General features: G+C 39.5%; 1 protein-coding gene across 1 annotated transcript; it reads right to left on the bottom strand.

Annotated features, from left to right (window-relative positions):
* Window positions 1-91205: 91205 nt before the first annotated feature.
* Window positions 91206-257123, bottom strand: OXCT1 (3-oxoacid CoA-transferase 1). Its single transcript, XM_005889720.3, has 17 exons — window positions 256898-257123; window positions 245578-245686; window positions 243791-243881; window positions 227717-227852; window positions 224761-224910; window positions 218059-218165; window positions 215376-215436; window positions 174582-174689; window positions 173207-173321; window positions 170481-170575; window positions 168701-168749; window positions 162533-162605; window positions 161845-161920; window positions 122819-122908; window positions 106596-106676; window positions 99569-99670; window positions 91206-93070 (listed from the first exon to the last, which is right to left on the bottom strand). The coding sequence occupies exons 1-17, from the start codon at window positions 256973-256975 to the stop codon at window positions 93029-93031; spliced, it is 1563 nt and encodes a 520-aa protein (XP_005889782.1). The 5' UTR covers window positions 256976-257123; the 3' UTR covers window positions 91206-93028.
* Window positions 257124-288358: the final 31235 nt, after the last annotated feature.

The following is a 288358-nucleotide window of genomic DNA, read 5'->3' as shown; positions in this document are numbered from 1 at the left end:
CTTCTGCCTCTCTCCTGGTTCTAAATGAATGGTTCCTAATAATTATTAAACTTAAATATAGCCCTTTTGGCCTAAGCTTTTTAGGCCAATTTTTAGATAATTTTAGATAATTCCTTAACTGTAAATACTAAAACTGCACTTAACTAGTATTTCTCTATTTACTGGTCAAAAGGACAATACAATGTTTTACATACACAGGCAGTCACAAATAAGCCATTTTTAGACTTTGCCAATTACTTATATTTCTTTTTTAATGGCTTCTTAGAAAATCATAATCAATATGTCAATGTCCTCCTGTTAAATTGTTACTTTTCCAAAGTAATTCATAAAGAGAAAAATAAATATCATATCTAAATGCATATGTATGTAATTTATAAAAACAGTACAGGTGAACCTGTTTGCAAGGCAGGAACAGAGTTGCAGACATACAGAAGGAACGTGTGGACACAGTGAGGGAGGGGAGGGTGGGACGAACTGGGAGATCAGGATTGAGGGATGTAAACTTCCATGTATTGACAGCTAGTGGGAAGCTGTTGTATAGCACAGGGAGCTCAGCTCAGTGCTTTGTGATGACCTAGAGGAGAGAGATGGGGTTGGGGTAGGAGGGAGGTTCTAGAGGGAGGGGATATAGGTATACTATAGCTGATTTCACTTCATTACATAGCAGCAACTAACACAACATTGTACAGCAATTATACTTCAATAAAAAACAAAAATAAATAATTTGTTACTCTTCCTTACATAATGGACCCTTTTGGCAATAATAAGACAAGAAGAATTTGACCTTAAATGTCAGAGACAAACATGCTCCCCAAATAATTTGCCATTGCTAATTAATGGCAAATGAGAACTGGAATTTTCTTCCATTTCAGTTGACCTTCAAATAACTAAAAGTCAATGATTGCAATCAGATCTTCAGTTACACCAGGACAAAAACGTATTCCACTCAAGATTCTGAATCCATTCGGAGGTCACCACTCCCAACACAGGCCAGCTTTTTCCCAGCTGCAGTTCCATGGACTCTGGTTTCGAGCCCTTGTTATGAGCTGAACTACTGAAGCATCACTGCGTTTGCTCTTGCATTAGATCTACAGACAAAGCTGCCAGAACAGCAGACTAACCTCACTGCACAGGAAGACCATGACAAATCCCCTTTGTCCTGGGAAACATCCTAGGAACAACTTTCTTTTAAATAGCTGTATTTCTTCCCGTATTCTCTTTATCATTTTCATTAAGGCAATGGCTAAAATTTGCCAAAACATTCAAGGGAAAGTTAAAGGTGTTTCAATACTTTGTATTGAAGCTCCCCACAGAGGAAGGCTGCTCATCTTTCTTTATGTTTCTTTACATCTTTTTATTCTTTCTATTTTTGTGATGGAGAAGTACCACAGTATAGTAACTAAGCACAAAGGCTTTGAAGTAAAAATGAAAAGACTTGGATTCAAATTCTGGCTTTGCAGTTTTTCTAAATGTCTTATGGACATCTAATAACAACGTATGCGACATGACATTGCAAACATATTTGGGTTTTAAGATTAATATAAATTAGTAGAAATAGAAATCCATTATATTTAAATTATTAATGACATCATTCAAGATGCTCCTATTCTTATTTTTTCTATACTTGATAAAATATTCTCAGGTAAATGTTAATATGTCTCATAATGAGTATATATTTTGTTCCTTTCCCTTTTATTTCTTCTGATTTTAGCTTTATGTATCTTTGTTTCTTTGCTGTTAAGTGTCTAATGGTTTATGATGTCTATCTTCTTTGTAAATTGTACCTTTTATCATTAAAAATATTCATCTTTTTTCATTTAAAAATAAATAAATTTAATTTAAAAATTAAGGTTTTGTCACTTATTTGTTGTCCTCAAGAAAATTATTTAAACTTTCACGAAACCTATGTCCTCATCTACAAAATAGGAACAGCAGTACTTACTTAAGGTTATTTTTGACATTTAGTGAAATAATATATTTAAAGAGCTTGGCTGTCTTAATATACTAAGTAACCGCACACATTGACACTTTTCTTCTTTTGCTTGATGTTTAGTCATAATCACATGTATATTAGTTAAACTCTGATACATCCTACAATCCAGTGAAGCATAGCTAACTAAATCTCAGAGCAAATGAATACTCCAATTTTGTTCTGTTGAGTATAGTATATCCTTGCAAAGGTACAGTCAGTACATGGCAAGTGAATGATCATCAAATGCATTGAACAATGAATGATTATAGTGGGTTAAATACCATATTTTAAAACAAACATTATCTGTACATAAGAAAACAAATGAGAGGGAAATTTTAAATAAATATATTCTGTGAGATCCATAGCCATTTTCTGTTCATCTGAGTTGTCAGTGGGTTTTGCTTTTAGTTTCTTTTTCCTGTAGAACAGGAAGGCTGTTTAATTTGCTCTGAAAATTGAGCCAAAAGAGGCAGAATTTGTTCTTTTTCCTCTGAGAAATATTGTGGATTATTGTGTTCCATGAATAGTATAATTACTTCCACAATAACAGAAGACTGAACAGTCACAGGTGTTGGGTTTTGCATTGCACCCTGTGGGTGAGACCATCATTAAAAGCTTTGTTCTCAATGTCACCAAAAACAGGCATCACTGTGCCTCTCAGAGTTTCCAACACTTGCTTGTGTTCAGAGTCAGACTCTCCCAGACATTGTGAAACAACCTCTCCTGGATGAGGCTACCCATTTTAGAATATAACTTTCATTATGCCTTTCTCTCCCTCTTCCACAGACCTGATTAGAGAAGCGGGTGTCCAAAACTACAGGACTCTTCTGGAAAGGCACGCTGAGTGCTGAATCTTCACCGTCAAGCACCTCCTCGCAGCATGCCTCTGAAGGCTCCTTTGGGCATGCTGAGTCGAGACTGGCTTCTGCTTGATCTATGTGTGCCCTTCATCTTCCTCCTACACGTCTGTCAGGCACTGTGTGCCCTTTGCAATGATCAGAAAGAAGCATGACTCCAATAGTTTGGACTTAGGCAAATGAAGGAGGCAGTTGTCACTAATTTAAATGGGGAAGGAAGTGAGAGTAGTCAGGGTAGGAATTCAGCTTTGACCTTGTTATGTTTGAAATGTCAGTTATTCATCTATGTAGAGATGTCAAATAGATAGCTTATTATGAGATGAGAGTTCCCAGGAGTGGTCAAGACTAAAGATATACATATGGTTAGTTGTCAGCATGTAGATGGCATTTGAAGCCATAAGACCAGATGAAATAACCAGAGGAGTTGGGACAGATGAAAAAGAGAGAAGGACAAAGAACTTGTGTGGCAATTCAGCAAGCATAAGATGCAGGGTGAGAAGAGATAAGTAATTACTATGTTTTTATTAAGTCTATTTGCTTCTCCAGGTGAAATATTCTCAAGTTATCTAAATCGCTTTTGTGGGACACGCTTGCCCAACCCTCATACCATGTTTCACTTTCCTGGTGAGAAGTAAAGGAACTCAGTACCCCAGATGGAATAGAGGAAGTCATGGCATGAACTGTACAGAGGAAAGAGGGACTAGCACATCTTATCATTTGAATCCCAGAATTTTATTATTGCAGATCATGTTTCATCTTTTTAGAAAGCAAGTCACTTAAAACCTTGAACGCCTCATACCTAAATCACCATATGTTCAATTCTCCTAGAAGTTATACCTACACAGCTGAATTCTTGAACCCCAAAATTCATGCAGTAATTTACACTTTTTGCCTATATTTCATATTGTACTTTGCTCCTCATTAATCAAACCAGATATTTTTGAACCTAGGGCAAAATATCCACTGTATCACATTTTCTTCACTTTGTTTACTACATACTTGAAAACCACACCTTCTGTATCTATCTACCCATTTCCCTTTCTCCAGGCAACATTAAATTTAGAAATTTTCAGGATCTCAAAAAATTCTATGATATGAATTAATACTATTACTATCAACCAAAATTTTCCTTTTTAAAGGCATTACCCTTTGTTCTGTTCTCAGCAGAAAAAATGAGAACTACTGAGATTGAATAGACTTGCTTGCCAATGAAATGTTTGTAATGTCAGAAATGCTAGATGAACAACTTTGATCAAAATATCAGATACTTTAGTTACTCAATGGTGTTCATCTTTATTAATTTTCTCTTATTAAAGTAAAATGTGAACAATGTAATTTTAAATCTAATTGGAACTTTTTGTATCTTTTTTGGTGTACAGTTGACAAATAAAATTGGATGTATGCTTACGGTGTAAAACATGGTGATTTCATGTACACTTACATTGTGAAATGATTACCCCACTGAAGCTAACTAATATATCCAGCTTTTTTTGTGTTGTGTGTAGTGAAAATAGATCTACTCTGTTAGCCATTGGCAAGTATATGATACAGTATTGTTAATTATAGTTACCATGCTGTACACCAGATCTTTAAAACTTGTTCATTTGCATAACTGAACTTTGTACTCTTTGACCGATTATCTCCCCATTTGGGGAGTATAAACAAAGTATAAACTGCTTTTTTGAGTTCTGTTTTTTAGATTCCATGTATAAGTGAGATCGTGTGTTTTTCTTCCATAGAAAACGTAATCTCTTAGGAGAAAAAATGTGATGATAATGCTTAATATCTACCCTCACAAATACGAGAGTGTATTTTAACCATGGTCACTATGTCACGCATTAGCTGCTCAGTGCTTATTCTTCTTATATATGAAAGTCTAAGTGTAGTCCTTTGACCTGCATCACCCCCTTTCCTGTTCTCCCCAGTCTCTGACAATCATCTTTCTAATTTCTTTTCTATAAAATTGGAATTCTTTGTTTCACATAGCATATAGAGTATTTGTCTTTCTCTTGTCTGGTTTAGTCAACTTAGCATAATGTGCTAGGTTCACCCATGCACTGACAATGGAATGTATATATCCAAAAGAATTGAGTCATGGTCTTGAAGAGATATCTGCACTTGCACTTTACTAAAACAGTTTCTCATTCTTTTAAGCTATTTGAAATCTTCTCTTTTATTTTCATGAAATGAACAGTACCAAACAGGATTACAAAAATATTTTTTTAAAGGAAGATATCATGCTAATAAATTCTTCTTTGAGCTAAATTCTCAACATAAGCTACAAAGTAATACTGTCTTGGGTTCATGATCTCTTGATAACTCGCTGAGATCATTATAAAATAGCTTTAAAAAAACTCAGTCACCCTCACTCTAATACTGGGATCCAAACCCTTGGAAGGGGGCGTTACTGGGTGGGAAAGCAATTTTCATGAGATACCCTGTGTTGTAATCAGATCACCTCTGCCTTCCAATCCAGATATCTGGCTCTTTTTATAATCTTTTAAGTCTCTAGCAGGTGTATGCTTTCCCAAGAGACCTCAGCAACATTCAAGAAGTGGGTCCCTAACAAGCCCTCTCCTGTAGAAGTCTAGATGAGGTCAAGGCATGCCTAAGATCTAAAGAGAACACTGCTGAAGCTCAAGGTGGGGTCCCTGGAAATTGTCTCCTAATTTATTTTGTATAAACAATCTGAGGTATTTACTAACCAAATAAGCTATGCATGAAGGTGTGTGTGAATCTGTCTGTGTGAGTGAGAGAGAGAGAGATTAGAATTATTTAAGTACTTAAAAAGATTTGAAGGGCTGGTTTTTAAGATCTTACTTGATTGAATTTTGTATTTCAAATGTTGCATTACAGCTTTATTCTTGCCCTGAACTGGATTATTAAATATAAGAAATAACTTTGAGCTTTCAACTGAGAGTGTCTCATTGCCCACAGACAAAGGATAAATCAGGACAGTTTTAATCATGCTGAGATGTATTCTTAGAATTCTCTGCAATCCTGTGTGGCTCTATTGACAGTGACAAATGAAAGTGGTCTTCACACACCAGTGGAGTGTGTATCATCCTAACTGAGACACATTTAGTTCTAAGTCAGTAAGGAACTATAGTGTCCTCATGATTCTATACTAGCAAGTTTTTTATTTGGGGGTTGGGTTGTCTTTTACTCTTAAGCCACAAACGATACCAAGAAAGAAAAGGAAGCATATAACTGAGCAGAAGTTCTTTGGATTTGAGTGCCAATTGTTCTCGTCTATTTCTTTTCTCCTAAAATTGAGCTTCATGCTAATATTAAAGAAAGTTAGACATCATGGCTCAGAGGGAGTTTCAGGTTATTAGGGAAAATTGTTTCATGGAAGAAAACTGATACCAAAATGGTATTTATGCAGTATTCTGAAATGATGGTGACATTTGAGAAAAGCAGTTAAACATGACCTTCACCAAGAGTCATGAGATTATAGCATTTTCAAGAGAAGTGAAAGGACATTCATTATATCAAGCTTTCTTTTGGAATGGATTTTCAAATTTTATCTACTGACTAGCATTTCAATTTATGAGACAGTTGGACTTTGTATCCTGAAATGTTGGTCAGTGCTCAGTCCAGGTGCTGAAATTGCTACAGTGATTTCTCCTACAGACACTAAAATGATGGCAGTCGACATTTTAAGGAAATAAAAGTTATCCATTTGATGAATAACAGGACAATAGGTGAAGTAAGATGTAACATTCCACTTTTCTCCTAAGTGACTCTTGAAATCTATGGTATGAGAACAACTTGAAACTGAATGTGTTGTCTAACCAGGTCCTTCTGATGTTTCAGGAGCTAAACATTTAAGACAGAACTAGTGTCAGGCCACTCAATGAGAAAGATAATATTATAATATTTTCAATATTTCTTACAACAAAAACCTGATTTCTTCAAAATTAGTAAATAAAGTGATTCCTCATCTTGTGACAACATGGAGTCTAGTACTTTATTTCAGAAACCATTAATAACATAACCTTATGAAACTGGGCATCTGTTAGGAAAAGGCATGAAGGGGAGAGAGCTAAGAAACTTGCCAACACAGAAAAATGTTTAGATGAATATGTCTAGTTTATGTCATATTTTTAAAGCTGAGCTCAGAACATAATGTTCTAGTCCATTACTTCTAGGATTCTCAATCCCAAATAGCTCTTTCGACTGAGGCCATTTGCTGCTTCATAACCATTTGGGTGAGTTAAGTTGATCTAAAAAGAAGCTGAGCTGTCTAAGCATGTCTAGGGTTCACCAGAGGCCATAATCTCATAGAGAATCAATTTTCTTTCTATTTTGATCTCATTTTATTTTCCTGTCTCCTTGCCACACACAGGAGCCAGATTCTGAGAATGTGAATTTCCTGAGCCAGATTGGCAAAAAAGGCTACCTGGAAGGGTGAGATCACGTGGTCAAAGTAAAGAGAGTATCTAGAAAGTCGGAGAATCCAGTTTAGACAAGACTCCAACCTCGAGGTGTCAGCTTAGAGGGGCTTCCCAGGGGGCGCAGTGGTAAAGAATCCACCTGCCAAGGCAGGTGACCCTGGAGACCTGGGTTCGACTTCCTACTTCAGGGGATAGGAAATGGCAACCCACTTCAGTATTCTTGCTTGGAGAATTCCACAGACAGAAGAGTCTCATGGGGTTGCAAAGAATCAGGCACGATGAGCACACACACATCAATACAAATCAGAACAGCTCAATCCAATACACACTGGACAGGTATCTGTCTGTATGTTGCCTTCACTTTCCTCTGTGTTACTCCCTTTTGGAGGGGCTTTCTTCATGTTTCAAGACACCTGTCAGCAGCTCCATGCTCACAACCTCCCAGTTCTAGACCCGTGGTCAAGAGAATGACTCAAAGAGTGACCCAGAAAACCTGGAATTAGCTCTGATTGGGAAAAATCACCTTGGCTTAGGTCCTGTGCAGTTCCTAAACCAAATCTCTATAGAAAAAGAAAGTGATAGGACTTCCCTGGTGGTTTAGCAGTTAAGACTTCGAGTTTCCATTGCAGGGGGAATATGTTTGATCTCTAGCAGGGGGACTAAGATCCCACAAGATGAGGGGTGTGGCCAAAAAAAAAAAAAACATGATTCCCAAATCACCCAGTCTTGGATAATCTGCTGTCTCTGGAACCAGAGTAGCCTCAATTCTCCCCATGGCACGTAGACCAAGAGTGAGTTAGTGATGGTGTCCCAGAGAAAAGTCACATCACCATGAGCAGGAAACGAGTCCATGGTATAGATAGGCAATATCAGTAACTAGTCACTAAGCCCTATTCCAGTGGTTTTATCCTGGCTGGATGTAATCCACTGAGCTTTATATGAATTTGTAAATACACATTTGTTGTTGCTATTCAGTGGCTCAGTCATGTCCGACTCTTTGCAACCCCATGAACTGCAGTACACCAGGCTTCCCTGTCCTTCACTATCTCCCAGAGTTTGCTCAAATGCATGTTCATTAAGTCAGTGATGTCATTCAACCATCTCATCCTCTGTCACCCCCTTCTCCTCCTCCCCTCCATCTTTCCCAGCATCAGGGTCTTTTCCAATGAGTCGGCTCTTCGTATGAAGTGACCAAATTATTGGAGCTTCAGCTTTAGCATCAGTCCTTCCAATGAATATTCAGGGTTGATTTCCTTTAGGACTAACTGGTTTGATTTTCTTGCAGTCCAAGAGACTCTCAAGAGTCTTCTCCAACATTGCAGTTCCAAAGCATCAATTCTTCGGTGCTCAGCCTTCTTCATGGTCCAGCTCTCACATCCATACATGACTACTGGAAAAACCATAGCTTTGACTATACACACTTTTGTTGGCAAGGTGATGTCTCTGTTTTTTAATATGCTGTCTAGGTTTATCATATCTTTACTTCCATGGAGCAAACGTCTTTTAATTTAATGGCTGCAGTCACCATCCACTGTGATTTTGGAGCCCAAGAAAATGGTCTGTCACTGTTTGCATTTTTTTTCTAGGCTTCCTTAGTTCCTGGGTGGGAACTAGATGCTTATATTTCAAAAAAGCTTTGTAAATGATTCAGTAATCAGCCAGTTAAATCACTACTAAGGTGGTCTCAGTTAATTCATTTTTTAAGTGAATGTGGTAATGTAGCAATTCTCAAACTTTCTGGCTCTGAACCACTTAAACAGTGCTTAAAAGCACGAGAGCCCACCTACCTGCTCGCCTGCTCAGACTTCACTAGCACCAAACACACCTCCCTCATCAAGGTTGTTTCAACAGGATACCACTCAAGAAAATCTTCTTTTTAAGCATTCTAAACAGGACTCTGAGCTCTGCCCTACTTATCTGTAATGTGCTTGTCAAGGTTTCCAGTGTTCCTTAGAACATTTTTAAAGTAGATGGCTAATGGAAAAATTCAGCTTAAGCTAAATATTAAAATATAATAATATATCAAATTCAACAAACTCTTAGACTCTCCCTCCCCCTTGACCTTCTCACTTAGCCACTCTCTCTCATGGTTACGCCAAGGATCTTGGTGTTGCATGAAGCTATATCACCCTTAAACATATAAAATCACACACCTCTCTCTGACCAGTCTCCTTTCTTTCCCACTAATTTGTTTGATCATACTTTAACCTCATGGAGCCTCAAGTTCATTGATAATTCTGTCCTCTCCCTATCCATTGGCTTCTATCTTTCTATATGTCCTTTCTTACTCAGCTTAGATTCTAGTGTTAACAACTTCAGTAACTCTAAGCTCAATTACCTCTTTGTGTTCTTCTTTGCATCAATACTTGCCAATGCAAGTACAGAACTCCTAAATTTGCACTCAAGCAGTTGGGTTTTTCCAGGAAAAAAAATCCCAGTATGCAAGATCTGTTATATCACTCCTCTGCTCAGAACCCTCTGCTGGCTTCTCAGCTCACTCTGATTAAAATCCAATTTCCATCACTTCTATGTGAAATCATAAAAAAAAAAAAAAAAAAACCACGAATTTACATAAAAAACAGAAACAGACTCACAGACATAGAAAATAAATGTTTTGTCACTAAAAGAGAAAGTAGGGAAGGAATAAATTAGGAGTACAGGGTTAACAGATACAAACTACTACAGTATATATAATAAATAAGCAACAAGGATTTATTGTATAATACATGGAACTATGTTCAATATTTTTAATAACCTTTAACGGACAATAACCAAAAATATATTTACACATAACTGAACCATTTTGCTGTACACTGAAACTAGCACAATATTGTAAATAACTATATTTCAATTAAAAAAATATCCAAATTCCTTTCCATGCTCTAGAACACTCTGTGACTTAGCCCCCATTCTTCATTCTGGCCAGTTTCCTCTTCACATTACTCCAGCCACTCTGACTTCATTGCTGACCCTTCTTCCTGCTTTAGGGCTTTTGCACTTATCTTTACCAGGAATTTCTTGACCTGAAATTCTCTTCTTCCAGATCAATAAGTATCACTCTCTCATTTCATTCATATCAATGCTTAAATGTCTCCTTCCCTGACTACTCTGTATAACAGATATCCTCCCATAACTGATTTTTCTGCACAGTCTCTGAAACCACCTAACATTATCTCTATGACTCACTTATTTATTTAAGCTTTGACTGCATTCCTCTCTGGGAATTTCTATAATGAAACTGATTTTGTTTTGTTTGTTGCTTTATCCTCTGTAACTGGAACAGTGTGTGTGTGTGTATGCGTGTGCGTGCGCGTGCACGCTCACTCTCTCAGTTGTGTCTGACTCTTTACGACCCCATTGTTTGTAGCCCACCAGGCTCCTCTGTCCATGGGATTCTCCCAGCAAGAATACTAGAGTGAATTGCCATTTCCCCTCCAGGAGAGCTCAACCCAGGGATCAAACCCGCTAAGATTCAATAAAAATATGTTGAATAAATAAGTAAATAAAGCAAGCATATTTGCATTATTATAAGTTCATGGTCACTTCAATCAGACTTCAATAGTACCCGGTAATTCCACTATTTCATCTAGTCAGCACACCTCAATACAGCTATACACACATACAGAAGGAGAGAGACACATACACACACACATGCTTTTATATATATATACACCCTACAGTCTACAACCACTCTTCACAGCAGACAACTTTACCTGCAACTTTAACGAGAAATAGGTGCTCACAGACAGGAAGCTCCTGTATGTCCTGTTATAAAACCTACATATCTTACTATACAAATACACACACATTTCTTATTCCTTTTGTTATAAAAGAAGCAGTGTACTTGCAGTGCACTTCCTCCTACCTAAGTCAGTCCCTCTTTGTGTTAGACCCTATTTCCTCGAACCTTCTCAGGAACTCTCCCTATCTGAGTCTTCCAATAGCCTCAAGTCTATCCCATCTCAAAACAGAAAATCACAATACTCCCTTCAGCCACATACCCTCTATAATCACTCTCTCCCCTCCCCTTCACTCTCAGACGTTTCAAAGTAATTTTCTGTCTTTGTTTTGTTGGCGTTCTTCTCATTTCCCAGCCACTTTTCAGGCCACTTGAATCTGATGACACACCCACCCCTCACCAAAATGACTTTTACTAAGGTGGCCGTTGACCTATTTCCACATTGCTAAAAGACATGGGCATTTTCCAGATCTCTTCCTTAGGTGACTCACCGGCAGAATTCTGCATTATCAACAACCCCTTCTTTTAAAAGCCAATACTGTCTTCTTGAAACTTCCTGGACATTACACCCTCCTGACTTTCCTCTTACCTGTCAGCCGGTCCCCCTCAGTTTGCTTTGGGAATTCAGCCTCCTCTGTCTGGCTTTAAGCATTAGCATTTCTCAAGACTCAATCCTGGCCTCTTCTCTTCTCACTCTACTCTTTCTCCTCTGGAAATCTCACCATCACCCAAGGCTTTAATCACCACTCACAAACCAGTAATATTTAGAGTCAGACTTCTAGCCCTAACCTTTTTTCTGAGCTCTCAGCTTGGCCCTCCAAATTTTTAATGTATTTTCTTCATTTGGTCATCTTAAGGACACCTCAAAATCAACCTGTTCAAAGCTCAATTCATCTTCTTTCTTTCCAGTCTAGTCCTTCATCCTGTTTCCAGTCTTAGAAAACAGAGTGTCCTACATGCAATAATGAAAGCTAAAAAATGAGGAGTTGGCGTGGACACCACTCTCTTTAATTCTCTCATATAATCCTTCACCAAATTCTTCATGCCAATTCTGCCTCTTAAATATCTAATCTGCTCTCTTCTCCTCTGCCCTTTCCCTCTAATTCCTTTGCTGCCAACTCAGTCTAAGCTACTGTTATCCATCAACTTTTATTCTACTTGGTCTCCCCTTTTCCCTCATTCTCACGCTGACCTGTTCTCTACAAGGCAAACAGAGAGACATTCTCAAAACACAACTCTGATTGTTCTATGTCTCTACCCAAAATCCTTTAGTGGTTTCCCAATGCACTTAAGATAAGACCAAAATCTTCAACATGCATTGCAATCTCTGAAGGAGTGGGTCACCATATTCCTCTTATACATACCCCATTTCCTACCCTTCAGACACCCAGGTCCTTAGTGATAGATGGTGAGCCGTCTCTCACCACCCTGTGGCCTTCTGCCATGCTGTTACCTTTGTATCCAAGAGCTTTTCTCACCTCAGTTCAGATCAGTCACTCAGTCGTGTCCGAATCTTTGTGACCCCATGAATCACAGCACACCAGGCCTCTCTGTCCCTCACCAACACCCAGAGTTCACTCAGACTCATGTCCATTGAGTCAGTGATGCCATCCAGCCATCTCATCCTCTGTCGTCCCCTTCTCCTCCTGACCCCAATCCCTCCCAGCATCAGAGTCTTTTCCAATGAGTCAACTCTTGGCATGAGGTGGCCAAAGTACTGGAGTTTCAGCTTTAGCATCATTCCTTCCAAAGAAATCCCAGGGCTGATCTCCTTCAGAATGGACTGGTTGGATCTCCTTGCAGTCCAAGGGACTCCCAAGTCTTCTCCAACACCGCAGTTCAAAAGCATCAATTCTTTGGCGCTCAGCTTTCTTCACAGTCCAACTCTCACATCTATACATGACCACGGGAAAAACCATAGCCTTGACTAGTCCGATCTTTGTTGGCAAAGTAACGCCTCTGCTTTTCAATATGCTATCTAGGTTGGTCATAACTTTTCTTCCAAAGAGTAAGCGTCTTTTAATTTCATGGCTGCAGTCACCATCTGCAGTGATTTTGGAGCCCAAACAAATAAAGTCTGACACTGTTTCCACTGTTTCCCCATCTATTTCCCATGAAGTTTACTTTTGCCTAATTCCTTCCTATTCTTTCCTTATTCTTCTCAGTTCTCAACTCAAATTTTGTAGGGAAAATCATTCTGAGCACCAGCCTGAAAGAGGTTCTCCTACTATACCTCCTAATAACTACCTATATTTTCCTTCTGGCACATTCATCTCAGAGAATGAATATACTTATACTTCACTTAATCATTACTTTGCTAACTGATATCTTAGAGGTCCACAGTTTTTTACTATAATTTTCTAGACTTTATAAGATGAAGATACACTACTTTAATATTACTTTTACATTGGAGGAGAGAAAAATTATTTTTAAAATAAATGTGTACTAGTTAAACAGTTAAGTGATAGTATTTGTTTTCCAGAAATAAAATTATAGACACTGTCATTATCTGACATCACAATTTTAAAATACTAGCTAATGTGTAGGTCCCATCTCTAGACTTTTCTGATGTAATTGGTCTGAAATGAAATTTAGGCACTGAGGTTTTTTAAATCTCCCCCTGCCCAGGTGATTCTCATGTGCAGTCAGTCAGGTTTGAAAATCACCATGGAAAAAGATGCTTATAACATACTTATCAATACCCTTTTCATAAACTAAGTATACTACAACAATGAATGTACTAATGCGTATGAATACAGCAAAGACCACGTCAGTTAATGGCCTTGTGCAGCACTGGGCAGAGTACCACGTAATCATAGGCATGTGGTAATTAACAAGTCTAACTGGGGAATCATTCGAGTGAAATGATTCAGGGAGTACTCCTTGTTCCTACTGATTTGGAATGTGACTTACATCTGAAAGAGATGTTGCACAAATGTTCACCCCAAGAAATAGTGTTGAGTCCCTCCAATTAAGAAGCAAGCAGTTCAATAGCTGGTAAGTCAGGATAACAGACACTTTTCATGCTACAACAATGCCAAGAACCTGGCTCTGGGCTCCGAATAGTTGGGTTTCACACTGGGCTCTGCTGCTTGCTAGGCTGTGGTCTTGCACAAGACCTTCAAAGTTTCTAATCCTCAGTCTCTATTTGTAATACTGGGGAAAGGATAAATGTAAAACAAATACAATTATAATAGTAACAATCTCAAAGTCTTGGTTTGAAGGTTAAGTAAAATAATGCATGAAAAGCATTGAGCAGAGTGCTCGATCAGTTCAGTTCAGTTCAGTTCATTTCAGTCGCTCAGTCGTGTCCAACTCTTTGCAACCCCATGAATTGCAGCACGCCAGGCCTCCCTGTCCCTCACCAACTCCTGGAGTTCACTCAAACTCACGTCCATCATGTCGGTGATGCCATCCAGCCATCTCATCCTCTGTCGTCCCCTTCTCCTCCTGCCCCCAATCCCTCCCAGAATCAGAGTCTTTTCCAATGAGTCAACTCTTCGCATGAGGTGGCCAAAGTGCTGGAGTTTCAGCTTTAGCATCATTCCTTCCAAAGAACACCCAGGACTGATCTCCTTCAGAATGGACTGGTTTGATCTCCTTGCAGTCCATGGGACTCTCAAGAGTCTTCTCCAACACCACAGTTCGAAAGCATCAATTCTTCGGCGCTCACCCTTCTTCACAGTCCAACTCTCACATCCATACATGACCACCGGAAAAACCATAGCCTTGACTAGATGGATCTTTGTTGGCAAAGTAATGTCTCTGCTTTTCAATATGCTATCTAGGTTGGTCATAACTTTCCTTCCAAGGAGTAAGCGTCTTTTAATTTCATGGGGGCAATCACCATCTGCAGTGATTTTGGAGCCCCAAAAAATAAAGTCTGACACTGTTTCCACTGCTTCCCCATCTATTTCCCATGAAGTGATGGGACCAAATGCCATGATCTTCGTTTTCTGAATGTTGAGCTTTAAGCCAACTTTTTCACTCTCCTCTTTTACTTTCATCAAGAGGCTTTTTAGTTCCTCTTCACTTTCTGCCATAAGGGTGATGTCATCTGCATAGTCAATAAAGCATAAATAGATGTTTTTCTGGAACTCTCTTGATTTTTTGATGATCCAGCGGATGTTGGCAATTTGATCTCTGGTTCCTCTGGACATTGGTCTGGGCAACGACTTTTTAGATATGACACCAAGAACACTGGCAACAAAAGCCCAAACAGAAAACTGGGGCTTCATATACATAAAGTCCAGTAACTCAGTAGCAAACATTTCAGTCAGTTCAGTTCAGTTCAGTCCTTTTCTAAAACCAGCCCATAGTTAGCACTAAATACACGTTAGTCAATAGTACTTTCTCAAATTAAAGTTGGAAATTCCTACCCAAGGGTTGAAACCTGATCATTTTGTTATTCTAAGGCCAATTTGTACATCAAAGAAAATCAAAACTGAAATTTCAGCATACCGAGATAGTATTGTAAACAGAACTAAAAAATAGCACTACATTCCTAAATCCTTATTCCCATGAAGAAAAAAGACTCCAATTGGTGAAATAAATATGAACAACAAAGTAAACTTAAGGAAAGCAAAAAAGGAAGGGTTAATAGAGCTAGTAGAAAACATTAACAAATAAGATAATAGAAAATTATAGAATGTATAAAAGAACGTACTGTACACCACAGGAACTCAGTGCATTGCAGTGACCTGAATGTGAAATCCAAAAGGGAGGGCATATATGTGCGTGTGTGGCTGATTCACTTTGCTATACAGTAGAAACTAACACAGCATTGTAAAACAACTATACTCCAGTAAAAGCTAATTTTAAAAATTTGTAACTGTTATACTTTATGAGAACCAACTGAACTGACTTATGTTTCAAAATTTGCATGATTAGTATTTTTTGGCACTTTTGACAACCCTATTTAAAAGCTTTTTTCTCTGGGATGGTAGAGCATGCATCCCTCCACACTTCTCCCCTCCTTCACCCAATCTCTCATGAACACACACATATTACATCTGAGGCTAAGATAGTGAGCAGGTAAATCATCTCTCCAGGAGAGTTGGGGAGGGAGGTAGGAAGCCCTGATTTGTAGTGTCTCACAATTTCTATTGTGTGATTATTCTCACAGTAGCTGGTTTCAAGCCATCAAGCAGTTTTGCAACAACTGGCTTGCAAAATTCCTGAATATTTAAGACCAGCTCTCATTAGCCTGTTCCATCCTACCCCCAAGTTACTGCTGGGACTGCATCTTCTTTGTATTGCGCTCCCTATCCTTTTTTAAAAAACTTTCAATTTTGTATTGTAGTATAGCTGACTAACAATGTGATAGTTTCAGGTGGACAGCAAAAGAATTGAGCATACATATCAGTTCAGTTCAGTCGCTCAGTCGTGTCTGACTCTTTGCGACCCCATGAATTGCAGCACGCCAGGCCTCCCTGTCCATCACCAGCTCCCAGAGTTTACCCAAACTCATGTCCATTGAGTCAGTGATGCCATCTAACCATCTCATCCTCTGTCGTCCCCTTCTCCTCCTGACTTCAATCTTTCCCAACATCTGGGTCTTTTCAAATGAGTCAGCTCTTCACATCAGGTGGCCAAAATGTTGGAGTTTCAGCTTCAACATCAGTCCTTCCAATGAACACCCAGGACTGATTTCCTTTAGGATGGACTGGTTGGATCTCTTTGCAGTCCAAGGGACTCTCAAGAGTTCTCCAACACCACAGTTCAAAAGCATATACATGTATCCATTCTCCTTCAAGCTCCCCTCCCATCCAGGCTGCCACATAACATTGAGTGGAGTTCCCTATGCTACACAGTAGGTCTTTGTTGGGTGTGTGTGTGTGTGTGTGTGTGTGTGTGTGTGTGTGTGTGTGTGTTAGTTACTCAGTCATATCTGACTCTGCAACCCCATGGATTGTAGCTCTCCAGGGTCTTCTGTACATGAGACTCTCTAGGAAAGAATACTGGGATCTTCTCTACTCAGGGATTTAACCCAGGTCTCCCACACAGCAGGCAGATTCTTTACTATCTGAGCCATCAGGGAAACCCCTTATTGGTTATCCATTTTAAATATAGCAGTGTGCACATATCGGTCCCAAACCCCTTATCGCTTCCCCTATTCTTCCCCTCTGTATGTTCCTTATCCTTGAGCACTTAATCATCGGGCAGTTTGTGAGTTGGAAAAAAAAAATAGTACATGATTAAGGTTCAGAACATAGAAAGATACAGATAGCATCACCTTGGGCTTCCCAGGTGGCACTGGTGGTAAAGAACCCACTTGCCAATGTGGGAGACATAAGAGACACAGGTTTGATCCCTGGGTTGGGAAGATCCCCTGGAGAAGGGCATGGCAACCTACTCCAGTATTCTTGCCCAGAGAATCCCATGGACAGAGGAGCCTGGCAGGCTATAGTCCATGGGATTGCCAAGAGTCAGATACAACTGAAGCAACTTAGAAAGCACGCATCACCTTGCAGGTCAAGCAGATTTATTCCACCAGGATAATTTTGTTTGGTGTGGAATTGGAGGAGGATTCAAAAGAAAGATCTTCTCATACCCACAGGAATTCACGGCTACCTGTGCCAACAAGACAAACAAGGAGATATTAGTAGAGCAGTGTCAGCTACACTTCATTGACAAGACAGCTTTAATCAATAAAAACCTGGATGATACAAGAATACTTAGAGTCCCTGAAGGTATACAAGAATCGTCAAGATCTAAAGAAAGAGTATCAGAAGAAGAGTACATAAGCACTCTTTAGAATTTTTATGTAATGTGAGAAAAGGGAGCACATGGAACAGAGAAACAGCCCAGAGCAGCTGTGGGGAAAATGGATGTTGTGAGCAGTTCAGACTCTACTGCTGTCTGAGGACAGTGGCAGTAAAGACCAATCCATGGATGGTAAGTGGTAAAGACACAACAGCTTCTGAAATAAAGTGTCATGAAAGCAGATGAGCCCTCTCTAGCTAAGGCACAAGGGATGGTGTAGTAAAGTTGTTTATGTCTGAAGTCTATATTTATCCTGAGTCATCAAGTGGATCTGAGGCTTGCTGGCCACAATGGGGGCAAAAGGGCAGAGAGCAGGTCCTCTCTCTCTCCAAAGGGATCCTAGGCCATGTGCGACATCTCCCTAGAACCACCTGGTTTTGATTATTTTAGCTGTGTCTACTGACAACTCTTCAGGCCACAAAATACAGGGAATGATAATTATTCCCCAACTTTCACAGCTGCTAAGATGGTTCTACCTGACACCTCTATACCTGTAGCTATAATCCAGAGACCTCTGGGGTTTTTTTGTTTGTTTTTTGCATGTGAGCAGATGGTGTGAGCAAAGGGCTGAAGGATCTTAAGGCATTTTAGGCAGTTCTCTACTTCAGTGCTTGCTTCTTTGAGTTCCTGTCAGGATTTTGTTCCTCTTCTGTCCCTATCATTGTTTACACCATAGATTTAAAGGATTTGGTTAGAATATTCCCAGAGTCACTAAAAGCTGGTAGGAAGTCTTCTTCTTTTTACCTACTTCGCTGTCCCCTGCACAAGACATCTAAAATAAAGCACCAATACAGGCTGCGTGAATTAACATATAGCAGTAATCATGATCCTACCTATGCAAAAGTTATAGGAGGCTGGGTGGGAACAATAACTAGCCCATATTAGTAGAAATGGTAGAATGAGAAATCCTAAATTGAAATAATGGAAATTAAATAGCAGAGAAATGCTGAAGCAGAAGTGTAATTCAATGAAAATGGTCTTGGTGACTTGTCCCCAACTTGAAGGAAGCCCACTTGGTTTCCATCTCTGCTCCTCATTTTCAGTTTGCTCCAGCTCACTTCCCATCCTTCCCATCTCCTGCACTTTCTGGACCCCCTCCCTCCTTTTTAATTTCCTTTCTCAGTCTCTCCCAAATGCAATCTTCTGGCTTCAGCTCAGAATTTCCTTTGGAGCAAGTCACTTCAAAGCCACTCGGAGGTAAGGTAACTATGGTTACCACTCCTCAGGGTTGTCCATAAACAAGGGGTAATGTGAAGACTAGATGCCCATCATCTACTTAGGATGTACACACTGAAGAAGCACCATTCAAGGAGCACTCTCAGGTATCAGAGGAAAAATAACCTCAGTGAAAATATCTCCTAAGGAAGAAATCACAGCCAAGAAATCATTTAAAAAGTTGGCATGAGACATGACACTAGAGATCTGCTGTCCTTAAAATGCAAAATCAGCAAACATTTTTCTAATCCCAAGACTGACCCTGGGTAAAAATTTAAAACAAACACTGCTTATATTTTTACTAATTTCTATGTTTACCCAAGTGGCATATGTAGAATTTACAAATCAAATAGGAGGAGGAGTATCATTCTGTGGGTAAGAGTGCATTCGTGCGTGCATGCTGAGTTGCATCAGTTATGTCTGACTCTTTGCGAACCCATGGACTGTAGCACACCAGGCTTCCCTGTCCTTCACTGTCTCCCGGAGTTTGCTCAAATTCATGTCCCTCGAGGGGGTCATGCTAATGACCATCTCATCCTCTGCTGCCCCCTTCTTCTACCTTCAATCTTTCCCAGCATCAGGGTCTTTTCCAATGAGTCGGGTCTTCACATCAGGTGACCAAAGTATTGGAGTTTTAGCTTGAGCATCAGTCTTTCCAGTGACTATTCAGACTTTATTTCCTTGAGGATTGACTGGTTTGATCTTCTTGCTCTCCAAGGGACTCTCAAGAATCTTCTCCAGCACCAGAATTCGAAAACATCAGTTCTTCAGTGCCCAGCCTTCTTTATGGTCCAACTCTCACATCCATACATGACTACTGGGAAAACCATAGCTTTGACTAGATGGACCTTTTTTGGCAAAGTGATGTCTCTGCTTTTTAATATGCTGTATAGGTTTGTCATAGCTTTCCTTCCAAAGAGGAAGCATCTTTTAATTTCATGGCTGCGTGAAATGCATGTGAATGCATATATTAAGAACCATTTTGTTTTGAGGAACTTAATGGTTGGATGGATGGCTAATCCAATTGATGCATACATGCATTTATGAATGACTTACTGCTTCAAAATCTGTAAAATCTTGTTTGAGTAAAAGGAAAGTTTAAGTGCCAGGCAGCAAGCAACAGTGGATTTGGATTTCATTTTATTTTACTTTTGGGGGGATTTGGATTTTAGTAATACAAGTCCACTATTCCTATTCTTGATCTCAAATAATTTTTTCCAGCTAAAAAGCATATCGATTCTCAGTGAACAACTGAAATAGCTCTTGAGTCACCCAGTCCCACTTGGAACGGTCTGGAAGCATCACACTGACGTCCAGTTCTTTCATGTGAACAGACAGATAGAACCACCTGCCCCACACCTGACTCACAAGGACACTGAGTATATTAACTAATAATGACTGTGAATTGCTTTTGAGGTTCAGGGAGATGGCCACTATGTAGGCATAGAAAATATTAATTAAAAAGATCAAACATTTGGCAGTGTTTAAATAAACCTTGCCAACTTTACCAAGGTCAGACAGGAGCAGAGGAGCTAGCTTTTCTTTAAACAGAAATCAAAAATGCTGTACATTCTGTGTCTGCTTCTTTCCTAGAAATTTCATGTATGTGATGCATAGAACTCTTTCCTTTAAAAATGTGAATGGAAATGTCACATCAAAAACCTGGGAGGAATAGGTGAAGAGAAATAAAAATATACTACTAAATTATCAGGATGGAACTTTTTTTAGTATGACATAGTAGGAGAGAAAAAAAAAATTCAAGGATTCTGCTAAATACTTACAACCATTTTCAAAGACAATAACACAAAATTGAACTATGCTCCAATACTTTGGCCACCTGATGTGACAAACTGACTCATTGGAAAAGACCCTGATGCTGGGAAAGACTGAAAGCAGGAGGAGAAGGGGACAACAGAGGATGAGATGGTTGGATGTCATCACCGACTCAATGGACATGAATCTGAGCAAGCTCCGGGAGTTGGTGATGGGCAGGGAAGCCTGGTGTGCTGCAGTCCAGGGTGTTGCAAAGAGTCGGACCTGACTAAGCAACTGAACTGAAGGGCTTTTCAGGTGGCACAGTGGTAAAGAATCTGCCTTCCAATGCAGGAGACACAGGAGATGAGGGTTTGAACCCTAGGTCAGAAAGGTCCCCGCAAGGAATAAATGGCAACCCACTCCAGTATTCTTACCTGGAAAATTCCATGGACAGAGGAGCCTGGCGGGCTACAACTCAGGGAGAAGCAAAGAGTCAGACACAACTGAGCACACACACTTTTAACTATTTTTCGGCTTGCTTACTTTTGAATCAGGCAAAATGAGAGTCACCTCCCAGGGATGCTGGGAAGATAACATGGCACGAAATAGAGAAGGTTGCTGGGGAAGAGGCTGTTTATCAAACAATACCTTTGGTTTTTATGAATCAATCGTTGGCATTTTGTTATGATGGAAATGATACTTCAGCATGATACTAATGACCTCCTGAATGTACAGAATATATTACAGTTTATAGAGATCTCTTACAAACATATTCTTGATTAATCTACCCAATAATGCTCTAAAGTGGATATTAGCATTTCCACTTTGTACATAAATGAGTATAAGAAAAGCTTAGTGAACAGCTGAAGGTCATGATTAATAAGTGGCAGAGCTGAAACTTCCACCCAGAACTTTTGGCTGATCTTCAAAGTCAAATGCTCTTTCTACCACAACATGGTATAATGGATAATGAGAGGAAAAGAGAGAGAGAAAGAAGGAGAGAGACAGAAGGACAAAGAGAGAGAGAAAAATAAAGACAAAGAATTTCCTAAAATTTCATAAACCAACATTTGCCTAGAACAATAATGCTAGGTTCCAAATTGAGTGATTCTAAATCCAGCTTATTTAAGAGATCATTTCAATTCTCATATTCTCAACTTTGATACTAATCAGAAGAATTCTAACAACATTTTCTTGGTAACCAGACAATTTTACACAAAATCATAAAATTTCTCATGAAATCCTAAAGTCTTAGCTCTAGAAATTATTTTGATAATCAGCACATCCAACTCCTTCATTTTATAAATCTGGAAAATGAGGTTAAATAATATCAAATGATTTGCCCAAAGAGGTAGTTAAGGAAAAAGCAGATCTAGAACCAAATCTCTAATTTTCAAATCTATCTTCAATCTATTTTCCTACAGTAGCTCTCTTAGCTTGTATTCTGGTGAATCATGAGAGAGGAGAGGAATAGAAGATTCTGATACAATTGTATTTTACAAATTATGAAAGCATCAACACTAAAATATCAAGGTTGGGCTTCATTCCCCACTACTGGGAAGGAATTATCCCTAATCTCTTCTCTATTCTGCTTGAGAGGCTTGGGGCAGAAACAGGAAAGAGACATAATCAGAAGTCATCCCCTCTCCTCTGCCGGCCCCCACCCCTGCCACTTTCTCATTTGAATTTTTTACCTCTAAGAAGGCTACCTTTTTCAACTGTTCAAGGGATTCTCAAGGCAAGAATGCCTAAGTGGTTTGCCATTCCCTTCTCCAGTGGACCTCGTTTTGTCAGGCTCTCCACCATGACCTGTCTGTCTTTGGTGATCCTACACAGCCTGGCTCATAGTTTCACTGAGTTTATTTTCTTGGGCTCCAAAATCACCTTGGATGGTAATTGCAGCCATGAAAAAAGACCCTTGCTCCTTGGAAGAAATGCAATGGCAAACCTAGACAGCATATTAAAAAGCAGAGACATCACTTTGCCTACAAAGGTCCGTATAGTCAAAGCTGTGGTTTTTCCAGTAGTCATGTACGGATGTGAGAGCTGGACAATAAAATAGGCTGACCTCCTAAGAACTGATGCCTTTGAACTGTGGTGCTGGAGAAGACTCTTGATAGTCCCTTGGACTGTAAGGAGAACAAACCAGTCAATTCTAAAGGAAATCAACCCTGAATAGTCACTAGAAGGACTGATGCTTGAAGCCGAAACTCCAATACTTTGGCCACCTGATGTGAAGAACCGACTCATTGGAAAAGACCCTGATGCTGGGAAAGATTGAAGTCAGAAGAAGGTGATAACAGAGGATGAGATGGTTGGATGGCATCACCGACTCAATGGACATGAGTTTTAGCAAGCTCCGAGGATTGGTAATGGACAGGGAAGCCTGGCATGCTACATTTCATGGGGTTGAAGAGTCAGACATGACTGAGTGGCAAAAAAACAACAAAGAAGGCTGCTCTCCTCCAGTGCTGAGGGACTCAAGAGCCACATCACTTTTAAAGAATGTGGTGCCTTTGGGCAAAATAAGAAAAGGAACCCCTTCCTCAGGGCTTTTCTTGCATCTTCTGAAAAATTGTCAAAATTAATACAAAATCTATGTGCACGACGGGAGCCTTAGAGCTGTACAATGCACAAGTGAACCCCATCACACACAGTAGTCCTGCATGCAAGGAAGTGCTTCTTCTTTTTTCTTATTCAGGAGATCCTAGCCCTACTAGAGACTCTGCTGCTGCTGCTGCTAAGTCACTTCAGTCATGTCCAACTCTGTGCGACCCCATAGACAGCAGCCCACCAGGCTCCCCTGTCCCTGGGATTCTCCAGGCAAGAGCACTGGAGTGGATTGCCATTTCCTTCTCCAATGCATGAAAGTGAAAAGTGAAAGTGAAGTAGCTCAGTCACGTCCAACTTTTAGTGACCCCATGGACTGCAGCCCACCAGGCTCCTACGTCCATGGGATTTTCCAGGCAAGAGTACTGGAGTGGGGTGCCATTGCCTTCTCCAACTAGAGACTCTAACTTATCTTAATTTTGCCTAAGAGGTAGATGCCTTTTTCTTTCTGAGAGGTGATCTGTTGCCTTTCTTCTGGTTCAATCTTATCCATGTAGACATTGCATTAAAATTTCATCAAAAACACATGTAATACTTTTTAAAAAGTCATTGTTATCAGGCAATTCTAGACAGCAGAGAATCCAAGTAGTTACATAAGGGATATCTGAGGTCCAAGCAAGCCAAATACTGGGTTGATGAGTAGGCTTAGTCTTGAAGTCTTTCATAATAGGCAGCTTCCATATTTTTATGAACCTGACCAAACCCCTCCCTAAGCTGCATTCTCCCATGTAGAATTTCCTGCTCAAAGTTTCTCTTCATTTCTTTTGTGTTGCAGCAAATAAGTCTGGAGAAGATGGCAGGTCAGTGGAGGGTGGTGGGATTCTGATGATTGAATAAGATAGCAGACATAAAATCTTAGCTCAAGACTGACAGTCAACATGTAATTTCTCTTCTTTCTTCCCCAACCATTCCAGTAAGATCCATCTAAATTCTAGCCTCCAGATAAGCCAGGTTCATCTCCATCTCATTTGCTCAGACCACAGTAGTTGATACAGGGGACATGCCCTTGACTTTAATAGAATACAGTATACAGATAACCACATTCACACATAGGCTGAGTTAGGGGATGGCTGTTCATGTTACCAAACTGGTGCTCACTTAACCAATAAATTGGTTACACGTTTCCTCAAGATATCCAAAATCTTCAGTGTACTTAAAATGTCGCTTAATTGGCAAACTTTCATTTACAACTGAACTATTTAAGTCTAATGAATATATAGTTTTCCCGGAATTTCTCAGCCACAGTAATATTTCCCAAAGTCAAAATTTATCCTCTGATGTGTTACAGAAACTAATAATTGGAAGGCTAAAGTGTCCCTGAAAATAACCTCTGCCGTGAGGCTCATTTATACCTTGACTGTGGTAAATCTGATCCAGTGGGAACAAATAACTTCCTTTTTCACTGAAATAAAGTAAGAGAGAAAGAGACAGAGAAACAGAGGCACAGAAGGACAGAGACAAACCTCATAGGTTGGAGAAAAAAGACTTAGGTCATAAGGATTCCATTTACATGTTAACTATTATCAAATATATTTTATTCTGTAGAATTTTAGCATCAAATGGGTGAACATGATAAAACATCTTTTTCTCCAAAGTTTTGCTTAAATCCAGTCTTCATCAGAAGGTTCTGGTTTAAAGTTGACTTTGTGAAGTAATATTTGGATACATATTTTTATGTATTAAGAATTCACTCAAATACAATGATGAGATAGTGGCAAGATTTTCTGGCATTGTGCATTTAGTTTGGTTTTGTTTTGCTTTCTATAATCCTGAAATGAAAAAAAAATAAAATATAGAAAAACAATGAAGCTGAAAATGGATTCATGTATTACACAAGCACTGATAACTCATTAAATATGAGCAGCTGAAGCTAAAATACTGCTCTCAAAATATGAGCTGAGGACTCCTGCATCACAACTGTCTAGATTCTAATTAAAAATGACTTCTGGACTTACGCCAGGTCTTCTGTGAATAAGCCCAGAGACAAGTCCTAAGGTTTTTACCCAACACGCCCATGTAATTTTTCAAGCTGGATATTTTGAGACTTTCTGGACTTAATATTGGAATGGAGGCCAGGAAGCAGGTAGGAAAGAGGAAGAAAAGAACTAAGACAAAATGTGCTCTAACTAGGCAAAAGAAAAATCAGATGAAGGCAGTTGAAGGAGCCTTTTCCACAACCCAGAGAAATGCTATATTGAGCCCCTGGCTATCAAGCTGGTTTTTAAAAATGCCCCAAAGCCTGATGAGGGTTTCCCAGGTGGCTCAGTGGTAAAGAATCTACCTTCCAATGCAGAAGACATGGGTTCAATCCCTGATCTGGGAAGATCCCCTAGAGAAGGAAATGGCAACCCACTCCAGTATTGTTGCCTGGAGAATCTCATGGACAGAGGAGCCAGGTGTGCTACAGTCCATGGGGTGGCAAAGAATCAGACACTACTGAGCATGCTCCAGAAGCCTTATGAAAAACACAGTTCTCAAACACTATTCTGTTGGATTACTGTCTCTGCTCTGTGGGTGTATGATGTTTAGTGACCTTCTATAGAAGCAGGGTGTTTGAAAAACCAGTCTCCATTCTGGAGAGGATAAACAGCTTCACAGGGTGACCCCAGGGTACTTTTGTATCCAGAGCACCCTGAGTGGGATGAATAGTGTCGGCAGCTGTAATAGTGCCCCTGGGGACTAACAGGAGGTCCTGCAGGATTAGTTGGAGAGAGAATTGCTGGGGAAGACCTTCACTTACAGGATAGACAAATTTCTGTGCCCTGCTGCTGCTGCTGCTGCTAAGTCGCTTCAGTCGTGTCCGACTGTGTGCGACCCGATAGATGGCAGCCCACCAGGCTCCGCTGTCCCTGGGATTCTCCAGACAAGAACGCTGGAGTGGGTTGCCATTTCCTTCTCCAATGCATGAAAGTGAAAGTGAAGTCGCTTAGTCGTGTCCGACTTTTCGCAACCGCATGGATTGCAGCCTACCAGGCTCCTCCATGCATGGGGTTTTCCAGGCAAGTGGGGTTTTCCACCCCACTGGAGTGGGGTGCCATTGCCTTCTCCCCTTTTCAGGGGGCTCTGGACCACTTCTCATTCATCCTCTGTAGACATTTTGTTCATATCTACAAATGCCACTGTAACTGACCATGCATGGGAAAAGGACAGAGAGACATATAAGAAGTGGTCTTCCCCACTGGAGACCCCATTATTTATTGCCAACTAATACATGCTTGCTCAAATCTCCAGAATTTAAGTGATCTTCTCTTCTCATTGTGGCCCCCACCCTGCCCACCCCGCCCCAGGCCACTGCAGGCAGACACCTCTCCCAGATGCCAACTTCCTGCCCCCACAGACAGTGGTTTTCAGAGACTAATAAACACAAATTCCCTTGTAACTCATTTCTCTTCTTCCTGCTTGAGAGAGTGAAGATATAAAGTAGGCACATTTAAAAAGTAAAAAAAAAAAAGAGCCTGTTTCCATGCTCTGTGCTTGCACTGTGCAGGCAGGGCTGATAACTTGATCTGGGAGTGCTACCCTTGCGATGGTGGGGGTGGAAGAGGCAACCCAAACACACCTGATTGTGTTAGGAGATGATGATATGTGGCAAGAATGGTGGATGAGCTCCATAAATTATAGACTCCTTTCCTGGGAACTAGGACACATGATGAAAGTGGAAAGGTCAGACTCCAAAAAGACCTTCCCTCTCTCTCTTACAGAGGTCCTTTCCCTCCCTGATTTAATGTCTCCATGCTACAGAGGGCCCGAAAGCACAATCATTGCAGAATTTGAACATTCACTGCTACCTCCAGGCTGCACTATGCCTTCCCAAGACTAAGAGTGAATGAGAAATTCTTTTTTTAATACAACATTCAATTTTCTTTTAATGCAACATTTAATTTTCTTTGTCTAATTGATTTATTATAATTTTTGGCTGTGCTTGGCTTTGTTGCAGTGCACAGACTTCTCACTGCAGTGGCTTCTGTTGTTGTGGAGCACAGGCTCTAGGTGTACAGGCTTCAGGAGTTGCAGCTCACTGGCTCTACAGAGCTGGCCCAGGCTTAGTTGCCCCAAGGCAAGTGGGATCTTCTGGAACCAAGGATAGAACCTATGTCCCCTGCATTGGCAGGCAGATTCTTAACCACTGGACCACCAGAGAAGTTCTAAAAGAGAATTTCTTCGTGAGAAAGCATATTTGTCTAGTTTACATAGTAGAGGCATAAAAATTTGGAGGGAACCTAGGTGAGAAAGCCTTTTAATCCTTCTGGAGGCCTTCAGTCCCATTTGTAGTCCTACTTCTAAACAAATACAAGCTGTCCAAGGAACCCATCTCCTCCACTTCCTTCCTTCTTATTTCTCCTCTTCCTCATTCTCCTTTTTTTCCTGTTCCTTCCACAGAGCCTAAGTGACAGAGCATTATTTCTTGGTTTTAACACAATGGACAGAACACTCTCAGGTCCTTTTCATACACTTCATGCTCTGTCTGCTAACTGTAGGTGGTGCCTGTGGTGAGCTTCAGAATATCTGAAGAAGAGACTCCATCAGGACTGAGACCTTATACAACAGGTATTAAGAATTGTCCTTCTTGTATCAGAACATAGTTACATCTAGCACTTAAGACAAAAACAGGTAAGCACGAATGAAAGATGTTAAGAGTTCAGTGGAAATCTACAGATTGGTTCCTGTATTACTTAGGGTTCTCAAGAGACATAACCAATAGTATTGGCGGAAGAAAGAGAGAGAGGACAAGGAATCGATTCATGCTGTTATGGAAGCTGACAAATCCCAAGATTTGCAGAGTGGGTTGGCAAGCTGGAGACCCAGGAGAGTTGACAGTACAGCCTGAAGGCTGGCAGACTGGGGACCCAGGAAGAGCTGATGTTTCAGTTCAAGTCCAAACGCAGGAAAGAGTCAATATCCCAGTTCAAAAGCAGTCTAGCAGAAGGAAGTCTCCTTACTTGGCAGCGGGTCAGTCTTTTTATTCTGTCCAGGCTTTCAACTGATTGGATGAAGTCCACCCACATTAGGGAAAGAAACTTGCTTTACTTGGTCTACTGCTTTAAGTGTTAATCTTATCCAGAAACTCCCTTAGAGACATATCCAGAATAATAGTTGGCCTAATATCTGGGCAATTTGTAGCCCAGTTAAGTTTGCATGTAAAATTAACCATCACTGATGGCTGAGTGCTCATAAATCTGGACTCTTCTGAAATATAATAGTAAGAATACCATTGTGTGTGTGTATACTCAGTTGTGTCCAACTCTTTGTGACCCCGGGGACTATAACCCACCAGGCTCCTCTGTCCACGGGATTTTCCAGGCAAGAATACTGGAGTGGGTTGCCATTTCTTTCTCCAGGGGATCTTCCCTACCCAGGAAATCAAATCTGGGTCTCTTGCACTGGCAGGCAGATTCTTTACAACTAGCGCCACCTGGGAAGGAAGTATACCATTAGGAAACATTGTTTATCATTATGGAATCCTATCTCAGGAGCTGTTCACTTGAGTTTTAAGAACAATAGTTGTGTGACACACCACTGATTAGAGGTCATATCCATAGTAATATCCCTTTGGAGAGAAGAAATATTGGTTAAATGGTAAAAAGATTCCCAACTATGACATGAATGTGAGTGATGGGCTTAGTTCCTTACTGGAGGTACTTGGAATTGAGGAGTTTCGCTTTTAGAACAGCCTTCTAACCTCCAGAGAGCCCAGAAGCCTCCAAAAGCAAGGAATAGAGTGGTAGGCTATCTATCCATTTAATTCTTATATTCCATCCCTCCTTATTGGTTATATGAAGCTCAGACTGTGCCTCAGCTCAGAGCTATGATTAGTTTCACAGATTGTTCTATAGTAAAAGTCCTCAGGACTTTCCTATTAATGGTCCCTTATGGGGGATACTGATCATCATGGGAATATTGCTTGCATCCTGACACATACCAAACTTATGGCTTTTATTTTGATCCCAAACCAATCAACTTTTACTACGTAGACAAGACAAATACACTTTGTGTTTGGTCTTTTTGACCATTACCTTTTCCGGGTCAATCTTGGAGAAAAATCTAGCCTCTCTGCAAACTTTCCAAAAAGTAGGATCCACTTTCAAAGACTAAAAAGAGTATATGAATCTCAACCTCCAACAAAGGTGAGTAGAGGGAGCCACTTAAGTGCTTACCTGGTCTCCCCCTGAGCCTGAGAATGTCTGGACCACCTGGACAATTTGCCCGAGTGTATATCAAGGATGCCGGTACATGAAGGAAAAAGAAGAATGCCAGACAGCAGTGGCAAAAGAGGCATCCTCACGCAAGCATGCAGCCCCCAGGGCAACCCCATCTATCAAAGACCATGCCATTTATCCCAATTAATCAGGAAGAGAAGGAAGGCAGTGAAATTGCTTGAAGCCAACTCAGAGCTAAACTTAAGCTCAAGGGACATGTAAAGACCTGGGCCTTAGTATAATTGCATAATAAAGTGGCACAATTGATTTATTTAAACATTACCTCATTGGCGGTAACAAATATTCTGATATTAAAAACATTAACCTGAAGAGCAGCAATAAATTCCCTTCAGAGGGATAGGCTGTGGTCTCTTTGTATCATCAGTAAAACCATGCCATCCGCTGTCTAATGTAATAACACACACCCAGACTCTCCCTCACATACACTTAAACTACTTTTGGAGGATATGAGGAGCTTGTCTTCCAAACAATCAATCGATAAGATTCCGTTTTGAGAATCATCAGCATCCAGAAACGGCAGCTCATCCCTTTTGATTCAAGTCCCATGTATTTATAGAACAAGACAAAGTTCATTGCTTAGGTAGAGAGCTGTTTCCAGCTACTTTTTTCTCCTTTCTCTTTTAACTTATTTAAATGAAAAGCAGCCATCCTTTTGACCATGTATATAATTATTTTTTAATTTAACTGTAAGGGTTGAAAATCAAAATCCTTTTCAAGGATCTGAAGAAAAGGGAACTATTTGCATTCCCACCAACACTGTAAGAGGCTTCCCTTTTCTTCACATCCTCTCCAGCATGTATTGTTTGTAGATTTTTTCATGATGGCTATTCTGACGAGTGTGAGATGATACCACACTGTGGTTTTGATTTGCATTTCTTTAATAATAAGTGATGTTGAGCATCTTTTCAGGCATTTATTAGCTATCTGTCAGTCTTCTTTGGAGAAATGTCTCTTTAGGTCTTTTGCCCACTTTTTGATTGGGTTCTTTGTTTTTCTGGTATTGAGCTACATGAGCTGTTTCTGTATTTTGGAGATTAATTATTTGTCAGTTGTTTCATTTGCTATTATTTTCTCCCATTCTGAGGGTTGTCTTTTCACCTTACTTGTAGCTTCCTTAATTGTGCAAAAGCTTTTAAGTTTAATTAGGTCCCATTTGTTTATTTTTATATTTATTTCCATTACTCTGGGAGGTGGGGTAGAGAAGATCTTGAGGTGATTTATGTTGGAGAGTGTTCTGCCTATGTTTTCCTCTAAGAGTTTTACAGTTTCTGGTCTTACATTTAGGTCTTCATCCATTTTGAGTTTATTTTGTGTATGGAGTTAGGAACTGTTCTAATTTCACTCTTTTGCACATGGTTGACCAGTTTTCCCAGCACTACTTGTTGAAGAGACTGTCTCCATCATATTTTTTTTTTTTTTGCCTCCTTTGTCAAAGATAAGGGGGCTGTAGGTGAGTGGATTTATCTCTACGGTTTCTATTTTGTTCCATAGATCTATATTTCTGTTTTTATGCAAAAAGAAAAAGAAACCGTTGAAGTCTGTTGGTGGGAATATAAATTGGTACAACCATTATGGAAACAGTACGGAGGTTCCTCAAAAAATTAAAAAACAGAACTTCTGTATGATCCAGCAATTCCACTTCAGGGTGTATATCTGAAGGAAATGAAACCAGAAGGATATCTCAAAAAGGATTGTTCACAATAGCTAGGATGTGGAAACAATCTACAAGTCGAATGAATGGCTCTTTTCAAAAGAACAAAAAATATGTACAGTCAGTTCAATTCAGTCGCTCAGTTGTGTCCGACTCTGTGACCCCATGGAGTGCAGCACACCAGGCTTCCCTGTCCATCATCAACTCCTGGAGCTTGCTCAAACTTATGTCCATCAAGTCAGTGATGCCATCCAACCATCTCATCCTCTGTCGTTTCCTTCTTCTCCTGCCTTTGATCTTTCCCAGCATCAGGGTCTCTTCTGATGACTCAGTTCCCGTATCAGGAGGCCAAAGTATTGGAGCTTCAGTTTCACCAACTGTCCTTCCAATGAATAGTCAGGACTGATGTCCTTAGGATTGACTAATTTGATCTCCTTGCAGTCCAAGGGACTCTCAAGAGTCTTCTCCAACACCACAGTTCAAAAGCATCAATTCTTTGGCACTCAGCTTTCTTTACAGTCCAACTCTCACATCCATACATGACTACTGGAAAAACCATAGCTTTGACTAGATGGACCTTTGTCAGCAAAGCAATGTCTCTGTTTTTTTAATATGCTGTCTAGATTGGCCATAGCCTCTCTTCCAAGGAGTAATTATGTTTTAATTTAATGGCTGCAATCACCATCTGCAGTGATTTTGGAGCCCCAAAATATAAAGCCTCTCACTGTTTCCATTGTTTCCCCATCTACTTGCCGTGAAATGATGGGACTCTGGAAGCCATGATCTTAGTTTTTTGAATGTTGAGCTTTAAGCCAACTTTTTAACTCTTTCCTTTCACTTTCATCAAGAAGCTCTTTAGTTCTTCTTCACTTTCTCCCATAAGGGTGGTGCATTTCTGAGGTTATTGATATTTCTCTTGGCAGTCTTGATTCCAGCTTGTGCTTCATCCAGTCCGGCATTTCACATGATGTACTCTGCATATAAGTTGAATAAACAGGGTGACAATATACAGCCTTGACGTACTCCTTGATGTAAAAGATTGACCACTGAAAAGAAAGAGATAAAATTTCAACTGTTACACTAAAGACTGTTCATGTAATGGCACAGATCTATTTATCACACTATTAGAAAGAGTACCAGACCTAAAACCAAAGATTAGTCTTTAAATTCTTTCTCTACCGTATACACTAACTATGGAACATGAAGCAAACTATTTAATTTCAATAGGCTTCTGAGTCTTCAGCTGTGAAACAAAAATAACTACTATAAGCATGCTGGAGGGATGAACTGAGATGATATATTTTAGATCATATAGAACACGTTTTCTGATGCCTCTTAGAGAGTACATTAATTGTTTTAAAAGCAGAGCATTGAGCAGTCCAGTGTGGCTAATAATACTATATGTCTAACCAGTAGATATTTTCCTCTTTTTAAGTAGTCAGATTTTGCTCAGGATAACAATGGGCCAGATTAAAATAATCCTTACCAGCCATGAGCAACCTACCTCTGGACATGAGAAAATAGACCCATATCTAATCAAGTCATTAGAGTTGGGGCTCTATTACTTCCAGCCAGATGCAAACCTGACTGACAGAGGGAGTGACAAGAAGCAAAGGGAGGCATCTGAAACCCAGGTTGCTGGTTGGACTATAAAGGGTACTCAAGGCAGGATGCTAAAGCAGGTAAGGTAGATGTAAAGGGGAAAGGTAGAGGTTTATTACAAAAAAGAAGCTGGGAAGACCTGCTGGCTATTGACCACAGTAGAGACTGAGCACAGGCTGAGCAATTCTCAGCAGTCTGCCTTCCTATAGACTAGATTTCCTATTCCATGCAGAAAAGTGTTCCTGGGTACCACGTTTCTATTTTATTAGGTGCAAACTCATTTAATAACTCAAATTATTTTTGAACCATTTGTCATGTTTATGTTTCAAAAAGGCCTTTTCATTGCCAAACACATGGATTTATTTCAGTCCAAGAGCAATGTTTTCTTACTTTTTTCAGTGCTAAATTGAAGCATGACTGGACTTGATTAAAGAAATTCAACTGATTTTAACTAAACTTTATATATAAAGATGTCCTTAAGAAGAGGTCTACTAGAATCAAATCCACAGAAATTTCTTACCATCTTACCTAGGTACTGGGACAAAACATGTCTGTCCTTCATCACCTCAGGATACCATTCCCTAAATTCTGTGGGCACCCATTGGAGAAACATCAGTTTGGCCTGTTCCTGTTTAAATCATATCTTAATATGAAGCAAGGATCAAAACATGGAACTAAGGTGATGCAAGTGGGCATGCACCTCAAGCACAAAACTTAAGGGTGTTCAGTTAAACTCAGTAATCAAGGTAAATAACATTTTATGAAATATTTTAAGAAAATTAACCCCCCCCCAATCCATGCTGAACAAAATAGAAGGTTTTAAATAAAGACAAAATCTGACCTTGCACTTGCAGGAGTCACCTCATCTTAATCCCAGTCCTTTCGTCATATTCAATTGGAGAATCTTCTTTGGCTCAGATCTGATGCTGCCCTGATTTTTGGATGGAAGAGTTGCAAAATAAAAGCACACAGAGAGAAAACAAGAGCCACTGGGATAAAACCCTGGGAAGCTACTGACTGATCATGGAGGCTCTGAGCACCCCCATGGATAGTGTTAATGGGCTTCCCCAGAAAACCAGTGTCCCCCTCCATGGTCCCATCTCCAGGATCAGGTTGAAGTCCAGTTGGCCTCAGAGGGATCAAGCATAGTGTGGGGTGTTTCCACACTACTGTCTGTGTGCTCCTTGCATGGGACATCCTTGTCCCAGCTCCACTGAAATCGGTATATCCCCGTGGAATCTGGGCCTGAATGACGCTCAGAGGTCCTCTCTGAACCCAGGCTTTAATCACGTCACATCATGCCTCATGCCCACGTCTTCCTCATTCTAACAAAGTTTGTTTTTTTAAAAAAAATCAACTCAGTAAGCAACAGTAAGTTGATACTTTTTGTTTTTTAAATGTATTTGAAAAAGTTAACACTCTATTTTTCTTTTCTATTTTCATACAAGTAACTCATTAAGGTGACTTCCTGTTAAGAGATGTTTTATTTATCCCTCAAGTGTGGCTAGAACTCTCCAGGCTGAACTGGTCTTCATTGTGAACACTTCATTAGTGCAAATAGCACAATAGGTATAAATGGAGCTCCATACCCCAGCCTTTTTTAAAATATCATAGCCATGTGTGCTCATGAGTCATAAATTGTGTTTTTAGGCAATCCTGCTAGCAACAATACTTGATTCGGGAAGGTGTCTGACCCGAGGCATTAACTAGAGAAAATAATTTCTTTCTTCAATTCTGTCCCAGCAGAGCACCATATTTTGAAAATGAAAACAACTGATGTGGATCATACAGAGCAGCATGCATTCTCCAGAAGTAAATGTTTCCCCAAAATCTTGCAGACCCCATTGGTCTTCATCATCTCCTGGTAGTCGTTCTAAATGATACAATTTGACTGTCACTCATGCCATTTGATACAGGCAAAACTCTAATCCTTCCAGCCTAGGATAGCCAAAGATATTCCTGAAGTTCCCCCTTTCGGGAGGTGAAACACCGTGATTTTCCATAACTTCGAGTTGAAATGGACCTTAATTTGCTGTTTTCCTCCCACGTCTTTTCATATGAGGCATCTTAGTGTCAATCATGGAACTATACGTCATGTTTATAGCCTTTGTTTCATAGAAGAAATGATTCCAATGTTATGTTTCCCTTAATTTTTATGATAAATACAGTATCTATCTATGTCTTTCATATTGTAATCAATGTGCCTTTGAGAAACTGGACCAAATGGAGACAGAGAGTTTCATCTAATTTGGTCCATTCTTTCTTACTTTCCTTATTCTGTGCCTTTATCGTTTCCTACTAGAGCACCTCAGCTTCCAGGTGGGGCTGGTGTTAAGGAATCTGCCTGCCAATACAGGAGATGCAGGAGACGTGGATTCCATCCCTGGTTTGGGAAGATCCCCTGAAGAAGGAAATGTCAACACAGTCCAGTATTCTCATCTGGAGAATCCCATGGACAGGGGAGCCTGGCAGGCTACACAGCCCATAGGGTCACAAAGAGTAGGACACGACTGAGCAAGCACACAAAGAGATCCAAGAGAGAGAACACCTCAAAGAGATGTTGGCTCTGTATATATTGGGGACACTGGATGAAGACCAGCTCTGAATACACAGCACTACCTCAGAGGGAGACCAGCTCTGTATACAGTATTGTACCTCAGAGTTAGAGTGGCTCTGTATGTCCTGTAGTGGTTGTACAGAGCACAGGAGAGGAGGCCTTGAGGCCCACTGTGGGATGGGCTTTTCTACTGAGTGCTCTGGGAAATTAATTGTCTTCAGTAATAGTGTTGCAAAGTCCAGAGGTAATGAGAGCAATATTTTTTCTATCAAAGTATCAGATCAGTTCAGTTCAGTTCAGTCACTCAGTCGTATCCGACTCTTTGCGACCCCATGAATCGCAGCATGCTAGGCCTCCCTGTCCATCACCAACTCCCGGAGTTCACCCAGACTCACGTCCATTGAGTCAGTGATGCCATCCAGCCATCTCATCCTCTGTCGTCCCCTTCTCCTCCTGCCCCCATCCCTCCCAGAATCAGAGTCTTTTCCAGTGAGTCAACTCTTCGCGTGAGGTGGCCAAAGTATTGGAGTTTCAGCCTCAATGAATACCCAGGACTGATCTCCTTTAGGATGGACTGGTTGGATCTCCTTGCAGTCCAAGGGACTCTCAAGAGTCTTCTCCAACACCACAGTTCAAAAGCTTCAATTCTTTGGTGCTCAGCTTTCTTCACAGTCCAATTCTCACATCCATACATGACTACTGGAAAAACCATAGCCTTGACTAGATGGACCTTTGTTGGCAAAGTAATGTCTGCTTTTCAATATGCTATCTAGGTTGGTCATAACTTTTCTTCTAAGGAGTAAGCGTCTTTTAATTTCATGGCTGCAATCACCATCTGCAGTGATTTTGGAGCCCCAAAAAATAAAGTCTGACACTGTTTCCACTGTTTCCCCATCTATTTCCCATGAAGTGATGGGACCAGATGCCATGATCTTCATTTTCTGAATGTTGAGCTTTAAGCCAACTTTTTCACTCTCCTCTTTCACTTTCATCAAGAGGTTTTTTAGTTCCTCTTCACTTTCTGCCATAAGGGTGGCGTCATCTGCATATCTGAGGTTATTGATATTTCTCCCGCAATCTTAATTCCAGCTTGTGCTTCTTCCAGCCCAGTGTTCCTCATGATGTACTCTAGTTGGTTTATAATGTGTAATTTTTGCTATACAGCAAAGTGATTCAATTACACATGTATACACATTCTTTTTTCTATTCTTTTCCATTATTTCCCTGTACTATACAGTAAGGCCTGTTGTTCATCCATTCTCTGTATAATAAATAGTTTACATCTGCTAGCCCCAAACTCCTACTCCATCCCTCCCTCACTTCACAAGATTAATCTTGAGTGTGTGTGTGTGAGTGAGGGTAAAGCCTGAACTGAAGGAAATGTGATTGCCTGGGGTCAAGGGTACAAAGGAAAGAAAAGAGTCTTTTGTCTTGCACGGGGCCTTGTTTTAATATTTGCTTTTGTCCCAGGTATTCAAGCCACTCAGAAACCAGCCTCATTTTCCATCTCTCCTTCTGCCCCACCCCCTGCCCTCTTTTACTCTTCATTTCTTCATCTCTCTCCATCTTCCTTTCTTCTCTGTCTTCTCCCCACTAAGATAGACAGTAGAAAAAAACGCCAGTCCTCTCAGGATCTGAATGAGATGTCATGGTATGGATGCAAATGGGTGGTGTGGAAGCAACCCTATGGTTTTAGCTGCTGAATCAGATTCTGGGGTCTGTTCTATGAGACCCCTGTTCTCTGTAACACTTTCAGCAGGAAGTCTGAATACAGAACCTGAGCAAGCCTCTCGCTTCAGAAAGCAGACCTGGCCTCTGATTGTCTGGAAATCCAGGCTCACAGAGTGTGCTTATTGCTGATACACAGACAGTCATTCAGGGTTTAGCTAAGGTAAATGCCTGTGGTTCGACTGCAGTCAGCCTGGAGGAGATTGATCACCGCAGTTGACAGGAAACTGTCCTCACAGGCGGTGCCTGCTCTCGTCCTGACCCAACTCAGATCAAATATTCCTCTGGAGCCAGCCTCTCATTCTCTTCTCTCATTCAGCCCTAGGATCCCCACTGATATCAAAGGATATTCCCACAGGGCATGATGAAAAAGGCCAGGCTGGCCCCTCTAATTGAGCTAGCAGGACCACAGAAGTGTGGAAGTTAAGCTTCCTTTGAAATGTGCTTGTAACATGCAGGCTAGCTGGGGAGTCAGGAGCCCTGGCAACACACAGTCATCCTCGCCTCACCTCGCCTCTGCCAGTTTCATTCTAGAATTTCTGCTCCAAAGAAAAAATATATAAATAAACTCATTCATTCCACAATATTTAAAATAAGAAAGAGCACAGAACATATTTTTAATCTGGTATGTCACACATTTGTAGACATTTTCTGGTTTCCTTTATTGCTTAATGAAAGCAAGCTTATCAATCTATTCATTACAAAATTGTGCTCTTGATAAGATACACCGATAGAGCCTGATACTAATCAGGTCAAAGACATCACTGCCAGAAGGACGAGTTTTATTTCATTTCAACGCTTCATTATTCATGTATCCCAAACAACTGGGATCTATCTGCCACTGTCACATGAGAGACGAGAAGATGAATGGTTTTGCACCACCTTTCATGGGATCTGCACCATCACATCCAAGAGATAACTTTGATTTGTTGTTCTTGTCATATCACAGCATCACATAATGTTCTATAATGGCTAAGAGAGGGTTCAGCCAGAAGTAGAAAGCATGAAAGACCCAGATTGTTCTTTCTGCCAGTTCCTAGGTGTGTGACTTTGGGTAAGTCACTATCCTTCTGTTTCTTCATCCCTAAAATAATAACTAATCCCTGTATTACCTTCTGCACAAGACTGCTTTGAAGGACTTCCCTGGTGGCCCAGTGGTTTAGAATTTGCCTGGTAGTTCAGGGGACGTGGGTTGAATCCCTGGCTAGGGAACTAAGATCCTACATGCCATGGAGCAACTAAGCTCACGCTCTGCAGCCCACAAGCCACAATAAGAGAATCCACGAGCCATAACAAAAGATCCCACATGACACAATGAAGGTCCTGTAAGCCACAGCTAAGACCCGATGGAGTCAAATAAAAAATAAATATTTTTAAAAAGACTGTTTTAAAGTTCACAATAGATCAAAACATACAAAAGCAGTTAAATATTATAACATCTTTAACAATTACTCAGTAGTTATTTTCATTCACCATTTTGAGCTGTGCTACTGCTGCTAAGTCGCTTCAGTTGTGTCTGACTCTGTGCGACCCCATAGACAGCAGCCCACCAGGCTCCCCATCCTGGGATTCTCCAGGCAAGGACACTGGGGTGGGTTGCCATTTCCTTCTCCAATGCATCAAAGTGAAAAGTGAAAATGAAGTTGCTCAGTCATGTCCGACTCTTAGCGACCCCATGGACTGCAGCCTACCAGGCTCCTCTGCCCATGGGATTTTCCAGGCAAGAGTACTAGAGTGGGGCGCCACTGCCTTCTCCATTTTGAGCTATAATCCCCCATAAATTGTGGGTAGAAGCTAGCTAGGTGCAACCTGAGATGGTACACAACTCGAGTTTACTACTAGGACAGTGTGTTCGTTGACTTGGAGTAGGGAGAAGGTCCTCTCTCATATTATACACTGGGACTGGTTTCTAAGAGCCCACTCCCTCCCAAATCAGGTGAACCAGATATGGAAAAGGGAGCTCTCATCAATGAAGTCAGAGTTTGGAAAGAATTGATATAAAGGGAAGCCATTATTAGCAGTAGAGGCACCCACTGAATTTGTGGAAAGAAATGTTAAAGGAAATACCAACTTGGGACAGATAGGACGGGGATGAGACATTTCTGAGTGGAAAGATCCTTTCTTCAGCACATCTTTGTCACAAAACTCCCACGATTCTTTGAACTCTGAGAGGACCCAAGTTGTCATCACTAATTTCTTACATTATTATAGATCTTTATCACTGTGGACAGACAGACACAAGACATACAAGTGTTTGTCTCTCGGTCATGTCTGACTCTTTGGGACCCCGTGGACTGTAGCCCACAAGGCTCCTCCATCCATGGGATTTTCCAGGCAAGAATACTGGAGTGGGTTGCCATTCCCTTTTCCAGGGATCTTCCCAATTCAGGGATTGAACCCCGGTCTCCTGTGTTGCAGGCAGACTCTTTACCTTCTGAGCCACCAGGGAAGCTGGATAGACCTAGGTTTCATGAAAAAGCTGTGTGATGCCTGGGACCCTGGAGCTTTGAATAGCCAGTGGTAATTTTCCCAAATGGATAATAGATGAGACACTGCCTGAACCCCCGCAGCATCTCATAGCCTCCAGGCTTTGAGATAGAGAGCAAGCCCAAAAAATGTGTTCTACAGTCAGCCCGGCTGATGCTCAGGAGGGAAATTTGGAAAGCAGAAGTAAATGAACAACCCTGAGCACTTCTGGCTTTAGCTTAGGACAGTTTTATTTTGTGAGTCTTTGGTCCATTGTGCTAATTCAGTGTGTCTGGAAGATTCAATTCGCAGTACTTTGTCACCTATCTCCTTACAACTTAACAAATAATAACTTTCAGATCTTTTATTAAGATGTTTGAAAAACAAAACCATTAATCTGCTTCTCTCTGGGTAATTTCAAAGCACTTATCTCCAGAGTATCCAGAAAGGCAGATGAAGATAAATCTAATAATAAGGGAAGAGAAAGCATCCTTGGTGTTTCCCACAGAGAAACCAGGTGAATCTGAACAAACCCATGTGTTGAGTACCCTTCTTTCTGCCAAATACAATACTGAGATATGGTCAGCCAAGCTTTTCAGGGTACTAAGGTTTTCTTCCCTTGGTTTTGGGTTGTTTGAATATGATTCCTCTGCTCTACTGAAAACATTTGCTAAACTGAATTATTTCAATCTGTTGTTGATCAGATTGGGCTTCCCTGGTGGCTCAGCTGGTAAAAAAATCTACCTCCAATGCCAGAGACCCAGGTTTGATCCCTGGGTTGGGAAGATCCCCCTGGAAAAGGGGTAGACTACCTACTCCAGTATTCTGGCCTGAAGAATTCAACTGTATAGTCCATGGGGTTGCAGAGAGTCAGGCACAACTGAACGACTTTCACTTCACACTTCATTGATCAGATTGTCTAAATTTTACACAAGTTGGAGAATTTGTCTTCCCCACAGCTTGCCAGGTAACCAGTCAGGTGCAAACATTTTGTGTAGAGGATAGAGGTGTATTTTTCTCATCTCCCTCTCTCTAATCCCAAGTCCAGCCATGTTAGAAACAGAAACAATATTAAATTTTATTGGAAGAATTATTACCTCATGAATATTGCAGTAAGCCTGTGAAGTCAAGACTGTATCATCTGTACTCTTCAACTCTCCCCACACAACTCACATAAGTTATTTGACACGGTCACAAAATATGGTGTTTCACATAAATGAATCTTCCAGGTAACTTTAAGTTATCTGTTAGAGCCAGTGAACATGTCTTATTTGAACTATTTTATTTGAAGATATTTCAAAAATACATTGAATGTTTCTATGCCTCTTGAACAGAGGTTACCTGTCATGATTTTATCTCTTTATTTTGCCTGACAATTCAGGGTCAACACCATGAACATCCGATTACCCTGCAGGGTTGTAATACAAAAACGCTTTCCAATCCGAGTGAAGAGAGCCCTACAAAATGGCCTTAGGCTACTGAAGTGTTTGTTTATTTGTAGTTCTTGAATCTGCCTTTTCTCTTTTCTCTGCCTGCCCCATCTGGATATGATTATTTTTGCAACCCTTGCTCATTCAAATGGGTTTGCCCTTTCTGATATATTGTTTCTATTATGAACTGAAAAACTATACTCCTAGGCTTGTTAAAGTTGTGTATACTGAAAGAATATAGTAGCATAAAGTGAAGATCAAAGGGACTACACAAAAAGTACATGAACTTAATACATGGATATTGAGAAATCCATTTGGTTGTTTATAGGCTTTTTAAAATATTACTTTCTGGCCATTACATTTCAGATAGGACTAGTGACCAATTAAAAAAAAAGGGAAGCACTGCAGCATTTAGACATGTGAGATGGCTCTGAGTACTATTTGTTCAGAGCACATTTCTTGTAAAAACATAGTTCAACAGCCAGCTTATAATTTTGAGTGTGAGGCAAATGTTGAAGAAGGTTTCTGTGTTAGAAAAAATCTCAAACATTATTAACAAGTCAGTATTCAGAGTCTCTGATCGTTTGATCATCGGCAATATTAGTTTGCCCATTTTATTTATTAGGAGTCACTTTAGTCTTGATTAGGAAAGTTTGTTAATGTCATGCCTTGCCGTTTCCAGAACGTTTTTTAATTATTTTATGTATTTGGCTGAATCAGGTCTTAGGTGCATCTTGGTGCTCTTCATTGCCTCTTGCAGGATTTTTTTGTTGCAGCACAGACTCGAGTTGTGGCGCATGGACTCCCGAGTTGCGGCGCACAGGCTTCAGATTATGTGGGCTCAGTAGTTGTGGTGTGCGAGCTTAGTTGCTCCATGACATATAAGATCTTAGTTCCCTGACCAGGGATCAAACCTGCATCCCCTGGATTGCAAGGCGGATTCTTAACCACTGGACCACCAGGGAAGTCCCCATAAAATGCTGAAAGGAGAAAGTGGCTCTGATCATGCCAAGCCTCGTCATTTCCATGAGCTGGATGGGATGGCCATGGATGACCTTATGCTCTGTAGAGGCAGCAAGGGAGAGAAATGAGAGTCCTGAGGGTCTGAGTAGGATTGTTACCACCAGGGTCATCCAGAAAGATGGAAACTAGCCCTGAGATAAGTCAGAAGCAGCTAATTGCAGAGCTATTAGTGTGGGGGTTTCTGACTCTCTGTTAAACAGATGTCTCTAAAAACAGATCATGCCTTTTCTCCCAAACATCTGATACCACAGGAAGCTAGAAATTGGGGCAGCCAAGTATAGTCAAAGGACTCTTGCAGAGAACCCGACAGAAAAGGAAGAAACGTCCTTGATGTAGATCCCCATGTTTCTTCCTAAATAGTCAGGGAGCTCAGGTCCCCAAAAAGAAATAAGTTAAATCTCTTCTACCTCCAGTACCTGGAGAGGCTACCAGTGAAAATATTTACAGTTTAGTCTGTTCTCTTTGTATTTTTAAGTAGAATCTAACATTTTTTGTTAAATAATTTTAAAAAGCCTCTTCTCAGCCTATTAAAAGTTGACAAATGGCAGAAGTTTGAATATCTGAAACACACTTGGCTCTCTTTTAGCTACTTTATGGTCATCAATTTCAGCCAATTTATCTTGTCATCTGACCCTGAGCTTCTATCCTTTCAAAGGATCAAAAAGATCCTTCTATAAGTCAGAAACAATTTGGAGCTCTAAAAAGGGCTGTGACAGATCAGAGTCAATCAGCTTATTTTTAAAACTTGGCCTCTGACATAATATTTCTTTTGACTATGTATGTGGTCCTTGAGTGTGTGCACACTTGGTTGTGTCTGACTCTCTGTGACCCCAGGGACTGTAGCTCACCAAGCCCCTATCCATGGGATCTCCCAGGCAAGAATTCTGGACTGGATTGCCATTTCCTTCTCCAGGGGATCTTCTCAACCCAGGGATCAAACCCACATCTCCTGTCTCCTGCATTGCAGGCAGATTCCTTACCACTAGGCCACCCAGGAAGTCATGTGGTCCTTAGCCCAGACCTAAACAAAGACACAGTCTTTAAAATATGTCAGTGCTACAACAAGGAAGAGCTCTTTTGTGAGATGTAATAGCCAGGCATTTATCTAGGCAATCAACAAATATGTATTGAGCTGCTAATGCCTACTCAGACTGTGCCCCAATTTGGGACCGTAATGAAGAGCAAAACAACCCAAACTGGGTGCTGATGGAGCTGGAAGTCCAGTGGGGCAAACAAGCACCAAAAAAAAAACCACCTCACACAATTAATAATTTAAGTATCATTGCGGAGAGTGCCCCGAAAGAAATCAGGGAATTCTGTAACTGGAGTCACAACCAAGCCTTGGAGTCAGCAAAGATTTCCTAAGGATGAGACATGCAAGTCCTGGGTCCTGAGACTGAGTAGGCATTACAGTAACCTGGTGAAGATGGGGAGGAGACCATGCCCAGGAGAGAGAAGGGCAAACACGGAGACCTGGGAGAAGCTCTCTTCACACAGACCCCTCACGTGAATCATGAGCTGGCACACTTCAAATGTGCACGGTCTTTTTTTTTTTTGGCTGCACTGGGTCTTTGCTGTGATATGCAAGCTCCCCACTGTGGTGGTTTGTCTTGTTGTGGAGCACAGGCTCTATCTAGGGCATGTGGGCTTAGGAGTCATGGCCCAAGGGCTCAATTTCCCCATGGCATGTGGGGTCTTCCCAAACCAGGAATTGAACCCATGTCCCCTGCATTGCAAGGCAGACTCTTAACCACTGTACCACCAAAAGAGTTCCTGTGTGGTCATTTTGTATTTTTGCTTGTGTCAGCCACTTCCTCTTCCCCACCTCTCTAAGTCCTGGGAGGCTTATCTGACCACCACAGATGTTCAGATTCCTCCCTCCTCTCAAATATTTATTATAGTCTTCATTCACTGCTAAGCACTTACTACTTTGAGCTACTTCTTAAAATTATCTTCCTTGTATCATCCAGCTCGAGCTGCAAAAACAAAACACCATTTAACCAGGTGGCTTAGATAAGAAATTTATTTCTCATAGTTCTGGAGGCTGGGAAGTCCAAGATCAAGGTTCTGGTAAGGTAAGCTTCATTCTGAGATTTCCTCTTGGCTTGTAGGTGGGGCCATCTCTCTGTGTGCTCATTGGCCTCTTCTTTGAGGGCACAAGGGAGAGAGAGAAGGAGTAAGGAGCTCCCTGGTGTCTCTGGTTAAAATGGCACTAATCCCACCATGAGGACCCCACCTGCATAAACTCATCCAACCCTAACTACCTCCCAAAGGCCCCATCACAAAAATGCCATCATATTGGGGGTTAAGAACTTCAACATGTGAATTTGGGGGAGATATATAGACTTTCAGTCCATATCAGTCCTCTATGAATATACATCTTGCCTCTACAACAAGACTGTCAACAAGAAGAGTTTTTACATATTCATAAATCCCCAAAGCCTCTTATACATATCAAATGCATTGAACAGATCACCATGAATTATTTCTGCCACTATGCAGCTAATCAAACACACAGAGCCAATTATATACACCAGGTCATTCAAGGGTAAAACTTTATGTCAAATGATCCAATATTTTACTAGAAATATGTACCGTTTCCATTACTTTTTATCTGTGTGTGTGTGTGTGTGCTGGGGAGTACATTTCTTCTACCTGATTTTTTTTTAGCTGCTTATTACTGGCATCGGAGAAGGCAATGGCACCCCACTCCAGTACTCTTGCCTGGAAAATCCTATGGATGGAGGAGCCTGGTAGGCTGCAGTCCATGGGGTCGCTAAGAGTCGGACATGACTGAGCAACTTCATTTTCACTTTTCACTTTGATGCATTGGAGAAGGAAATGGCAACCCACTCCAGTGTTCTTGCCTGGAGAATCCCAGGGACGGGGGAGCCTGGTGGGCTGCCATCTATGGGGTCACACAGAATCGGACACTACTGAAGTGACTTAGCAGTAGCAGTATTACTGGCATGTTCTATTTCTTGGTGAAATATTTATTTCCATATCCAATTAGGATGAGTATAATCAAGAAAAAGAACTCCTATACGAATGCATGCTGAAGACATATAGTTAGATACAAAATTAAAGAACAGGAATATATAACATGATTCCAATTTTGCAGTCTAGGGGTAATGAGATATATGCATATAGGAGATATGTATATATGTAGAGCAGAATGGTTAAGAATGGGACTCAAATCAGACTGTGTAAATTTGCATGTGAGTTCCACCATTCATCAGTTATGGAATTCCAGACAAGTTACTTAACCTGTCTCATTTATATTATGGGAATAATAATAGTACCTGCTTCTTAATATTACTCTGAAAATTACTAAGCTAATATTTATAAAGCATATAGAATGGTGCATGGCACAATGGAATCTGCACATGTTTTCATACATAAAGTGAAATGAAATAAATTGAAATGCAATAAAATAAAATAAAAATGTGTCTCATAAAAGGCCATATAGACATGAAAATATACTGAGTGAGGTGATCTCTGATGACAAAGTTATTTGATAACACAATGTTTATGTATATATTGGGCTTCCCAGGTAGCACAGTGGTAAAGAATCCATCTGCCAATGCAGGAAATGCAAGAGACACAGTTTCTATCCCTGGGTCAGGAAGATGCCCTGGAATAGAAAAGGGCAACCCACTCCAGTATCCTTCCATGGAAAATTCCATGGACAGAGGAGCCTGGTGGGCTACAGTTCATGGGGTTTCAAAGAGTAGGACACGACTGAGAAACTGAACATAGATAGATACACACACACACACACCTATATAATTGCTTCACTGCTTACAAGTCAGTTTCCTTTTCTGAAAAACTGGGACAGTAATTATCTTGGGAGGATATTGTAAGGATTAAATAGGTAATCCATGCAAAGGGCTCTATTTACCCTTTTACATATAAACCCATCTGTCTCTACCTTGACCTGTATGGACTACACCTAGGGGCTCTCTTGACCTCTGGCTTCAGATTGAAATTGGCTGCTGAAGAGCCCCAGCACAGGGTCATAGGGGAGGAGAATGAGGGTGTGGCATGTGTTTCCTGAGCCCCTCCCTTTGAGGTCATTGGGCAGGCTGGCCATATTTCCTCCAGCTAAGGTCAGGCTCCATCAAGCCAGCCTCTCCTCAGAACTGACTCCAAGTTTGAATAACGGCTTCTCTTTCACCTTCACTAGGTTGGTGATGGTCCCACTCCTACTAGCCTAGGGATCTGGCCCTCTTCCTCCTGGGTTTCCTATACCTTGCCCACACCTTTGTGCATGTTTTTTGTTAGACACTCTGTGCTTCTGTAGTTTATCTTAATTGAGCCTGCAGTCTGCTTCCTGTTGCGACTGGATGAATATAGAGCAGACATCATCTGACCCAGGGTGACTGCTCAGTAATTGCAAGGTGGGTATTACTGTATGGGTGAGAAAACAAGTGCAAAGGCTGAATCTCTGGGGCTGGAGCCTAATGACCTACCAGTGGTGCGAGTTCTTTGTCCTTCCCAGAACCTGATGCCTTGTTTCAGAGGAAAGAGCATATATAAAAATATATCCTCTACGAGGTTAATTAACCAGGTAACTAAGTAGTGTCTGAAGTGTCTCGGTCCAAAATGTATCCTCTTTATAGGCATTCAAGGGCTCCCTGGGCAAAGGTCACCCAAAGCCAGCAGGGGCTTCCACCTTTGAGGGGACTTCTCAATTTCCAATGATACTAGAGGAACCTGAACCCCATAAAGGGCAACTAGCAAGGGCAACCCGATCTGGAAAGAGAGGGCCATGAGAAGAGCATTTTGATGGCACTGAAGTCCCTGGGTGTCATGAGCCAGTTTTCTTTCCATCATGCAAAGTGATAAAGTCAACCACTTGTTGGTACAGAAGGGTGACCATTCAGTTTGTCTTCCTTCGGGTCTAGTGGGTGTCACCTTTGGAGGCTACGTAGTGGGTTATAGACCTCTTCCATGGCAGGGCTGGAACTCTTTGTCTGATCTAACCCCATCTTTTGTTGATCTGCTTATATAATCATGACATTGCAAATAAACCACTTTTGTTATAAGTGTGATTTATTAACAACATGCAGAGCAGGTTTTCTCCCTCGGTGTCTCCCTTTGTGCCCGCGTCCCTTTTGACATGCACTATAATTTCAGGAACTCAGTAGTTTTGAAATAAAGAGTTTGGTGCTATAGTCATTGAAGACACAGCATGTCTGGTGATTAGGAATGTGAATTCTAAAGCTGGGTTACCTGAGTTCATCTCCAATGCTCTCACTTTACTACTCCCTCTCGGTTTTCTTGTCTGCAACGTGAGGATAACTATGGTATCTCCTTCACGAAGTGGTTGCAAGGAGGAAAAGAGTGCATAAATACAAAGTGCTTAAAACATTGTTTTGTGTGTGACACATATATGTACTACAGGAATATTAACAATATTTGACCAGGAACTAGAGCAAGTGTTTCTGAAATCTTGACAGGGCAGGGAGAGAGATGTTAGGAATTATAAGCATGGGGGTGAGGGTGGTGTTAAAGTAACATACTTTCTCGCACGTTTTAAAATCACTACACCCTAATAGGAATAAAATACCATGGCTTCTCAGATGATTCATTCATGAAATACTTTTGAGCACCAAATATGGGCCAGGCAGTCTTTACTAAGCATTGGAGATACAGCAGTGAGGAAAACAAGCAACAAAAGACAAGGAGGAAGGTAAGCAAAAACTAATATTATATAATATTTGAGTTTAGTCACTAAGTCATGTCTGACACTTGCTACCTCATGGACTGTAGCCAGCCAAGCTCCTCTCTACGTGGAATTCTCCTGGCAAGCATACTGGGATGGGTAGCCATTTCCTTCTCCAGGGGATCTTCCCCATCCAGGGATTGAACCCAGGTCTCCCGCACTGCAGGCAGATTCTTTACCAACTGAGCTATCTGGGAAGCCCATAATATTTAATAGTTATTAAATATCACACTGATTGTGTCCAGTTGAGTTACTGTGCCAGTCACCAGGATCAAGACCTAAGGCCCTATCTCATAAGACATTTCATTCTCTTTGGTGACGCTGGGCAGTTACGAGGAAAGGTCTTTTTTTTACCAAAGGCCGATGAGTGTTACTGATAAGTGTTGAAGATAGATAGAGGTGAAAAAGTCTGAGAAGGAGGCCTTCCAGATGCTAGATATTCACTAGAGCAGGATGTAGTAAGTCACCCTGATCTAGGTTTTGGGCCTCTTGTTTGCAGATTCAGAAGCTCAGTTTAGTTATGGTGGCAGTGCTGTTGAGAATGTGGGGAAATGACTCCCAATAGCCACGTTCACAAAAGACTGATGCATAAATCAATATATCAAAGTATTTTCAAAGGTATATTCTATTCCTATGACAAAAGTACAAGTTCGATGCATGAAACAGGGCACTCAAAGCAGGTGCACTGGGACAACCCCGAGGGATGGGATGGGGAGGGAGGTGGGTGGGGAGTTCAGGATGGGGACACGTGTACACCCATGGCTGAGTCATGTTGATGTATTGCAGAAACCACTACAATATTGTAAAGTAATTACAATAAATAAATTTTTTTAAAAACCCAATTGAACCAGATGGGACAGCCTCCTGGTAGAACTCAAGATAACTGAGGAGGTGGGGAAAGGGCAGAGGATCCTGATTTTATTAATGAGGTGGAATCAAAGAAAAATGAGTTAGTCACAGCACTTACCTAAATAAGACCCTATACAGATTGTTAAGGAAATGTGAGTTTTGTTCATTCAGTAATCTGTCAGGTGAGGAGGCAGCTTCCAAATGATATTATCATGAATAATAAGGACCAGGCCTCCAAGAAATCGTAGCAAGCCCCCTGGGGCAGTCGTTTGAAGCTCTGCTTTCTATGTGTGTCTGGGGCAGAGTAAATCCAGTGAATCTATGAAACCCTGGCAGGATGAAGGGGCTGAGCTATCAATCAGCTCAGTTTAGACAGTGCTGAGCTGTGGGGTGTAGGGGGTGCTGCAGGCTCCAGGTCACTCCCACTCTTATAAACTTCATTCTCCTTCCCCTATAACCCATTATCATCGCCTTTTCCCCTGGGGATTCTCAGAGCCCCGGTACCGCTGCAGTGCTGGGATAGTAATTCTCTAAACCACAGCATCCTCACTGCATTGCTAACCCCTCAAAAGAATCTCAGGACGCTGAAGGAAGACGTCACCCAGCTTCTGTTAAAGGGGAAATCTATTTGCGTCCCTGCAAAAGTTTATCTATCTGAAGACTCAAACCTAAATGTACAAAAGCCCCCACTTAGTGGGAGCTGACTTTTATTCATGGGAATGTCTTTTCCACTGTGAGTTTTGAGCATATCTGAAAGCTCTCTCAGAACTCTTAACTCAGCTGTTTCTTTCCCATCATGCCCCAGTGAGGCTCTATTATACGAAGAAACAAATTCCCATTCTGTGGACTTTGAAAGGCAGTTAGGGGATTTGATTTTCTACATTATGTACTTCCATTTGGACTTGTTGAATGCCATTCCTTTCCTAAAATATGCCTAATTTTGAACAGGTGGGCTTCTTGATTCGGTTCATTATAACACTAGTCCCAAACTGGCTAATAGAATCCTTGGTGTCCTTCTTAGATGTAACTGGTACAAATGTCTTCCTTAATAAAGCTGAATGTCTAGAGGTAGGGTTTTTTCCTCCCTGAAAAATGCCACGCCTAGGCTGAGTGCAACACCTTTACTCCAAATTCCCTACTTCAGTCAGGAGAGATTTGTCCTCATGTGACACGCTTTACATTTCCTTATAACACATCAAGAGTCTCTGAAAGATATATTACTTCAATTAGGTGTGTCAAACCATCTGTCACAGAGAATTCAAAATGTCCTCTCTGCCACCTGATGGAACATAGTTAATTTATTCAGGAGGTGGCTGGAAAGTTGGCAAAGGCTCAGCGCTTCATGGAGGGAAGCTTTGCTGTTATGAAACTCAGAAACAAAAGCCTCACTCGTGATAAAAGAGGCATGCCTGCTGAAGGCAACATGAAAGGGATCACAACAGATGCCCTTATTAAACTAGTTTAGTTTACAATAGATTGCAGATCCCAGGTGGGCTTCATGTGAACGAATCTTGGCATAATCTGTGGACCTTGGAAACATGATCAATTATTCTGCAGCTGTCTGGCTATACCACTTGCATATTTTACCTACTGATGACATGCAGCTTCTAAAAACCTCCCCATGAAAGGGTAACATGCAAATTGCCACATATGAACAATCTACAGTCCCTCATATATTTGGGTGGAGGTGATTAGAAATAGGATGGGAGTAGGGCAGGTCATAAGTTTACTCTGGATTTCTTTCCTCCCTGAAGGCTTATTAGGAAGTGGGGGAGTAAACACTGAATGCTTTACCATCAGCAGTGAGGTGTGAGAATTATTAATGAAGGAGAGTGGGAGCCTTATGTCTTTCTCATAACAGGAGTGTTCTGAATTAGATTTTATCACTACCACATTGACTTTTTCATAGCCAATATGGAGTGGATCTGACCCAGGCTTATGGTTCATTTTCCAAGTCCCCCACCAGCTGTCTCTGAGACCTATTACCTCAAAAAGAGGGTTTCTCAATCTCAGCATTATTGACATCTTATATCTGATAATTCTTGTTGTGGAGGGTTGTCCAGTGCATTGTAAGATGTTTAGCAGTATCCCTAGAGTCTACCGGGCTTTCCTGGTGTCTCAGCTGGTAAAGAATCCCCTTGCAATGCGGGAAACCTGGCTTCAATCCCTGGGCTGGAAAGATCCCCTGGAGAAGGGTACAGCTACCCACTCCAACATTCTGGCATGAAGAATTCCATGTACTGTATAGTCCATGGGGTTGCAAAGAGTTGGACACAACTGAGCGACTTTCACTCACTTGCTGGGGTCTACCAGGTTTCTCTGGTGGCTCAGATGGTAAAGAATCGGCCTGCAATGCAGGAGACACAGGTTCGATCCCTTGATCAGTAAGATCCCCTAGAGAAAGGAATGGCTACCCACTCCAGTATTGTTGCCTGGAGAATTCCATGGACAGAAAAGTTTACCTACTAGACACCTGCAATTTCTCCCCAGTCACAACAATAAAAAATGTCTCCAGACATTTCTAAGTGTCCCCTGAAGTGGAAGGGGTAAATTGTCCCCAGTTAAGAACAGAAAAGGCAGAGGAACCGGAGATCAAATTGCCAACATCCGCTGGGTCATCGAAAAAGCAAGAGAGTTCCAGAAAAACATCTATTTCTGCTTTATTGACTATGCCAAAGCTTTTGACTGTGTGGATCACAATCAACTGTGGAAAATTCTGAAAGAGATGGGAATACCAGACCACCTGACCTGCCTCTTGAGAAACCTATATACAGGTCAGGAAGCAACAGTCAGAACTGGACATGGAACAACAGACTGGTTCCAAATAGGAAAAGGAGTATGTCAAGGCTGTATATTGTCACTCTGCTTATTTAACTTCTATGCAGAGTACATCATGAGAAATGCTGGGCTGGAAGAAGCACAAGCTGGAATCAAGATTGCCGGGAGAAATATCAATAACCTCAGATATGCAGATGACACCACCCTTATAGCAGAAACTGAAGAGGAACTAAAAAGCCTCTTGATGAAAGTGAAAATGGAGAGTGAAAAAATTGGCTTAAAGCTCAACATTCAGAAAATGAAGATCATGGCATCTGGTCCCATCACTTCATGGGAAATAGATGGGGAAACAGTGGAAACAGTGTTAGACTTTATTTTTTTGGGCTCCAAAATCACTGCAGATGGTGACTCCAGCCATGAAATTAAAAGACAATTACTCCTTGGAAGGAAAGTTAAGACCAACCTAGATTAAAAAGCAGAGACATTACTTTGCCAACAAAGGTCCATCTAGTCAAGGCTATGGTTTTCCCAGTGGTCATGTACGGATGTGAGAGTTGGACTGTGAAGAAAGCTGAGCGCCGAAGAATTGATGCTTTTGAACTGTGGTGTTGGAGAAGACTCTTGACAGTCCCTTGGACTGCAAGGAGATCCAACCAGTCCATTCTGAAGGAGATCAGCCCTGGGATTTCTTTGGAGGGAATGATGCTGAATCTGAAACTCCAGTACTTTGGGCACCTCATGAAGAGTTGACTCATTGGAAAAGACTCTGATGCTGGGAGGGATTGGGGGCAGGAGAAGGGGACGACAGAGGATGAGATGGCTGGATGGCATCACTGACTCGATGGAAGTGAGTCTGAGTGAACTCCAGGAGTTGATGAGGGACAGGGAGGCCTGGCGTGCTGCGGTTCATGGGGTCACAAAGAGTCAGACATGACTGAGCAACTGAACTGAATTGATTCCCTTTTATGAGCTGAATTAAAGTGCTCAAAGTCATAAGGTGTCTAGTGGTCTTCCCAGTGAAACCAAGGCAGGGCAGATCAAGAACTCATAACCTTCATTTCTCATGTTGTTAGTCAACCACAACAAAAGCAAAGCACTATTCAGTCTGATGACAAGTGGTAACACATCAGACTTCAGCTCCATCTCCTGTATGAGTGTGTCAGAAAGTAGTGATTTGGGCTTCCCTCCAGCTGACGAATGATGAGGGCAGTGAGCACTATGACACTCAGGAGAGTACAACGATCACACACCCAAATGATACTGTAAACTGACACATTTGGAAAAATGCTTTATGCTTTAAATCAAAAAATAAATATTAGTTAAAGAAAATGGCATTTATCTTTGACAGTCTCTCTCTCTCCCTCCCTCTCTCTCTCTGACCTACTCATACACAAACAGAATTTCTCATGGCATTTTTTAACCTAGGATTTGGAGTCTACTCTACTCAATAAAGAATCTGACCTTGGGTCCTAAATCACTGGTATTCATGATCTAGAAGTTATCCTTTTATCATTACTCATCAAACTGATTAAAAACACTTTAATGACTCAAAAAAAAACCCTTTTCTAAAATTCTACTTCACTCCTTATGAAATGCAAAACATATTTTTCCAAAGGAGAGAGGTCCCCTTCTTATACATCTATTGGATGCTTCTTAGATCTTAATTCTTCTAGCACCAGAGTGTAATATTCCTGGCTAATAACAGCAAGATCTTATACATTTTTATAATGCTGCTTCCTATAGCACCTAGCACTTGCCCGCGTATTATCTCAATTAATTTCTACAAATACAATCATCATTTGAAAACTGAAACTTTAGGTTTTTTTCAAGATCCTCTTGGGAGGGAACGAATGGGGAAGATTAAACACTGCTCCTCTGATTTACAACAAACAAAAATGACAGCTTTAACCTTTGCATTTTTTGCATTTGTTGGAATATAAAAGAAAGAAACTGCTTGCTGAAACTGTGCAGTGCTGTAAGTTGAGATGTTTGTGTCTGAATGGTGGAAGATGAAATGTTTAAAAAAAAGAAATGGTAAGCTGTACTGTGACATGTTAGACTCGTTCTTTAAGAAGGAAATAATGCTTGGTGGATTATATTCTTTGAGTAGTGCCGTATCGGGCATCAAGTACAATTGCCAGGCAATTGCAGTCTCCGGACATGTCACACGTGTGTTCCTCTTACTCCTTCCTTCACAAATTTACTCACGTTAAATCAGAGAAACATGAACACCAAGTTTTGCTCTGCAATGAAAGGAAAATCATAAAAAGGCAAGAGAAGACATGTTACATGGCTAGGGGAGGGATCCTTTTTCATTATTGTATTTTGGTGATGATAGGAGGGCTTGTGGGCAATTTATACCACGTCATCGTTAGGTAATTTTTTTTTTTTTTTTAGCACCAGATCCTTTTTTCTCTCAAGCCAACTGCCTTTTCAAGTCATTGCCTTCTTAGCAGCAGGCCCAGGTCAGTCTCCCACTTGCCACCCCAGCCCCCCACCCCCAACTGCCTGATCTATGGCCAGTGTTCTTATTTTAGGGTAGTATTGACAGTGGGAGTAAAAAATTAAAAATTGCTTCCTAGTTAAGCATATAGGGAAGAATGAGCCACCAAAGTGTCATGGTCTCACAGTCCTCTTAGGAACTAATTCACCCTGAAATATGTTTTCCTGTTCAGTGGCTTATGGGGAAATTGAGGCTCCTAATATGAGCCAGCCTCCCTAAGGTGATGTGAATAACTCATAACAAAACAATTTTGACTCAGCCAATGTTCAGCAGATAGTTATAAAAAATAGGGCCCAGGTGATGGGCACGGTATAAACCTGAAGGCGAATAGATTAAGGAATTAAAGACTTCAGAGCGTATCAGCTGCTCCCCCTGAAACAACGTGTGGTCCTGCCAAACAATGTTGTCCACGCTTGTCATCCTTTTGCAGTCACTGTGCACCAGTTATCTCCACACATTTATCCTCATTATCTCTGATTATTATAATGAGGATCTACATTTTCGTGGAGCCTTAGGTTACTTCCTGATACCGAGAGGACAAACATTAACTCTTTCAAGTATTTAGGGCATCATTAAGGACACAGAATGCTAAATGACACCTACCTGGAAAAAATAATCTACTTCTTTTAGCGCTTGGCACAAAACCATGAGTTCCGTTCAGATGACGACATGATACCATGTCATAGAAAATAGGGATATGAATAGTAATCCTAATCTGTGTGTTAAGTTGCAGTGAAAAACTAGTCCTGGTATTTATGGACCTCTCTTGGGTGCAGCTAAGATTTTAATTTCTCCTGAAGAGTTTTTGCAGCACAGTCAAAGCCAAGATAAAACTTTGATTTTTTTTTTTGTACTTAGTTCATGGCTCTTACTAAACAGTAAGGTCTTGGGCTTCATAAGTCCGAGTCCCTTGAATCCAATAGCACCAGCAAACACATTTTGAAGAACTCCAAGACTTTCATGAAGCCTTCCAAGAGAAGTAAGGTCTCTAGAATTTACAGACTATTTGGAGACCATAGTAAGATGTCATATTACTGATCTAGGAACCAGCTACTCCTCAGTGAAAATTATTAAAGAAAGAGTTGAAACAACAGAGCTGTCCTTCCAGCAGCATCCCTTGCCTTTCCTAAACAGTCCAGCTTCTTTCTCAGTATTCATGGGAGTTCCACCATCTACAGAAACCCAGCTTATATCATGCAACATTTGTGTTCAAAATGTTTTTCATCATGCCCAAGCCTGTAAACATAGCAGATGTTGTTCCAATTTGTCTAGAAAACTCCTTGAGAGACTATGTTTTTGCTCATTATAATGATTTTATTTTAGACCCTGACATTTTGGCATGTACACCATCACTATAGTGTTTGACTATCATTGAACAAGTATCACTCTTGTCCTGAAAGGGGACATGTGTTCATTTGCTCTCAGATTTGATGTTTGTATACCAACTGATGAAATATAAATAGCAGGATGAGAATTTTTAGCTTTTCAATTCAGTTTCTGGCCATGATGTTAATATAAAGGCTAATATTCCCATTGTATAAATAAAAACAAATAATGTTCTTCCATAGGTTAGTAGGATTTTTTACACTTTTATTGCAGTGTAAACTTTACATTATTATTGCAGAGTATTTCTTCTGAGACCATTTCACATTTGGAATTGAGACACTTACCTATCTTATGTATAGTAATAATGTAAGGGTCCAAAGCAACCCTCCTTCTCTTTAATTTTTTAATATTGTCATTTTTAAATGTAAATTATCTGGTTGTGTGGTTGCATCAATCACAGGTCCAAGAAAATGGAATTCATTAAAAATATGCATAACATTGTGGCCTAATGTCTTTAGAAATGAAAGAATTTTCAGTAAAAGCCCAGTTTTTTATTATCATGTAGCTCTGAGCTATTCTTTCTCACAGTTTTAACCTCTGTACCCTTGCCAAAAAGAAAAAAAAAAAAAAAGCCAGAAGAAACAAATACTTTAAAAGTTGAGCCTATCATCGAAGTAGGGGCATCTGTAGTGACTCAGATGATAAAGAATCTGCCTGCCAACATAGGAGACCGGGGTTCGATCCCTGGGTCAGGAAGAGGCCCTGGAATGGGAATGGCAACCCACTCCAGTATTCTTGCCTGAAGAATTCCATGGACAGAGGAGACTGGCAGGCTACAGTCCGTGGGGTCGAAAAGAGTCCGACACAACTGAGTGACTATCACTTTCATTTTCCCTATCATCAAAGTTGTTTCTAATTGTTTTATCTTACCTTACTGTAGCAACTGAAATGGGACTCCAGAGAGCTTTACATTCCTGAAACAGCTTCTTCATAGATTTTAAGAGAGACACCAGATAATCTGAAGAATCCTTGACAAATACTGGTAAGGAAAAACATTCCACGAAATATATCATACACTGAATCTAGAGACATCCATGTGAACAATTACAGTTCATTTCAAAGTTTGTTCAGGTAGAAGCCTTCTCACAGAGAGTAGCACCTCCAAAAATATCTCTTTCACCCCATCCCCACTTCTACCCATGTTACGTCCATCAAACCCTCAGCAAACAAGCGCTCCTGAAGCTTTCTTCCTGGGTATCCTGGTGTTACACTTGTACCTGTCTTCATGGGTCATCTGCGGAAGCTCTTTTTGCAACATGGCTCGGTTTCCCAAGTGAACGTGAAAGTCCGAGTCCTTGTGACCCCGTGAACTGTAGTGCATCGAATTCTCCAGGCCAGAATACTGGAGTGGGTAGCCTTTCCCTTCTCCAGTGGATCTTCCTCACCCAGGAATCAAACCGTAATCTCCCGCATTGCAGGCAGATTCTTTACCAACTGAGTTATCAGGGAAGCATGGGTCTCCCAGGGCTTCTAAAAAACAGGGTCAGTGACCCAGGAATTCATAAACCTCTTTTGTCTATATCTCTGCAAGATTTCCTCCCAGAGTGCCATGCTTTAGAGAGCCCCACAGATCACATAAATCAAAGATTTTAAAAACACAAGGCGCCTCTGTCACTTAGAATTTAGTGCTCAATTATGGTAACATTCAAATCATAACCTGAAACATTCATGCTTACAACCAATACCATTCAAGTCCTAGAAAAACTCTTCTGCTCATCTCTCTATATCCTAGAAACAGTAAGGTCCTATAACCAAATCCCGCAAAGGTTTTGGACTGTAAACCTATTGACACTGAAGATGGGCACAGCTATGAAGGTCAGAGGAGGATTTAGGCAAAAAAAAAAAATTAAGACAAATTGATTTGTTAAATTCTTCCTCTCAGCATGGATGCAATGATTCCTACAAATTAAATCATTGTTTCCCAGTGACGAACATCTTTTTCCTTGATCTTCTTTGTGTTCCAGTACATTGGATATACTCATGGATTGCAACAATATTTGAAACAGTTGGACTGGGCTGAGGAATATTTTGTAATATTAAAAAATTCATTTTCCCCTTGAATGTGTACTTCCAGGTGTAACATCAAGAAGTATGATATCATTGGCAGTTACTTGGATGATGAACGACATAATTGCCAATACTCATATAGAAGTATTTACTGAGATGGGACAACATATTAAAATATATTTAAATTTCATTGTCACCTAAATTATACATACTTAAAATGTGATATTTACTAATAATTTTATAGTTTCACCTTTAAATTAAATTGACAATTGTGAATATTGTTTTATAAAGCTACATAAAAACAATAGCCTAATCCAAAATTCTCACTTTGTCATTTATGAAGGTGAAATCTTGAGGTTCAGTTCAATTCAGTCACTCAGTCGTGTCTGACTCTTTGCAACTCCATGGACTGCAGCATGCCAGGCTTCCCTGTCCACCTCCAACTCCTGGAGTGGGCTCAAACTCATGTCCATCAAGTCAGTTGTGACATCCACCATCTCATCCTCAGTTGTCCCTTTCTCCTCCTGCCTTCAATCTTTCCCAGCTTTAGGGTCTTTTCTAATGAGTCAGTGGTGGCCAAAAGTATTGGAGTTTCACATCAGGTGGCCAAAGTATTGGAGTTTCACCTTCAGCATCAGTCCTGCCAATGAATATTCAGGATTGATTTCCTTTCAGATTGACTAGTTTGATCTCCTTGATGTCCTAGGGACACTCAGAAGTCTTCTTCAACACCACAGTTCAAAAACGTTAATTCTTCAGTGCTCAGCTTTCTTTATGGTCCAATTCTCACAGCCATACCTGACTACTGGAAAAACCATAGCCTTGACTAGATGGACCTTTGTTGGAAAAGTAATATCTCTGCTTTTTAATATGCTGTCTAGGTTGGTCATAGCTTTTCTTCCAAGGGGCAAGTGTCTGAACTTCATGGCTGCAGTCATCATCTGCAGTGATGTTGGAGCCCAAGAAAATAAAGTCTCTCACTGTTTCCATTGTTTCCCCATCTATCTGCCATGAAGTGATGGGACCAGATGCCATGATCTTTGTTTTCTGAATGTTGAGCTTTAAGCCAACTTTTTCACTCTCCTCTTTCATTTTCATCAAGAGGCTTTTCAGTTCCTCTTCACTGTCTGCCATAAGGATGATGTCATCTGCATATCTGAGGTTGTTGATCTTTCTCCTGGCAATCTTGATTCCAGCTTGTGCTTCATCTAGCCCGGTGTTTTGCATGATGTACTCTGCATATAGTTACATAAGCAGGGTGACGATATACAGCCTTGACGTACTCCTTTCCCAATTTTGAACCAGTCCATTATACCATGTCCGGTTCTAATTGGTGCTTCTTGGTCTGCAAATAGATTTCTCAGGAGGCAGGTGAGTCTGGTATTTCCATCTCTTTAAGAATTTTCCACAGTTTGTTGTGATCCACACAGTCAGAGTCTTTAGCATAGTCAATGAAGCAGATTGTTCTTTTGGAAGTCTCTTGCTTTTTCTATGATCCAACAGATGTTGACAATTTGATCTCTGGTTCCTCTGCTTTTTGTAAATCCAGCTTGAACATTTGGAAGTTCTCAGTTCATGTACTATTGAAGCCTAGCTTGGAGAATTTTGAGTATTACTTTGCTAGCATGTGAGATGAGTGCAGTTGTGCAGTAGTTTGAACATTCTTTGGCATTGCCTTTCTTTGGGATTGGAATGAAAACTGACCTTTTCCAGTCCTGTGGCCACTGCTGAGTTTTCCAAATTTGCTGGCATATTGAGTGCAGCACTTTCATAGAATCATCTTTTAGGATTTGAAATAGCTCTGTTGGAATTCCATCACTTCCATTAGCTTTGTTCATAGTGATGCTTTCTAAGGTCCACTTGACTTCACATTCCAGGATATCTGGCTCTAGGTCAGTGATCACACCATCATGGTTATCTTAGTCATTATGATCTTTTTTGTATAGTTGTTCTGTGTATTCTTGCCACCTCTTCTTAATATCTTCTGCTTCTGTTATGTCCATACTGTTTCTGTCCTTTATTGTGCCCATCTTTGCATGAAATGTTCCCTTGGTATCTCTAATTTTATTGGTAGGAAGATAGAAAAATGAATGTGTTAGTCACTCAGTCATGTCCAACTCTTTGCGACCTCATGGACTATAGCTCGCCAGGCTCCTCTGTCCATGGGATTCTCCAGGTTAGAATACTGGAGTGGTCAGCCATTCCCTTCTTCCAGGGATCCTCCTGACCCAGGGATCGAACCTGTGTCTCCTGCATTGCAGGTGGATTCCTTACTGTCTGAGCCACCCAGTTAAATGGGAAGATAGAACACATTTTATTTATCAGTTTGTCAATTGACATGATGCCCAGGCCACACAAATATTAGAGATAAGCCTGTTCTTTGCCTTTAATCAAGAATCCCCAATTTCGTGTTCAGCTCTATGTTACCCATATGACTTCTCACCAGGCTTCTCTCTCTTCACTGCTATTCTGGAGTTTTCTTCAGAATTCTTGGAAGGGCATAAAGATGTACAGAAGCAATAAAGCTTCTCCAGCCTTCATCCAGGACTTTATCTTCCATGTCCTTCTCTTTCTTCTAGCATTCATAAATTCACAAAGACATGAGCTCAATGCTTAGGGAAATGAAAGCTATGAAATTCTCACCAGAATTCTGGGGAACCTACTCCCAGATTTATCCTAGGATATGTGTCCAAATGAAAACTTTCCTTCTTGCCCTTCATGTTTGACTTTATGACCTATTCTAAGGCTATAAACAGTTTCTTATCAGGTACATAATACACATTCTGTGAACAAAGCAAATGTTTTCTGAAGAGTGAGTCATTCTCTTAAAAAAGAAAAAAAAATAAAAATTACTCATGTGGGCTACAATTATTTGGTGAAAGTTTCTGGAACATTACTTTTTAACACTCCTCATATTTTTAGATCTTTGCTTTAAGGTCTAAATTTAAGTTAAACAGCCCTTTGAACTTTATTTAGAATAAACTACTCTTCTATCACTATTTTAGGAATGCCAGGATCTAGCTTGGGGAGGAGGCTATTTCACCAGTCCATGCTGTAAGTCTGTAGGGATCTGTCTCTCAAGATGCGTCATACACGTGTGAGTTGCTATTAATAATAATTTGTCATGATTAGGAAAAAAATTAGGTAGTCCTTTTACTGTCAGGTTGTTATCCTAATGAAAAGCTGTCAAGATAATTTTGTTTTACTCTGAAATGTCTCCATCAATTAACTTCAGCTGATTGCCAGAACATTAACCTTGGTTTGCCTTTCAGATCTGCTGTTCCCAGAATGTGTAAATAAAGATAGGGTATCAAATATCTCACTGTTTGGAGTTGATTTGTTGGACTTTTTCCAAGCTATGTAAATAAAAATCTATTGTCCTAATCATTTAAGTATTGTTCCTGGGGTTAAGAACATATACCTGAGAGTACCAAATAAACTCTAAATCTTATGGCAGGTGCAGGTCTTATTTGGGTTTTTTAATGTCCATAGAACTGCTGCTGCTGCTGCTAAGACGCTTCAGTTGTGTTGACTCTGTGCGACCCCATAGATGGCAGCTCACCAGGCTCCCCTGTCCCTGGGATTTTCCAGGCAAGAACACTGGAGTGGGTTGCCATTTCCTTCTCTAATGCATGAAAGTGAAAAGTGAAAGTGAAGTCGCTCTGTCATATCCCACTCTTAGTGACCCTGTGGACTGCAGCCTACTACTACTCTAATATCATATGAAGTTGTAAGATAATTGACCAACAAGTGACATCCATTGTTATGATCATGTACTGGAAGTGACACATATGGGATCTCCTTGACAATACTGGTAATTACAGTCTCCCCAGGAAGGTCATACTGATGGTTCACATAAGTGAGGCAGGTTCAGACAACAGGCGATAACAGACTATATCAATTTTTAAATGGACCCAAGAGAACAAAGTTTACAAAGATAAAGAGAGCAAACTAGAGGTTACCATTGATGGAGGGCAAATATCTCATTGGGGATGGGGGGGACGTGGGAGGTACAAACCATTGGGAGTAAGACAGGTTCAAGGATATATTGTACAACACAGGGTATATAGCCTATATTTTGTAATAGTTGAAAATAGAAAGTAACATTTTAAAATTGCATTAAAAAATTTAAATTGTATTTTTAAAAGAGAACAGAACTTAAGCTCTTGGTAATATCCTTGGAACCCCCATCCCCACCCTAGTTTTGTTCCTAAGTTTCTTTCTCTTAAATCTCTGTTCCTTCATAGGAACCAGAAAATATTGGGGGTGTTAATACAGAGAACAGTGATTCACAGATTTCTTCCCACAAAGCTAAATTCTTAGTACTTGAATTGCATTTGGGAAAAAGACAGACATTGCATTGTAATTAAAGTTAAACTTCTCTACTTCTGTTCAGAAAACTTATACATCGATTAGTCTTCACGTACTTCCTTCTGAACTTAATTGTAAGCCCTTCATGACATGAATAATACCCAATATATAATTGCATCCCCCAAATATCCAGCTCAGTAGCAGATATCCAATAATTGTTTGTTGATTGAGAGAATAAATGAATGGACTTCTGTTTATGAAGGGTTTCCCCAGTGGCTCAGCTATAAAGTATTCACTTGCAATGCAAGAGCTGCCAGGAGAATCCAGGTTTGATCCCCAGGTTGGGAAGGTCCCCTGGAGGAGGGAGGCCATGGCAACTCACTCCAGTATCTTGCCTAAAGAATCCCATGGCCAGAGAAGCCTAGGGGGCTACAGTTCATAGGGTTGTAAAGAGTTGGACATGACCAAAACTTAGCACTTGCTGTTCATGATAAAATATTTGGCCAAGTATCCAACTGAAACCAACTAAAAAGACAGGAAAGTAATTTTTAAGCCTTCTTAGTTGCATTGAAGACCTTAGAAGATTATAGGGATTTTTCAGGCCCAATTCTTCCTGTAGGAAAAAAACATAGAAGTTTCTTCTTATAGGAGAAAGCCACTTTCTCATGAGAGCATTTGCTAACCTGGCAAACTTAAATTTCAGGTTTCATGGCCTCATTGGTACAGGGACAGAAAAACAGGCTAAAAACGGACGAGTGGGTAGTTGAACAGGAGACCTTCTTCTCATAAAGCTAGATCTCAGGTTAAATCTGAATCAGATGTAAACCACCTTTTCTTCCAATATGAGGACACTACAAGGAAAGTTACTTTGGTGCTGAACAAAAAACAGAGAATTGTCCTGAGAAGTTTATATATATATATATATATATATATATATATAAAAGTTTAAAAAGTTTGTTATTATGCAGCTTTGTAAACTATATTTAAAGTCACCAGGGAACTATAACAAATGTACCCTGTTAGTATGAGATGTTGAGGGTGGGGAAAGCTATTTATAGGGAACGATTGGAGTATGGGGAACTCTGTTTCACACTCAGTTTTGCTGTAAACCTAAGAATTCTCTAAAAAATAAAGCCTATTATTTTTTAAAAGCTAACTAAGATGAGTCCCGGAGAAGGCAATGGCACCCCACTCCAGTACTCTTGCCTGGAAAATCCCATGGATGGAGGAGCCTGGTGGGCTGCAGTCCATGGGATCGCTAAGAGTCGGATACAACTGAGCGACTTCCCTTTCATGCATTGGAGAAGGAAATGGCAACCCACTCCAGTGTTCTTGCCTGGAGAATCCCAGAGATGGGACAGCCTGGTGGGCTGCCGTCTATGGGGTTGCACAGAGTCGGACACAACTGAAGTGACTTAGCAGCAGTAAGATGAGTCCTCAAAAACCTGAAACTAATGTTTTATTTTAAAAGGATTCTAGAATGGGACTTCCCTGGAGGTCCAGTGGTTAAGACTCCGTGCTTCCATTGTAAGGAGCACAGGTTCAAACCCTGGTCAGGGAACTAAGATCTCACATGGTGCGGCCAAAGGTGGGGATGGGGGGAGGGGGTGGGGAGAAAAGGGTTCCAGACTGCTAATGCTCCATGCTTTACAAGCAAATGAAAGTCTTCAGTGAAAAATACACCTTCGTTCTACACTTCAAAAGTTCCCAAAACACTTTTGTGAGGATTATACACAGAGTCAAATATCAAATATACTCAAGGAAACAAAACTTCATGAGCAAAATCCAGCAGGAATGAAGGCTTTAAAATGTCAAATATTAAGATAATATTGCTCACAATTTAAAATAAGTCAAATACAAGCTTAAAAATAGTTTCAAGAAATATGAAATTATGGTGTAAGAGATTTGAATGGCAATGAAATATTACTTTTAGAAATGATAAATATAATAATTACAATAGAAAACCTTCTCTATGGATATTTATCAGCAGATTAGATACATCTGAACAAAGATATCATAAACTGAAAAGCAGACGAAAGGAAATGCTTCAAAATTCAGCACAAGAAAAAAGAGTTAGAGAGAGACAGAGATGAAAAGCAACCAAGAGACAGAGAAGACAGAGTAAGAAAGTGTAACATATGTTTAACTGAAGTTCCAGAAAGAGGAAGAAGGAAGAAAGAGAGGCAAGAGTGAAGAGGAAATCTTCCACACCTGATAGAAGACATTGATTTATAGATTTAGGAACTTTAAAAACTCCCAAACAATTTCAGGTATACACGTGCTCCCCATCCTGAACCCTCCTCCCTCCCCCCTCCCATACCATCCCCCTGGGCCATCCCAGCGCACCAGCCCCAAGCATCCAGCATCGTGCACTGAACCTGGACTGGCATCTCGTTTCATACATGACATTTCACATGTTTCAATGCCATTCTCCCAAATCTTCCCACCCTCTCCCTCTCCCACAGAGTCCATAAGACTGTTCTATACATCAGTGTCTCTTTTGCTGTCTCGTATACAGGGTTATTGTTACCATCTTTCTAAATTCCATATATATGCGTTAGTATACTGTATTTATGTTTTTCCTTCTGGCTTACTTCACTCTGTATAATAGGCTCCAGTTTCATCCACCTCATTAGAACTGATTCAAATGTATTCTTTTTAATGGCTGAGTAATACTCCATTGTGTATATGTACCACAGCTTTCTTATACTGATGAGTGGAAGTCACAAATGAATACATGTGTTACAATCCAATTTATGCTCAGTTTAAAGCAAATCTAACAATACATTATTTGAGATTACAAACATATATGGCAAAATGCTAAAGAAAAGCAAGGAAATAGTAAATCAAAACTCAGGATACTCATTACTTCTTAATGAGGGAGGGAAGGGAATGGGAGCAGGGCAGGGCACACAAGAGACTTCAAAGGTAATGGTAATATTCCTTTTATCCTGGGTGGTGGCTACACAAGTGTTCATACCTTTATATATTATGGAAGTGCTTTTGTATCTTTTTAAGATTTAATTAAAGACAACTGAAAAAATGAAAAAAATAAAAAATAAAAAAAAATAAAAACTCCCAAACAGGAAAAATATTTTTAAAAAAATTCATATCTAGTCATATCATAGAGAAACTGCCAAACAAAGGCCACTGGAAGATTTAAGGCAATCAGGGAGAAAAAGATGATTACCATCAAAGGAACAACATTTAGACTAATAGCCACAATAGTAGTCATAGGAAGCCCACAGGATCAGAGCCCACATAACTGAGCCGCCATTTTGTCTTTAGCCTTATTTCAGAATATTTTCCTCGTTGTCTTTATTCCAGTCTATCTAGATTCCCACTGTCCTTGAATGCACCAGAGTTGCTGCTGCCTCAGAGCATACTTCCCTGGTGACTCAAATGGTAAAGAATCTGCCTGCAATGCAGGAGACACAGGTTCGATCTGAGGGCAGGGAAGATCTCTTGGAGTAGGAAATGGCAACCCACTCCAGTATTCTTGTCCGGAGAATTCCACGGACAGAGGACCCTGGCGGGCTATAGTCCAGGGATTGCAGAGTCTGACAGGACTGAGCAACTAACACTTTCACTTTCAGAGCGTTTAAAAGTTATGCCCACTCAGAATTCTGTTTCTTCAGAAATACTCATGACTCTCTCTCTCATCTCCTTCAAGTCATTACTCAAAAGATTTTCAAAGAGACTTGATTGAGAAAAGGTATTCAGGAGGACAACTTCTAATCAACAAGTAATGTTATATTCCTCTTATTACTTAGGTGTGTGATCTATAATCATTCTTTAAAACTATTACATATAGTTTATATACCTCTCGGTGTATTTCAACACTTGTAAAATGAAAAAAAAATTAAATGAATGAATGAACTAACAAAAAATGAACAATGACTGTTGACTAGAAATCATCTTTTCCAGACATCTCTTACCTTGAGATTCATATGACATTGCTGCTCACTTTTGGGGAAAGCTACTTGAGCCAGATGCCATCCCTATTGAAATTGCTAGCAGTCCTATGTTGCTTAAAAGAATATGAAGCTTTTCTTTTAAAAAATAGCAATAGCCATTCTTAGAATCTCATTCAATAACATTTTTAAACAATTATTTTTTTCCTTTTTAAAAGCTTTTTACCTTCAAAGTTCCCACTAAAGCTTTGGATTTTATTTGCTTTTTTGTTGTTGTTGTTCCTAAGCCAGGCACTCTGCATAAAAGTGTATTTCATTTGAAAGTTCCACACCGTTGTCAGAAGCTAGCTGCCTGCCCGCTGTCTGTAGCATGATATTGGTATAGCTGAGAATTAGCCAACTAAAGTAATAGTTATAATTATATTTATGCTATATTTAATTCCTGCTCCTTGCCCAAGCTTGTGGACAAGCTTTAGACTTCTTTTATGTCCCCTGCATTGACAGGAGGGTTCTTTAACTCTAGTGCCACTTGGGAAGCCAGAACTAACCCTGCCTATGGTTAAATCCTACCTTTGTCATTTACTAACAGTATAGCCTGGAGGAATTCTATTAATATCTCTGAACCTCTGTTCCTTTAACTTTGTAAGGTAGATATAAAGATTTGAAATAAGATAAGGTAAGATACCTCTCACCCATATCTGATGCACATTAGACATTCACTAAATGGAAACAGTAACTATGTCAGAATTGAACTGAACTAAACAGAATACATTGATTTGACTGATTCAGAGCCAAAGAATATGAGAATGGGAGTAAAAGAGTCTATGAGGAAGACTAGAATCCATTTCTTTCTCAAATGCTTTCTTCAAAAGCTAAGTAGGATTTAGGTTATTAGCCGGCTTTTGTGGAGGGTAAGTGATGCCTGCCATCACAGGCATACAGAGCTAAGATAGGAATGCAGAGTTCTCAAGAGACTATCAGGCCAACAGCCTTTCAAATAAGGCTCAATGCCTCTAGGGACATCTAGCTTTATTTAGTGCCCGTCTGAAATGCTTCATGTGTTACCTTGGTTCCAACCTGCACCTGGATCTGACCCCTGGGGTCTTAAAAATATCCTATGTCCCCCATGCAGGCTTCATTAGCTCTTTAGCCTAATTCTCTTTCTGACTCCAACAGTACCTCATGATTACTGTCCAGTTTCCTAGGGACCCAAAGTCCCCTCAAATGAGGTTCCTGAGGCCATCGCTCTCTCAGTCATTAGAAGTTCCTCATCTTTTGGTCCTATATTAGTCCTTTATTCCCTCACACTGTGAAGTTACACACTGATGCTGGCCTCTCTTCTCTTCCATCAACTTAACCTCAGAGCAAATCTAGTCTTGGAATGAACAAGATGGAATATAAGCATTCGTGGCAATTGTAGGTCTCTCTACAAATTGTGCTCATTTTTCCTTGTCTTAATTTTTGCCTGAATTTTTGGAAAAAAATCTAATTTTTACATTTTCCTGAGAAAAACAGCACTATGAATTATGTCTCCCAATTTACAGAGTTAATTATATACCCTATCATCTTATGTGTTCTTGCAACAGCTTCCTTCCTACAGTTCCTTCCTCTCTCCCCATACTCCATTTTGTGCGTTCATCATGTAATGCTTACTTTGCATTATTATGAAGGACTTGTCATATTTTAATATGATTAGGTCTCTCTCTTACAATATTTTGCTTATCTAGAGTAGGACCCAATACAAATTTAGCTCTGTTTGTGTAGAATCTAGTAGATTTCCACACGAGAAAGAAAAAGGTAATGATTTAAAAGCTCTGATAAGCAAAAGAATGTTCCCTCTGCAACAAAGAGAATGACATTTCTTTTATAAAATATCTTCTCTTTTTTAAAAAAAAATTATTTACTTGTTTTTGACTGCACTGGATCTTCACTGCCTTCTGCATGGACTTGAGCTGCAGTGAGCAGGGGATACTCTTCATTGCAGTGCGGCTTCTCGTTTCAGGGTCTTCTCTTGCTCTGGAGCACAGGCCCTGGCGCCTGGGCTTCAGTAGTTCTGGTGCACAGGCGCAGTAGTTGCAGCTCACGGGCACTAGAGCTTGGGCTCAGTAGTCGTGGCACACAGGCGTAGTTGCTCCTTGGCATGTGGCATCTTCCTGGACAAAGGATCAAACCCACGTCCCCTGCATTGACAGGTGAATTCTTATCCACTGTGCTACTAGGGAAATCTGTGACTTATTTCTGAAATTGACTAAATTGAAGCAACTGATAGCCAAGTAATATTTTTTTCTCTTCATTCTACCACACACAAACATTTTTTCCATATGGATTTGAGAGAGTGATCTTCTGTTCTGGCCCTTTCCATTCCCCCACCTCCAAACAGATTTTTATTCTTTTTAGCCTAATGAGAGGGGGCAATATGTTTGCCCCTCATACTGCTACAGAGGCCTTATCTTAATTTTGTGTTGTCTTTATGTCATTTCCATAGTAGAACTCCAGTAAAACAGATTTCTAACTGAACATACAATTTAAGATTATACTGTTACTCTGAACAACAGTAGAGTGTACGCCATAATTTAAGAGAGAAAATATCACCTATTCATTTATCTTTGCCCTTAGGAAATATACCATCTGCTACTGGAATAAGAAATAAACACAAATAGGAATTCATTAGAGAAAGAGATGGAGAAGGAAATGGCAACCCACTCCAGTGTTCTTGTCTGGAGAATCCCAGGGACGGGGGAGCCTGGTGGGCTGCCGTCTATGGGGTTGCACAGGGTCGGACATAACTGAAGTGACAGAAGTAGCAGCAGCAGAAAAAGAGAAAACATCCAACTTCACTGAAAAGACACCATTGAGCTGGACCTTGAAGGGTAGGCAGGATTTAAATGTGTAGAAAGACATTCCAGGGAGAAAGAATAGAGTGGGCAAAGGCTGTTAAGTGGGAAGGGGTCAAGACCACATAAATATCAGAAAGGTGTTTGTTGTCTTGCTATCTCAATTTCTGGCATTATTACTTGCAAAGCAGTAACACAATATTTGTCTCCAAAAGAATTTTTATCTCCCACAGATTTATGTAGAATACTGAAATAATGTCACATTAGAAAATTACCATCTTAGTTAAAATTACAAATGCTGTTTCTGTTGTCAAGTGGTAAAAGAAAGGCTTTCCCATCATTTCCATATATTTTCTCTACTACTCTTTACTCATATCATTCTTAATAAAGAAAGAGGCTGAAACATGGCCTAATTGTCTTTGCAGAATGTTTCTGATTAGCAGAGACCGAGGGTACTTGATCAACCTACTGCAACAAGAGTCCCTGCACTGTGGGTGGTGTGACTGCATTCAGAAGGAACAGAATTTGGTTGTTGAGGATGTCGACAAGCTGTGATGCAGTTTCCCTGGCCCAGCTGGACCCTGCCACTATATTATTGGGCCTTTCCTGTTCAGTAAATGTAGTTTTCAGTTTCCATCATAATGGCTAGTTTATTTGTTGAATCCATAACATGTTTACCAGCCAGGTGGTCTCTTGTGGTTTCAATCTCTGTACTTGTACCATAAGGACCTCATGACAGAATCAGTAATGATATCTCTTAACATTCTTCTGATGGTACATGCTAAGGTAGAGTTTGCATGGTGACCCATAGATGCAATTTGTCTGGTCTGCAGTGACCTAAAATTTTTATATTTTTATATGCCCAAATCCTGGAGACTCACATATGAATTACACTTGAAAAATCAAAAGACATAACAGCATTGTGACAAGCAATTTACTTGCCTGATGTGAGTCAGTTGGTTTAAGTGAGATCTGATCACTCCAGTGGGCTTCATTACACATCATTCCCTATTACCATAACTCATTTCATCTGTTTCCTTTAACTCTCTGGTTCCTGTAGACATTTGACTTAAATCTTACCTAAAACACAATACCCATCCCATTTAGGATGTGGGGCTATAGACACCAAAAAATCATGCGTGTTCAATTTCCCATTAAGTATCAAAACCTGAAAATAGAACTCAAATCCACTCAAACTATCCAAGCCACTATACATTTCTCCTAGCTTTGAATTTTTTTCACTGCCAAGACTCCAGCTCTCTTTCAGGTAAAACTTTCTCAAGACTCATTTGGAATAGAAAAATGTAAAACTCTATAAAATTGTATAAAGTAGGTTTTGTAGAAACTGTGTGTGTGTTTAGTCACTCAGTTGTGTCCGACTCTTTGCAACCCCATGGATTGTAGCCCATCAGGCCCCTCTGTCCATGGGGATTCTTCAGGCTAGAATACTGGAGTGAGTTGACATGCCCTCCTCCAGGAGATCTTCCCAACCCAGAGATCGAACCCAGGTCTCCCACACTTGAAGTGGATTCTTTACTATCTGAGCCACCAGGGAAGCCCATAGAAACTGTAGTAGCATCTATATTTTATAGTTATGAATCCCTGATTTTGAAAAGATTATTTTTTCCATGAAGCATTAAGCTGTATTTACTTATGCCATTAAAGTAGACAACTTCCCTCTTCCTTGACCCTATAGAATATTATTTCTTGCATTGTTTGGAATGACAGTACTAAGGATCTAAGAGACTTTCTAGTCCATTGTCAAAGTCATTTTCGACCGTCTATAGAAAGTCTGCTTTTGGACAATGGTGGCTGCCCATGTTTTCACTGACGGAAGGAGAAAACAGGCTCCCAAGGTTTGAGTGCTTGCACAGAGCAAATAAGTGGCAGAAATAGAAAAATAACCTGTATCCCTTAACCTCTATTTGAGTTTTTTTTCCATTACACCATGCTGACCATGCTGCTCCCAACTCCACTCTTTCCTTTTCCAAGCTGCAGGGAGAAGTGTTACTTTGCAGAACAATGGTGGTAATACTTTTAACTAGGGCCCAATTTACCAAGCATAGATGTGTCAACAAAATTGTGAAATTTAACAGGTTGCATGGCTTTTTCCTTATCTTTCTGAAATCCTTCCTGTCTAAAAATTGAACTGTCACTACTGGAAAAAACATTGGTTAAAAATGGAATTTCACTGGAAAATTCCACGGCTTTAATGTTGGCCATGACTAAATATTATTCCATATTTGGAGCATTCTCAAACCACTCAATCTAAGAAACTAATAAATCTATTAACCAATTAAGATTAATTACCCAGTAATGGACCATTCATTGTGTGTGCTGGTGGGAGGGCACTATAGGGTCTCTAAAACAAAGAGAAGTCCTAGCAAACAACTTAGATCAGTTGAAAATACAGTAGGAACTCAGTGAAGAAACTGATAGAGCAAACTGGGTTAAATTGAACAGGCTGCTTGGAGGAGATGGGACTCCATCTGGCTGCTAAGACAGAAATAAATTACAGGTAAATGAAAAAAAAAGTAGCTAAAATGCATGAGAATTTCTAAAAATCAGAGCAAGTATAGCATGTATATAAATTGCAAACAAGTGTCTCCTGAATTACCATAGAAGGAATATGTGGGGAGCAGTGGAGAAAAATATAGTAGGTACAGCAGGACTGAATGACTTTCAAGAAAGTGACTCTAAAAATAACCAAATGGAAACAAAATGAAAATGATTAATTAATTTCAGAATTAACATATAAATTAAAATATTAAATTTAAAAAAACAAGTAGCTAAAATCTAAAATAACTATTATTTTCTCATCTTGTTTATGATGGCTCTCCCTGTTAATAACTTTGCTTGCTTTCCTTAATCTCCCCAATACCAATTTTTGTGTGAAGAGATTTAGCTTAAGTTCAGAATGCCAGAGGGGAGGTACTGAGCAATGTTGGATAGCCGTCTGGCCAGTCTTGCCCTGGGAATGTCTAGGTACTTGGTACTGCTTGGGAGGTGCCTCCCACTGTTACGACGATTGGCTCCTCTTCACTACCCACCTCCTCCCATTGTACTCTGTCTTCAAATTTCTCTTCATTTTGCATTTGTAGAATGACTTATTTCCCTCTTATTTGTCTCCTTCCACATCATGATCTTGGGGTCTCGTGTTTCATTCGCAAACTGGTTGGTCAAGGTATTTGACCAAGCCCCAAACCATCTTCTCCCCTAGGAATAAATGAAGCCAGTGCAATCAGTTACGGTTTAAATAGCCAATACAAGGGAGTGTGTAGATAGATACAGATCGATAACACATAGATGATAGATAAAAAGAAGAAAGAGAAGAATGAAGGAAGGAAGGAGGGAAGTTGGAAAGGAAGGGAGGGAGGGATGGTGGGAGGAAAAAAGTTTTCTTGCCTCTTATTTCTCTCACCATTACCTTCCTTCTTAAATATAGAATTTGATTTTTCTCCCTTTCAGAAAATGTTAATACTTACATACTAAACATAAATCATAAGCCTTTAAAAATAAACCAAATAAATCTGCCCTGGAAACAGGTCTGTGAATTTGCAACTGATTTACTTGAAATGGGGCAAAGGTCCATTTCACCATTCCCCAGCACAAGATGGCATGAAGGAATTTAAGTGTGAAAAGGCTCCCAGGGTAAATCCCTGGGTCTTGTGATCCAAAGCCTGGAAAGTAAACAGAATTTCAACAGAAACATAGGTTCTTTTAGGCAGGTGTTGCTGAGGTCTTAATGGCAAGCATAACATGGGAGCAGGTGAGTACTGAAGAGAAGGAGCACACGTTTCTACACAAATTGCTATTGGGGAAATTAAGAAAAGCAAGCTAATCTCATGAATAGACCACTGGAGTGAAGAGAGGAGCAAGTGGATACGAGGCATGAGTGAGTGGAAGAGTTCAGAAAGAACAGGAAACAGGAGCAAGGTCCTACGAAGAGAATGTAAACTCCCTGGAATTTGAAGAAATCTTGGCGAGTACTTCAGAATTTCCATTGGATGGGAATAGGATCTTAAAGTAAACCCAGTGTAACATTCGGAGAAGGAAATGGCAACCCACTCTAGTATTCTTGCCTGGAGAATCCCACGAACAGGGGAGCCTGGTGGGCTACAGTCCATGGGGTCACAAACAGTCGGGCACGACTGAGCAACTAAGCATAGCACAATGTAATATTCAGGGTTAAACAATCTCATTGGCCATACACTGAATATCTACACACTTATCTTTGTCTACATTTGTATCTTTATGCAAAGATAGATATACAGTCTTTGTGTATCAGTTCCCTGCTCTGTGGATTGAGATCATAATTTTAAGAACTTGTCAAGAAATTTAAATTATTACAGTAATAATCTCAGAGCCATTTACCTTGCAACTTTATTTAGTTCTATGGTTCTAAATGCCTATAGGTCACCTCTACCTCAGCAAATACTTTCCCATATTTCTCCCCTCTTCTCCCATCCTCCTTTTTCTTTCCATTTTTCTGTCTCTTATCATATCTTTCTTCTAATTTCCTAAATAATAGACTGACACCTATCTTTCCTTTTTCTTTCCTTTTCCTTTACATTTCTCAAGCAAACCTTTGGGTGTTTCATTTATAATATATTCTGTATGTGTCCTTGCTTTCAACTATTCTGATCACTAACAATTACAGGTTCTCATAAGTTTTATTTTCAATTATTAAAATATCTTAACTAGTCTTACCATCTTGAGTCTCCCTTCTTCAACAACCGTCTTTGCTTCCAAACCATCTGTGTTGAGTTTGCACTTAGCTAAACTGGAAGCATATTTTCTTAATTGTTTTCTTTGCCTGGCCCTCACAGCTCAGTTGGTAAAGAATCCACCTGAGATGCGGGAGACCCCGATTCGATTCCTGGGTCTGGCAGATCCGCTGGAGAAGGGATAGGCTACCCACTGCAGTATTCTTGGGCTTCCCTTGTGGCTCAGCTGGTAAAGAATCTGCCTGCAGAGTGGGAGACCTGGGTTCAATCCTGGGTTGGGAAGATCCCCTGGAGAAGGGAAAGGCTACCCACCCCAGTATTCCAACCTGGAAAATTCCCTGGACTAAGTCCACGGGGTCGCAAAGAGTTGGACATGACTGAGCAACTTTCACTTTCACCTTCACCTTGGATGATTCTGGGCTGGCAACAGAATAAATTTCTGTAAGGTTGGGAAGTGAAAATGAAGCTTCCATGACTTTGTAAAGGTTATTGTATGATATGAGGTACTTTGTAGTTCATGCATATTGTCACTGATCTGCTGGCTCACCTTTTGTTATAGGGAAGGATCCAGACCTCTAGCTGCTGCTAATTTCTTCCCTGGTTTCAGAGTCCTGACCCAAGTGCATATGAAGTTCCATGATGACAGATGTATGCGTCTTCCACATCAGTTATTGGGTTGGCCAAAAATTTTGTTTGGGTTTTCATAAGATGTTACAGAAAAACCCAAACCAATGTTCTGGCTCACCCAGTATGTTATCAGACTGGAGATGAGACAGGTGCAGATTCTAGTCTGTCTCATGGGTTCCAGCGTGTATTTTCTCTCCCCTCTTTCATGTCCAGCTGGGGTACTGACCTATAGTGATGTTACACTCATTTCCAGAAGCAAAGGTTATCCATGGGTTTTTCACCAGCTACCACACTGTGTCAGTTCTAATTCCTGTAATAAATCCCTTCTTTCTTATCTCTCAACATGTCCCTTCTCTCCTAGGTGACACAGCAGTTGGCACCAGAAGTAGTTCTAGGAAAACAGAACTTTATGGGTAGGTTCTCTAACTTAGTTCTGGCTTATCTGGAATTATTCTCCGATTTAATTAAGTTTAAAGACATTGACTAGTGGTGAAGAGGACACCATTGGTACATGGCATGCAAAAGCAAACAACCGTTCAAATGATCACTTATGGATACCTATAATTAAGTGCTAATAGAGAGTAAGGCTTTGAGACACCACATAGTTGCTTTCATAAAATATCTTAGTGAAAATAAGTATAATGGGATTATTGGTTGCTTTATGTAGGGTGGAGAACTTGAGGGATAAATTGATGAGTTGAAAGCTTTAAATTTCCAGATTAAAGTTCAAGTAAATGACCAGAAAGCATTTATGACTCCCCTGAAAGAAACCCTTATCTCTTATAACTACAGGACAATGATTTCTGAAAAATAAACCCAGACTCTACTCCTGCGGATGGCTGTATTACTGCACAAATTGAATTCAAATCTCACGGGGTCTCTTGTGTTAAAATTAGGACACAGATTGGTAAGGAGTAAACCTAAAAAATTTGGGTTGGGACGTACAAGTGGGTTCTATTGAAATAGAAAAATTCTAAGTTTTGATGAATAGAAGTCTAATTTGAATTACCGGAATAGAGAGGTCCATTCTTGCAACCATCCCAGACCCTAGGCAGTTAAAAAACCAGTGCCCCTTGAAAGATGGGGAAGTTGGGCTTCCTTGAGAAAGGACCTTGCAACACAGCTTAAATTTTATACTATAAATCTTCCTCTAGCCTTCCTCAAGCAGTTGTTTAGCAGACTGACAATATCTGGGAGATCGCTGAGCACTTTCTGTGAAATGACCAAAATTCACATAGACCCCCAGTTCCCTTGTGGTCCCCTAGTTACAGTAGAAGCTTATGGTGGATAGATAATTAAGGGACTTTGGCTTGAATACATCCTACCGTTATTTCAGATCACCAAATTCATTCTGTGATTATTTTTCCAATTCTAGAAAGCATAGTTGGAACAGACATACTTAGCAGCAGCCATCGAAATCCCAACAAGAGTTCTTTGGCTCATGGGATGAGGGCTATTATGACAGTAGATGGTAGGTAGATAGATAAGTAGAAAGATAGATGATAGATTATAGATAGATAGACAGACAGATAAGGCTTCCCAGGTGGCTCAGTGGTAAAGAATCTGCCTGCCCATGCAAGAAGATATAGGAGACACAGGAGATCCCTGGGCCAGAAAGATCCCCTGGAGGAGGAAATGGCATCCCACTCCAATATTCTGACTTGGAGGATCCCATGGACAGAGGAACCTGTCAGACTATAGTTCATGGGGTCACAAAAGAGTAGAACATAACTGAGCTACTGAGCATGCACACATGCACAGATAGATAGATATTAGAATAGAAATAAAGCAGAAGCCACTAGTACTGCCCCTACCTACCAGAACTGTATACTCAAAGCAGTGCTGCATTGAAGGAGGGATTTGAGAGATTCATGCTACTATCAAAATTTTGAATGGTACGCTGATAGTGATTTGTACCACATTCTCATTCAACTTATCTGTTTGGCCTGACAGATCTATTTGGCTGGCAGATAACAGACGGATCTTAAAGAAAGACAGTGGATTATCTTAAACTTAGGTATCCACCTCAGTTACAGCTGTTTTTCCAGATATTTTTTTTTTTTTTTTGCTGGAGTAAATCAATAGAAGTCCTGGCACCTGGTGTACAGTTATTGATCTGGCTAATACTCTATATCTCTATATCTTTTGGTCAAGACCAACAGAAGCAGTTTTCTTTCAGTTCACAGAGCTCATAATAGACCTTCACTTTCTTATCTTACAAAGTATTTCGATTCTCCCACCCTGCATCATAATACCATCTGCACGGACCTCCATTAAACAGGACATCACACTGGCTGTGATGTGTCATCATTACATCGATGATAATGTGCTGATAAGATCTGGTGAGCAGGAAGTAGCAACTACTAATGCACCTTAAGGCATGTGTGTACCAGTGGGTAGGTAATAAATTCCTCAAACATTCAGGGTCCTGCCACCTTGCTGAAATTTATAAAGGCCTGGTAATCTGGGGTATGTCAAGACATTCCTCTCAAGGTGATAGACAAGCTGTGGCCTCTGGAATAGCCTACACTAGGAAAGGAGGGTACAACACATAGAGAGTCTCTTTGGATTTTTGAGGAACATATACCCAGTTTGGGTATATTCCACCAACCTGTCTACCAAGCAACCTAAAAGCTTGCCAGCTTTGATTGGAGCCCTAAATAACAAAGCTCTGCAGCTTGCCCAGGATGCTGTACAAGCGGTTTTGTCACTTGAGTCCGATGACACGATTCAATGGTGCTTGATGTGCGGGTGGCATATAAGAATGCCATGTGGAATTTTTGCAGGCCCCTTCTCTGTAAGCTGGTCACAGTATCAACCTTTAGGCTTTTGTAGCAAGCTATCCCAACCTCTGTAGGAAACTCTTCTATTGAGAAACATCTTCTGGCTTGCTACAAGCTTGACAATAGCACTTAAAAATGTCACTCCACTCTCCCATTTTTATTTAAGAAGTCACTCTCCAACTTATTCTTCTTCCAATAAAAGTAATGTATCATTTGTTCTTTTGGCTGCTTTTAAGATTTCTTTTGGTCTTTGATTTTTAGATACTGGGTGCTAGTACGCCTAGGTTTTTCTCTTTGTTTTCTTTTTATTCTGCTGAGGTTTGGTGGAGCTTCTTTGAATCTGTGACTTAAGTTCTTTTGGCAATCTTTAAAAATGTTGGTCAATGTTTTGCCAATTAAAGCTCCAGCCTCATTCTCTGTTTCCTCTTCTTCTCTAACATTTTACACAGATATTAGATCTTTTTCACTATGTACCATGTGTCTCTTATACACTTCCCAGTATTTTTTATTCCTTTATTCTTTCTGTGCTTCAGTTTGGATATTGTATATTATTCTATCTTCCAATTCACTAATCCTCTCTTTCAGCATCTCATCTACTCTTTTTTCATCTATTGAGTTCTTAATTTCACTTTATCATATGTTAGAATTTCTCTGGTTAAACTGTCTATCTCATCGTCTATTTTCTTGAATGTATTCACCTTTTCTAATGTCTGTGTCTAGTGACTCCAACATCTGGATCATCTATCTGTCGAATATTGTGGCAATAATTTGAGGCTTTTTCTGAGGTCCTCTTGAGGGAAGTTTTCTTTTTTTTGTGGGGTGGAGTCAGATTAAAAACAGATCACCTTATTCCTCTCATAGAATGAGATGTTTCAGAGATGGGTTTTCATCTTTACAAAGGCTTGTCAACAAATACATGTATCTGTAACTGAATGACTTTGCTCTACCCGTGAAACTAACCCAGCATTGTTAATCAATTTTATCCAATGCAAAGCAAAAAACTTTTTTTAAAAAAGACTTACCTACTTCTGGGTCCACCCTTACTTCTGTGGTAGCCCTTCTGGGGAACTAACTGGAACACTAAGTTGTTAGCTAGGAGCTTTTCTTTCCTGCTGCCTTAATTTCTAATTTTTGTTTCCCCAACTTCATAAGGCAGTTTAAGCTTTTCCAATCTTTTCAGACTCTTCGCTGTCACTTTGTATTTACTTTCTCAGTGTTTTAGCTATACAAATCTCATAAATTAGCAAGTACCTCAAGGAGAAGAATAGCATGGAATGTCAAGTTTAAGAATATAAAGCTAACCGCATTGTGCTTCTATTTTTGCTGAAAGTTCCAGCTGCCTTGTGTGCTCTTTGATACCCACCCTCAAACCTTTTCTGTGAGGTGAAGTGGATGTGGAGGGTCATGTGAAAATGGATATGTTATCCAGCTCTCCTGGTTGTTGCTTTCTGTGACCACTTTTACCTGCAGCAGTCTGCAGCACCATTACTGAAGCAGAAAATTCCCACCTTGCTTTTTAAAAGAGTAATTTTTCTCATTCTACCATCAAAAATGCTTATTGTCTGCTTCATAAAAGTAGACGGACCTGGAAACACACATAATTACTGGTGGTGCAATGCTGGTTTTTTCATAACTTCTCATAAGAAGGGCAGAACAAGCACTCACTGAGTATTTTTACATTTTTACATCAAGTGTCCTTGGCGATAAATGAACATTGATGAGAGACCACCATGAGAATTTACATTTGTCTTTAGCAGCCTAATCTTGCAGCATTTTAAATCGCCATTAATTTCAATGCCCATAATTCTTGATTTTATATGCTACACTTGGTTTGGAAGAGAATAGATAATTGAAACCCACAGATAATCCAATATCTCTTTTTGACTATTAGTTTTAAGCTTTTGTCTCCATAATGAAAAGTTTTACTTTTATTTTTCATGTTCTGGGGGCTACACAGACATATAAGAAAATTAAACTCATAAGAAAATTTCTGAAGACAAAAGGAAAAGCAAAAGTAGAAGAGCAGGGGTCCTAAAAAATCTACAAATGAAAAAATTATCTCCAATGTGATGGGGTTTAAAATGGTTTCTATGTATCAGGTACTTAAGATATATTTTTTAATACTAATAACATCACTGTCAAGAAAATACTATATCCATTTACACCTTAGAAAACCAACTTATTTAACTAGTGAATGATATTCCTAGATAATAAACAACTATTTGCAATTATTAGTAGGAAGATTTCAACTTTTTAAAATTCCAAGTGAAAAAAGAAAGAAGATCTGCCAAAGTTTTGAGTAGGCAGTCTTTGAACTTTCCGTTATTTTTGCACTTATTTTTTCATTGAAATTTGTACTGAGATAATTTTACATTCTCATTCAGCTGGAAGAAATAATACTGAGATGTCTAATTCCCTTTACCTGTTTTCCTTCAATAGCATCATCTTGCAAAATTACATTACAATATTAGAAGCAGGTTAATAACATTGATACAAGCCATCAATTTTATTGCATTTCTCATTTATGTATGTGCTTAGTTGCTCAGTCGTGTCTGACTCTTTGCAACCCCATGGACTGTATATAAATTGAGTTCTATGCAATTTTACCACATGTGTAGGTTCATACATCCACCACCATGGTTAAGACACAGAAAAGGTGAGGATCCCTCCTATGATTCTGTGATAACCACACCCATCTCCCTTCCACTCTCCTCAGATCCCTAACCCCTGGTAACCATTAATCTGTTCTTCATTCCTAAACTTTTGTCATTTCAAAAATGTTACATAAATGAAATCATATAAGATATTATCTTTTGGTATTGGCTTTTTTTTCACTCAGCATAATTTTCTGGAGATTAATCCTAGGTGTTACGTATCTCAATACCATTGGTTTATTACTTTTTTTTTTTTTTTTTGATGTGGACCATTTTTAAAGTCTTTTAAAATTTGTTACATATTGCTTCTGTCTTATGTTTTGTTTTTTTGGCCAGGAGGCATGTGGGATCTCAGTTCCCCAACCAGGGATCAAACCCACATCCCCTGCATCGGAAGGCAAAGTCTTAACCACTGGACCACCAGGAAAGTCCCATTCATTGCTTTTTAACGCTGAGTAGTATTCCATGGATTGGATTTACCATAGTGGTTTACCATTCACCCACTGAAAGACATCTGGGCAGTTTCTAGTTTTCGGCTTTTATGAATAAAACTACTATTGACATTCACTTACAGGTTTTTGTATGGCCATAAGTATTAATTTTGGGGAAATAAATGCCCAAATTAATTGGTGAATTTGATGATGAATTTGCTAGGCCATTGCTTGCACGTGTGCTCAGTCATGTCTGACTCTTTGCGACCCCATGGGCTGTCACCCATGAGGCTCCTCTATCCATGGAATTTTCCAGGCAAGAATACTGGAGTGAATTGCCAATTCCTCCTCAAGGGTTCTTCCCAACCCAGGGACCGATCCTGCATCTCCTGCATTGGCAGGTGGCTTCTTTAGCACTGAGTTACCTGGGAAGCCCTTGGTAGGCCACATGGTAATGCATATTTAGTCTTTAGAGAAACTTCTGGACTGCTTTGCACAGTGGTTGCTCCACTTGACATCCCCAACAACAGCTATGTAGGACTTATTTAGTGTCTTCACATCCTCAGCAGCATTTGGCATTTTTGCTTTTTTATTGTAGTTATTCTGGTATGTTGCTATCTCATCAAGGTTTTAATTTGCATTTCCCCAAGGACTAATAATGTTGATTGTCCTTTCATGCTTTTTGCACTTGTTTTAATTCTCCTATTTAGCATGAAGATTTGCGTTACTAGTGACTAGAAGAATTTAAAAAAAAGCTTAATTTTGAAAAGCCATCTTTCTTATCCAAAATCAAGTAGACCATCACTAAGTATCCTTATTCAGAACTGTAGTTATTATAATGATACTGAATGGATATTTATTTATACACTTTCTTTGAAAACCCTTTTAATATGAAAAAATTTCAAACACACAGGAAGTGAATAATAACAATGATTCCATTGTAACCATTCTCATGTAACAATTGCCCTCAGCTTCATTAATTACCACAATTTTGCCAATACTATTTCACCTACCTTTACAATCTTTATTACTTTACAGAGCATTTTAAAGCAAATGCCTACATCATATAACTTCACCAATGAATTAAATACCTTTCCTGAGAAGGTGGACATAAGATTGTCTAAGCTGGAGGACATAACTTGATAGTGGAACAAGGGTTCAAAATGCTCTTTTTCACATTATTGAAAAAAATCAGGGCAGAACATAATCTATGAAGCAGGTGTACTTCTTAGAATGTTTTATTGAATTTTTTTTCAACACAATTACCCTTTTTCTGGACTGGACACCACTGTTTTATACATATAAGTAGATGGTTCATTTTGTGCTACAGTCAATAAAATAAAAAAGACCTTATTAAATGGAAGGCCATATGAGATAAACAGAAGCGCTATCTACTTCCATGTATAGGAGAGTTGTTTCTCTGGCTTTAAGCCTTCACTTTTTTCCTTGCTGCCGTAAGAAATGACTTTTAATTTTGTGCCTCAGTTAACTTTTGCAAACATGTTCTGCTGTCCTTGGAATATTTCTGCTTCTCCATGATACTGTAGATGACAATGAGGTCATTTCACAATTGCTTCTTTTCTGAAAAACACAGCTGGTTCAGTTTGGTCAGCAATGTTCTCATTGCTACATTTCCCAAGCAACACAGCACTTCAATTGACCTCTTTAGAACAGATTGTATCTATGTCATATCCTTCCACAATAAAATCTCCATAATCAAATGACTACAATAGCCACTGAGTGGTATGCACCTTACTCTGAACCAGAATTGTTTATCCCATATCCTTTCAATAACTCTAGCTCACTGAAACTTTCAAGTTCAGAGTTTCTCAAACCAAACATAACTGATGGTTGATGTTCATCTTCTAACCACTCTTTGCCAGAAGTATTGCATTGTTTGGGACAGAATTCCTTTTGATTTTGTATAGATCATAATACTCATAAATTACTTGATTTCCCTATTGTTTGTGTCTCATTTTTATTTTTGATTCTGCGGATTCATTTTGATATTTGGCAAAACTAATACAATTATGTAAAGTTTAAAAATAAAATAAAATTTAAAAAATATATAAATGAAAAAAAAGGAAATTTAAAGTTTTCATAAACTCTAAAAAAAAAAAAAAAGAATCACTTTAGCTCCTTTTTTCTAAACATGGTTACACATTTTATTGAGCAACTTGTGGTATATTTAAGGATGTGCTAAACAAAAACAAGTATGTTCAAGATCCTTCTAAATAATCTCTCATGGTACACATATTTTTCCTTTATAGGAAAAGAATTTTTATGTTTACTCTTAATTATGATTATTTGATTAAGCTATCTCTCTCCACTCTTACTGCTGTATCCTTAGAACCTAGCATACTTCTGGCTTATAATTGGTGCTATGTCAGCCATCAACTTATCACCTTTCATCTCCAACCCTACTCTTCACTGTCTGCTCCATGATAATGGAGATGGACCCTGCAAATAGTGCGTCTTAGCCCATTGGCACAACGTTTTGTCAATAGAAGGTGCTGGATGGGCACTTGGAAGAAGAGGTTTCTCCCTCTGCTATGGTGTGCTTCCCTTGTCAGGCCATGGTTTTTCCACAGTCCAGTCCCTGCAGCACACACAGCTTTTCTACATCCAGAAACCACAGCACAGCTGACTTCTCCAATTCCTGGCTCCCAAGGTGTGATGGCCAAGAGGACCCCATGCCAGAAGCTTCCCCCACTTCCTCAGAGTGCTTTTCAGTGGACTGAGATATCTTCCTGTGAACACTTTCCCTGGCATCTCTTTAGGTGGGTTTCTGGCAGTTTCTGAAGTGTGGCACTCCCCCATAACAGCTTCCTTGGGCACTTCAGAGGCAGATTTCCAACAAGTTCTGCTGGTGTGGCACCATACTGACTTCCCTGCCATCCAGCAAGCCACCACCGCACATTTTCCAACAAGGAAAATCTCAGTGCTGGAGGCCTCTCCTTGGATGCTCTATCTCAACCCTAGGGGTCATGGCTGCTCCTTATATACATTATTCCTATGTCGTGTGGCATTTTTGATGAATATTTAGGGCATTTTTAATTAAGCAATTCTGTTATGACATTTTCGAACTTTAATCTCTTTCCACACTTCAACTGTTACCTTCGGGTACATAAAGCTATTGGTCTTTGGTATAAATGTTTAAAAGTTCAAGTTCTGGAGTCAGGGGGTCTGGACTTATGTCCTAGCTATACTGTTAATACTTACTAGCTGTGTGATACTGGAGAAGTCCCCTAACCTCTCTGTGCTTCAGTTCCACTTCTTATTTTGAGTTGTTTTGAGTTCTCTTTCCTTCTTACTAGCTAATTTCTCATCACTTCAATCCCTGTTACAGTTAATAGTTTTTTATGTTGAATTTTCCCTGTTCAACTTACCATATAGTATCTGTCTCCTGATTAGACCCTGAATGATTAAGTGCTCAATAAATATCTATTGAAAGAAAATAAGAAACAAAAGAAAACAGAAAAAGGAGGGAGGTAAAGAGAAAGAGAGATCTGAATTATTACTGTCATATCGCCAAATCAGCTATGTGGTTATTAGCTGTTATTATTTGAAATTAGAAATTTAAAAAGACCAAGTGAATTTTGTATGAATATAATCCTGTGCCATTAATTACTTGTAATTACTTTATCCACTTTTTATTTATTCTGTCACTAAACCTTTATTAAGAAATTAGTTTTTCAAGCATATAATAGATTTCTTAGGATAATGAGAGGGTTGTTGTACAGGCAAAGAGAATACAGACCATAAAGTCAGTAGAAATTTCCTTGAATATCAGATTTCAGGAACACTAGATTTCAAAACTGCCTTTTAATCAAGTACAGATTACTTTTTCTGTCCCTCTTCTACTCTCAACTCCTACCAATAAAGGAATAAATGAATGAGTAAATAAATGAATAGGTAGATAATTTAATTTCTGTTCTTTAAAATTTTACTGTCAGGAAATGAGGCTAAATGTCTAAATTAAATTCCTCACCCACCTTGTGTTCTTCTTTCCTTCAGACCAAGGACATTCTTCATTAGTTATGCATAGCAGCTCTTTAAATCTTATTAAATCACTCCTCTCACTTCCCTTCTACAAGTTAAATATTCCCATTTTCTTCTCTCATCATAGTTTCATTCTTTTTTTAAACTTTTTACTGTATATTGGAGTATAGTTGATTTGGGGCTTCCCTGGTAGCTCAGATGGTAAAGAATCCACCTGCAATGCAGGAGAACTGGATTCAATCCCTGGGTTGGGAAGATCCCTTGGAGTAGGGAATGGCTACCCACTCCAGTATTCTTGCCTGGAAAATTCCATGGAGAGAGGAGCCTGTTGGGCTACAGTCCATGGGGTCTGTCCATGGGGTCAAGTCAGACATGACTGAGCAACTAACACTTTCACTTTTCATAGTTGATAAACAATGTTGTGTTATGTGATGACTTAGAAGGGTGGGATGGTGAGGGATCGGAGGGTCAAAAGGGAGGGGATATATGTATACATATAGCTGATTCACTTTGTTGTACAGCAGAAAGTAGCACAACATTGTAAAGCAATTATACTCCAATAATAAAGAACAAAACAATGTGTTAATTTCAGTTGTACAATGAAGTGGTTCAGTTATACATATACATGTATCTATTCTTTTTCAAATTCTTTTCCCAGTTAGGTTGTAACATATTGAGCAGAGTTGTATATAGTAGGTCCTTGGTTATTTGTCTTCCTGAAGTTTCTCCAAGTTTTTCACACTCTTCTTAGCTCAGGCTGAAAATGTTATAGACTAGGTAGTTTAAACACTAAATATTACTTCTCACACTTCAGGAGGCTGCGAAACCCCAAATCAAGGTGCCCTCCCCCAGGAAGGTTGCAGATGGCTGCCTTCCTGCTGTATCCTCAGGTGGCAGAGAGTGTAGGGGACTCTGGTCTCTTCCCCTTCCTATAAAGGCACTATTTCCACCACTGAAGCTCCACCTCATGGTCTCCAGTTCAGTTGCTCAGTCGTGTCCGACTCTTTGCGACCCCATGAACCACAGTACACCAGGCCTCCCTGTTCATCACCAACTCCTGGAGTCCACCCAAACCCATGTCCATTGTGTTGGTGATGCCATCCAACCATCTCATCCTCTGTCGTCCCCTTCTCCTCCTGCCCTCAATCTTTCCCAGCATCAGGGTCTTTTCAAATGAGTCAGCTCTCTGCATCAGGTGGCCAAAGTATTGGAGTTTCAGCTTCAACATCAGTCCCTCCAATGAACACCCAGGACTGACTGGTCTCCTTACCTAAACCTAATTTAGACCTCCTGAAGAGCCTACCTGCAAATACTGTCACAATGAAGATTAGGGTTTTCAACATGTGAATTTGGGTGGAGGTGCAGAAACATTTATTCCACAGCAACAGTCATCTTAAATGGCAGTATACTTTCTTCAGCAATCTCTTGTTGAGTTTGATATTCTTGGCTTAATGAAAGTGCCTCTCAAATGCCTTGGCCTTCCATGTTTATGTATTTGGATATCAGTGATATGTTAAACACTTTTAGTTATAATTTAAAAACTTTTCACAGGTAAACTTGTGTATACCTAAGATAGAAACTGTGTACATGGAAAAGATGGGAGTTAATGAAGGAGGAAATAGACATACCTGGAAGGCAAATTGTAATAGGAACATTACATAATAAGCACTTGGCCTACTTGGAAGAACAGTTAAAGACTATTTACACACACACACTAATAAAATTATTGACTCTTTTCTATCCATAAAACAACTCCCTAAGAGTCTTTTTCTATGCAATCAACTCTTTGTGTACTTGAGTTATAAAATAGGTTTCTTTCAAATATTCTTAAATCATACACTATGCTAATTTAGAAAAGCTCAGAGGACCCTTTCAATTTATTGATCCCAATATGAATGATTTCCCACATGTTTAAGCCTTTGGAACTGGAATGCTTTCACAACTGATGGAATTGTCCAATTCCATGACCCCTTCAGCTTCCGGCAGCCCTACTGCTCCAGGAGAAGATGAGACAGGCACCTCAGCTCCCTCTCACCCTTATCATGACTGATCTTCAGGCCAACCTGTTCCTTGGACAACTCGAACTCTCTTGTCAACGAGAAGCCCCATAGTAAGTGCACAAACTTCGGGAAGGGTGGGTTTCCTTGGGCTATTAACTGCTTATGATGTCTATCAACTGAATAAAGCATCCATAAATGACCCTTCTTTATTTTTGTTCTATCTTTTTATTTTACTGAATATAGTTGATTTACAATGTTGCTAGTTTCTGCTGTACAACAAAGTGTTTCAGTTATACATACATTAAATCATATACTATTAAATAAAAGAATATATACATATACATTCTTTTTCATATATAATTCCCTGGGCTATCCAGTAGGATCATGTTGTTTGTCTATTCTATGTACATAATAATTCACATCTCCCAATCCAAAAAAGGAATACCAGGCAAACTCTCCTGAGACTCAGGGAAAGTCTAAAAAATATCCTAATATGCATAAGATAAAATAGGTTAAGTGATAAAAAGCAAATAAAATCACAACGAATTTTTAAATTGATGGGTGTTTTCACACATATAAACCAATAGAAAAGAACACAGAGGCCAGAAATAAACCCTTGCATATATGGTCAACTGATCTCCAACGAGGGTGCCAAGAACAAAGAGTAGGGATAGGAGAGTCTGTTCGATGAATGGTGCTGGGAAAATGGGACATCCACATGCCAAAGAGTGGAATTAGGCCCTTATCTTACACTAGACAAAAAATCAACTCAAAACAGCTTAAAGATTTAAACAAAAGACCTCAATGTAAAAAACCTCCTAGAAGAAAACAGTACAAAAGCTTCTGGACATTGGTCTGGGCAATGACTTTTTACATAGGACACCAAGAGCACAGGCAACAAAAGCCAAAACAGAAAACTGGGGCTTCATATACATAAACTCCGTTAACTCAGTAGCAAACATTTCAGTCAGTTCAGTTCAGTTCAGTCACTCAGTCGTGTCTGACTCTTTAGACCCCATAAACCGCAGCATGCCAGGCCTCCCTTTCTATCACCAACTCCCGGCTGGAGTTTACCCAAGCTCACATCCATTGAGTCAGTGATTCCATCTAACCATCTCATCCTCTGTTGTCCCCTTCTCCTGCCATCAATCTTTCCCATCAGGATCTTTTCAAATGAGTCAGCTCTTCACATTAGGTCTCCAAAATATTGGAGTTTCAGCTTCAATATCAGTCCTTCCAATGAACACCCAGGACTGATTTCCTTTAGGATGGACTGGCTTGATCTCCTTGCAGTCCAAGGGACTCTCAAGGTCTTCTCCAACACTACAGTTCAAAAGCATCAATTTTTCTGTGCTCAGCTGTCTTTATAGTCCAACTCTCACATCCATACATGACTACTGGAAAAACCATAGCCTTGACTAGATGGATCTTTGTTGGCAAAGCAAAGTCTCTGCTTTTTAATATGCTGTCTAGGTTGGTCACAACTTTCCTTCCAAGGAGTAAGCGTCTTTTAATTTCATGGCTGCAATCACCATCTGCAGTGATTTTGGAGCCCCCAAAAATAGTCAGCCATTGTTCCACTGTTTCCCCATCTATTTGCCATGAAGTGATGGGACCGGAAGCAAACATTTAAATAACCCAATTTTAAAATGGGCAAAGGTACACTGTTGGTGGGAATGTGAATCTAGAGATCTGTACTTAACAATACCGTATTTAAGAGTGTAGATCTCATGCCAAATATTCTATTATAAAAAAAAAAAGATGGTGTCATATTCAAATAAATACAATAGTAACAATTGGACATTCCCACATGAAGGCCTAATGCCTTCCCACACTTACACTCATGTTCAATAACAACATGGGCTTCAGTGCTGTGACTAGTTTTCGTCTTTCCAGGACCTGGTGACTGGAAAGGCCCTAGATCTCGCTGGACAATGCTCTTGCTGTGTCACCATTTTCAGACTTCTTCCCTGGTAGCTCAGCTGGTAAAGAATCCATCTGCAATGCAGGAGTCCCTGGTTCAATTCCTAGATCAGGAAGATCTCCTGGAGAAGGATTAGGGTACTCACTCCAGGATTCTTGGGCTTCCTTGGAGGCTCAGATGGTAAAGAATCTGCCCACAATGCGGGAGACCTGGATTCAATCCCTGGGTTGGGAAGATCCCCGGAGAAGAGAATGACAACCCAGTATTCTTGCCTGGAGAATCCCCACACACAGAGGAGCCTGGCAGGCTATAGTCCATGGGGTTGCAAAAAGTCAGACATGACTGAGTGACTAAAGACAGCACAGCCTATCAACCAATCTCTGGGGTTCAACTGAAGGAGTCTGAACCACAACTCTGACTTTGAAAGTGAGTTAAGATTAACATCATGAAAATCAAATTTCAGGTGTTCAGCTACAAAGATAAAGCAGTGTTCATCAGCCCCTCCTGCTGGTGTCAGATGAGCAGCCTCACCTGCAAGCCTAAATGGGGCCATTTATAGGAGCAAACCCAGTCATTACAAACCTTCCACAGGCACAATTTCCCTGGTGTTGCCATTAGCCTTTTTTATTTTAACAACTACTGATTTCCTTGTAAATTGGGTGGACAATAGCTGTGTGGACAAGAACAAAACCTGAAGACATATACCATTAGGTTGAAAGGTTTTGAACTCTCTGCTTTGCAACTTACCAGAGAGTAACAAATCTAGTTCTATTCAGGGGATTTAATTCACATTAAGTACCTGGGCAAAATCCAACATTAGCCCTGAAAAGTTAATCTGATTAAAGAGTTGATGGACATTACTTCTCTCAGACTAATAAAGTTAATTTTAATGGAGTAATGTCTCCCTGGCAGATTACTGAGAATGAAATAACTAGCTAGGTGTTTTATACATTACAAAATGCTCAACAAATACAGGTCATTATTCAGGTCTCTATTCTTTTGTTAGCCTCCAGATTCTGCCTCTTATTTCCTTCCTTTTCTTTTCCTACATCTTCTTTAGAGGCCTTAATCTAATTATTTAGCTGATGGAAACCCTCAGGCCTGGCTTACTATCACCTCATGTTTTCAACTAGTAAATTAATTCAATAAACACACTTGGAAAGCTACCATGGGCAAGTTATGGAGTTGTTATACTAATACACAAGATTTTAAAACAGCACACAGACATTGTATGCTACATTCCAAAGACCGACCATTACACACACATTTTGGAATATTTGGCTAAGAAAGAGACAACTCTGTAAACCCTTGCTTACGCTGGACACACGAAAGAGTTGAGTGAGATTAAAGTCATATCTGAGATTTGCAGATTGAGCACTCTAACCCAAGAATGCAAAGTAGATGCTACCTCCTATCCCCAAATCAAGGGGTCTCAAATGCAACACCAGGATTTCTATATGAGCTTCTGCCCTGGTCTCTGATGTTCTCTTGAAAAAGTTATAGGTAACAGATGGGATGCCTAAAAATCAGACAACAAAATAAAATGACTACATGAGGGGCCTGGGCTTTCATGGTTTGTCAGTGGAAACCAGGAGTGTTTTGTATAGCTTCTATGTAATTCATGCTACAAAGAAGCCAGAATAGTGGCCTGACATCATTTCCAGGTGGAAACCCAGTGTGGCACCCCATTAAAGACCATGATAATCAAGCATGCTTAACCTTCACAAGTATCATTTGTGTGGTTTTTTAAAACATATTTATTTATTTGGCTGTGTTGGGTCTTAGTTGCGATGCACAAGCTATCTATTTTTGATGTGTGAGCTCCAGAGCTGCAGGTTCAGGAGTTGCTGCATAAGGGCTCAGTTACTTGGGATCTTGGACCCCTGCTCAGGGATCAAACCCATATCCCTTACATTGAAAGCATGGGATTTTAACCACTGGACCACCAGGGAAGTCACTCATTTGTGCTTGATTGCAGCTTTAAGGGAAGGCATTGTCTTAAGCAATTACTTACTTGGGTTGGTATTGGCATCACACTCATGAGACTTGCTGCGTGGTCCATGAAGAGTGCCTTTGGATGACTTCACATGGATATACTGAACACTGTGGAAGCAGGACACTTCAAGTATATGTCACATAGCCATGTGCTCAGACCACATGACTTTTATTGACAGGTTTAAATTGATAGTATGGCAGTGGAAGCAGAAAGATAGTGTAGATGTTGAAAAATAAAAGGACAGAACAACTCATGATTCTGGTAATATTATGACACACATTTTTAAAAGGACTGTCAGTATTTTTTCAATCATGTTATTAATTATATTGTATTGAATCTATGGTGGAAGATACTAGATTCTCTCCTTTTCAAAAACAAAGAATCTGAAAATAGGCTAAAGAAACCCAAGATCCTATTTTTTGACAAAAGGGAAAAGGTTAGTGCAAAGAAACTCATCCACTGAATAAATCTCTGCTTATACTGCCATTGGAATAATTGTCAAAGTTGTGCTGACTACACTGAAACTGTAGAATGAAAGCCTCCACCCACAACCTTCCTGCCCACTGGGTAACACCTATAAATGCTCTTATATATGTTCTATGGGCCCAGGGAGAAGCAGATTTGCTTATATTCTGCATACCTTCTGTAGGAGACCAGATCCCTCCCAGGTCTTAAGAATTACCAGAGTTGCTTGAGTTCACACTCTGGCTGCAGGTGACAAAGGATCAAACAAAAAGGGAGACTTGTGGGCTCATGTCTAAGCATGGCTGCAGAGAAGTCAGTGCACCTTAGATGGTGCAGAACCAGAAACTCAAATACCACTAGGATGCCTCCTCCCGACAGCTCAGTGTTTTGTGTTTCCATTTCTTTCTCTCTAACTGAAGCTCAGTGTGTGGTGGGGAGCGGGACGTGGGTATTGGTGTCAGGCTCACATTCTTCTTATGGCTCAGTGAGCAGAGACCAATAAGAAAATTGGCTTCTCTCTCATCTTCAGTTTTCAACATAGGATAAATAACCTGAATCATACATTTTGGGCCATACAGCCATCCCTTATAAAATCACTCTGGACAAAGGAGAGTTACAAAAAGAGGCATATCCTTGGCCCAGCTCCTTGGACAGGGGGTGAGTCTGTTACAAGAGGGGCAACATAGATGCTGGTTAGACACCTGGGTAGGGCCACTTCAAAATGCAAGTAAAACCTACATATCACTGGAAAATTACTCACTACTAAAGGAATGCTGGGCTTCCCTGGTGGTTCAGCAGTTAGGAATCTGCCTGCAATGCAAGAGATGTGGGTTTGATTCCTGGGTCTGGAAGATCTCCTGGAAAAGGAAATTGGCAACCCACTCCAGGATTCTTGCCTGGGAAATCCCATGTACAGAGAAACCTGGTGGGATACAGTCCACGGGGTTTCAAAAGAGTCGGACACGACTCAGCAACTAAAGAGCAACAATAGAGGAATGTTAGATACATGCGAATAAATAATAACACATGGAAATCTGGGATAATCAATTTTTGTAGACAAATAAATGATTGACTCTGACAAGCAGCAAAGTCAGAATTCATGTAGGTAGACATTTCACTTGTTCTTTCATGAAGGATAACATCTTTTCTTTGACAAGAGCAAAAGAAAAAACAGTCACTTGATTACAAGTGGTTAAGTGTGCTAACTTTATTATTGGCTATCACACCAATCTCTGTTGCATCATTCCCACATTTAAACCATTCCCAAATGAGAAAAAGGACAATCACACTGATCGACATCCATTTGGAATATTTATTGTAGTTCTTAATGCATTTCCTAACACCTATGGTACTCTTTAATCAAGAATATAAAGTCATCTACTTAGAATTTGCCACTCAACATGAGGAGCTTTCTTAGAATCACAGAAGAAGTAAGTTTACAAATACAGCAACCATCAATGTCATACATTTTCCAAACCATAACTCTAACACAGATGTAAATTATTCTCTAGACCATTAAAATTCTCTAGAAAGTCCATTTTACCAGTATTGGGAGAGGAAGCTTTCAAACACGCAGCCAGCCAGAAAGACCATTTTATATATGGAGTGTGCTTCTCCTCTCCTTCCTCTAAAATGACAGAACTGTAGCTGTATCTGAAGAGAAAGTGAATTTAATGACAGCCATTAGCTAAAAACTTGCAGAAATGCCTATATCTGGTATGAGAGGAATGATATATTGCACTACAACATGCCTACCTCTGTCCAGAGGACAGCAATCTGGCCTGTCTTCAGGGTGCCTGGACTTTTCTCCAATTTGATACCCAGGACGCTTGGTAGACCCCCTGGGGAACTGTTTGATAACTGAGGATACCTCGGAGGAGAAGGTCCTTACAAAATCTAATCTACCATGTTTATTTTCTAAGGATGAAGTTCACTGCACTTCAAATCCTGGATTTGCTCATCATTATTTTCCCTAGTTTGATAAAGCTGAATAAAAAGTATTTTGTTCAAGGAAGAATCCTGGGCAGAATAAAGAAGAACACTGTTCTGTAGAAAAAGGCATTCAATATTTAGAAACTTTCCCAAGAAGAAAAAAGAGACCCTGAAAAGAAAGAATTCTTAAAAAAACAAACAAACTAAACCTCTCCGGTCATTGTTACTGCAGGTTCATGATAAATTACCCTACAGCTCCTCTTACCTTAAGAGGAGGTATTATACAAGAAGCCCACAATACCATAGAGAAAGACTTCTAAGGATCCTTCTGGATACACAGGAATACTGTACTGTTTGAAAATGAGAAAACTGACTAATCAGTTAGGTTTATAGCTGTCTTCCTTAAAAAAAAAACAAAACAAACTGTCATCTTTGGCAAAGCACAGGTATTTATTTGGTTTGTTTATAAAGGCAACTTCTTGGTTGGATGTCAGCACCAATAGACTCTATACCCTTTGGTCTCTCCCACAAACCAGGTTACTTCTCTCACACAGAGATGTTCCTGTTTGCCTTCTTGGGCATTTATTTTAGTTACCAAAAGTGGGGATGGAGAAGGGATGCACCAAGATGTAATCACAAAGTCAGAGGCTCCAAAAGAAAAGACAGAGAAGGCTAAAGGAAAAACCTGATCTTTAAGACAACATTTCTCCTAATTCAATCCACACAAATGTTATCTTTTAGAACTAGAACAATGCTGCCCTGGGTATACTCTGAGTGGAGTTCTTCTCCTCCCTCCTTTTTTTCTACATGTCATGATTTAGTTAGGAGGGAAAGTATACCAATGAAACTCTCCCTAAGGGCCCATCTTGGTACAAATTGTGCACAATTTAATGTACCTACCACAGAAGATGAAGATAAATCCAATGTGAGCACCAACTGTAAATATGACCTTCTCAGCACTTATAAAACAAATAAGCTAAGCATATATATTTTTCCTTTTGGTTATTCATTAAAATGCCATAGCACGCTGGAGAGAACAAAATCTGTATGGCTATAAAAGCACTAAGACACTAGAAGAAAACTAGACAAAAACTGTAAGATATACAATTATGATTACTGATGTCCTAATAAACTCCTATGTGGTTGAAATGAAGAGCACAAGGCCTAGAACAACGGTTTACTACACATTTCAAGTTGAGATCTGCCGCATTGGTATGAGTTTTGGTGAAACCTGGTAAAAGAAAGAGAAAAAAAATTATGGACTTATGAGAAAAACCTCATGGTATAAAACATCTCTGCTTTGAATTTCCAAAACTGAATGATGTAGGCAACAAGTAATCTTGCCATAGCCCTCACCTGGAGTTTCCTCAGTATTTCCCCATCTGAGCCACTGAGAAAAAGAACACTTTTATCCATTTACATTTTGTGTATCTGGTAGTTCTCAACCTTCTTGCATTATAGCTCTTAAAGATATTTAAGACTCGCAACCAGGAGGAGGTGGAGGAGGAGCAGCAGATGAACAAGGGTCCAGATGACCAAACTCTCCTGAATGGCCCCCTGAGCTCTGAGACTGATGAACTTCACTCAGAACAGAGCCATGGAGCAAGCCACAAGTTTCAGAATCCTTAAAATAGATCCAGTCAATTCACAATTTTGTTAAGAGATAATGTAGTCTTTGGATAACACACTTTTATCAGAAATTTTATAATCAGAGTGGAAATGATAAAAAGGCAATAAAAAGATACCAGGTTATTACAAAAAGGAAGTAACAGTATTAAAAATATTAAATATTAACTATGATTATGTTCAATGTACCAAATAGCAAATGAATTCCAAGGAGTCTTGAAGTAGAGAAATATGAGGGCAGATCTATATTTAATGCTAAAGCTGGTCGAGGAGGAAATCTAAATGTAAGTGTGTGTGTTAGTTGCTCAGTCATGTCCAACTCTTTGCGACCCCATGGACTACAGCCCACCAGGCTCCTCTGTCCATGGAATTTTCCAGGCAAGAAAACCAGAGTGGGCTGCCATGCCTTTCTCTAGGAATCTTCTCAACCCAGGGATCAAACGTGGGTCTCCCACATTGTAGGCAGATTCTTTACCATCTGAGCTACCAGGGAAACCCTGGTGGTAAGTAGTCTGGCTTAATTTTGACAGATCTTTCAAGGTGTAATAGCAGGTAAATTTAATCTGGCAAATATCCATTAAGTCTTAGTTAACAGGCTCCATGGAAAGCACAGTATGGAATACTAAAATTTAGGTGATTTTTGAGCCCTTCATGGATGTGACAATTGAAGGGGATCTAATTTGTCTTCTAGAATAAACACTTAAAATTTTGTGAAATGAATGAATGAATGAATGAGTAGATTAGATAAGCCTCAAAGAACTAGAAGAAAGGTCTCCTAATACAGGTTAAGTCAGTAGTAAAAACAGAAGACAATTATTTGGCTATGATGAAGTTAAATATTGCTATTCATTTGTACATTGTTTTCTTATTAAGTCTTCACAATGTCAAAAGTTAGTGTACCTCTTCCATTTTTCTACCTAAAAATGCCATGACCAGAATAAAAAAGATCAGAATGGCTTGGTACATATCTTAGGATAAACGAGAGCTCACTCAGACTTGCCAGCTCCAAGAACAGATACATAATAATAGACAAAATAAAAGACATTAATATACAAAAGTCACAGATCTTCAATTCTACCAAAGAGAATAAAGATATATGGGCTCTGAGTATTTAGAGAGTGTGTCTCATAAACAATCAATTTTCTTTTTTTAAACAACAGAGCATCTGTGGAAATAATTTAATGAAATAAAACTCTTCTTTGGAAACAGGTCATTTTCTAATAGGTGCTTTATAGCATTGCCTTTAAAAGGAAACTGGACACCTTGACTTTTTCAAACTAAACATCTGATCCTTATCCTTGTCATGCTGGCCCTATTTTGAGCTCTTAGTAACCTTTATAGCCTCAGCATGGAACTTGACTTTTAACAGAAAAGAAGATGAACCTTTAGGTACACTGACTTGGCCTATTTTTGTAAAGAAAAACAGCTACTAACCCACCATTTTTCATTTGTTTTCTCACAGTCTCATCAACATGGTGAACCCATGTAAGCTGAAGCAGATTATCCTGCCAAAGTGATCTACAGGCTAAGCATAGGACTGTATGATTTATGAGCAGAGGATAAGCTAACAAGTTGTCTTCCTAGTCCACTGAAATCCAAAGAATATACTGTTTAATTCTGGTGTAATACCAGTTCATAATAGACATTGAGCATACAAATTTATTCAACTTGCAAAGAATGCTTGCAGCTGGCTTCTTTCAGATTCCCCTGCAAACATATCAATAGGCAGGATTCTTATTTGATTTGTTGCCACTGGTGGTTTAGGTGTATTCCGACCTACAGAAAAGACCAAGGCTCTTGGGATTAGGAACTATACTAGTTTGTCCTGTTTTATTCATGTTTCATAGCTTAATATGGGAGATACACTGGGAGTTTAATAAATAACCATGGACAACTAATAACCTCTGAAGGTTTATTCTACTACATGATGTTCAACTGTAGATTCAATTTATTTTTAAGTTTTTAAATTAAAGAAACAGAAAACTTAAAAAATAAAATAGAAATATTCTAGTTCAAAAAGGCTCACAGATATATGTGGTAAAGAAAAACCTATTTTATGTAATTCAAGCATGAATCAGAAAAGAAAGAAATGAATATCCAATTGAACCAACTACTTATTCAAAAAGATACTTTGGAATATAATGGAATTTAAGTGGTAGGATGCCACTTTCCTTTTTTTTTTTTTTTTGCTGCACCCCACAGCTTGCATGCTCTCAGTTCCCCCGACCAGGGATTGAACTTGGGCTGCGGCAGAATCCTCACCACTAGGCTACCAGGGAGCTCATTTCCTTTTTCTTTCTATTTGACCCAGGAAGTAGCTGGCAGTAACACACTGAGTGATGTAAGTATAACCAGAAATAAAGAAATTTAATGTGTTCATTAGCTTGTCACACCTTTAATATGAGAACTGTGCAATATCCCTTTAGCTCTTTGAAAATGAATTATTACTATTTATTTGAGAGATTTTTTTTCAAAATATGAGTGCCCTAGAAAAAAAGTAAACCAGAGAACTCCTTAGTCATAAAAATGTTTGGAGCTAAAATTATTAAAAAAAAAAATAGAAAAGCATTCTTGCACAGCATCACAGTCAAGCATTTGTAGGGCGTGAACATGTGTGTATGGCTTTACCAACCAACAGTGCTGGTGTCAAGCATTTATTCCCCACTGCTCATGGGGAAGGACACTTACCAGTGTAATACTCTGGCCTCAAGTGTGTCCCCTAAGAAGGATTTGGGCAGAAGAACTGGGGGTATGTAGGACTCAGTCTGAACCTTCTTCCTCAGCCTTCTGTAGGGAGCATGTGCTGTTTTGCTTTCAGCCACATGGAAAGAAGTTAAGTAGAAAAGACTCTCCTCTGCGTGGAAGGCCTGATTTTTCAAGGCTGCCTATAACTGGGAGTGGAGGTCCCTCTCACTTCAGGGGTTTGTAATTGGGAAAGCTTATGTGGCTGTACATCTAAGCCACATTCTTCATCCTAGGCTTTATAACATGATGTTTTAACCTCTGACCAACTCGTTTCTCTCTCTCAATAGATTTTGAACCCAATCTTCAAGAAATATAGAGGAAAGTCCCTTTCTTTATAACAATTGCATTTTGAAGGAAAGTGATCATATGGAACAAGACCTCTGTCCATTATGGGTTAGCTTCTTTTGCTGTCAACTACTCCTGACCAGAATCTTATTTTAGAAGTGTGAGGAAGTTTCCTGAAATATAGTCAATATTTGCATTTCTTTTACAAAACGTCTACTGCTTTCTCTGGAGTTTCAGATGTAACATGACAGAGACTTTCCTACTAATTGAAAAGAAAATTCCTTTCTACTCACATCATGGTTACTATGAATTTTTTTTAAACCTATTTCAAGTGATACCTAAAGGACACATTTTCCCTTCACATTTTTTGTTTTTGCTAATTGCACTGTGACATACAGGAAAAGTCTTAGTCATTCTTTTTTTTTTTTTTTTAATGCTCAGATATTTCATTACCATTATTTTTAATACCCTGAAACCTCAATTTTGTCATGTCCTGTTATCTGATGTTGTCATATTTGTTTTTTTTTTTTAATTCTCAGGATTTTCTCCATCAGCTCACATTCTATATCTTTTGCCCAGTCCCTTGCCCATATTCTTAGGTACATGGGATTTTTACCAACACATTTTCATATTTACTTTGACCGAGGTCTTTAGCTTTCTTTGGTCTAACTATGCCTTTCTAAAATGTTCAGTTCTCAGTATACAGTGAAGGCTGAGTGGCCTTTGTCAAACAGAGATCTTGAGTAAATTGTATGCAGTCACATAGAGTAAAATTCTATCTATGCAGTAATAATCATGAGATATCTTTTGAGTTATCAAATAAAGAGATGCTATCCCAATGTACTTTGTTATTAAATGTAGCTTGTTGATAACCCAGCTATTAAACAGAACTTCTTATGAATAAGAACACTTCAGTCTCTAGTCTTACAGAGAATCTGATACATGTGGCTTCATCTGTCAGGGTCTAAAGAGATGCCATTGATCATTAGATCCTCAAAATCCAGTTCTTCTGTTGAGATGGCTTAGCTGATACTACTAGACCTTTTCATTTTCAGAGCAATGTTGACATAAAAATTAACATTTCATTTCAACAGCCTCATTTGGAGGAAACAAAATTATATGTCAATGCCAAAAGAGGAGGAGGGTTGCTACTGCGATAAGAGAGGTGCCACAGAGATATTTTTCAATGTATCAAGACATGGAAACTAGCACTTAAAAAACAAAGTAAAAACAGTAAAAATCTATCTTTTTCATTCTTGATTTACCTACATGACTTAAAAAGAAAAAAAAAAAAAAAAACTGGTAACAATGAGGATCTTCTTTTACAATTCCCTTCTGTAGCAGAGATTTGAACATTCAATAGAATGTCTCAAAAATGTCATCTGCTGAAGAAGAGGTTAACTTATCCACAGAGGGAAAAAATATAAAGAATAGCTAATTAAGGAAGAAGAACTGGTTGCTTTCATCACTGGAGTAAGGAATTCTAAATAGTTAAACTAAACAAATCCCATTTGTTACCCACTGAGGTCACTGAAAAGTTAATTAAAGATGTGCTTTTCATGTAAGGAGTTGTTGGAAGACTTCTTTTTTCTGAAAGGAAATTCAAAGAAGGTTAATAGACAAAGACCTTCACACAGTACCAGAAACAGTTATATGTGGATCGTGAATTATGCAGCACAATTGTTTACAGATGTTTGTTAAGCACTAATAGGTACCAGCCAATCATGTAGTACCTCAGGAAGAAATGTATGAAATACATGCTTGATTTATCAAGGAAGTTCCTTGCTTGCTCAGATGGTAAAGAATCTGGCTGCAATGTGGATCAGGTTGATCCTCATTGGGTCAGGAAGACCCCTAGAGAAGGAAGAGGCAACCCACTTCAGTATTCTTGCCTAGAAAATTCTGCGGACAAAGAAGCCTGATGGGGTACAGTCCACAGGGTTGCAAAGAGTCAGACATGACTGAGCGACTAACAGTTCGTTAAATTACTTTCTCAAGGATGGGTAGCTGCAATATTTCTTCTCATTATAAATATATTTCATTTTAACATGTAGAGCTGTTCTTAAAAAGGTATGTGAGAAGCAAAGTCTATTTCTTCATTTTTCAGACACATTTCACCTTTACTTTCAATTAACTCTAAATGGACTGAACTCTCTGCCCAATCCCATTAGTTTGGTGATTGGTGATTCACAAATAAGCTCTTATATTAAAAGGCTATTATTTATATTATCAGGCCCGAGCTGGTAGTAGTAGTAAAGAATCCGCCGGCCAATGCAGGAGGCACAGATTCACAGGTTTGATCCCTGGGTTGGGAAGATCCCCTGGAGAAGGGAATGGCTACCGACTTCAGTATTCTTGCCTGAAGAATTCCATGGACATAAGAGCCTGGCGGGCTACAGTCCATGGGATCGCAAAGAACTGGACACAACTGAGTGACCCCGTGGACTTTATTCTCTTTGTTTAAAAAAGGGATTTGGAGATTTCTTAGTGGATACTCCCGATGTTCTTATATGCTTTGTAAGTCAGAGTTTTAAAGCACAGTTTTTCTTCAAATACAGGAATCATCCATTTTGTGATTATCAATCCAGTGGTGTTAAAAGCTCAACATTCGAGGATCACCCATAGATGGAATGATCAGGCAAAGAAGTTAATCAGAGAGAAAATCAACTTCCACACATACGTTTCAAAATAAGGAAGTATCATTTGTCTGTGTGTGGCTCACATTTTTTAGTTAATTAAGTTTGGCTGTGCCTAATACATAACCCAGGAACAGAGGACTGCAAGGAATGTTACAGTAAATAGCTTAGAGCTCAAGCTCAACCTGCTGTTTGCAGCAGCTCTTAGTGGTTCCTCCCCCTCCTGCTTCTGATCCCTGAGCCAACCCTGTCCCCTGAGTCAGAGCCTATTCCTGCTCCCACCTGCTCTCATTGGAGGCACCCATCCTTCCACTCCTGTTCCTGCAAAGGTCAACTCCAAAAATGATCACAAATTAATGGTTCATGTCCCATAAATACCCATTAACCAAGCTCGGGGTACAGGACAAGTGGCTGGATTTGTTCATAGAAACACTTACTGTGAAATCACACCCAGTGCTCTTTTTTATGTCATCCACTGTCAGGCCTTCCCAGAGTTCAATAAGAGTCAGACCCTTTTTGCTGTCCACATCAAACACAGCCTGTCAAAATCAAGAAGATGACAATGACTATTCCTATCACTGTAATTATTTTATAGCACGAAACAGAAATAACCTCACAAGTTTTTTAAGGACAGAAAAGACCCAGGGTAAAAGACTGAAAATCAGCAATGAAAACATGTCAACTGTAACTACTATATTTTGGTGAGAATAAACGCCAATGCCTTAATTGGCAATTAGTTGGGGAGCACTGTTGATGCCAGAAAATAAATAAATGCTGACTATTGATGGCATTTGCCACTATTATAACCAGTTTTTTTTAACTACTTTCCTTTTGTTAGATCTAACACTTTTGGTTAAAATTTAATTTGGCATTTAACAATGATCTGAAAAAAAAGGAGGAAGAAAAGCAGGGAGGAAGGAGAGATTTAGAAGGTGAAAGCACAGGAATGATGGGGGAAAGTTGACTGATGCTTCTCAGTAAATTACTGGAAACAAAAGCAGGTGCTCTGAAGTAGCTAGGAGTTAATTGTAAAGGGACAGTTTGCCCTGAAAGACAACTCCCTCCCCCACGTAAATATTAAAGCTTTCCCTTAAGTCCTGTGAAAACACACAGGTCTGAAAGCATAGTGACTCTCCCTCTGGTATGGAAATCAAATGAAGATGCTCACATTTAGGACAAGCATGAGAAGGCTCACCTCACCCTAAACACTGCATTTCAACATTCTGATTGGTTATACTAGGTGATGGTGGTGCCAATTGGTATAGCTTGACCCAAGCAGGTAGGCTCAACCAGCTGTGTCTGATACAGAACACATGTGGTCACTCTTGGTAAAGCAACAAATTGAGTAGAAGGGACCCACAAAGTCATGCAATAAAATCTTCCATACAAGAATTCTTCAAAGCATTCTTCTGAGATGGTCTCTGGGGCTTTGTTTAGAAACTTCTAGTAGTAGAAGGCTCACTTTCTAAGGCAGATTACCTACCAATGGGAAGCTCTAACTGCAAGAAGCGAAACTGCTTTCCTAAACATTCACTCATGGACTCTACAGTAAGTTGTCCTCCATGCACAGGAACTGTTCCCTCTTCCAGTTTTCAAGGTCAGTCTTCCTCAGACTTAAACTTTTTATGCTTCCCAGATCTCTCATCTCCTCTGGAATTACCTTAAATTCAACTATTATTTGCAGCCTTAGAATCTTTATTTTCATCTAGCTTGGAAGTCCATCCCTAAATTGACATTTTTAAACACACTCCTGGAGGCTATTAAAAAGACACAGCAATGTGTACTCCAATATAAAATACAAATTTTAAAAATAATAAAAAAGAAGACACAACAATATGTAGCAGAAAGAATCCTGGCTTTCAAGATGAACTGGAATTCCAGCTCAGCTGGCAATAGCTATGCAATCTTTGCTGAACCTGTCTTCACATCTGTAGATGTATGTCAAACAAACCTACTTCCCAAGATTATTATACAGGACAAATATAATAACAAACCTACTCGGAGCAGCTGGCCTCATGCCTGAGACATAGCAAGGACACCACAGAGGCATATTCTTTCTCCCACATGTGCATATGTGTGTGAACACAAATTAAAGCCTCAAATGATTATCTGTCTCCAGATAATTGATATTTCTCCTCAGGAGCAAAACGTTAAGGGGACTAGTGATATTTGCTTTGTTTGATGAATAGACACCTGATTGGTTTTACTGGAAAAGATGATTTAAATTTGGGATGATTTATTTCAGCAAACTTTTTTGTTTCCATATTTTTATGTTCCTAAAGAAACTTTTCAGCTGAAATATGTTTTGAGGGGGAAAAATTATCAGTGAGGAACGTCCATATGATGCAGTAGGTTATTCAATTTCAAAATGACAATTATAATTTTTTTTTAATTGGCAACTTTTTATTTGCAGAAAATGTGTCTGGAGCATCATTCATACTATATTCTTTCCCTTGTATTATGAACAACCACAAATTTATCAAAATGGAACAAATAAGAGAAAAAGAGCCTTATTGTGTATAACTGTGGTATTATGAGTATAAAGCTTCGGTGATCAAGAAGATAAACTCTGTGGCAAATGACATTGCTTTTAAAAACCTTTTATTAACATCTTTATCAATCCCTAATTAGCTCTCAAGGTCATATATTAGAAAACTAAACATTATGAATTTTTAAAAAAATGAGAAATCTACTTTTGAAATATTGAGGGAGATTCCCCACTTAGTCATATAAAGTGTAAACAAAAACTTGATAAAAGACAGACACTAAAATCTAAAAGCTACAGCCAACTGTTCAACTACCAAGAATAATATTTCAATTACTTTGTTTTACAGATGAATAATTTTATTATTTTTTCACCACCGTAACAGGCTGCATTATGCATAAAGCAATTAGTCATAGCCCAAGTGCTGTTGAGGAAGGTATCTATCATCCCATCATTCTAGCAACACAAAACCAAGAAAGCAGAGTCGAAATATCTCTGAAGCCTCTTTCAAATGGCAGGCAACTAATGGAACTTTCCTTAAGAGCTGAAAATGGAATTCTAGTCCCACATCTGCTCTGGCAGTGTTCACAGTCATTAAAGTTAATAGCAAGGCAGCATTTATTAAGCATCTACTATGTATAGAGCACAGGGGAAATACCCTACCTACTCCATTCCCTGAGGCACCCAAAGTGCCACACCTAGCTCCCTTTATCTACACAACGCCACCTACAGGTTAGGTTCCAGTTACCCCCGTCTGCTAATGAGTTCACATATTCCTTCAAACTGTGACTTCTCTGAGCTCCAGATACCCATCTCCACTTGTTTATCAGAAATCTCAGACTGGATACTTTCGATGTCACCTTACTCAGGAATATCAAATTGAGTATGTTCAAACAAAACCTATTTTTTCGCTGCCTTTCCTTGCTCCTCCCTTTCTCTTCCTGCAGAGCCAGGCTTCATTAAAGATAAAAGAGGTAAACCATGACTCTAGCCAGAAAACTCAGGAATCACCTCTGCCTTAGTACTATGCCCCATTCATCACCAAGTTAGGCTGAGTCCATCTCCTAAATCTTTCTGAAATCTCTCTTTGGGTCTTGTGGTTTAGGACCTTGATATTTCTGACCAAGATACCTGAAGGGAGTCTCATGGTTTCTCCCCCTACTCTACGTAAAAACCACATGGCTCTTTGTTGCTGCTGCTGCTGCTGCTGCTAAGTCACTTCAGTTGTGTCCGACTCTGTGTGACCCCATGGACTCCAGCCTACCAGGCTTCTCTGTCCATGGGATTCTCCAGGCAAGAACACTGGAGTGGGTTGCCATTTGCTTCTCTTGGCTCTTTACAAAATGCAAATCTAATCAATGGCTGCCTCTGCTGCTGCTGCTAAGTCGCTTCAGTCGTGTCCGACTCTGTGTGACCCCAGAGACGGCAGCCCACCAGGCTCCCTCATCCCTGGGATTCTCCAGGCAAGAACACTGGAGTGGGTTGCCATTTCCTTCTCCAATGCATGAAAGTGAAAAGTCAAAGTGAAGTCGCTCAGTCATGTCCGACTCTTCCTGACCCCATGGACTGCAGCCTAACAGGCTCCTCTGTCCATGGGATTTTCCAGGCAAAAGTACTGGAGTGGGGTGCCACTGCCTTCTCCGCTAATCAATGGTGTCCCCAGCTATTAAAAATCATGAAAGTGAAAGGGAAATTCGATCAATTGTGTCCAGCTCTTTGTGAACCCATGGACTATACAGTCCATGGAATTCTCCAGGCCAGAATACTGGAGTGGATAGCCTCTCCCTTCTCCAGGGGATCTTCCCAACCCAGGTCTCCCACACTGTAGGCAGATTCTTTATCAGCTGAGCCACAAGGGCAAAGTCCATTAAAAATCATGAAGGGCTCCCAACTGCCTTCTATATAAAACCCAAATTTATTAACAATATATTCACATTCCTTCATAATTTGGCCCCTCACTGGCTTTTCATCTTCAGCCTTCAAAATCCCTGGCTATCCCCTCACTCCATGCTGTCCCATGCTCCACACTGTCCCACATGCAAGTCCTTGAGTAAGCTGTGTTTTAATACCTCTGTGACTCTGCCTATTTTATTTCTTTTGCCTAGAAGGGCCTCTTTGGTCTTATTTTCAGTTATAAAAACTCATGTTTATTTTTCAAGACTCATCACTCAATCTATTAATTTCTCATCAAGGAACGTATGGTATTTACTCAACAGGCATTCACTGTGTACAGGTCAAGCATTATGCTCAATGTTAGATAAACAGTAATAAGTGAGACAGGCAGAGCTTGGAGGTTATTTCAATACAGTGCTGTTAGGGTGGAGTCCTAAGACTCAGGGAAGCAATGACAAGACTTGGGGAGAGATAGGGAAGGTTTGCCAGAAGAATAAGTAGCTGAGACATAAAAGATGAGCAGGAAATAGCGAGATGGCTAGGGTGGGAAGAGCATGCCAGGGAGAGAGACAGGATGTGCAAAGTCCCAGAAGAACACGGTGTGTGTTGGGGGGGAAGGTGTAAGTGATGCCACATAGTTCACAGCATTTAGGACGGTAGAGGTGGGGAGAATGTTAAGGCAAAAAGAGAGCAACAGACTGGAGGAGAAAAGATTCAGACTGTGAAATGCCTTGCAGTTAAAAGCTTATATTTGATGGGAATTCCCTGGTGGTCCAGTGGTTAGGACTCTTAGCTCTCACTGCCGAGAGTTGTTTTTTTGTTTCACTGAGACCCTCAGTTCTGTCCAACTATTTGCGACCTCATGGACTGTAGCCTGCTATGCTTCTCTGTCCATGGGATTCCCCAGACAAAGATACTAGAGTGGGTTTCCACTTTCTTCTCCAGGGGATCTTCCTGACCCAGGAATCAAACCCATGTCTCCTGTGTTGGCAGGCGGATTCTTTACCGCTGAGACTACTAGGGCCTGGGTTCAAACCCTGGTGTTGGGGAACTAAGATCATACAAGCTGTGCAGTGTGGCCAAAAAGAAAAAAGAGAGAGAGAAAGAGAAAAGCTTATATCTGATACCACTTAGAAGCTTTCCTGAGACTCTCTTGAGCCTGCTAAGCAGCCTTCCTCTATGTTCCCAGCTCAGCATCCGATCTGGCACATCTCTTCTGTGGACTCTACTACATGCATTACTCTAACTGCTGGCACCTCTGGATGCTTGATGTCAGCTCCACCTGAATGTGCTCCTGGGCAGTAGACTGTCCTCCTTTCTGAGCCCATTGTTGGCAATAGCCTGCCTCAGAGAAGGAGCTCAGAAATACTTATGGAATGAAAGAATGTAAAAAACAATAATGCAGATGGAGAGAAAGGGTAGAAAGCTTTTTTAAATGGCAGCAAAGTTAAATAACATATACGTAATCTCATGAGAAAATGCAGGCATGTAATCAGTGGTTCCCAAGCTTTTTTGGCACCAGGGACTGGTTTAGTGGAGGACAATTTTTCCACAGACTGGGGGTAGCAGGTGGGACCGTTCAGGTGGTAATGTGAAAGACAGGGAGCGACGGGAAGAAGCAGATGAAGCTTTGGTTGCTCATCTTAACGCTCACCTCCGGCTGTGCCAGCCAGGTTTAAGATGGGTACCCGGGGGCTGGGGGTCGCTATATTAGATGGTAAGTGCCAAAATGAATGGTGGGCCACTCTGAGGATGAAACTGTGAGTGCTAAGTTATCGGAAACCTCTTCATGATGAAGCTGGAAATTATATTAAAAGATGGGTAGAATCTGGGGAGGCAGAGTTGAATGGGAGTGGTTCCACATGAAAACATTAAAGTGGTAAGAACACGGTGAGGGCGCACGTGAAGGGGGGCTACAGGGAGAAGAGGAAGATCTGGGGTAAAACGTAGCTGGGGTTACCCGTAGGAGCTGTACCGCCATCACTTTATTAAAGAAAACAGGAGCAAGGACTGTTTTGTCTTTGATTTCAAAGTAATGGATTCTTTTCAACAAGTTCTGTCCATGATTGTGGAGGAGTTTAAGAAATGATAAGACTTGGAATAAATGGTAGGTTAGATTTGTGCCCTTTTCTCTGCTTGTTCTTCTCTATATGTCATCTTTATGGATATAAACTGCCCTAGGGGCAGGCACCATTTTAGGACAAAACTCTCCTTAAAATGTGGCTTCTGAAAAGTATTATAAGCCTTCTACTTCAAAAGGCTGCTTTAGGGTGCTTCGTACCACAACTGAATGAGGGTTCTAAACCTGACTGATGCCAAAAGGAACAGCACCATTACGAAAAAACAAACAGACTCTAGATCTAGAGAATTCTGTCCTGTGGTTCATCAAAATACTGAATCAAAACAATGAAAATGACACCCTCCTGGCTCACTTACGAGAGCAATGTCATTCCAGCATCTCAGGTTCAAATCTGGGTCGGAAAGGAACTACAGCACCTGCAGTCATGCTGCTCTCAGTTTCAATTTACCAGTAACACTTTTCTATCAAAGAAGATAATATCTAGAGGCCCTCTAAAACGCAAGTGTGTTCTGAAGTCCGCTTTATGCAAGAACCAAAGAATAGATTTTTTGGCTCACTGTGGGGCCATACTGCAATTTGCACCTAAATGGTTAAAACCTAATTTTTACTGAGTTTCCTAAAATGAGATCCAACAATATGTATTTGCAATTCAGGAAATCAAAGAAGACAGGAATGATAAATATATTCTTAACTTTGTATAGATCATCTATTGTATTAGTCATAAGGCTCAATATAACTTTTATTTGTATCACACTGTCAAAGTTACCAAGGGCAAGAGTTCATTTTGTGTGTATATGTATATTTCCAGAGAAGTTCACTTAAGAATTCTGCATCCAGAAACATTAAATTGATGAATCTTCCTATTCAGTCTACCCACAGATTAAATTAATCCCATGACTACCAATGTAATACACTTTTAGAAAGTAACAAAAAGTTCTAAAATGCTTACACATTTTTTAAAAAAGGTAGCAGGCACTAGAGGAAATGAAAGAGAAAGGCACTTTACCTTTTCAGTAATGATACGGTTGACACACTGCTTTCCTGTTAGAGGTAATGTACATTTCTCCATGATTTTATGTGCATTTCCCTGTTTTAAAAAACATCAAAAAGAGTAGTTAGGGGCTGATTCTTATTTAGAATTGGTATAAGATAGGACAAAAGGAATTATCAGAGAAATTGTCTCCTAAGTACAGGCTGTTTCAAAAACTTGCGCCATCATGCTTTCACCTTTCTGGAGGCAGCTTGTGTTCCTACAGTAATTTAAGGAGAAATACAAATGAGTAGCCAAAGGCATAACTGGTTTAGCTGGGAAACAGCCAGCCACAGATTTGATCTAAGCCTCCACCCTTAGATCTCCCAAGGAAGGGTCTCCTTGACAAATGAGTTATTTTTCTACCAAGGGTAGGGGGCATACACAGGATACAAATGCATATTATACATTCCTTCAAGTTTTATTTTTATTTGTTGAAAAAGTAATACATTCACAGAAAACAGAAGCTCTGGACTCCCCTCGTATCCTTAGACATGCTCTGAACAGGAAATCAATTTCAACTTTATTTAGCATTTTTCTATATACTTCTATACATTTTCTTCTTACCTCTGCATTTAAAATTTTTTTATTTTATAACAAATTTTACTATCTACTATGGCTTACTACAGGATATTAAATATAGTTTTCCATGCTATACGACAGGACCTTGTTGTTTATCCACCCTATATACAATAGCTTGCATCTACTAGACCCAGACTCCCAATTCAACCCTCCCCTGCCCACCTGCTTTCACAAGTCTGTTTCTTTTTCTTTTTATTTTTTTGGCTGAGCAACATGGCTTGTGGGACTTTAGTTTTCCAAAAAGGGATCAAACCTGAGCCCTAAGCAATGAAAATGCTGAGTCCTAACCACCAGACTGCCAGAGAATTCCTTACAGGAATTCTGTTCTCTATGTCTGTGAGGCTGTTTCTGTTTCATAGATGAGTTCATTGTGTCGTATCTTAGATACCACATGAAAGTGATATCATAGGTATTTTTCTTTCCCTGTCTGACTTACTTCACTCAATATGATCTCTAGACTCATCCATGTAGTTACAGATGGCATCATTTTATTCTTTTTTATGGCTGAGTAGTAGTACTCTAGTATATAAATATTAATTAATGTGGGATATTATTGATAGGCAATATTATATATATGTGTGTGTATACATATATATCTATATATACCTATATATAGATATCTTCTTTATCCATTCATTTGTCAATGGACATGTAGGTTTCCATTTCTTGGCTATTGTAAGTAGTGTTGCTATGAACGTAAGCGTGCCTGTATCTTTTAAAATTAGAATTTTGTTCAGATATATGCCCAAGAATGGGACTGCTAACTCACAGGACAACTCTATTTTTAGTTTTCTAAGGAACCTTCATACTGTTTTCCACAGTGGCTGTACCAATTTACATTCCCACCAAAAGTGTAAGAAGGTTCCCTTCTCTCCACACCCTCTGCAGCATTTACCATTTTTACACTTTTTAATGATGGCCATTCTGACTGGAATGAGGTGGTGCCTCAATGTAGTTTGATTTGCATTTCTCTAATAACTAGTAATGTTGAGCATCTTTTCATGTGCTTATTGGCCATCTGTATGTCTTCTTCGGAGAAATATCTATTTAGGTCTTCTGCCCATTTTTTCATTGGGTTGTCTGGTTTTTTGTTATTGAGTTGTATGAGCTGTTTGTATATTTTAGAAATTAAGACTTTGTTGGTTCCATTTTTTTCAAATATTTCCTCCCAGCTTGTAGATCATCTTTTCATTTTATGATTTCCTTTGCTGTGCAAAAGCTTATAAATTTGGTTAGGTTCCACTTGTTTATCTTTGCTTTTATTTCTACTGCCTTGAGAGACTGCTCTAAAAAAATACTGCCATAATTTATGTTAGAGACTGTTTTGTCTATGTTTTCTTCTAGTTTTATGTTGTCATGTCTTATATTTAAGTCTTTAAGCCATTTTGAGTTTATTTCTGTGTATGGTGTTAGGTAGTGTTCTAATTTCATTCTTTACATGTAGCTGTCCAGTTTCCCCACAACTTATCGAAGACACGGTTTTTTTCTCTATTGTATATTCTTGCCTCCTTTGTTGAAGATTAATTGACCAAAGGTGTGTGATTTTATTTCTGGGCTCTGTATTCTGTTCCATTGAACCTCTGCATTTTTAAATGCTATGTTGACAAAGCTATTTATGTTTTAATTAATCAGCTTTAGGTATTATCTATTAACTTCTTACAGGGGCACATGAAGACTTTCCTCTCCTGCAAACCCCCATGCTTCATCATCTTCAGTTCACCCAGCGTAGCTATGTCACAATTCGTATATAACTCAATAGTCAGAATTTACACTGTGCTGGCAAAATGACTGTACAATGGCTCACTGATACCCCAGGCAGTGTAGAAAACCATGATTATATTCACTTTCTTATATAGTTATTTGCCTTTCCTGGAATATATCTGGGCCTCTGTTCGCTCATTGGTAAACTGTGTGTGCTGGTCTATACTCATATTTTTTTTTCAAAGATTCCTTCAGCTACACTGCCTTTTCTTCAAACATGAAAGAGGGATTGAGATGGGAAGCAGGTTTTCAACCATCAACCCCTTTCCGCCATTCCCTACTCCCCCAACCCCGTGCAGTGCAGAGGTGACCGATGGGGCACATCTCTGGAGCACAGTTGAAACATTAGCTCTAATGATCTGATCTTCAGATCATTTTCTTCTGATTATGATGAAGCTCCTTTCTAAGGACCAAGCACCAGGAGCCTAAATTACTATTTCCCTTGAGGCTGAAGGCTAATTTGTCACATTTTAGATCCTCTATTTAAAATGGCAAAAATGTTCCTACTGCTTCCATGTTGGGTCTAAAAGCCCCACACATGATGCCATCACCATCTTTAGCCATCTCCAAGTTTTACCTTCTCAATTATGCACTGCTAGCTGGCTTATGTCTCTCTCAAAACTGCTATCATACTAAGTATGATCAGAAGCAAAGGATTTCAAATAACTGGGCTTAAGATTTTACTCCTTGTAATAACATGTCAATGCACCAACATACGAGTAATTAAGAGGCTTTAGTACACTTAATCCAGTGTATGGCACAAAAGATATTCAGTGTTTTTTGAACGAATGGGGAAAAAAGGGGAATTCCATTGGGAATCTTAGGTGAATCTCAAAAACTGACCAACTGTATTACTTTAATTTAGTCAAAATTAGTGCTAAATAGATATAGAGAGAGTGGATAGACATTACACTTTTAACAACAAACTGTATGTTTCTAGATTTTACTGTGTAAGAAAATTTATAGCTGTAGAAATAAAACCTCATTTCTGCTTCATTTTTAATGGTCTATTTTCATTCCCAGATTTCAAAGAAAGCTTGCACATGTCACAGACGCTTAATTACAGAGCTGAAATTAATGATGAACATTCGAACTGCTATAGTTGTCAGGACTCCTTGCACTTCATACAACTCAAATAAGACATGTCACAATGAATTCCAGGTCTGCATGTGAACAAAGTGAACAATCTGTGGGCCTCCAAGGAACGTTTTTCTGTGGGGAGCTCTTACTTTGTTCCTGTTATTTGAGCAAGACCTACATCTGGTGTGAAAGCAGCCACTTGGGTTCCAATGAACAACCAACTCTGGTTTTGGAGAATTTCAACTACCAGAATTAATTGTGCCCTACCAAGACAGAAGGGCTTCCCTGGTAGCTCAGCTGGTAAAGAATCCGCCTGCAATGCAGGAGACCTCAGTTCAATTCCTGGGCTGGAAGATCCCCTGGAGAAGGGATAGGCTACCCACTCCAGTGTTCCTGGACTTCCCCTAGTGGCTCAGACAGTAAAGAATCCACCTGCAATGCAGCAGACCTGGGTTCAATCTCTGGCTTTAGAAGATCCCCTGGAGGAGGCCATGGCAACCAGTATTCTTGCCTGAAGAATCCCCATGGACAGAGGAGCCTGGCGGGCTACAGTCCATGGGGCCAAAAAGAGATGAACATGACTGAACGATTAAGCACAGCACGGCACATCACCAAAACACACCTTTCAGAAACCATTTTCCATGTAAACAGTACAGCTCAGTGATTCAGAGCAGAGTCAAGGACCTGAGTGTAAAGCCTCACTCCACTCCACACTAGCTGGTCAAGGATCCTGTGTCTTATCCATCTGCTATACCTCAGGGGTGACTGTAAGTGTCCAGCACTTAGCAAGTGCTCAGTAACCTTGAATGTTTACATAACATACACTGAACATTTCTACAATCTACTAGGGAATTCTTTAGGCTTTCTTGGTGGCTCAGATGGTAAACAATCTGCCTGCAATGCAGGAGACACAGGTTTGATCCCTGGGTGGGGAAGATCCCCTGGAGAAGGCAATGGCAACCCACTCCAGTATTCTTGCCTGAAAAATCCCATGGACAGAGGAGCCTGACAGGCTATATGGGGACCTACATGGACACAGTCCATGGGGTCACAAAGAGTCCTACACAACTTAGCAACTAAACCACCAGGGAATTTTTCAGGAAGTCTTAAGTTCCTCAATGAAGTTGAACACAGAATTACACAGAAAATGGCCTAAACAAAATTCCCGAGACCCACAGAACCAATGAAACCGCAACCCATATTTGGGAGCAAACCATATGGCTGGCGGAGAAGGCAATGGCAACCCACTCTAGTACTCTTACCCAGAAAATGAACGGAGGAAATGAAAATGCTCCTGCCATCGATGGAGGAGCCTGGTAGGCTGCGGTTCATGGGGTCGCTAAGAGTCAGACACGACTGAGCGACTTCACTTTCACTTTTCACTTTCATGCATTAGAGAAGGAAATGGGAACCCACTCCAGTGTTCTTGCCTGGAGAATCCCAGGGACGGCGGGGCCTGGTGGGCTGCCGTCTATGGGGTCGCACAGAGTTGGACACAACTGAAGCGACTTAGCATATGGCTGGCCTAGGATGGTAGCACCAACGGTATTCTTGTGGTAAGAACAAGGTATCTAGATGACTCCATTCACACTGAACTTCAAGATATAACACAGATCAAGGAAGAAGAGAAAATGAGATGCAGAAGGATTAAAGAATGTCACAGTTTCAATATTCAACAGTAGGTTAGCTATGAAGCCAAAATATGACTAACTCTCACTTGAGCACTCTATTCTAACCACGCCAGGCTGAGCCTTACAATGTGCTATGATTCACAAAGCAGGAACAATCGCTGGGTTTTTAGCAATAAAAAATAAATCCCAAAAAAGAGATGTAGTGTAGTGTGGTAGCAAAGAACACTTTATTAGGAGTCCAAAGACCAGGTGTTTCATTTTAACTCTTCCATTTAATTGTCATTTGGTCCTTTAAATTCTTTGTGCTGTGGTTTTCTTTTCAACTGCCAAGTCTTCTTCCTTACCTGATCACGGTAGGAAGAAATGTTCTGAACGTGCAGTATAGTGGGAGGGATTGACTCTACATCGGAATTTTTAGGGTTAGTGGTGTCTTGTTCATCTCCATCAATCTGCTCCTTTCTTTCTCCATGAAGAAATGTCAAAAAAGGTAGATGACCAGACACCAAGTGAAGCATCAAAAAAGCTCTGACTGGTCCTCAAGGCTTCTGATTTTTATATATATTTTCTTCTTTGCTAACTTCATCTAACCTTGGTGAACATTTATATCTCTTTCCTCCACCTGCTTCTCCAGCTTTTCTCTTCTCCACTGCATCACTTACAGGCCTCCTACAAAATCTAGGAAACCACCATTTTCTTTTTATCCAACCGAATACTTTCTATTACTTGCTTCATGGTGATGTCTCTTTAATTCTTTAGATAATCTGTGTGCAATTTTGCTAAAGTCTCCAGTATAAATAATTCTGGTTAAATGATAATAAACCTCACGTCATCATTTCAACAAGCTTCATGTTATCATAATAAACTTAATCCAAGATAACAAGTTCTCTTTTTTACAGTGATTTTTGCATTCCATGTCAACACTTCATTTATCGGAGGCAACAGAGCATTCATGTAAGACTTTGATTTATATAAAACCCCATTTCATGCCCATCTTTTCTGTTAAGTGTTTCTTAAATGTGCCCCAATATTATTTCTTCTTTCAGGCATCTTCTTTGGGAAAGCCCTGTGATCAAGTACAAAGAAGGCAAAGTCTAGAAGGTGGTTGCTCCTTAAGGGAACAAGTCTTCAAGCGTGTGTTCATGCCACCTGAAACACACTCCATGTACCCCTTTACCCCACATTTGAATGTCAACACCCACCCCACTCTTCATGACTTGGCTCTGGTGTCATCTACCCTGGAGAAACCATCTCCAACATCCCCTACAGAGTGCCCCTACACCAATTGCACTCATCTCACATGCTAGTAAAGTAATGCCCAAAATTCTCCAAGCCAGACTTCAGCAGTATGTGAACCGTGAACTTCCTGATGTTCAAGCTGGTTTTAGAAAAGGCAGACGAACCAGAGATCAAATTGCCAACATCCGCTGGATCATGGAACAAGCAAGAGAGTTCCAGAAAAACATCTATTTTTGCTTTATTTACTATACCAAAGCCTTTGACTGTGTGGATCACAATAAACTGTGGAAAATTCTGAAAGAGATGGGAATACTAGACCACCTGATCTGCCTCTTGAGAAATTTGTATGCAGGTCAGGAAGCAACAGTTAGAACTGGACATGGAACAACAGACTGGTTCCAAATAGGAAAAGGAGTTCGTCAAGGCTGTATATCGTCACCCTGCTTATTTAACTTCTATGCACAGTACATCATGAGAAACGCTGGACTGGAAGAAACACAAGCTGGGATCAAGATTGCCGGGAGAAATATCAATAAATAACCTCAGATATGCAGATGACACCACCCTTATGGCAGAAAGTGAAGAGGAACTCAAAAGCCTCTTGATGAAAGTGAAAGTGGAGAGTGAAAAAGTTGGCTCAAAGCTCAACATTCAGAAAACGAAGATCATGGCATCCGGTCCCATCACTTCATGGGAAATAGATGGGGAAACAGTGTCAGACTTTATTTTTCTGGGCTCCAAAATCACTACAGATGGTGACTGCAGCCATGAAATTAAAAGACGCTTACTCCTTGGAAGGAAAGTTATGACCAACCTAGATAGCATATTCAAAAGCAGAGACATTACTTTGCCAACAAAGGTTCGTCTAGTCAAGGCTATGGTTTTTCCTGTGGTCATGTATGGATGTGAGAGTTGGACTGTGAAGAAGGCTGAGCTCTGAAGAACTGATGCTTTTGAAGTGTGGTGTTGGAGAAGACTCTTGAGAGTCCCTTGGACTGCAAGGAGATCCAACCAGTCCATTCTGAAGGAGATCAGCCCTGGGATTTCTTTGGAAGGAATGATGCTAAAGCTGAAACTCCAGTACTTTGGCCACCTCATGCCAAGAGTTGACTCATTGGAAAAGACTCTGATGCTGGGAGGGACTGGGGGCAGGAGGAGAAGGGGACGACAGAGGATGAGATGGCTGGATGGCATCTCTGACTCGATGGACGTGAGTCTGAGTGAACTCTGGGAGTTGGTGATGGACAAGGAGGCCTGGCGTGCTGCGATTCATGGGGTCGCAAAGAGTCGGACACGACTGAGTGACTGATCTGATCTGAGCTGATTGTTTTTTTTTTCCAAACAAGCCTAGCGAAGAAGTTTCATTAACAAATTATAAAACAGCGGCAAGCTCTTATGAATGAAAAAAAAATTAAACCAAATGAAACTGTTAATTATGAATTATCCTCACAGAAGAATACTTTATCTTGGGATACTTTTCAACATTGCAGAAAATTATCTCAAGGATGTTTCTGAGAAAGCATTTTTTAAAAAACTCTTTCATATTTGCAGCTTTTGGTAATATATTTGATCCAAATTAAAAAGGATGAATAAATCTCATCTATACTTTGTATAATTCCTCTGCACAAAAAACAAAACAAAGACAAGGTAAAACAGTATTCAAGATTTCCATATGACACCTTTGCTATCATATATGAAATGGCCTTACTAAAAGTATTATTCACAAAGATTTATTCTCAACTTCATGACAAAAAAAGACAAATGAAATTATATATGAAACAGAATCCGAGACCTAGAGAACAAACTTCTCATTGTGGGGAACAAACTTCTCACTGGGGAGAAGGGTGGGGAGGATGGACAGATGGGAGGTTGGAATTGACCCTATGCTGCTGCTGCTGCTGCTGCTGCTGCTAAGCTGCTTCAGTCGTGTCCGACTCTGTGCGACCCCAAAAATGGCAACCCACCAGGCTCCGCCGTCCCTGGGATTCTCCAGGCAAGAACACTGGAGTGGGCTGCCATTTCCTTCTCCAACGCATGAAAGTGAAAAGTGAAAGTGAAGTCGCTCAGTCGTGCCCGACTCTTAGCGACCCCATGGACTGCAGCCTACCAGGCTCCTCCATCCATGGGATTTTCCAGGCAAGAGTACTGGAGTGGGGTGCCACTGCCTTCTCGGGAATTGACCTATACGCCTTGCTATATTTAAAACAGATAATCAACAAGAGTCTACTGTATAGTTCAGGGAACTCTGCTCAATATTCTTTAATAACCTAAATGGGAAAAGAACTTGAAAGAGAATAGACATATGTATATGTATAACTGAATCACTTTGCTGTACACCTGAAACTAACACAACGTTGTTGATCAACTATACCCCAATATAAAAGTTAAAAAATAAGTTACATTATATTAAAAAAGCAAAGACAAAGTAAAACAGTATTCAAGATTTTGATATGACTGCTTTGCTATCAGATACGGATTAGACTTAATAAAAATATTATTCACAAAGATTTATCCTCAGCTTCGTAACAATATAATTATGACTCTTTTTATTCTTTAGAATCCAGGCCTCCTACTGTAATAAAAATAAAACCTAAGCCTGTTTCAGAAATAGAGCTCTCATTTATGTTCTCAAAAATAAGTACTGGAGCTTTGCCTGTTTCCAATAAATGACAACTATGACTGAATTTCTTTGCTTTTGTGCTCTGAGAGTTATACCCTTAGGAACACATTTCCAGTACACAATACTGAGAACAAAACACTTTCCTTTATCTTGTTAGTGATGATGGTAGTTGCCAGACAGAAAAGTTTAGTAACAGAAAAGGGAGGCAGGATATATAGGTTCTCAGCTTGCGTCTGGTCTTAATTTTCTACTTGGTCTTAATTTTCTACCTGACCTTTATCAGAATGTTTAATCTCCAGGAAATTTGGCTGGATTATCTTTAGAAGGAAAACAGTTAAGACTTACCTCAGAAGAGTGTTATAATGATAAAATAGAGGCAGTTTATGAACATGTAACTGCTTGGAAAAAGTTAAAAGTGTTCAAATATGTTCAAATTAATGAATTCAACAATTACTGATTCCTAATATGCACCGGGCATGATTTTCCTCAGCTGTTGTGATAGAAAGAGCCCCTGCCCTCATGGAACTCACATTCTAGTGCAGAAAGGAGATGAAGAATCATCAGAAGAGGGGGGAATTTCATTTTGTGTAATAGTCAGGGGAAGCTGCTCTGGTATTCTCAACAGAGATCTGACTGAACTGAGGAGGGGAGCCATGCAGATAACCTGAGAAGAGCTTTCCAGGCACAGAGAGTAACAAGCACAAAGGCCCCGAGGCAGAGGGTGTTTGGAATGTTCCAGAAACTTACAGGAATAGAGTCTGGCTAGAGCTCAGTGGGCAAGTGGGAGAATCCCAGGAGCTTGAATCACAGAGGTACTGCGATTGATGTTGACAAACCAGGGGGGCCCTTAGAGATAATACGTAGCACTCTGAACTTGATCTAAGGGAGATGGGAAGCCATGGAGGGTTTCTGAGCCCAGAAAGAAGTGATATAATCTGGTTTATATTTTAAAACATCACTCCTACCACGTGTGGAGAATTGTGTGTGTGTGTGTTTCCACCCAACTCGTCTTTGTTTCTCTGACAATAGGGATCTCAGCATGCACTGCCCTCCAACACCAGTGCCTGTTCCCCTGACCTGCAACACACAGGTCCCTGCAAACTCTGCCCCATCCATCAGATCTCCACGCAAATGCTGCATCCCACGACATGCACTCTGATGTGTAACTATTCTAAGTATTGGTTTCTATGACTCTATCCCGGTGAGACTCTGACCTGTCTAAATGAAGGACCACATCTTTCTATTTCTAACTTCCTCAGAGCCTATTATAGTGCTCAGCATATAGTAGGTACTCAACAAATATTTGGTGCCTGCAGAAACAAGTAAATTAACATACTTACATACAATAATTCTGCCAAATTTCCAGAAAAAGCATCAAAGAATATTCATCAGAGGATGGAAGGTGCTAAGCCAGCAAATTCATAAAAAGCTGGCTCATTTATATTGGGTGGGGTAGAGGTAGAAGTGAGCCATTTAAAAAAGAAAGAGAACAGAACATGGAAACAACTAAGAACTTGAAACAACACGATGCATTTGTGGAGATCTTAGAAGAAGTGAAGCCCTGGAAACAGAATGGGGTGGGCTGCTGGGGAGTTGATGACAAAAGACTGGGAGGCTCAGATCAGATCAGATCAGTCGCTCAGTCGTGTCCGACTCTTTGTGACCCCATGAATCGCAGCACGCCAGGCCTCCTTGTCCATCACCAACTCCCAGAGTTCACTCAGACTCATGTCCATTGAGTCAGTGATGCCATCCAGCCATCTCATCCTCTGTCGTCCCCTTCTCCTCCTGCCCCCAATCCCTCCCAGCATCACAGTCTTTTCCAGTGAGTCAACTCTTGGCATGAGGTGGCCAAAGTACTGGAGTTTCAGCTTTAGCATCATTCCTTCCAAAGAAATCCCAGGGCTGATCTCCTTCAGAATGGACTGGTTGGATCTCCTTGAAGTCCAAGGGACTCTCAAGAGTCTTCTACAACACCACACTTCAAAAGCATCAATTCTTTGGCGCTCAGCCTTCTTCACAGTCCAACTCTCACATCCATACATGACCACAGGAAAACCATAGCCTTGACTAGACGAACCTTTGTTGGCAAAGTAATGTCTCTGCTTTTGAATATGCTATCTAGGTTGGTCATAACTTTCCTTCCAAGAAGTAAGTGTCTTTTCATTTCATGGCTTGCAGTCACCATCTGTAGTGATTTTGGAGCCCAGAAAAATAAAGTCTGACACTGTTTCCACTGTCTCCCCTTCTATTTCCCATGAAGTGATGGGACCGGATGCCATGATCTTCGTTTTCTGAATGTTGAGCTTTGAGCCAACTTTTTCACTCTCCACTTTCACTTTCATCAAGAGGCTTTTGAGTTCCTCCGTGGCCCTAATTCAATCCAGCTTTAGTTTGAGACTAGCCACTTTGGCAGTGGCATGGCATGACTGGTTACCAGGAAAGAAAGTCTGTCTAGCAGTAAGAGGACCTTTGGGATGCTATGCAGATGTGACAAGGACCTAAACAAGCAGAAATGCACAGGACGGAGCAGATTACACGGGTGCTGTGGATGCAATACGTACAGCGCTTGGTGCCAAGGGAGGGGCAGAAATTCCACAGGTAATTTCCAGAAGGGGCAGGGGCATCATCACTTCTCCAGGTGGGCTAGCAGATGGGAGATTTTTAGAGGAAATGATGATTTTACTTGTATAAGTGTTATAGTTGAGGTAGTTATGGAATAATTGGGGGGAGTTATCTAACAGGGAAGAAATACAGTCCTAGAATTCATCAGACAATTCCAGTGTGGACATAAGGATCAGGGATTCACTAAGTGAAGAATAACAGTTGGGGACAAAAATTTATATAGCATCCAAGAGAGATGCAGAGAGTCAGAGGTGCAGAGGACCTTGGATGAAGTTACATAGAGCCCTGGAGGAACTAGTAAAAAGAGGATGTGGTGTCTAGGGATCCAGGTTGTTGAGAACAGCTTTGCATTAGGGTAGCATGTGGTTTACAACTTTGGGTCCAAGGCTACAGTTAAGGTCTTTCTCAGAAGACCAGAGAGGGGCAAAGAAAGTCCAAAGAATTTGGCTTTAAGAGTATGATCCAGAAATTACATGGGTTCAAATGCTGAAATCCCACTGACTCAAACTTGGCCACATGGATTGACGGCAGAAGAAGGGGATGACAGAGGATGAGATGGTTGGATAGCATGACTAACTCAATGGACATGAGTTTGAGTAAGCTCTGAGAGATGTGAAGGACAGGGAAGCCTAGTGTGCTGCAGTCTATGGGATCGCGAAGAGTCAGACACGACTTCATGACTGAACAACATGCAAGGGAGGTCTGGAAAATGTGGTCTGTCACTGGGCTACAATGTGCCCAGCTAAAGCCTGGGAGGGTTCTAATACAAAAGGGAAGAAGGGGAGATGGGTACTAAGTGACACAATTCCGTTGCTTTCTTTTAAATATTTTGCTGAGAGAATTCTCTGGCGGTGGTCCAGTGGTTAGGGCTCCTTGCTCTCCCTGCTGAGTGAGAGCAAGGAGTTCAATCTCACAAGCCAAATGACATGGCCAATAAAAAAATAAATGAATATTTTGCTGATATCCATCTCAACAAAGTAAGGAGAGCTTTGACCAGGAAAAAATGAAAAAAAAAGAAAGAGGTACTTCTGAAACCTGATGCTCCCAGAAAATGGCCGGTGTGGGTGGGATGGTGATACAGAGGTAACTCTTATGAGGAGGCAGCATGGAATCGTATGATGAACATGGACTATACCAAACTGAGTAAAACTTCAGGCTCTGCCGCTGACCTGGACAAGTTTCTGACCTGCCTACATCCCAGCCTTACATTACAGGGTCACTGACAGGTTAATAAATTCAGTATCTACAATGACATACACAGAGCCTTGCACCTAGTGAGGACTCAAACTCCTATTCCTTTCCTCCATTTTTCCCCATTTTTAGAGGGCAAAAGAAGGACACACCAAGAGATCAAAAGAAGAGAAGAAAGACGGTGGCTAGACACCAAAAACTACCACTACTTTTTTGTAATTTTGCCTGGAACCTCGATGCCTAAGTTTAAATGAAAGCCACTCTACAATGCCAGTCTGACACCAGTGCCTGCTCTATGTCTCCAGAGGCAGTTTCAAGGCAAGGGAAATGTTATGATGGTTACTCTAGAGCACCACTGCAGGCAGCCAGGCTTCAAATACCATAAGCTGCTGGCTGGCTGCAAAGACTTACAAGGAAAGAGTTTCCTTTGATTAAAACATTTGTAAACATTAGGTCATGCTATATTTTAAGTAACCTGCATCTGTAACCCTATAGATGAAGAAAAGGAGCAAAAAGCTATACCTAAGACCAGCTGATGGTGCCATCCACTTACTGAAAAGAAAGATTAGCAGCCCAAGAATACAAGATTATATTTCTTTCTTCAGATTTTAATTCTTCACTGCAAACTATCCACTCTGTATCTTAGAAAACTGTAGGGATCCTCCCCCCGGGCTGATTAGTCATAAGGCAGTAGAAGTTACCTGGCATGTCTAAAAGAACTGGTCATTACGGGAGAGGCCACTAGGAGTGAAAGAACTCTCCTCTCTCTCTTCTTTCCAACCTCTCTCAATCTTCAGGCAGACAAAAGATGCAGGAAAGAAGTGAGGTCCTTGTGTTTCCTTAAGTTGGGCCAGTAACAGTGAGTCCAGGTGAACAACAGAGAGTAGGAATCACATTCCAGGAGTAAAAAGTGAAGGTGGCAAGAAAAGGAACTTCTTCTTTTGGTTAGTTTTCAAGGTTTGTTGTTATTTAGTTGCTAAGTCATGTCCAACTCTTTTGCAACCCCATGGACTGTAGCCCACCAGACTCCTCTGTCCACGGGATTTCCCAAGCAAATATACTGGAGTGGGTTGCCATTTCCTTCTCCAGGGCATCGTTCCCAGCCAAGGATCGAATGTGTGTCTCTTGCACTAGCAGGTGGATTCTTTGTCACTGAGCAAACAGGGAAGCCCAGTTTTCAAGGTTATCTAACTGTGAACTATGAAGAAGTCACTATTATTATTGCATCCTCCTGTCAATGGTTGTTCAACTGCTACTTGTGATTTGGGCTCTCGCAAGAGGAGATAAACACATGTCCTTCTATTCTGCCATCTTGAACCAATCTCTTAATCACAAGAATATTTTTTGTTAGTTTGTTCAATTGAAAGTATCTAGGGAAAATATCTAACTTCAGTTCTGGTCTAAAAGTCAGTGCCAGTTTCCTCACTCAGAGAAGAAAAATAAGAAATTCTAAAAAAAAAAAGAGTATCTTCCTTCTATGAAAAGCTTTAATAAGGGACTAATCAGAAGTTTGAAGTGCCATGTTTCCTCTATCAAAAATTCCAGCTGAGGAGAAAGAAAACAGTTTGGGGGGAAAAGAGAAGTGAGAGAGAGAGAATTTGCTAAATACAGGCCCAATGTTTTGAAAACGAATGCACAAAAATAATCTGAAATGAGTCGGACTTCACTGCCTATGCGTCAACACTGAAGGAACAACAAAAGGAAAGTCGGCAAGAGTTTCCTCCAAACAGACATTATGTTCTGGAAAAACTTTGGATTTGATCTGCGTGCTTGGCATTCCTTTCTCTCTGAAATGGAGTATTTTGGATGCTTTTTGCAAGGCACTGCTCAGAAGTCACCTGTGTTGGTTTCATTTCTATTGTTCCATATTTAGGCTTCACTGCTCAGTTTTCAGTGTTTACTAAGCAATTTATAATTTTGTATTTATTACAGTTTTCACAATGAAACTGCTTCATGACACACATCATTCTGTAACAGAACTCCCCATGGGAAGCAAGTCAAATGCAAATCTTTCAGATCCAGGCTCTCCAATACTTCATCACCAAATAAAAAAAGTGAAAATGAACTATCACTTCCACTCAAAATAGCAGGTATCAAGGAAAAGACCCTGATGCTAGGAAAGATTGAGGGCAGGAGGAGAAGGGGATGACAGACGGCAAGATAGCTGAATGGCATCACTGGTTCAATGGACATGAGTTTGAACAAAATCTGGGAGATAGTGAAGGACAGGGAAGCCTGGCGTGCTGCAGTCCACGGAGTCGCAAAGAGTCGGACACAATTTAGCGACTGAACAACAACAACAAGGTGAAAATAGTTTTTGTTTCAAAAGTAAGACTTTTAAAGGAGAATGAGCAGAGGGCATAGAGAGTGAAAAGCGTACTCGTCACTCAATATCAACTTTGCAAATTATCAGAAGCCCAGGGATTCAGGTCAGGAAGGCAATTAAGCTCATCTGGTTCAAATACAAATAAGAAAGGAATAAGAAAGCAAGTCATACTGATAGCTTGGTATTTAGAAGACTGGGCCTCAAAGTCAGAGGTATCAGGACTAATCTCAGTTCCACTAGTTATGTGACCTCAGGCAAGTACTTAACTTCACTGAAAGTCTGTTTCTGGACCCACGACAAATACCTATAACAAGCTCATGGGCTTGTACAGGCAAACACACACAGAGCTTAGTGTACCTTTGGAGCACAGTAAGCTCAATGAATGGAAGCCATCACCATTGTAGGATAATGATATCATCATCATCATTAATTACACACCACGAGGTCAAGGATTCTTGTCCATTTTTAGTCACAGCCAAATTCCAGCAGTGCCCAACACAGAACAGGCATTCAATAAACACTGAATAATTTATCAAAATAGAAGTGTAATATTCTTCAGAATAGACCACTTGCTGTTACCAAGTCCATCATTTTCTAACACCTTCTCAAAATGGCACCTCCACAGCCTTGGTAAAAGGCCACATTAACCACATGAAAATAACTGCTTTTAAAAACCCACATTCTGTTGCATTTTCATTTTTCACAGAAATACAACCACTATAACCATCTTTAAACCTAAATTAGAATTCACTGGCAGTCCAGTGGTTAGGACACTGAGCTTCCACTGTCTGGCAGAACGAGTTCAATTCCCGGTTGGGGAACTAATATCCCTCATGCCGCTGGGTGTGGCCCCAAAATTAAAAATATCTACAAACCGGAATCAACACCTGTTCCCTAACATCTTTTCACTGCCTCTGAAGACATTATAGCTTTTACCTTTAATGTGCACGTGAGGCAAATAATCAAAGAATGCCCTGATGTTTGCTTCAAAGTTAAACAACCATTTAGCTGAATGATAATAAATAATTGTCTTTATTTGCAATGTTTTGCTATAAAATATAAATACTATCAAGTTGAGTGATCCAGAGCAAACAATAAAAACCACAGTCACAGCCCAGTGTGAATTTCCAAAAGTAGCCCTCCTTACCTTTGCAGAATGTTCCATGGTGACCACTACTTTGGTTCTGGCACTGGACACTAGATCCATAGCCCCTCCCATTCCTTTCACCATCTTTCCCTGCAAAACAAACAAAAAATAAGAAGTAATTCTCTTTCAACCTTTCAGTATGTGGTGCAACAAAATTAACTTGCAAGAAGTTGCTGGAATAATTAATCAGAAAAACTCATTGACCTTCATTGCTTAGTACTTGAACTTTATCACCTTAATATTCTGTTGTTCTCTATTATTCTGTGGCTGAAGGATAAGTTCAGGATAAATATTACTATGTCACATTTATTAAATATAGCTAACATTATTACATCAAAGAAATATTAGCAATAAGGCAATCAGTGGATAAGAAAAGCCTCAAGAATCTTTCCAAAATTCTGGGCACATTACTACTATCAGAATAATAGGAGATGAAAATCTATATACCCCTGACATTCATTTCTTTCTTTTTAAACATACAACTGGCACCACTGAGTCTTCAATCACAGACCCTTTCTAAAGCACTCTCTTGGCTGTCCTGCAGATTCAATGCCACTAGGTAACAAACTAATGCATTAGTGGTGTTTCTCTAGTAATGATTAATATGAAAAGTGGGTCTGTCTTTCTAAAACTTGGCACTCCTCTTGCTCTTACAAAAATAAACCAAAACAAAAGTATGTATTTCTGTGAAGCAAAAACGGAAAACAAAAGCACAGTTCAGGATCCTTTCATCAAGACAATTCTATTGGTGTTCATCTGTCCAGCTCCTCATTCATTAAACATTTACCAACCACCTTCTCTGTGCCATATACTCTGAATAATTCCCATTGTCTAGTCTGTCTCCTGGTTATAGAATTTTGGAAAAAGCAAGTGCTTCCAGAGATGATGAAATAAATTCTTACTCAAGTAGACTGACGAGAAATGTTTCTAACACCGAAACCTCTTGAAAATTTAATATATTTTTTCATACAAGTCCTCTTGCTGATTTGACAATAAATGGTTACAGGGCTCTCGGCTCCTTTCCCCTAATTTCATAGCTTTAAGGAGATTAGGCCACACACTCACAGCTGGCTTTAAAACAGTCTCAAATACCCTGGTTTCAGAAATTTCAGAGTTCAATGCAACACTGCATGAACATGAATTAGGAAACAGAAAAGAAGGGAGTAAGTAGTCAGGATATCTTCGTGGTTTGGAGCTTGTCACTAAATGACATGAGAAGCATGGCAATGGTTGGAGAGTGGAGCAAGAAAGGAGTAGAAGAGACCAAATGAGTCTGTCTTCAGACATTAAGATTGCGATGAAGCAGAATATCCATGTAGAAATGTATAATTTTATATTTCTATAAGTCATGCCTTCAACCTTACTTGACGGCAATTTTAATAAGTTAAGCACCACATCATAATATTTCTGTAGAGAACACTGATACGTTATGGTACAAAATATGAAAGTTATAGATGGAAGCAATGAATGTCTATCATAAACTCCAATTCTTAGAAGTTTGAGATTTTTTAAAGCATCAGAAGACACTAAAGCTAGTCCATTTTAAAATATCTCAAACTGCTGTGGTAAGAATATCCAGCCAGTCTGAGCTTCCGCACACGGTGTCCTTGGGCAGACTAAGAGTGTAAGTGCCAAAGAATGAGAAAGCCAAAGAAAACCGGAGGCTAAGTTAGTGTGTTAAACGTTCCTTGAATTAAAACAGAATTATTTGAATTAGAATATACCACAGTCCAATTTTGTCCATTGTGACACAATGATACTGGTAAAAGTTTATGACAGCCTCTAAAAAGAAGCTTGTCCATTTTAAGTGAATCTGATGTATGTATTTTAAACCCCTGTCAATTATTTAAGAAAGACTTATAGAGTACCAACTAAGCACATAACACTGTGCTGGCAGGAATATGAAGAGCTAGAAAACATGTCGGAAAGAACTAGCTCTTTGTTTCTGTTAAAAAGAACTTTATCCCCTGACTCAATGTAAATGAACAGCCTTCATCATGCAAAGGAATTCAAGTGATCTAATGTTCTGTCCTCAAAGCACATGCTATGTTTCAAAGCACTATTCTGAAACTTACACATTGGTTTCCAAGAGTGAAAAATGCACAAGATTAAGTGCAGAACACCGGAGATCTATTAACCCATCATGTGTCGTGTGCAAAACACCAAGAGACAGGTTCAATCCCTGGGTCATGATCCCCTGAGGAGGGCATGGGAACCCACTCCAGTATTGTGCCTGGAGAATCCCATGGACAGAGGAGCCTACAGTCCACGGCTACAGTCCATGGGGTGGCAAAGAATTGGACACGACTGACGTGACGTAGCATGTACACGCACAAATCTCTCTGAATTTGGGCTCATTCTTCATAATTCAGGAATAAGAATATCTGCCCTACCATAAAGCTGTTGTGAGGAATGGATGAAATAATGTATGAAAACTGTGGAATAAACAAAAGTTTGTAAGTTCACCGACTTACATATTCAGTTTCCTGAGTCAGTCAATTCAGTTTCCTGAGTGTCTAACATAAGCCTGACAGTACTGGGTGCTAGAGTTAGAGATGATCAAGACAGGCTTCTTTCCTCATAAATTTCACCACTGAGGGAAGGGAAAGCATCCTTGTGTAATTAAAGAGACTGGAACCAAACTTCTTCCCTGTAAAAGAAGCATTCTCCACCTCTCCCTCATCCCAAGGCAGAGCTAAGTGCCTCTTCCCTGTGTCCTTGGCACTATTCGGTATGCAATTCTATCATAGTGAATGTCAACTCTCCTTTTCTTTCTGTCATTGTATTATTTATTATTATTATTACTACATTATAGGTGCTCAGATGAATAAGTGGATGAATGGCTTCAACTTACATAGGTATGTTCAAGCTCTAGCAGAACACTGAAGATGCAAATGCTAACTGTGCCTGGAGAGGCAGGAATGGGAGGAAGAGGCTAGGGCAGGGGGGTGTCACAGAAGAGATGCTTCACAAAAGCAGTCTGCCAAATGGGAAAGAGAACAGCAGTGACTCCTAAGGGAAAGCATTCTAGCAGGTTAACAGGAAAAACCTTCAAATGTTTGTTTTCATATTTTTTAAGTAAGTTCATTGTACTAGAAAAAGAAAATACAACATTTCCTTCCATTTCAAGTCCCAAGTGATTTCTGAAACAGAATCAATTACTAAAGGAAAACAACTTATTCTATCTATACCAGCAGAAAAAAAAAACAGTTATGTAAGACATACTCTCTGAAGCAGGTGGGAAATTCAACACAGTCTTTCAACCCCACTCAGCAGGCACTCTTCTGGGACTCAACTACTTGAATATCCCATTTCTCTACTGCACCTGGGGAAGACATGTGCCTGAGTGCTAGACAACGGAAGAGAGGGAGGAGACATCTGTAGTTTCAGGTTCTGGCCCATAAAAACCTCTCACATAGAATCCTTTATGCTCCTTCAAGTTCTACAATCTGGACATTGACATCATAGATGACTGAGCTTCCTTCAGCCTGGGTCCTTCAATGACCATGTGGAGCAGAGCCCACTTATTCAGAAACAAACTGCATTGTTCAATACAAGTGAAAAATAAACATATAAGATGCTAAACCACTGAAGTCAGGAGGCTTATCTCTTACATCAGCTAGTGTGACTAATAAAATGGTGTGTTGTCCAAAACAGTTCTATGTAAGGGACAGAATTCTGCACAGAAACAGAACTAACTGTTACAGCTGCACAACAGTGGGGGACCTGAGGCCTCTTAAGGAGACGTTGTACCACTGCTCTTCTGGCGGGGAGGGGTGTGACTGTCCTAGGCACTGTAATTACCTGTTTATCCAAATGTCCTACACACTGCTTGACACTTGATAGAGTTGAAATACAGATCTCATCTACATCTTCATCTCCCTCCTAGAAACCCTATATCCTATTCAATATACAAAATAAAAAGCTGATAAAACAGAGAGGTTAAGGAGCTAAAAATACACTTTCAAATAAATCACAAGAGAGAAAGTGGTATTTGGAGAAAAACAGGCCTATAATAAAGAAGAGATTCTGGGCACGATTGAAATACTGGGCCAGGGTGACACAAAGTGTGGCTTTCTTTAGAATCTCATCAGCAAATACACATTTCTTGAATGGGGCAACTTTAGTTCTGAAATGCATTCTGGCTAGCATAATGGGGAGATGATTGCTGGATACTCACTTCATAGCCAGCTCATTTTATGGATTGACTCTGACATCAAGTATGAAAAGAATACTGAAATAAAATGCACTAGAATGCTGCAATCTGTATTATTTAATACGACAGTTATAAAACTTTTCGAAAAAGATACTGACTCAAGTGTTATCCTCCATTCACAAATATTTCCGGGGTCTATTATGAACCAGGAACTAAAGAATTAGGAATAAAAAATGAATATGATCATCTACCTTTTTTCCCTAGGAAATATATTTAAACCAAAATAAATATTTTAAACACATTTTTATTTACTTTGATCCTATTTCCTAATATCAGAATTCTGAAGAAAAGTGAAGGAAATGGTTAAAATACCATTTAAAATAAAACATAAAACATATTGAAAATGATTCTTGCCATCATCTTTAGCATTAGTATATAAAAGTAATGGCTTATTTTCAGATCTGTTACCTCTAAATATTCTGTTAAGTAAGAAACAATGTACAATCTACAGAAACAATTTTTAAAGCATTTTAAACTAATGCTATGTGCCCCACTGAAAAATGTGAATCAAGTGTAAGCAAAAGGGAAAGATAGCTGTTATTTATTAATAAAGCTAGGGTTTGTTGTTCAGTATTAAATATCAGAACATTAGGAATCCATCTCAATCCAAATGTAAGCTTCTTTATTTCTATCTCAGTTCCCCATTATTAAAAAATGTTCTGGGAAAGAAAAGGGCCTCTAAACATGTTTCCAGCTAAAGTGCAGGATAGAGGGAAAGTAAAAAACATAATCAACATTGTTTAAACAAAGAGAGAAAGGTTATAAAAGATTTAAATTTTGCGTTAACTTAGCAAAGTTGTAACAGAAGTACAGCAGAATATTTCTCTTTTCTGTTATACTTTGTATTCAAAACCAAGAAAAATGTGATTTTCTTTTCTAAGATTAATGTATATTTCCCAGGACAGGTGAACTGATCATGTAAACCAATTAATATTTAACTAGAAATGAAATAATAGTCTCTACTGCTAAGTAAATTGACAAAATTGCTTGTAACAAATATCAGTTATCAATCATAATAGGGGCTGAACAGAAAAGCATTATATAAAAAGCAGTACTTGAATAAACTCAAAATTTCATTTTAGTAAGCACCCTTGCTCCTGTTCTCTCTGAGATCTTGTTTCATCAATTATCCCCCTCTCTGTAGATTCTTCAATACACTGAGGTCCGATTTCTGTCTTGATCATGCCTTTGAAGTGAGAACTACTCAATCCCTTCTCTAATATTTAATCATTTGATTCAGTAACACTGAGGGTTTATTTTATACATTCCTGGGCCTTTCCATGACATTTTACACTCTTGTCCACCAACTTCTGAACACTCTCTATACTCATTGGCTTCCATGGTTCATAAAACACCTCCTACTCTCTTTCAGGCCCCCTTTTCGCATCCTTTTTCCCACACCAGCTTTGTGTGTTGGCCAACTTAAAACCTCTACCCTTGGGCTCCTGCTCTTGTCACTACTTGTTCTCCATGAGTGACTTCATCTGTGTGCTCATGATATAAATCACTCCATCTTTGATGTTTCTAAAACCACATTTCAGCTCAAATCTTTGCTCTGAGTTTCGGATTTCAATATCCACCAGCCAACCCTGCGGCCCAATCTATTGGCTGATTCCCAAAATAATTTCCTCTTGTTTCTTGGCAATTGGCTACATTTCCCAGCCTTCCTTGAAGTTAGGGTTCATCATATGGGTATCTCTGACCGATGAATGGAACAGGGTGAAAGTGATATATAATACTTCCAGGACTGGACCATAAAATCTTCCAAGAACAAGGTTCCATGTTTTTCCCCTTTCTGCAAACTACATGTTGAAGATGGTGCAGCCACAGAACACAAGAAATCTCAATCCCTGAACAGAAGACAGCTGTCTGCCAATGAGGAGTACTCATCTGGTCCTATGGGAGTGAGAACTAAAAACTTCTATTATAGTATGTTAATTATTCATGCCTCAACTCAGTATAGTCCAAACTAAATTAAGCATATTTTTCAAGGCAAATCTCATCTGTTAACAAACTTCCTGTTTCAGTTAGTGGCCAACCATCTCAGGGTCTGAATCAGAAATGTTCCTATCTCTTGCTTCTCCTTCACTATCTATGTACAATCAATGCGTCATTCAATCACAATATTTCTTGAATTTGATCATTTCTTATCTAGATAAGATCTTTAAGACTTCTTCCCAAGTGGTGTTATAACATCCCTACTAGTCAACCTGTGTCCAGCCTTGACCTTGGTGCTATGCTGTGCTTAGTCTCTCAGTGATGTCTGATTCTTTGCGACCCCATGGACTGTAGCTTGCCAGGCTCCTCTGTCCATAGGGATTCTCCAGGCAAGAATACTGGAGTGGGTGGCCATGCCCTCCTCCAGGAGATCTTCCCAACCCAAGGATTGAACCCAGATGTCCCGCATTGCAGGCAGATTCTTTACCGTCTGAGCCACCAGAGAAGCCCCTTGACCTTCTCAAATCTTTTCAACTCACAACCTCAAAAATAATCTTCCTAAAATTAGCATTTTATATCATTCCTCTGCTTAAGACTCTTCACTAGTTCCCCAGTGCTTCAGGGTAAAGCCTAAGCACATCACTCAGTCTGGCATACAAACTATGATGGCCTGGCCTGGACCCTCCTCATCTCCTTACACCCCAGTTCCCATGTTTATTCCAGGAATAGTGAGTTTCTGGTCTACCACATATGGCTTCACACTATGCTGTAAGGCTCCACCCTCATTCTATCAAGTGTACTCCAGATCACCCTTTACGTAACAATCCTGATTGAGGTCTCCCAGGAAGCATCCACATGCCTCTGCCCCAACCCATCAACAAGACAGATTAGGGACCTCTCTTTGCTGCTCTCACAGCATCCCTGCTCAGTCTCATTGCAGAATCGGTCACATGGCCTGCATCAGGATCAGGGGTGATGTTCCACTGACAAGTAGTGATGAGGCCTCATCACTAATCAATCCAGGTAACTATAATTAAAATTCTTCCTCATGAGAAGCATCCCCTTCCCCTCTCTAACAAATTGTGTCCCACCCACCACCACCATCTAACAACTTTAAACACAACACCAGGCCTCCAAGACAATCCAGCTATGACTACCATATGCTGTGATCGATCACATCTATTGTGATTCATCAGTATCTGTGCACTAAAGAAATCAATTATCTTCAAACAGGAAAAAGGAGCCCTAGCTATTAACTACACTGATTCTCTCATTTTGTAAAAGTATAAATACCACTCAATAGTGCCTACATAATTCACCTTTGAATTGGGTGAATGTGGGTGAATTCAGCTCAACCTACTCCAAGTAAATAAAAAATTTTCAATGTGCATAAAATTGATTGCAAGTCATTAACTCCACCTTTGTATAAGAAATTGATTATAAATTTACTAAGTGAAGAGTTAAAAGTAGAAAATGTTAATATTTTCTTTTCCTAAGGTATAAGCAATATATGATGAAGTTTCCCTGGGTTATAAATGAAGCATTTTGGGTAGGTTAACTTCTTACAAGGTCAGATAGATTGACAGTCTGATTACTCTGTTTGGTCAATAAAATGAACAGCAGGAGGAAAACTCTTATGTTATTCTTAGCTCTGTCATGAAGCTATAGTTTCAGTCTTCATAGAATCTATTCATTATTCTGCAAAGATGGAAACAAATATCAAATAAGGTGGCTAGGTGAGTTCACCTTATTTTATCAGACCTCCTATAGAAGACATCAATAGAAAGAGCTTGAACAAGTGCTCCAGGATAGATGTAAGGGGGTTTGTTTTTATTTAACATGATTAAGTATTATTACAGTATAAATAAGTTATTAAATTGAACTTTTTTACAGTATAAATAAGTTATTTAATAAGAATTTAATTGAATTAATTAAATAATGCTAAACACTGGCATTTCTGGCCCTGTACATTATCCAGAAACAGGATAAACACAATATTTTAAAATCCAAGGGTAAGTTATTTTCTTCATTAACAACCTCTTCTTTCCATTGGGTCACAGAGAGAAATGCATTAGAATCATATGAAACTGCCCCTATGATACGAAGAACTAACTCATTGGAAAAGACCTTGATGCTGGCAAAGATTGAAGGCAGGAGGAAAAGGGTGCAGCAGAGCATGCGATAGTTGGACGGCAGCCCAACTCCATGGGCATGGGTTTGCGCAAACTCTGGGAGATGGTGAAGGAGAGGGAAGCCTGGTGTGCTGCAGTCCATGGGGTCACAAAAAGTCGGACACAACTGAGTGACTGAACAACAAGAAAACAAAAACACGTATGACCTAAAAACACAGAAATTTCATATGGCTGGTTCAAATTAATGTTCTAATGGTGGGAACACAGATCCCATTTACTATCACACAGAATATTTTTAAGGGCTTATGTTATTTTTAGGAAATCTCTAGATAATAACAACAAAAATGACAGCTAAAATACAAACGGAAAGATAACAATCATTTTTATGTGTCTGAATGTACAAAAATATATCAACATCCTTCAACAAGTCACTCACATGGAATATGAAATTATTACATTACTTTTGGAAATATGAAATAATCTTTCTCACAAAGTTTATCATCTGCTTCTTCAAAGGGGGTGTGGGTTGGTTGGAATGAAATGCGGGCGGTGAGCATAGAACCACGGGCAGAAGCACACTTGCTCCATCACCTCCTCCCACTGTCTGCAAAGCTCTAAAGAGCACAATTACAGAATTATTATAATTACACAGCTATCTCTGACAGCTGGATGGAATTTTCAGAGAGAGAGGCACAGTGACTGAAAGAACATTACTAAGGAATACATCAAAATCATTACCAGTGTTTTTAACCACAGTAGCAAAGATCAAAAAATAGTGTAGAAGATAATTTAAAAGCTAAACACATACACACTTAAGAACAATTGTGAAAGAGCATAAGGGCTTCCCAGGTGGGTCAGTAGTAGAGAATCCACCTGTCAAGCAGGAGACCTGGGTTCAGTCCCTGGGTTGGGAAGATCCCCTGGAGAAGGGAATGGAAACCCACTCCAGTATTCTTGCCTGGGAAATCCCATGGACAGAGGAGCCTGGTGGGTTACAATCCACAGGGGCGCAAAAGAGTCGGGCATGACTTAGCAACTAAACAACAACAACGAATGCTATGTATACTAAATGTAGGTTCTATATTAAGCAAGTTAGAGGGTTAGGTAAAAGAACATGTATTAGATTTAGAATGTACCTCAACTTAGGCTCCGTGGAAAACAGGTCTGAAATAATCAAGTTTTGTGTTCACACAATTTTTTAAAATTATGTATTTGCTGAGTCTTTGTTGCTGTGTAGGCTTTTCTCAAGTTGTGGCGAGCAGGGGCTACTCTCTGGATGCAGTGCATAGGCTTCTCATTGCAGTGGCTTTTCTTGTTGTGGGGCACAGGCTCCAAAGTCTTCAGGCTTCAATAGTTGCAACATGTGGGCTCAGAAGTTGCAGCTTGTGGGCTCCAGAGCACAGGCTGAGTAGTTGTGCCGTACATGTAAAATATCATGTATGAAACGAGATGCCAGTCCAGGTTCAATGCATGATACTGGATGCTTGGGGCTAGTGCACTGGGACGACCCAGAGGGATGGTATGGGGAGGGAGGAGGGAGGACGGTTCAGGTTGGGGAGCACATGTATACCTGTGATGGATTCATTTTGATATTTGGCAAAACTAATACAATTACGTAAAGTTTAAAAATAAAATAAAATTTAAAAAAATTAAAAAAAAAATCTAATACTTACATTCTCAGGTGAGCAGCAAGAGCTGCAGTGAGAAAAATTTTATTCCTTTTATTGCTATAACACTCTGTGGCAAAAATGATTTCATTCACATTCATCTGGAATTGAGGTATGGCAAATATTTGGAGCTGCGATGTACTCTCAAAAATATCATTTTTATTCCCAAGAATGCTATTTTTAGGCTTCATATTTAGAATGAAACACACTCTCTTGATAACCACTTGAGACGCAGCTCTTCAGGAAGGAGTTGCTTTTTTCTCTAACCTCAGTTCAGTTCAGTTGCTCAGCCATGTCTGACTCTTTGCGACCCCATGGTCTGCAGCACACCAGGCTTCCCTGTCCTTCACCAACTCCTGGAGCTTGCTCAAACTCATGTCCATAAAGTTGGTGATGCCACCCAACCATCTCATCCTCTGTCATCCCCTTCTCTTCCTGCCTTCAATCTTTCCTAGCATCAGGGACTTTTCCAATGAGTCAGTTCTTCATATCAGGTGGCCAAACTACTAGAGTTTCATGACTGATTTCCTTTAGGATAGACTGGTTGGATCTCCTTGCTGACCAAGGGACTCTCAAGAGTCTTCTCCAACAACACAGTTCAAAAGCATCAATTCTTTGGTGCTCAGCTTTCTTTATGGTCCAACTCTCACATCCATACATGGATACTGGAAAAACCACAGCTTTGACTAGACTAACCTCAGTGAGCAGGTTTAAAATGGAAAGTTGTTTATCTTCATTATTCAAAACTGTATGAGTGTGAGTTCACATGCATATATATAACTTAGCTTTGTTCATTGAGAAGGCTTAGAAGCAAAGACATCATGGTAGGAACAAGCACAGCCAAACACCCAGATCTTGGTTTCAAATACTTTTCTCAAGCAAAAGAAACCAGGATTCCTTGGAGAAATAGCTGATACTGGGTACAATAAAAATATAAGATGAACACCCTGTAGTAACAGAAAGGAAGTACTCAATGAAAAAATTTTCAATGAAGGTATACAGAAGCCAGTGTGAAAAAATTCCCAATGGCCACAGTTGGAATAACTTGAGTGTGAAAATAAACAACATGGCATTGGGTGATAACTCAAAGTATAAAATATACATGAGTCCATACTGTCATAAACAAATAAATGATAGAGAAGAGACAAATCTCTCTCAAAGAACAGCAAATAATATATAATACCTTTCTCTTAAGAGATCTTTGAGCGTGGGCTGAATCTACTGACTTGCTTCTAAAGAATAAAGTGTGGAAAGGGAAAAATAGTAACTTTATAGTAAACAAACCTTGTCAACAGTATCTTAATCAAAAGATAAAGGTTAATGTCAACAGTGTTATCATGTGGCTATCCTATACTCCTTAACATGATGCAAAAAGAAGAATATTTACTTCTATAGTATTCTTTCCAAACACTCAGAACCTCACTCTAATGAAAAAAAAAAAAAAATCAGACAAACCCATACTGAGGAACATTATACAGGACATCTGGCCAGTACTTCTCAAGACTATCAAAGTAATGAAAAATAAAGACTAAGACACTGTCACAGACCAGAAAAGACTAGGGAGATGTGACAACTAAGTGCAATGCAGTCCTCTGAACTGGATCCTGGAAAAGACAGAAAACATGAATGGAAAATCTGACAAAATTCAAACAGAGTCAGGAGATTGATATTAATGTACACAAAAGAACTGCACACTGAAAACTATAAAGCACTGATGAAACAAAATTTAAATGAAAGAAACTCTATGTTCATGAGTTGGAAGACTAATATTATTAAAATGACCATACTATCCAAAGTAATTTACAGATTCAGGGCAATACCTATCAAGATACCAATGACTTTTTTTTTAATAGAAATGTTTTTAAAATTCTAAAATTTATGTGAAGCCACAGAAGACCCCAAATAGTCAAAGCAATCTTGAGAAAGAAGAACAAAGCTGGAGGGATTATATTTCCTGATTTCAAAATATACTATAAAGCTTCAATATTTAGAACAGTATCATACTGGTATAAAAACAGACACATAGATCAATGGAACAGAATATAGGGCTGTGAAATAAATCCACACATATACAGTCAACCGATTTTTGACCTAGCTGCCAAGAATATACAACAGAGAAAATATAGATTTTCCAATAAATGGTGTTGGGAGAACTAGATATCTGCATGGAAAGAATATAACTGGGCTCTTATAGGGATAACAAAAGGCAAGAAAAGCAAAAATAAGCAAGGAGGACTACATCAAACTAGAAAATTTCTGCACAGCAAAGGAAATAATCAATGACATTAAAAAGTAACCTAAGAAATTGGAGACAATATTTTCAAACCACATATCTGATGAGGAATTAATACTCAAATATAAATGAAACTCCTACAACTCAACAGCAAAAAAATCAAATAATCCAACTAAAAAATGAACAAAGGACTTGAATAAAACTTTCTTCAAAGAAGACATAGAAATGGCCAAGGTATATGAAAGTGAAAGGTGCTCAGTTGTGTCCAACTCTTTGAGACCCCATGGGCTATACAGTCCATGGAATTCTCCAGTCCAGAATACTGGAGTGAGTAGCCGTTCCTTCTCTAGCAGATCTTCCCAACCCAGGGATCGAATCCAGGTCTCCCGCATTGTAGGGGCATTCTTTACCAGATGAGCCACAAGGAAAGCCCAAGAACACTGGAGTGGGTAGTCTATCCCTTCTCCAGCAGATCTTCCCAACCCAGGAAGCGAACTGGGGTCTTCCGCATTGCAGGTGCATTCTCTACCAACTGAGCTTATCAGAGAAGCACAAAAAGTATATGAAAAGATGCTTATAATCACCAACCTGCAAGGAAATGCAGATCAAAACCACAATATAGTATTACCTATTGTTAAAAAAAAAAAAAAAGATAAGTGTTGACAAGGATATGAAGAAACTGGAACCCTTGAACACTGTTGGATGGAATGGAAAATGGTGCGGTTGCTACTGGAAAATAATGTCAAATGTACCACAGTAATAAAGGATTATAATAATGAGGGAAATCGAGTGAAGGGAATATGAAAACTCTTTGTACTATCTCTACAGCTTTTCTGTAAATCTAAAATTATTCCAAAACACAAAGTTTATTTTTTTAAAAACCTCAATATGTGGCTTGTTCCTATAGTTTTTGTTTTTTCTTTAAAATGAAACCAATAGAGATTAGTCCTCAGATTTCCCTCAGTGAGGGCCTCTCCTAGTAATTTTTTAGACAATTGCTAAAAAACTTTGCAAAATCTGACTCTAAAAACAATAAATTTATGACAGTTAAATGAATTTGTGTTTTGTTTTTAGCTATGATCTGTTTTCTTGTAGTAAGTGAATTTTATTCCAATACGGGGTATACTAGCTTAACAGAAAGTCATAAGTTAGTATCTGGATAAAGAACAAGAAAGATAGTTCTGAGAACTCTATGTGTGGGCTTTTCATTGTTCTTGTTGTTATAATTTTCTTTTTGACATCCTTCACCCATTTTTCACACCTCCACCCCCAACCTCTAGCAACCACCAACTTGTTCTCTAAATCTATAAGCTTGTTTTTGTTTTTTAGATTCCACATATAAGAGAGATCACATGGTATTTATCTTTCTCTGTTTGACTCATTTCACTTGTTGTAATCCCCTAGAGGTCCATGTGTGCTGTCATAAATGGTAAGATCTCATTCTTCTTTATGGCTGAGTAATACTCTGTTGTGTTTGTTTATGTGTGTGCATACATACATATAGCATAGCTTCTTCATTCATCCATAGATTGTCACAGAGGTAGCTACCATATCTCAACTACTATAAGTAATCCCTCAATGAACATAGAGGTGCATATATCTTTTTAAGTTACAATTTTTGCTTTCCTCAGACAAATACGCAGAAGTAGAATTGCTGGTTCTTATGGTAGTTCTATTTTTAATTTTGGGGAAACATCCATGCCATTTTGCACAGTTGCTGGACCAATTTACATTCCCATTAACAGTGCACAAGGGTTCTCTTTTCACCACTTTATCACCAACACTTATTTCTTGTCTTTTTTTTTTTCGGCTGTACCACATGGTTTAGGGGATCTTCGTTTCCTAACCAGGGATTAAACTCAGGCCATGACAGTGAAAGTCCCGTGTCTTAACCACTGGATTGTCAGAGAATTCCCTTTCTTGTCTTTTTTATAGTAGCCATTCTAACAGGTATGAGGTGATAACTCATGAGGTTAATCTACATTTCCCCAGTGATTAATGATGTTCAGCATCTGTTCATGTACCTGCTGGCCATCTGTGTATTTTCTTTGGAAAAATGTTTATTAATATCTTCTGTCCATTTAAAAATTAGATTGTTTGGTTTTTTTGGCATTAAATTGCATGAGTTCTTTAAATATTTTGAATATTAGCCCCTTAGCAGATACATGATTTGCAAATAATTTCTCTCATTTGACAGGTTGCCTTTTCATTTTGTTGAGGATTTCCTTTGCTCTATTTTATTTTTCCCAATAAATAAACTTTGCCATCTAAGTCATTATTATTTTGATAAGCCAATTCTGATATTGGACAGCTTAGGTTTTTGATAGCATTAAAAAAAAAAAACTTGAAACATGGTAATGAGGACCTTTTAAAACAATGTTCTACAACCATATTATTACAAGTTTGAAAAAATCAGAAATACAGACTGGATCTTTGTTCTATGATATATAATATGCCATTTCTACTTTGTACTATTATTTTATTTTTCCTGTTATGGCTTACTTTTTCCACAGTAAGAGAGAATCTTTCAATAAACACAATTTATAAAGATAATTCCTCATTATAAACAGTACTTACAAAAAGTAAGTAGATATTATAAAAGTAAGTAGTAAGACTATTACTTACAAAAAGTAAGTAAATAATCATATTTACTTACTTACTTACTATTACTTACTTAATATTTACTTGCTGCTGCTAAGTCGCTTCAGTCGTGTCTGACTCTGTGCGATCCCATAGACGGTAGCCCACCAGGCTCCCCTGTCCCTGGGATTCTCCAGGCAAGAACATTGGAGTGGGTTGCCATTTCCTTCTCCAATGCACAAAAGCAAAAAGTGAAAGTGAAGTAGCTCAGTCATGTCCGACTCTTAGCAAGAACACTGGAGTGGGTTGTCATTTCCTTCTCCAATGCATGAAAGTGAAAAGTGAAAGTGAAGTAGCTCAGTCGTGTCCGACTCTTAGCAACCCCATGGACTGCAGCCTACCAGGCTCCTCTGTCCATGGGATTTTCTAGGCAAAAGTACTGGAGTGGGGTGCCATTGCCTTCTCCAAATATTTACTTACTTAATGATATTACTTATTTACTTAATATTTACTTACTTACTCTCCCTTATACAGAAAAGAAAATACAACAAAGAAAAGTTAAATAAATTACCTGAAGTTAAAAGAACAAGTCAGAAAAAAATTGAAGTCTTTTAAGTTTTTTCTGGAAGTTATAACTTCCAGAAAAATGTAATTGAATCCCCACAGAAGATGCTTCTTATTTAAAATGTCCATTATGTTGGACCTATTGCACTATTTTTTTTCTTATTGTTTCTAATCTATTGTATGTAATTAATTAATTTAGTTAAGAAGCAGACAGCAAGCCTAGAGATGATCTATATAGTTTCAGTTTAGACAACTTCTAAAAATACAGTTGGATCCTTAAGGACAAAAATTATAAAACTTTCCAAATGTGCTTGTAAACAAACCATGTATCCTTCACCAACCTGAAAGCCATGATTTAAGAAAATTAAATTTCCTAAAAACTACATGACTATGAGCAGAAGTCACATTCAGGATGGAAAATGTTAGCTGATTAAGTTTCTAAGTGCCAGAGTAATCAGTTTATTTTTCATAATGTTCTGGTAGTAAGAAAAATGTTGCAATTTTAAGGGAGCTAGTTCTACATTGTTTGTGGATTAGCTTTTCAGGCTCTGATTATATAGATGATAGGCTTTTTTTTTTTTTTTTTTAATATGTACTTCTTTGGCCCTTTATTATTTGGTAAGTACAGGATCCCCACCAGAAAGCGGTGTTTTGAAAAACAAAAGATAAGACGCAAATCATGATAAGAACTCTCCAATGAGGAATTCTCTTATCTAATTCTGTTAGTGTTCAAAGTTATAACAATATTCCATAAATACCAAAACAGATAATGAAAGGATAAAACAGGTCAAATCTCTCATATATGAGTTAAAGCTTATGTTAGTGTTAGTCGGCTCAGTTGTGCCTGACTCTGTGCGAACCCATCGACTGTAGCTGCCAGGCTCCTCTGTCGACGGGATTCTCCAGGCAAGAATACTAGAGTAGGTACCCATCCCCTTCTCCAGGGGATCTTCCAGACCCAGGTCTCCCACGCTGCAGGCAGATTCCTTACTGTCAGAGCCCCCAGGGAAGCAAAGGACTCTGTGTCAAGCCCTTGTGCAAAACATACTTATGTTTTTTATGCATAATTGTAACAAGACACGTAATCTGGTTTTCTATCCAAAATTATACTTAGAAATTGGTACTTATATAGCCAAATTTGGGCTTCTCTGGTGGCTCAGATGGTGAGGAATCTGCCTGCAATGCAGAGACCTGGGTTCTATCCCTGGGTTGGGAAGCTCCCCTGGAGGAGGGCAGCAAACCCATTCCAGTATTCTTGCTTGAAGAATCCCCATGGACAGAGGTGCCAGACAGGTTAGTCAACGGAGTCACAAAGAGTTGGACACGACTGAGCAACTAAGCACAGTACATAGCTAAATTTGGATAATCTGAAAAAAATAAATGGAATATCCTATTCTCTACTAATTCTCAATATATAAAGTATTATTAAAAAAAAAGTATTATTACAAATGATCCACTTTGAGTTAGCAAACAATAAATGGGCAATGTTATATATATTATTGGGTATAATAAATGTTAAATTTATTATTGGGTACAATAAAGCTCAAAAACTCTATCTGCCTTTTACTTAAGAAAATTCCACCATACTGACTGAGGAGGGAAAAGAAAGGAGAAAGAGAGCTAAAATGTAAAATATTAATGATTTTGCCTGGCATTCTATTTAGTCATTGACGTTCTGGAAAGAGGGTAAGATGGGAGATGAGAAACTGATATTCACGCAGTCTCAATCCCATATGCTTCCAGCAATGAATATTTATCAAGATAATTCTAGGGTTTATATGACATGTTGTCATATCATATTTGTTTTCATTTAATTGCTAAGTTGTATCTGACTCTTTTGCAACCCCATGGACTGTAGCTCACCAGACTCCTCTGTCCATGGGATTTTCTGACCTCCCCCAAATAAAAGTCAACTTCTCTATCTAGTTCTTAACAAAGATAATCATGATCTGATTTAGTATTGATCCTGCGGGTCTTAGTAATACACATCCCAGGGCTAATACGATCAGATAACGGAAGTCCTAACATAGTCACACTGTGTACATTACACTGGTAAGGAATGCAAGCAAGCCAGAAGGGTCAATTCACAGTATCTGCAAATAATAAAAGTATTTATGGCTCTCAATTTTTTTCTGAGTCTAATTTTAATTGTATTCTATAAGCTTTGATATAAAGTTTTATTCTCATTATTTTCTAGGTAATTCATAATTTAGGTTTTGATTTATTTTTGATTCAAAGACCTAAGGGAAAAAATACAAAAAATACAAAGAATACATGATAGATTTTATGGGTCTTCCAACCTTTAACAAAGAAATAAAACACATTCTTAAGTGTAATTTGAATAATGTGATTTTCGCCTAAGGGCTGACATTTAGAAGTAACCCTCAGTATAACTTTCTGTATTTCAAAACCTTTAGATCACCAAAGGCTCAATCTTTTTAATGTTAGAAGCTTGGACTGAGTATGAAACTTCTGAAATTTTACCATCTCTCAACTATTTATTTCTCTAAGCATTCAAATTTCCCATTATATCACAGCATCTTCAAAAATACCTAATATGTAAATTTACAGCTTGAAAGTTAAAATAACATTTTATAGTTGGGCTCCCTTGAGATTTATTGAGTGTAAGACTTTAATAGATTATACCTGCACTGTCCAATATTTGGCTATATAAATTTGAATTAAATAAAATTTAAAATTCAGTTATGCCATTTCTATGGCACCCCACTCCAGTACTCTTGCCTGGAAAATCCCATGGATGGAGGAGCCTGGAAGGCTGCAGTCCATGGGGTCGCTGAGGGTCGGACATGACTGAGCGACTTCACTTTCACTTTTCACTTTCATGCATTGGAGAAGGAAATGGCAACCCACTCCAGTGTTCTTGCCTGGAGAATCCCAGGGACGGGGGAGCCTGGTGGGCTGCCGTCTATGGGGTCGCGCAGAGTCGGACACGACTGAAGTGACTTAGCAGCAGTAGCAGCAGCCCCATTTCAAGTGCTCAAAAGCAACATGTTACTAGTGCTACAATATTGAACAAAGTATATATAGAACATTTACACAATGACAGCAAGTTTTTTTTGGATAGCACTGGATTAGACCAAAAGAGAGAAAGTCATGTAAGATCACAATTTGTTAGCAGAAAAGTTAAAACTAGAATTCGGGTCTTTTGAATTCTCTTATTTGCTCTCTATTAAACCACATACTGTCCCTAAGAACTAGTGAATAAATAAAGGATATGACCACATTAAGTAATAGGCTGAATTTAATATAAAATTATTTCATTTCCATATGAAGTTCAGAAAAACAAATCATGTACTTGGCCATATAGAAAACCTAGTAAATTCAAAAAGTATAAAGAATACCCCACAAATCTTTGAAGGGAAAAAATTCTTCTAAGAAGTTACTGAATCAAAAATGAAATTAAAACTGAAATTCTGGGGCTTCTCTGGTGGCTCAGTGGTAAAGAATTTGCTGGCCAATGCAGGAGACACAAGTACAATCCCTGATCTGGGAAGAGTCCACATGCAATAAAGCAACTAAGCACGTGCACCACAACTGCTGAGCCTGTGCTCTGGAGCCCAGGAGTTGCAACTACTGAAGCCCACGAGCCCTAGAGCCTGTGCTCTGCAACCAGAGAAGCTACCGCAGGAGAAGTCTGCAAGCCACAACCAGAGAGCAGCCCCCACTCTCCACAACTAGAGAAAGGCCACGCAGAAACAACACTCAGCACAGCCAAAAATAAAGTATAAAAATAAAAAGATTACAAATGCCCTAGAAATTAATGAAAATATAAACTTCACATTAAAGTTTATAGTATACAATATTGTACTAAAGAAAGAGAAAGCCCTAAAAGTTTTTATTATTAAAACAGAAAGATTGAAAATTAAGTAAGCAATTTGTAAATCTAGAAACTAGTATAACACAGAGAATAAATAATAAGAAGAATAAAATTAACAAATCATATGCTTCTTAAACTTGATTAATTTAAAAACAATTAGAGTTCTTACAAGCCTGATGAAAACAGAAGAGAGAAAATGAGTATCTACAGAATTAGAAATAAAAAGCAGATACAAGTTCCTAAGCTATTAAAGAAATTATACAAAAATATTATGTTGTTTTGGACCAATAAATTTGAAAATCCAAAAGAAATAAATGCTATAAAGAAAAATACATGTTAACAAGATTGTCACAAAAAAGGTCACAAAGTATGAGGAGACCAATAAACAAAAAAATTTCTTGCAGATTGTTACAAACTGATCATCTGTATTAAAAGAGTAACAATGATTCAACACCTATCAACTTAAAATATAACATTAACAAATTCCAATAATCCCAAAGAAAGGCAATGCCGAAGAATGTTCAAAGTACCACACAACTGCACTCATTTCACATGCTAGCAGAGTAATACTCAAAATTCTTCAAGCTAGGCTTCAACTGTACATGAATATAGAACTTCCAGATGTTCAAGCTGGATTTAGAAAAGGCAGAGGAACCAGAGATCAAATCACCAGCATCCACTGGATCATAGAAAGAGCAAGATAATTCCATAAAAACGTCTACTTCTGTTTCATTGACTACACTAAAGCCTTGGACTGTGTGGATCACAACAAACTGTGGGAAATTCTTAAAGAAATGGGAGTACCAGATCACTTTACTGTCTCCTGCCTCCTGTATGCTGGTCAAAAAAGCAACAGAACTGGACATGGAACAATGGACTGGTTCCAAACTGGGAAAGAAGTCCATCAAGACTGTGTATTGCCACTCTGACTATTGAACTTATATGCAGAATACATCATGTGAAATGATGGGCTGGATGAAGCACAAACTGTAATTAAGACTGCCCGGAGAAATATCAATAACCTCAGATATGCAGATGACACCACTCTTGTGGCAGAAAGTGAACAGGAACTAAACAGTCTCTTAATGAAGATGAGGAGAGTGAAAAAGCTGGCTTAAAACTCAGTATTCAAAAAGGAACATCATGGCATCCAGCCCCATCACTTGATGGCTAATACACAGAGAAACAATGGAAACAGTGACAGACTTTATTTTCTTGGGCTCCAAAATTACTGTGGATGCTAAGTGCAACCATGAAATTATAAGATTCTCTCTACTTGGAAGAAAAGCTGTGACAAACCTGTGTGTGCGCTTAGTCACTCAGTCATGTCCGACTCTTTGCAATCCCATGGGCTGTAGCCCACCAGGCTCCTCTGTCCATGGGGATTCTCCAGGCAAACGTACTGGAGTGGATTGCCATGCTCTTCTCCAGGGGATCTTCCCAACCCAGGGACTGAACCCAGGTCTCCCTCACTGCAGGCAGATTCTTTACCAACTGGGCCACAAGGGAAGCCCTAGATAGCATATTAAAAAGCAGAGACATCACTTTACCTACAAAGGTCCTTCTAGTCAAGCTATGGTTTTTCCAGCAGTGATGTATGGATGCGAGAGCTGGACCATAAAGAAGGCTGAGTGCCAAAGAACTGATGCTTTTGAACTGTGGTGTTGGAGAAGACTCTTGAGAGTCCTTTGGACTGCAAGGAGGTCAAACCAGTCCATCCTAAAGAAAATCAATCCTGAATATTCTTTGGAAGGACTGATGCTGAAGCTGAAGCTCCAATATTTTGGCCATCTGATGCGAAGAGCCCACTCATTAGAAAAGACCCTGATGCTGGGAAAGATTGAAGGCAGGAGGAGAAGGGGGATGACAGAGGATAAGATGGTTGGATGGCATCACCGACTCAAAGGTCATGAGTTTAAGAAAGTTCTGGGAGATAGTAAAGGACAGGGAAGTCCAGGGTGCTGCGCAGTCCATGGGTCGCAAAGAGTTGAATACAACTGAGTGACTGAACAATAGCCATGTGTAAATTAACAGATTAAAAACACATTGGATAAAATTCAACAGCCAGTAAGTTTAAAAGCAATCTGAAACTTCTAGAACAACAACAATACAAACAGCAAGCATAGTATTACAAGCAAAAATTTTAAATAAAATCTCATCAAAATCAAGAGAGTCCTCAATCACTATGACTTACTCATATTTGTTTTGGATAATATGTTAAAAGAAAATAAACTGGTGGCAGGCATCTTAGAAAATAAAAATGATTTTTATTTGCAGATAAAAGAGATATGTAGAATATCTAAGAGAATTCTAAAAGAACCATGATAGCAAATAAAATAAATAGATTAGAAGTTGAAAGGGAATATCCAGCTCAATACATTGACAAACACTTAAAAAGAATTAGGAGTAACTGTAGTGCAAGAGGTAAACAAGACCTAAATAAATGACAAAGTATGCATCACTCCTGGACAAAGAAACTCTATTATTCTAAACCTACCAGTCCTTCCTAAATCAACATATTTAATGCTTAGTGCACTCCAGGAAAAAGATTCTTCCTGAAGAGGTCTGCTCACCACTCTATCCACAGTCCTTAATACAACATATAAAACCAAAGAAAGTAGGTATAAAATACAAAAAGTTGTATAAAATACAACCTATTGCATTCATCCCATTTTAAAAATAAAGAGATGAAGTCTGAAAGGTTAAGTGACTTCACAGAGACGTAGAGCTGCTTCTGAGTGTACTTAAAAGGAAAACGGAAGGCTTTTTATGTGGGATGTTACATTTCAAAAGTAAACTCTTCCTCTTACAGTGGACATGCCATCCCTCTAAGACTAACAGGCTGGAGTGATGCATTATAGCACTGGCCTAGCTGCTGCCTAGTTTTGTGACCTGGGTCAAGCCACTTCATTTCTTTGAATTCAGGTTCTCTATCAGTAGAAGGAGGGTGCTGTATCGACGGATGATATTAAGGAATTGCATCCTTAATCGCTTACTGTTAAGGGAATAAGGAATTGTGGTTTATAAAAGGAATCTTTATCTTTCAGAAATAATGCTAAAAAGTTTATTGATAGGATGATATGATGATGAGATTTGCCTCAAAATAATTTGGGGAGGGCAGAGGTAAATAGGAGTATAAGACTATAAGAAATAAGACTAGCCATGAATGGACAACTGCCTAAGCATTAGTGTTCTATTTTTGTACACATTTGGCATTTTCCCTAATAAAACTTTTTTGACAATAAAAGTTCTAGTCAAAAATTATCTCTAAACCAAAGGAGTAAAGTAAGAAATAAAGCTTTCACCAACTGGAAATGCTAAATTCAGTCATTCAATAACATTTAGTCTTCAAGATTCATTAGTCTTTAGCTGCAGGGTCACACTGTCTTCAGCCCTTTGGCTTCATTCCCCGCTAAGTCATATCAGAAGCACCATTATTTATGAAATTACTAATAATGGGTTTCTAGGAGACCTCATCTATCATTTTTAATGTTTCCTCCCCTTCTTTTAAGTGGGCTCTTTAATGAGAGGAGGCTGCCGCAGTCATACTAACCATCTTTAACTAAAGGGATAATAACTGAAAATAACAAACTCACTCATTGCTTAATCTCTTTATAAAGAAGGAGAAAGGGGACAGATACTATTTTAATAAAAAGGTCCAAACTCCCGTTTCATGCATAGACTTCTGCCTTCCAATACTGAGGAGGTGGAAAGTATGATCAAATTCATACAGAGCTGCTAGGAGGCCAAGTAGCACCATGTCTTGGAACCAATCAGATATCCAGCTTACGTTTCTTTCAGAGTCTGACTTGAATATATCTGAGTTCCAGTGAACAGAGTTCTTAGAACCAAGCAGTTGTTCACAAACACATCATATGCAACATACAAAGGAGGAAAATATTTCCTTTCCTTCAGAGCAAAAACAGATTCAGATAGCAATCAAAAGACAAAGTCTCTTTTAAGATTAATGAAAATTGAGATATTTCTATTTCATATTCTCATGTTACTTTGCTTACCTAAAAGATTAACACTGGTGGGGATCTAGGCTGAGTGAGGTAACTTGCTAATGAATCTGCTATTGTTCCTTCCTGATCTCACATTTAATCTTTTTTTTTTTTAAAAAAAAAAACCTCTATTTAGGATTCCCCTTTGCATTGATTCCCATATTTCTATAATTATGTCTCAATGTTTTCCATTTAAAAAATATCTAAAGCTAAAATTATAAAAATCCTAGTAGAGGACAAGAACTCTTTCAAAGAACGCTTCAGTTGGTAGATTATAAAAAACAAAATGGGTTGATAATAAAATACTTCATACATGAGATTGATGTTAATTACTGTGATTAGGCAGTGGAGACTTTAGAATTCAAGTGAGGACTTAAAAGATAATATGCAGAAGAAAGAATATGCAAATTGTCAATCCAGCACCTTCCAATGCCTGCAGCTTGAACTAGTATTACACATACAGCATGTATCCTTCCAATTGTAATAGCCTATATCCCACACATGGGCTTCCCAGGTGGCACCAGTGGTAAGGAACTCACCTGCCAATGCAGGAGACATAAGAGATGTAGGTATGATCCCTGGTCAGGAAGATTCCCTGGAGAAGGGAATGGCTACCCATTTCAGTATTCTTGCCTGGAGAGTCCCATGGACAGAGGAGCCTGCCAGGCTACAGTCCATAGGTTCACAAAGAGTCAGACATGACTGAAGCAACTTAGTACGCACACATGCTACCCCACACAATGAAACAGAGATTTCTTTCTCAAGTTTACAGAAAGGCTATAAAGATATTTATTTATTTTGCAGGTAGTTTTGTCTCATCACAAAGGCATTAGTAAAATACATCCAAAAAAAGGAACAAAGAAACTTGTGGCCGAATGCAAACAATACTGTGACTAAATCCCCACTGCATAACTTGCAACACATGTAAACTTGAAAAGTTAACTCTCCTGGCCTGAGTCTCTTCATCTATAACAAGAGGGACTATTATATTTAACTCACAGAGTTATAAGGATTAAGTGACAATAAACATACAAATAAACAGCATAGAACCTGGCCAATGGCATGAACCAAAGAGCTTCTGGTAAAAATAGTAGATTTATAACTTAGCTCCCTTGTAGTAAAAATAGTAGATTTATAACTTAATTGTGGCTTCGCTGGTAACTCAGGAGTAAAGAGTCCACCTGCCAATGCAGGAGATATGGATTCAATCCCTGGGCTGGGAAAATACCCTGGAGGAAGGAAATGGCAACCCACTCCAGTATTTTTATCTGAGAAATCCCATGGATAAACAAGTCTGGTGGGCTGAGCACACACACAGCTTTTGATCATCCACAGGATCCTCCATGGAAAAGGCACCCCACTCCAGGACTCTTGCCTGGAAAATCCCATGGACGGAGGAGCCTGGTAGGCTGCAGTCCGTGGGGTTGCTAGAGTCGGACACAACTGAGCAACTTCACTTTCACTTTTCACTTTCATGCATTGGAGAAGGAAATGGCAACCCACTCCAGTGTTCTTGCCTGGAGAATCCCAGGGACGGGGGAGCCTGGTGGGCTGCCATCTATAGGGCTGCACAGAGTCGGACACGACTGAAGCGACTTAGCAGCAGCATGATCCTCCAAGTAAGAGAAATTTTCGTTATAAAATTCATATGTCAATATGTTAGTCAATAAATACTTTTAATCTGAAAAATATTGACTGTGAGTAATAAAACTAAAGACTAGTTTTCAACGTAATGTTTTCCAGACAGTCATAGATTAAAGTATTTTTGGATAACCAAATATAGTTTTCAAGTGAAAAACAATAATAAACAGCTTATATTCCTAATAACACCCTAAATTCATAAATTTCACTAATCCTAGGTTGTCCTTTTTTTTTTTTTAATGTATGCTCATTTGTTAAATTGCAGAACAAAAAGAAATCATTCTTTGGTCTCAGAAAATTTGCGGATATTAAATGTGTCTCTAATTGACACAGGAAGTGAAGTTCTATCCACGGGGTCAATGTACGTTTTATTCCCTGGTAGAATGAGAAGGGCTTGGCTAGGTTCTTCCATGGTCCTCTATTCTATCCAGGGGAGCCAGGAACAGAATAAACTGTGGGGAGCACCCTGGTATACAGGAACCATAGACAGAGGACACTCGCGCACATATGGAGACTTAGCTGAACATGAGCTTACAAGGGAGAAATAATGACAGCAAGGAAACAGCAGGGCCACAAGCCAAAGTGGTAGAAACCAAATGCTAGAGTGGGACTTTTTTTGTCTCGCTTTTGACTGATGTTCAACCGTGACAGCTATGAGATACCAGCATGTGAGACAGATGCTCAGTAACAGAATTTTCAGAGAAAATGGTCAAAAACAAGTTCTATGATTTTTGGATCCATTGGCAAGATCAAGGAGCAGAGTATAGGCCACAGCAGAGGATTCTCTATAAAGGGCTTGAAGAAAGGTCCATCCCAGCAACCAAAAAGAGGGGCAAGTGTTTGTCTACCCCTAAATCAACATATTAGAGCCTGGATGACAACAGGAGAGGATCATACCCTTTGGGGAACAGCCAGGATGCAACCAGGGAATGGCATGTCTGACTCCTACCTGAGAAAGTAGAAGCTACCATTCTGGCAAAGTAGCTACACTATTCCTGAAGGTGGACAAGAAATGTGTGGGTGCTTCCCAGATGTGGGCCATGTAGGAGAGGGTTACACAGAGTCAGACATGACTGAAGTGACTTAGCAGCAACAGCAGCAGCAGCATGAAGATGCTTTAGTATGTTCTCAACAAGATGCCATGGAAGGAAGAGAGGGTCCTATCACTGAGAGTGTATGTGTGAAGAGAACAATAGGAAAGCCAGGAGCTGCTGGGAAAGCATCCAGCCATCATTCATCAGGACAGACACTACAGAAGGAGCCCAGAAGGGGGTCCCCAAAACCCCAGCCCAACCACACAGAGAAAGGGATCAGCTCTAAGCATCTGAAAGGACCAGAGAGCATGAAGGCAGTTCACAGCATTACCAGTCAACAGCTATATAAGGATTTTCCCGGCCTTCTTCCTCACCTTCTCATTCTCCTGAATTTTGACCCTGCAGTGCCAAACTGAGTTGGTGGACGAAGTGAGTGGAGAGAAAAAGCAAAAGAACACCAAGCAACCTTCCCCAAATGCAGGCAGCCTGTTCTGCCCATAGCTGGGAAGCAGTGGTTAAATACATTGCTTTTGAATGTATGCTGAAGCAAAGTTCACTAGTTTGCACTGTGTGTGTTTAGTTGCTCAGCTGTGTCTGATTCTTTGTAACACCATGGACAGGCTCCTCTGTCCATGGGATTTCCCAGGCAAGAATACTGGAGCCATTTTCTTTTCCAGGGGATCTTCCCAATCCAGAGATTAAACCTGGGTCTCCTGCATAGCAGGCAGATTCTTTACCATCTGAGCCACCAGTCTGAACTGGATCCTTTAATTTTAGACTCATACTAAGTTTGGGAATTAAAGTGACCCACTGAAAGTTTATTATCTGAGAATGAGCTGACACAGAGGGAAAGCTTCCCAACAGAATAAAGTTAAATGCACCACAGGAGATAAAAATTGCTGTGCTTTGATTTCATCCCAAGTGTAAGACTCATTCAACATATCGGAAACAAAACACACACACACGTTCCACACGTGCTTGCTTGTTACAGATGGTCTCTTAACACACATTTACAACAGAGAATAGTCACCATCAATACTGCTTTTTAAAATGATCAAAGACAGCAGTACTGGAAACAATATTTGATAAGATATAATAAACACTAAAAGCCAAAAGGAAGGCCTCCAGAACAACAACAACAAAAAGGATTAAGCGCCCCTCCAGAAAAATAAGACATTGCCTGCTCTTTAAATAGTCAAGGATGCAGTTTTTAAAGAAATGCAAAATAACAGATTAGAAAAACAGGAAAAACAAACAAACAAAAACTGATACCAGTGTTGGTGAGAGAGTGAAAACAGTATGAGTGTAAACTGAGATAATTTTTTGACAAGAATTCAGTAAGTTTCAAAATCCCTAAAAACTGACCAAGATGTTCTATTACTAGGGATTCACACTAGGAAAATCATCTAAGAACTATATAAAGACCAAAGTTCAAAAATATAATTAATGCTTTTAAACAATTAGAAAATCAGACAGGGACTTCCCTGGTGGTCCAGTGGTTTAGAACCCACCTTGCTGGGAGAAAATAATAGCAAATGAAACATCTGACAAAGAATTAATCTCCAAAATATACAAAGCAGCTCATGCAGCTCAACACCAGAAAAAAGAACAACCTAATCAAAAAGTGGGCAAAAGACCTAAACACACATTTCTCCAAAGATTATATACATATGGTAATAAATACAAGAAAAGATGCTCAACATCACTCATTATTAGAGAAATGTAAATCAAAACCACAATGAGGTATCATTTCACGCTGGTCAGAAGGGCCATCATCTACAAAAAAAAAAATAAGTCTACAAAGAATAAATGCTGGAAAGGGTGTGGAGAAAGGGAACCCTCTTACACTGTTGCTGCTGTTAAGTCGTGTCAGTCAGGTCGGACTCTGTGTGACCCCATAGACGGCAGACCACCAGGCTCCTCAGTCCATGGGATTTTCCAGGCAAGAGTACTGGAGTGGGTCACCAGTGCCTTCTCCACTTACACTGTTAGTGGGAATGCAAACTGGTACAGCCACTATGGAGAACAGTGTGAAGATTCCTTAAAAAACTAGAAACAGAACTTCTATATGACCCAGCAATCCCACTGCTGGGCATACACTCCAAGGTAACCAGAATCAAAAAAGACACATATGAGGAAGGCGCCAAGATGGCGGAGGAGTAGGACGGGGAAAACACTTTCTCCCCCACAAATTCATCAAAAGAGCATTTAAACGCCGAGTAAATTCCACAAAACAACTTCTGAATGCCGGCAGAGGACATCAGGCACCCAGAAAAGCAACCCAACTCCTCGAAAGGAGGTAGGAAAAAATATTAAAGACAATAAAAGAGACAAAAGAGGGAGGGACGGAGTTCCGTCCCGGGAAGGGAGTCTTAAAAAGAGAGAAGTTTCCAAACACCAGGAAACCTTCTCACTGCCGAATCCGTGCCGAGCTTTGGAAGCACAGAGGACAACATAACAGGGAGAAAAAATAAATAAACAATTAAAACTCGCAGATTGCGAGCCCTACGGTAACTCCTCCAGCGGAGAAGCAGCGCAGACGCCTGCATCCGCCATTAGCAAGCGGGGGCTGGGCAGGGAGGCGCGGCACGGGCTGCATCGCTTAGAGTAAGAATCTGGCCCGAATACCCTGAGCGCTATCTGAGCGAAATAATTTGGGCTAGCAAACCAGACTGTGGGATATCTACCATGCGAAAAGCCAGCCCTAACCTAAGACACCGCCAGCCCGCGTCGGAACAAAGGACTAAACAGAGGTAGCCGGCTGCAAACCTTCCTCCGCTGACAGGCAGCCAGAGCCGGAAGGGGGCAATCGCAGCCCCAGAGAGACATTATCTATAAAACTGGCTTCTTTGCTAACTAAAACTTATTGGGGGTCTGGACGGTCAACATCTGCCTGAGAAGGTGCGCCGGTTTTACACCCAGATAACCAAGTGGCGGGGAGGCGATAAGTCGCAGCATTGGCGCTCGCCAAACACCTCATCACCTGAGCTGCACGGACCTGGGAAGAGCACAAAACGCAGCCCCAGCTGAGTCTGCGCCTCTGAGGACTACCTGAGTGCCTGAACCTGAGCGGCTTGGACCTGGGAGGTGCATGCAACCCAGGGCCAGCCTCGGATTGTTCCCGGCGGAACAACCTAGAGCCTGAGCAGTGTGGGCAGGGAGGCTACACGCGCCGTGAGCGGGGGCAGACCCAGTGTGGCTGAGGCACTGCGAGCGCGCCAGTGTCATTTGTTAGCAGCATCCCTCCCTCCCTCCCCATAGCGCGACTGAACAAAGAGAAGAAATACAGCTCCACCCACCAGAACACCGACACAAAGCTTCCCTAACCAGGAAACCTTGACAAGCCACCTCTACATACCCACACACAGCGAGGAAACGCCACAGTAAAGAGAACTCCACAAACTGCCAGAATACAGAAAGGACTCCCAAACTCAGCAATTTAAACAAGATGAAGAGACAGAGGAATACCCAGCAGATAAAGGAACAGGATAAATGCCCACCAAACCAAACAAAAGAGGAAGAGATAGGGAATCTACCTGATAAAGAATTCCAAATAATGATAGTGAAATTGATCCAAAATCTTGAAATTAAAATGGAATCACAGATAAATAGCCTGGAGACAAGGATTGAGAAGATGCAAGAAAGGTTTAACAAGGACCTAGAAGAAATAAAAAAAGAGTCAATATATAATGAATAATGCAATAAATGAAATTAAAAACACTCTGGAGCCAACAAATAGTAGAATAACAGAGGCAGAAGATAGGATTAGTGAATTAGAAGATAGAATGGTAGAAATAAATGAATCAGAGAGGATAAAAGAAAAACGAATTAAAAGAAATGAGGACAATCTCAGAGACCTCCAGGACAATATTAAACGCTACAACATTCAATCATAGGGTTCCAGAAGAAGAAGACAAAAAGAAAGACCATGAGAAAATACTTGAGGAGATAATAGTTGAAAACTTCCTAAAATGGGGAAGGAAATAATCACCCAAGTCCAAGAAACCCAGAGAGTCCCAAACAGGATAAACCCAAGGAGAAACACCCCAAGACACATATTAATCAAATTAACAAAGATCAAACACAAAGAACAAATATTAAAAGCAGCAAGGGAAAAACAAATAACACACAAGGGAATTCCCATAAGGATAACAGCTGATCTTTCAATAGAAACTCTTCAAGCCAGGAGGGAATGGCAAGACATACTTAAAATGATGAAAGAAAATAACCTACAGCCCAGATTATTGTACCCAGCAAGGATCTCATTCAAGTATGAAGGAGAAATCAAAAGCTTTTCAGACAAGCAAAAGCTGAGAGAATTCTGCACCACCAAACCAGCTCTCCAACAAATACTAAAGGATATTCTCTAGACAGGAAACACAAAAATGGTGTATAAACTCAACCTAAAACAATAAAGTAAATGGCAACGGGATCATACTTATTAGTAATTACCTTAAACGTAAATGGGTTGAATGCCCCAACCAAAAGACAAAGACTGGCTGAATGGATACAAAAACAAGACCCCTACATATGTTGTCTACAAGAGACCCACTTCAAAACAGGGGACACATACAGACTGAAAGTGAAGGGCTGGAAAAAGATTTTCCATGCAAATTGGGACCAAAAGAAAGCAGGAGTCACAATACTCAGATTCAGATAAATTAGACTTTAAAACAAAGGCTGTGAAAAGAGACAAAGAAGGTCACTACATAATGATCAAAGGATCAATCCAAGAAGAAGATATAATAATTATAAATATATATCCACCCAACATGGGAGCACCGCAGTATGTAAGACAAATCCTAACAAGTATGAAAGGAGAAATTAACAATAACACAATAATAGTGGGAGACTTTAATACCCCACTCACACTTATGGATAGATCAACTAAACAGAAAATTAACAAGGAAAAAAAAAAAAAAAAAACATGTATCTATAAAGCTCACTAAAGCAAAGCACAGTAAAATGAGGTATGGCAATAAAAGGCATTAAATTTATCAAATAAAAAAATAAATAAATAAAGTGCTGAAAAATTAAAAAAAAAAAACAAAACAAAACAAAACAAAAAAGACACATATACCCCAATGTTCATTGCAGGAGTGTTTACAATAGTTAGGACATGGAAGCAACCTAGATGTCCATCAGCAGATGAGTGGATAAAGAAGTTATGATAATATACACAATGGAATATTACTCAGCTATAAAAAGGAATGCATTTGAATCAGTTCTAATGAGGTGGATGAAACTGGAGCCTGTTATACAGAGAGAAACAAGTCAGAAAGAGAAAGACAAATACTGTATGTAAACGCATATATATGGAACTTAGGAAGAGGGTAACGACAATCTACATGCTGGGTAGCAAAAGACACACAGAAGTTAGGAACAGACTTTTGGACTCAGTGGGAGAAGGCAAGGGTGGGATGATTTGACAAAGTAGCAATGAAACACGTACAGTATCATATGCACAACAGATGACCCATGCAAGTTCAATACATAAAGCAGGGCATTCAAAGTCAGTGCTCTGGGACAATCCAGAGGGACAGGGTAGGGAGGGCGGTGGAAGGGGGGTTCAGGATGGGGTGGACACATGTATACCCATAGCTGATTCATGCTGATGTATGGCAAAAACCATCACAATATTGTAATTATCCTCCAATTAAAATAAACTAATTAATTAAAAAGAAAATAGAATCTACCTTGCAGTGCAGGGGACACAGGTTCAATTCTTGGTCAGGGAACTAAGATCCTACATGGCACGGAGCAACTAAGCCCACATACCACAACTAAAGATACCACGTTTTGCAACTAAGACCCAAAACAGCCAAATAAATACAAATAAATAAATATTAAAAAAAAAAAGAAATACAGACAAATAATAGAAAAAGCATCTTTTAGACATCAGAGAGCAGGCAATACAGGACTGTGACCTCTGAGAAAAGGGAAGCCAATAAGATGGGCCCACAACTGCCCCAGGCTACTGTCTAGAGAGTTTCCAGACTGCAGTGCAAGGAGGGGAAATGAGAAGTCCAGCTGCCTCATTTGGGTTGAGATCTCTGATCAACTAGAATTTGACTTGAGATCTCAAAATACCAGAGGGGAGCTTGCTATACAGAGAGAGAGCTCAGAAGACTTGCAAAAGGTGAACTCAAGTTATTTACCAGAGTAATGATGTATATATATTACAAGAAAAAATTGTCTGAGGTCTGGTGAAGAATCACGAGAAGTATTAGGTGAAAAATGTCCATAATTCACACAGGTCTGAGAATAATTCACATTCCCACTAGCCAGAGGGGAAATGCCATGGACATCAGGTAGTGTCCTCAGAAAAAACAGCATGAGTAGTGGGGCTAATTAGACTGAAACTAAAGGCTGCAGCCATGAAATTAAAAGACGCTTACTCCTTGGAAGGAAAGTTATGACCAACCTAGATAGCATATTCAAAAGCAGAGACATTACTTTGCCAACAAAGGTCCGTCTAGTCAAGGCTATGGTTTTTCCACTGGTCATTTATGGATGTGAGAGTTGGACTGTGAAGAAAGCTGAGCGCCGAAGAATTGATGCTTTTGAACTGTGGTGTTGGAGAAGACTCTTGAGAGTCCCTTGGACTGCAAGCAGATCCAACCAGTCCATTCTGAAGGAGATCAGCCCTGGGATTTCTTTGGAAGGAATGATGCTAAAGCTGAAACTCCAGTACTTTGGCCACCTCATGCGAAGAGTTGACTCACTGGAAAAGACCCTGATGCTGGGAGGGATTGGGAGCAGGAGGAGAAGGGGACGACAGAGGACGAGATGGCTGGATGGCATCACCGACTCGATGGACATGAGTCTGAGTGAACTCCGGGAGTTGGTGATGGACAGGGAGGCCTGGCGTGCTGCGATTCATGGGGTCGCAAAGAGTCGGACACGACTGAGCAACTGAACTGAACTGAACTGAAAGGCTGTCAACTAATCTCAAAGAGCTTAAGAGCAAATTTTCCATAAATTAAAAAAAATAAATAAAAATTAAAAAAAAAATTTTTTTAAGCAAATACTGAAAGAATCAACCTGAGTAACATCTGTAAGACTTGCATTAAAAAAAAAAAAAATCAAAGGATGTCCTTCCAGCAGACAGACAATAAGATCAGATGGCATTCTGAATTGATGTAAAGGAAAAGTGAAGGAAAAAGCAAATATACAGGGAAAAGAGATAAAATATACAATTTATATACATAAATTATAAACAATATTTTTCTCATTTTCAATCTCTTTAAAAGAGACTTGACTGTTTAGAGCAAAATAATAACAAAGTACCATGGATTTATGGGGCTTCCCAGGTGGCATTAATGATAAAGAATCTGCCTGTCAGTCCAGGGGACATAAGAGACACAGGTTCGATCCCTAGGTTGGGAAGTTCTCCTGGAGCAGGGCATGGCAACCCACTCCAGTATTCTTGCCTTGACAATCCTCATGGACAGAGGAGCCTGGCAGGCTATAGTCCACAGAACTGCAAAAAGCTGGACGAAACTGAAGTGACCTAGCACACATGCATGCACCATGGATTTATAACACATGCAGAATAAAACATATGACTAAATAGCAAATAAGATAACATAGAATATAAGTTTATAGCTGTATGGTTCTTTCATTATATATAAAGTGATATAACCTGAAATAGACTGTGATAAATAAAAGATGGTCTGTATTGCAAACCTTGAGAGAACCACTAAAATATATATAAGAAAATAAGTCAAGACTGGATAAAAAACCAAAATCTAACTATATATGTTAACTGCAAAAGCTCACTTAAATGTAACGACAGGTTATAGGTAGAAGAATGGGAAAAGATATACCATGCAGAGTGAACATATTAATATTAAGATAGTCAGCTTCAGAATAAGAAATATTACCAGAGATAAAGAAAAATATAATTTTTTTAAAAGGTCAATTTGTTAAAAGAATATAATAATCTTAAGTACTACTGTAATGGAGTTCTAAAATATATGAAGTAAAAAGTGATAAAACTGAAAGGAGAAATATACAAATGTACAATTATAACTCAAGGTTTCAATGCTCTTCTCTCAGTAATCAATAGAAAGGCACAGTAGACATGAACCACACCATCTCCCTACTTGACCTAATTGACACTTAGAGAACACTCTAGCCAACAAGAGCAGAATACACAGTCTTTCCAAGAATGGAAACAGATGGAACAGTCACAAAAATAGATTATATTCTAGGCTGCAAATACATCTCAAACTTAAAAGGATAGAACCCATGTAAAGTATGTACTCTGATTTCAAGAGAATTAAACTAGAAATTAGTACAAAGTTTTGTGGAAAATCACCAAATATTTTGAAATTAAATGATATACTTTTACATAACCAATAGGTCATGGGAAAAAAACACAAAAGAAATTAAAAATATCCTGAAGAGAATAATAATAAAACAAAAGAGACAAAAATTTGTGGGATGTTACTGATACAGTGCTTAGAGAGAAATTTAGAGCATGGCCCTTAATACACATCTAATAAATATTTGTTGAATGAATGAGCGAACTTAATCCCCAAAGCAAGCACATGAGTTAAATGTTATCATTTTACAAATGAATATATCAAGGTTCACCTAATTTGTTATACCACCAATAAATGACAGAACCAGTACTTAAGCAAGGCTTCCCTGGTGGCTCAGATGGTAAAGAATCTGCCTGCAGTAAGGGAGATCTAGGTTCACTCCCTGGGTCAGAAAGAACCCCTGGAGAAGGGAATGGCACCCCACTCCAGTACTCTTGCTTAGACAATTCCATAGGCAGAGGAGCCCGGCAGGCTGCAGTCTCTGCGTGCATCCTAAGTCACTTCAGTCGTGCCCGACTTTCTTTGACCCTATGGACTGTAGCCTTCCAGGCTCTTCTGTCCATGGAATTCTCTAGGCAAATACTGGAGTGAGTTGCCATGCCTTCTTCCAGGGTATCTTCCGACCCAGGGATCAAACCTTCATCTCATGACTTTTGCACTGGCAGGCGAGTTCTTTACCACTAGTTGCCACCTGGGAAGCCCAGCTTACAGTCCATGGGGTCTCAAAGAATTGGACATGACTGAGCAACTGACATGACTGAGCGATTAACACTTTCACTTCAGTACTTAAGAACAGGCATATCTAACCCCAAAGTTCTGTACAGTTTCTATTACATTACACTGATGGAGCAAAAGCACTACTGAATAATTGTTAAAGTACACATAATTCCCACCTGTCCTTTTTCCTTGCCCATGGTTTGCAGCTGCCTGAGCATTGGGACAAATGGACAAGACACCAGTATCTTAAAACAACTATCTAGATCTGTATGTTTGTATCTATCTATGCAGTAATCTTTATATTTCTGTATCTGTACCTACAGTTTAGTATATAGGCTACATTTCATGCATCTAAACCACTAGATTAAATGTTGAGCACAACCCCTTCCCCTCAGCTGTACAAGAAGGAAGACTAGAGAATTAGCTTATTTAAAACAGGCATCATATCTAGGAGACCAAATCAATGTTATGCACTCATACATATAGCATACCTGAATATGACGCTGATTTGTGCTTAATCTTCTAAAATGCACAAAGAAATGAAAAATACAAGGGAAAAACAAAACACCTAAACATCCTATTTTTGTTTGTTCCAAGAATCCCTCATTTCTGTTCTCCCCATGTAGAAGGAGCAGGCCCTCGGCTGTTACGTTCAGCTCAGATACAGCAACTTGTCCAGAAGGCAGCTATTGCATGCCTTTAATAACCAGCTCCCATAGTAGGTCATACACATCTACTTCCCCTCACAAGTCTATCATCTATGGCAGCTGTTTCCCAGAAATAAGCATTAGAAGAGCCAGAGCAGCTCTGGATGGAGAGTCAACGGACTGCACATCTTCTCATATTTCTGCAGCTTGCCTAGGGTTTCCATCATCAAGGAACTAGAAAGAGCCAATCACTGTTCTGTCACATTTTCTCTCTTTGTATGCTCAGGGCAGAATTTTCAAAAATCTGTGAAAACAGGACCCATGCTGCATACTAAGAAGCTATTAGAGGATAAGACAAACAGCATCCACACCATTTGCTTGCCTTAAAAGCTTAAAGTGTATTATAATCTGACACTGTAATGATTGATGGAGATGCTACGGTGCAGAGAAACTCAAGACTTTACAACAATTGAAAGATTATTAAACTCAGTAAAAAGATAAAAGTAAATGAAAAATGATATAATAAAGCTGAACCCTTCAGCGCCTTGACTGCCAGGTCTTGCAATAAAAATACATCTAAATTTTATAAATCAACATAAATCTTTAGGGCAAACAGAAATAGCTCACTGAAACTACATAAGGAGGCTAGGCTGTTATCCATAACCAATGAAAACAAGAAATGTGTCCTCAGATCTGGTACTTGAATATGAATTTGGATACACAGGTTTTATAGTCTTGCTTACGTCAGCATTTTTTGAGGCAAATATTCCCTCTCAATGTTAAGCAATAGTACACTGAAGAAGTTAAAAATAATAGCCACTATTTATGGAGTGCTTTGAGTCTTCACTTTTCATTTTCTTTTCATTTAATCCTAACAAAAATCCATATACTCCAGATTGTGTAATTTTTAAGGGGTAGAGCTGAAATTCAAATCAGATCTCTTCCAAATTAAAGCTCATGGTCTTGACTCTTAAGCTATCTTGAATCCAAAGGAAGCAAAATACATACCTTGTATCACATACAAAGAATCCCAGAAGTCATTATCAGTTACTAAAAGAACAAAAGAGGGCTTCCCTGGTGGCTCAGGGGTAAAGAATCTGCCTGCCAACGCAGAAGACAGGGATTCAATCCCTGACCTGGGAAGACCTCACCTGCTGCGGAGCAACTGAGCCCACGCACCACAACTACTGGGCAAGCGCTCTAGAGCCTGAGAGCCGCAGCCACTGAAGCCTGTGTGCCTAGAGTCCATTCTCTCCAACAGGAAAAGTCACCGCAATGAAAAACCCTTCCACTGCAACTAGAGCGTAGCACTCACCACAACTAGAGAAAAGCCTGTGCAGCAATCAAGACCCAGCACAGCCATAAGTAAAATTCTAAAAGAACAAAAGAAATGCTCATTCCGAAAAGACGCTATTAACTTCCATGACCAAAAGAGTGGAACCAGACACAAGAACACTTTTTAAGCTTAATTTTTCTCCACACCCCTTCAGAAATCCAGAGTTCTCTATTGCTGCTCCACTAGATCCAGTCCTTTGCAAACGCATGATCTCCAAACTATATTAGGAAAATTACAAAGTAATAAACACTGATGTTTTGATCATTCATAGGAATCTTCATAGGATATATAAAACCATGATACATGTTGGAAAATCTTTCCTACAAATGGCAACTACATAATGCATACTCTCACCATGAGAGCTTCCAGTCTCACTGTGTGCTAAATCATAATAAAAACAAATTGTATAGTAGCTTGTTAAAGATGCCCAAGTTCCCTGAAAGCAAAAATATGTTGGACATGTTTCTGTGATTTTAAAACTCACTAATAGTCCAGAAAATAGACTCTACTTTGAACTCTCTTGCTTCTGTTCAAAGTAACCAATCCTCTTCCATCCTCTGCGAGGCAGGCATCTCCAACTTCTTCTTAACTTATCAAATAACAACAACCCATTTATCTAGCATATACTGTGTCAAGCCCTATGATATATATTATAACCTTAGAGTTAGGGCTAAAACTCAGGGCTTGCTATTTTATGCTACTTCTATTACCCTCTATTAGCCTTTTTCTAAAATTTGAAAAGAGAAATACACTCTTTTCTACACAAATAAACATTCCTATAAAGTATCAATCTGACTTACTGTATAATGCTCAGGAGACCCCCTGATTTCTTCGAAGCCTCCAAAAGTTGCCAACTCTTATAACTATGGCTAATTTAGAATAACAATATAGCAACAATACAACAACTTAGCAAATCCATAATTTGCTAAGTGTTCTTACTATTAATGGGTCAATATTTTCCCCTTACATTTTAAACATGATTGATGATCATTCTTTAATACACTCAAACTTGGTTTTCAAACGTGGTTACATATCATCACCATATAGGACTGCTTTTAAAATGACCAGTTCCAGGTTATATCCCAGATTAAACTGGAAACTAATGATGGGCCAGAGGCATCACCATTTTTAAAAATTTCCAGGTGCTTCCAATATGCAACCAAGTTTGAGAACCAGAGCTGTAATAATAACTGAAATTTTAAAATAATGTTTCAACAGATCATAGTTCAAAAAAGCTAAACTAATACAATCTCTACCATTGTTATCAACTACATTAATTCACCCTCCTCAAAAAATGAGCAGGAAAAACTAAGAAATTTAAAAAATACAAAAAACCTTTCATTATAGAACACCAACCTCAGTTAAACAAAATATTTTTTAGCTCAAGCTTCAGAGAAACACACAGAAACCTTTAAAGATACATATTAAAAGAGTAACCTGAAAAAAATGAGCTCATAATCATGGACACTCATTGTTGTTCACCTACACATATAAAGAACCACACTCTGCAATGTAAAGAACTACACTCATAAATCAACTGATTATAGTCTTTTTTCCAAAGCTAATTTCAAGAGGTTTCTTCCTTGATTTAGATCATTAGCAAATGAAAACTGTTTGCATTTCACAGACATGTTTAAATATCACAGGTTTTGTATTCAGTAATAGAAGACAATGTGATTGATTACTCATAGGGTCACATGACTAATCAAGAGAGGATTTTACTCACTGTGAATAAGAAAAGAATACAATTAACATAAAATTAATGAACATATTAATTATTCTTTCTAGTTATAAAGCTTAGTTATAATAAATATTTGTATTTCTTACTTTTATCAGAGTATAATTAACCCATATTTTTTACCTTCGGAGGAAGTTCTCTATTTTTCTAGGGAAAATTATGCTTTGACTCTGATCTTATCTATTTTTAGTTCCAATTACATAGTAAACTGGCAAAGCTAAATATTTTTCAGGGGAATTAGAAATTTGATTTTTATTAAAATTTGAAATAAGAAATACATCTTACAGTATCTATTTTTGTAACAATTATATTTGTACTCATAGCAATCTGACAAGATTTTTCTTAATATTAATACTTCAAAAACAATTATTCTAACCCAGGCATAATTCAGAAGAAAACGTGCCTACTTACAGGTATCATCCAGTTAGCCAGGTCACCATATTTGGAAACCTGCATGGCTCCCAGCATTGTCAGATTGACATGTCCCCTGAGAAAGACAGAGAAGAAATATAAAGCAAACTTCCATGTTTTATGTCCCTTTTGCTTGAAATTGCCAGCAATTAAATAATCTTACTCCCCCTGCCCCCAAATATATTTGCTTTCCTCCACCCAACACTTGATTTCCAAATAGACTGGCTTCAAGCTAATGCAGAAAAATAACTATTAAGAGTTCTTTAAAAAAAATTATAGCCTATATTGTATCCAAAAACAAATTAAAAACAGGTGTACACAGTGAGTTTGTTTCCTTTGGTAAGGGAAAATGTGGCTCGATTTGAAGGCAAACACTAGCTAGAAAATGAAAACACAGTTTGCAGAAAATGTTAGGATCCTCAGAAAGAGCCTCAAAAACGTTTACTTCAGTTTAGTTGGCACACAGACATATATTCCACTTTGAAGGTTCTTTTAATAATCGTGGGCTGCATGTTCCAATTGCCAACATTCAATGTGAATAATTTCACATCTTGGTGCAGCCAAGCAAGTCCATGATCATTTTCTGGCTGGGAGAGGTGGTTATGTTTCACAGTCTTGTTAACAGACTCAGGGATGACTCAGCTCATTCCACACCGTGGGAAACATGAGGAGCTCCATTATTACATACCCTCTAATCATTGCAAATGATTCATCGCTGGAGAAATAAGAGGCTCCTGGAAGAACAGTAACTGTTTCCTTGCCTACACACACACACACACACACAGACACAGGGAAGACAAAAGAAAGAAAAGGCTATTAGATTTCTAAGAGCGGAAATCATGGTGGAGACAGAGGTCTATACCTTCTCTATTTCATACAGAAGTAAGTGTCCCTTAACCAAAACACAGCAACAACAGGGGTATGGGGGGACACAATGGGAACCGCCAACCTACAAAGACAAGTGTTTTGTTACCAACATTGTTCAGATTTGCCCTTGCATGGGGATAATGAAAAGCAGACCAACTTTTCATTTTATTATTGTTTTGAAATTGTCTACAGACAATGTACTTCTCTATTGCCTATTATTACATAACCATCCCTGTCTCCCACCAGACCCAGTCCCTTCACAAGCCCCTATTAAATGCTAATACAAGTAAAGAAGAAAGGGGTTCCTGGGATGCACCTGTCAGAACCCAATGCTACTGTAAGTCACTGGACCGAAACACTGTAGAATAAACATGAAGAAATCAGCTGGAAGGGAATGAAGCAGGAGATGCTTCTCAAATATTTCTTCAAAATCAATGAATAATCTAGAAAGAGAGATTTCACCTTTCTCTCTGCTTTATCTTTCTGCCCTTGCTTCAGTAAATTTCTATTAATAACCAGAAAAGGTCCTCTTAGAAGGACCTCTCCCAACACTTACATTCCATAATAAAAACTCAGAACTAGAAAAGTTCTTCAAGGTCATCCAATCCCTACACAAGCAATAATACAACCTAACTCAAATCTGAGCTGCTGAGTTCTTGTGACCTGTCTATTCAGGAGCTTGAGGTACCTAGGAGATGCTTCTGGTCTCAACAGAAAAGTGTTCACGTGCCACTCTGCCAAAGGTTAAGTCAACTGTCTGAGCACATTGCATGCTACTGCCCCAGTGTAATAGGGCAGACAAGAAGAAGGGGAAGAAAAGTGATTCCAAGAATGGTATAGAGCAAAGCTCTTGGACACAACAGGACAAGAGTGATCTGACTGTGATCAGATCACAAGAGTGATCAAATGTGCAACAGCTGTCCCCTCAACTTCTCAAGTCATGTCCAAGAGCTAACTTCACCAATATCCCCCTCCATCTGAGCTCAAATATAGAGCATGACTATCTATATCATGCTGAATTATTTACTGACCCCTAAAAGTTTGATTCTAATCAAAGGAAACATTCTCACCTCTTTTAAAGGAACACAAAGCTGAAAAGCTTTGGAGAATACTTTCTGGTGTGGTTAATAAGGGCTGGCTTGTAAACAGCATGTAGGATTTGGAGGATTAAATGAAATCATGTATGTAAAGCCCTTACTCTAGGACCTGGCATAGAGAAAGCACTTTGTGAACATTAATTTTTAATATTATTTTCATTGTTAATCATCACTCTAAACCTACTTGTGAAAAAGACAATGCCATCAACCCTCTAGGGATAAATGCTACAGGGGCAAGCAATCAGCTTTTATGATAAGGTTATATACCAGCGTGTGAACTCCAGGTTTCAGGACAAGCAGAATACAACTAAACCTTATCCTAACACCACTTTCATGTCCAGAAAATACAGTTCCTCTCCAGTCCTGTGAGATGGAGAGGCAAAGAAGAATCTGTAGGCTGAAAATGCAAAACAAACAAACGAACAAAAATTTCAATTCTTTGTTCTCTAGGTGATAAATAAAATGACTTCCAAAGGGCTATCTCTACCAGCTGGCAGTACATAGAAGACATTATTTACCACTTACTGTAAAGGAAACTCTGAGATCAATGCACACAGAGCTTCCGATCTCCCCATGTGATTTATCAAGGATAGTATTTTTTAAAGAGCCCAGAAAATAATTCTTATGAAAGTTATTTTCAGGCCCCCTGTTATATATTCTGGCATCTTATAAATATATTCTTTGAAAAAAAAGTTAATTTTCATTTTTAACATCCCAAAATCTAAATAAAAATAGGATATCCTAAAGTTGATATCAATGCTTTTCAAATACAGTGTCCTAATTTGGTTAAATAATTATAATCAATAATACAATCAATATCTTAAAAAGGCTTTCTTATTCAGCTTTTCCTAATTATTTGTCTTCTTCAACTTCCCCTGTATATGTCTATATCCTCTCATGATATTCAGGCAATAGAATTATCCAGTTTCACGGTTATTGAGTCATTTGGCTTATGACATAACATGCCACTCACTCAATATCAAGTAGATGTTCACTCTGTGCCTTAAACAAAATGCAGATGCCCTAAACAAATGGTTCTCAAACACTCATCAGAATCACATGGAGGTCTTATAAAAACGCAGACTGTTGAGCACAACTCCCAGAGTTTGAGGATTTTCATCTCTAAGAAGTCCTCAGTGATGGGGATGCCAATGCTGTGGCTCTGAAAACCGCACTTTGAGAACCACTGCCCTAAGCAAGGGCTTCCCAGGTGGGTAAAGAATCTGCTTGCAATGCAGGAGATACAGATTCAATCCCTGGATAGGGAAGATCCCCTGGAGAAGGGCACAGCAACCCCCCCCCCTCCCCGGAGAATCCCATGGACAGAGGAGCCTTGAGGGCTATAGTCCATGGGGTCACAAAGAGTCAGACATGACTGTAACAACCAAGCAAGCATGCATACCCTAAACAAAAGGAACACGATACCCAGCGAGAGAGATAAATATACACAAATAATAACAAGGCAAAATGTGGTATGCTTATGAGATGCTGAATGTGTTGTGGGTTCAAAGGAGAAGCACTTCTGAGCCGCAAAAGGATTTGGAGAGGACAAATGAACTAGAACTTGAAGGATAGGCATTACCGATAAAGAGACAGGGATGAACAAGGGATAGAACATAACAAAAAGAAAGGGCACTGAAAGAGCTAAGTCATGGATGAAGGAAACAGAACAGATCGAGCACTTCAGTATGGGTGGACTCAGTCATAGCGAAAGATAAATCTGGAAAGGTCAGTCACAACCATTAGAGAGATCCTGAATGTGGTACTTTAGGCTGCAGGCCTGTAATTCTTCAGATGTGGCACGCAGACCTCTAGAGCAGATACTGCTGATGCTGGGGGCTGGAAACTGCTCTGATTATTGCAGGATACTTAACAGCATCCCTGGCCTCTGCATACTAAATGCCAGTAACACTGGCACTCCAGACATTATCAAATGTCCCCAGAAAGGTGAAATCACCCTCTTTCCCATTGAAAGCCACCGCTCTAGAGGCACATAGCAGGAAACAAGGATATTCAAAAGCCATGAGATTAACATGGTTCTTTCTAAGTCGTTGTTTAGTTGCTAAGTCTTTCTAAGTAGTTTTTTAATCAAAAGGTAGGGAAGCCTGGCACGCTGCAGTCCATGGGTTCGCACAGTCAGACATGACTTAACGACTGAACAATGACCAAGAAGAAGTCATTAAAAACATTTTGATATTAAAATAAGAAAAATATTAAGAAATAAGAAAGAATGCAAAATGCACATTAATATGAAAGCTAACATGAGATTTATTAGAAATTTCACAATTGCACTAGGATGCTGCAAATCTTCCTGAGACCTTGGAAATGTTCTAAATGCTGCCTTCTGCATCCTTGTAAATTCTCAACTTATCAGTGGATGTAGATCAATGTGCAGAGAAAAAGGCCTGGGGCCAAGAGCAGGAGACTACATGTGAATCTGTCCCTAGCAACCTGATCTTGAGCACATCACTTCACTTTTCTGGGCTTCAGTTTCCCAACGTGTATAAAAAGTTTTCACTTGAGGCTCAATTTTTACTTAATATATTGATAATATATGTGAAAAAATATGCTGTAAATTGTGTGATTCTATACAAGTGGTCATTCATTGTTACATAACCATATAAAATAATTTAGAAAAGAGGATCCTTAGAAATAGTTCTAATTATTATTTTAATACACTTTTTATGCCCAGAAACATAACTCTGTCTTTGTTCTAATGGATTTCTATGAAAATCCTTTCAAATGAACACAAACAATGGGCTAATCTTCCTGGTAATGTCCAAACTTGGGGAGTTGAGGAAATCATCAATTTATGTTCTGGGTTCTGGAGTTCAAAGTGTTTCACCTCTAACTTAGCTCCAAAGTCAAAAGCATCATAAATCCCAAAAAGGACTTTGATGAAAGAGATAGAATACTATTAAACTGATTGGCAGCCTGGCTTCCCAAAAGCAAAGAATTCTGGTTTTACAAAGTACTTTAAGATTATATATGGTATTTGAGAAGTTGAAATCTAAAACTGGTGGCTCATTAGGATTGGGCTACTTTTAAGCTCAATGGAATCAGAAATGTCTACTCTCCAATGATGTCACTGAAAAGATTAACTACTTTCCAAAGAAAGTGGGTTTTATGAGCTCAAGCCTGAAATTTGGAAAATGGAGTTATTCATTTTGCAAATAACTCACTAACATCATAAATTAATTAAACCAAGCAGCAAATATTTTCACAGATCAATGAGCTATTGCTAAAGGGTACAGTACAATTAAATCACAGCCTTGGTTAAATGTCATTGCTTTATCACAGTGCGCCTTTCAGAGTTAAGTCGTGTTAACTAATTCAACTATTCAACCAGAAGCTGTTTTACTTCCAAAACTCCTAAGTATTAAACATCAATTCTACTTGGCAGCTGGCCTTTATATTCGGTTCCTGTTGCTTCTCTTCAGAAATTTACACATACTATTTTTGAACACAAAGTAAGAATTATACTTTTGTGGGGGTAGAGTGAATAGAAGTAAAAGAAGGATAAAGAAAATCATGCCAGAATATAAAAATTAGCTTCCTATGGGAAACTCCATTCTAAGGAAAATCTTTAGCTCCAACACAGTGGCAGTACTGCCTCACATATGGGCAATGATGGAGGCCAAAAGGTCTGACCTGTTTTTCCTCCTCCTCCAGGCTGCTGCAATGTGTGACTCTCTGTCCCAGTCAAATAAAAGGCTAATAATAAAAGGCAAAGCATATGAATACCAGAGCATAGGAGAAGACAGGCTAGAGTTCCCAATTCAAAGAAACTCTGTATTTATCACCTATATCATTAGATTGCAATGAGTAGCAGAGTACATCCTTAAGTACCCTTGAAGTTTTGAAGGATGCTCTACTAACCAGCATTCTTGCCTGGGAACTCCTACAGACAGAGGAGCCTGGCTGGCTACAGTCTGTGGGGTTACAAAAGAGTTGGACATGACCTAGCAACTAATAAGCAAACAACTCCTAACTCTCATGTCAATTAGAGCAGCAATCTCCAATCTTTTGAGCACTAGTGACTAGTTTCATGGAAGCCAATTTTTCCATGGACCAGAGGGTAGAGGGAAGATTTCAGGATTATTCAAGCGTATTACATTTATTGTGCATTTTATTTCTATTATTATTACATCAGTTCCACCTCAGATCATCAGACATTGGATTCTAGTGGTTAGGGACCCCTGGATTAGAGGACAGAACATATTACCCACGACAAAAACCCCAGAGCCCCAGATCTTGGTTTTGGCTGCTACTATGGATCCACTTCCCACCTTCTCATCATGAGAAGACAGATCTATTTCAGCCTGGGGTCTGCCAATTGGAGGCACAAGCAGGAGATACAGCAGAGGAGACTCCCATCCTCACCCTCACACAGGTTTCTGCAAGATGTTTGTGTTCCTCCACAAAGACCCTGTTCCTGTCTGGTGACCCTCTCCCACAGTTGCCCCTTAAGGCCCAAGGGTGATAAAAACTCCCTGTGGTACTTCAACATCCTTTCTGGTTTACCTTAACCCTGTTTACACCCCTGTAAACTATCCTTTCCTTTAATTCTCGTTACCCCATCTGAGAGCATTCTCTGTGCACCGTCAGGATGGCACCTGATTGACCCACCAAAGCTCCTGCCATTTCATGTAGCCCCTCCTGCAATTTCCCCTATATCTTACTCTGCCCTAAATAGGGGAGACCTCTAATGGGCAGGCAGACCAAGATGGCACTGGAAAGGCTTCTCTTGCCTCCTCCAAGTAAAGTACAGTGCATATTCTCCAGGAAACATCAAAGAATCAAGCCCAACTCCTTACTCTAAAATCATTTGGCAGAGAACGAAACTAATAGCAAAGGAAAATGCTAGAAGAACATGTAATGAGTTATTTTACCTGCATTGATTAGATCTGCATCAACTTCATTTTTTAATGGGTATGGACCCTGTAAAATAAAGCACATGTCCAGTTAGGAAAAGAAGTTTCTCACTGAATCACACACTAAAACTTTAATGCAAACAACTCATTTAAAACCTTAGGAAATGATTATCAGAAGACTTGAGGTGAACCTTTTCAAAGTAATCCTGATGTTTTCATGGCTCTATATCTCACATTGATTAGTCTTTTCTACACTAATAAGTGTGATCAGGTAAGTGAAAAATAGTTTCTTCAAACTACCAAAGTCTGAAAGAAATGTTAAGCTATTGGAAATCCAGGTCAATAAAAAAAGTAATTATTTAGTATCTACTATGCAGTCTATGCTATAGTATATCAATGCTGCTGCTAAGTCGCTTCAGTCGTGTCCAGCTCAATGAATACAAACTAAATGGCTACTTTATTGGGCTAGAAGGATCTGAAGAAGCAAGTCTCATCTTTTTGATGCCCTTATTGTCCCTTTGACTGGTAATCCTAAGTTTTTATTTTTTATGTATTTTTATAAACCATCTCTAATAACTTGAATAGGGTGAGCAGTTTCATAACATAACATATATTAAACTAAAAGAGAGGAAATAGAAAAAGAGGAAAGAAAAGGTCTAAGTTAGAGCCAAGAAAGAGAAAATAGTGGCTGTAAAACTTTAACATACTTTCAAAAAATGGGATCAAAAATGTATTCTTTAAATAAACTGAAATGGTAACTCATGTTTTAGACCTGTGTAAATTTTTCTTTAAACAGTGATCATAGTTACGCATATCAACTTATTTCCTTTGTCTTAAAAATGAGGGATCTGGTCACTCTAGATAATCTCTAAGGTATCTGAAAAATGTGAGTCTTTGCAGTATGAATCTTTTTTTATCCAGACGATTATCATTTTTGTGTTTTTGAAAATGGTCACAATCATTGCCTCAATCAGAATCAACTACATGCTCATGACCATAATTTATATTTTAAATGCTGGATATACATTTTCCATATGTACAATTTGTACTGTATTAACAGTTAAGATATACTGAGAAATAATAAAAGATTAGGAATATTATAAATCATCAGACAATAAGTAATCTCTGCCATAATTAATAAGTAAATAAAAGTTATTCAGGAAGCTAAAGTATTTAATTTTATTTTATGTTAAATAAATATTAAAATAAAAGGAATGGTCAAATTCTATGAGAATATTGAGCCCATTTGAAAAGTTATTCTTGAGAAAGGGAAAATTCTACCCTTTTGAACAACATGGCCTCAAAATGATTATGACATGAGAACTTTTCGAATTGGCCAACTGTCAAAAAATGTCCTGTTCTAAAGGATCAATAGAAATGTTATTCTTCAGTTTCTCATGCTGAGACTTGCTGATTTTTATTTAATATAGGATTATTAATAATCTTCATTATCTTGTGCAGTCACACAAAGGTTAATAAATAGTTTACCTGAACAGGCTGGTGTGAGGTCTCTGAAGTCGGTGTTATATAGGGGAGATGGAAGCTCATACAGTGATAAATGAGGAGTGATTGAAAAGCTCATGGAGTTGGGAAACTACCATCTACTCCATAAAATATGACAGGACATGTTCATAAGTACTACCATTTTATGGGAAAAGTTAAACATTTATTATGAAGATGAAGAGAAAGAAAAATAAGACTGGAAAATCTAAGCTAACAACTCTAAGAAGACTGCACTATATAAAATATCTTATTTTCCATCAAGACTGGATAAATATAACTTTAATTTTTGTCTTACCAAACCCAGGACTCCATTTTCACTTTGCAGATGGACAGTCATATCGGGGCTGATATAGTTGCTGGCCAGAAGTGGTATTCCTATGCCCAAATTGGCTGGAATAAAAGATGTTAAGGTCCAACATACAAAAGGTAGAGGTTATGTCATAAATCTTCTACATGAATAAATCTGCACAGAGCGTTTAAAGTCACTTTTTCTGAATGTATTCTCCCACCACTCTCTAGATATTACTTTGTAATTTTTTCAAAAAGAAAATCTCTCAAATAATCACAGCTTTTGCCATGAAGATATCAAAGTAGTGGCTTCAGAAAACTAATCAAAAGGTCATTTTTATTGTAAGACACATTTAGCAAATTTTTGGCTTGTATTAGGACTTATATACTATGTATTAGGACTAATGTATTATGATATATGTACTATGACTGCTGACTGATGTAACACGGCCTGAGCTTTGTTTAAAAGCATTTTTCACTATTCGAAACTCCAACTGAGACTAAAGATGATTAAAATATTCTACAAGGGGCTTCTGTGTTTGAATTTTAACAAAGTTTTCTGACACCACCAAAATGTCTACCTAAATTGTATGGATTCCTTTGGGTCACTGTAATAACATCCATTGGTAACTGAATCTTCTCTAAGACATAGAGAGGATGGTGGGGATGCTTAAGTTTCAGTGAACACATCTGAGACCATCTATTAAAAAGAAGCTATGCTGCAGCATCAAAGTGCTAACTGATTGGGATTAGCATATGCCAACTATTATATACAGAATGGATAAAAAACAAGGTCCTACTGTACAGCACAGGGAACTATATTCAATATCCTATGACAAACCATAATGGAAAATAAGCTGTAAAAGAATCTATGTATGCATAACTGAGTCACTTTGCTGTGCAGTAGAAATTAAATACAACACTGTAAGTCAACTATACTTCAATAAATTTTTTTTTTAAAGAGCTAACTGAGGCTATTAAACCTTCTTCAGATGATCAAAGTCCTGGGCTTGATTCCTGGTCGGGGAACTAAGACCCACAAGCTATACAGCACGGTCCAAAAGGAAAAAAAACAACCGACACTGTCTAGAACCGCTGTCCATGCTGTCCACTAATGCACACCACAGACCCTGACACAAGTAAAGAATAACAGCACTCGGGGGAGATTCTAATAACAGGGAGTGCTTTAAGAATCAAGGCCAGAAAAGATAAAGTGTGTATATGGTACCATATTATAAACTACAAAGGCCAGCAAAACAACCCAACGTGCCAGGTCACCTCTAGTGAATATAGTGAGTCTATGAAGGTATGATGATAGCTACCTGGATTACCTCCTACCAAACCATCCAGTGTAGAGTTAACTGTGTTTCTCACAGTGACGCACGTAACACGCTGAGGTACTGATTCCATTGTGAGCAGGTTATTTTCAAGAAAGGGCAATCCAAATTACAAGTTTTATACTTCAATTTTCTTATCATATGCTGCAATTTTCAGTTCTTTAATATTATTTAGTGAGTCAAACACCAGAGAGAGAAAAGCCCATGCAATTTGGGTTGAAAAAGAGTAGGTGCTGTGCAAAGACCATTATATGAACTGACTTGCACATATTTTTCGTAGGCAATACAATGACAGTGAACAAAGGATACCTAGAAGAGAAGCCAATACATCTAAAAGCAGAGTTATCCTTTAGTCAGTGTTAACAGTGTCAGTGGTAAACCAGTTGACTGGAGGTAAAAAGAAAGCCCACAGACAAGCTTTCATCTGCTCAGCCAATTTGGTTGACTCTGTAACTTGCTGATATGGGAGCTGAGAAAGAAGGCACTATAATATTCTCTTCCCTGTGTGAATTCCCGCCATAAACCAATGCATAAGCTGAAAGATTAAAAAAAAAAAAAAATGAAGTGATGGAGTTAAGAAGAAAGTAAAAAAAGGGAGTTTTCCCAGTCAGTATCTGTCTGAAAGAAGGTTTTTATGGACCAGAGGAAGTTCAGAGAATGGATACACATGCCATGTTTCTACCTTCTGTCCCAGGACTTTAAGCACAGCTTTACTGTATTCACCATTCAACAAATATTTACCTTATCATACATTATTTGAATTTATATATATTATTTGTATTACATAGTTCAATGGTTAACGTCTCAAAAATTAGCAAAATGGCAGACTCACTGACATTTAAACACATTCAAAACCCAAACACTTTATCTACCCTTTTCTTGACAAAGTATCTAAAGCAGAATTGAATCATTCATTGAATACAAAACATCAGACATAAAAGGGTACACTCACAGGGATCTTTGTCATGGGAAACAAGAGGCTGTTAAGAAGTTGGATCTTATGTTTCAAATGAGTATGTAAATGTCAGAACACAGAGAAAGCAAATAACATTGGTTATAACTAGTACTTCTGAGAATTTAAACCTTCACCTGGGGTAATCTCTTTTCCCAATTAACTTTAGCCAAATGCCAAACTGAACTGAAATTCACTGTATATCAGAGAATAGCTAAGCAAATTTTCAGACACTATTTTGCTTCAAGAAGGTAAAAGGATTATAATTTCAATTCCATTTATCTTTGTATCTTTAGGTTATATGCCACATTTTGTAAAAACTGATCAATTGCTTTAGAAGCTACAACGGACTAGAAAAGAATCCCTATGCAGGAAGTCTAGTAACCTGATGAATATGTAAAAAGGGCTAAGTCTTTGCTCAGCCCCAGAAGGAATAAAGGATACCGTACATGCCGTCCTCAAATTCAAGAGCTGCCCGCTTGATGATACGTTCCCTGACATTATCTCCAGGTTTACCAGATGTGGTTTTTATATCTTCCTCTTTCCGGATTGATAAACGCTTTAAAATAAACAAATAAATTATTCATGGTTGAGGTATGCCTTGTATTTTATCACTGCTGAAATACGAAACTGTATTGGAAAAAATTTTAACTCTCCCCCATTACTAACAGGAAGCAAATCTGCAATATAATATAGATGTTTTGTTTTTTTTTTAACAAAAGAAGAGTAACATGGATGACATTTGATGACAGAAATTATTCTTTAGGAAGTAAATGAAAGGTCAGATTTGTTTGAAAACGAACATACACTTGTTCTATCTCTGAAGCGAATAATTCCTCCGTTACTGTCACAAAGAGTGCTACTACTGTTACTCTTAAGAGTCCTACAGCTGAATTCTCCTCGGGTGCTCAGGGATGGAGCTGGAACAAAGAGAACAAATAGACCTTTCGACTCCGTTTTTTGGTGGGGCTACCAGAATGTGTTTACCAAGTATTGCTGCTATCAATCTCCTATTTCCACCTGCAGAGTTGAGACTGGTTTTGCTATAAGTGCATCACAGAAATCATAGATATATCCAGAAACCAGTCAGAAAACTATTTCCATCACTAGGTCTCTTTGACACAGACTCTGGCCCTGTTTGCAAATGTCCTCTTTTTGATCCCTGGGCCCTGACATTAGTTTTAGACTGCAGTCTCTTCCTGTTTGATGTCAACAGGTAGAGGGCATCTCTGAATCTCTGGTATCTCTTACTGCTTGTCTATTCTGTTGCGGATCCCTACACATTTCTGAATCTTAATATCAACTCTGATCCAGCTGATCTTCATGCTCTCAGTAGCCTTAGTATACCTCCAATGCTCCTGGTAGCCTCTCCTTATCGTGATCTCATATCTGTCCACCAGCTGCTGAGAGCCCAACACTTGTGGGAAAACATGAAAAGACATCAAGATAGTTAGCTCTGAACACTCAAACACTAAGAGTCCAGCAGGGGTAAAGCAACCAAAGGCCTGATTATTGTTCTCTATCTTTCAGGACAGCCATCTAAAACTATGCATTATAAATTAGAACAGTTACAAAAGCTTGGAAGACACAGTCTGGAGAATCATGTAGTTTAGTGATATACATGTGGTAAACACAAGGCACTGTTAATCTAGACAATCACACAGACGTCCCCTCAAGATGGACACATGAGAAGCGTCTATTAAGATTCAAAGCAAGACTTCCTGTTCAGCTTTAATTCTTTTTCATCTGGAATAGCTCCAGGGACAATCTCTCTGACAGTCAGATCCATAAATACTGACAAACAAGGTAAGTCAATTACCTCAATTCTTTTCTCATATTTTTCTCCCTTTATAAGGCGATGTACATAAATCTTAGGAATATGAATGTCTTCTGGAGCAAATGATCCAATATCGACAATTTCTTCAACCTAAGCAAAGAGAAAAACATTTTAAATTAAATAATGAGAGTTTAAATTGAATATTTTTATTAAAAAAAAAAACAAAGAATATGCATCTTTACCTCCAACTTAGGTTGGACACACAATGTAAAATATATATATATGTATATACATACAAATATCATATATAAATCTACATATACATCAGAGAGAAAGAATACACATATACATACATATACACAAACTTCTAGACCCACAAAAAGAGAAGAAATTCAAATACATGGCCTGAACATAAAACACAGAACATAAAGTTCTAGAACTTTGCTTAAAACAGCCTCAGCTACAAATTTGTCAAACGTTTGTCAGTACAGCTGCTTGAACTTTCACAAATTGCAGCTCAACTATGCAAAATTTGAAAGCACATCCCTTAAACCCAGATTTTCAAAATTAATGGAAATTTATCATATCAAAGACAAAAATCTGTAACAACATCTGCTTGGTCAATTGCTTTTTAAATATAGACGCAAATGCTATTTGTAACGATTTCTAATTATTCCTGTTATTAGCTTCCTAGGATTATGATAGAACTGCAATTGCTGAAATAATTTAAGATTGATCATTAATTTCAATATGGAAATTTGAAAAAGAAAATATTAACTAACTAGAAATTCTAAAAATTAAAGTTATTCATAGAGCAAAAAGGTACTTTATAGCAATACCAAATGTCCCAAGTCAGTCTGCTATTTTAAAACTCATTTTTAAAAAGGACAATAGAAAAATTTTTATATCAACATTAAAAAAAAACCCTCAGAGTAAAAAGGATTAAGAAAAACTAAGATCAACATTGTTGAGATCAAAAAATTATCTTTCTGGTGCCAAGAAAAAATATTATCTTGAAGAACGAGAGTACTCAGTTTAATAGATGTCATACCCAAAGCAAAGAACTATCTGCAAAGAAAATGACTTGTACAAAGGGAGTTCTATTATACTTGTCTCCTAAACTAGTAATTGAACTCTTCAGAAGTTTTTGAGGTTAAGCACCCCTCGTTATGCTATTCTACCATGTATGCCCAAATCATACTCCTTCCACAATGAAAGACTAATGGGGATTAACAAGAGTCAATTTCATTATTATGCACTGCTCTCAAATAGCTGAAAAAAAAAAAGGACATGGTACATAAAAACCGTCTTCTCTGATTGAACAAAAACTCCAAGGAAGAGTCAGTAAACATGTGGGAATCCAAAAATGAAATAGTGAGTAGAGATGTATATCTAATATTCATCTGAGAATGAATCAGGGGGAGGAAGGGGGCTCCCCATTACTGTGCTCTGTATCTTTTCCTCCAAAGTTCTCTATACTCTGATATATCAAGAACATGGCCCTCACTTTTTACATATCCAACAGGTTATTAGGCCTCCTGCATATTGATTCTTTTTTAATCTACTGCAACCAAGGCAGGGATCAGGTAAACAGGAGGTGGATATAGGAAATGCAGAGCAACTAAGTATTACTTCCACCTCTTCAACAAGCCAGGAATTTCAGCCATTAGAGTTCATTCACATTTTACACTTACTCAACTCAAGCCTTCAAAGAAATTCTTGACTTTAAAAAATTTATTCTGAGGATATTATTCTAAGGATATATTTGAAGCCATTTATTGAGGATATGTGTGAAGATTTACTATTCATGAAAATGCTGGCCATAGAATTTGTTAAAATAACATTGAGCTGGGGCTTCCCTGGTGATCTACTGGTCAAGAATCTGCTTGCCAAGGCAAAGGACACAGGTTGAATTCCTGGTCCAGGAAGACCCCACATGCCATGGATCAACTAAGCCTGTGAGCCACAACTACTGAACCAGTGCTCTGAGCCACAACTGCTGAAGCCCGCAAACCTAGAGCCCATACTCCACAAGAGAAGCCACCACAATGAGAAGCCCCTGCGTGGTAATTAGAGTACAGCCCTCCTCATGTCGCAACTAGAGAAAGCCTGAGCACAGCAATGAAGACTCAGGGCGGCCAGAAACACATACAAAAAAAATTTTTTAAACTGAGTTGGGAACAACCTAAAGGATCAACAATAGAATAACACTAAAATATACATGGTATGGGGTTCAGTCTCTGGGTTGGAAAGATCCCTGGAGAAGGGAATGGAAAACCATTCTAGTATTCTCGCCTGGAGAATTCCATGGACAGAGGAGCCTGGTGGGCTATAGTCCATGGGATCACAGAGTTGGACATGACTGAGAGACTAATATATTGGCTCAAACGATTATTTATATGTCTGCAAAAACTAAGAGGAAAAACCAAAGGAAACTAGTACTGAAATGCTAATTTTTATCCCTAGGTGACAGTACAAGTTATTTCTGTTTAAGTTTATGTTTATAATCAAGAGGTGAAAAACATGCAAGTTTTTTTTTTTTTTAAGTTGCAATAGACATCAAGTAGATGGTTTCCAAAACTAGGAAATACATAAGTGGAGGATGTGATAAATTGCTTAGTTAGCTATGTATCAAAAGGACATGTTAAAAAGAAAATAGAGCCCTAAAAACTGTGGTTTCTAAACTCTAAAAACATTTACAACATTATGAAATGTAAGTTAAAAAAACTTTTTGTTTATATTTTTTAAGAAAATGCAAATTAATCTCACTGCCTAACGTTGTTCCAGTAGATCACGCCCTCTCAGCTCTGGCCTGAATTACTGCATCAGCTTCCTCACTGGTTTCCCTGCAATGACCCTTCAGCAGGAGCAAGAAACACACGGGGAAAGAAAAGGAGTCATACTTCTCACTTAGCCAAAAATGTTGATGGTAACCAATCTCTACTTTCTTCTGAGTTCCATCAGAGAAAGTTCCGACAAAAAAACACCAAATCAAGACCAATTTTCTTTACCAAGGGCAACTATATCATGACTTTCACAACAAACGAAGTGAAAGAATGTGTCCCAGTAAAACAACTCCAATGAAAAGCAAGAATGTGGTTAAGCGTAATCAGTTCCAGGCTTTGTCATCCTAATAGGAATGATTTTCATCTTGTGGAAAACGCATGGGCAGCATTTGTCAAAACAATACCAACACTCAACAGGATTGAAAATTTCTATACAAAAATCAAAGCTTTCTCAGAGTTGGTTAGCAGAGTTAATCATAGAGGAAGAAAATATTTAAAGTATAAACCCAAAGAAGAAAACATATGTTTTCAGACAACCTGTGAAAAGAGTTTACCAAAAAAAAAAAAAAAAAAAAAACCTGAAGAAGCAGAACTATCTTAATGTTAGCAACTGAAAGGTTCTGTGCTGATTTTGTGTGATCTTGAAAAAGAACAAATGGGGAGAGAGGGAAGGATCTGGTGAGATCAGACAAAAACATAAGAGTCAAAGGAAATCTGAAAAGAAAAAGATGAATAGAAGGAGTTTGTTAAGGAAGAAGTAAAAATAAAAGCTCATGAAATCAGAAGTGGGTAAGACAAGAGAAGAAAGAACAAAGAAAAAGCCTCAGTGCACAGTGATGGACATGTTTAAGGGTCCTCAGACAAGATCAAAATGGAGGAGAGGTGGTAGCTAAGAGCAACCCAGGCTTCTTCCTGGCACGATGCATAGTTCTTATGCAGCCATCTGGTACATCCAGAAATCCAAACACTTGAGGCTTCTCTAATTAGTACTTGTCTTCAGTTATTAGCAGGAAAAGAGAGGCCAGTGAATGTTAATTATTATTGATTTGAACTTTGTTTTAAAAGGTTGCTTTCTCTGCCCTAAACCCTTTCCACTTTATAATTCTGCAAAAATTTAAACCTCAGAGAAGGGTAAGAATTCATCCTCGGGTGACAGTGTTTTTGTTTTTCCTTGGCAAACATTATTTATATCTCAGGTAATGTAACAGAGGAGCAGCAAAGTAATAACCTCCTTATTTCATATTTTATTTTAGTGACAACCTCAGTCGGTTATGGCCACAAAAGTGTGCCCAACCCTGAAGGCTGTTAGTGGAAAAAGCTGCACACCTGCAAACCTCACCATGTGAAATAAAGTGAGGTGGGAGGAAGGGGAGGAATCACATTGCAGATTTTATTCCTGAGTCATCTTAGCCTTCAGAAAGACTTAGGATGAATATTCTTCTCTTATCAGGAAACTTAAAAAGCAAATAACAAGCCACAATGGCTTGTTAAAACCATTAAACATTAAAAAACATTAAACATAAGAAACATTAAAAAAAAAAACCAGTACCCAAATTAGCAAAAAAAGAAAAAAAGCCTTAGAAGACTAGAAAAATGGAGAAGGGAAGCAATGAGCAATAACAGAAAAATTTAGAAGATGCAGAGGTATTCTGTATACTACTTTAACCCAGAAAATCAGGGAAGAGAAAGAAGAAATGTCGAGCAAAAGGAGGGTTGGCCTGAAGGGCGTCCTTCCCCACAAATCCAACAGAGAAAAAACATCCAAAGGAACAAGAAGGTGCATAGCTTCTTAAGCTCCATGCTAGGGAATAATTTGACTACTACAAAAATATAGTAGAAAATGGCATGAAAGCTGAAAAGATCTGGAAAAATACATGGGGTCTTAGATGTCTTTATAGAAAGGCACAAAAACTGAAAAGATGAGTGGCTATTAATGAAACTGCAACCTTACAAACAGTTGTAAATGTAACCGCATAGTCACTGAATGTCTCACGCCAATGGGCATTCTCCAATGTCTGATGACAATAAGCTCAAAGGCACAAGGTATGTCATGAAAACAGGCACAAGCCTGGGAAGCCACTGACCTAGCGATGATGTGACAAAATGTATTCAAAGTGACTTTAAAAGGAGAAAGAATATCGCACTAATGGACATATAATCAAGAGTGCTCACCAAACTAAAGATGTAGATGGCATATTTTTTTAACAGAAATGACAAAACTGGCTCAGAAACAAGACAGTGATATAAAAGGGTGATATCATGGAAAATGTCAATTATTAGAACATCTTTTGTTCATCATATTCTTCTGATAAATTCGATATTGCCTTCTGACAAGTTCTATTTTTCAGAATGAAACAGTGAGAGAAACCATGATTCTGGACTTTTAACCAATAAAGATAAATTCTTTGGTAAAGTAGAAATGATGGAAACCCTGAAAGAAAGTGACAATGTAAAATTGGAATTTGTAATAAGCCAGGAACTGAATCTTAAGATATACACAAAAATGTATCCTGGTTTTTGAAGGGAGGTAGATTTTGAAAAGTTGAGAGGATAAAAACAAAGATCAGGATCAAGCAGTCAGAAACTGTAAATGATAGAAGACTATGAGGGATGGAAGGCGCTCAAAACCCCCATTCTGACAGTATGAAAACAGATCATCCTGACAACGAGAACACGGTATACAAAGAAAGAATATGATAACATGGATAGCAGTGTGTCTTCTCGTAGTTTAAAAAGGCTATCTACAAACAGAAACAGACTCACAGACATAGAGAATGGACTTGTGGTTGCCAAGGGGGAGAAAGAAGGGTGGGGCATGGACTGGGAATTCGGGGTTAGTAGAGGCAAACTATTACATTTAGATGCAAACTATTACAGCAAGGTCCTGCTGTAGAGCACAAGCAACTATATCCAATCTGGGATAAAGCATAATGGAAAAGAATATAAAGAAGAATGAACATATGTGTACAACTGAGTCACTTGCTGTCCAGCAGAAATTAGCACAACGTTGTAAATCAACTACACTTCAATTAAAAAAAAAAAAAGCTCATACAAAAGAGAGACACGCATGACCTAAGACAAAATGAGGTCACATGAAACTGTAACAGGTAGGTCAAAAAGTACAAATTGTAATGAGGTGCTGCTGCTGCTGCTAAGTCGCTTCAGTCGTGTCAGACTGTGTGCGACCCCATAGACGGCAGCTCACCAGGCTCCCCCGTCTCTGGGATTCTCCAGGCAAGAACACTGGAGTGGGTTGCCATTTCCTTCTCCAATGCGTGAAAGTGAAGTCGCTCAGTCGTGTCCGACCCTCAGCGACCCCATGGATTGCAGCCTTCCAGGCTCCTCCGTCCATGGGATTTTTCAGGCAAGAGTTTTGGAGTGGGGTGCCATTGAGTCGTGTCTAAATACTAAAGACAATGGAAGGGTGGTTTCTGGGGTGATTCTGTTGCTGCTGATGGGGAGTTCAGACATGGTAATCACAACCACTGGAGACAGAAGACAGAATAAAGCACAGCAGCTCAATTCCATTTCACTTCTGGCTTCACGATCAGGGAGAAGAAAAGGGAAGAACTAATACGGCTAAGAAGGAACTGAATTCCAAGAAGATACACCTGGATTCTCCAAACTAATTCTAGGCTGTAGACCCACAAAAATTACAAGTCAGGATTCTTAAAAAGCCTGAAAATATGGTCACAGAATTACAGTCAAATAAAAAATGGCATAGATGTCAGCGTATGGAAAGGCAAATATACTCCTTTTCAAACTGGGGCTCTATTCACAAGAGTGTGCTAATGAATTATTGAGACTTCACTGGTGGTCCAGGGGTTAAGAAGACGCACTTTCATTGCAGGAGGCAAGGGTTCGATTCCTGATCAAGGAACTAAGATCCATGTTGCATGGTGGGGCAGGGGAAAGATTATTGAACAAACGGTCCACAAGGTCATAAACAGATAAAAGAACATCATTAGACCCCAGGACAAGTTTTTTCCCACACCAAGCCCTGCCAAGTGAACTTCATTAATTTGCAGATCTAGCTAGTGCATTTTTGAGTCGAGAGAAAAGCACAGAGTATGATTTCACAAAGCACCTGGCCAACTCCCTCACACTACAGTTTTATAGACATACCGAGAAAATGTGACTTGGTTTCATTCACTTTAAAATCAACAATATGAATTAAGCACCTACTAGATACAACAATGAAGAAAACAGGGAGCCTGCTCTGATGCAGAGACAGAAAGATAACAGAAGAACCACAAAACTACTGGATGGCTTGACAAAGTCTTAGAGGCCTCTGATATTGTGGTTCTTTGAGGGAAATAAGTACTTGCTTAAGACTCTGATGAAAGCTACAACATCTGTCCACACACAAAAATATTTACTGACCTGTAAAATCCCTCTAAGGATTACGAAGGATTTGTCCATAAACATCTACCCATTTCTCCCCCCAAGCCTCAGTGAGACCCCACATTAAAAAAGGACCCCTATTCTAGTGCTTTCGTTACAGGGAAGAATAAAATCTGACTAAATGTTGCATCTGTTTGATTTTAACCTGTCCTTCTCATTGCTTGTCTGCCTCTCTGCCTGAATGTTAAACCAAAGTGCTATTATCCAGGACCCAGTCTACCCTTGGATGGCTACAGGAAGGAAAAAATTAACCCGTCCCCTCCCCAAGTCTGGTCATTCCAGGAGACACTGCAAGATTAATGGCCGTATTATTTTACTTCCTTACTCCCTTCCCTAAGACTCTGATAAGATTGTTTTTGGGAGACACTAGTCAGCCAGCTTTCTGAATACAGTCATATTCCTGGCCTCAACAACTCTTCTCTGATTTATTGGTCTGTTGTGCGATGAGCAGAGCAAGCTTGGACTTGGTAACACTTTGGTGTCTTTGGTCCTATCCTGTTCAATATCTTTATCAAGCCCTTAAATGAAGACAGGGAATACATCCTGAGCTCACTGTGGTTAAAGAGCAAGGGTCTGGGTACAACTGACAATTCTGAACATCTACATTCCCATTTGCATCTTATAAGACAATCTTAAGCTCATGACCTCCAAATAGTCAGCAAAAGTTTGAGCAAAAAAAATGATTAAGGAGCCCAACCAGTCTTTTAATGCTCCAAGAATAGTATACTCTTGGAGAAAACCTACACCACAGTTATAAAGAGTTTTTCCTTCCAATTAAAACAGGGTGCCTACCATATGTAAAACAAATAGCCAATGGGAATTTGCATTACGTCTCTGGAAACTCAAACAGGGCTCTGTATCAACCTAGAGGGGTGGGAGGGAAAGGGAAATGGGAGGGAGGTTCAAGAGGGAAGGGACATATGTATGCCTATGGCTGATTCATGTTGATATTGGACAGAAAACAACAAATTCTGTAAAGCAATTATCCTTCAATTAAAAACTAAATTATAAAAAATTAAAAACAACAACAGGGTGCCTAAGATAAAATTATGTCTGGTTTTAATAGCAAGAATAGTTGTACTTCACTTGTTCATTATTTTCCTTTAAATTATATGTACTATGAGGGGGGTGGAAAACTAGAAGTTTGGTATTACCATATACACTATTATATACAAAATAGATAATCAACAAGGATCTACTGCATAGCACAGAGGAAAACAACAAAATGGGAAAGACTAGAGATCTATTCAAGAAAATTAGAGATACCCAGGGAACATTTCATGCAAAAATGGGCCCAATAAAGGACAGAAACAATAAGGACCTAACAGAAGCAGAAGAGATTAAGAAGAGGTGGCAAGAATACACAGAACTATACAAAAAAGATCTTAATGACACGGATAACCACAGTGGAGTGATCACTCACCTATAGCCAGACATCCTGGAGTGTGAAGTCAAGTGGACCTTAGGAAGCATTACTCTGAACAAAGCTAGTGGAGGTGATGGAGTTCCAGCTGAACTATTTCAAATCCTAAAAGATGATGCTGTTAGAGTTCTGTACCCAATATGCCAGCAAATTTGGAAAACTCAGCAGTGGCCACGGGACTGGAAAAGGTGAGTTTTCATTCCAATCCCAAAGAAGGGCAATGCCAAAGAATGTTCAAACTACTGCACAATTGCATGTGTGCAGTAATTTTCACATCATTTCAGATGATGTTCAAAATCCTTCAGCTAGGCTTCAACAGTACATGAACTGAGAATTTTCAGATGTACAAGTTGCATTTAGAAAAGGCAGAGGAACCAGAGATCAAACTGCCAACATCCACTAGATCACAGAGAAAGCAAGGAAATTTCAGGAAAACATATACTTCTGCCTCATTGAATATGCTAAAACCTTTGACAGTGTAGATCACAACAAACTGTGTTAAATTCTTAAAGAGATAGGAATACCAGACCACCTTACCTGCCTCCCGAGAAACCTATATGCAGGTTAAGAAGCAACAGTTAGAACCGGACATGGAACAACGTGTTACAGACATGGTTCCAAATTGGGAAAGGAGTACGTCAAGGCTGTATATTGTCACCCTGCTTATTTAACTTCTATGTCTTTGTGACCCTATGGGCTGAGCCCGCCAGACTCCTCTGTCCATGGGATTCTCCAGGCCAGAATACAGAAGTGGGTTGCCGTGCCCTACTCCATGGCATCTCTCAGACCCAGGGATCGAACCCCTGTCCCTTATGTCTCCTGCATTGGCAGGAGGGTTTTTTACCACTAGCACCACCTGGGAAACCCTCTATGTAGAGTATATCATGTGAAATGCAAGGCTAGATGAATCACAAACTGGAATTAAGCTTGCTGGGGAAATATCAATAACCTCAGACATGCGGATGACACCACCCTAAAAGCAGAAAGTGAAGAGAAACTAAAGAGCCTCTTGATGAAGGTCAAAGAGGAGAGTGAAAAAGCTGGCTTAAAACTCAACATTCGAATGAAGATCATGGCATCCGGTCCCATCGCTTCATGGCAAATAGATGGAAAAACAATGGAAACAGTGACAGACTTTATTTTCTGGGGCTCCAAAGTCACTGCAGACAGTGACTGCAGCCAGGAAATTAAAAGACACTTGCTCCTTGAAAGAAAAGCAATAACAAGCCTAGAATGCATATTAAAAAGAAGAGACATCACTTTGCTGAGAAAGGTCCCAGATAGTCAAAACTACAGTTTTTCCAGTAGTCATGTATGGATGTGAGAGTTGGATCATAAAGAAGGCTGAGCACCAAAGATTTGATGCTTCTGAATTGTGGTGTTGGAGAAGATTCTTGAGAGTCCCTTGGACGGCAAGAAGATCAAAGCAGTCAATCCTAAAGGAAATCAGTCCTAAATATTCACTGGAAGGACTGATGCTGAAGCTCTAATACTTACTTTTGCCACCTGCTGTGAAGAGCCAACTCACTGGGAAAGACCTTGACCTGATTCTGGGAAAGACTGAGGGCATGAGGAGAATGGGTAGACAGAGGATGAGTTGGTTGGATGGCATCACCAACTCAATAGACATGAATCTGAACAAACTCTGGGAGATAGTGAAAGACAGGGAAGCCCCGCATGCTGCAGTCCATGGGGTCACAAAAAGTCAGACACGACTGAGCGACTAAACAACAACAACAGGGAACTGAATGTTCTGTAATAACTTATGTGGGAAAATAAATCTGAAAAAGAATGTATGTATGTATAAATGAATCACTTTGCTGTACACCTCAAACCAAAACAACACTGCAAATCAACTATACTCCAATAGAAAATAAAAAATAAATTAAAAAGATTAGATGTACTTCTAACTATATAAACAAGTCCTATAATTTTTATTTGATATCTTGCACTTGCTATTACAGTATAATTTTTCAGTCTGGTCCTTGCTCCATTTTAAAGCCCTACCATTGCTTTTCTTTCTTTGTAGGGCCCTACTTTTAACTGATGTTATCTTGTGTATTTTCTGTGCCTTATAAGCTACTTTACAATATCTGGAACAAAATGTATAAAAACTAAACAGTATATTTATCAAACTGGAGAATGATACAAGGCCAGAAAAAATACTGATACAATGAAGGTACAAAATGGCCTCTACTGGTTAAAAAAATAAAATGAGCCAATTAAATGAATGCAATTAAACAGGGATCAAAGTTAATATTCTAAAATAACACCTAGCCTAGTCATTTTTTCTAGGAAATAAAAGGGCTTAGCTAACTACCAGCAAAAACACTATAATATGACAAAGATACCCAGAGAACAGTGAAAGAATCTTCCTTTCTTCTCTTGTTCAACCTGAGTTTATGATAATCACCTTCAACCTAATGTTCCTCATTACAAAACAAAAACAGTTCTTTGTCCCTACAATGTTTCATTTAGAACCACGGGATGAGGTGGAAATGGGATGAGTTTGAACTCATTAGGAGAAAAACTTCACCTAAAATAATTCAATTTATTAAAACTGTGACTAGTAGCAAAATTAATAGGACATATTGATCAAAAAAAAAAACAACAGTAAAAAAATTACTTACTTCATGGACTAATCCAATAGTTCATATAGAATTGAACTGTTTTTTTTTTTAAACAAATTCAAATGCAGCTTATGAATAGTATTATTTTCATTTCCACTGACTAATACAACATCCAGATAGTTTAGACCATGATGGCATTCTGCCTTCACACTTTCTATTTAACCAAAAAATGCCATCCTTCACTAAGTATATGATTTAATAACATTCAGTAAGTATTATAAATATCCAGTTTTATTTGTCCTATCTTTTTCTAAAAGAAAACATTAGGCTGTAGCAAATCCAAAGAAATAATTAAAATGAGAACATCTACCCAAAGGAATTAAAATACCTCCAACACATTCATTCAAAGCACCAGCCTTATCTATAATAGTAAGAAAAATTACACCATTATCACACACTCCAAGAAAAACAGCGAGACATGATATAATTAATAGAATTAACTAGGAACAATTTTCAATGAAGAGAGTTATGGAGAAACAAGGAGAGAAAAAAAGTTTGTGCTGGGTTTTACAGCCACAGATAAACTGCCTATTAGTGATGTCAGCTAAAACTTTAAAAGGTTACTTTTTAAGACTGTTTCCTTCAGTTGGGGCCTGTTAATCATCCTTGGAGCTTTTTATAATGCAAGAACACAGTATTTAACACAGAAACTTCAAAGGAGAATTGGGCTAAACTCTAACATTTCCAGAACACAGATAATAGCTGCTTAACCCAACAGGGATTGTGACTCGAATTCAGTTTGTGAATGACTCAATTTCTAAATTTAAAATCGTTTAGCATATGCCATTTTGAATATGAGCTTTATTTTTCACTTAAATTTCTATATGTTCTCAATATGCTTTCATTTTTAGGAAGCAGTAAGCAAGGTTGAACCCTGTTTATTTGATTAAGAAAACTAAAATGCTGTTTGCTTTCTCTGATTTAGTATAATAAAAACAGTCATAAGGTGCAAAAATAAACTTCAAAACATCTTCTTTCCTCTCTCTGTAGTTCAATTTCTAAAACTAGACCTTTAAGTCCTAAAAGATATTCAAACATATTCATCACAGTCTCAGTTCTGATTTTAGCATTAAGAGCAAATGACTCCTCCCTTAGGACAACTGGCAGAGACAATCAGTTTTACAACTGGCATCACTTGTTCTGATACTGAGCAGGACCCTGTGGGAATCCTGGGTAGGAAAGTCTTTTGGTGTTACCCATCTCTTGATTACAGGAAATAGGTTTCATTCAGCATCCATGACCTTCCTCCCCACTTCCAATAAACAGGTTCAAAAAGTTGGTAATTAGGAAAGGGAAGGGATGCAGAGACAAGAGAGGAACGAATGGTCAGAGGAACAACAGAGTAGCCTTGGAACAGGCTCCTGGTTCCCCATCAAAGGATAAACGTAACAATATCTTTGAGCTGTTCTGCAGATACTAAAAACCCCACCAGCTGTGAGAAATTAATGGGGTGCTGCCCACAAGCACACAGACCCCAGAATCAGTTGGAACCAGAAGGCTGATGACACTGACTCGAATCATTAGAAGAATGTCCATGAGATGATCATCCCTCTTTGAAGCATTACTATAAAACTTCTCACTACCCACTCCTGATGGGCACACACAGTTCTAAAGGCATTAGCTCACTGTGGCCCCCTTTGCCTGTCAAAACAATAAACCTATTCTTTTCTACTTCAACCAAAACTCTTGTCTCCAAAATTTAATTTGGTATTGGGTACCAAAGAGGCTGGATTTGGCTTCAGTTTTCAGTTTTCTTCCAACAAATTGAATTATAACCTCTAGTCATCACTAGGAAAGCAGAGCTAGTCCTAACTCTGAGGTAGTCATTCACAGCATTAACTGAAAACTAAAGTGAATAAAGCTGATCAAGGTCCTGCATCTAAAATGTCATCTGAGCATATACAGCTCATCCCTGAAAATCAACAGCATATTTGAAAAGTTAAGAATAAAAAAAAAGAAAAAAGAAAAGTTAAGAATGACAATTTAAAAAGCACCCTGATATTTTAGGCAGAATTTCCCCCCTACCATTAAAGAAAAATGACTATGGTTGACAGAAAAAAAGTAATTTACTGATGTCAATAGTTTGTAAGAGAAGGACTTTTGTCCATACATAATTTCTCTGATGTCTCCTACCCTTAAAAACTAAGAAGATAGCAGAGTGTGAAACAAAGAACTGGATTTGGAGTCAAAAGATATAGATTCTGGGTTTTAGCGGGAATTCCTTCTTGTACTATGCTCTTATGTGAACCACTTAAGGCCAATTTATCTCTAAAATGTGACAGGTGAACTTTAAGCGATGCCTCGTATTCTTTTCAGCCCTTATGTGTTGTAAGTCTACATCAGTTGCTGCATGTTCTATAACCACTCTTCCTGCATAGCTTAGGCGGTAAAGAATCTGCCTGCTGTGCTGGAGATCTGGGTTCAGTTCCTGAGTCCAGAAGATCCCCTGGAGAAGGAAATGGCAACCCACTCCAGTATTCTTGCCTGGGAAATCCCATGGACGGAGGAGCCTGGCAGGCTACACTCCATAGGGTCACAAGAGTTGGATGTGATTTAGCTCAATCTTTCTTTCTTTCTACGATAAAGACCTCAAAGTACACACATTAACCTACAGCTTTCTCATTATTCTGGGTTATTGAGCACTAGATCAAACCCCTTTTACTGGGTGTACTTTGTTAAATGCAACACATGATCTTAATTCCATGTCACTTAGTACACCTTTAATACTCCTCTGCACTTGTGAATTTGCTATGCCAATTCTCTCCTGCCTTATCACACTGTTGCATTTAAAAGGCCAGTTTATTTGCCACCAATTTATAATCCTTTGCAAATCTAGTTAACTACCATACGGCTTGTTCTCCTTAGCTGAGGAATAAAAGCTATCTATTCCAGCCAGCATTAAAAGGCACACCTTGAGATAAAGTGATCCCAGAGAAATCAGAGGAAACTAGTCACTGTAATAAAGAAGGGAATTACAGAACATCTGGTGGCAGGTTATCCAGCCTCTCCAAGCAGGGCCCAATCAAGAACTCAATCATAAAGCCATCAGGAAGAACTACTGAACACAAGGCATTTTTCACTTTCTTAGACTATGGCAGGATAATGTCAAGCAACTAGCATGGGCAGAACATTTCTAAGCCTGCAAAATGATGCTCATATTTTAACCTTCTGGCTCAGTGACTCAAACATCATTTAATGAGCGCCTCTTTTGTGCCAGGCATTGTGTGCATATGCGGAGGATACAGAGATGAATAGGACAAGGTCCCACAAGGTGCTCACAATCTATTGGAGGAGACAGATGAACAGCTAATCACAATGTAACAAGGTAATAAATGCTATAATAGAGAACAAGCTTCACCAAGAAGGCAGAAAATGAGCCACATAAAGAAGGATGAGGAGGACATTCCAGGCAACGAGAGGCCAGGGCAAACGCCTGGAGTTAGGGAAGGATGTGGCCTATGGAGGAATGTGGAGAGAGGATACTTGTGAAAAAATTTTGGGAACATAGGAATGGAAATGGCAGAAAGATGTGTGAAATTTTTATTTTATGGAATGAGGAACCTAGTTCTGGAAGAGGTATCAGAAACAGCAATCGCTTACCTGAACAAAAAAGAAATATGATTCCCTTCATACTTCAAAACTCTCACAAGAGTTCACTTAACTAATGCTGCTAGGGCAGTTTCTTTTCATTATGGTGGTCTCTCGCCAGAAAGAAATTTTCAATACCATGGCAATCACAGTCTCTCACTCTTACTAATTCTTGGTTGTACACCTGGGTTTTATAGGGGCCTTGTGAAAGGCTACAGGGAAATCTGAATACATTCTAATTTTAGGAGACTGACATATGTTACATGCTCAAACTACAATAATGATACATGAAAAAATGCATTTCTAAAAATTATAACCAGAAACACAAAAGGGGTCAATGAATAATATTTTTCATTTTTCCTCTCACTCATTTCTTACTTAAATCATTTATGTAAGCCATCACTTTAAAATGCCTTTTTTTAGCTATATACTCAAACCAGAACAATTTGGAAAGTAAATCCTTTAAAAAAAAAAAAAGCAGCTAATTTTTCAAGTGAAACAATCTTGCACAAGCCCTAATTAGCACTTCACTATTTGTAGGCCAGATCTATATTTGAGGTGGAAAAAATAACATTTTTTGACAAAGTCTCTGGAAGGAGTGAGGAAAGCCACTATTATTTTAATAGGAGTGACTAAAATCACAAGCTAAATTCTTAACACCAATGTGGAATAAATCGAAAAGTAGGTCAAACATTGTTCATTAAAATAAAGGTGAAAACAAAATTAGTAAATGAAACTTTTGTTCTTTCTTGCAATAAGATAATTCATAACAGTACATCTCCTCAATTTATGTCACTCATACTGTGCCTTATTATTCAATAACTTTTCAGGAGAGAATATCACAGGTAAAAGATTCTAAAACCATTAGATTATGTTAGAAATACCCTCTGGCCCTTTCTTCCCTTCTCTTTTTTCAACAGGATTTATGTCCTCATTTGCAGTGAGATGATTTTGTGGGAAATCACGACTGTAAGTTTTAGAGAGCTGTCTCAAAATGGTGAATCAACAGAGCACTTGACTCACACCTTATTTTAGGAATGAGTTCTGGGGGTACGGCTGCCGCCATGGTTACTTTTTGAGAGCCTTATTCATCTTTACTCCCATAACTGGGTGACTGCCTCGAAGTTCAAATGCCCTTCCTTTGCTTGAGTTCAGCAGATGGGGGATCACTCAGGAAGCTGGGTTCAAATCCAGAAAGCCTAACTCCAGAGCTCATGTGTCAACCACAATCCTGCACGTCCTCTTTCTCCTTTTTTAAAAAAACTTATTTTATATTACATATATTATATATATATAGCCAATTAACAATGTTTTGATAGTTTCAGGTGGACAGCAAAGGGACTCAGCCATACATACACATCTCCAGTTCAGTCAGTTCAGTCGCTCAGTCATATCCAACTCTTTGCAACCCCATGGCCTGCAGCACACCAGGCCTCCCTGTCCATCAACAACTCCTGGAGCTTACCCAAATTCATGTCCATCAAGTCGGTGATGTCATCCAACCATCTCATCCTCTGTCATCCCCTTCTCTTCCCACCTTCAATCTTTCCCAGCATCAGGGTCTTTTCAAATGAGTCAGTTCTTCACATCAGGTGGCCAAAGTAACATCAGTCCTTCCAATGAACACCCAGGACTAATCTCCTTTAGGATAGACTAGTTGGATCTCCTGCAGTCCAAGAGACTCTCAAGAATCTTCTCCAACACCACAGTTCAAAAGCATCAATTCTTTGGTGATCAGCTTTCTTCACAGTCCAACTCTCACATCCACACATGACTACTGGAAAAACCATAGCTTTGACTACATAGACCTTTGTTGGCAAAGTAATGTCTCTGCTTTTTAACATGCTGTCTAGGTTGGCCACAGCTTTTCTTCCAAGGAGCAAGCGTCTTTTAATTTCATGGCTGCAGTCACCATCTTCAGTGATTTTGGAGCCCAAGAAAATAAAGTCTCTCACTGTTTTCATTGTTTCCCCATCTATTTGCCATGAAGTGATGGCATGTATCCATTCTCACCCAAACCCACCTCCCATCCAAGCTGCCACATAACATGGAGCAGAGTTCCATGTGCTATATAGTAGGTCCTTGTTGGTTATTCATTTTAAATATAGCAGTGTGTACATGTTGACCCCAAAGTCCCTAACTATCCCTTCCCCCACATTCTTCCCCTCAAGTCAACATAAGTTTTTTCTCTACATCTGTGAGTCTGTTTCCGTTTTATAAATAAGTTTATTTGTATCATTTCATTTTAGATTCCACATACAAGGAATGTCATTTGATATCCCTTATATAACTCCCTCTTATACAACTCATTACCTAAGAACTCCTGGGAATGAAATACTAGACATGCCCATTCAAATAATTATCATACTTACAGCAACACATAAAACCACACATACACACAAATACAAAAAAAAAAAAAAAAACAGTAAATATTCAACTTCCCTGGTCATCAAAGATATGCAAAATTAAAACCATAGACAGTTTTTTTCACTTAGCAGATTATCTAAAAAAAAACTATAATATTCATGTTGTTGAGAATGGTTCAAAATGATACTGTTATGTATCATTACAGGGTTATAATTGAAACTACCTGCCTATAGAATAATGCAGCAATATTTATCAAAAGTTTGTAAAATGTTGAGGTACACATCCAAAAAATTCACTTCTAGGGATTTCATCAAATCATCAGACACTCACAGATACAAGATACAGATGTTTATCACAGCATTACTAATAATAGTGAGCAAGGAAAACCAACATGAAAGTACAACAGAACTGTTGATATAAATTTGAGTATAATTACTAAAATATCCTCTTTTGGGGAATATTTAATGATCTCCAAAAACTTTCTTGGAACTTCCCTGGTGGTCCAGTGTCTAAGATTTCATGCTCCCAGTGCAGGGAGCCCAGGTTCCATCCCTGGTCAGGGAACTAGATCACAGAGGCCGCAACTAAGAGTTCACACGCTGCAACTACAGATTCCACATGTTCCAATGAAGATCGAGGATGCCACCTGCTGAAACTAAGACTGGGCAGAGCCAAATAAATACTTTTATTAAAAATGCTTAACACTTTACAGTATGAAAAAAATTAAAATATGATTCTAATTTTATAAAAGCAAACATATAGGTAACAAACAGGAATTAACAAAATTGAACCAAAGAATTCCATTCCATTTTTTTCCCTCAAGGCCCTTGATTCTGTGGAAGATGTGTTTCCACACTCCATTCTGGCCCATCCCCACCCAAGTGTCCTTAGACCTGTGAGCCAAGAAAGAGACTGTAAAATACCTGAAGACCTATCCTTCCTTTGCTTGCCCACGTGCTAAGTCGCTTCAGCCGTATCTGACTCTTTGCAACCCCATGGGTTGTAGCCCACCAGGCTCCTCTGTCCATGGGATTCTCCAGGCAAGAATACTGGAGTGGGTTGCCATGCCCTCCTCCAGGGGATTTTCCAGACCCAGGGATCAAGCCAGTGTATCTTACGTCTCCCACACTACAAGCGGATTCTACTGCTGAGCCATGGAGAAAGTTCATCCTTCCTTTAAAAGCCATCATACACGTGTATCTAAAGAGGGCTTCCCTGGTGGCCCAATGAGTTTGAGCAAGCTCTGGGTTGGTGATGGACAGGGAAGCCTGGCATGCTGCAGTCCACAGAGTCACAGAGTCGGACATGACTGAGAGACTGAACTGATTGCAATGCAGAGGACATGGCTTTGATTCCTGGTCCAGGAAGATCCCACATGCGAAGAGCAACTAAGCCTGTGTGCCAGCTGGTGAAGCCTGCGCGCTGTAGAGCTTGTGCTCCACAACAAGAGAATCCACTGCAGTGAGAAACCTGCACGCACAGCGCGACCAGAGAGTAGCCCCCACCTTCTGCAACTAGAGAAAGTCCATATGCAGCAACGAAGATCCAGCACAGCCCAAAATAAAAATAAATAATTTTTTTTAAAAAGTACCTACACAAACAAAGCTAAGAAACAGAACACTTTAGAGGTTACAGCCACAAACCGTCAGGATCCCACAGCAATGACTGTCTTAATCATTAAATTTAGCACCATTGCTCTAGATACAGCTTCTAATTTCAGGCTTATCCTATCACAACAACTAAACTGAGATATCATCTAAGATCATCACTGTGTCTCACAGAGCAAATCCTTATCATTGTGAACTTAACAGTCATGTTTTTTTTTACTATCTTTCCAAGCAACTCTGAATGTGGTCATTTCATAAAATATGAAACTTCAGATTTCATAAAATATGAACTTGGTCCAGTGTGCAGTTAGAATGACTTTCTAGCTAATTGTTCATTTCCCACATTTAAGTGAAATACTGTTTTCTGTCTAAACATGGTCATACATAAAGTAACTTCTTGAAAGAAAGAAACGTTTATTTCCTTATGAAAGTCAGCACACTGGACTAACATGAGTTCTTGGTTACTTGGACAAATACAAGTACCTTATGACACAGTATTCTCATCTCCCTCCCTCCCCTTAAAACATTGCTTTCATTCATCTATCAGTTATAATTATGAACTACATCACTACTATTATTCTTGTGAACAAACTGTTTCTGCTGATTTTCAGTTTGTTCCCTTTTTTATTGTGAGGACAAGAGTGGTAATGTCTAAGGTTCTTAGATGTCAGTAAAGAAAATGGAAATTCCTAGTTTTTAAGTAGATAATCATGCCACTATTTATTATCCAGAATCCTAAAATTTCTATCTTGTTTTCAAACTATTGTCTGAAATGAAATTAGTATCATCTACATCATTTTTATTGGGGAGAAACCATTCTAGCTTCTCAAGTGTAAAGACTCTCATTTTATAGCTTTCAGGAGATTATCCTATTTTATAGGTTTTACGAGGTTAACATTTCTGAATGATTTTTAATTTTATGTTTATGGAAGTATTAACATTATCCTGGAGCCATACTTAGTTAACTGAAAAATTCAATTAGCTAAAGGTCTATGACCCTGCCCTTAAGGAGCTAGTAAATTATACTTTAAATATTAACACTACAAAGTATAAAACAAAATGTATCTTAAAATACATCCATTATCCTTCATTAATCCTTAAGAACATGGCTTTGGAGGCAGAAAGAAATGTCTTTAAATCTTAACTCTCCTTTATTAGCTTTATCATAAAGTTTCTCCTTATCCTCATTTCCTCCCTCTATAAAATAAGGATAATAAAACCTACCTTACTAGGCTATTATAACACATGACCTTATTTGCTTTGTACGTAAGTTCATGGTATAAATAGTTCTTGTTGCTATTGCTGTTCTTATTATCATTAGGCTATAACTCCTTTATCTATTATTGCCACAGTTGAAAACATTTCAATTATGGATCTACTCCACTTTATGTAAGGCACCCTTTACCTGTTATCTTTTCTACTTGGACCATTTTACTGCCCCTTCTATTTTCTGGGAATGAATTTTATGAAGAAAAGTTTTCCATTCTATTTTCTTCTCTCCTTATAAAATCTAGTCCTCATTAATCCACATATAAAATGCTACTCTGTATTGATGTATTAAAATATTTATCAACAAAAAGGAAAAGTAAGTGAAAACTTTTTGGGTGCAAACATAATGCCAAAAGCACTGGAGGGAAAAAAATCTATAAATAAAACAGCAGCTAAAATACTCTTTACAGCAGAAACTGATCTATAGAACTGCCTTTAAAATACCATTTAATACTTCCTTTCTTCCTAAAGATTTGATTCCATTTCTGAGATGTCAGTTTTCAAAATGAATGAGCTTTGTAAATTTCTCAATCTGGAAGAAATTTAAATTATACCAAAACTTTCAAACTCAACAGTCTTAATCCTGTAGCTTGAACAGTCAACCTGTATTTGTCTGAATTTGATAATAATGAATTTTTCTTCCCTGAGTTTTGTCTGTGCCAGCAAACTTTTTCCAAAATTTAAAATAAAATTCTAAACTGAAAAGAATCTTTTCAAGAATACAAGGCAAAACTTGTGTCCTTTCCTGTAATTATCAAGGAAACTAAAACAGCTTCTTTAAATGAATAACCCAGCTCCTCTTCACAGCAAGCACAGAAAAGATACTAGGTTATTCAGGTTCCTGTTTAACTTCCCTCCATAGGATTTGGATTTAAAATTCTCTTCAAAGAAACTGAGTGCAGGCTTAGTTATTCAGTGACAGAAATTAACACTAAATTTCAGAAGCCAAGTCGGAGAGAAAGTGACCTATATTCCTGGACACGCGTGGTCTGGGCTTCTTCATGGAACGAAAAACAGAATAAAAAACCATCACCAGTGCTTCCTTGTCCACAGGGAATATATTCCAAGATGTCAGTGGATGTCTGAAACTGTGGAGAGCACCAAACCCCTACATATACATTTTTATTCTATACATATAGACCTATGATAAAGTTTAACTTATAAATTAGGCACAATAAGAAATTAACAATAATTAATAATAAAATAGGGCAATTATAACAATATATTATAATAGAAGATATGTGAATGTGGTCTTGCTCTCTCAAATCACCTTACTGTTCTGTGCTCCCCCTTCTCCTTGTGATCATGTGAGATGACGAGATGCCATGAGATGAAGTGAGGTGAGGGACAGAGGCAATGTAACGCAATGTTAGACTACTGCAGTTAAGCACCCTACGTACGAACCTTCAGGTTGCAAATTTTCAAAGGTGTAAACGTGTGGTCTCATGTCCAACCACATACGTTAGTCCACATTTCTGGCATACACTGTCACATGTATGCATCCTCTACGAGGGGTACCTTTGTGTACTTTACTGTACAGTACTGTGTAGGATACAGTGTCACAGTATCATTATTTCAAGCCCAGGATGTCCAGAAGCAAGCATAAAGGCAGTGGTACAGCTAAGAAGCACCAAATGATAACAATGAAAACAAAAGTGAAAATAATTGAGAGAGTGGACAGAGGCAAAAAGTTGTACTGTAATAATACTGTACTGCTGCACTTTTCAAGATACTATACTGCAAGATTAAAAATGTTTTTATTTTTGTGTTTTTATCCATTATTTGTGTGAAAATTATTAAAACCTATGACAGTACAGCTGATTGAGTTAGTTGGGTACCTAGGCTAACTTTGTTGGACTTAACGAACAAATTGGACTTTTGAAGGTGCTCTCAGAACTGAACTCATACATATGTAAGGGACTTACTGTACTGACCTTTTGATGATATGTCAGAAGGAGGACCAACTGCTCTGGGTGGTCCTGGATCATAGACATTATATTGATGGCTGGATGTTAGGAGCAGAAGATGTTGACAATTGGGGATCCCGGGTGGGACAGAGCTGTAGGGGATGAGATTTCATCACCCTATTTAAAACCTATGAATTGTTTATTCTGGAATATTCCATTCAATATTTTTGAATCACAGCTGACTATAGCTATCAGAAAATGTGAAAAGCAAAACCTCAGGTAAGGAGGAACTACTGTACTTTCTAACAGTTAAGTCATTCTTGGTTTCTAATCATTTATTATTTCTCCCAAATAAACCATTTCAAATCATTTCATCAAAAAACAAACTAAATAAAACATACTTTTCCCTGAGTCTGAAAATTCAGTAAGGCAAAGCTTTCTTAAGGAAAACACATCTGCAGACTGACTGACTTACACGTAGCAGCGTGCTGCATCCTAAGGGAATAAGGATCTAGTTCTGGACTCTTGGTCCCTCTGATGTTTGTAGGTAGTGGTGTGCACTGAGTTGAACATAAACCATCAACGAGTATCTAAGGCTCTCTTTATTCATTCTGTTTCTCTCACACCCCCTAAAACAATAAATGTTACTTTCAGTGGAAAGAATTCAAGGAGGATATTCAGCATAAGTATGTTTTATTAGAGAACAAACATTAGTTTCCATCCAAAACCAGAATATTTGAACCTTCTGAGCCAAAGTACAAAAAGAGATAAACAGATCATTGGCTAATCCTCCATTTAAAATATGACAGCAGAGACTGGTCATTATTTTTTTTTTACTGTATGCAACTTGAGCTAATGAAATGACAGATCTCTAACAACATTCCTTTTTATAAGGGGTTTGTAGTGCTCCCATTAAAAGTCATCACTGTATTTGCTTGACGTAAGTTATCAAACATATTTAGGCTGACTTTGATGAGCTTTAAATATTACGTAATTTACAGCTGATTAAAGCTAACAATGGCTTCCCAGGTAGCATTAATGATAAAGAACCCGCCTGCCAATGCAGGGTAGACATAAGAGATGCAGGTTCAATCCCTGGGTCAGGAAGATCCCCCTGAGGAGGGCATGGCAACCCACTCCAGTATTCTTGCCTGGAGAATCCCATGGACAGAGGAGCCTGGAGGGCTGCAGTGCATAGGGTTGCAGAGTCAGACACGACTGAAGTGACTTAGCACGCATGCATGCAAAGTGAACAATATATTTAAAAAACAATTAATTCTTGCTTTTTGTTATTATCAAAAACAATTAGTTTTTTGATAATGCACTAAGATTTTAGAAATTGGAGGTATTATGAAATTTTTATTTCCTTAAATCTCAAGAACTGTGGAAGACAGGGAAAGGATAAGGCAGATATACCTTGCCAGGTACTATTCACAGGGTGGCTCTACAGTCATTGTCACTGGGCCAGTGAAAACCACAGTCATCTGAGGTTCATTAATCAAAGCAGCAGGAGGGATCAAGGTGAGAACATAGCACTTCAGAGCTTTACAAAACACATCCAAATGCCCTAACCCACAGACATTCAAAATAGACCTGAGAAATAGAAATAGGAGATGCTATAAAGAAGCTGGGATTCTTAAGTACATTTATTTGTCCAAAGTCACAATGTCACAGAGGGGCAAAGGTGTGATTCTTAATCTCAGATACTGTTCACCAAATAAATAAATAAATATACTGAGACTCCTAATGCTTGATTCTAGGACCTTTCCCCTCAGTGGTCTTTTCCATTCCATGACTACTTATCAAATACATGTAGATTATTTCCAACTGTATAACTCTTTCTAGACTTCTCCTCTGAGCACAACACATACATGTCCATCTTCACCTACATCACCATTTGAATGCCTAAAAATGCCAATCAATCGTAGCTGGGTTCTTGTTACTTCTTCCAAAAGCTGTTACCAGGCTTTCTCAACTCTATAGGTGACACACCATTGCTTAAGTAGAGTAGGAATCATTTTATTCTCTGCCATCCCCCTACCCCAGTCCACGTCCAAGGCATTAGCAAGTCTGAAAATATTCCTCTTCCAAAATACTGTATACCTCAGTTCCGCTACCTCTCCCCACCTCCACTCCACCACTCAAGTCCAAGCCATAGCCACCTCTTGCCTGGATCACACCAACAGCCTCCTCATTGGCTACCATGTGTCTTCTTTCCTGCCTCCAGAAAAATCCATTCTACACACATCACCTAAAATCACAACCCTCTCATTTGTTTTAAAATAAGGTGCAAGCTTCTATAAAAGCCCACTTAGCTACATTTTCAGAGTTTCACAATTCTTCTTGTTGTTCAGTGTCTTAGAAATAAAGCTTCAGGACTTCCCTGGTGGTACAGTGGATAGGAAAGAATCTGCCTGCCAATGCAGAGGACATGGGTTCATTCCCTGTTATGAGAAGATTCCACTTGCCTCGGAGCAACTAAGCCTGTATGCCACAACTACTGAGCCCACGTGCTACAACTTCTGAAGCTCGTGTGCCTAGAGCCTGTGCTCAGCAACAAGAGAAGCTGATGCAATGAGAAGCTCACGCACCGCAGCGAAGAGCAGCCCCTGCTTACTGCAACTATTGAAGCCCATTCATAGCAATGAAGACTCAACACAACAAAAAAACACTTAATTTTTTAAAAAAGAAAGAAGGATAATCAACTGTGTCCTAATACAAAATCTTTTGGATGTTAAAATAAAAACAAAAATTAAAATTAAAAAAAAAAAAAGGAAAGCTTCAGCATTGTAATGGCAGGACCATGGCAGAAGAAATGTGGAAAAGCAGGACTCCAAGTCTTTCAAATGTCCCTTTCATTAAGCCATTCAACTTCCTACTGATCTATTCCAGAAATGTATCTATGTCTCAGTTTCCTCATGGGTAATATATAATAAAATTGCTTCTCCTCCTACCTCACCTGGTGATTAAGAGGATCAAACTAGATACACATATGAAAAATCACTTTGAAAACATAAAGCATTACAAAGTAATATAAAACGCATGCTAATACAGAAGTGGTACTCAAGCATAGGGTTTTCTGGGCCTTTGCTTACAAGAACGAGGAGGCAAATCTAGCTGAAATAACTGACTTTCAGGAATTCCCTGGTGGTCCAGTGGTTAGGACTCTCACTGCCAGGGTCCCAGGTTCAATCCCTAGTCAGGGAGCTAAAATCCCATATGCGGAATGGCAAAGCAAAAATTAGTAAATAAATAATTGACTTTATCTTTAATTATAAGAATACATTTTGGCTGGATGGAGCCTTTTCTATTCCTTAAGAGGACTAGTGCCACATAAGAACGCACACGACTACCCTAGTGAACTTTCTGATTTCAAGTTTCCCTTAGCAATAAATAAGACATAATCAGATAACTCTTACATACATATTCCTGATTAAAAAGAAAATCAGAAGCTAAAATCCCTGGTTTGGAAGGCTGAGACAACCAGTCTCACCTTGCCCAAAGTCTATCCACAAGGCTTCTCCTGGGCTGTCTCTGAGAAGCAGGGGGCAGAGCTCCAGAGGAGATGAAAACCCAGGGTTGCAGAGCCCTTCCAAACCCCAGGCACACAGGACGACTCCAACTCTGGACCATTTCTGCAGCTCCTGGACACTCTGCCAGCCAGCAGGAGCTGCAGGTGCGTGCTGGACCCAGGTCAAGTTGGAGAAGTCCTCACCCCATCACCCCAGGATACAGACACTGTACATAAGAAACTGGCCCTCAGGTATGTGCTAAAATCTAATGGGCAAGAAAAAGCAAGATGCTTCCAATAAAATGAGTCTATCAGTACAGAATTGTATTAAAGTCAGATTTATTGACAAAAGCATTGAGATAGTAAAGAAATTGTAAAAACCATGGCAAGATAAGTAAGTTGCTATATCTAATCTTCTTTTCTTCATGGTTGTCCCCAATACAGGCCTACTAAATTACGTAATCATTTTACTACTTCTTCAATTTAATTTTTTCATTGATTCTCTTCAAACCAGCTATCATTATTTTATTTCAGTTCTACTTAAGTTCACTGGTCCTTTAGAAAATAATACTTAGTGACATTTAATATATTTAGAGTATACACATGGAAATTATGCCATAAGTCAAGGGTTTGAAAGTTTTTTTCTGTAAAGGGCCAGATAATGTTTCAGGCTTTGCAGGCTCCATACTGTCTCTGTCACATACTGTTCTTTTCTTTTTTCAAACAACACTTTAAAATATACATATTAAAAAAATTTCTTACCTGTTAGGCAGTACAGAACAGGTCACATTGCAGTTTATCAATCTTTGTTGTAAATAATAATTATGAACTAACAGTATATAGGATATATACAGTATACACAACAGAAATTAGCCTTTCACTTATATCACACTTGTTCAACAGGCTCCCTTTTCCTAAAGCAGGTTCTAAAACTAGAAATGCTCTATATTAGAGAAGGATGATGTATGTGTCCTCACAATTTTTATGAGAAAAAAATTCCATGAGGTATTCTTTTCTCTCCTCTTAAGTGGTGAAGTATAAAAGATGTTCACTAAGAACTAATGAACAATCACTTAGAACGTACATATTTATGATGAAATTCAAAAGCAGTGTAGACAGATAAAAGACAAATTTGTGAAGCCTCAAAAATTATACATAGATACAAAGCCAAACAGCCCCAAATAGCTAGAATTAAATCTACCAATCCATCAAAAAAGGAGGGAGGTATTATTAAAATGACTTTCTTTTAGGATCTCTGTACTAACAATAAAAAAATAGCACCAAAATTTTGTAAGGATAATGGCATACAAATGACTTGCTGTAATTGGTATTTCTACCCCACAATGTAATGAAGTCCATTGTAGCTGAGATAAAGGAACTCTTACAGAGTTCCTGCATTGTTACCAAGCAACAAGAAATAGAATGTCAGGATTAGCACTTGATTTAATATATTTTTACCATCAATAAACCATACTTCTATCCTGCTGTTCTTCTGGATATAAATGGTCATTAGTTTAAGGATTATATTTAGTACTCTTTAAGAGTAAAAAAAAAAAAAAAAAATTGCAGTGAAGTTAATTTGGGCACTCATCAACTTCATATTTTTTATATTTACTGCTTCCTTGGCAGAAACAACAAATAATAATATAATAGTGATTCTATTACTTAGAAGGTTATTTTGTCAAAATATTCAACTACAATGTGTCTTCACTAAATACATCTTCATTAGTATTCAAATATTTTCAAATTAGTTTTGCATTTTATGAAAAGTCAAGGAAATGTCTCTAAACACTTCAATACTTCAAAATAAGTAGAATGAATCAGTTCATTTAGTTGTGTAAGGATATTATCATCTGTCAAAGCAATGTATATCTGGCTAAATTTGTAGCATGAAGAATTTATAGCTATCTCTTTCAGAGAGGCATAGCAAACAATTTAAAAAAAAATGAAATCCAAAAGCATGAATAAAATCTTGTAAGTGAAAAACTGTAATAAGAGAAAAACACGTAAATTAAAGATATCAGATAATTTAGCAGGCTTAAAAATCAATCATTTAAAATGATATCCATAGCTCACCACATCCATTCCCAAAGTTAACACTTGAGAAAGTGACTGTATTATGCCTTAGGATTGATGGATCCCAGGGTTCTTGGTAGATTGGTGGGAAGAGGATGTTCCTTCTTTATATTTTGCATCAAATAGCTTTCCTACCCCACCTGTGTTTTTAAAGAACTTGTGTTGAGTGCTCATCTCAACTGGCCTGTGTGAATGAAGTAAAGAAGACTGGGATTAAACAGGTCCTTGCTGTCCTCATCTTCTGCCTAACGAAGAGAAGTAGAAAGCATTACCAAGTAAATACTAAAGTGCAGTGAAAGGCATTTACTGTATTATGTTTTACACGGTGAATGTCACATTTGACATTTCAGCCAAGTCTTCATAAACATCACATCTCCACGTGTCAATCAGAGATTTGTGTGTGGGCATAAATCCCACACAGGCATGAGCAGGGGCCGTCTGTGTGTGGATGTGTGTCCTTAACAGTGCATCTGTCTATCTGTTTTCTCATTATTAGTGTATAGGAATGCAAGGGATTTCTGTGTGTTGATTTTATATCCTGCAACTTTACTGTAGTCATTGATTATTTCTAGTAATTTTCTGGTGGATTCTTTAGGGTTTTCTATGTAGAGGATCATGTCATCTGCAAATAGTGAGAGTTTTACTTCTTCTTTTCCAATTTGGATTCCTTTTATTTCTTTTTCTGCTCTGATTGCTGTGGCCAAAACTTCCAAAACTATGTTGAATAGTAATGGTGAAAGTGGGCACCCTTGTCTTGTTCCTGACTTTAGAGGAAATGCTTTCAATTTTTCACCATTGAGGATAATGTTTGCTGTGGGTTTGTCATATATAGCTTTTATTATGTTGAGGTATGTTCCTTCTATTCCTGCTTTCTGGAGAGTTTTTATCATAAATGGATGTTGAATTTTGTCCAAGGCTTTCTCTGCATCTCTTGAGATAATCATATGGTTTTTATTTTTCAATTTGTTAATGTGGTGTATTACATTGATTGATTTGTGGATATTGAAGAATCCTTGCATCCCTGGGATAAAGCCCACTTGATCATGGTGTATGATCTTTTTAATGTGTTGTTGGATTCTGATTGCTAGAATTTTGTTAAGGATTTTTGCATCTATGTTCATCAGTGATATTGGCCTGTAGTTTTCTTTTTTTGTGGGATCTTTGTCAGGTTTTGGTATTAGGGTGATGGTGGCCTCATAGAATGAGTTTGGAAGTTTACCTTCCTCTGCAATTTTCTGGAAGAGTTTGAGCAGGATAGGTGTCAGCTCTTCTCTAAATTTTAACAGAAAGAGAAATTAAGGAAACAATTCCATTCACCATTGCAACGGAAAGAATAAAATACTTAGGAATATATCTACCTAAAGAAACTAAAGACCTATATATAGAAAACTATAAAACACTGGTGAAAGAAATCAAAGAGGACACTAATAGATGGAGAAATATACCATGTTCATGGATTGGAAGAATCAATATAGTGAAAATGAGTATACTACCCAAAGCAATTTATAGATTCAACGCAATCCCTATCAAGCTACCAACAGTATTCTTCACAGAGCTAGAACAAATAATTTCACAATTTGTATGGAAATACAAAAACCTCGAATAGCCAAAGCGATCTTGAGAAAGAAGAATGGAACTGGAGGAATCAACCTACCTGACTTCAGGCTCTACTACAAAGCCACAGTTATCAAGACAGTATGGTACTGGCACAAAGACAGAAATATTGATCAATGGAATAAAATAGAAAGCCCAGAGATAAATCCACGCACATATGGACACCTTATCTTCGACAAAGGAGGCAAGAATATACAATGGATTAAAGACAATCTCTTTAACAAGTGGTGCTGGGAAATCTGGTCAACCACTTGTAAAAGAATGAAACTGGACCACTTTCTAACACCATACACAAAAATAAACTCAAAATGGATTAAAGATCTAAACGTAAGACCAGAAACTATAAAACTCCTAGAGGAGAACATAGGCAAAACACTCTCCGACATACATCACAGCAGGATCCTCTATGACCCACCTCCCAGAATATTGGAAATAAAAGCAAAATAAACAAATGGGACCTAATTAACCTTAAAAGCTTCTGCACATCAAAGGAAACTATTAGCAAGGTGAAAAGACAGCCTTCAGAATGGGAGAAAATAATAGCAAATGAAGCAACCGACAAACAACTAATCTCAAAAATATACAAGCAACTCCTACAGCTCAACTCCAGAAAAATAAACGACCCAATCAAAAAATGGGCCAAAGAACTAAATAGACATTTCTCCAAAAAGACATACAGATGGCTAACAAACACATGAAAAGATGCTCAACATCACTCATTATCAGAGAAATGCAAATCAAAACCACTATGAGGTACCATTTCACACCAGTCAGAATGGCTGCGATCCAAAAGTCTACAAATAATAAATGCTGGAGAGGGTGTGGAGAAAAGGGAACCCTTTTACACTGTTGGTGGGAATGCAAACTAGTACAGCCACTATGGAGAACAGTGTGGAGATTCCTTAAAAACTGGAAATAGAACTGCCTTATGATCCAGCAACCCCACTGCTGGGCATACACACTGAGGAAACCAGAAGGGAAAGAGACACGTGTACCCCAATGTTCATCGCAGCACTGTTTATAATAGCCAAGACATGGAAGCAACCTAGATGTCCATCAGCAGATGAATGGATAAGAAAGCTGTGGTACATATACACAATGGAGTATTACTCAGCCATTAAAAAGAATACATTTGAATCAGTTCTAATGAGGTGGATGAAACTGGAGCCTATTATACAGAGTGAAGTAAGCCAGAAGGAAAAACATAAATACAGTATACTAACGCATATATATGGAATTTAGAAAGATGGTAACAATAACCGGTGTCTAATGAGACAGCAAAAGAGACACTGATGTATAGAACAGTCTTATGGACTCTGTTGCAGAGGGAGAGGGTGGGAAGATTTGGGAGAATGGCAATGAAACATGTAAATATCATGTAGGAAACGAGTTGCCAGTCCAGGTTCGATGCATGATGCTGGATGCTTGGGGCTGGTGCACTGGGACGGCCCAGAGGGATGGTATGGGGAGGAGGGAGGAGGGTTCGGGATGGGGAACACATGTATACCTGTGGCGGATTCATTTTGATATTTGGCAAAACTAATACAATTATGTAAAGTTTAAAAATAAAATAAAATTAGAGGAAAAAAAAAAAAAAAAACCAGTGCATCTGTCTAACGAAGTTTCTCAACGTGGTTAGATATGTTTCTCTTGGGTGGATAGAACCTTTCATTTTTTTCCTGTTTGGACCTAATTTTTTTTTCCTTTTTACTGTTTTTTGGAAAAATTATGAGTTTCTCTGTAATATCAAAAGGCATTAGCAATCTAAAGATTAAGAATAAAAGCAATCTAAGAGGAAAGGCATTATGTTTATCTCTTGGGCAGTTTCATTTTTTCTAAAGCAGGATGAAAGATGACCAGTTTCTAAAATGTTGATACACTAATTGGCCTGCTTGGTGGAAATTAAATGTTCACAAGATCCACTGAAGTGGTTAAGTCAAACAGTTAAACCCACTGTGTTCCCACCTTCTAGTAAAACGTGAACTAACCACCAGTATGATTTCCTCTATGAAGATAATGCATAAGCTGGTATCAACACAGAGTTCTCCAAAGAGGGCCAGAAAGTCACAAAAGCCAGGAGGTTCCAATATAAAAATCACATTCTCCATTTATCTCAGAGTTTTAAAGACAGATTTAGGTCTCATCATCCCAGGAACGATTACAAAATGAACTAAGTATAGAAATCATACTACTCTCAAGATGGCTACCCTCACGTAAAGATTCACTGGCCCACCACCTCACACTGGAGAAAGGGGAGTATGGCATTTCAACTCTTCAAGTCCACCAGGAATATTCCACCTGCTGCTTCTTCCGCCACCCAGCTTACTCCCCTGCCGGATACTCCAGAACTATCTTCCTTACTTCCCTGAGGTCTCTATTCAAATGTCATCTCAGTAGCATTATATCTCATTTTTGTTATAAACCAACCCATCCAGATTTCACTTTTGGAATTCCTGGTGGTTCAGTGATTCTGCATTCTCACTGCTGAAGGCCCAAGTTCAATCCCTGGTCGGGGAAGAAAGAACCCAAAAGCCTCACAGTGCAGACAAAAACAAAATTTAACTTTCTTCTCTTGACAGCTCATGTCCCTTTCCATGCTTTGTTCCATTTCTTTAATATTTATCAATATTTAATATACTATATGTTTTACTTATTGATTGTACCTATTGTCTATCTTGAGCATCATCATGTAAGCTCGTGAAGGATATAATATCTGGTGCTTATTTCAAAATACTTCAAGAGGGGGCTTCCCTGGTGGCTCAGTGGTAAAAAAATCCACCTGCAAAAGCAGGAGATGTGGATTCAATCCCCGATCCAGGATCCCATGTGCAGAGGAGCTACTAAGCCGTGTGCCACAACTACTAAGCCTGTACTCTAGAGCCCAGGGAACCACACTATGGAGCCCATGCACAATTCCTGCAGCCTGTGCTCTGCAACAAGAGAAGCTGCTGCAATGAGAAATCGGCCCACTGCAATGAAGAGTAGCCCCTACTTGTCACAACTAGAGAAAGCCCAAGCACAGCCACAAAGACCCACTGCAGCCAGAAAACAAATAAATAAATAAAAATCATTTAAAAAAATATTACAGGAGGAGAAGGAAGGAGATGGGGATGTAGATGGGGCAGGAGTGATCAAGGGTGGGCAGGTGTTGGAACAGCAGGATGAGCTCAGATGGGTTCATTACACTCTTCCATTTACTGTTGTATATGTCCATTACCCTTCATAATAAACATTAAAAACAAAAATCTGTAATACCTTTACACTGCAACCTGCCCTTTTCCTCATCCACTAATCAGAAACAACACGTCTTCATGCCCAGATGGCAGATGAACCCCTAATATTTTCCTTTAATTAACCTCCTCAGGAGCCATGGCATGTGCCAAGCGCTAGCACAGAACACAGAAGTCACAGTCCCCAGAGCACGGCTCTTCTAAACAAAAAGTTTTATGATATCACTTTGGAAAATGATTTTCCATATGTCCACACCTTATGACTTTGATGTTTTTTAAAGGGACTGATAATCACAATATTCCTGACAGTGGCTCTCTCTGCAGGAAAGGCAGGCAGATGACAATGAGAAGAAGCCATCCTCTAATTTCTACCTTAGGTGGGTCTGCAGGTGTTTGATTTATTATTATGCCTTCTAACCTGCACAGGCTACATGTATATAATACCAGTATGCATCAAATATCATATAATAGACATAATTCTTTCACAAGCATATACATAAATATACCATAATATGATAAAAATAAGTTTATTGAAGTTATGGTAATGAATATATTTGTCTTAACTAAAAGCTGAAATTAGCTAAAACAGCTGAAGAAGCTTTGTGTAAACCTTGCCATCTTCTAACACCAGCCAGGGCACACGTTTGACAAAACCAGCCAGGTTATTTTGGTCACAGGCAGCCTTAACAGCCTTCGGTGGCTGAGTCAGATGACCTTTACTGACAGCACAGACATGCCAGGCTGCTTGCAGGAGACAAAATATCTACAGTCTCCTGAGTGAAGCACTCCCACCCCTCCTCCTGGGTTTTCTATTATAAGTTGCTTTTTTTAAAAATATAGAGACAATTCCCAGAGAAACCTAGACTGATGGGATATGCACCCAAGAGACTGACCAAGGAGCACGTGGGAGGTTGAGGGTTAACAGATCCCTGCAGAAGCCAAATGAGTTCCAGGGTCCTGCCGCTCACGGTACACATGGACACAGCACCAAGAACTGTTCCCTGGCTGGTTTTGCACTTAAACTTGTGAAGTTTATCAGGGAAGATTTCACCCACTCAAAGGGAAGGTCCAGAAATAACACTGCCTGGCCTAAAAAGAGAAATGTGTTTGTGGCATGTGTGCCAATATGTACACCCACTTGTACTGTTTTTCCCAAGCAACTACCCCCAGGTTCCTTAAGAGGGAAAAAGAGACAGCCAACTTTGTGGTGAAACAGACCACTGGCTGCAGGTTTTAAGAGATGCAATGCAATATTCATATCAGTTTTGTTAAAGGGAAAAAGACATACTGATCACCTCTTTGGTTTTCCACAACTCACGTTTGTTTAGAACACATCTGAAAGGTAAAACATTTCCAAAAAAGAGGAATGTCTCACTTTAAGAGAAACTAGAAATAATTCATGCCAAGGGTCATTTTGATATTCTCTTCAAGATAAATACACTGGTTTTGCTGCTGCTGCTGCTGCTAAGTCGCTTCAGTTGTGTCCGACTCTGCGCGACCCCATGGACTGCAGCCTACCAGGCTCCCCCATCCCTGGGATTCTCCAGACAAGAACACTGGAGTGGGTTGCCATTTCCTTCTCCAATGCCGGAAAGTGAAAAGTGAAAGTGAAGTCGCTCAGTCGTGTCCGACTTTCCAGACCCCATGGACTGCAGCCTACCAGGCTCCTCCATCCATGGGAGTTTCCAGGCAAGAGTACTGGAGTGGGGTGCCATTGCCTTCTCCGATACTGGTTTTATGTCTTGTCAGTTAGAAGAGAAATTATGAAGCAAAAAAAGAAAGAGATGGCTTGCATGTTCTTTCGCAATCCTGTTTCTAAGTTCAAAAAGAGGGACTTCCATGGTAGCCCAGTGGCTAGGACTCTGAGCTTCCAACACAGCGGGCAGAGAATTTGATTCCTGGTCGGGGAACCAAGATCCCACATGCTGCACAGCACAGCAAAAAAAAAGTTCCCAAAGATTTTAAGGTACCTGAGGGAATCATCGGGGCTTCCCTGTATAGTAAAGAATCCCACCTGCAGTGTAGGAGACCTGGGTTCAGTCCCTGAGTCAGGAAGATCCCCTGGAGAAGGGAATGGCAAACCATTCCAGTATTCTTGCCTGGAGAAGCCCATGGACAAAGGAACCTGGCAGACTACAGTCCACGGGGCTGCAAAGAGTTGGACATGACTGAGCAACTCCACTCTTAAGGAATCATCACTAATATTTTAGATATTTATAGTACTACCGCCCCCCCATCGCACTGACTCCCTTTAAAACTCAAGTTATAGTGGGTACCGATGGAGAAAGGCTGAAAAGATGCAACCTCAGGAGTGGGGTGAAGCTGCAAGGAGGCAGGCTCCACCCGAGATCCTGCTACTGAAAAGATCCCCCTGGCCTGATCTATAAGAGAAAGGAGATGCGCTAAGAGGTCTAAAAAAGAAAAGTCTTTGTCTGAAATGTAGGGTGTAGTTGTTGTCAAAGCAAACACTGCTTTAAGTTCCTGCCAGACTAGAATAGACATTCAATCACCACATTCAGGAAGTTTGTGAAAAGCTGCACAGCTCAGAAAGGCTACGAAACAGAATGAACAGAGTCTAAGAGGAGGACTGAACCAATTCACAGGGCTACTGATCCCACCCAGGATGATGATTTTCTCAAAGCCCTCTTGGAGGCAGATGGTACAAGAGGCAAAAAGACCTTCACTGGAGAAGACTGGAGATAGAGGAATATACTGGCCCCAAACTCCCTATCTGCTTGATTCTAACAGCATTGAAATGGACTACTTTCAGAAATTCAGTATCTTTCAAGATTTTGAAATATCACCATTGATGATGATTTGAGAGTATTTCATAAAATAGTGGAAAAGCACAGGCACCTGGGAATCATGTTTCCTATGGGACTATCTCAGTTCCACCTAGCTGTGTGACACAGGTACACAACCTCACCTCTCTGTGCGTTATAGCCCTCACCTGTAAAATAAGGATAATAATGATTCCTATCTCATAAGACTATTGTGAACATTTTTTAAAAATCCACTAAAATATAGAAGTGAGTAATACATAATAAATACTTGATTAATAGTAGTTATTATTACTGTTAATACTGATACAGGAAAATATGCAGCTAACTTATGATCTCTAAGGACTCCCTGTTAAACCAGCTCACAATCATCCATCTTACCAAGACCACTACACAAGAAAGCAGGATAGGGCTGGAGGAAAGAATTGTAGAGTCCTGAAAGCTAATGCAGGTCACAGAGTACACAGAACATAGCACAGAAGAAGAGCTGGAGGTCCAGGGTACTCACCGGACTAAGAATAATACAAAACTCACACCCTAAATAGATTCTTCATTATCAGAAAACACCCAGTCTACTCATCAACCCCAATTTCAAATATTTTACACTTCCAAGAGCTCAGTTCTTCCAATTCAACCTAAAGCCATGTGGACCTCTTCTACTATGAGCAGGCAGAGGGGGCAACCTTACCATAATTTATTGTCTAAATTGCTGTTTTGCTTACATTCCTAAACTAGAATTACAAATTAGATTTTATCTTGATCCTTCTACTTAGCCTCTGTGAAGTCAAGTGGGCCTTAGAAAGCATCACTACGAACAAAGATAGTGGAGGTGATGGAATTCCAGTTGAGCTATTCCAAATCCTGAAAGATGATGCTGTGAAACTGCTGCACTCAATATGCCAGCAAATTTGGAAAACTCAGCAGTGGCCACAGGACTGGAAAAGGTCAGTTTTCACTCCAATCCCAAAGAGAGGCAATGCCAAAGAATGCTCAAACTACCGCACAATTGCACTCATCTCAAACGCTAGTAAAGTAATGCTCAAAATTCTCCAAGCCAGGCTTCAGCAATATATGAACCGTGAACTTCCTGATGTTCAAGCTGGTTTTAGAAAAGGCAGAGAAACCAGAGATCAAATTGCCAACATCTGCTGGATCATAGAAAAAGCAAGAGAGTTCCAGAAAAGCATCTATTCCTGCTTTATTGACTATGCCAAAGCCTTTGACTGTGTAGAGCACAATAAACTGTGGAAAATTCTGAAAGAGATGGGAATACCAGAACACCTGATCTGCCTCTTGAGAAATTTGTATGCAGGTCAGGAAGCAACAGTTAGAACTGGACATGGAACAACAGACTGGTTCCAAATAGGAAAAGGAGTTCGTCAAGGCTGTATATTGTCACCCTGTTTATTTAACTTCTATGCAGAGTACATCATGAGAAACGCTGGGCTGGAAGAAGCACAAGCTGGGATCAAGATTGCCAGGAGAAATATCAATAACCTCAGATATGCAGATGACACGACCCTTATGGCAGAAAGTGAAGAGGAACTCAAAAGCCTCTTGATGAAAGTGAAAGTGGAGAGTGAAAAAGCTGGCTTAAAGCTCAACATTCAGAAAACGAAGATCATGGCATCCGGTCCCACCACTTCATGGGAAATAGATGGGGAAACACTGGAAACAGTGTCAGACTTTATTTTTCTGGGCTCCAAAATCACTACAGATGGTGACTGCAGCCATGAAATTAAAAGATGCTTACTCCTTGGAAGGAAAGTTATGACCAACCTAGAAAGCATATTCAAAAGCAGAGACATTACTTTGCCAACAAAGATTCGTCTAGTCAAGGCTATGGTTTTTCCTGTGGTCATGTATGGATGTGAGAGTTGGACTGTGAAGAAAGCTGAGCTCCGAAGAACTGATGCTTTTGAACTGTGGTGTTGGAGAAGACTCTTGAGAGTCCCTTGGACTGCAAGGAGATCCAACCAGTCCATTCTGAAGGAGATCAGCCCTGGGATTTCTTTGGAAGGAATGATGCTAAAGCTGAAACTCCAGTACTTTGGCCACCTCATGCCAAGAGTTGACTCATTGGAAAAGACTCTGATGCTGGGAGGGATTGGGGGCAGGAGGAAAAGGGGACGACAGAGGATGAGATGGCTGGATGGCATCACCGACTCGATGGATGTGAGTCTGAGTGAACTCCAGGAGATGGTGATGGACAGGGAGGTCTGGTGTGCTGTGATTCATGGGGTCGAAAAGAGTCAGACACGACTGAGCAACTGAACTGAATCAAACTTTCTACAGGGATGATCATGTTCTTTATCTATGTTGATCAACACAGTAGTCACTAGTATATGGAACCAATGAAGAGAAACTGAACTTTTATTTAGATTAATTTAAATTTTTAAATTTAAATAAAGGACAGAAACAGTAAGGACATAACAAAAGTGGAAGACATTAAGAAGAGGTGGCAAGAACACACAGAAAAACCATACAAAAACATCTTAATTACCCAGATAACCATGATCGTGTGGTCCCTCACCTAGAGCCAGAAATCCTGGAGTGTAAAGTCAAGTGGGCCTGAGGAAGCCTTACTATGAACAAAGCTAGTGGAGGTGATGGAATTCCAGCTGAGCTATTTCAAATCCTAAAAGATGATGCTGTGACAGTGCTGCACTTAATATGCCAATATGTTTGGAAAACTCAGCAGTGGCCACAGGAATGGATCCCAAGAAAGGCAATGTCAAAGAATGTTCAATTCTGCTCATTTCTCATGCTCAAAATCCTTCAAGCTAGGCTTTAGCAGTACATGAACTGAGAGTTTCCAGATGTACAAGCTGGATTTAGAAAAGGCAGAGGAATCAGAGATCAAATTGCCAACATCCGTTGGATAATAAAGAAAGCAAGGAATTCCAGAAAAAACACCTACTTCTGCTTCATTGACTATGCTAAAACCTTTGACTGTGTGGATCACAACAAACTGGAAAATTCTTCATGACATGGGAATACCAGACCACTTGACCTGTCTCCTGAGAAACTTGTATGCAGATCAAGAAGCAACAGTCAGGACTGGACATAGAACAATGAATGGACTGGTTCAAAATTGGGAAAGGAGTACGTCAAGGCTGTGTATTGTCACCCTGCTTATTTAACTTGTATGCAGAGTACATCATGCAAAATGCTGGACTGGATGAAGCATAAGCTGGAATCAAGATTACCGGGAGAAATATCAACAACCTCAGATACCACTCTAATGGCAGAAAGCGAAAAAGAACTAAAGAGCCTCTTAACGAAGATGAAAGAGGAGAGTGAAAAAGCTGGCTTAAAATTCAACATTCAAAAAACTAAGATCATGGCATCCAAGCCCATCACTTCATGGCAAATAGATGGGGAAAGTAGTGACAGGTTTCATTTTCTTGGGCTCCAAAAATCACTGTGGACAGTGACTGTAGCCATGAAATTAAAAGACGTTTGCTCCTTGGAAGAAAAGCTATGACAAACCTAGACAGAATAGTCAAAAGCAGAGACATCACTTTGCTGACAAAGGTCCATATAGTCAAAACTGTCATTTTTCCATTAGTCATGTATGAATGTCAGAGCTGGACCATAAAGAAAGCTGAGTGCTGAAGAATTAATGCTTTTGAACTGTGGTGCTGGATAAGACTCTTGAGAGTTCCTTGGACTGCAAGGAGATCAAACCAGTCAATCCCAAAGGAAATCAACTCTAAATATTTTTTGTAAGGACTAATGTTAAAGCCGAATATCCAATCCTTTGGCCACCTGATACAAAGAGCTGACTCACTGGAAAAGACCCTGATGCTGGGAAAGACTGAGGGCAGGAAGAGAAGGGGGTGATAGAGGATGAGATGGTTGGATGGCATCACCGACTCAATGGACATGAGTTTGAGCAAATCTGGGAGGCAGTGAAGGACAGAGGAGCCTGGCATGCTGTAGTACGTAGAGTCACAAAGAGTTGGACACAACTTAGTCACTGAACAACAACAGTTTAAATTTTAAAAGTTGCATGTGGGCACTGGCTAGCATATTGGACAGTGCAGGTAAAATCAATTAGGAGTGGCAGTCAGCAGCACTATATTGAAGGGGATCCTAACGTGAGTCTAACAGGACAGAGTGCTGTGAATAAGAGACGTCTGTTCTTGTACATGGGAGGGCAGCCTTTATCATATTTGCAGGCTCAATTAAAGGATTTTATCTCCCTTTCCCTTATGCCAACAGCAAACGTCTTTTCAAATATCTTCATTAACTCTCAAACTACTAGAGGTTCACTTCCTGCTTTTGGAAGAGATAAGACTGGCTGAAAAGAACTGGATTATAAAAGGGAAAAAAAGAAAGAAAACCACCCAGGACAATGCATATTGACCCCATAGTACTCAGAGAAAAAATACTCGTTTGTGGCAGTTTTACAGAGGTACATACAATCAACAGAGTTAAACTACCAATTAGTTCAAGCTGTGTTATAGGCTTTTTTCAGTACCGTTACAGGTGTATGAAAAGGCAAAGTCATTAAGATGATTCGATTGAAAAAAAAACTGCACAGATTAAATCACATTATCCATTTTAAACGCAGAAAATATACTGAAGCCATTGCAAAAGAAACCATCCTGCCAATGTTGAAAGTACCACATTTCCCAGCACTTTAAAAATAGTACACTTCAAATATTGTCAATTAACCATTCTTCCATAAGAGGGGAAAAAAAAGAAGCCAAACTATGGCTATCTAGTAAAATAATAAAACACTGTACTTTTCAAGAGAATTCTAACATTTGATTGTTTCAAAAATACAGCAGCACTGCCTCCATGAAATATCATCTTGGCCAAGTGATTGAAGGAATGAAAAGATGTCAAATACAATGGTACCATAACAAGAAAAATCAAGAACATACATTCTCATTTCCAGATCCCAAGATGGGATCCTATAAAGCCCTCCCATGGGGAAATGTATCTCAAATCCCATGAAAATCTGGTTCCAAAGTGATCCTCAAAGCCTACGTGAATTATTTTGAAGTCTCCTTTCAAGTTCCAATATATACACACAAAATGGCAGGGTTTTGGTATAAGCACCTATTTCTATCCCAGAGCTTTAACCCTAGGCACGTTCTAGAATTATTCAAGTCTCTTCCAAACGAACCCTGAGATGTTTAAAGGAGAGTCAGTTAGTGCATTAATTCAACTGTTCCAGACAGAACTACATCAAAGCAATGAGTTGTATTACCCTCCTTTCTTGAGGAGCAAAGTATCACCACTTTCTGTCACAGTGAGATAAAGAACTTCTCCTGATACAACTTATTATTTTCCTTGGGATTCTGTTTAGAAAAATTCATCCCTGAGATTTTACCCAAGAACGTCCACTTTGCTCAAGTACCAAAGAACTTTCATGAGCTGGTCAGCCTCATAGCTTGGTTCCCAAAGTGAGCATTCTGCTGAGATCCTAGCTAACCAGAGAGCTCAAATTCCAGCAAAATTTCAACTATCATATATTTAAATAGAATCCTTCAACATCTAAAATGAAAAAAAATGGTCACTGTCCCTCTTCATGAAAACAAATGAACTGCAGTACTTTTTCTTAAACTAACACATAACATCAACTTTAAAAAAGTAACATTAGGAAATCAGAAATAACCTCTTCTCTTACCTCCACCACTGTGGTTTCTGCAGCTTTGCACATCGGCAAGTTGAAATTCCTTGCACTTTTCCTACATTAGGGGTGAGGGAATAAGGAAGTGTTGAAAGAATGCCAAAAATAAGAAGTCTCTCTCTCAGCTTTAATTACAGATTAAAAGAATTTTTGCAATCTAAGACTCTGTGAATTTTTTTAAAAGAGTATATCATATTTTCTGTAAGTTCTATAGCTATTTTATATATAAAAACAATGCAATGGCCACTTAATGGAATCATATCATATTTATGGGGTTAAGAGAAAGAACTATTTTTCATTTTCAACATATAATATACAGAAAAATAAAATGGATATTAATGAGTCTAATTTCTCTAAATCTTTTAACTGAAATGCTACTTTGTTTCTATAGTTAAATATTTCACTGAACTTGCTCTTGTTAAATATTAAGAAAAGTAGCAAGTGCTTTATCTGAGAAGGTATAATAATTATACTCATTATTAAAGAGACATCTATTGCTGAAATTAACTGAACATTCATGGGTAATTTGTGAGTCACTTATAAAGATCATTCTGGAGAACCAACTTCCAATGAAATTTTTGAAACTACAACCTCCACATCAGACCCTGAGGTATAAAAAGAGGGGGCCAATTTTGCTGATGCTTATGCATTCCCAAGTTCCTAAATTTATGCACTTACTCTAATAATAAAAATTGAAATGTGTTCTTGTTTCTGAGAGTGTAAATTGGAAGGAAAAATTCTTTGGTAAAGAGGAATAATTCACAGCTGTGTCTTACCAGCCCTTTGTGCTAGTAATGTTTCTTTCACTTGGATTCAAGGATAGGTGTGTCCTTGAGAGAGGAATATCTCTATGTACTTTCACAAGCTACTGTATTGGATTCCATCAAACATCCAGCATCAAAAGCTCCAAGGACAGAGTGGCCTGGGGTGCAGGGATGCAGGGCCTGCCCACTCTACCAATGGCCTAGACAGACCTCTGTACCAGCTGTCCCACTCAACGCGAAGGTCAGCCTAGAAGTCAGGATCTTAAGAATCTAGGCCACCTGACCGCTGGCAACAAGCACTCTCATTTCACATCAAAGCTCAATGGCTACTGAGCAGAAACCATAGGCATAAAGTCTGTGCTCAGAATAGCTCTTGTGCTGTCTTTAGACAACAGGCAGTAAAGCACAGGATAAACTCATGGAAATATTTTAAGTAATTCATTTTCATTTGCTACTATACAATTTCATTAATTTTCCAAAAAAAAAAAACCTAGCTTCAAAAACATTACACCAAGGTGTCAAATAAAGGTAGATAGCAGTCAATGTCCTCTGTAATTGCTAAAACTAGTTATAATACCAAAAACTGACCAAATATGGGGACTTCCCTAGCAGTCCAGTGGTTAAGACTCTGCACTTCTACTGCAGGAGACACAGATTCGATTTCTGGTCAAGGAACTAAGATCCTAAGTGCTGTGGCCCCATCAAAAAAACAAAATCAAACAAACAAAAAAAATTTCAAATACAGTATAGTTAATGTCATATAAAGTGTTAGTCACTTGGTGGTGTCCACTCTTTGTGACCCCATGAGCTGTAGCCTGCAAGGCTTCTCTGTCCATGGGATTCTCCAGACAAGAATACTGGAGTGGTTAGATATTCCCTTCTCTAGGGAATCCTCCCATTCCAAAGACTGAACTCTGGTCTCAGGCATTTCAGGCAGATTCTTTACCAGCTGAGCCACCAGGGAAGCCAATGTCATATAAGATCTTCAGAAATGAAACAGTAACATGAGAGTGATCACTGATAATTTAATTGTGATCATACCAAAGCTGTATTTGGTAAAGATTTTTTAAAAATCACTAACAAAAAGCAGGAAATGGACCATATTATGAAAAAGAAAACTAGTTTGGTAACCTAACAGGTGAAGTCTTCAAAACCAAACATTTTGAAAGCTTTTATGAGTATATTCAAAGGTGGCACAATTTTCAAAAAACAACTACATAATACCTAAATCCAAGATACTGAAACTTGGTATTTAGTATGCTTAGCGTAATCAAAAGATGTTGAAATCCATTAAGTGGCTTAATCTATCTGTGGCCATCCAGATAATGAAAATGAAAGCTAGGCATTATTAATGTTAATCAACTTTCCAAACATCATCTTTATAAGCATTTCCTAGTAGACACCAACAAGCTCAGAAAAGAACTGACCTAAATGGTTATTACCAATATTTTTCCAGAATATCAAACTAACTTAGGTGTTTTAAGACAATGCATATAAATAACGATGTCAAAATTAAATATAATTGTGTGCTTTTGTCAACTTTTCTAAGTATGTCACAACACGGTAATTAGTCTTCACCACTAAATTACACAGGACAAAAGTATATGCGACTATATACAAGACTAGAATAGATTCAAATAGTTAACAAACAGTGCACCATGGGCACCAATCAGTCAGAACAGATGTCCTCAAGTGCACCAAACCAGCATGGCCACACAGCAATGGTTCTGCACACACCTACACACACGCACACCTACACACACACACACACACACACGTGACTGATATTAACCAATCTTTAAAATAGATTTTTAAATACCAAACACATCAAGATATCCATTTTGTAATCATGATTTCGGAAACATAAAGTTGCTAACAGGCATTACGTTGAACATTTTTTAAAACCATTGTACTACCTGAAAATCACGTTTCCGGCTCGGTCTGCCTTCCAGGCTTTCACCAAAGCAAAATCCCCTGTGATTGCTTCCTCCAAGATAAAATGCTGACCTTTAAACTCCCTCACCTGCAAGAGACAAAGGGCATCGTCAGGATCTGCACAGGGCTTGGTTGGGTGTGATACCTGCTCTGATGTGTGTGTATGTGTGTGCTCAGTTGCTCAGTTGTGTCTGACTCTTTGAGACCCCATATACTGTAATCCACCAGGCTCCTCTGTCCATGGAAGTTTCCAGGTAAGAATACTGGAGCAGGTTGCCATTTCCTACTCCAGGGGATCTTCTCCACCCTCAGCTCAAACCTACATCTCTTGTGTCTCCTGCATTGGTAGGCAGATTCTTTACCACTGAGCCACCTGAGAAGCCCTGCTAGTTACTTATTTGCCTAAGTGTAACTTACTTATTTTCTTATGTGTTTTACTAAACTATTAACTTCCCAACCCAGGGGCAGGTGCATTCTTTGCTGCTGAGCCACCTGGGAAGACCCACCTGCTCTGACAGAGACAGATAAAAGGGATACAAGCCTAGTTAGGGCAAGCAGGAGAAGATCTAAACTGAGACTTCTAGGATGAGCAGTGTTGGCCAGCAGTCCCCAACCTTTTTTGGCACCAGGGGCCAGATTTCGTGCAAGATAATTTTTTCATAGACAGGTGTAGAGGGTAGTTTGGGGATGATTCAAGTGCATTTTATTTATTGTGCACTTTATTTCTATTACCATTACATCAGCTCCACCTCAGATCATCAGGAATTAGATCCAGGAGGCTGGGGACCCCTGGATCAGGGTTCACTCAAAGTGGTGAAGAGGAAACTAAGGAAGCAGCATGTGCAAAGGCCCCGTGGTAGGAGAGCTTGGTAACTCCGAGGAACTGAAAATTCTACATGCTTATGGTATAGACTGCATGTGTTAGCACTCACTTTACTATTTCTGTGAATAAGTTACATACTGACACGAAAAAGGCCCCTCCTTCCCTCCACTCTATGGCCTCCTTGGTGGCCCAGACAGTAGGAAGTCCACCTGCAACGTGGGAGACCTGGCTTTGATCCCTGGGTCGAAAAGATCCCATGGAGGAGAGCATAGTAACACACTCCAGTATTCTCACCTGGAGAAATTCACAGACAGAAGAGCCAGCGGGCTACAGTCCATGGGGTCACAAAGAGTCCAACCCGGCTGAGAGACTAACACTTTCAGTTTCCCTCCACTCTAGAAAAAAACTATATAGTTGCATGAAACAGGCAATGCATTACTTTCCTACCTAAAATAGTTATAAAAATCCATTCCTCTCTCCTAATTAATTCATAATCATCTGCTGAGATTTTAATTGGGATTCCTAGAATTTATAGACTAATCTGGAGAGAAGTGATACGCCATATCCCACCTGTGAGCATAATATAGGCCTTTATTTTTTAAAGTCTTCTTTTACCTCCTTCAATAGTTTTACAATTCCCCCCAAAAAAGCTCTGTATATATTTTCTAGGTTTACTCACAGGTGCTTCATGGTTTTTGATGGCCACTATGACTATTATATTTTATTCTACTACACCTTCTTTTCTGTCATTACTGTTCTAATGGAAGGTTATTGATTTTTTATGTTTATTGACTTTTAATTCTACTCCAGATGGAAGAGATGGGGAGAAAAAGCATAAAGCAAAACTATGCTGTGGCATTTTGTTCCCTTTTTCTTCATGGGGACTTAGCTCTGGGAATTGAAACAAACAGAGGGAACAAAATCAACATCACACTCCATCACCACATGGGATGGAAGCCATTTGAAGGCTGAAGTCCATTCTCATTCCTACTGCGCCTCCTAGTGGAAAAAAAACTGCATGCATTTTACAGAAAGTTTTGAGAGTTTGGGTACATATACTTTTCTTAAACTATGGTTTAAAAAAAGAAACTTTTTTAAAAAATCATAGTTAATTTATAATATTGCATTAGTTTCAGGTATATAGCAAAGTGATTCAAATCCCAGATATAGGATTCAGATATCCCATATATGTATATATATGGGATTCCTGTGTAGCTCAGCTGGTAAAGAATCTGCCTGCAATGTAGGCGACCCCAGTTCTATTCCTGGGCTGGGAAGTTCCCCTGGAGAAGGGATTGGCTACCCACTCCAGTATTCTTGGGCTTCCCTGGTGGCTCAGACAGTAAAGAACCCACCTGCAATTCGGGAAATCTGGGTTCAATCCCTAGGTTGGGAAGATCCCCTGGAGGAGGACATGGCAACCCACTCCAGAATTCTTGCCTGGAGAATCCCCATGGACAGAAGAGCCTGGTGGGCTCCAGTCCATGGGATCACAAAGAGTCAGACATGACTGAGTGACTAAGCACAGCACATGTACACGTATACATACATATATTCTTTTTCAGATTATTTTCCATTATAGGTTATTATAAGATATTGAATAAAGCTCCCTGTGTTACAGAGTAGGTTCTTATTTTTATATAATTGTGTGTATATGTTAATCCCAAACACCTAACTTATCCCTCTCCCTCACTTTACCCATTGGTAACCATAAGTTTGTTTGCTATGTCAATGAGTCTATTCCTGTTGTGTAAACAAGTTCACTTGTATCAATCTTTTAGTTTCCACATATGTGACAGCATATGCTATTCTGTATTTGACTGATTTCATTTAGCTCTAGGTCTATCCATGTTACTGCAAATGGAATTAATTCATTTTTATGGCTAAGCAATATTCCATTGTATATATCCACTACATCTTCTTTAACCATTCACCTGTTGATAGACATTTAGGGTGCTTCTGTTTCTTGGCTACTGTAAATAATACTGCTATAAAACACTGGGGTGCATATATCTCTTTGAACTAGGGTTTTTTATCTTTTCCATATATGCCCAGGAGTGGGATTGTTTTCCACTCTGGCTGCACCAATTTATATTCCCACCATCAGTATAGATTCCCTTTTCTCCACAGCCTCTCCAGCACTTATTATTTGTAGACTTTTTGATGACGGCCATTATGACCAGTAACTATGTTTAGTTTAACTTCTTGTTTTCCACTCTGGCTGCACCAATTTATATTTCCACCATCAGTATAGGTTCCCTTTTCTCCACAGTCTCTCCAGCACTTATCATTTGTAAACTTTTTGATGATGGCCATTCTGACCGGTGTGAGGTGATACTTCACTGTAGTTTTGATTTACATTAAAACAGAAATCATTTCTTACAGAACAGTTTCCTTAAAAGTATTATGACACATTATGTCAGAAAAAATGAATGAATTTAGGGAATCACAGATGAATGAGGATCATATTAATATGAACTTAGATAAATTATATGAAGGATATTTGTAAGATACACATCAATAGTTCTTTCAGTTCAGTCACTCAGTCATGTCCGACTCTTTGTGACCCCATGGACTGCTGCACGCCAGGCTTCCCTGTCCATCACCAATTCATGGAGCTTACACAAACTCATGTCCGTCAAGTCAGTGATGCCATCCAACCATATCATCCTCTGTTGTCCCCTTCTCCTCCTGCCTTAGTTTTTTTAAGTCTTAAGAACTTCAGTCATCACTAATGATGATAGTTGAGTCTTTTCCATGCAGACCTAGAAAAACACATCTGAACAAATGCCAACTCAGGGCAAAGTAAAAACACTGACATTTTTTTTCTATTCCAATTATATAACTTCCTAAAGGGGCTACACATCAGCAGTTGCTAAGTGTTAGCTATTTTAAAATTTAAAAACAGGGACAGAATTGGTTTTGTCAAACTAGCTATTATATTCACTTGAGTCACTCATTTCACAGTCTCCACATCCTCATCTTTCCATCCTTTCTTAAATCCACTCCATTCAAATTTTCACCATTCCAGAAAAATCCTCTGTTCCAAAAAAATCACCCTTTAAGGTCACCAATGACCTCCACATTTTCAACTGCAATGATCAACTTCCAGTCCTATTACTCAGCTCCTTCACTTTCTGACACAGTTGATCACTCCTTGCTTTGTAAAAGTTTCCAACTTCCAAATCACCTCCCCTGGATCTCCTCTACTCACTGGACACTCCCATTTGATTTGCTGCTTCTTTTCCTCTTTTCAACCTTTAAATGCCAGGCCTCTTCTAAACCCTTAAACGCAAAAGAGGTGTTCTCTGCACTCCAGCCCTCGTCACTCAAGTCACATGGTTTTAAACACCACGTGCTGATCACTTCTGGGTTGGGAAGATCTGCTGGAGAAGGGATAGGCTACCCATTCTAATATTCTTGGGCTTCCCTGGTGGCTCAGTTGGTAAAGAACACGACCACAATGAGGGAGAACCTGGGTGCGACCCTGGGTTGGGAAGATCCCCTGGAGAAGGAAAAGACTACCCACTCTAGTATTCTGGCTTGGAGAATTCTGTGGACTGTATAGTCCATGGGGTTGCAAAGAGTCAGACATGACTGAGCGAATTTCACTTGCTGACGCCTCCAAAGTTCCTATCCCAGCTCTCAACCCTCCCTGAGCTGACTTAAAGCCTACTGAGTAGCTACTCTTGGAGGCCAATGAATCTCTTAAACACTTCAAGTCCAGAAAGAGCTCCTTGTTAGTTCTCATACTTGGCCCATCTCAATAAGCAGCATGCTTGATTCGTGTCTTTTCTTACTCAGTAAATCGTGTTGGCTCTACTCTCAGTGTATTTCCCAACTGCAACCACTTCTCACAAATTCCACTGTCACCACCTCAATCTAAACTGCCTTCTACTTCCAACTGGATTAGTATTAATACAACAGTCCCTCATCTCTCTCGCTGCTTCTGCTTCTGGGTCTCTGACAAAAAACCCACTCCCAAAAGCCACAGTGATCTTTCCAAAATGTAGCTCAGGTCCCATCACTCTCCCACTTCTATTCAACACTCTCAACCCCTCACCACTCTCAGTGAAGCCCAAGCTCATGTGACCTGGCTCCTGCCTCTCTTCAATCTCCAATCCTACCACTCTCTGCCTCGTTCACTCTGTTCCAGTCTCACTGCCCTGCTGTTGCACACACTCAGCAAGCCTGCCAAGGACCATGTCCTTTCTCTTTCTTCTGACTAGAGCACAGCCTACAATCATCACCCAGCTCATTCTCCTATCTTATTCAGGTCTCTACCAAACATCACCTCTCAGAGAGGTTCCCCTGACCCAGCCTGGAACACACCTTCCTGGCCACTCAGCACCCTCTCTGCCTTTGCCTTACTTGATTTCTTACATTTTGCATTTGTTTCTTCATTCTTTGTCAGATCCCCCACTACAGGGGGACTTGGCCTAAAGGACCCCTTTTTCCACCACATTTGGACTAGTGCTTAGCAAACAGAAGGACCTCAAATAACTATCACTAATCCAAGGAATTCACTCATTTCCTCTTCCCACCATAATCAAGGAAAATAAAGTTGGCTAACAAGAATCATTTCTAGAGATTATCTGTTGTATTCCTCGGGATTCAGACAAAATCACAAAACTGCTAGATGCCTACACCTGACTCCAGGCTGAAATGAACCCAGGCATTCAGGACAGATTCTAGTCTAGCCTTTGTTTTCACAGGGTGAGTTAATGATGTAACTTCTAGCAAGTTCTCAAAGCATTCACCAGATTTTGCTGGCTATCCTAATCTACATTAACTAGGATCCATCTTAATAATTAGGTTCCTGTCTTTTTCTTTTCGAAAACTTTTTAAACCTAACTAGGCAAGAAGCAAAGATAGAGTATAAAAATCGTTAACAAAAACTTTGAGTCAATATAGGTAACCCTAAGCAGAAAAGGCACAGCTAAAGATGAAGGACACTGCTGGAGACAAGCATGGGACAGCAGGGGGATGACAGCAATGACCTTTATCTCCCCTCACAACCCCAAGGGGCACAGCTAACATCCTTATACGAAGAAAGGTGACAAGACCCCTTGATATACTAAGTTCTCACTTCCCTAGAGATAAGTTCAGCAGTCCATGACTTTTGTTAACTCTCATGAGCCATGTGGGCAGAGAGAAGGGAAAGATACCAAAAATACAGCAATGAAATACTGGCCTGTGTCATTTTTAAAACTGGCTCCTGAATATCTCAAATACCTGTATCAAGAGTTCTATTCTTTTCTAATGTGTGAGGAAAGTTACCTAGTATAAAGATACTCCATCCTATCCAGCACTTAAAATAAAACTAAGTTATTCAGTCTAAGGCTCAAATGTGTCCAGTGTACAAAATGAAGGATAAAGAAGATAATATAAACTTGGTATTTATTCTACTCATATTATGTATTTATAACCATTCTCTGTTTTTTAAGATTACAGACAAATTTGTGATTTCTTTAGCTTTTTTTCCATTCTTCAATCATGTCCAGAAGGGGCCTGAACATGAAGGGTTTAATATTATACATATTATGGTATTAAATAAAGTAGCTGTATTTTATTTTCCACGTAAACATAATCAGCAATTATACACACTCCTAAATTTCTTAAAACCTACCATAAAACTAATCTTGACTCTCATTTCTATGGATTAGTTTTCCTTCTCATTTGTTTATTCTGGTTCCTCTACGTGACTTTAATTACGTGAATTTAATTAGCAGATGTTCAGTGTTAGCTAGAAATCGTACCTAGCATATGTATGTTACTGAACGAATGTGTTTTATTCTCACCCAGGTATGATTTTATACTTATTTACCCAATAAGCCCACCTGGAATCCGTGCGTCTTACCTCTCTCGGCTTACTGGCAATGGCAATGCTGCCATCTTTGTTGTATTTGATTGGTGACCCCCCTTCTTGCACCAGGGTCCCATACCCTGTGCTGGTGTAAAATGCAGGAACTCCAGCCCCACCTGCACGAATCCTCTCTGCAAGCGTGCCCTACAAGCAAGCAAACAACACTGCATCAAAAGTCCATTAAGCACACTTGTGTCTGCGGACACAAATACTTAGCCACACGGTCCCTGCTCTCTAGGTGTTTATCCATCTAAACCACCCCTAGCAGTGCATATTGGTCTACCTCACTAACACTGCAGGCTAGACGATCAATGCAAAACAATGACTGACTCTCTAGACAACAACTTCTCTATTTTTAATCCTTAATTTGTAATGGAACTGCTTATTTGTATACTCATGATCTCGGTTTCCATGTCTCCACTGGTTTCTCAACATCATATTTTACAAGTCTATTTGTAATATTTTTAAATCAATTTTCAAATCTGAAGTATATAACTTTAACTGTATACATTTAAAAACATACAATAAAATATCGTGTTTTACTGTGTGCTACATGTAGGTACAGCCTGAATCTTATCATAAATAACAATATCATGATTATATAATAATAATGTAAAATTTCCAGTTATTTAGAGTGTATTCTAAACCTTCTCTTAAGTATTTTATCTACTACGTTATCTAATTAAGGAAAAATACAAACGACAAAGACTACAACATAAAGCTAAAGCGGTTTTTAAAAAGCCAAGAGAAATTCAAATTTTGTTTAAGAGTAGGAACAGCTGTATGAAAAATGTCTTTGTATCTTCTTCTGATCACTTTGTCTCCCTTTTAGGTACTAGTCATTTCAAATCTAATTTCCCCAGCTGCTCTCTCACCACCACCTGCCTTTCCACCCAGTTTTCCTACTGGGAAATAACTCTGGCCCTAAACACTTGCTGACACACCCCTTAACATACAGTCTAGTTATATCATATTCAGTTCAGTTCAGTTTAGTCGCTCAGTCGTGTTCGACTCTTTGCGACCCCATGGACTACAGCACGCCAGGCCTCCCTGTCCATCACCAACTCCTGGAGTTCACTCAAACTCATGTCCATTGAATTGGTGATGTCATCCAACCGTCTCATCCTCTGTCCTCCCCTTCTCCTGCCTTCAATGTTTCCCAGCATCAGGGTCTTTTCCAATGAGTCAGCTCTTCGTATCAGGTGGCCAAAGTATTGGAGTTTCAGCTTCAATATCAGTCCTTCCAATGAACATTCAGGACTGATGTCCTTTAGAATGCACTGGTTGGATCTCCTTGCAGTCCAAGGGACTCTCAAGAGTCTTCTCCAACACCACACTTCAAAAGCATCAATTCTTCGGGGCTCAGCTTTCCTTATAGTCCAACTCTCACATCCATACATGACTACTGGAAAAACCATAGCTTTGACTACATGGACCTTTGTTGGTAAAGTAATGTCTCTGCTTTTTAATATGCTGTCTAGGTTGGTCATAACTTTCCTCCCAAGGAGTAAGCATCTTTTTATTTCATGGCTGCAGTCACTATCTGCAGTGATTTTGGAGCCCCCCCAAAAAAGTCAGCCACTGTTTCCACTGTTTCGCCATCTATTTGCCATGAAGTGATGGGACCAGATGCCACAATCTTTGTTTTCTGAATGCTTTAAGCCAATTTTTTCACTCTCTTCTTTTACTTTCATTAAGAGGCTCTTTAGTTCTTCACTTTCTGCCATAAGGGTGGTGTCATCTGCATATCCGAGGTTATTGATATTTCTCCCAGCTATCTTGATTCCAGCTTGTGCTTCTTCCAGCCCAGCGTTTCTCATGATGTACTCTGCATAGAAGTTAAATAAGCAGGGTGACAATATACAGCCTTGACATACTCCTTTTCCTATTTGGAACCAGTCTGTTGTTTATGTCCAGTTCTAACTGTTGCTTCCTGACCTGCATACAGATTTCTCAAGAGGCAGATCAGGTGGTCTGGTATTCCCATCTCTTTCAGAATTTTCCACAGTTTATTGTGATCTACACAGTCAAAGGCTTTGGCATAGTCAATAAAGCAGATATAGATGTTTTTTCTGGAACTCTCTTGCTTTTTCAATGATCTAGCAGATGTTGGCAATTTGATCTCTGCTTCCTCTGCCTTTTCTAAAACCAGCTTGAACATCTGGAAGTTCACGTATTGTTGAAGCCTGGCTTAGAGAATTTTGAGCATTATTTTGCTAGCGTGTGAGATGAGTACATCATATTCAGACTAAATAACTGCCTGCCTAATCAGTAGTGAGAATAGGCTTGGATATTAACGATGGTGAGTTTAATATTGTCCCAACCTGAAAACAAGGGTCTACTTGAACTGGGACCTTTAACTATATTGGACTGGCCAAAAAGGTTCCTCAATGACAAACTTTTCAATCAGACAGGAAAGGAAATGGTGGATAAAGTGAGTGGAAACTTGCTAGATTAACTGCAGTCATTGCTTCCTTTGTTTCAGTTCCCTGGAAACCTGGGCTCTGACCCCCAGCATTTAGTCTGTGATGCTGACAGTTTTACTCCCGTCCATGGGCTTCATTTTCCTGATACGTCTCAGCAAGACCAGATTCTGCATATATTTCTAATTCTATGATTAGTAGGAGTTGACTTTTGGGACAATCTTCAAACATTTCAGCAAGTGCTTTTGCATGCCACAGTGAAATTCACATTTCAGTGCCAAATTTAACATTTTATCCTGAAGCCTGGAATTTTCACTAGAAATACTTTCTTTTACAGTGCATAGTAACAAAACATTAGTCCTCTAGCAGTCAAGAGGTGTGACTTATAAATAAGTTTTCTCAGTTTGGCAAAACAGCATTCTATCTTACCTCTCTTACACAATGAAATTTCTAGAAGGAAAAAGCTAAACTTCAAAGTAAGTTTGTATTATTAAAAATAAAAAAAAAAAACACTTTTCTTTTTTTACCTGTGGTGTCAGCTCTACTTCTAATTCGCCAGATAAATACTGTCGTTCAAATTCTGCATTTTCTCCCACATAGGAAGAGACCATGCGTTTTATCTGCTTGGATCTAAGTAAAAGGCCCAAACCAAAGTTGTCAACCCTAGAAAGAAAACACAAGCAGCTTACAATCAAAGGGACATCCGAAGGAACACTAACATCCTCACATTCAGAAACTTGAGATTTTATATGACAAATCACTGACATTACTCCTAACAACTTCCTTTTCTCCCTCCTTCATCTTCACATCCTAATCCTTCTCATACCAACATGTAGTTATTCTCGCTCACCTAATTCTTTCCTAATTCTCATAATGTGTCATTTCCAAGCCTATAACCTTCCCCAGGCAGTCCAGATACAGTAAACATCTTAAAGCAGTCCAGGTAGGTACCTGTCAACTTTCTGATAGATCTGTTTCATAGTCCAAGTCTTCCAATACTGAATCTAATAACAATTCCCACTCACCATGGGTGTAAGGAAATAGCTGCATAGAAGAGTTCCCTGATGGTCCAGTGGTTAGGACTCGGCACTTTCACTATGGTGGCCCGGGTTCGTTCGATCCCTGGTTGGGGAACTAAGATCCCACAAGCCATGAAGTGTGGCCAAATATATATCTATATATTTGCAGATTTTATTCTTACTTGAAGAAACTTGGCTGCCTATGTGCTCAGTCAAGTCCAACTCTTTTGTGACCCCATGGACTGTAGCCCTCCAGGTTCCTCTGTCCATGGGATCTTCCAGGCAAGAATACGGGAGTGGGTTGCCATTCCCTTCTCTAGGGACTCTTCCTGATCCAGGGATCGAACCCACATCTCCTGAATCTCCTGCACTGGCAGGTAGATTTTCTAATACTGAGCCACCTGGGAAGCCCTTACAAAGAAAACTAAAGCCTAAATAGCAAGTATTTTCAGGAATGCAGTTTTGAAATGTGGGGAGAATTCCCTGAAGATTAATAATATACTTGTCCACTAGAAGGCTCCAAGTCATTAAAAAGCCTCTCCGAACACGGATTATGCACAAGACTTTATACTTTCTGTTTATTCCCTTCTCCCAAATGGCAACCCACTCCAGTATTCTTGCCAGGGAAATCCCAAGGACAGAGGGGCTGGGTGGGCTACAGTCCATTGGGTTGCAAGAGTTGGACATGACTGAGCACGCACAGATACACCCAGACATTAAACAATTTCCCAGTTCTTTGGGTAAACAATTCTATTCCCCTCAATTCAACTCTACCTACAGCCTTCTCCACCTCACCTGATGGCAGCCCCATCTTACAGATCTTCAGAACAAAACTCAGGGAGTGACTCCCGACACACAGGTTCCACGTCAGCTCTTCTGGAAAATCCTTACTCTGCATTCAGCATCCACCCAGAATCTGAGCATTTCTCATTCCCTTTCTGGAACTGGCACCATATCTTGCTGGGATATCACAGTAACCTTCCCTGCTTCTACTCCGGCCCACTATGATCTACTCAAAAAATGATAGCCCAAACTACAATATATCAGATCATGTCACTGCTCTGCTTGAAACCCTGCAGTTGTACCCATTCATTCAGAGTAAAAGTAAAGGTCTCTCTCTAGAGTGGCCCCCTGGGATGGGTTGAAATGTCCTTTTACACCTCTGACCTCACTCCTCCCATTCTTCTTTTTGCTCAATTCTCTGCCTCTGCAGGCCTCCTTACAGTTCCTCAAATATACCAGGCATTGTGCATGGAGGCCCTTACACTGGCCTTTCCATCTCTCTCAGAAACTCTTTCCCCATATAGGGTTTTACATAAACATTTCTTGACATCTGTCAAATGAGTTTATTGCTTGATTTCACTTTCCCCTCCTCACTGGCTCTTTAGTAATAAAAATGAAAATCATTAAGTCTTCAAGCTGGATATTTGCTATGTGTTCCTCCAGATCCATTCTTCAACCTCCAGTCTGCCCTACACCTAGGGTGGCTGCCCTGTGTAGACTGAATCATGGGGTCCCCTGCCCTCTGGCTTCTGATTGAGTCCATCTACTTCTGATTGGGTCCAGCCAATCAAAGGCACCACCAGGAGGATCAGGGGAGTGAGGGGAGAATGATGTCAGGACTTCTGTTCCCTTAGTTCTCTCCCTGGCACCTGCAGCACACTGGATAGCCCTCTCCATAAGACTTTCTTCTGGGTTCTAACAGTCCCCATCCCCTCGCCCCGTCAGGGCCAGGGCTGGTGTAACAGCTCTCCACTGTTACTAACTCTAAGGTTCTTCAATACTCATGTTTGCCTTCCCTCAGCCCTGACTCTTCCTTTAAAAAGAGTCTCTTTAATAAATTCTCTCAATTATCTCATATAACAATACCATTGATATCCTCTGGAGCCCTGTCCAAATAAAGTTGTAAAGTTGTATATAGTAAAATAATCCATGAATGTGGATATAACCCATTTGCTTTGTAGTTTTAAAAAACCTGAAATTCCCTCCAAGTACAGAGGTCCATACCATAAAACAGAATACAGTTGGCCATTCACTGACTTGGGAATTTTTCCAACCACACTTTCATTGATCTCTTTGTGGTCTTCCAACCCATTACACATTTGAACTTATCTCTGGAGATAACCTCTCTGTATTTGTTGATCTTGGCTCTGGACACCATGTGTATTTAGCTACTGGTTTATTTCTGGACTAGCAAGCTGGCATAGCAACCCAGCAGAGCTTAAGATACTCAGCTGAGGTTACCACCTGACCAGGTACAAATTTAGTGTTTATGCCTCAAAAAATGCTGTTATATAGCTTATAAGAGTGTCTTTCCTAGTTTCCCTAGTGGTCCAGCGGTTAAGAATCCGCCTTGCAATGCAAGGGACACCTGTTTGATCCCTGGCCCAGGAAGATTCCCCCATGCCATAGAGTTACCAAGCCCATGCGCCACAACTCCCGAGCCAGTGCTCTAGAGCCCGAGAGCCACAACACCTGAAGCCAATGTGCAGAAACTACTATAGCCTGCATGCCTAGAGCCCGTGCTCCACACAAGGGAAGGCACCACAATTAGAAGCCCACAGCCCACAAAGAGCCGCCCCCACTCGTTGCAACTAGAGAAAGCCCTCGTGCAGCAATAAAGACCCACCACAGCCAAAAGACTAATAATAATAAAATAAACAAATAAATCTTAAAAAAGAGTGTCTTTTCTGCCATATACTTTCCAGTTCACAAATTCAGTAAACATGTACCCCTTATCTACTGTGTATCAGACACTAATGATAAAAAAGTGAAAAGGGCAAGGCCTCACACAAGAAAAAAGAAAGACATACGTAATCTTTTGCTAATGAAAAATCTACTATATTCCTAATAGAGAAACACACATATTAAAGCATCTTGAAGCTCTCTGGTATTAAAGATAATCTGAATGAACTTTCAAAGATATTATCTGACTTAGTGCCTTTAGTCGGAGAAGGCAATGGCACCCCACTCCAGTACTTTTGCCTAGAAAATCCCACGGATGGAGGAGCCTGGTAGGCTGCAGTCCATGGGGTCGCTAAAGTCAGACACAACTGAGAGACTTCACTTTCACTTTTCACTTTCACGCATTGGAGAAGGAAATGGCAACCCACTCCAGTGTTCTTGCCTGGAGAATCCCAGGGATGGGAAGCCTGGTGGGCTGTCATCTATGGGGTCGCACAGAGTCGGACACAACTAAAGCGACGCAGCAGCAGCAGCGCCTTTAGTAGCCAATTTTTTCTAGCATACCTGAAGAGAGATCTGACCTTTCTCCTACAGCACCACAAACTCATGTTAAAACATTTTAATGGTTAAAAGAAGCCTAAGGCCAAGAATTCATTAGAGAGGTATACTGCTGCTGCTGCTGCTAAGTCGCTTCAGTCGTGTCCGACTCTGTGTGACCCCATAGACGGCAGCCCACCAGGCTCCCCCATCCCTGGGATTCTCCAGGCAGGGACACTGGAGTGGGTTGCCATTTCCTTCTCCAATGCATGAAAGTGAAAAGTGAAAATGAAGTCGTTCAGTCGTGTCCACAAATGTGTATTTCATGGAAGACATCAATGTATTACAAATATTTTTCATTTTCTGAATGTGAAATTTCATTTTCTGAAATCTCATTGACAATTCTAAAATAAACTGTCAAAATAAAACTCTAATAATGAAATTGCAACCAATGATGCAATCAACAAGGGGTTAATTTACAAACTATACAAACAGCTGATACAACTCAATATCAAAAAACCCAAACAATCCAATCAAAAAATGGGCAGTAAACCTAAATAAACATTTCTCCAAAAAAGACAAACAGCCAACAGGCACATGAAAAGATGTTCAATATCACTAATTACTAGAGACATGCAAATCAAAATTATCAGGAGGTATCACCTCACACCAGTCAGAATATCCATCATCAAAAAGTCTACAAATAATAAATGCTGGAGAGGATATGGAGAAAAGGGAACCCTCCTACACTGTTGGTAGGAATGTAAATTGGTGCAGCCACTATGGAAAACTGTGTGGAAGTTCCTTGAAAAACTAAAAATAGTTATCGTATGATCCAGCAACACCCCTCCTGGGCATATATCTGAAGAAAACTCTAATTTGAAAAGATACATGCACCTCAACGTTCACAGCAGCATTATTTACAACAGCCAAGACATCAAAACAACCCAAGTATCCATCAACAGATTAATGGATAAAGAAGATATAGTGTATACGTGTGTTTAGTTCAGTTCAATTGCTCAGTCGTGTCCGACTCTTTGCGACCCCATGAATCACAACACATCAGGCCTCCCTGTCCATCACCAACTCCCGGAGTTCACTCAGACTCACGTCCACCGAGTCAGCAACGCCATCCAGACATCTCATCTTCTGTTGTCCTCTTCCCCTCCTGCCCCCAATCCCTCCCAGCATCAGAGTCTTTTCCAATGAGTCAACTCTTATACATAATGAAATATTACTCATCCATAAAAAAGAATGAAATATTGCCATCTGCAGAAACATCAATGGACCTAGAGATTATCATAATGAGTGAAGTAACTCAGAGAAGTATAAAATTATATGATATCACTTATATGTGGAATCTAAAAAATAATACAAATGGGGAAGGGACAGGGTAATAAATTAGGAGTATGGGATTAAGAAATACACACTATCATATATAAAATAGTTTGTATTTCTTAATCCCATACTCAACAACAAGGGTTTACTGTATACCACAGGGAATTATATTCAATATCTTATAATAACCTATTGTGGAAAAGAATCTGAAAAAGATGAATATAGATATATATACAGTTCAGTTCAGTTGCTCAGTCGTGTCCGACTCTTTGCGACCCCATGAATCGAAGCACGCCAGGCCTCCCTGTCCATCACCAACTCCTGGAGTTCACTCAGACTCACATCCATCGAGTCAGTGATGCCATCCAGCCATCTCATCCTCTGTCGTCCCCTTCTCCTCCTGCCCCCAATCCCTCCCAGCATCAGAGTCTTTTCCAATGAGTCAACTCTTGGCATGAGGTGGCCAAAGTATTGGGGCTTCAGCTTTAGCATCGTTCCTTCCAAAGAAATCCCAGGGCTGATCTCCTTCAGAATGGACTGGTTGGATCTCCTTACAGTCCAAGGGACTCTCAAGAGTCCTCTCCAATACCACAGTTCAAAAGCGTCCATTCTTTGGCGCTCAGCTTTCTTCACAGTCCAACTCTCACATCCATACATGACCACTGGAAAAACCATAGCCTTGACTAGACGGACCTTTGTTGGCAAAGTAATATATATATGTATATATAAATATATAGCTCCCAGGCTCCTCTGCCCATGGAATTCTCCAGGCAAGAATACTGGAGTGGGTAGCCATTCCCTTCTCCAAGGGATCTTCCTGACTTAGGGATTGAATCCGGGTCTCCTGAATTGCAGGCAGATTACTAACCATCTGAGCCACCAGAGATGCCCATATATAGAATTAACAACAAAGTATTAATGTACACCTCAGGGAACTATATTCAATATCTGATAATAATTTACAAGGGAAAAGAATCTGAAAAAAATGTATATACATATACATATATATATATATATATATACACACACACACAGATGTGTAACTGAATCACTTTACTGGACACCTGTAAGTAATAATATTATAAATCAACTATAATTTAATTTTAAAAAATGAAGTTGCAACTATTTTCCAAACAGTATTTCTCTTCTTTACTCTCAATTTAAATATACTCATCTCAATTATAGCCACAATTGCCTGTGGCTGGCTCAGCTGGTAAAGAATCTACCTGCAATGTAGGAGACCTGGGTTCAATCCCTGGGTTGGGAAATCCCCTGGAGAAGGGCAAGGCTACCCACTCCAGCATTCTGGCCTGGAGAATTCTGGGTGGCAAACTGTCAGACACAACTAAGAGACTTTCACTTTCACCAGTGGCCTAATAGCTCAGTTGGTAAAGAATCTGCCTGCAATGCAGGAGACCTGGGTTTGATCCCTGGGTCGGGAATATACTCTTGAGAAGGAAATGGCAACCCACTCCAGTATTCCTGCCTGAAGAATCTCATGGACAGAGGAGCCTGGCAGGCTACAGTCCATGGGGTCGCAAGAGTCAGACACGACTTAGCGTCTAAACCACCAATAATAAAAGCTTATAATTTTATATGTACTGTAATAATATCAAGGGTACTAAAACAAAAGAAAATGTAGTGCAAATGATCCCCAACTAAAAATGGTTTGACTTAATTTTTCAACTTTACGGTTGTGTGAAAGTCATATGCATTCAGCAGAAACCATACTTCAAATTTTGATCTTTGTCCAGACTAGCGATCTGCAGTACGACATCCTCGTGACACAGGGCAGAGGCAGCCACAGCTCCATCAGCCACGCAATCATGAGGGTAAACAACCAGTACTCTTACAACCATTCTGTACCCATAGGACCATTCTGTTTCTCACTCTCAGCACAGTATTCAATAAATTACATGAGCTAATCAACACTGTATTACAAAATAAACTTTGTGGTAGATGATTTTGCCCAACTGTAGGCCAATATAAATCTCAGCACGTTGAAGGCAGGGTGGGCTAAGCTACAAAGCTCAGTAAGTTAGGTGTACTGATATACTGATGACTCAGAATATTTTCACTTTAGAATGGGTTTATTGGGATTTAACCCCACTGTAAATGGAGGAAGAACTGTATTTGGATATAAGGTTAATTTATGACATAGTGAGGGGCTTCCCAGGTGGCACTAGTGGTAAAAAACTGGCCTGCCTATGCAGGAGACATAAGAGACATGGATTAGTTCCCTGGGTCAGAAAGATCCCCTGGAGGAGGGCATGACAGCCCACTCCAGTATTCCTACCTGGAAAATTGCCATGTACCAAGGAGTCTAGCAGACTATATTCCATAGGGTCACAAAGAGTCAGACACAACTGAAGTCACTTACCAGGTACACATACATGACATAGTTATATGAGACAAGTGAAATCTTGAAGGGGCTGAGCAGGAAGTCCAAGTGCACATCCCAGGAAGTGGTTAAGTTCAGTTCAGTTCAGTCACTCAGTCGTGTCCAGCTCTTTGTGATCCCATGGACTGCAGCACGCCAGGCCTCCCTGTCCATCGCTGACTCCTGGAGCTTGCTCAAACTCATGTCCATTGAGTCCGTGATGCCATTCAACCATCTCATCTTCTGTCATCCCCTTCTCCTCCCACATCAGGGTCTTTTCAAATGAGTCAGTTCTTCACATCAGGTGGCCAAAGGATTGGAGTTTCACCTTCAGCATCAGTCCTTCCAATGAATATTCAGGATTGATTTCCATCAGGAGGGACTGGTTGGATCTCCTTGCAGTCCAAGAGTCTCTCAAGAGTCTTCTCCAATGCCACAGTTCAAAAGTATCAATTCTTCAGAGCTCAGCTTTTTCATTTTTAAACTAATTTATTTCTCTTAATTGGAGGCTAATTACTTTATTTTTTTTATTATTTTTTAATTTTATTTTATTTTCAAACTCCACACAATTGTATTAGTTCTGCCAAACATCAAAATGAATCCATCACAGGTATACATGTGCTCCCCATCCTGAACCCTCCTCCCTCCTCCCTCCCCATACCATCCCTCTGGGTCGTCCCAGTGCACTAGCCCCAAGCATCCAGTATCGTGCATTGAACCTGGACTGGCATCTCGTTTCATACATGATATTTTACATGTTTCAATGCCATTCTCCCAAATCTTCCCACCCTCTCCCTCTCCCACAGAGTCCATAAGATTGTTCCATACATCAGCGTCACTTTTGCTGTCTCGTACACAGGGTTATTGTTATCATCTTTCTAAATTCCATATATATGCGTTAGTATACTGTATTGGTGTTTTTCCTTCTGGCTTATTGTAGTGGTTTTTCCCAGAAAAGGTAATGGCAACCCACTCCAGTACTCTTGCCTGGAAAATCCCATGGACAGAGGAGCTTGGTAGGCTGCAGTCCATGGGGTCACTAGGAGTCAGACACGACTGAGTGACTTCACTTTCACTTTTCACTTTCATGCACTGGAGAAGGAAATGGCAACCCACTCCAGTATTCTTGCCTGGAGAATCCCAGGGACGGGGGAGCCTGGTGGGCTGCCGTCTATAGGGTCACACAGAGTCAGACATAACTGAAGCGACTTAGCAGCAGCAGCAGCAGTGGTTTTTGCCATACATTGACATGAATCATCCATGGGTGTACATGTGTTCCCCATCCTGAACCTCCCTCCCCCCTCCCTCCCCATCCAGGCCCTCAGGGTCATCCCAGTGCACCAGCCCTGAGCACCCTGTCTCATACATCAAACCTGGACTGGCAATCTATTTCACATATGATAATATACATGTTTCAATGCTATTCTCTCAAATCAGCTTTCCTTATAGTCCAACTCTCACATCCATACATGGCTACTGGAAAAACCATAGCTTTGAATAGATGGATCTTTGTTGACAAAGTAATGTCTCTGCTTTTAATATGCTGTCTAGGTTGGTCATAACTTCCCTTCCAAGGAGTAAGCATCTTTTAATTCCATGGCTGCAGTCACCATCTGCAGTGATTTTCGACCCAGAAAAATAAAGGGTGTCACTGTTTCCACTGTTTCCCCATCTATTTGCCATGAAGTGATGGGACCAGATGCCATGATTTCTGTTTTCTGAATGTTGAGTTTTAAGCCAACTTTTTCACTCTTCTTTCACTTTCATTAAGAGGCTCTTTAGTTCTTCTTCACTTTCTGCCGTAAGGGTGGTATCATCTGCATGTGTGAGGTTATTGATATTTCTCCCTGCAATCTTGATCCCAGCTTGTGCTTCTCGCAGCCCAGCATTTCTCATGATGTACTCTGCATAGAAGTTAAATAAGCAGGGTGACAATATACACCCTTGACGTACTCCTTTTCCTATTTGCAACCGTCTGTTGTTCCATGCCCAGTTCTAACTGTTGCTTCCTAACCTGCATACAGATTTCTTAAGAGGCAGGTCAGGTGGTATGGTATTCCCATCTCTTTCAGAATTTTCCACAGTTTATTGTGATCCACACAGTCAAAGGCTTTGGCATAGTCAATAAAGCAGAAATAAATGTTTTTTTCTAGAACTCTCTTGCTTTTTCCATGATCCAGTGGATGTTGGCAATTTGATCTCTGGTTCCTCTGCCTTTTCTAAATCCAGCTTGAACATCTCAAGTTCACAGTTCACGTACTGTTGAAGCCTGGCTTGAAGAATTTTGAGCATTACTTTACTAGCGTGTGAGATGAGTGCAACTGTGTTGTAGTTTGAGCATTCTTTGGCATTGCCTTTCTTTGGGATTAGAATGAAAACTGACCTTTTCCAGTCCTGTGGCCACTGCTGAGTTTTCCAAATTTGCTGGCATATTGAGTGCAGCACTTTCACAGCATCATCTTTCAGCTCAACTGGAATTCCATCACCTCTACTAGCTTTGTTCATAGTGATGCTTCCTAAGGCCCACTTGACTTCACATTCCAGGATGTCTGGCTCTAGGTGAGTGATTATCTGGGTCATGAAGATCTTTTTTGTACAGTAGCACAAGGTTTGTTTGAGCCCTCTGAGCATCTCTGGCAGGAAAGGAGGAAGTGGTTAGCCCTTCCCAAACCAAATAACCTAATCTTGGGGGAAATGTTCATGATCAGCCAAGGCAGCCGAGATCTCCCCTTCAAGCCCTTTAGAGCTCTCAGAGCTGTAGCTATCTTGACAAATAAGATGGCACAGCAAAGGAGTCATTTGCCTTTATCTCTGGGTTCAAAACCATTGGTGCAAAACCAGAAATTTTATTCAGAATGAAAAACTGCTCCTGGACCCCCAGAGAATTCCTATACCTGAGCAGTACAGAACTACAGGCATACCTCACCGAACCACCACAGAAAAGCAAACACTGCAATAAAGCAAGTCCTGAAAATTTTCTTGTTTTCCAGTGCATATAAATGTTTATACTATACTATAGTCTGTTAAGTGTGCAATAGTATTATGCCTAAAAATAATGTCAATGCCTTAATTTAAAAATACTTTGTAACAACATTGCAAAGTAACTGTACTCCAGTAAAAATTTTAAAAAATGAAAGCCACAGTGATTAAAAAAAATGCATTATTAAAACATGCTAACAATCATCTGAACCTACAGGAAGTCATAATTTTTTTTCAATAATAACATCAAAGATCACTGTCATATGTATACCTATGGCTAATTCATGTTGATGTTTGACAGAAAACAACAAAATTCTGTAAAGCAATTATCCTTCAATTAAAAAATAAATTAAAAAAAAGATCACTGATCACAGATCACCATAACAAATATAATAATAATGAAAAAGTTTGAAATATTCCAAAAATTATCAAAAAGTGACAGAAGCATGAAGTGAGCAAATTCTATTGGAAAAATAGAGCCAATACACTTGTTTTATTTAATGCAGGGCTGCCCTGAACCTTCAATTTGTAAAAAGTGCAATGTCTGTGAAATGCAATAAAGCAAAATGCAATAAAACAAGACATACACAAGTATATACAAGTAACAGCATTGTAATCTCATGTACAGGTACATACAGGCATGTCCCCTTAACCGAGGATACATGCCAAGACAGTACCAACCCTACAGATGCTATGTACAATCCCCTGGAGAAGAGAATGGCAATCCACTCCAGTGTTCTTACCTAGAAAATCCCACGGTCCAAGAAGCCTGGTGGACTATAGTCCATGGGGTCACAAAAGAGTCAGATACAACTTAGCAACTAAACAACAATACATAGGTATCTTCTTTTCTTATACATGCATATCTATGAGAAAGTTTCATTTATAAATTAGGCACAGTAAGATATTAATAATAACTAATTATAAAGTAGAACAATTATAACAGCTGCTGCTACAATTTTAACAGCATATTGTAATAAAAGTTTTGTGAATGTGATCTCTCAAAATATGTTATTATACAAATTTAATACCTTTTTCAGCTTAACTGGGCACTCATCATGCACTATGGCTGTAACTTGCAATTTGAGATGCAGCAAGGAAACTAGTACAAATTTCTTTTTTCCTTCTTCACAGTTTCAGGCTGAAGACTCATTCTCACCATACATCTTAGCAATCTCAGCATACAATCATTTACTTTCCTTATTAAATCGAGAATATTCACCTTCACACTTTAAAGAAGTACTTCATGGCTTCTCCTTGGCATATCTGAATTACCAGCATCACTACTCTTGCATCTGGGGGCCATTATTAAGTAAAATAAGTGTTCCTTGAACACAGTCACTGTGATCTGGCAACACTGATGATCATGGATCTGATTATGGAGTAAGTAAGAAACTAACCAGTGGACATGCTGGACAAAAGGATGATTCTTGTCCAGGGCAGGACAGAGCAGGAAGGCGTGAGATTTCATCATGCTACTCAAAATAGCCCATAATTGAAAACTCATGAATTGTTTATTTCTGGAATTTTCCATTTAATATTTCCAGATCAAGGTTGATGCCACATATCTCAAACCATGTAAAGCAAAACCATGGATAAGGTGGGGACTGTTGTACATATGTACACATGCTGTACATATGTTGTACATATGACCACTATTTATTAGTCTTCTACACGAAGTGGGGCTGCCCTTGGGAGTTGTCTAAATCCCCACCTTGTCCTGAGGAAATGAAAATGACTAATACAGCACACCTATTTTTCCCTTGACTCTGTGATTTAACTACCTGAAATAAAGTTTACTGTGAAACATTTGCTCATCCAGGTTTGTAATTCGTATGTTAAAGTCTTCCAAAAATCAGAGGAACATCTGTGATGTTCCCGCTTTTCTAATCAACCCATATCAAAGCACTGATTCATTTCAGTGCTCCTAAAGGAGGGTTTATCTCATCAACATTTAATAGTCAATACTCATAGCAAAGTAAGTGGTACCTCAGGCCAACAAGTCTTAGTGGTCATTAAAAGCAAACAAATTTAAAAAAAAAACAGACAATTAGAAGTCCTGAGCTTTGGAAGACTTCCAATTCAGGCAGAACTTCTAAAGATGGAGTCTTTTTCTAAAGAAGAAAATAGTCATTACTTCCTTATTTTAAAAAAATGAAGTAGAACTGATTTCCAATGTTGTGTTAGTTTCAAGGTATGGAGCAAAGTGATTTGGTTATATATTCATATACATTCTTTTTCAGTTTCTTTTCCATTACAGGGTATTTTACAAGATGTTGAATATAGTTCCCTGTGCTATACAGTAGGTCCTTGCTGCTTATCTATTTTATAAATATATACAGTTGTGTGTATCTGTTAAACCCAAACTCATAATTTATCCTCCCCATCTCCTTTCCCCTTTGGTAACCAAAAGTTTGTGTTCTATGGCTGTGAGTCTGTTTCTCTTTTGGAAATAAGTTCTTTTGTATCATTTTTTTAGATTGAACATATTGGTGATAACCATTACTTCTAATTCCATGCTCTCTCCCTTTACCCCACAACTCACACATGTTTGGTTCTCAAATAAAGACATACTAAGCTGTCCTCCTCGTTTATCTGATTCTAATTATCAAAACAAAGCCCTCATCCCTATAAACTTTAAACATCTCTAATTAAGATAATCAACTGCAAAAAAAAAAGAAAAAAGATAATCAACTGCCAATCAAGGTGTACCCAGTGCCTTCTTTGACTTCAATGAAGTAGGTTATCAGTACTTACTCTGCATCAAAAATTTACATTAATCTGTACTACTCCCTGTGCTTCTCAGGTGGTGCCAGTCGTAAAAAACCTGCCTGCCAATGAAGGAGATGTAAGACATATGGGTTCGATCCCTAAGTTGCTAAGATCTCCTGCAGAAGGGAATGGCAACCTACTCCAGTATTCTCACCTGGATAAACTCCAGTATTCTTGCCTGGAGAATCCCATGAACAGAGGAACCTGGTGGACTACAGTCCATGGGGTCACAAAGAGTCAGACATGACTGAAGCATCTTAGCATACATGCATACACTCCTTAGAAGCACTGAGTTATCAGGAAAATTCAACCAAGTATAGATAATCAAAAGTATTTTTAATAAACATTAAGTAAGTTCAAAGGGCACAGGATGTGTTTCAGAAATAACAAGTGACCATGAACAAGTTACTTCCCTATTTACAGAGGGTTTCCCCTGTTAAATGAAGGAACTGGAACATATGGTCTCTATAATCCCATCCAGCTTCAAGTCTCAATGACTCTGAGACTATAGGCTAAGCATAAATAGTAGGAAACAGAAAACTACTCTAGGGATTTCCCTGCGGTCCAGTGGTTAAGACTCCTCACTTCCACTGCAGGGGGCACGGGACTGATCTCTGGTTGGGGAACTAAGATCCTGTATGCTCCATGGTGCAACTAAAAAATTAAAAAAAAAAAAAAAGAAAATAGAAAACTACTCTAAGTAAAAGGATTGGCCTGTAATATACATCAGAGATAATAAACACATATCAGTACACAAAGACAGGCTAACCATCTCCACAGGAATTCAGAAAGGGACAAAATCAATGAAGGCTAGAGCTGTTTTCTAACTGGATATGGCTTCTGTAAGATGGAAAAGATGTGGATACCCAGAGAAGTGGACAGGCTTCCAAGCAAAAATAACAGCATAAAGTCAGCAAAGAAAAAAATGAGAAAGAAACAACTGATAGAACTGGACATGGAACAATGGACTGGTTCCAAATTGGGAAAGGAATACATTAAGGCTCCATACTATCACCCTACTTATTTAACTTATATGCAGAGTACATCATGCGCCATGCTGGACTGGATGAAGCACAAGCGGGAATCAAGACTGTCGGGAGAAATATCAACAACCTCAGATATGTAGATGATACCACGCTAACAGCAGAAAGAGAAGAGTATCTAAAGAGCCTCTGATGAAGGTGAAACAGGAGAGTGAAAAAGCAGGCTTAAGACTGAACATTCAAAAAACGAAGATCATGGCATCTGGTCTTATCACTTCATGGCAAACAGATGAGGAAAAATGCAGTGACAGACTTTATTTTCTTGGGTTCCAAAATCACTGTGGACAGTGACTGCACCCATGAAATTAAAAGATGCTTTCTCCTTGGAAGAAAAGCTATTACAAACCTAGATAGTGTACTAAAATGCAGAGACATTACTTTGCAACAAAGGTCCGTATAGTCAAAACTATGGTTTTTCCAGTAGTCATGTACAGATGGGAGAGTTGGACCACAAAGAAAGCTGAGCACCAAAGAACTGATGCTTTCGAACTGTGGTGTTGGAGAAGACTCTTGAGAGCTCCTTGGACAGCAAGGAGATGACACCAGTCAATGCTAAAGGAAATCAACCCTGAATATTCATTGGAAGGTCTAATGCTGAAGTTGGAACTCCAATACTTTGGCCACCGGATGTGACGAGCCAACTCACTGGAAAAGACCCTGATGCTAAAAAAGATCGAGGGCAGGAGAAGGAGGCAACAGAAGTTGAGAAGGTTGGATGGCATCACTGACTCAATGGACATGACTTTGAGCAAATGCTGGGAGACAGTGAAGGGAAGCCTGCCTTGCTGCAGTCCATGGAGTTATAAAGAGTCAGACATGGCTGAGTGACTGAACAACAACAACAACGACGTAGATTAGTTTTGTTGCCTAAATAATCTACGCTATTTCTTCTAAATTGCATTTATGATAATACACTAAACTGCCAAATTAATTAATTTCTTTAATTTTTAAGATCTTTGAAGTCTTTGTTAGAAGAGCTGATAATTTACTATTGTGAATTAAAATGTCCTTTCCCTTGATAACTAAATATATCTTAATATGCAGGCCATTAATCATTAAGATTTTATGGGTCACTGCTGACCATTTTGATATGCAAGCCTACTGTCTTAATGCTGGCTGCATACCCTCCTCTTTCTACCAAGACCAGCAACATTTTTAATGACTGATTATATTCTTCATGTATCTTCTATGGTAAGGTCATAACCAAAATAAAAGAAACAGATTTCAAATTGATGTCCATCTGCCTTTATAAATAAAGATCTACAATAAGGTACAACATACAACCTCTAAGTTTTAAAATGAAAGGGGGCTTTGCTGGTGGATCAGTGGTAAAGAACCTGCTTGCCAATGCAGGAGACATGGGTTCAATCCCTGATCCAGGAAGATCCCATACACCTTGGAGCAACTAAGCCTGTGCTTGTCAACTCTGAGCCTGTGCTCTAGAGTCCAGGAGCCACACTACTAGTAGAAGCCCACAGGCCCTAGAGCCCATGCTCCACAACTGGAGAGGAGCCCCACCTCGCCATAACTACAGAAAAGCCCGTGCACCAGTAAAGACCCAGCACAGCCAAAAACAAAATAAATAACTAAATAAACTTTAAAAAGAAGGGCTCAGTTTGAACATTTTTTTCTTGTGGCATCTCGGTTCCCTGACAAGGGAGCAAACCTGTGTCCCCTGCAGTGGCACCATGGAGTCTTAAACATTGGAATGATAAAACTATCTTCTGATCCTTAAGCTTACTGCTCCTGTCAGTGAAGAAATATTTCACTTCACTGATAGACTTCATTTCAATATTATGAAGGGTTATCATTTCTTTCAAGTCAATTGTTTTAAAAACACACACTTACCCAGCATTGTTGCTGACTGCAGTTAGCCCTTTTACTCCAGTCTTTAGCAAAGCTCCTATAAGATTCTCTGGAATTCCACATAACCCAAAACCTATAATGGGCCAAGAAGATAAATAATTTTATGTAAAGGGTAATTTTCTTCCAAGGAAATGTATCTGTTACTCTTTTCTTAAAAAAGAAAAACGTACCAGCACATTATTAGACCCACTATGCAAAAGCACAGATACATCTCAGCAACTTAAAAAGTGGTCATAGACAGTAAAAAGATCAACAGTTGCCAGGAATTTGAGGGGTGGGGGGGGAGATGAATACACAGAGTACAGAAGTTTTCATGAGCAGTGAAATACTTTGTATGACATTATAATGATATGTATATATGTCATTATACTTTGGTCCAAACTCATAGTATGCACAACACTATTTACTTCATTAAAGTGAACCCTAAGGTGAACTGTGGATGTTGGTGATTCTGTCAATGCAATTCATTCTTGGTTGAAAAAAAAAAAAAAAAGTACCACTCTGTTGATAATGGTTATGCATGTATGGGGAAGGAGTATATGGGGAATTTCTGTACCTTCCTGTCAATTTTATTATAAACCTAAAACTGCTTTGAGAAAAAGTTTCCAAAAAGAAAAAAATTAACACTCAGGATAGACATTTTTGAAAACTTTTGTTTCACTTATATATGTATACATATTACATACATGTGTGTTTGTTGGATTGTGATGTAAAATGTGTTTTTAGATCAAAAAAGTTTGCAAGTCACTTTACTAAAGTTCTACTGGCAAAACAAAGCAAAAATAAACCTCAAAAAAATGAAATAAAATAAATGGCCATATAGCTATCTCCAAATGTTTTACATCATTATATAGCATCAGACATCACTGCCAAGTCCTTGATTCATAAGTATAAAGCCAAGTGCAATGTGTTAATACAGCCACCTACACATTGCTCTTCTTGCACTTAACTACATATTTGTTATTTTCCCACTTTAAAATTGAACCTTTACACAGTTACTTTTTCAAGCATGTTTGTTTTACATTCCTGGGTAGATTCTACAGATCTAGAAGCCTAAGCCAATGACTTTCATTTCTTTTACACAATTCCTCAAAACGGTATTAGGTCTAAAATTCAATGACTGCTGAGTTGAATGAATGAATGAAGAGCAGCCCTAAAAATAACCCTTGATTTTTATGACCAAGGCCTAGAAATCCAAAGAAACGTATAAGAATCAGGCAACAAGTTTAATGAGTGTGAGACAGGGGTGGTAAAAGACATTCTAAACAAAAGAAGCAATAGAACTTGAGAGGCTCACTAACAGATAGATGTGGATGTGCTCTCTAGCTTCCAAAATGAGGAGGAACAAAAGGAATGGCCAGTGTGGGCTGCTAAGATACATGCAAACTTTTTTTTTTATGCAAACGTTTTAAGGTAAGCAGAATTCCCAAGTATCTAGGGATTTTTCAAAGCTAATAATAAGATATCCCCATTTAAGGTGTCAGCTTTTCAAATAATATAGGAAAAGAAATAGAAAAGGAAAGAAAAGGTCAGCTATAAAGTGCTAAACCTTGCTAAACTTTCAGAAAGGGGACACTATAATAAAAAATAGATAATATGTAATAAATAAAATAAGATAAAGAATTGATAACTAAACAATAAAATAACTGGCATTTCTAATAACTGGCATTTATTAACAAAGTAATAAAATAATTAGCCTTTTTAATCACCTCACCATTGTGATTTCCCTGCTTTGCGAAAATCAAAAGGAAAACAATACTATTACTCACCACCAACCAGTATTGTTGCACCATCAGGAATGTCTTTTACCGCTTCCACTGGGTCTGTATAAAATTTGGTATGGTGACGTGTGCTAGTTGAAAAGTAGCAAATACATCCCTAAAATATTAAAAAACATCTTTAAGTGAACAAGCATTTGTAAACTTGTGTTTACTTTGCATGTATACGAATATATTCAATTATTATATATACAAGGATAATTCTACTAGCTTGTCTTAGAAAGAGTGGGGCTGTAAGTAGTTCATCTTAAGAGTAGGATGGACAGAGACTTCCCTGATGGTCTAGCGGTTAAGACTCCAGTCAGGCTCCCAAGGCAGAGGACTCAGGTGAAATCCCTGCTTAGGGAACTGTATCCACATGCTGAAACTAGAGTTCACATGCCACAGCTAAAGATCCTGCATGCCACTATTCACAATAGGCACAACATGTTAGCAACCTAGATGCCCATCGACAGGTGAACAGATAAAGAAGTTGTGGTACATATACAGAATGGAATATTACTCAGCCATAAAAGGAACAAAATGGGGTCATTTGTAGTGATGTGAATGAACCTAGAGTCTGTCATACACAGTGAAAGAAGTCAGAAAGAGAAAAACAAATATTAACGTATAGATATGGAATCTAGAAAAATGAACCTATCTGCAAGGTAGGAATAGAGACACAGATACAAAGAACAGACTTGGGCACACAGAAGGGAAAAACGAAGGCAGAACAAACAGAGAGTAGCACCGACATATATATGCTACCATGTGTAAAACACAGCTAGTGAGAAGCTGCTGTAAAACACAGAGAGCTCAGCGTGGTGCTCTGTGATGACCTGGAGGGGTGGGGTGGGGGCGGGGAGGGAAGCTCAAGAAGGAGGGGATATATGTTATGTATACTTATAGCTGATTCACTTTGCTGTACAGCAGAATCTAACACAACATTGAAAAGTAATTATCCTCCAATTTTAAAAAATCCTATGGTAAACCATAATGGAAAAGAATATTTAAAAAAATGTATATGCATATATGTGTGTGTGTGTGTGTGTGTAAATGAATTACTTTACTGTATGACAGGAATTAATACACTACAAATCAAACATACTTCAGTAAAAATAAATAAGGGAAAAAAAAAGATATTGTGTGTGGCCACTAAGACCCAGAGTAGCCAAGTCAATAAATAAATATTTAACAACAACCAAAAAAAAAGAGTAGGGTGGACATACTCTATTCACAAATTACCACCAGAATCCCTTTATGATCCATATCTTCTATTACATAAGGAAAACTTTGTGTCATTTGGGGCCCCTTCAAAGAGTAAAAGAAAGTAGATACTGTGTATTATGGGACTCAAATTCACAGTATCAGTGTCAATATCGATTTTTGATAGCAATACAACTAACAAATATTTCCTGAGAACCCATATGTGCCAAATACTCTGCTATTTATTCCAACCTAGTAAGTATTAAGATACAACTGCTGCTCTCAATATTATAAATACTACAGATTTGGCCTTGATCCAATCTTGGGTATCAAAGAATACCTCTGGAAAGGACAAGAACAGCACACAAAAAACTCATTCCCTTCTGGAGCCTAGAGTTTATGGATGCCAGAGAAAAACAGCAAACTCTTAACTCCAAGAGGGGCGCGGCCAGTCTCATCACAGTGTACTATCTGGTGCAAGTCAGGCTATCTGGTGCGCATTCACCATCAGTTTTAAACTGTTTTCCCTCTTTACACTTCACTCACAGTATGAACAGGAAAAATGATACAGTCGATTGAGTTGCAATCAATCACTCATACTTAACATCATCTCTCCTTTATTCTCACTATGTAGTCAACCTAAAAAAAGAGGGATTCCCCAGTGGCTGAGGGGTAAAGAATTTGCCGGCCAAGCAGGAAATAGAGAAGATGTGGGTTCGATCCCTGGGTTGGGAAGAACCCCCTGGAGGAGGAAATGGCAACCCACTCCAGTAGTCTTGCCTGAAAAATCCCATAGACAGAGGAGCCTGGTGGGCTACAGTCCATGGAATCGCAAAGAGTCAGACACAACTGAGCACGCACACATAAAAAGAGAGGGGGTAGAGAGAATGACACCTGACTCCTGAGACACTGTCCCTTAACCCGTCCATCGATGTTGTAAGCTCACACCCATGCCTATCAGAGCCTCCCAGACAGAGAACCCCAGGGGATCAAAGCAAAAGCATAAATGAGTGCTCTCATTTTTTTCTCCCTCCAAAATCTCCTTTCATAAAAAGTATCAGTTCAGTAAAGTTCAGTTCAGCCACTCAGTCGTGTCTGACTCTGCGACCCCATGGACTGCAGCATGCCAGGCCTCCCTGTCCATCACCAACTCCCAAAGTTTACTCAAACTCATGTCCACTAAGTCAATGATGCCATCTAACCATCTCATCCTCTGTCATCCCCTTCTCCAGCATCAGGGTCTTTTCAAATGAGTCAGTTCTTCGAATCAGGTGGCCAAAGTATTGGAGTTTCGGCATCATCATCAGTCCTTCCAATGAATATTCAGGACTGATCTCCTTTAGGATGGACTGGTTGGATCTCCTTGCAGTCCAAGGGACTCTCAAGAGTCTTCTCCAACACCACAGTTCAAAAGCATCAATTCTTCGGCGCTCAGCTTTCTGTATAGGCCAACTCTCACATCCATACATGACTACTGGAAAAACCATAGCTTTGACTGCTGCTGCTGTTAAGTCGCTTCAGTAGTGTCCGACTCTGTGCAACCCCAGAGACGGCAGCCCACCAGGCTCCACCATCCCTGGGATTCTCCAGGCAAGAACACTGGAGTGGGTTGCCATATTCTTCTCCAATGCATGAAAGTGAAAAGTGAAAGTGAAGTCGCTCAGTAAGTGTCCGACTCTTTGTGACCCCATGGACTGCCCCCTACCAGGCTCCTCCGTCCATGGGATTTTCCAGGCAAGAGTACTGGAGTGGGTTGCTATTGCCTTCGGACCTTTGTTGGCAAAGTAATGTCTCTGCTTTTTAATATTCTGTCTGCTGCTGCTACTGCTGCTGCTACTGCTGCTGCTAAGTCGCTTCAGTTGTGTCCGACTCTGTGCGACCCCATGGACTGCAGCCTACCAGGCTTCTCCGTCCATGGGATTCTCCAGGCAAGAACACTGGAGTGGGTTGCTATTCTGTCTAGGTTGGTCATAAAAAGTGTCAATTAATACAAAAGGTAGAGAAGGAAATGGCAACCCACTCCAGAGTTCTTGCATAGAGAATTCCATGGACAGAGGAGTCTGGTGGGTAAGACCCCCTGGGGTCGCAAAGAGTAGGACACAACTGAACAACTAACACACAACACAAAAGGAGATTAAGAAACTATACTGAAAGTCCAATGAGATCTGCAAAGGTATAGGTGCTAAATGACCTTTGTTCTTTTAAATTGCAACCTTGGTCAAGGTCAGATGAGGAAGAGTGGTTTACCGTGGCACACTGCCCACACAAAGGGAAATAAGCAGAGGTGGGGATAGGAAGGAAAGAGCTTGAACCACCAACAGCGGTCTCCTCTGTCCTATACTCAAGTAGCAGGGATTTACTTGATTCTGTTTTAACACACACATATATATGAAAATATGTTTTTAATCTTAGAACTTAAAACTTTGATAGCCTAACGAGGCCAACATATATATCATAAAATGAAACTGAGGATATCTCCTAGAAAACAGGGGCTTCCCAGGTGGTACAGTGGAGACACAAGAGATGGGGATTTGATCCCTGGGTTGGGAAGATGCCCCTGAGAAGGAAATGACAACCCATTCCAGTATTCTTGCCTGGGACATCTTAAGGACAGTCTGGCAGGCTACAGTCCATAGGGTGGCAAAGAGTCAGACACAACTGAGCACACATGCACGCCTAAAAAACAGAGAAGAGAAAAATACACACATATCTAATCCAATCAACTCATTTTACAAGTGAAGTTTCTGAAGATATAAGGATCTTGTAATTTACTACACAGTGTTAAAGCAAGACCAGTTCCCAGGTTTAGCCTTCTATCACTGGGGCCCTCTACCACAATATGTTCCTCTCTGTCCTTTTCAAAAATCCTCAGTCTTACACTACTTCTATTTTATTACTTATGTACAACAAACCTTTATGAGTGTCTTATTTTTTCATGAAGAACTCTTGTTGTCCTTATTTTCAGTGAAAGGTAAAGAGGGCCTTAGTAGGAAGAGGAAGAAAGTTAAAAAATTTGGGGGGGTAAAACTGCTGAAGACTGGAAATTCTCTCAATATGACCGTACACTCTAGTAATCTAACACAATTATCTATTAATGTTTCCAAACTTATAGCTCCTCTGACATTTTTTACTGTAGTTAAAATTGGTTGTTGTTGTTCAGTAGTGTCCAGCTCTTTGCGATCTCATGGACTACAGCATGCCAGGCTCCCTGTCCTTCAATATCTCCCGGAGTTTGCTCAAACTCATGTCCAGTCCATTGAGTCGATGACACGATCCAAACATCTCATCCTCTGTTGCCCTGTTCTTCTCCTGCCCTCAATCTTTTCCAGCATCAGGGTCTTTTACAACGAGTTGGTTTTTTGCATCAGATGGCCAAAGTACTGGAGCTTCAGTTTCAGGATCAGTCCTTCCAATGAGTATTCAGGATTGACTTCCCTTAGGATTGACTTAGTTTGATCACCCTGCTGTCCAAGGGACTCTCGAGAGTCTTCTCAATCACCACAATTCAAATGGCAAGCCACTCCAGTATTCTTGCTGGAAGAACCCCGTGAACAGTATCATTCATTACAAATAGTCATAAATTACTGAGAAGCGGACTTACCTGGTGGTCCAGGGGTTAAGACTGAGCTCCCAGTACAGGGGGCCCAAGTTTGAACCCTGGTCAGGCAACTAGATCCAACCTGCCACAACTAAAAGTTCGCATGCTGTGATGAAGATCAAAAGTCCAAAGTGCCACAACTAAGACCCACAGCAACCAAATACATATGTAAATCTTTTTTTTAATTACTGAGACTCTTGTGCCACATCTCTCCCCAAAACAACTTCAGAAGTATTTTAGAAAAAACCCAAGTGAAGCTTAAAAGCAATAAACTAATTCGTATTTTCAGAGAATGTGAGAAGGACTCAAGATAATAAAGAATTTACAGGTACTCAGCATTGGTCTGTTCATTTTGCATATGTTCAGTTAACAATATTTGTTGATATGTATTATCTATTTATTATAACAACATTTGATATCTATTGACTGAGAAAGAGTGGCATAATGGGCCACACTCTATTAATCTCAGTCTAAAATATCCTTGTTTCAAATGCCAGTAGAAGTATTAACTGGAGAAAATTACTTAACTTCTGAGCCTCTTTTTTTGGCGGGTGGAGGGGGGTGGCAGTGACATTAAGTTTACAAAAGTGAAAGTCGCTCAGTCATGTCCAACTCTTTGTGACCCCATGGACTATACAATCCATGGAATTCTCCAGGCCAAAATACTGGAAAGGGTAGCCTTTCCCTTCTCCAAGAGATCTTCCCAACCCACGGATCAAACCCAGGTCTCCAGCATTGCAGGTGGATTCTTTACCAGTTGAGCCACAAGGGAAGCCCAAGAATATTGGAGTGGGTAGCCTATCCCTTCTCCACTGGATCTTCCCAACCCAGGAATCGAACCAGGGTCTCCTGCATTGCAGGTGGATTCTTTACCAACCAAGCTATCAGGGTTTACAAAAAGATGACCATTTTTTTTTTAATTCCTGTCAATGATTTCCATATAATTAGACATGTAATTGTATCACATAAGACACTCTTAATTTTTTTTTAAAAAAAAGCCTGATACAAACGATGATAACTGTTTCCCAGGGATATAGTACAGATCAAACAATTATGTATTATTATTAAGCTAAGAAGCACTTAGCCCTGAGCCTGGATTACAGAAGATACCCAGGGGATATGATCTTCACTTAGGAAATGCAACCTTTTCTCCATTCCCCGCCAGGGCAGTAAGATTAACCTGACACTGATTGGGAGTTTAATTTTCATTTTTAACCTCCCCACTCTACCCTCCACACATGCAAAAACAGACACATTACTGATTTTACAAAGAATTTAACATGATCCATACTATAGCCAATTAATCCAAGCAATCTTTGTTGGGGATTTTGAAAAAAAAAAAAAAAAATGAGCACCAGCTTTAAGATTACTTTAATGTAATTACTTTATTTGCAATCAAGCTGCCAGTGTAAGTATCCAAAGATTACTGGGCAAACAGCAATATGAACTGCAGGCAGTGGGACAAAGAGGAAGCACGATGCCTGAGGCCAGTTACCACAGAAAGTTTGCTGTGGATCTTCAAGGCCTGAAGTCCAGCGAACTGCCCACAACCTGGAGGCAGCACCCCTGAGAAAGCCTTGGAATCTGTTCTCTGACACACATACTCCTTGCCCACTATCCCTTCCCACATTCCCTGCTTCTGGTGGTCAAGAAACAGACACCCAACACCTTCCAAGAATTGGCAGGGAGGTGGGGAGAAATATGTTTCTAATTACCTACCTTAATTCTTATGATAACCGAATTCAAGTAGAGCTCTAAACTGCTCTACCTTCCACTATATTTTAAATATTAAAATAATGATGTGAAAAAACCCAAGCATCATCTACTACAAAAATAAGGAAATAAATAAAATAACCTTCAACTTTGCAGCAGTTACCTAAAAGAATGAAGAGTAATGAACACTGTACAGCTTTGACAGCTACTGATTCTAGGAGCATTTTTTTTTTTCCACTGAGATCTTCCTTTACATTAACATAATATATTTTGTTTTGTTTTTCCACCCTCCTACCTTCTGCAAAATTCCATCTCATTGTTGCCACTAGTTTCTGCTAACACTATTGAGGGAAAGAAATAATAGTGATTCAGTACATAATGAAGCTAAGAAATAAAATTCTTACAGTGCAAAATTGTTTTCTACTAAATCTAGTTCTTTTAAAATCTTCTCCCTCTTCCCACTTTGTTCTTATCTTCAAATTCTTACACTGAATCTTTGAGATCAGATTCTACTGTGGAGCCTATGTTTTATCTCATGACTTCCCAATCCAGAACTCCTTCCTTTCTAACCACTTCTACCACTAATTCTTTCACCTAAATTTCTTTTTTCTGTCATTCAACACTCCAGAACTTAGTGAAATGAAAATGCACTTCATTTTGAAGACATCTGAGGGAAAATTCACAAACCACACTTTTTTTATTTTTAAACAAATTTTATCTTAATGATAGGAACTATACAACTACATGCTCTCTCCCTTGTTACCCTATAGTTAGTTAAATATATCAGGACACAGAAAGATTGACATTGCCCAGGTCAGTCTCAAAATTGGACATATAGATATAGAAGTGGGGAGGATAGGCCATCTGGAGAGAGGTTCAGAGAACACCATTAAAAGGAAAGGGCATTAACATTTAAGTGGATATACACAGTTTTACAAGGACAGCATGGCATTACTGCCAAAAGGAAGTAGTGACATGTGCTAAAACGCTTTAGGTATCCAGCACCGGACCAGCGTTGACCAAAGATGGACACTATCATGAATAATTAATCACTAACTTATGACACAAATGAATCACAAGGAGCTCACAGGACTTGCTGACATGGGCCAGTGCTCTGCAGCAACAGCATACTTTGTTTTTTAGGGAATGTACATATTTTATTCCAATTTGGAGGGATGCCCTGAAGCACTCTGAAGGATCATAGATGAATAAGCAATGAATTCTGCCTAGCAGATCAGAAAGTGTAAAAGTGTGCCAAGACTTAAAAAAAAATAATGAGGGTGGGGATTCCAGAAAGGGGGAGCTGCCTGAGCAAAGGTACCAAGATGTGGCTGCTGCTGCTAAGTCACTTCAGTCGTGTCCGACTCTGTGTGACCCCATAGACGGCAGCCCACCAGGCTCCCCTGTCCCTGGGATTCTCCAGGCAAGAACACTGGAGTGGGTTGCCATTTCCTTCTCCAATGCATGAAAGTGAAAAGTGAAAGGGAAGTCGCTCAGTCATGTCTGACTCTCAGCGACCCCATGGACTGCAGCCTACCAGGCTCCTCAGTCCACGGGATTTTCCAGGCAAGAGTACTGGAGTGGGGTGCCATCGCCTTCTCCGACCAAGATGTGGAAAGACTGTGTTTTCAAGGGCATGAAGGATCACACTGTAGAGAGAAGCTCATGAAGATCAGGCTGGTAAGGGAGTCAGGGCAATTTGCAAAAGGCCTTAAAGACAACACTAGAGAGCTTCAACTTCATCCTTCAATGAGGAAAGGACAGCAAAGTGTTTTGTTTTGTTTGAAACAGAGATGTCACAACTCTCATACAAAAACTTGAATCAGGAAAGTGGCAGGGGAACTCATTCTTTCATTCATTCCTCTATTTGTTCTAAAATACCCATTCTGGTGCCTCAGCTGGAAAAGAATCCGCCTGCAATGTGGAAGACCTGGGTTCGATCCCTGGGTTGGGAAGATCCCCTGGAGAAGAGAAAGGCTACCCATTCCAGTATTCTGACCTGGAGAATTCCAAGGACTGTATAGTCCATGGGGTCACAAAGAGTCAGACACTGAGCAACTTTCCCTTTCATACTTAATACTGAGACTAGAGAGTTAACGAACAAATAAACTCACAAGCATAGTCTCTGCTCTAATGAAACTTACAAGGATAACAGCCACTAAACAACTACAAAATTATTACACATGACACTGGTAATCAACTGCAAGTTAAAGAAAGGAGCAGAGGAGAGAATGGTTCTAAATTTCCAGCTTACATTCTGGATGGATACCGGTGCTGTTACCCATAATAAAAACAAACAAGGAAGGAAAATGCCACGTTACGGCTGGTTCATTTTTGATCAGAAAGACTTGAGAAGTACTGAGTGACATGAACCAGTAAGTTGTACTGGAAGGAAGGCAGTTCAGGAGAGTCTGGGGTTGGAGATAAATCTGGAAAAGATGGTTTTCAAAGAAGAGAAATAGCTAAAGTGTTAATGGTAGTTTTAAGATTTTTATTTTCAGTAATAATTTTCTATAGTCAATGGAAAATAGTATTAAACATACCCTCCAAAACAATCATGGACTAAGGAAGATGGAAGATACCTTCGGGTAGTCTGTTTAGGTCAAAGCCAATGCCACTGGCTCTGCAAATGCAGTCCTCAGACCAGCAGCTTTACTATCTGGGAACTAATTAATGCAAAGTATTAAGCTCCTACCAGGACCTACTAAATGGGAAACTCTGGGGATGAACACAGCAATCTATTTGATAAAGCCTCCAGGTAATTCTGATGCACACTCAAGTCTGGAAGACATGTTTATCACAAACAAACAAGAAAAAAAAAAAAAAAACACCTCATTTTACCTGTTGGTTATATTTAGTAAAAAAATCTATGTCCTCAAGGTTACTCCATAAGTTTGCCCACAGTGTTTTCTCATCCACGTAGGAAATGTGTTGAGTGTCTATTCTATGCATGGCAGTGCGTAATGCTCAGAGAGATGGAGAAAAAGGCATACAATATGGTCTGCAAATTTCATCTGGTTATGAAGATGATGTCTACACGTTCAAAAAGTTAAACAAGTATGCAAGTGTTACAGTTAACACAAGTAGGAGGTGAAGATTTAAGGGGTAAACACTAAGGGATTTAAGTGCCAAATGCTGGAGGAACACGGAGAAAGGGGAGTTGGACCTATGATCAAATCCTGAAGGAGAGATGAGATACAGGAAAATCCATAATTTGTAACTCGGCCATCTAAAAAGACGCTTGCTGGGCTTTGGGAATAGTTTAATAATACAATAAGAAAATAAGTAAATTACACTTAGGCAAATAAGTAACTAGCAGGGCTTCCCAGGTGGCCCAGGGGTAAAGAATCTGCCTGCCAATGCAGGAGACACAAGAGACGTGGGTTCGATCCCTGGGTCGGGAAGATCCCCTGGCATAGCAAATAGCAACCCACGCCAGTATTCTTGCCAAAAAAATTCCATGAACAGAGGAGCCTGGCGGGCTACAGTCCATGGGGTCGCAAAGAGTTGGACACGACTGAGCATGCACACACAAAGTGCCAAAACAAGGAATGTTATTAACCTTGGCCCAAGGAGGTCGCTGTGTCCTGATTTGCACTCGTTTCAGCGCCCACAGCAATGACAGAAGGTCGAGCTCCCTTCTAACAATGCTTTACAAATCCAAAGCTACCTGCAATTATCAAAATGCCTCCTAACAGGCATTTATGTGTAACTCTTTCCAGTTCTTAATCACCATCTAGCACTCACCTACCGGTGAGTCACAGCCCCTCTCCGTTCACCGCTCTCAGAGTGGATGCCAGTAAGATGCCACAACAATGGGGAAAAAGAGGAGTTCCTTGTGAGGAGATAAGTGTTCAAGGCACACTTTTAAGCTCAGAACTATTATTCAAAAACATCACTTTTCTTTGTCTCTTCCAAGGAAAAGGCTCCCGTGGTGACGGAAGTAGCGGAGGTAAGCTAGTCTCCTATACTCGTCACTCTGGTCCTGTCCGAGGACTCCGGATAAGAACCGCACCAGGGCGAGGGCTTACAGGCGGGGACAGGACACGCGGGGAAAAAAGACTTCACAGCCCACAATCGCAGCGCGAGGGCCTCGAGATACTACCGTTCGTGAAGAGTTTGCAGTGAGAGTGGACAACGTTTGCAAAGAACTTTGAAAACGGAAATCCCAAGGAGCCTCAGAAGAAAGGGATGCCCGCGCTCGAAGCCCGCGTCCTGGCACCGCCAGACCTCCACAGGCTACTCGGCGTGGCGAGGTAAACGCGCCGGCAAGCGCTCCAGTCCCGGTTCCGCTTCCCACCGCCAAGGTGCAGCGCAGCCCCGTAGGGAGAAGAAGGGGCGCAGCGTTCCACCCCCTTGGCGGCAAACTCGAGCCGACCCCTGGCTAGCCCAGCCCTCAGTTCCGGACCTGTAGAGGGGCCTCCGCCCCGAGATCCCCAATTCGGAGCGCAAACCTACCCCTTGCAGCCGTCGCCCCTTGCCCTCCTTAAGCCGGCGAACCCTCCCGGTCGTTCCTGCCGCCAAAGCCCCTTCCCAAGAAACTGCCCGCGAAATGGAGACGCGAGCCAGGGCCTCTCCGCGCACTTTTGTGCCTCGTCTCGCCTCACTGGGGAAGCAGGTGCAGAATCAAATCAAGGAGGCCAGGCGGAGAAGCAGTGAGGCAAGGAGGCGTCGGCGCGCCTCGGGGCCCTGGGTACTGCGCCCAGATGCCGGCTCCCGGGCTGGAGAGGCTGGGTGTGGACAGACCAAAAAAAAACGCTCAGGCTTTCGTCCGCGTTCTTCCGGGCGAGGCCTTGCTCTTCACCTGCACTTTACCTTGGACCAGACGCCCGCTGAGGAGAGGGCGGAGGCGCAGAACCGCAGGCGCGAGGAGAGGCGTGCGAGAGCTGCCATGCTGGGGTGGGCGCAGGCCGGGCCGCAGCGCGCGTGTGAGTGTGTCCACTGACGCCGCCGGGCCGCCGCGTCACGGGACGGGAGGAAAAGGAAGGCGCACGGGGGGCGGGCTGGAGGCTCGATAGCGCTGCGGTGACGTCGTGGGTCCTCTGGCGCCGGGGCTTGGCAGACGGAGCAGCGAGGATGGGAGGGGCTCGCGGGTGGGGCGGGTCGCGGGGGAAGGTCCCGGCCTGGCGGCGGTCGGATACATCACGCGGTCGGGCGTGCCTTGGTCTGCCCCGGGGCGCTCACTCGCCGCAGCAGCCGGTAGGGTGCGAGCGGTCATGAGTAACTGTCTTTGCCAAGGTCAGGGATAGGTCTTAGCCTAGTGTTCGGGCGGTGGAGCTTGTTGCTCTTTCTTATCAGTGTCTGGAACCTGTGGAGGCTGCAAAGGTGGACCCGCCTTGAGGCCCTTCCCCATCTGTGGACAACGTTCCCACGTCTAACGTTTCTCAGTCTTTTCTCCCCACACCCGCCCTCGCTTGTGTAAGAGTATTACTGTTTGCTTCTCAGAGCAAACAGCAAACTGTTTGAGAATCAGCCGGGAGCCGTCTGCCCTGAGATATGATCAGACAGGCTGCATCAAGATGGTCCCTGGTAAAGAAGGCTAGACGAGGACTGGCCCTCCGGGACCGGATGTAGGCACAACTTTTCCCCGCTTGGCATCATCCAAGTCTACCTTGTTCAGGATCTTCGGACACTGGACTCCTGGAAAACCCCGAGATTACTCACCAGATGCAAACATGCAGCTGGTAATCCCTTTGACAGATCTGAGACAAATTTCCTAACTTTACTAAGCCTGCAAATTAAAACTGTTAAATACTACTCAGAACTGTTGTAAAGATTACATGAGGTAATTCATGCAAGGCTTCTGGCTCCATTATAAACACCCAGTAAATCTTAGGCATTATTCTAAGTTTATTCAAGTTGCAATGGTGCATTGATACAGCACATATATTCAATCCAAGCCGTATCTTTTAGCCAGCTAGCTCCTTGAAGACCTGAGCCAAGTCAGGTTTCTTCAAAACCATCTATGCTCTTAGTAGCTGGATGGAAGGACCAAGTGAAAAGTCCATAATCATTTTATTTGATTAAGGGCTGACCGAAGGAACGTGGTTGTTAGTTTTAAATCAAAGCAAAGCAAACACGAAAATTAAATGAGCCCATAGCTTCCTTAGCAAGTACACTGAGATTCAAATGGACAGTTGGTCCAGTTCAAAGTCTGTCCATCAAAGTGCTTGCCCTTTCATGCTATTCTTTCAACTCCGAAGTTTTTCATTTTTCCTATAAATACTATAATTTTAATTAAAGTCATTGAGGGAACAAAATACCAAATTAAATTGTCCAACTACATGAGGAGAAATTAACTTTGCATTGCCCAATATTTTCAACACATAAGAAATTGGATGGAGGGGAAATCCAAGTATTAGAACTAAAGTTCCATTGCTAGTCGCAATACAGTATATAACAGTTATTGTGCTGTAGCTGATAGAATGTGAAAAAGCTATCCTCACAACTGGGTCTGCTTTTCCATTTTTGCCCTTCCACAGGGCACATGAAATGGAAAATAGCATTAGTAACTTTGTCAAACTGTGGTCATATGACACACTCTTCTTGGCTGGTCTCACCCTGTTGCTCCTGGCTGAGGAAAAGATGCATATTTTTAGTGTTACTCTGTGTGATTCTAAATCTTGTGAAGAAAATCAGCCTCGTTACTTTGTGGTCAAAACACATTATTATTTTTTGGTGACTCTATGGCTCTGTTTTGTACTTTATAAATAAAACATGAGTATCTTCAACTGGAACAAATTATTGAAAAGTTTTTCTGTACAGATTTTCCTTCTGGTTCCACAAAACCATTTTAAATTTAATCAGTTTGAAATCAACTTTTTAAAAATATCTTAATTTTTCTGAACTAATAAGAATAGCTCCCTTTTGTTTAAGGAGCAGTTTGTGACAAAATATATATCATATTCTGGAAACTTTCCTTCAGGTAATCTTGTAGTGCTTAACTTCCACATTCTTAAAATGGGGGAATTGAATTGAATTCAAAGCTTTTAAACAAATGATCTGATTTTAGACATGCAATAGGAAAGTTTATTTTGTATTATGTTATTATATATAAAAATACATATATTTTATACATATTGCATTTATTATTATTTTTACATTTTTTAATTTCAAAATTGATTTTATTGAAATCAAAACAGTGTCATTAACTGTACATAATAAATGGCTCAGTCAGTAAAGAGTCTGCCTAAAGTGCAGGAGACCTGGGTTCAATCCCTGGGTAGGGAAAAATCCCCTGGAGGAGGAATTGGCAACCCACTCCCAGTATTCTTGCCTGAAAAATCCCGTAGGTGGAGGAACCTGGTGAGCTACAGTCCATGGGGTCACAAAGAGTCAGACATGACCGAGTGATTAACACTTTCACTTTTCAATAAACTATTATATATATGTATGTGTGTGTTAGCAACTAAGCACATACATCTATGTATACTTACACAAAAACATTCCCCTCCCTTTATGGCTCACACACTGAAGAATCTGCCCACAGTGCAGGAGACCCGAGTTCAGTCCCTGGGTTGGGAAGGTCCCCTGGAGTAGGAATTGTCAACCCATTCCAGTATTCTTGCCTGAAAAATCCCATAGACAGAGGAGTCTGGTAGGCTACAATCCATAGGCTCCCAAAGAGTCGGACACGACTGAGGGACTAACAAACCCTTTCTATCAAATGATTGCCATCAGTGTGTCAGAGTTGGTTAGACGGTAAGTTGTCATTCTCTGTTTAAGAGAGTTTTATTTAAATTCTCCTAAAATACGGTAGTTATCATCTCTCATTACTGAAAGATAGGACATTTTGCCATCACGGTTGGATATTTCTTCAAATTGATAATCAGGGTATTTGAAGACTTGTTTTCCAATGTTGTTTGACTGGTTTAACTAGTAATAGGAGTTTTTAACCAGGTCATTTGAAGATTAAAAAAAAAAAAATCTATGTATGCTTCATTTAATACAATGATTCTTAAACATATGGAAAACAAATCTCTTCAGACAGATAATTTTCCTCTAATAGGTATGAAAGACATAAAAAAACTTTTTACTTTGCTGCTGCTGCTGCTAAGTCACTTCAGCCGTGTCTGACTACATGCAACCCCGTAGACGGCAGCCCACCAGGCTCCCCCCATCCCTGGGATTCTCAAGGCAAGAACACTGGAGTGGGTTAATCTGTACTAATATTTGTTCACTACATTAAAAAATTAGTTTAATTTTACTTACAGTATAGTTTTTTTCCTCAGGAAAAAATACTAAAATAAACGCATAAAATGTTTGGAGACTCAAGTCCTGGAATGAATTTGAAAATTATGTTAAAGTGCTAAAGAAACTCAAAGAAGCAAAACATACCAGCATTATCTCTCATGCACTCAAGTCTGATCATGTTCACTTCAGTTCAGTTCAGTTGCTCAGTCATGTCTCTTTGTGACCCCTGGACCACAGCACACTAGGCCTCCCTGTCCATCACCAACTCCCGGAGTTTACCCAAACTCATGTCCATAGAGTCAGTGATGCCATACAACCATCTCATCCTCTGAGGTCCCCTTCTCCTGCCTTCAATCTTTCCCAGCATCAGGGTCTTTTCAAATGAGTCAGGACTTCACATCGGGTGGCCAAAGTATTGGAGTTTCAGCTTTAACATCAGCCCTTCCAATGAACACTCAGGACTGATCTCCTTTAGGATGGACTGGTTGGATCTCCTTACAGTCCTAGGGCCTCTCAAGAGTCTTCTCCAACACCACAGTTCAAAAGCATCAATTCTTTGGTGCACAGAGTCGGACACGACTGAAGTGACTTAGCAGCAGCAGCAGCAGCTTTCTTTATAGTCCAACTCTCATATCCATACATGACTACTGGAAAAACCATAGCCTTGACTAGACCTTTGTTGGCAAAGTATTGTCTCTGCTTTTTAATCTGCTGTCTAGGTTTGTCATAGCTTTTCTTCCAAGGAGTAAGCATCCTTTAATTTCCTGCCTGCGGTCACCATCTGCAATGATTTTGGAGCCCCCAAAAATAAAGTCAGCCACTGTTTCCACTGTTTGCCATGAAGTGATGGGACCGGATGCCATGCTCTTATTTTTCTGAATGTTGAGATTTAAGCCAATGTTTTCACTCTCCTCTTTCACTTTCATCAAGAGGCTCTTTAGTTTTTCTTCACTTTCTGCCATATGGGTGGTGTCATCTGCATGTCTGAGGTTATTTATATTTCTCCTGGAAATCTTGATTCCAGCTTGTGCTTCATCCAACCCACCATTTCTTATGATATACTCTGCATATAAGTTAAATAAGCAGGGTAACAATATACAGCCTTGACGTACTCCTTTTCCTATTTGGAACCGTCTGTTGTTCCATGTCCAGTTCTAACTGTTGCTTCCTGACCTGCATACAGATTTCTCAAGAGGCAGGTCAGGTGGTCTGGTATTCCCATCTCTTTCAGAATTTTCCACAGTTTGTTGTGATCCACGCAGTCAAATCCTTTGGCATAGTCAATGAAGCAGAAATAGATATTTTTCTGGAACTCTTTTGCTTTTTCAATGATCCAATGGTTGTTCGAAATTTGATCTCTGTTTCCTCTGCCTTTTCTAAAACCAGCTTGAACATCTGGAAGTTCATGGTTCATATACTGTTGAAGCCTGGCTTGGAGAATTTTGAGCATTACTTTACTAGTGTGCGAGATGAGTGCAGTTGTGCAGTAGTTTGAGCATTCTTTGGCATTGCCTTTCTTTGGGATTGGAATGAAAACTGACCTTTTCCAGTCCTGTGGCCACTGCTGAGTTTTCCAAATTTGCTGTTATTTTGAGTGCAGCACTTTCACAGCATCATCTTTTAGGACTTGAAATAACTCAACTGCAATTCCAACACCTCCACTGATCATGTTACTTCTGCTTAAAACCTATCAGTGGTTTTCCTCATAGTCTTTAAGATCCAAAACTCCCACTAACTTGGCATAGAAGGAGATCATCTCTTTTGGTTTTTCTCATCACCTTTAAATTCTAAAGTCTAGTTGCCTCTTGATTTTCACAGGATGAATCTGCACAATTCAGAATCAAATTCCGATATCAAAATAATAAAGAGCATGGACTCTGTAGTAGCAAGACTGGATTAAAAATCTCAGCTCTGCTGTTGCCTAGCTACATGGCCTCCTGTGGTGCAATAGTTAAGGAGAGCTGCCAAACAGCAAGATAAAAGTCATGTCTGGACCAATACCTGCTTGTACTACTCTGTTTTTAAAAGATTATACTCTGAACAAATATGTCAAACATACACTGTGAACATCTTACACGAATACCCTAAAGAACTATTTCTTCAAACCAGTATTTCTCAAATACTTTCTATGTTTCCATAAACTGAGAAACATCAAATGCTGCACTGTGTGGTGTTAAACACCTCCTTCCTTATGACGTATCTTTGAATCGGATTCCACCTCCACAGTTTCACTCATTTTGCCCTAGTGCAGGACTTTCTGTAAACTAGATTATTGCAGTTGCTTCCTAAATGAAGTAGTAGTTGTTCTTTTTGTTGTTCAACATGTCCGACATTCAGGCATGTCCGACTCTTTGTGACCCCATGAACTGCCGCACACCAGGCTTTCCTATCCTTCACTATATCCCCGAACTTGTTCAGACTCATGTCCTTTGAGTCAGTGATGCCATCCAGCCTCCTTCTGCCCTCAATCTTTTCCAGCATCAGGGTCTTTTCCAGTGAGTCAGTCTTCACATCAGGTGGCCACAGTATTGGAGCTTCAGTTTCATCATAGTCCTTCCTATGGTTCTTTTTTTTTTTTTTTTTTTTTTTATAATTATCAAGTAGAACTGAGAGTTCCTATGGTTCTTCAGGGTTAATTTCCTTTAGGATTGACTGGTTTGATCTCCTTGTTATTAAGGGGCTCTCAGGAGTCTTCACAAGCACCACAGTTTGAACGCATTAATTCTTCAGCACCCAGCTTTCTTTATGGTCCAACTCTGACATCCATACATGACTACTAGAAAAACCATAGCTTTGGCTATATAGACCTGTGTCAGGAAAGTGATGTCTCTGTTTTTAATACACTGTCTAGGTTTGTCATAGCTTTTCTTCAAAGGAGCAAGCATCTTTGAATTTCCTGGCTGCAGTCACTATCTGCAGTGATTTTGGAACCCAAGAAAATAAAGCCTGTCACTGTTTCCATTTCTTCCCCATCTATTTGCCATAAAGTGATGGGGCTGGATGCCATAATCTTAGTTTTTTGAATGTTGAGTCTTGCGTCAGCTTTTTCACTCCTTTTTCACCTTCATCAAGAGGCACTTTAGTTCCACTTTGGCCCTTGACTTCACACTCCAGGATGTCTGGCTCTAGGTGAGTGACCACACAATCATGATTATATATGTCATTAAGGCCTTTTTTCGTATATTTCTGTGTATTCTTGCCACCACTTCTTAATATCTTCTGCTTCTGTTAGGTCCATACCATTTCTGTCCTTTATTGTGCCCATCTTTGCATAAAGTGTTCTCTTGGTATCTCTAATTTTCTTGAAGAGATCTCTAGTCTTTCCCATTCTGTTGTTTTCTTCGATTTCTTTACACCAGTTCACTTAAGGCTTTCTTATCTCTCCTTGCTATTCTTTGGAACTCTGCATTCAGATGGGTATATCTTTCCTTTTCTTTTTTGTCTTTTGCCTCTCTTCTTTTCACAGCCGTCTATAAAGCCTCCTCAGAGAACGATTTTGCCTTTTTGCATTTCTTTTTCTTGGAGATGTATTTGACCACCACCTCCTATACAATGTCATAAAACTCTGTCCATAGTTCTTCAAGCACTCTATCAGATCTAATCCCTTGAATCTGTCAGTTCCACTGTATAATCATAAGGTATCTGATTTAGGTCATACCTGAATGCCCTAGTGGTTTTCCCTACTTTCTTCAATTTAAACCTCAATTTTGCAATACAGAGCTCATGATCTGAGCAACAGTCAGATCCCTGTCTTGATTTTGCTGACTGTATAGAGCTTCTCCATCTTTGGCTGCAAAGAATATAATCAATCTGATTTTGATGTTGACCATCTGGTGATGTCCATGTGTACAGTCATCTCTTGTGTTGTTGGAAGACGGGGTTTGCTATGACCGGTGTGTTTTCTTGGCAAAACAAATTAGCCTTTGCCCTATTTCATTTTGTACTCCCAAGGCCAAACTTGCCTGTTACTGCAGGTATCTCTTGACTTCCTACTTTTGCATTCCAGTCCCCTATAATGAAAAGGATATCTTTTTTTGGTGTTAGTTCTAGAAGGTCATCATAGAACCATTCAGCTTCAGCTTCTTTGACATTCATGCCTGAGGCATAGACTTGGATTACTGTGATATTGAATGGTTTGTCTTGGAAACGAACAGAGATCATTTTGTTGTTTTTGAGATTGCTCCCAAGTACTGCATTTCAGACTCTTTTATGACTGTAAGGGCTACTCCATTTCTTCTAAGGGGTTCTTGCCCATAGTAGTAGATATAGTGGTCATCTGAATTAAATTTGCCCATTCCCATTCATTTTAGTTCACTGATTCCTAAAATGTCAATGTTCACTCTTGCCATGACCCAGACAACCATGATGGTGTGATCACTCACTTAGAGACAGACATCCCGGAGTGTGAAATCAAGTGGGTCTTAGGAAGCATTACTATGAACAAAGCTGGTGGGTGTGATGGAATTCCAGTTGAGCTATTTAAAATCCTAAAAGATGATGCTGTGAAAGTGCTGCACTCAATATGCCAGCAATTTGGAAAACTCAGCAATAGCCACAGGACTGGAAAAGGTCAGTTTCATTCCAATCCCAAAGAAGATTATAATAGCAAAGAATGTTCAAACTACCACACAATTGCACTCATTTCACATGCTAGAAAGGTAATGCTCAAAATCCTTCAAGCTAGGCTTCAACAATATGTGAAACGAGAACTTCCAGATATACAAGCTGATTTAGAAAAGGAACCAGAGATGAAAGTTCCAAATCCTTTGGATCGTAGAGAAAGCAAGAGAATTTCAGAAAAACATCTTCATCGGTGACTGTGCTAAAGCTCTTGACCCTGTGGATCACAACAAAATGTGGAAATTTCTTAAACAGATGGGAATACCAGACCACCTTACCTGCCTCCTGAGAAACCTGTATGCACGTCAAGAAGCAACAGTTACAACCAGACATGGAATAACAGACTGGCATGCTACAGTGTATGGTTTTGCAAAAGTTGGACATAGTGAGACTGAACAACACAGGCTACAGGTTAAAGTTCAACATCCAATTATAGCCAAGCTCTTTCTAAACCATCATACCTTAAGAGCTTTGCAGAAGTACTTCAGGTGTTATACAAACATTTAATTTTGAAATTAAATTTTAAATTATATTTTTACTTTTCTATCAACTCTAACAAAGTAGTAGCTTCTATGCTCAATTGTGGTGTAACTGATTTTAACCTATTAAAGATTACCAGATCATGCAGCTGGGAGGTAGAACTCAGAATAATATATGACAGATTGTCTTTTTAACTAGCAGAAACAGATTAACTAGTCCCTGAATTGGATTAGGAAAGTTTGCTGTAAATTTAAAAATATATATAGATTGCTATATCTCAGAGTATATATAAAATACAATCCAGGTTGATTGAACTACTAAATACATTTTAAAAGACAATTTTGCTGCTATTTGATACGAATGTTTACCTCTACCTAAATACTTCAAAAAGGGTAGGGACTCTGTCTTTCTATGTCTTTCTTAACCCATCGAGTCTCATAATATAGTACTTAGGCTTCCCTAAGAGTGATGTGAGCCATGATCCAACTGGCAAAATAAGTCTGTAGAATTTACTTGACATGAAGTGCTTTTGGAGCTATTTACGAAAAGGTGATAGTCTAATAGTCCAGGTCATCTGTATGAATGAATAATGATTGATTCAGCAACAATGAAAATCAACTACCTCAGAAATCAGCTAATGACTATGTCGCTAAAACCCCCTATGACACCTAATTGAAACAAAGCAAAATATAAAATAATCTTCTGCTGTCCTCTTCTCCCTTTGCCTTCAATCTTTCCCAGCATCAGGGTCTTTTCCAATGAGCTGGCTCTTCATATCAGGTGGCCAAAGTATTGGAGCTTTAACTTCAGCATCAGTGCTTCCAATGAACCTTCCAATTCAGGGTTGATTTCCTTTAGGATTGACTGGCTTGATCTCCTAGCTGTCCAAGGGTTTCTTGGCACAATTCAAAAGCATAATTTTTTGGTGCTCAGCCTTCTTTATGGTCCAACTCTCACATCCATACTGGAAAAACCATAGCTTTGAGTCTACAGACCTTTTTCGGCAAAGTGACACTTCTGCTTTTTAATGTGCTGTTCAGATTTGTCATAGAGATGTATACATACCTCCTGCTACTCAGAGGTATCTTTCTCCAGGACCTGAAACTATTTCTTGGAAATATAATTATCAGGATGAATTGGGCCTTTGTCTCCTAGTCTCAGTGAAAGGATAGAATTTCAGTTTCCTTAACTGCCAGCTGGCAGACACAGCTAGCCTAATCACTTTGATACCACCCTTTGTAGTTGCAATTTTTCTTTTCCCTCTTTACTTGAGCCCTGCTCACTCTTCCCTACTCCTTCATTCTGCCATTAAAATGCCGTCATCTCTGCACTAATCAGATGGAGCTCAGCTCTTGCCCCTACAGTCAGTAGTTATCGAATAAAATCTGTTTTCAAACTTTAATGTCCTGCTTGGGCTACAGTCCACGGGGTTGCAAAGAGTCGGACATGACTGAGCGACTTCACTCACTCACTCACTCACTTGCTTATCTTTGACACTGGCAATACAGGAACAGAATTTTCTATATAGCTCCAATGACATCACTTGCTTAGCAAACCAAATATTATTTCTGCAAATATACTTTAAAGACAGATTGTACACAGAAATATAAAAGAAATATAAGAATTAATCCTCTTAAATAAATAACATAGAATTAACATGAGATTCAGTAGTTCATATGCATGTGAATTTAATATGTGGCTAAACTGGTCTTTTTAAAAATATTTATTTATTTGGCTACACCAGGTCCTAGTTGCAACATGTGAATTCTTGGCTGCAGCATGTGGGATCTAGTTCCCTGAGCAGGGGTCAAACTCAGGCCCTCTGCATTGGGAGCTCAGAATCTTAACAACTGGACCATCAAGGAAGTCCCTAAACTGGTCTTTTTGATTGGTAGAAAAAGATGAGTTAGTTCCTCAGTGGTGTTAATATGTATGAAGTAAATGAAGTATGTAGAAGTAAATGTAGAGGAATTATTTTATAATCTTAGAAAGGGAAAGGCCTTTTCAAAGAAATCATAAAATCCAGAAGGTATAAAGTGAAAGACTGATAGATTCAACAAAGCACATAAACCTTAAAGCCGTAACCTCATACTATGAGCAAAATTAAAAGACAAGAAAGTGGGAAAAAGTATTCTTTACATATAAATCTGACAGTTAATAGCTATAACTCTAATGTCTACAAAAAGAAAGCCAAAACATAGTCACCAAAAAAGAAAAATGAACACACATAATGGAAGGATAAATGTAAATAACTATTATATGAAAAGATGGTCTAACCAAGGAAATGCAGTTTCAAATGAGATGTCACTTTTTGTTTGTCAGATAGGCAAAAATTAGAGAGATTAATTATAAACAACGTTGTCAAGAATGTAGAAATAATCCTCTCATATTTTACAAAGCAAACTATCAAACTTGAAATTTCTCCCTCCTTCAACATCTTGTATCTTTACTGTAGGATGTTGTTGTTGTTCAGTCGCTAAGTTGTCTCAGACTCTTTGTGACCCCTTGGACTGCCGCATGCCAGGCTCCTCTGTCCTCCCCTATCTCCCAGAGTTTGCTCAGATTCGTGTTCATTAAGTCAGTGATGCTGACTCTACTCTACTTCCCCCTTCTCATCCTCTACTGCCCCCTTCTCTTTTTGCCTTCAATCTTTCCCAACATCTGGGCCTTTTCCAATGAATTGGCTCTTCGAATCAGGTGGCCAAAGTATTATAGCTTTAGCAACAGTCCTTCCAATGACTATTTGAATATTCAGTGTGGATTGACTGGTGTGATTTCCTAGCTGTCCAGGGGATTCTCAAGAGTCTTCTCCAGCACCACAGTTTGAAAACATCAATTCTTTGGCACTCAGCCTTCTTTATGGACCAACTCTCACACAGTAGTAAAAAAGAATGAGAGGGATCTTCACATACTTACAGTAACACTTTACCAGGATATATTGTTAAATAAAGGAATCAAGTTGCAGGATAATGTCTATGATGTGATTCCACTTATGTAAAAAAGAAATAGATCAATTCTGTATTAGTGGTACTTGTATAGAAATTCATAGAAAAATTAAGGGGATTTACAATTTTCCGTTTATTATAAACAGAGCTGCAATGAACATTGGGGTACACATGTCTCTTTCAATTCTGGTTTCCTCGGTGTGTATGCCTAGCAGAGGCATTGCTGGGTTGTATGGCAGTTCTATTTCCAGTTTTTTAAGGAATCTCCACACTCTTCTCCATAGTGGCTGTACTAGTTTGCATTCCCACCAACAGTGTAAGAGGGTTCCCTTTTCTCCACACCCTCTCCAGCATTTATTGCTTGTAGACTTTTGGATTGCAGCCAGTCTGACTGGCGTGAAATGGTACCTCATTGTGGTTTTGATTTGCATTTCTCTGATAATGAGTGATGTTGAGCATCTTTTCATGTGTTTGTTAGCCATCTGTATGTCTTCTTTGGAGAAATGTCTATTTAGTTCTTTGGCCCATTTTTTGATTGGGTCGTTTATTTTTCTGTAATTGAGCTGCAGGAGTTGCTTGTATATTTTTGAGATTAGTTGTTTGTCAGTTGCTTCATTTGCTATTATATTATCCCATTCTGAAGACTGTCTTTTCACCTTGCTTGTAGTTTCTTTCGTTGTGCAGAAGCTTTTAATTTTAATTAGGTCCCATTTGTTTATTTTTGCTTTTATTTCCAATATTCTGGGAGGTGGGTCATAGAGGATCCTGCTGTGATGTGTGTCGGAGAGTGTTTTGCCTATGTTCTCCTCTAAGATTTTTATAGTTTCTGGTCTTACGTTTAGATCTTTAATCCATTTTGAGTTTATTTTCATGTATGGTATTAGAAAGTGTTCTAGTTTCATTCTTTTACAAGTGGTTGACCAGTTTTCCCAGCACTACTTGTTAAAGAGATTGTCTTTTCTCCACTGTATATTCTTGCCTCCTTTGTCAAAGATAAGGTGTCCATAGGTGTATGGATTTATCTCTGGGCTTTCTATTTTGTTCCATTTATCTATATTTCTGTCTTTGTGCCAGTACCATACTGTCTTGATGACTGTGGCTTTGTAGTAAAGCCTGAAGTCAGGCAGGTTGATTCCTCCAGTTCCATTCTTCTTTCTCAAGATTGCTTTGCTATTCAAGGTTTTTTGTATTTCCATACAAATTGTGAACTTATTTGTTCTAGCTCTGTGAAAAATCAGCAGATGAATGGATAAGAAAGCTGTGGTACATATACACAATGGAGTATCACTCAGCCATTAAAAAGAATACATTTGAATGAGGTGGATGAATCTGGAGCCTATTATACAGAGTGAAGTAAGCCAGAAAGAAAAACACCAATACAGTATACTAACATATATATGGAATTTAGAAAGATGGTAACAACAACCCTGTATGTGAGACAGCAAAAGAGTCACAGATGTATAGAACAGTCTTTTGGACTCTGTGGGGGTGGGGGGATGATTTGGGAGAATGGCATTAAAACATGTACAATATCATATAAGAATTGAATCACCAGTCCAGGTTCGATGCAGGATACAAGAAGCTTGGGGCTGGTGCACTGGGATGACCCAGAGCGATGGTATGGGGAGGGAGATGGGTGGGGGGTTCAGGATGGGGAACACATGTACACCCGTGGTGGATGCATGTTGACCTCTATGTAGAATGTAATTTCTAATTAAATTGTTTTTAAAATACTAAAAAAAAAAAAGATATTACCTGAAATTAAAAAAATAAAATAAAATAATTTTCTGTGAAAAAATTTTTTAAATAAAATTTTCCATTTATATGTGTTGCCTTGTTTTAATTTTTACTATATTTAGTACATATTATTTGTATAATTCTAAAAAGTGAAGAGCCAATAATTATCTAATAATTTCTTAAACTCAATTTTATATGTTCAGCAATATTAAAAAGAATGACACATTTCAATATCTTCAAGACTTTGACATGTCATAAAAACAAGTTAAAACCCTATAGTTTGGTTCCATGAAAAAATTTGACTTCTGTTTGTGCAGAGATATCTGGAAGAATATTTATGGACATTTTACTAGTAGTCACTTTTATTTCAGGTGATTTTAACTTTTTTTTCCCTTTTTTTCTTTTTTCTTATTTGGCTGCACCCCACAACTTGTGGAATCTTAGTTCCCTGACCAAGGATCAAACCCAGGCTCCCTCCATTGGGAACATAGCGTTTAGCCACAGGACTACCAAGTTACACCACTATTTTTGAAGACAGAAGAGGGAGTCATGAGCCTAGGGATTCAAGAAATGTAGCTGTAGAAGCTATGAAAAGACAGGCAATTGATTCTTCCTTAGAGCTTCTGGGAGAGTGGGCCTGCTGACACCTTGACTTTAATCCAGTGAAACTGATTTTGCAATTCTGACTCCCAGAGCCATAAAATAATAAATGCTGCTGTTGCTGCTAAGTCACTTCAGTCGTGTCCGACTCTGTGCGACCCCATAGACAGCAGCCCACCAGGCTCCCCTGTCCTTGGGATTCTCCAGGCAAGAACACTGGAGTGTGTTGCCATTTCCTTCTCCAATGCATGAAAGTGAAAAGTGAAAGTGAAGTCGCTCAGTCGTGTCCAACTCTAGCAACCCCATGGACTGCAGCCCACCAGGCTCCTCTGTCCATGGGATTTTCCAGGCAAAAGTACTGGAGTGGGGTGCCATTGTCTTCTCCGAAGATAATAAATATCTGTTGTTTTAAGCCACTAATTTCATGTCAATCTGTGACAGAAACAATAGAAAACTAATAAATTGAGGTTGTAGGAAGAATCTGTTTCCTTGCCTTTCCAGCTTGTAGCAGCTATCCATATTCCTTGGCTCATAATCCCCTTTCTCTATCTTCAAAGTTAACCATGGCAAGTCAAGTTCCTTCTCAGAAGGTATCACTCTGACCTCTTCTTCCATCTTCCACTTTTAAGAATCCTTGTGATTATACTGAGCACATCCAGATAATGCAGGCTAATATTGCAGTATTAAGTTCAGTTGATTAACAACCTCATTTCCATCTGCAACCTAATTGCCCTTTGCCATGTAACATGCTCACAGCTCCAGATATTATGACGTGAACGTCTTTGTGAGGCCGTTGCCCTGCTCACAGGGAGTTAATTATTCACTTAGTAAAGTTGAACATATTAATCAACACTCTGGCTTGAATAGTTCCTCACCTCAATCCAGAAATGGAAAGAAGTTTAAATATTCAGGACTTTGGCTAGCCGGATTGGACCGGAGTGGGGCTGAGTGAGCGATGGGATTAAGAGTGATGCCATGGTAGGAACTGTGGATGCACAGAAGGGCAGAGGGTTGGGGATGATGATTCTGGGTCTGGATATTTTAAATTTGAAGTGCCCATGGCATCTGCAGCTGAAAATGCCTAGCAGTCAGTTTTGTATGAGTATATGGAGTGTGGGGTTTCCCAGGTGGTTCAGTAGTAAATCTTCCTGCCAATGTGGGAGGCCCAGGTTCGATCCCTGGGTCAGGAAGATCCCCTAGAGAAGGGAATGGCAACCCACTTCTCTATTCTTGCCTAGAAAATTCCATGGACAGAGGAAGCTGATGGGCTACAGTCCATGGGATCACAAAGAATCCAACATGACTGAGCAACTAACACAGACACACACAGTATAGGTGGTAGCTGAAAGCATATGTGTAAGGTATGTTAGGCAGGGCAGGAGAGTGAGAGGCAAAAAAAGCAGTGAACTAAAGACAGAATGGGAGGGAAATTCTCACTGTAGAGGAAGCTATACTGCACCCTCAGTTCACCCTTCACAACCAAGGCACTCACCTCCCCAGCTTCTAGGAACACTGACTGTGGATTGCTCCCAGCTCTGTCAGAGGGATCAGAGAATACAATGGCAACCCACTCCAGTGTTCTTGCCTGGAGAATCCCAGGGATGGGGGAGCCTGGTGGGCTGCCGTCTATGGGGTCGTACAGAGTCAGACACGACTGAAGCAATTTAGCAGCAGCAGCTGTCAGAGGGATATCACTTCTCTAGAATTGCCCTACACCCAAGGGAGATGCTTTGCCCTACTTTGAACCAGCCCATTCTGTGGGGATATCCCTCATCCAAGGAATGATCAATGTAGAAATCCAATGCCTTGGCCCCTTTGCATCAATTTTGTGACATCAATCAAGGACCGTCTAATTCAAGAACTCTGTACAATCAGTAGAGGCTTCTGTTGCAACTGTATCACAGTTCACCTTGTCTCTTGCCTCATCTCCCTCTCCTATTGATAATCATCTTCCTAAGAGCAGTCCAAGCACACACCTACACTCTTCTCCATTTTAGTGTCCATTTCCAGGGAAGTAGCTCACACTAATCCTCTGACATTTAGTGGGATGGTAGAAAAGTTTAATTTTGTGGAAAGGACAGTAAAGAAATGAATTAGAACAGTATTGAGAGAGTGCAGTCTTTGAACTGTGAAATGAAACAGTGTCACATGCTGCAGAGATGTTTGGTAAGATAATGAGTGGACCATGATGAGGGAAGAAGACACACTGAAGTATGGTGATGATTCTTAAAGGATAACGATCGGTGACAGGTAATCATGAGGGCAGTCTATGCTTCTGCAAAGATTGAATGTTGGGATTGAATTCAGAATGGGAAGGAGCCAGAGAAGAACACAGGAACAATGAATGGGAGAAACTCAAGCATTTTAAAGGTGCGTTCATTTGTTAAAAAAATAAATATTTAACAAATTAATTAACATTTAATAAGTTAATAGATAATTATGTCTGTTATATAAATCAGTAGTCATATGCAAGTGATATGACTGCCCATCAGGCACTCAATTTGCCCTCAAGAAATTTACTGTCTGAAAGGAATGAGAGGAAGCTGACTAAGGTAACTGACTAGGGACTGCTAGGCAGTAGGAAGGCTCCAGATCAATTTATAGTCTGTTGGCAATAAGTCTGCATGCCAGTCAGTCTACTGGCAATAAGTCTGTTGTGCTTCCCTGCAGGGCAGAGGAACATTCAGTGAAGATTGTCAGAGTTTTTAGAGTGGAAGGATAGGAAACCAAAGTGCCCATTTGTATGACCAATCTTGTGACCCAGGGGAAAGAGGCCAGAAAGGACCTAAAAGAATTGAGAGAATATTTCGCCAAAAGGTTTTTTTAGATTGAAAATCTGCAATGTTGTAAGATCATGAGAGAATGATAAAGGATATATGGAATGTAGTTAGAGACTGAGTTTTGGAGTTTAAGGCTTCTGAGGGCTATAGCCTGGTTCATTGGTCCACCATGATGTTGGGCTAGTTTAGGCTTATAGCAGGGTCTAGGGTGAAGGTAAATTATGTAAATCAAGACAATATCTTTACTGAGTTGTGAGAGGGAGCCAGAGGTCAAGAGAGGGGAAGAGAATTATGAGGGAGCTTGACATCAAACAGATGAAGTATTAATAGGCAAGTGTCCATTGAAATAAATAGATGAACATTTTGAGGAAATAGATGCATTTGTTAACATTGAAGCTAGAGTCCCACGGCATACAGTGAAAAAAAGTGGGAAGGAGGTGATTGTTAGGAAGAATCTTGGAAAAGGATGTTCAGGATAATAAGGATATGAGGACACAAAAGCAGATTGTAGCTTGTAGGACTTCCCTTCCCTAAGACCACAGGGTTTAAAAATATGGTAAAAAGTGACTGACTCCAAATGATTAACTTGACACAAGTTGTCTTGAGTCTATACAACTTGGCACAAGTTGTTTGCATTTTACCCGAGGCAGTTAATTATTACTGGCAATAAACTCAAAAAGAGGTTTCTGGGTCAAGTACAACAAATGAAAGTTCATTCAATTTTGGCAATGTAAGAAGTGGAATTTTTTTAATTAGAAAAGTATTAGCTTCTCTTTTATATGGTATTTTATTGTCTTAATTTTTACTGATAAATTGAAAAGAAAAACTAAAGCTGCTAAGCCTTGTGCATTAAAAGTATTTTTAAAAATCACTGAAGTTAGTATAAACAGTAGTATACAGTGGGGTAAGGAGAACTTTTACTTCGGTGGATTCAGTAGAAATTAAAGGATGGATTTTTCTTACTAACAGGCACAAAGCAATGCTCTTGGGCTTTAACTTTGTGCTACATTACTGACCAATTCTTGGTCAGGATCTTGATTTTGTACAGGTTTCCATTTTCAGTCTTCAACATATTCTTCACAGGTTTGGAAATGGATCTTGTGATGATTAATTTTTAATTAATTAATTATTAGGCTGCTTCGACTCTTGGTTGTAGTAATGTGGGATTTTCCATCCTTCTGCTGGAATGTGGCCTGTGGGATATACTTCCCTGACGAGGGGTCAAACCTGGGTCCCCTGCATTGGGAGCTCAGAGTCTTAGCCACTCAATCACCAGGGAATTTCTGTGATGATTACTTTTATGTGTCAACTTTGGTAGGCTATAGTATTAAGTTATCTACTCAAGTACTGACAAAGGTGTTGTTGTGAAGTATTTTTTAGGTGAGGTTAACATCTATGAGTTGACCTTCAGGGGATTATTTTTGTGACATATATGTGTATATATCTCTACCTATATATCTATCCCCTATTGGTTCTGTTTTTCTGGAGAACTCTGACTGATACAGACCTGATTGGTATAAGGATAATTTTAACCCTGTGTTAACAATTGGTTCTGGACCAGTATGTGACCCAGACTGAACCAATAAAGTGTGAGGGAATGTTTGATCTGGGCTTCTAGAGAAGTACTTCCCTATAAATCTGTGAGAGTTTCCACTAGTACCTGCCTCTCTCTTCCTCTGACAGTAGTTTCCTTAGATATGAGGCATGGGATGGGTGCATCTCTTTCACTGTCAGGTTGAGTATGAAGCAACAAACAAGCAGAGCCAAGACTCTTGTAGAGACATGGAGCTGGGGCTGCTGGTTTAATCAGCACTGAAGCCTGTCCTGTCTCTGAGATTCATAATCCAAACCATGTATCATATTTCCTCACTGTTTATCTGGTAGTTGGGCTTTCTGAGTCCTGCAGCCAAAATTATTCTACCTAATACAACACTTTTCCTTAAGATGAGTTCTTTGGGATATTAAGAAACTAGTATATTTGATCTGTTAGTTGAAATTTATGTCCTGTGTGGATACTTTTTTTTTATAATATTTGCATATTTGGGATTTAAAAACAGGTAATATAAATCAAAGAATAGCTTTTAATTGAATCTTTGCAAGTTAGACAATGTGTTGTTTGTAAAGTTTCAATGTGTTCTGTTAATTTGTTTTATAAGTATTAAGATTCTTAAGATTCCAGTGGACTTATATCATACCCAATCTTTTTTAAAAAACTGGGGTATAGATGCTTTACAATGTTATGTTAGTTTCTGCTGTACAACAAAATGAATCAGCTATATGTATACATATATCCCCACCCTCTTGGACTGCCTTCCCACCCCACATTACCATCCCATCCCTCTAGGTCATCACAGAGCACCAAGCTGAGCTCTCTGTACTATACAGCAGGTCCCTACTAGCTATCTGTTTTACACATGGCAGTGCACATAAATCAAGCCTGATCTCCCAATTCATGCATAAGTCTTTTTTTGCATTATGATTTTTTCAGAGTATATGCCTAGTAGTGGGATTCAGTTCACTCACTCAGTCGTGTCCGACTCTGCGACCCCATGGACTGCAGCATTCCCAGCCTCCTTGTCCATCACCAACTCCCACAGTTTACCTAAACTTATGTCCATTGAGTTGATGATGCCATCCAACCATATCATCCTCTGTTGTCCCCTTCTCCTCCTGCCCTCAATCTTTCCCAGCATCAGGGTCTTTTCAAATGAGTCAGCTCTTTACATTAGGTGGCCAAAGTATTGGAGTTTCAGCTTCAACATCAGTCCTTTCAGTGAATACGAAGGACTGATTTTGAGGATGGAATGGTTGGATCTCCTTGCAGTCCAAGGGACTCTCAAGAGTCTTCTCCAACACCACAGTTCAAAAGCATCAACTCTTTGGCACTCAGCTTCCTTTATAGTCCAACTCTCACATCCATATATGACTACTGGAAAAACCATAGCTTTGACTAGACGGACCTTTGTTGGCAAAGTAGTGTCTCTGCTTTTTAATATTCTGTCTAGGTTGGTCACAACTTTCCTTCCAAGGAGTAAGCATCTTTTAATTTCATGGCTGCAGTCACCACCTGCAATGATTTAGGAGCCCAGAAAAATAGTCAGCCACTGTTTCTACTGTTTCCCCATCTATTTGCCATGAAGTGTGGGACCGGATGCCATAATCTTAGTTTTCTGAATGTTGAACTTTAAGCCAGCTTTTTCAGTCTCCTCTTTCACTTTCATCAAGAGGCTCCTTAGTAGTTGGATTTCTGGGTCTAAAAACAGAACTACCATATGACCCAGCAATCCCATTACTAGGCATGTACCCAATATTTAAATGCTATGTCACTGACAAAGCACAGAACTTGGAAATTATTTGATATTGCATCAATAGTGCACACTTATTAGATAGTTAATCTGGCAGATACATATTGCAGGTAATATGGATATCACTAAAAATGCTAAAGGAAAACAGCCAAATAAGGCTGCCCACAGAATAGGGGAAGTGATTAATTACCTTGGGGAGTGGAAAAGGAGAAACAGTTCCTTGTAACATAAAAATAGACCTAGAAAAACTAAATGGCACAGCAGTCTTTCTGCTCTGTTCAGAAAGAATTTATTCCAGAGCTTAAATTATATATTTAACCTTTTAATCATCATGCTTTTAATATTTTGAGTCCTTTTGCACAGGGTGCTGTTAATTACCAGTATGCCTATAAAGAATCACTCTCTCTCTCTTTTTCTCTTTCTCCCCAATGAAAACTTCAAAAATTAATTGCTAATTACTTTTTTAGATGAATGTAAAAACTTAGATAAAAGTTTTAGTCAGGGACTTAAGTACATGTACATGCATGTTCACAGAAGCACTTTTCACAACAGCTGAGTGGTGGAAACAGTCCAAATGTCCATCAACAGTGAGTGGTCAAACAAGTTGTGGTATATACATTCACACAATGGAATTTTAATCAGCCATAAAGAGAAGTGAAGCACTGATACATGTTACAGGATGTAACACCTCAAAAACACTATGCTCAGTTTAAGCCAGACAAAAAAGAGCACATGATTTTATGTCTGTGAATTACCCAGAATAGGTAAATCCATAGAAACAGAAAGCAGTCTGGAGTTGTCAGGAACTTGGAGGAAGAAAGAGTGAAGATGGTTGTTTAATGGGTATGGGGTTATCTTTTGGAGAAGTTAAAATGTTTTGAAATTTGATAGAAATGGTGATTGAATGATATTGTGAATGTTTTAAATGTCACTGATTTGTATACTTTAAGCTGGTTAGTATTATTATATAAATTTTGCCTCATTAAAAAAATGAGGGAAAAGTTTTATTGAGCTTAGGTTTGCATATGCTGCTGCTGCTGCTGCTAAGTCGCTTCAGCTGTGTCTGACTCTGTGCAACCCCATAGACGGCAGCCCACCAGGCTCCCCCGTCCCTGGGATTCTCCAGGCGAGAACACTGGAGTGGGTTGCCATTTCCTTCTCCAATGCATGAAAGTGAAAAGTGAAAGTGAAGTCGCTCAGTCGTGTCCAACTCTTAGCAACCCCATGGACTGCAGCCCACCAGGCTCCTCCGTCCATGGGATTTTCCAGGCAAGAGTGCTGGAGTGGGGTGCCATCGCCTTCTCCAGGTTTACATATAGAGCTCTACAAATCAATAAGGCTGAATTAATTCTTGCTTTTCCCCACAAATCTGTTCCTCCTGTATCTTCATCTGAGCCAACAAATGTCACTGCCATTGGTCAAATAGCTCTTGGCAAAACCTGGAAAACATTCTCCATACCTCTTTTTCCTTCTCCTCTCCCATCCAATTATATCACCAAGTCCTATTGATTCTTCTTCTATAGTGTGTCAAATTTAATTCTCTGTATTTCAGCTGTGCTCATTCTGATAGGAATTATTCTATTTTCATCCAGAGAACTAGTCTCTCAACTGAACTACCAAATTTTCTTTCACATTTCTGTCATTCCATTCTAGCCAGAGTGAGTCATTAAAATGCAGTCTGATCATATCAATCCCTTGCCAAAAAACACTTTGATAGCTTTTTTTTTCCCATTTAAGATAAGTCTACAATCTCCAACATGTTATCAGGGGCCTGCTTGATCTGCCTCTACTGTCCTATATTCATACTGTTTTAATATATATATATATATATATATATATAGTATTTATTTACTTATTTATTTGATTGTGCTGGGTCTTAGTTGTGTTCTATGGGATCTAGTTCCCTGACTAGTGATCAAACCTGGGGCCCCAGCATTGGGAGCTCTGAGTCTTAGCCACTGGACCACCAGGGAAGTCCCTCTGTTTAAGTTTTTGTTTTATATGGCATGCAACATAAACTGACTCTAATTAGTTTCAGGATACAGATACAGGAGACGATTAAGGAACAGTTGAGCAATCAAGACAGAAGTGGGGAGTTAAAGGAACCAAGTCCTCCCCAGGGACCTCTACAGCAGCAGGTGGGTTCCTCTCACTGGAGTGCTGACATGGATGTGTTTAGTGTTCTGTCTTTAGTGTCTCGGATTACCAGGGGAAAGAATCTAATTGGCTTGGCTTCTGTCAGACTTTTACCCCTGGATATGTTTGTCCTTGAATTTATCTCCACAAAGATAGGTCTGTCTTGTGCCATATTACATGTGCCTGGCATAGAGTAGGGGCTCGTTCAATAGTGAACGAATTTATGTCCAACTAATTGAATAAATGAATTGGCCATGACCATAAGACAAAGCTGATTAATTCAGCTTGGGGCTCACTTCGGGGTGTGGAGTTCATTTCCATGGTTGAGGGTTAGGCATCCACCTCAGGAGATAACCTCTCACTCTGCTGTTCAGCCTCACCTTGTTCCACTTTCCTCCTTGCACCAGAAACCTTTGCCCTTCTCTCATCCCTCAAAACTCTCAAATTCTTTGTAAACTCAAAGGCTTTGCATATGCTATCTCCTGTGCCAGATATGTTCTTCTCCATTGTTGCTGGTTGTAGATTTATTGCCTCTCGGCTACAAATTTATTCATTTTGCCTGTTTTGTGAATATGTTTTGTGAATACATATGAATATATTGTGAATATATTCACAGGCTCCTCCTCTGTCCATGGGATTCTCCAGGCAAGAGTACTGGGATGGGTTGCCATTTCCTCCTCCAGGGGATCTTTACCCAGGGATCGAACCCATGTCTCTTAACCTCTCCTGCATTGGTGGTCAGGTTCTTTACCACTAGTGCCACATGGGAAGCCCATGTATATATATATATATATATATATATATATATATATATATATATATATGTGTGTGTGTGTGTGTGTGTGTGTGTGTGTGTGTGTGTGTGTATGTATATATACATATGTTAGTCGCTTAGTCGTGCCTGACTCTTTGCAACCCCATGGACTGCAGCCCACCAGGCTCCTCTGTCCATGAGATTTTCCAGGCAAGGATACTGGAGTGGGTTGCCATTTCCTTCTCCAGGGGATCTTCCCAACCCAGGGATCAAACCCAGGTTTCCTGCACTGCATGCAGATTCTTTTACCAACTGAGCTACAAGGGAAAGTGAAGAGGAACTCAAAAGCGTCTTGATGAAAGTGAAAGTGGAGAGTGAAAAAGTTGGCTTAAAGCTCAACATTCAGAAAACGAAGATCATGGCATCCGGTCCCACCACTTCATGGGAAATAGATGGGGAAACAGTGTCAGACTTTGTTTTTCTGGGCTCCAATATCACTGCAGATGGTGACTGCAGCCATGAAATTAAAAGACGCTTACTCCTTGGAAGGAAAGTTATGACCAACCTAGATAGCATATTCAAAAGCAGAGACATTACTTTGCCAACAAAGATTCGTCTAGTCAAGGCTATGGTTTTTCCTGTGGTCATGTATGGATGTGAGAGTTGGACTGTGAAGAAGGCTGAGCGCCAAAGAATTGATGCTTTATTATTATTATTATTTTTTTATTGAAATGAATCTGCCACAGGTATACATGTGTTCCCCATCCTGAACCCTCCTCCCTTCTCCCTCCCCATACCATCCCTCTGGGTCTTCCCAGTGCACCAGCCCCAAGCATCCAGCATCGTGCATTGAACCTGGACTGGCGACTCATTTCATACATGATATTATACATGTTTCAATGTCATTCTCCCAAATCTTCCCACCCTCTCCCTCTCCCACAGAGTCCATAAGATTGTTCTATACATCAGCGTCTTCTTTGCTGTCTCGTATACAGGGTTATTGTTACCATCTTTCTAAATTCCATATATATGCGTTAGTATACTGTATTGGTGTTTTTCTTTCTGGCTTACTTCACTCTGTGTAATAGGCTCCAGTTTCATCCACCTCATTAGAATTGATTCAAATGTATTCTTTTTAATGGCTGAATAATACTCCATTGTGTATATGTACCACAGCTTTCTTAGCCATTCATCTGCTGATGGACATCTAGGTTGCTTCCATGTCCTGGCTATTATAAACAGTGCTGCGATGAACATTGGGGTACACGTGTCTCTTTCCCTTCTGGTTTCCTCAGTGTGTATGCCCAGCAGTGGGATTGCTGGATCATAAGGCAGTTCTATTTCCAGTTTTTTAAGGAATCTCCACACTCTTCTCCATAGTGGCTGTACTAGTTTGCATTCCCACCAACAGTGTAAGAGGGTTCCCTTTTCTCCACACCCTCTCCAGCATTTATTTCTTGTAGACTTTCGGATCACAGCCATTCTGACTGGCGTGGAATGGTACCTCATTGTGGTTTTGACTTGCATTTCTCTGATAATGAGTGATGTTGAGCATCTTTTCATGTGTTTGTTAGCCATCTGTATGTCTTCTTTGGAGAAATGTCTATTTAGTTCTTTGGCCCATTTTTTGATTGGGTCATTTATTTTTCTGGAGTTGAGCTGTAGGAGTTGCTTGTATATTTTTGAGATTAGTTGTTTGTCAGTTGCTTCATTTGCTATTATTTTCTCCCATTGTGAAGGCTGTCTTTTCACCTTGCTAATAGTTTCTTTTGTTGTGCAGAAGCTTTTAATTTTAATTAGGTCCCATTTGTTTATTTTTGCTTTTATTTCCAATATTCTGGGAGGTGGGTCATAGAGGATCCTGCTGTGATGTATGTCGGAGAGTGTTTTGCCTATGTTCTCCTCTAGGAGTTTTATAGTTTCTGGTCTTAAGTTTACATCTTTAATCCATTTTGAGTTTATTTTTGTGTATGGTGTTAGAAAGTGGTCCAGTTTCATTCTTTTACAAGTGGTTGACCAGTTTTCCCAGCACCACTTGTTAAAGAGATTGTCTTTAATCCATTGTATATTCTTGCCTCCTTTGTCAAAGATAAGGTGTCCATATGTGTGTGGATTTATCTCTGGGCTTTCTATTTTGTTCCATTGGTCTATATTTCTGTCTTTGTGCCAGTACCATACTGTCTTGATAACTGTGGCTTTGTAGTAGAGCCTGAAGTCAGGCAGGTTGATTCCTCCAATTCCATTCTTCTTTCTCAAGATCGCTTTGGCTATTCGAGGTTTTTGTATTTCCATACAAATTGTGAAATTATTTATTCTAGCTCTGTGAAGAATACCGTTGGTAGCTTGATAGGGATTGCATTGAATCTATAAATTGCTTTGGGTAGTGTACTGATTTTCACTATATTGAATCTTCCAATCCATGAACATGGTATATTTCTCCATCTATTAGTGTCCTCTTTGATTTCTTTCACCAGTGTTTTATAGTTTTCTACATACAGGTCTTTAGTTTCTTTAGGTAGATACATTCCTAGGTATTTTATTCTTTCTGTTGCAATGGTGAATGGAATTGTTTCCTTAATTTTTCTTTCTGTTTTCTCATTATTAGTGTATAGGAATGCAAGGGATTTCTGTGTGTTGATTTTATGTCCTGCAACTTTATTATAATCATTGATTAGTTCTAGTAATTTTCTGGTGGAGTCTTTAGGGTTTTCTATGTAGAGGATCATGTCATCTGCAAATAGTGAGAGTTTTATTTCTTCTTTTCCAATTTGGATTCCTTTTATTTCTTTTTCTGCTCTGATTGCTGTAGCCAAAACTTCCAAAACTATGTTGAATAGTAATGGTGAAAGTGGGCACCCTTGTCTTGTTTCTGACTTTAGAGGAAATGCTTTCAATTTTTCACCATTGAGGATAATGTTTGCTGTGGGTTTGTCATATATAGCTTTTATTATGTTGAGGTATGTTCCTTCTATTCCTGCTTTCTGGAGAGTTTTTATCATAAATGGATGTTGAATTTTGTCCAAGGCTTTCTCTGCATCTCTTGAGATAATCATATGGTTTTTATTTTTCAATTTGTTAATGTGGTGTATTACATTGATTGATTTGCGGATATTGAAGAATCCTTGCATCCCTGGGATAAAGCCCACTTGGTCATGGTGTATGATCTTTTTAATGTGTTGTTGGATTCTGATTGCTAGAATTTTGTTAAGGATTTTTGCATCTATGTTCATCAGTGATATTGGCCTGTAGTTTTCTTTTTTTGTGGGATCTTTGTCAGGTTTTGGTATTAGGGTGATGGTGGCCTCATAGAATGAGTTTGGAAGTTTACCTTCCTCTGCAATTTTGGAAAGAGTTTGAGCAGGATAGGTGTTAGCTCTTCTCTAAATTTTTGGTAGAATTCAGCTGTGAAGCTGTCTGGACCTGGGCTTTTGTTTGCTGGAAGATTTTTTATTACAGTTTCAATTTCCGTGCTTGTGATGGGTCTGTTAAGATTTTCTATTTCTTCCTGGTCCAGTTTTGGAAAGTTGTACTTTTCTAAGAATTTGTCCAATTCTTCCACGTTGTCCATTTTATTGGTTGATAATTGTTGATAGTAGTCTCTTATGATCCTTTGTATTTCTGTGTTGTCTGTTGTGATCTCTCCATTTTCATTTCTAATTTTATTGATTTGATTTTTCTCCCTTTGTTTCTTGATGAGTCTGGCTAATGGTTTGTCAATTTTATTTATCCTTTCAAAGAACCAGCTTTTGGCTTTGTTGATTTTTGCTATGGTCTCTTTTGTTTCTTTTGCATTTATTTCTGCCCTAATTTTTAAGATTTCTTTCCTTCTACTAACCCTGGGGTTCTTCATTTCTTCCTTTTCTAGTTGCTTTAGGTGCAGAGTTAGGTTATTTATTTGACTTTTTTCTTGTTTCTTGAGGTGTGCCTGTATTGCTATGAACTTTCCCCTTAGGACTGCTTTTACTGTGTCCCACAGGTTTTGGGTTGTTGTGTTTTCATTTTCATTCGTTTCTATGCAAATTTTGATTTCTTTTTTGATTTCTTCTGTGATTTGTTGGTTATTCAGCAGCATGTTTTTCAGCCTCCATATGTTGGAATTTTTAATAGTTTTTCTTCTGTAATTGAGATCTAATCTTACTGCATTGTGGTCAGAGAAGATGCTTGGAATGATTTCTATTTTTTTGAATTTACCAAGGCTAGATTTATGGCCCAGGATGTGATCTATCCTGGAGAAGGTTCCATGTGCACTTGAGAAAAAGGTGAAATTCATTGTTTTGGGATGAAATGTCCTATATATATCAATTAGGTCTAACTGGTCTATTGTATTGTTTAAAGTTTGTGTTTCCTTGTTATTTTCTGTTTAGTTGATCTATCCATAGGTGTGAGTGGGGTATTAAAGTCTCCCACTATTATTGTGTTATTGTTAATTTCTCCTTTCATACTTGTTAGCATTTGTCTTACATATTGTGGTGCTCCCATGTTGGGTGCATATATATTTATAATTGTTATATCTTCTTCTTGGATTGATCCTTTGATCATTATGTAGTGACCGTCTTTGTCTCTTTTCACAGCCTTTGTTTTAAAGTCTATTTTATCTGATATGAGTATTGCTACTCCTGCTTTCTTTTGGTCCCTATTTGCATGGAAAATCTTTTTCCAGCCCTTCATTTTCAGTCTGTATGTGTCCCCTGTTTTGAGGTGGGTCTCTTGTACACAACATATGTAGGGGTCTTGTTTTTGTATCCATTCAGCCAGTCTTTGTCTTTTGGTTGGGACATTCAACCCATTTACGTTTAACGTAATTACTGATAAGTATGATCCCATTGCCATTTACTTTATTGTTTTGGGTTCGAATTTATACACCGCTTTTGTGTTTCCTGTCTAGAGAATATCCTTTAGTATTTGTTGGAGAGCTGGTTTGGTGGTGCTGAATTCTCTCAGCTTTTGCTTGTCTGTAAAGCTTTTGATTTCTCCTTCATATTTGAATGAGATCCTTGCTGTATCTGATCTGATCTGATCTGATATATGGGCCCTTTAATTTTGGTCAGCTGATATAATATTAAACTTTGTCAGTAGAGGGAGCTAGAGAGACATTGCTGGAAACATCGTCTTCGGGGTCTCCTGTGCTTTCTTGGCAGACTTTTATAGCACTGCCAGCAGCTTCTCCTGGCACCTATCTCAGACATGTTTCCTGTAAGACACCCCGCCATAAGCAGCTTTCCCAGCACCTTGAGGGCAGATTTCTGGCAAGTCCCAGAGGGTAGAGTTCCAGCAAGTTCCAATGGTGTGAACTACAGTGATTTCTCTGCTGGCTAGCTATCCACAGACAGAAATTCTCCAATAAAGTCTAGATTTATACCCCAGGGGTAGTGGCTGCCCCTTGTCCCTGTTGTTTCTCTATTCTTACTTCTTACCAGCAGTCCGTTGTGACTTCAACCCCTTGTTAATAATCTTTTTTTTTTTTTTTTTTTTTTTTTTTGCCCATGCTGTGTGGCATTGTGGGACCTACTTCCCTGATCAGGAATTGAACCTGGATGCCCTGCAGTGTAAGCATGTGTTGAACAGCACTGCCACCCTTGGGATATTACTGGTATTGCATTTTGTACTGGCAGAGGCTTCTTTTGAATCCTGTGTCCACATGATGAGATTTCACATCAAGCAAAGGGTGCCAAGCTGATTCTTGCCAGGAACCAAAATCTACTACTGCTAGCAACACTCAAAAGAGTGCACACTTTCCCCTCCTCCCTTTACTTGCTATGTGTTTATAATTAGATTAGTTACAATTAGGCTCTGGAGTCAAGCAGACCTGGTTGGGTTTCATGATCGATTCTTTCACTTCCTAACTTAGGTGAAGATATTTAGCTTTTCTAAGCTTCTGTTTCTTCCCTTGTATGGGTGAGATAGAGAGTAATACCTATATCATAAGGTAGCAGGTAAGGATTAAATAAGTTAATGAGTACTGCTTGGCAACAAAGTGTATGTATGTAGGCTAGCTGCTGTATAAAAGGCCCATGAAGATAAATCCATTAAGTTTTTGAAAATATGAACACTTCTGATATTAAGAATGTTCATATTAGCTAGCTTTATTTCCCACTGTTTCTCAGTCAAAGGACTGCACAAAGTTCTCGGGATCTTCAGTTCAGTTCAGTCGCTCAGTCATGTCTGACTCTGCGACCCCATGGACTGCAGCGTTCCAGGCCTCCCTGTCCATCACCAACTCCAAGAGTATACTCAAACTCATGTCCATCGAGTCGGTGATGCCATTCAACCATCTCATCCTCTGTCGTCCCCTATCTTTCCCAGCATAGGGGTTTTTTCAAATGAGTCAGTTCTTTGCATCAGGTGGCCAAAGTATTGGAGTTTCAGCTTCAGCATCAGTCTTTCCAATGAATATTCAGGACTGATTTCCTTTAGGATGGACTGGTTGGATCTCCTTGCAGTCCAAGGGACTCTCAAAAGTATTCTTCAATGCCATAGTTCAAAAGCGTCAATTCTTAGACACTTAGCTTTCTTTATAGTCCAACTCACACCTGTACATGACTACTGGAAAAACCATAGCCTTGACTGAATGGAACTTTGTTGGCAAAATAATGTCTCTGCTTTTTAATATGCTGCCTAGGTTGGTCATAGCTTTTCTTTCAAGGAGCAAGCATCTTTTAATTTCATGGCCGCAGTCACCATCTGTAATGATTTTTGAGCCCCCCAAAAATAAATTCTGTCACTGTTTCCAGTGTTTTCCCATCTATTTGCCATGAAGTGATGGGACTGGATGCCATGATCTTAGTTTTCTGAATGTTGAGTTTTAAGCCAACTTTTTCACTCTCCTCTTTCACTTTCATCAAGAGGTTCTTTAGTTCTTCTTTGCTTTCTGCCATAAGGGTGGTGTCATCTGCATATCTGAGGTTATTGATATTTCTTCTGGCAATCTTGATTCCAGCTTGTGCTTCCTCCAGCCCAGCATTTCTCATGATGTACTCTGCATATTTTAAATAAGCAGGGTGACAATATGCAGCCTTGACATAGTCTTTTCCCTATTTGGAACCAGTCTGTTGTTCTGTGTCCAGTTCTAACTGTTGCTTCTTGACCTGTATGCAGGTTTCTCAAGAGGCAGGTCAGGTGGTCTGGTATTCCCATCTCTTTCAGAATTTTCCACAGTTTATTGTGGTCCACACAGTCAAGGCTTTGGCATAGTCAATAAAGCAGAAGTAGATGTTTTTATGGAATTCTCTTGCTTTTTCAGTGATCCAATGGATGTTGGCAGGTTCCTCTGCCTTTTCTAAATCCAGCTTGAACATCAGGAAGTTCACAGTTCACAAACTGTTGAAGCCTTTCTTGGAGAATTTTGAGCATTACTTTACTAGCGTGTGAGATGAGTGCAATTGTGCAGTAGTTTGAGCACTGTTTGTCATTGCCTTTCTTTGGGATTGGAATGAAAACTGACCTTTTCCAGTCTGTGGCCACTGCTGAGTTTTTCAAATTCGCTCGGGAGCTTTCTGTGGCTCAAATTAGTTGTCTTAACCACTGGACCATCAAGGAAGTCCGTGTAATAATTCTTTATATCAGACTTTCCCTATTCAAATGCTCATGTAGTTTCTTTCTCCTAATTGGGCCCAGGTTGGTACATATCCCTACTATTCACCTGGGTAATTTTATTTGTCCTTTAGGTGATAATAAAGTGTAAAGGATTTTATTAAGTCCTTCTCTGAGATCACAAGCCAAAATATTCCTCTGTTTTTCCTTCATAACATCTTCCACAGTTTTAAACTTATGTATTTGTTTGTGTGATTCTTGCATATCTTTATCTTCCCAAACTAGATAACAGTCTTCAGGAGGGCATTGATCACATTTATTTTGTTTACTGCTAAAAATCTGGTGCCTATTACAGTGCTTAACCCAATAATGGGTCATTAAATGAAAAAGAGAGTAAATCTTTTTTAAAGGAGAATTAATTATTTATTTTTGGCAGCTGTGGGTCTTAGTTGCTGCTTGTGGGCTTTCTCTAGTTGTGGTGAGCGGGGGCTACTCTCTAGCCATGGTGTGTGGACTTCTCATTGCGGTGTCTCCTCTTGTTGTGGAGCATGGGCTCTAGGAAACACGGGCTTCAATAGTTGTGGCACATGCACTTAGTTGCTGCCTGACATATGGAATCTTCCAGGACTAGCGATCAAACCTTGCATTGGCAGGCAGCTTCTTATCCAATGGACCACCAGGGGAGTTTGACAGTAAATTTTTATTGTGGTTTTATAACAGTCAAGTCACTGGTGGCAACTGAAAAAAAAAAAAGAACTCAACTTTCTGTTCACAGGGGGTTGACAAATTTATATGAAAGAATAAGACCTGCACAAAAAATGGAAATCAGTAAAGAGTTTCAAAATAATGGTGCAAGTGGTAAGTACTAGTAGTTCAGAGGCAATCAAGAATTTTATTTTTAAAAAGATTTTTTTTATTTTTATAGACATCCCTAGAAATTAATTTCTTCTTAGCTAATTGTATTTTATCCATTATATATTAATGGGGAGGAAAATGGCCCAAATTAGATCAATTATTTTAGAAGATACTTTTTAGTAGATTCATAATGAGTTATTAATCTTTCTGGGAAGTTTTTAAAATCTAGCATTATATTTTAATTCATTCTATGCATTTTGGCCTCACCATCCAGCATGTGGGATCTCAGTTCCTCAACCAGGGATCGAACTCATGGCCTCCCATAGTGGAAGCTCGGGGTC

Source organism: Bos mutus, chromosome 20, assembly GCF_027580195.1.
Source record: "Bos mutus isolate GX-2022 chromosome 20, NWIPB_WYAK_1.1, whole genome shotgun sequence".
Lineage (NCBI taxonomy): Eukaryota > Metazoa > Chordata > Mammalia > Artiodactyla > Bovidae > Bos > Bos mutus.
This window is presented reverse-complemented; position numbering and strand designations above follow the sequence as displayed.

Coding starts and splice junctions, on each gene's coding strand:
- OXCT1 (XM_005889720.3), bottom strand. CDS start 256,975: ATGGCAGCTCTCGCACGCCTCTCCTCGCGCCTGCGGTTCTGCGCCTCC. Junction 173,322..174,581: donor AATATGAGAAAAGAATTGAG/GTAATTGACTTA, acceptor TTTATTTTAAAG/CGTTTATCAATCCGGAAAGA. Junction 122,909..161,844: donor TGGCTAACTGGATGATACCT/GTAAGTAGGCAC, acceptor TTTGTTTTGCAG/GGAAAGATGGTGAAAGGAAT.